Here is a 211,551-nt window from a genome sequence, read left to right as displayed (position 1 = left end):
GTTAAGCTAACTGGCTAACTCATACAGCTAAATTAGCAGCGCGTCGTAATCCAGCAGCTAACAGACAGGAACCGGCAGAGACATGTTAACTATTAACACTACACTGGGGCTCGCTCCAGACAAAGTCAAAGCACTTTTAATCTGATTCGCTAATCTTAAACTGCTGCTAACGTCTGCTCTGTGAACCCGCACAGACACACACAAGCTAACATGCCAACAGAAAGTCGGAAAGTCAGAGATGCCGGCTTTCTTCGAACAACTCTCATTCCAAACATTAAATTATATTGACAAGATTACAAACAAAAGCTTTAAACTTACCGAAATCAACGTTAGAGCCAGCCTTCGGTGAGAGCACTGGGGTCAGGTGCACAGATTTGACGTTTTGCGTTTGAATGAGTTTGGCGCTAGCGGTAGATACATGCTAACCGAAAATGGACATGCGCACTGGGCTGCACAGCTCTGTAACTTAAGTCTCATACCACAAACCATGCTACACACTCAGGAAAACCAAGTTCATAGAACTTAAAGAAACAAGTATGCTGGTAAAAAGTGCAGAAAACTCGGTGAGAGAAAGTAAACTTAAAAAAATAGTATGAATTAAGTTAAATGCACAAATTCATCATAAGTAAGGACATTGTTTGCATTTACAGTGTTGATCAAGGAGATGGTGGTGACCTTCTCTAAGAAGCAGAGGGACCTGGCTACAGCAGCCACCACCATCATCCATGGGAAGCCAGTGGAGCTGGTCAAGGAGTTCAGATATCTGGACACCATCTTTGATAACCTGCTGAAATTCTCCTCCTACACAGAAGAGACTTTTAGAAGGTGCCAGCAATGACAATACCTCCTGAGGAGACTCAGCTCCTTTGTCAGCAAAGTCATACAGACTTTTTATTACAGTTTTATTGAGAGCATTACCACCTTCTCAATAACCTGATGATTCATTTTTAGTTAAATATTAAACTAACTAACCAAAACTAACTATAAACTAATGTATAACCAGATGACCAAAAAAAAAACTATGAAAAAGAGAGGCAGGCAGTGTTCATGTTTATCACCCTCTTCACTGGTCATAAATAAAATATTAAAAAAACACAATACTTTAGGATTACTTATGATTACTTTTTTAAGTTTAGAGTGTATTTTATAGGCTTTTTCCTTGTTTTTATCATTTTAACTTCCCTGAGTGGCTCAACTTAATATGTTTAATTTTTAATATTCAATATATATTTAATTGTTTAATATTATATAATTATTATTTATTTATTTATTTTTTACAAACAAATTACATTCATTACACTTTTAGAACAAATCCTTTTTTCACATTTTTGTTCATTATTGGAGTTTAACGCTGCCATTGTTTCACTAAATATTAAATGAAGCTTCAGTTACGTTTTTGACTTCTTCGTCTGCCTCGTTAAAAAAGACCAAAACAGTTTGCTAAACATCATGTGGTCAAGACAGAAACTATTAGGAAATGTTTTGTGGCTGGATCAGGCCAACATGATGTTATTTGGCTTAACTGTAAGGCTTATGTTAGGAGACAAAGCAACACTGCATTCCAGCATCAAATCCCTATCGCATTCTAGGGGTGGAAGAATCTGTTTTGCTGCATCTGGGCCGGGACGGCTTGCCATCATTGATGAGAGTAATTGATCAAAATCCCCAATACGAAGTCCTGAAATTTAGGAAAAAGCTAAATTGCGAAAACTGGGTCATGTAGTATGACCTATAGAAAATGATGAAAGTATGAGGTGATTTTGATAACACAAACACTGAATGAGTCATTGTTAAACGACATTCCAAAATAAATAAATAAATAAATAAAAAATACTGAAAAAGTGTATTCTTTCTTTTTTTTTTTTTTTTTTTTTAAAACGAGTTACAGTAAAAGGAGCGGGAGCTTCTCGGTGTGTGTTGTGACTTTGGTGACACGACAATGAATATTAGTTATGTTACTGAATATTTCTAAGCATTCTTTCGGCATTGCACTTTGTACACGGTCCCTGCGCACTCTTATTTCAGCCAGCTGCGCACACAGACCAATGGTTTTACCAAGCTCAGGAGAGGCTAGTTTTCATCAAAATTAGACTGTAGCTCAATGTGTACCTAACTACAACTGAAAATAGTCATTACCTATCTTACCCTCGTTTCGTTTGTGAGTTATTGACCCCGCAATTCCGAATTTAGCAATATATTTTTTCAAAGTTTACCGAAGTAATAGGCTACAGCGAACATAAATAAACCACGTTTTAACACATGTTCTCTGTTCATGACTACCGGCAATCTTGATTTACGAGTTTAAATAAAAACAACCTGAATCTTACCCAGAGTGTTACGCACGTTCGTATAGCCACATAGACAAGGTGGAAATGAGTTGTACTTCCGACTAGTAATCCGTATGTAGCCTAGATTTGGTTGCTAGAATACGACGCCCTCTCCTGGAGAAAACGTGGAGTCGCCTGCAGGAATAAGAACGATCACCTGGCAGTAATCTAGGTAAAAGCAGCTTTATTCACCAAATGTGCTAAAACACACAGGGAATGTAGTACGGCAGTCAGTGGCTCTCCAGGAATACAGATAATGTACAGACAATGCAGAACAGACAACGTACAACAACGCAGTGTACAACAGTGTACAGCAATATGCAGATAGTCAATTTGATGCAATACAAAGGTTATTTAATAACTATGACTAACCCTCACCCAGCACAGTATACTGTGCTGCTTAAAAGATTTTGTACACTTCCGAATTTTCAATGCTTGTGCATAAAAATATCTATCTATTATACGCTTATTGATTTATTCAGGAAAATTAGCCAGCCATTGAGCAGCAAAAGTAAGTGCACTTACACAAGGAATAGAAATTAATTTTCAAGGCCAAATTTGATTTGATCTTCACTCTTGTGGTTGTGGCTGTGTATGAGACACAGTCAAAGGATCATTCTGAGAACCGCAGAAAAAAGTTGTTGTTGATCATCAGGCTGGAAAAAGTTACAAAACCATATTTAAAAAAGTTTGAAACCACAAATCCACAGTCATACAGATTGTGAACAAATGGAGATTTTAGATGGCTGTTACTAGTGCTGTGCGATACCACTAGATATGGTATCAATCCGATATACAGGACCAGTATCGCCGATACCGATATCGATACTTTTTTAATAATTAAGGTGGATGCATCATCAATCTAAATCTGAACGAATTTTTATGACCTTTAAGTGTTTTTGTGAGTTGCCTTTTGGATTATTAATCAGACTTTGGGTAACGTTTATAAGTAAACAGAAATACTTTATTAGCACAATAAAAGTTTTTGTTCATAAACAACACAAAATTATCACTTGAGAACAAATGAAAACAAATTATTTTTTCAGGCAGAGTGTAAAGAAACAATACAATTATAAAACTAAATTGCTCCCTTCATTGCACTTCTTTCTGGATTTTTCTCTTAAACAGTGTACAAAATTATCTCTCCACAACAAATATAAAAAATGTGAAATAAATTATTTTTTCAATTAGCATGTGCGTGTAGGAAATACAATACAATACAAAATAACATTTCTCAGCTTTAGTGCACTTTTTTTTTTTCTTCTTTTCGGGTGTCTGTTGTTCCAGGGGCGTGGGATTTTTCTTCTCTCTCCGTTTCGGTAGATCTGCATTTTCTTTTCCATATGCTTATACAAGTTTGTTGTGTTGTATCGTACATCCTTTTTACAAATAGAACAGCTTGTTGTGGTTTCATTTTCGGCCTGACAAACAGCGCTCCCCTTTCTCTTTGCTATTCTTCTGCTCCGTCTCTGTGCTGCGTGTGTGTAATGCGCTGCTGTTGGCCGGGTCCGGCTGGTAGCGGTGGGTGGTGCTTGGTTGCCTGGCGCCGCTGAGTCACGTGACGATACAACAAACACACGAGAGGGGGAGCAGGAACAAAATGAGCCTGCTCTGCTCTGTGACAGCAGCAGCATTTAGACAAATACAGTCAGGTCGCCTCTTTAATGATCAAGAGAGAAACTGAAACTTTCTTGATTCTCTGTGTACAGTTGTTGGCTTCTGTTCAAGAATAAATGTTTTTAAATCAAAATGTGTCATGGATCAAAACGTTAGTACACAAACCAGATGTAGCCTAATGTGTATAGCCAAGTAGGCCAAATGCATCAATTCACGTGGTGAATGAAAGAACCTGTTATGAATATAATCTGATCTGATTTTATCTTAAAATCCGATTCATGCTTGTTGATTTATAAATAAATGCCCCCAATTTATTTATTTATTTTTTTTGCTCTGGAATGGATAGGGGCCCACTGATATTAAGAGTGTACAGGGCCCAGAGTCTTGAAAGGCGCTTATAAATAATATGTATTATTATTATTATTATTATTGTTGTCAGTGTTAGTCCAAGTGTCTCACTACACAGGCGAAGCAACAGAGGAAACATTAGCAGAGGATTTTTCAAGAGATGGAAGTGAGGCCAATTGTGGACTAGGACACCTCATCTGTCTCAAACAAAGGCCTGGAAAGCTTTTTTTGAACAATGCTAATTTGCATGATAGCAATTCAAACTACCCCTTCCTATGGCACCTCTGCTAAGTAGTCAAATAGAAGACCAACAACACAGCAATAGAGATGTTGAAACAGTAAATGTGATTCAAGCTCCAATTAATTGAGAGAAATTAAAAACTAAATTTAACAATTGATGTAAATGGGAAGCCAGCTAATTTCCTGTACTAGTATCTATTGGCATCTTCACTGAGAGCATCCCAAGTTTCACAACTTAACATTCCTTTCTCCTGTCAGATACTACTCCTGTTAATCTATTAGGAAGGGCATTGTTTTGTTGTATTGCACACCAGATTGCATCTTTTTAGAGATGCATTCCAGTTTATTTCAAACCAGATAATACACTTAGGCAAAACTGGTCCACCCTAAAGACAAAACACCCAGGCAGAAACAGAGTAACGTGGTGGTGTACCCATCCACAAACGCATGTACCAACACAGGAGAGCCAGTTCATCACGAAATGTTTCAGCGGTCCACTTACACCTGAGGGACAAAGGACACTCCTTTGAAGATAACAACTTCTGCACCGGTTTTCTGTTTGTGTACACAAACAAGCATGTTTCAGTAGAAGCTTCCTACTTAAACCTCAAACTTCCCACCAGTCCCCTAGAAATGAAGAAGCCACTTGGATGAATGGTGAAACGTCTTCTCAAAAAAACTCTACAAGTCCATTTTATTTTGTTTGTTTTTTTTTGATAACTTTTTAGAGACTTGTCAGGACAATACATTAACCGTTCTTGCTGCCTTGACAGACCAGGATCCGCTCTCAAGCGAGGAAAAGGGAAAAAAAAATATGCTAGAATTTGAATCAGAATACTGTATTAATCCTTCAAGAAAATTGCTTAGAATATTGGCCAGTGTTCCTTTCTCAGTTTGGGCATCCCCCACTAATGATGTTAGTTTGATCATAGCTGCTGAACAAATGCAGATAATCTGCCTTCTCTCTCATGAAAAGAGAGAAGGCATTTGACCAGTTGTTGGTGAACCAAGGAATATTGTCTTGTAGCAGCCCATGCAACACTCCCATACTTCCTGTAAAAAAACTAAACAAAAAAAAACAAAAAACGGACAACCAGAATACAGATTTGTGCAAGATCTAAGAGCCATCAATAAAGTGGTACTTCCACATTTCCCTTTAGTACCAAATCCTACCTCCATCTGGTCTAATACCTGCCAACTCCAAATACTATACTGTAACTGACCTCTGCAATGTGATCTTTTCTATTCCACTACTAAAGGCAGTTAGTATTTGTCTGCATTCACCTATGAGGGTCAGCAATATACACATGGCCTCTACCTCTGCCTCAGCATGTAAGATGGATACAATGGTCTTTCTTCAGGCTTTGACTGTGAAAGATCACACGGCTTTGATAGGCTACATCAGAAATGCCCTGACTCACAAACATGACACAGATGAAGACTTTTTTTTTTTTTTTAACTAATGACAGGTTATTGTACATAGTGGACAATGGATTATGCATCACTTGGAGCATCACTCGAAGATATTTATTCAACAAAGGCAAAATTTATTCAAAAAATGCAGATTCAAAACTGTCTGAATAACGAGACCCAGCAGAGTTCAGCTGCTAGTTATGGTCCTTCATCCACTGCTCAATCCACTGCACTATCTGCTCCAGATTGCGCTCCAGATCCTCAGGTGTGTTGCTCTGTAGTTGGTGAACAATATCCTCACTGTAGGCCTCCATGGCCTCCTCATAGATAGTCTGGAAGATCTCACACTCCACATTGTCTTGCAGCTTTTTTCCCTTGTAGCCCCTGTCAGTAAAACAGAAGACATTAAGACATGACTTTTTTTCCTAAAATGGTGAAGAAACGTGACAGCTAAAGTCATTATTGTTGTGGAAACTTAAAGGGGAACTACTGTGTACAACCTGGACATTATTTCTGGCTTAAAATATGATCGTTTACTCACCCATATCAGGGGTCGCGTTAACTGAATATTTTAGATAGATAGATAGATAGATAGATTTTATTTGTCACATGCACAGTTATACACAGTACAATGCACAGTGAAATGTATTGTTATACCTGCAGCCAGTAGTAAAAAAAATAAAAAAGTACTACACTAAACAGTAGTTTTCACACAAGGTAAGCAATATAAGTGTAATGTACACCGATAGAGAAATAAAATAAAATAAGAATAAAAGTATAGACTGAATAAAAATATAGTCTGGTAAACTTAGAGGGGGTAGTTGTATATGTACATAAATTTACAGTATTAGCAGCTACATGAATAAAGTGCAGTGATATTTAAGTCCAGTTAAGGCTCAGAGTTGAGCAGGCGGATGGCATGAGGATAAAAACTCTTCTTCAGCCTCTCAGTCTTTGTCCTCAGGCATCGGAAACGCCGACCTGATGGCAGTAGAGAGAAGAGAGAGTGTCCGGGGTGACTGGGCTGTTCCAGGATCTTTGTGGCCCTTAACCTGCAACGTTTGGTGTAAATGTCCTGCAGGTTGGGGAGGGGGGTTCTGATGGTCCGCTCCGCTGAACAGACCACCCTCTTGAGGGCCAGGAAGTCCTGCCTGGTACAATTTCCCATCCAGGTGGTGATGCTCCCACACAAGATGCTCTCGATGGTGCAGGTGTAAAAGTTTCTGAGCACCTTGAGAGGGAGCTTAAAGTCTCTGAGGCGTCTGAGGAGGTAGAGACGCTGTCTGGCCTTCTTCACGATGATGTTCAGATGGTGAGTCCATGACAGGTCCTGTGAGATGGTCACTCCCAGGTATCTGAAGCTGTCCACTCTTTCCACCTCAGAGCCACAGATAATGAGTGGATGGAAGTCCCTCTGCTGTTTCCTGCTGAAGTCCACAATCAGTTCCTTTGTTTTGCTGACGTTCAGCAGGAGGTGGTTCTCCCAGCACCAGTCCTCCAGGTGGGACACCTCCCTCCTGTAGGCTGTCTCGTCGTTGTGGGAGATTAGTCCTACAACAGCGGTGTCGTCAGCAAACTTGATGATGATGTTGGAGTCTGAAGTGGCCTCGCAGTCGTGTGAGTACAGCAGAGGGCTGAGCACACAGCCCTGGGGGGATCCAGTGTTGAGAGTCAGGGGGGCTGAAGTGTGGTGACCCACTCGGACCACCTGTGGTCTGCCGGTCAGGAAGCTGTAGATCCACCTGCACAGTAAGGAGTCCAGGCCCAGGTCATGCAGCTTAGCAGCCAGTCTGGAAGGGACTATGGTATTGAATGCTGAGCTGTAGTCAACAAACAGCACTCTCACATAGTTTCCCTTACCAGTGTCCACGTGGGAGAGGGTCTTGTGGAGGAGGAGGTTTATGGCGTCATCTGTAGATCTGTCCGGCCTGTATGCAAACTGTAGTGGATCCAGGGTGGCGGGCAGTGTGGAGGTGATGAATGTCTTGATAAGTCTCTCAAAACATTTCATCACCACAGATGTGAGGACTATGGGCCTGAAGTCATTGGAGCTGCTGGGGTGTGGTTTCTTTGGGACAGGGACTATTGTGGACTTCTTGAAGCAGGTTGGGATCACACACTGTCTGAGTGAGAGGTTGAATATCACTGTGTAAACAGAGGTGCCAGCTGATCAGCGCAGGTTTTGAGGACACGCCCACTAATCCTGTCTGGTCCAGATGCTTTCCTGGTGTTAACACTTTTAAACACCCTCCTCACGTCGCGCTCCGTCACAGTAAGTGTGTCCTCCCCTCCGGCTGGGAGCGCAGCAGCCATGACTGAAGAAATCTGAAGGCCATCTGTCATTTTGACAGATTGCATTTCACACCCCTGACCACTTGGTGGTGGGTGAGGTATTTAATGGGCTCTCGTCTCTAATCGCAGTTTGCATTCCAAACATCGCAGAACTTTTGTCAGTGCATGATTTCCCGGTACACCGATTACACTGACGCACACCTCAGAGCTCGGCTAACCATACAATATACACTGCCTGGCCAAAAAAAAAAGTCGCCACCTGGATTTAACAAACCAAAGAGGTATGAGACTCCTATTGGATATTTACTGCATGAGTGATTATCTTTCAGCTGACAACAAGTTATTTAACCCCAACTGATGCAATGAGTAGCTTCTCATTTCTTAAACAACCATGTCGTAAAAGATGTTAGTCTGTTTGAGAAGGGTTAAATGATTGTCATGCATCAAGCAGAGAAAACATCTAAGGAGATTGAAGAAACTACTAAAATAGGGTTAAGAACTGTCCAACGCATTATTAAAAACTGGAAGGATAGTGGGGAATCGACTTCGAGGTAGAAATGTGGTCAGAAAAAAGATCTGTGATCACTTAAATGTTTGGTGAAATCAAATCAAAGAAAAACAACAGTAGAACTTAGGGCTATGTAGTGAAAGTAAGAGCATTTCCACACGTACAACGCGAAGAGAACTCAAGCGATTGGGACTGAACAGCTGTGTAGCCTTAAGAAAACCACTAATCAGTGAGGCTTACTGGAAAAAAAAAAAGGCTTCAATTTGCTGGGGAGCATAAAGATTGGACTCTGGAGCAATGGAAGAAGGTCATGTGGTCTGATGAGTCCGGATTTACACTGTTCCAGAGTGATGAGCGCATAGGGTAAGAAGAGAAGCAGATGAAGTGATGCACCCATCATACCTAGAGCCTACTGTACAAGCCTGTACCTTCTATTTTGGCCATACAGTGTATATGTATATATATCTATGTCTATGCGGCTAATATCTACCAAAATGGAGGAATCGGATGAAAGCACATTGATAGAAGCCTTGATAACAGCAGAGTTTTGTACAACTTGCGACAACGCAAAAAACGGAACTAATGCGCGTGGCTCAACATTCTAGTCTGATCCTTTAGTGTGTTACACCATTGAAAACGGCGGTCAGTTTTGATACCATCCACCCAACAAGAGGCAGAGAAACAATAACAATATTGTAAGGTAAGACTTCTGGTCAAGAAATGTTGCTAGCTAACTTTATGAATTATAATAGCAGCCTGCCAGACCAGGCGTTAATGTCAGCTTGAGTTGATTGCATGCTTCTAGCTAACGTTAGTTGAACGTTACCACTAGTAGCCTATTGTAATAAATGTTATTTACATATTGGGTTGCTGAAGGGTTGCGTATAGGGTTACCAACTCCCTGAAAAATAAATAAGGGACACCTCATTGGCATCGCCGGCCGACCCGGTTGCCTTCACCCTTCCCAGCGTGGTGAATTATTTTAGCCCTTTTTTGTGTGTGTGTGAAACGATTTTTTAACTATGTGACTCAAACCTGAATTGAATTAAATTCATATTTTTGAGTGACATGAACTCATGAAAAACAAATTATTATTCAACAATTTATTTTTAATACAAAATAACAAAATTAACAGAATAAAATAAATATCTATAGCCTGTCCTGCTTAATTTAAAACTGTATAAATTTATATAAAACAACAGAAAGGAGAACATTCCTCTTGTAATAGTGCAATAATAAAAGTGCAAATAGAAAGTGTGATGAGAAGTTGTTTGTCTTCAGGTATCTTCTTCGCAAGCGACAGTACCTCGACCAATGAGATGAGAGGGATTCCCGCTGTCAGCTCATTGAAGACGGACTGGGAATAAGTTTACCGTAAAAGTTAATATAAAGCGCCCTGTTATTTATCAATTCCTCTGACATTTCAAACACTATTTTTGATTCTCACGGTAACACGGGAGAAAGTACGTCCCGTTTCAACTCAATACGGGACGCGTACTTTTGTTTCTAAATACGGGGCAATTACATTTTTTCAAGGGACGGTTGGCAACCCTAGTTCTGTATTTCTCTCCATTGCTTTTTGTCTATCATTTTTTTAGATATACAGTGGCTTGCAAAAGTATTCATAACCCTTGAACTTTTCCACATTTTGTCACATTACGACCACAAACAAATAGATTTTGTTGGAATTTTATGTGAAAGACCAACACAATGCGGTACACAATTGTGAAGTACAAAGAAAATTATACATGATTTTTTATTTTTTTTTTACAAATAAAAAACTGAAAAGTGCGGTGTGCAAAAGTATTCAGCCCCCCTGAGTCAATACTTTGCGGAACCGCCTTTTGCTGCAATTACAGCAGCAAGTCTTTTGAGGTATGTCTCTACCAGCCTTGCACATCTAGAGACTGCAAGTTTTGCCCATTATTCTTTGCAAAACACCTCAGTCAGCTCAGTCAGATTAGATGGAGAGCGTTTGTGATTGGCTGTTTTCAGATTTTGCTACAGATTCTCGATTCGACTTGGCTGCATCTCTGATCAATGCTCTCCTTGTTCAGCCTATAAGTTTAGGTGGACAGCTGTGTCTCGGTAGGTTTGCAGTTGTGCCATACTCTTTCCATTTCCGGGTGATGGATTGAACAGTGCTCTGTGAGATGTTCAAAGTTTGGGAAACCTTTTTTATAGCCTAACCCTGCTTTAAACTTCTCTGCAACTTTATCTCTGACCTGTCTGGTGTGTTCCTTGGACTTCATGATGCTGTTTGCTCCCCAATATTCTCTTAACAAACCTCTGAGGCCATCACAGAATAGCTGTATTTGTACGGGGATTAGATTACACACAGGTGGACTCTATTTAGTCATTAGGTCAACATTCGATCATTCAGCAATCATCAGGTGACGTCTGAAGCCAATTGGTTGAGAGAGAAAAGGGGGCTGAATACTTTTGCCCACCGCACTTTTCAGTTTTTTATTTGTGAAAAAATATTTAAATCATGTATAATTTTCTTTGTACTTCATAATTGTGTGCCACTCCGTGTCAGTCATTCTCATAAAATTCCAATAAAATTTATTCATGTTTGTGGTCATAATGTGACGAAATGTGGAAAAGTTCAAGGGGTATGAATACTTTTGCAAGCCACTGCATATATATGTAATTGATAATTACATATAACAAGAATAATAAGAATAAGAAAACCTTTATTTGTCCCACAATGGGGAAACTTAACCAAGGCTGCACCTAACAGTTATTGTGTACGTTCTTGCCTTTTACCTCAATGACGTTAAAGTAGTGCCTATACTTCCACCTTGAAAATGGCAACTTTACCTCTGAATGCTCCGAACTCGCAATTGCTGCAGACTATCTCTGATCGCTTGTGTGATACTGCTATGCGCACGTTTGTGTGTAAACAACACCCGCCCAACTGAACACTGTCCTGCCGCTGATTGGCTTACCATGAAATCTTACCCTACCTTAGCCAATCATCACTTATGCGGCTACCCCCCTACCTCAGAATCGGAAAAATATTCAGCCATGTTACAAAAAACTAGCAGTAGCAAATTACACGTAAACAAGTCACGCAGGGTGCGCACGGTGCTCAGAGATGATATCATCCAGGGCAGCGGTTAGTAGATCAAACTACAGACCCCGGATGATGATAACAGGTAACTCCAGACTCAATGGGGAATAGCACTAGAAATGAATGCGTTTTGCGGCAGTTAATGCATTATTTAAATCGTTTCGGTGCCCCAGTCACTCCCACTGTATGGATATACGTGGATTTAAATATCGGACTAACGACAAAAAATGACACCAAATTTATATGGGTGAGTAAACGATCGTATTTTATGCCAGAAATAAGGTCCAGGTTGTAAAAAAAACAGTAGGTCCCCTTTAAGCCTTCAGCTTCCTTCAATATTGAGATAGATTCAGGTGAAAAACACAGAAATTGAATGCATTCAATATCTTTTACGGTTTTATTGCAGGAAGAGAGAAGGTGAGAGATGGTGAGTGACTCAGAGCCTGCCGCGTATCTTGGCTTTTACAGAGAATTAGCAATACATATAGGTACATCTCAACAAAGGAATGGCAAGGTTCAGCAGTGCCATATATGGAGATGTTAATCAAGTCCTATTATCTTGTCTATCCTGACAGTCATGGCATGTGCATGGAAGCCATCACACATTCCAAGCGTACCCTTCTCTGTTCTTACAGAGCTAAACTTATCTAAAAGAGAATACAAAGGATATACGAAATTATACATGTCGTTGGTAAATTTCCATTACATTCTGGAGGAAAGACAATGGAATAGAAGTATCCAAGGTTGCTGAAGGTTACGGAGTCAAAATCTATCAAGTATGAGCATTACAAAACTTGTCATTTAGACATGCCTGCCTCCTGTATCTGAAAGTTTGTGGCTCAATCCCAACATCCACACTGCCTTTGAAATGTTAAGGAATTCTATAATCTTTTTCACACTCCTATTTTCAGTGACTCAAAGGTAACTGGACAAATTAATCTCATCATAATTAAAGTGTAAGTGTCATTTATTTTAATTGTCGAGAATGCTTTACATGCAATTACAGAGTGAAGTCTGGAACCCATGGACATCCTCAACGAATGGATTTCCTGCTTTGTGAGGTTGTGACAGGTCTTTAACTGCAACTGTCTTCAGTTCATGGGTCTGCCCATCTTCAGGAAGTGAAATGCATGACAAGTCAGGTTGAGATCATATATATATATATATATATATCATCGTTTAGTAGTTCTGACATGTTGCCAGTTTATAAGAGATGCACATTAGTGTGCTGTATTTGAGCTGACTGTGGGGAGCCAAACTGTGATCAGTAAGTATGCTGTCCTATTCAGCAAATAATCTAGCCATCGATTCATCATTTTCAACAGAACACAGAGTTGAGGTGTTGTAAGAATCAACCAGTTACAGTGAAATGAAACTGGGTACAGGTTCAACAGATGGTGCAAACCTTTTGGACTTCATAGTACAGATGCAAAATGACCAAAAACAAAGTAAAGTTATAGAAGGAAAAAAAAAACGTTTTTGACGTGGAATATTCTGTGGAGTCAGCTGAGCTCAAGCCAATCAAGCATATAGCTTCGAGACTGGAAGCAGGAGAAACCAAACTTTAAACTTCAATCTTGATAAACGGTTCCCAATATCGTACCTGATATCAACAGAACAAACTGTTACAACTCTACCCATTGACCAATGATAATCTTTGTCAACTTTGAATTTGTTTAACTCGTGGTAGACAAACTATTTCATTTGTTTATTAGTACTGTTCATTGTGTCTGAAGCAGTGAGCGCATAAAAGGCTATACTGAAGTTTACAACTCCTCACATGATGCTTTTATTATTGCTCAACACCCTGGGCATCCTGCCAGCTTTTATGTACTAATTTTTTTTGTATGTTTGTACACATATGTCTTAAAGTCGTTAATACTACTACTACTACTAATAATAATAGTATAAATAATAATAATAAGGCAACAGGTTGGAAAACCATTTCTTTATAGAGAAATGCCAATAACAGTGATGACTTTAGTATTTCTGACTGCTTCTCCATCTCTGCAATTTTGAATTGATTGTTCATTCATTCATCTTCTGTAACCGCTTATTCCTGTTAAGGGTCGCGGGGTCTGCTGGGGGGTATTCCATCAACGTAGCTAAGAATTGCCAGACTTAGGTGTAAGCTTGAAGCTTGACTAAGCTCCACTTCCCAATCTAGCTTCAAGTCGTTCCATCAAGTGAAATCAGCTGGCTCCACCTGACGCTTAGTCAAGCCTCACCTGTTAAGTCTCAACTTGTGCACGCCCACAGGGAAAATAAAAAGCCCATTATAGTCGAGTGCCGAACACTGTCAAAAATGCCGAAAAGCAAGGGAAAGCGCGCAGAAATATTCTCTGCAGCGGAGCAAACCCTCCTCATGGAGCTATATGAGGATTACAGCCATGTAATCCGAAAGAAGGGCAATACCGCGGCAAACAATAAAGCGAGGGATGTGGCGTGGCAGAATATTGCCGACAGGCTGAATGCGTAAGTGACAAAGAAAATTAAGTATTTCAGCATCATCATGTTATATAAATCCCCCATCAAAGGGACAAAATATATGTAGACAATCTACCAATTGATTTCTTGATGGTTTATGTTTTAAACTAATCAATTATGTGGACCTATTAATGCAACCAAATCCCTAAAATTAAAAGGAAAATCCCCAAAGAACAAAAAGACAGCCTTAATAAGTAACATTCATATGAACATAATTAAAATAGCATTATTGTTTCACTGCAATTTATGTGAAATTCTCCATATTTTATCATTTGGCAGCCCTAGTAGTAATGTTAGAAAGTGATATTCATCACATTTATCAACTGATTGTTATGCAAATCGATGGGATAGCTTTAATTTATTTCCTACATGGCCAATTGCTCTGTTTAATTGTATAGAATTTATATCATTTTCATTTAAGCCTGTCATTTTTACATGCTGTATTTGTGCTACTTCTGTATTTTGTCCCAGATGCTATATGTTGAATTGTCGTATTTTCATTTTATTTTATGTAAAGCACTTTGAATCACCTTGTGCTAAAATGTGCTATATAAAGTTGCCTTGCCTACATTTTTGGTAATGATAGGCTACATTTAATCAAAGTATTTTACATGACTGTCACAAACCTGCAATTGCATAGAATGTCTCCTTGATCCGCTGTGGGTCATGATGGCCAGGGAAGGTGATGTAGATATTAAGGAACAGCTTCAGGGCCAGGTAGACTGCTCTTACCTGTAATGTGTTTGCTCTGTGTCATGTTTAATGTATAAATATGAAAGATAACTATGGAAATTACTTTATTCAAATAAATATATTACGTCATTGCCATCCGTCTCTGTTTCCAATTAGTCATGGCCTATGACAATATGACATCATGGATGCCCCCATGTGATCATCTCAACTCCTTTGCATAATATGTGGCGATGCTGGAAATAATCACAAATGAATAGAGGACATATAATTGTTACCTCTCTGCAAACAGTTGCCTTACTTAACTTCTCAGCATCACCAACACTGTAGAGAAATGTACCGCTGGCAAAGAACCGCAGTGCAATACAGACTGACTGCACAGTGGTCAGAGACTGGCTGCGGCGAGTGACCCTCATAATGTCATTTTTTGGCTAATTTGTTTAATTTTATTAATTAATTTATTTGTGTCTTATTTTTTATTATATTTTATTTTCATGATAATGTTCTTTAATGTACTTATATATAATATATATATAATTATTAGTATAAATAATTTCTTTAATACGTTTTATTATATATTTTATGTTTTACATATTATTTTATCATTCCATGACAGTTGTGTGTCTCTGTTTCTGTCTATTGGACATTCTTTGATCATAAATGGTGCTAAGCTTCACTTTTAGCCTGCTACAGACCAGGTTTGCCCGGCAGGATAAGTTACCATGGTTACTTGGCTGGCATTCACATTAGCCACCTTGGTGGAACAGGGTTGAGGCTCAGATTGATGGAACGGAAACCTGAGCCACAGTTCTGGCTTAGCCATGGTTGAGGTTTAGCCGGAGTCATAGTTTCCATGGTTACTGAGTTGGGGCTAATCTCAGCCTCTTTGATGGAACCAAACTCTCACTCATATTAGCCAGACTTGGCCATTTAAGCTTGGCTTTGCCTTTAGCCTGCTTGATGGAATACCCCCCTGGAGCCTATCCCAGCTGTCATCGGGCAAGGGGCGGGGTACACCCTGGACAGGTCACTAGTCTATCGCAGGGCTAACACAGAGAGACAGACAACCATTCACACTCACATGCTAACCTAATGAGCATGTCTTTGGACAGTGGGAGGAAGGCGGAGTGGAATTGATTGTTTTGGATCAATAAAGAATCAGTAAGGTTAACTAAGGAGTTTTGTTGATATATCGTTGTATGCTGAAAATTCAATTTGGCAAACGTTTCAGTCGCTATTGTTTAAAGTGAAGCAGGAAGTATAAACAAAAATTAACCGACACGCAAAAAAGACGTTGTTACAGAGCCTGCTGCTGTGAGGTTGTACAACCAGCACCCAGTAGACCACACACTGGACAACAGCAAAGCTATCGTAACATCAGTAATATCTGTGCAATAAATTTTGTTTACATATATTTAATTTCTCTAATGTGCAACATAAATATGTACGACTTCCATTTAATTCAGTTATTCTAATGTTTTTTTGTTTTGTTTTTATCACCTGTATGCACTGTCCTTAAACTGTCTGCTAAAGAATTATCTAATACACAGTGACCAGTTATTTATTAGGTATTTATGTGGTTGAAATTCACGTATGCATGAAAATTAAGTGAGAGTTACCTGCCCTCTAGCCGTGTGTACAGATCGGTATTGCCAGTGCGAAGGACAAAGACAATGTGGAACCAGCGTTCAGGAAACAAGTCACAGCCATGATAGTCAACAATCATACCACCTTCTCTCATCTTTTCTTCCAGCTCATCCACCACCTGCAGGATGGCAAGAAAACACAAGATTTATTTCTGTCATACACTTAACTTAGTTTAAAGTTGGTTGGCAACATTTTCATAAAAACTCCTCATCTTACAAAAAGACTAAGCTGACCTGCAAGTTATATAATTGAGCCTATAGTTTATACAATTAAAAGGTAAATGTGTCTTGTGTTTTGGGTGTAAGGACAAAAGATAAAGAAATATCTTGACCCTCTGGCAGACGGCTGCGATCCATCGACTGTAGGACCACTCGCATGGCGAACAGTTTTTTTCCATCCGCAGTGCATCTGCTGAACAATGCCAAGCCCCCCCCCATGAACACATCAAACCCACTACCATCCCACAGTAAATGTTCTGGTGGAATATACATATATATACTGTGTATATATTTTTGTATTTTGTTGTATTTTTATATTTTATATATCTGAGAGCAAGTTTCTATATTTATTCTATAATATAGTTTCTATATTTTATTTTATTTTAGGCGTAACAACACCAAAGCAAATTCCTTGTATGTACGATCATGCTTGGCAATAAAGTCTTTTCTGATTCTGATTCTGATTCTGATTGACCTGTTTCAACATTTATTCTTTAATTTCTTTCTTGTCAGGACCATACCTACATAGAAGTGAAATATTTAGTTCATTGATTTTACTAGGGACTTCACTAGTGGTAAGCCTGGGTGGAAGGGTTGAGACATTAGTAATGTGATCATAGCAATATGAGTGAGGCAAGAGTACTTCATAGGCACTGAGTTGTTTCCATCTTTGTGCACTACAAATCAGAGAGGAATTTATCTTACCCTGTCCTCATCCAAAATAGGACAATGGTACTCCATATCATAGCCATCATAAAGTTGCCCTGGGGAGAGAGGATCAAAATCTTGATGAAGACTCAAAGTAGGGTCAGCCAGGGATGTGCGGTCAGGGGAGGAAGGTGAGGCAGTGCCTCACCTGTCATCAAGTAATGACAAGAAAAATATATTATACTATTGATATAATAAATTCTACTATTTGCTGAGGCAGGAGCGAGCTGAGCCTCCCCTCGAATTGCACAATCTTTCACAAATTGGGTTAGGGTCGTGTCTTATTGGGATCTTTTCTCTGTGTGAAAGCCAAAAGTGGAAGATTATATATCTAAATTAAAAAAAAATTCAAAATTAGACCTTCAGTCAAAACAACAAGTAGAAATGGATCAAATCAGAATATAAAGATTTAACAATTCAATATTACTACCGGCTATATAATATATTTGATTAAGATGAAATAATTCCATTTCTCTTGTTTGTTTCTCACACTGGGTACTCTCATGTTGAAAGAATATGAATGAACTGTGGAATTGCGGCGGCAAACACGCGGTCTGTAGATTGTACATTGTTCCTTTGTCCAAATACCTTACCTATATATGTGTAAAGAATGCTCATTTGAGATATGAAACTTAGTGTGGAATGGCGAATTCAAGTTATTCCATTGGGTTCATAACTGTAAATCTGTGCCATTGTAAACTGTATGCACCATTATTTAGGACCACCGATGTCCGATTGTCTGGTTTCTATATGTATTTTCTGTCAAAGTTGTTTTACCTTCCTGGGCCAAGTCTCCAATGTTAACATAGGTCAGCCCTGTATGCTTGGCCAGCTCCTTGCCCAGAGTAGTCTTTCCAACACCAGGGGTTCCTGCAAGAGAGGAGGTTGCAGGATTTATATTTGTTAAATTCCAACAAAATGATGAATGTGTATTTGGATAATTATTTTTAGCTATAGTGTATGTAGGAAAGGTGGGGGTGAGATATTTCCAAGACAGTGGGGCATGAAACCAGCTAATAAAATGAACAGTCCACCTACAGCTGAAGGACAAGGATTCTTCTTTTGATGACAGCAACATGCACATTTTAACCTCAGAAAAGACAGTCTGAAAGACCAGTACAAATAGCTATCTATGGCTGGAAAAGATGCACTTATTAGCCACTTAAAAGACAATCTTAACTTCTCTTCCCAAGAAGATTCATTTGAAATCCGGAGTTTCGGGTTGTTAAAGTACTACTAATTGTGAAAAAAAATAAAAAACAGGACACCATAGAGGTTAACCTGAAGAACGTCAATCTAATTTGTTGCACTTGTACAAGTACATTTTCAAATTAAAGCTGATATCAGGATCTACAAAGAATGAATGAGTTGCCTCTCATACTTCATCCACGCAAAGAATTTGGAAACCCGATCCAAAACACGCCCTGAATAATTAATACATAGAACCAGAGGGACACGCGCTCTTCTCTGCACTTTACTTTTAACTTTCTAGCTCGCTCTTCTCTTCGTTCCGGACTTAGTTACGCTTCTGTCTCTTTTAGTCTTCTTCTCTACGTATTTAGCCACGTTTAGTTAGTAACTTTGTTTTAAGAACAAATTGGATATTCTGCGGCAATTTCCAAGCTCCATTTGTTTCTCATCAGACCTTTTCCCTGACGTGCAATTTTTGTCGTGACTAAAATATTTTTTCTAGCTTTCTTCATTTTTTTTCTCTACGACCCGAAGTACTAATCAATAAAACCAACATCATTTATAATAGAGTTGCACGATACCCACGGTATACACGGTACCCCGCGGTGCCAAATCGTAACGGTTCCTACTATACTAGAAATTCTACACGACGGTTCTACCGTGGATTACTATACAGTGCTGCTTGAAAGTTTGTGAACCCTCCAGACATGGTCACTGTCTTTGTAAAAAACATTAAAATAACCTCATTAAACATATATCCAAATCCCAATTTGTAAAGAACACCTTCCAAATAATGGACACACACAAAAAAAGAGATATATTTTCACTGTTTAATTCAACAAAAGTGGTTTATTTCACAAAAACTGAAAATTTCACATGTGCAAAAGTATGTGAACCCTTGTATTAGTAGCTTGTGGCTCCTCCTTTTGCAGCCATTACTTCAACCAAACGTCTTCTGTAACCAGTAACTAGTCTCTCGCATCTGCTTACGGGGATTTTTGCCCATTCCTCCTTGCAGAACTCAGCCAGTTGAGAGAGGTTGGATGGACATCTGGCATGTACCAACTTCTTCAGGTCTCGCCACAACATTTCAATTGGATTAAGGTCTGGACTTTGACTGGGCCAATCCAGAGTACGAATCCTGTTTCTCTGAAGACATTCCTTTGTAGTTTTGCTGGAATGCTTTGGGTCATTGTCTTGTTCGGCCCAGCTTCAACTCCCTGACTGATGGCAGGAGATTCTGGTCAAGAATTTGTTGATATGCCAGAGAATTCATGGTTCCTTGGATGATATGGAGTCGTCCAGGTCCAGAAGCAGAAAAGCAGCCCCAGACCTTCACGTTTCCACCACCATGCTTCACTGTTGGGAGGAGGTTCTTTTCTTCATATGCAGTGTTGGCTTTTCTCCATAGTGATTTTGATTGTGACCAAATAATTCTATTTTGGACTCGTCTGTCCAGAGAATGGACTTCCAGAAGGCCTCTGGTTTGTCCAAGTGCTCTCTGGCAAAGTTGAAACGGGCAGCTTTGTTCTTTTTTGAGAGCAGAGGCTTCCTTCTAGCAACCCTCCCATAAATGCCATGGTTGCTCAATTTTCGTCTGATTGTAGACGAATGCACATTTGTCCCAGATGCTATCAGAGAGGTCTGCAACTCTCTAGAGGTGATGTGTGGGTTGGCCTTTACCTGATTTATTATTTTTCTGGTGCTTCTGGGTGATAGTTTTGATGGGCGTCCACTTCTAGGCAGAGTTGCTGTCATGTTGAAGGCCCTCCATTTGTAAATTATTTGTCTTACAGTGGATGGATGGAGCTGGAATCTTTTGGAGATGGTCTTGTAGCCGTCCCCAGACTGATGGGCTGTCACTACTCTCTTCTTCATGTCTTCTGATATCTCCTTTCCTCTCGGCATTGTTGATTTGTATGGGACCACAGTGGTTTGGTTGGTTTCCTCTCTCTTTTAATTAGTGCAGGCCAAACCCTTTCCCAAGGATGTCCCATTTCATTGGTCTGCTTAAATGATTAATTAAGCACCCAAATGTGTTTCACCTGAGTCTGTTACCTGCTTGACTTAACCAATGCAGCGGGGGGGTTCACTTACTTTTGCACATACACTAATTCCATTTTTCATGTAGTTTTTGGGCTACTTAAACAAGTCCCACTAAACAAGTACATGCAATTGATAAACATGTATCTGACATTTCATACATAAAAACTGGTGATGATAAAATTAGAAATTCATGGTAAAACAACAGAAACATCTAAACTGCTCAGGGGGTTCACATACTTTCAAGCAGCACTGTATACCGGTGCCAGTTTCCGCTACATAGCGGCCGGCTCTACTCTCCTCCCGGATTCTCAACGCATGCTACTCCCTTGTAAACAAACCCACATTGCAACTACTGCAACCGAACAACACAGCTGCTGAATGATTGGCTGTTTGCCTGTTACTGGTGACGTCAGGGGATATGATAGGTTGTTTCCGCACGCTGGGTCCGCCTGTCTGTTAGCTGACTGGTTGTTCGTGTGTTTATGCCGGCAAGATCCGGCATAAACACACGATTGTGGAACAGCCCCGATTGTGGAACAGCCTCCTGGAGAACCTCAGGGCCGCAGAGACTGTTGACATTTTTAAAAAGAGCCTCAAGACCCACCTTTTCAATCAGGCTTTTAACTGATTTCCTTTATTACCCTACCTTTTAATCAGATTTTTTATACGCTTTAACTACATGTCTTCATGTACAAGTTGAAAGCATTTTATCTATACTTTTCATTTTTACCCCATTTTAAAGTTTTAGTTTTCGGCCCTCAGATTTTAGCAGTTTTTAGTTCTTAGCTGTTCTTTTCAGACTTTTTATCATTTATTTTTTTTTTTTACTTTAATAATATGTTTTAACGACATGTTTTAATTTTACAAGCTGAAGGCATCTTATCTATATTGGTCATTTTTATCCTGTGTTACAGTTTTAGTCCCTCAGTTTTTAGCTCCAGTGTCTCCTCATGGGGGCCTACCGCACTGGGAGCTGCTCTGGTCTACTGACGGGGGTGCTGTCCTGTGGGCGGCTCTGGCCCTGGTGGCTGGGGGGCTCTGCACCTTGGTGTAGGGCCTCCTGTCTACCCGGGTTGGGACTGTCTCTCTATGGCGGCGCTGCCTATAGCCGTGGGCTGGAGGCCCTCTCGATGCGCTCGGCCCCCAAAGGTGGCTTTCTCCTTGCTCCAGGTCTCAGTGCCAGCCATGTCTCTCTCTAACGTGTACAGTGAGTGTGAGCCTTTGGGTGTGTGCATGTGTATGTGTTTCTACGTGTGGGGGTGTGGGTGGGTGTGTGTATGTGTGTGTGGGTGGGTGTGTGTCTCTGTGTATCTCTGTGTTTTTACGGGGGTGGGAGGGTTGGGTTTTGTCCTTAGTGTTTTTAGCCTGTGTTTTGTCTTTGCTGATTTTAGCCTCTGTGAGGCACTTTGTATTGCTTTTAGTATGAAAAGTGCCATATAAATTTGATTTGATTTGATTTGAAGAATGAACTCCATGAAGACAGCTCCGCTTCGATAGAAATTCGATTCAAAACAAACAACAAGCTAAAGTTCTGTCTCGCCCAGACGCGCGCACGGCTTACAGTCACAAACACGAGACAACACACTCACTACGGCAGAAGCACCGGGCCCGAGTGGCGAGTCTGCCGCGGCTTCGTTGTCATTGGCACGCCCGCCGATAGGGGGGGACAAACGGGTCTGCTGTCCCGGGCCCAGGGTAGAGGGGGGGGCCCAGAACTGGGCCCTCATTAAATTATGGAATAATTAAAAAATAATAATAATAAAATAGGCCTATTTGTGGAAAAAATATGTAATATTTGAGTTACATAAAAGCTTTTTATTTGTTTTCTTCCTAATTGTCCTTGAAATAGTGGTCAAGAACCCCCCCATCCCAACACAAAAATGGTTTGGCCACTGATCAAAATTTGATGTTGCCGTTTGATTTGAAGTTCAATACGTTCAAAATGTCCGGTCAGGACAAGTCCGGTGCTCAGAAAAGGAAAGAAAAGTGGTGACGGTGAAGCTGGGACTAGTAAAGTGAACGTAGAGCAAGGTTAGAAACAGAGCAGCCAACGTTTACCAGCCTTGTAAGGTAACCTAACAGGCTAGCTCTAATGTTAACGTCCATTAGCTTGTATAAAAGCCTGACACAACACGTTATCTTTGACAGAAACAGTTGAGTTTGGTAGCTCCATCAGAGAGGATGAGACAGAGAGGTGAGAGACCCAGCTGCAGTCAGGTGACACAGAGTGATGCGGGAGGGGCCCGAGGGGGGCAATCTAAGATTATCTCGTCCTGCGCCCAGGCAAGACTGTCAGCTGGCCTGGTCAGTGACACCATTAATTTTGCTCAACATTATAAGTAATTTATAAGTATTTATAACTTGTACAAATACATTGCAGTTCACAAAAATGATGATAATAAAAAAGGCCGCAGTATCGCGATAATACCCGGAACCGTGATACTTTGTCTGGTATAGTATCGTGGTTACTCATTTTGGTATCGTGACAACTCTAGTTTATAAGTTAGCCAGCGTAGTCAGCTGGGATATCAGAACAAGACCCAATCTCTTCTACGGATCAAGATGCCGGGAGGCTGTCGCCATAGCAACGAGCTGAGAAGACGTGACGATCCGGCTTCCTTTCACGAACATAAAGACATTGCAAAGTGTCATCTACGGTCTTCGACTGAACACCTACAACGCTCTCAAGCAAAGCTGGGTGTTGGAGTTGCAGACCAAGCAACAAGTACCTGTCTACCGGTCCCAGAGAGACCTGCATCAGCTTAGCCGTTTCGTCACCACCTCGTCACACCGGAGCACGCCGACGCTTCGCCATCACCTAAACTGTTGACTCTGAGAGCCCTGCACAAGATTTCCAATGTGCCTGGACTGTTGGCTTATGCACAAATGGCCAAATAAAGAACCTTGAACCGAGAATACTCCACGGAAAAGTAGGCTCAATCGCTCCAGCGGTTACCATCTTAAGAGTTATTGTCACTGTTTTGAAACTCCCTACGAACCTCTTTTCGAGAAGCTTGATTAGATTAGGTATCAAATCCATTCCCGTTAGTTTAAACCATAAAACATCTCCATCTGTCACCATCGCTCCGCAAATTAGTTATTTCAGGTCTTATCATATCCGTTTTATTTGATAACACACCTATAAGCCAGGGATCGCGTTAACCGAATATTTTCCGTCATTGAGCGTTTTTTTTTGAGACGGAAAAATCTGAAGGCCACCTGTCATTTTGACAGATTGCAATTCACACCCCTGACCACTTGGTGGCGAGTGACCTTATTAATTGACTCTTGTCTCTCATCGGAGTTTGCGTTCCAAACATCACGGAACTTTCGTCTGTGCATGATTTCCTGGTACACCGATTACACTGATGCACACGTCAGAGCTCGGCTAACTGTTGACCATTGACATACATATATATATGTGTGTGTGTGTGTGTGTGTGTGTGTGTTTATACAGCTAACGGCTACCAAAATGGAATTTGCATACCACCAAAGCACTTCAACCCTACGGTACCATCTAAGAGCTGTTTACGCTAGCAGTCCCGTTCTGAAACTTTTTTTTTTTTTTTTTTTTTTTACCATTTAAAGTCAATACTGTTCTGAAAAAAGTACTTAAAGTTAATGAAACTTTAATGCTATCGAATATGTCTTTATTATCGTTTAAAAAAATTAAAGTGACAGGTAAAAATAGATTATGACGGGATTTTTATGACCCTGTCAGTCAAAGTGACCGACAACAAAAAAGTCTAGCGGTGCTATATGCATATATTCTATTAGTCCCTCATTTATTCATAGTTGTCACTTCATTAAATAAATAAATATTCACACTTAAGAAGTTGTGACGTTGTTTTACGGCAGAGAATGAATGGTACAAATTGCGGAAAAGGATTCACGTCTTCAGATATGCCAATTACTTAATTGATAAATTGATTTAAATCGTGTTCTTCTATCCTACGATAAAAGGAAGTGGTGCCGTAACGAGACATTTAAAAGGTGTAGTATACGCTACAAGGGACAAAAATAGACACAACGGAAGAGAAAGTTTGGTCGGAGCCAAAACCCTAGATAAACCAATGTGCTTTTCTTACAGATCTACATAGTAGCTCTATATTAACTGTGAGATAACATAATTAGCGTTAGCACTGACAGTCGTTACATTTACCCATGAATGGAATCAGCAGCGCATTAGATATCACCATCTTTTAGCATGTACCAAAGACTTATTGGACCAAAGGTTTTTATTTATTTTTTTAAATAATCTTACATTACATATATATATATATATATATATATATATATATTAATATCTGCGCGGTGCTCTGTCGAGTTCAGCGTTGTAACTAAACGAGAAGCGAGTTATATCAGTAAAGTTTAATTTTCCCTAAAGATATAGCTCTCTTCGCCCAAAACCCAGATTTCCCATTTTCCCGATGACACTAAAAATCACCATGCATTTGTGGATCTGTGGATCTGAGCAGTGTGAAAATAGTCTCAAAACTCTGAGCCTGATCTGTCCGTATCTGCCTATGCGTAGGCTTAGGCACTCGTAAGCGCAGGAAGTCTTTTGATGGTAAATGGTAAATGGCCTTGCTTTTATATAGCGCTTTTCTACCTATTGGTACTCAAAGCGCTTTACAATCATAGACACATCTACCCATTCGTTCACACAAACACACACACACATTCACACACCAGTGCCACGCACTGGGAGCAACTGGGGGTTCAGTGTCTTGCTCAAGGACACTTCGGCATGTGGCACATTCCGGGGATCGAACCGCTAACCCTCTGGTTCGTGGACAACCCGCTCTACCTACTGAGCCACAGTAGCTGATTCTTTTGATAACGAAAAGAATCAGCTTTGTGATCTGATTTGTTAATTTGCAATACAATCACACACGTTCAGCTAGCTCAGTACGCATTTGTGACCCCCAAAATTCACACACACACAAATTGTTGTGCGCACACACAAATTGTTGTGCGCACACACAAATCGTTGTACGCACACACAAATCGTTGTACGCATTTGTGAATGTCATGTTTCACGTTTGGATCATGGAACACACATTTGTGACCATTTTGAGACTAATTTCACTCCATACTAGGCTGCTGGGGGATGATGGGCTGAATACTTGTCCTCTACTCTCTTCTACCAAGCACATATCTGCCAACGTCTTTTCTAAGATGTCAACATCTTCAGTCTACAAGGCCTGCAGTAATCCACTCCTCTGCATCAGTTTAACAGTGGGAACTTACACATCATCCAAGCCTTTTTAAGTAGTGCTGAACGATTTGGAAAAATAATCTAATTGCGATTTTTTTCCCCCCAATATTGCGATTGTGATTTAATATGCAACGTTTTTATTTATATTTTTATTTTATTCTCTTTTTTTCCCAACATAATGAATGATTTAAATTAAAAATTAACACGATATTAGATACATTCAGTATAAAATGTTCTTTCCCATAGGCTGGGCCTATTTTAATTAAATTAAAAGATGTATGACTTGAAATAAATGACATTTTTATTTAACTGCTCATTACAGAAACATCTGTGGCTTTGCCAACGTGCATTTAAAGGGGAACTACTGTTTTTTTACAACCTGGACCGTATTTCTAGCATAAAATACCATCATTTACTCATCAATATCACTTTTTTTTGTCAATTTCCCTGCGGGAAACTCCCAAAGGGATCAATAAAGTTGTCTATCTATCTATCTTTTGTTTCATTTGCACTTGTTCGGGAGATAATTAGATCAGCGTATATCCATATAGGGGGAGTGGTCAGGGCATCGAAACACAGCCTCTAAATTACGAATTGTCTGCAGTGAAACTCGTTCATTCTGCCAATACTTTATCGTACGCTAGTGCTATTCCCCGAAGTCCAGAGTTACCTGTTAACATCATGTTTTCTTATATTATTATGAGATCTACATTTGTACAATTTGAGTATGTTACTATTTTATAATTTTTTATCGTGTTAATAATAATAACAAAATAAGAAAAATAATTTGTAAACTGTTGCAAATTTCAAAAAAGTTGCTCTAAAAAAAAACAAACATCATGTCTTCTGACCTGGATGATGTCATTTCTGGGCAGCGCACGAACCCGCTACGGTCGGCTTGTTTACCTGTAATTTGCTACTGCTATGGTTCGTCCACAACCTCAGAGTCGGACAAATATTCAGCCATGTTGCAAAAAAATAGAAGTTAGCAAATTGCCGGTAAACAAGCCGACCATCGCGGGTGTGCACGCCACTCAGAGACATCGTCCAGGTCAGAAGACATTGTCCGCATCGCTCGCGTCACGTGACCAGAAAATCGTATTTTATCATATCGCAATATTATCGCAAATGCAATTAATCGTTCAGCCCTATTTTTAAGTATTTATTTAGATTGACACATACATACATACACACACACACACACTACCGGTCAAAAGTTTTAGAACACCATAATTTTTCCAGTTATTTATTGCAATTCAAGTAGTGCAAGTCCAATGAATAGCTTGGTACAAAGGCCAGCCAGAGGTTAAAAAAAGGTATGGTTACCTAAAACTAAAAAATAATGTACATTTCAGAATTATACAAAAAGGCCTCTTTCAGGGAACACGAAGTGGGTTAACAATTTAAAGCTGTTCTGCAGCAATGAAGGTTGAATCAGCCTTGAAAGCTGGTGCTACTAATTCCTACAGGTGTTCCAACTTTTCTTGGTTACTTACAACCCCCTCTGTCTGCATAAAAGCAGTGTTGGAACACACTGTGGTACCAGACCCTCATGAGCATCAGGTGAACAGTACTGTACTGCAGAAAGTAGTGTGTTGCTACAAATATGGCAAGAAAAAGGCAATTAACAATGGAAGAGAGACAGACCATCATAACACTTAAAAATGTAGATCTTTCCTCCAGGGAAATTGCAAAGAAAGTCAAGGTGTCAGTGAGTACAGTTTTCTTCACCATCAAAGGGCACTCAGAAACTGGGGGAAACTCTGACAGGAAGAGGTCTGGCAGACCCAAAGCCACATCTGAATCAGAGGACAAGTTTCTGAGAGTTAATAGCTTGCATGATAGGTGGCTCACAGGACAACAGCTTCAAGCACAGCTTAATAGTGGTCGTAGTAAGCAAGTCTCAGTGTCAACTGTGAAGAGAAGACTTCGAGCTGCAGGTTTGACAGGACGAGTTGCAGCAAGAAAGCCATTGCTAAGATGTCAGAATAAGACAAAGAGGCTTGCCTGGGCCATGGAACACCGCCACTGGACTGCTGAAGACTGGAAGAAGGTATTACGGACTGACGAATCAAAATTTCAAATCTTCGGTTCATCACACAGGATCTTTGTACGCCGTCGAGTAGGCGAGAGGATGGTTCCACAGCAGGGGTCGTGTTAACCGAATATTTTCCGTCGTTCTGTCATTTTGACTGACAGGGTCATAAAAATCCCATCATACTCTATTTTTACCTGTCACTTTAATTTTTTAAAATGATAATAATGCAATTCAATAGCATTAATTTTCTAGAATAATAGTTAGTAGGTTCAATGCGACAATCTGTAACTTTGTTGTTTTGAGACACAAAAAAGATCAATTTGGGAATAGCCATTATGCACTTTTGAAAAAAAGTTGAAGTCCCTGCCCCTAGGGTGCTTTACGCGCCATATGTCTGCGAGTCCAAGCTCCTCCATCATACTGTTTAATGCTTTAGCTTTTTGGGTTCTAAGGCTTTGTTCATATGGGCGTTTATTTTTTGATTCACCACACAATTGAAATCTCCTCCCACTATAATGATTCCCTTTGCATGTTCAGCTAAAAGTGCAGCAATTTCTTTAAAGAACCCTGGATCATTCGGCGCATAAAGGTTCAAAATTGTTATACGGACATTCCTAATTGTACCTACAACCATGATATGGCGTCCCTTTTTATCCACATGCACTGTTTCTGGAACTAAACCTAAGGACCTGTGGCACAAAATTGCTACCTCTTTTCTTGCCACTTTCGTAGGATGCACTAAAAACCTGCCCCACCCACGCCCTTCTCAATTTCTTATGTTCCTTCACATTCAAATGAGTCTCCTGTAGAAACTCTACAGAGCAATTCAACCTTCTCAACTGATTAATAATTTTTGTCCTCTTTATGGGGTGATTAATTCCATTTATGTTATAGCTGACAAAGTTTAATGTGTTCATACTCTAATATTGTTTAATTAGGAATCGAGCTTGTATATCCCTCATGTTTTAGCTTGTACCTTGACTTACTGTTTTGCCATGTATAAATTAAAACTCTCTTAGTATCCACATGCCTGCCGAAAAACATTTAACATTAGAAACAAATATACAACGTAAAATGTTCAAACCGTGCAATGAACAACACTGAACTTCCAATTGCCCGGTAGATTGCCTCAAAAATAGAAAAAAAAACAATCTTTTCATTACAAAATAAAAGTCCAGAAGCATTCCACCCCTGTTCTGAATTGGGCAGAGAGCTGCAACTCTCCGGGAGATACACACAAAGTGCAATCGCAAAGAGCCACCAGGGTATCCCTGGATGAAAAACTCGTTGCCTTATCAGCAATACTCTCGCCAGAGTATGCATAATACATCCCTCAACCCCTCCAGACCCCCCCCCCCCAAAAAAAATCACGTATTTTTCAGTCTATAGCCATTTTCTACTGTCTGCATATTATTTCTTATCGTCTGACGAATGATGATGCAACTGTTCCCTCACCGCTGTACAGTCTTTATACTCGACATCCCTAACATTACTCACGACCTCCCGGTTAGCTTATGCTGCTCCGTTGTCTCCGTGGATGAAAGCTCTGACATCTGCGAGGTTGTCAGCTGTTTGTTTTTCTTCCGTCTCTCCCGGGTTGACCACCCGTGCTGCGTCAGTTCACTCTCCAGTACGTCCCGCTCCTCCACCTCCACCTCAACGCCAAGTTCCTTCAGTGTTGACTCTAGCAGCGAGGGAAACACTTTCACTCCCGTTTCGAGAAAAAGTTTCAATTGCGCCGGGTAGGGTGAATTGGCTCTGATGTTTTTCTCTTTAAGCTTTTTTATCACCTCCCGTATCAGCTTTCTTTTTCTTTGCAAGTCGGGCGAGTAATCCTGGTCAAAGTACACTCTCTGGCCCTGGAACTGAATGTCTCGTTGTTTCCACGCCTGCTGCAGCACTGTTTGTTTCACGCTGAAATCTAAAAAACGAACAATAATGGATCTCGGAGAGGTGCTGTTGCATCCTGTGGTTTCGACGCGAGGGCTCTGTGCGCTCTCTCAAGCTTGATATCCACTCCTTGCAAGTCCAACGCCGAGCGAAAAAAGTCCGTTATGAACGCCAACATGTCACTCTTCTCCGCGCCCTCTCTTATCCTGTACAGCCTGACATTGTTGCGCCGTGTCCTATTTTCCATGTCATCACATTTAGCTGCCAGGCTGGCTTCTCTTCACAGCAAATAGCCCACAACTCTTTCTTGCCGCATGCTTCGGTCCTCTGCAGCACTCACCCTGTTCTCCGCCTCGGTTACCCTCTCATCTAGCTTCTCCACCTGTTGCTTAATTTCGCCCACGGATGCTTCCAGTCTGTTTAATGTAAATTTGGTATCCCGGAAAGACTCTCCGTTCTCCTGTCGGAGCTTCCTTAACTCTGCTAATATCTCTGACACACAGCTTGGTTCACCGTCATTAGCTCCATGTGGCGATGTAGCCGCTAACGTTAGCTGCTTCTGGCCGGTCTTCATTTCGTTTTGTTTAGCTGTTTTAGCGTCTCTCCTACTTGACTTCTGGGGACCGCTCATTGTAGTGGAACGTTCGCTCTTGTGTTCATTCGTCGGTTTTATCTCCGTTTTAGGCTATTTTTGTTGCGGGTCTGGAGGAGCTGAGTTTTCCTGCGGCTGCCTACGCCATGTCGTAATAGCATTCATTTTCATTGAAATTTCATTAACTTTAAGTACTCTTTCAGTATTCGCTTTAAATGGTAGGGGAAAAAAAAGTTCGGGCTGCCGACACGTCTTGTCCGTACTCGGACCGGGACTGCTAGTGCTAACAGCTCTCAGACGGTACCGTAGATTTGAAGTGCTTCTGTGGTATGCAAACTCTTTCAATTTGCACAAAAACTCATCAGTCCTAGCAACATGCTTTCATCCAATTCCTCCATTTTGGTAGCCGTTAGCCGCATAGACATAGACATATATTCGTCTATGGTTAGGCGAGCTATGACGTGTGTATCAGTGTAATCTGTGTACCAGGAAATCGTGCACTGATAAAAGTTCCGCAATGTTTGGAATGCAAACTGCGATTAAAGACAAGAGCCAATAATAATAATAATGTCACTCGCCACTAAGTGGTCAGGGGTATGAATTGCAATCTGTCAAAATGACAGATGGCCTTCAGATTTTTCCGTCACAGTTTTAAAAAAGAAACGGTCAATGACGGAAAATACTCGGTTAACGCAACCCCTGGTAATATGTAGGGAGTGCCATAAACAAGTTACAGCCAGGGGTGAAAGCACTACAAACCTTTTTCACCACCTAAAACAGTGGCACAAACTGCACTACGAAGTGTGTGTGTGTGAAACTGCGCGCTGCAGAAGCCCCAGTCACAAGCCATCCACAACCCAAAAAAGCTCCATATCGGGATATATATTGTATATCGATATTCAGCCTAAATATATCGGGATATGACTTTTGGTCCATATCGCCCAGCCCTAGTTGTGAGACCATGGCAGAATAAATTAAACCCTAGCTGTCTGCCATAGTGTTAATGTATGGGAAACCATGGATGTAATTCAAATCAGTCTAATGTGATTCCTTTAATCCTGATCTAACAGGGCTTTTGTATTCAATTGGAAGATAGGCGGCTGTGGCTCAGTTGGTAGAGCGGGTTATCTGCAAAGCATCATCTATCATATATGCTGAAGTGTCCTTGAGCAAAACACTGTGTGTAAATGTGAGTAAGGGAATAGGTGGATATGTCACTGTGACTGTAAGTGCTTTGTAAAATACAGTGTTGTGGGTAACGTGTTACTCTAATTACTTTTTTCGTGTAACGTAACACGTTAGTTTCGTGCGTTAAGCAATCAGCAGCCTACCTTCGTTATTTTTTTTAAAAAGTAATCCGTTGCTTTAAGAATTTCTCCAGATAAGGAAAGAAAAATTCTGACTGCAGCCTGCTTTTTGTCAGACTGTACTGTGCCACCTGCGGATGTGTCAGTGGAGGCGCAGCGCTGTGATGATGCGTCTGTGCCCTGCTGACCTACGTTACCTCTGTGTTAAAAAAAACATCTTGTATCCAAACACCACTCTATTACCCTGGTAGCAAGTGGCATATTGCTGACTGTCTTTCCTGTTATTGTTATTGTTATCCTGCAGAGTTAATTTGGTTGGATGACTGACCTTATTCATTGTCAGGACTTCTCGGTGCATTTAAAAGGAGGCTGTGTGTCCGTGTCAGTTCAGTTGCAGCATGTGCGAGGCGCTGCAAACGGCTTTTAATTTTTGGTAACGCATGAGTACTCTAACGCGTTACTTTTATTCATAGGTGGCGCTGTAACGTAACAGATTACTTTTAATTGATGGTAATGTTGTAACCTAATTAACTACTTTCCAAAGTAACTATACCCAAAAATAAAGCCTATTTACCATTTATTAAAGGGAACACCCAAAATGTAAGATTTTTATGATGTTTTTATTTTGAAATCCCACAGCAGAATGGCCGGGTATTTCCTGGGTGGCATCCTGATGAGGTATGCTATTAATCTTCTGTAGAAACAGGGAGTTTCAGTTCATTTTTATATTTTTCTTAAATATTATTGACTCATTTGAAACAGACCTAGATTCTCCCTTTACCGGCTGACAGAGTGAATGAATTAATTACTTTCAGCGAACGTTGCTTTTATTTTGAAGGGCTGTTCTTGCATGCGTTTACCGTAATGCATCGGATAAGAATATAGTGCAAAACAAAGAAGAGGCTGGCTTTAACTCAGTGACATGTATCACAAAAACCATCAGTCACTTTCAAAACTAACAGGACTATTCTAACACACGGGCGGTTTATGATGAAAATAGGCATATTGAATATACACCTGAATTTAGCATACAGACGTGCAGTAGAAATACGTCACCTGTTAGAAGAATGTTTGGTCGCTTCATCTTCGTAGCTTGGAAGAAGCCGACACGTGTCTTAATGAACGATCACATGAAAGACAGAAGTGTCGTGTAATGTATTCGTGTCGTTTAGACAGAGTTTTTAATTTCTACACCAACGTTGATAAAAATAAAAGTAAAATAGCAAGATGACAAGATGGAGGACCTACATAACCAAATGCTTACTAACATGCTTCATCAGGCTGCCGTGAACTGAGAGGATTCACGCCAGTTTTACGTCAAGGAACACTTAGCGACAGTCCCAGTTTCCGGTTGTGGTAACGATACGACGTCTTCAATTCAAAAAGTTATATACCTGAGCAAGGTTTTGAGCCAAGGGTAAAGTTAATCTACAAGGTAAAAGTTATATATATATATATATATGTATATGTTGGCCTAAATAAACTGATAATACCATTACACTGTCAAAATGTGAATTTTAAGTTGTAGCTAGTTTAACAACAATAGCCTAACTCATCGGTGTTATAACTTTAATAGACTTTTATCACGTATTTGACTAAAAGTTTATGAGCGCATCCGTGGTACCATATAACAAGGCTACTGCTTGTTAGGTTTCCAGTCCCTCGCTGGACTACTACCCCAGCTGTGAAACGCCAGGCTCTGTGATGGATAAGCATTCTCTGGGGGATAAAGCTTCTTCAAGCAAAGTAAGTAATTCCATTATATGCTGCAAGTAACAAAAGTATAAGTGACTCCAGGATCATTACATGTATGCTAATAACATTATCCGATAAGATATCCACACATGCTCCAAACATCAATAAGTATATTACTTTTTTTTAACATGTATAAGTGTGTAAACCGCCGTAAAGCCACCCTCGTCTTTGAAAAACACGCGTTTATCAATACCAAGAGCACGAACTTCGTTGTTCAACTCTAAATTAGAGATGTTATGCTCGAAGCAGACGCTTGAAACAGTGTCGAGCGTTCAAAGCAGAAGTATCGCGACAAGATGTACCGATGCCTCGCTTCATCAGTTGAAAAATCACGCGACTCCCCAAATGAAGCTTCTTTACGTCACACGCGTATCGGCCGTCATCGGCAACGTGTCACGGGCAGAGGTGTATAAAGTACTTGAAAAAAATAACTAAGTAAAAGTACAAATACCATAACTGAAAATGACTTTGGTAAAAGTTAAAGTCACCCATAAGAAAATCACTTGAGTAAAAGTCTTAAAGTAGCTCACATTAAATGTACTTAAGTATCAAAAGTATCTTGTGAAAAAATATAGTCGAGTACAAGTAAAGTACAAAGTATTTTTATAGTATGCATAAAAAGAAGCAAAACAACCAAAAATGGTTGTACCCTTGTTCTCTATTTCACTTTCAGGTGAATGAAATAGATCTGGTATGATAAAACAAAAACAAAAAAAACACTTGTAGAGTGAGTGAATCAAGTGTCTCGTGTCTGCCTGAGAACAAAATAAAGCGTCTGTCTGCCTAAGAACATAAAAAAGTGCCTCCTATCTCCTAGTCACGAGTGACTGTCGTCTTCTACCGAAGGAGATGCTGTCAGTGTGGTAACGTCTTCCGTGTCTTCCTCATCAGCGTTAACTGCGGAGGTAGCTTTGTTGATGTCCGCCGCCCTGCGCATCCTGCCCTTACCTCTAAACCTTGTGAGAGTACTGTACGCTGTTCCTCTCGTCCTCTCGGACACCCCCATTCCAATAATCCTTCGATTAATTATATTTCTATTTTAATTTGTAACGAGTAACGAGGTGGCAAACGTCACAGTAACAGAGTAAAAGTATATTTTTAACTTTTAAATGTAGTAGAGTAAAAGTAAAAGTCCTGATTTAAAAAAAAACAAAACAAAAAAAAAAACCTCAAGTTAAGTACAGATCCTCAAAAAAAACTACATAAGTAGTATAACGAAGTACATCTGCTATGTTACTATACACCTCTGGTCAAACTCACAATGCTTATAAATGGGCACAATCCCTCAGATGGTTGTGGGTTTTTGAGAGTAGGAGAGTTTTGCAGATGTTGCGTAGTTTCATTGATTTAGAATGATGGAGAGTGAAGTTTAAGGTAAGATTAGTATAACATTAGATTAACTTGCATACGCACATTGGCACATAGGCATTCACACACTATACATTGATTTACATACCTGTATACATACATAGAAGAGGAACATACTAAAACCTAACTCAGCTGAAATTATCTTGTTTTTAAATAAAAATCTCTGAACTACCCAAATCCCCTTCCCAGTTTCACAAGCATTTTGTACAACTACTGTCATCACTGTCCCTAGATGCACAAGCATTTAACTTATTTTGTAAATATATTTTTGTATTTCTATCAATCTTATAAAGCATATATTTAAAATATACAGTATTATATGATGTCAAACTCATACAAGTATATTATTTCCTGTAAAAGAAAAAAAAATCAAGCATTTCAATATGCACATACTATGGATCCTTTATTGTTAAGCAAACACAACTTTCTGTTTGACGACCCTTCGTTTCATGCGAATGCTATGTATAATATTATCCAGCAGATGTTGCCACATTTAATTGTATTAAATGCTTCGGAACATCTGAACCATTTCAACCAATTGCTTCAGACTGATTCAGAGGTTCAGAAAGCTTCGGTTTCTCTATCACTACTCTGGAGTACAGATACCGAAACACGCAGTCCTTCGGCACAGCAGCGGAATTGATGACGCCTGTGAAATGCATTCTGGGATACCTGGCTGTCCCAAGTCTACAAGAACTCCTCTGGGACCTGCATTTGGACACATAGACATATATACATAGACACTGACTCATTGAGTGCTGGACCGTACGTCAACGTTGCCGCCATATTGGAGGAGGTAGCTCTGTCCCTCGAACTAATACGAGTCAATGGAGTGAACTTTATTAAGCGCCTTCTACAAAGTGCTATAAGTTAATGCCTCTCATTTACACACTCACGCACAAACATATATATTCAGGAAACCGACAGGAACCAAAAACGTCTGTAACATTCTCTGATGATTATAAACGTTAAAAATCGTTTTTTTATCCAGTGATTTTAACTACTAATACTGACAATCATTAGGACAAGAAAATTAACAAAGTCTGCAAATCATCTAAAGTCATCATCAAAATCTATCTATCTATCTGGTAAGTAATACAAAACAGCCAAAAAAGACAGGGAGAAGATTTGTAGGGTCTGAAACTGTATGAAGTGAAAGAGGGCATAGTATATTTTATATTATATTTAATAAGTGAGTAAAATGATACGTAAAGAAAATGGGAAAAAAAAGTAATTTTTTTTTTAATCGTAATCATTAAGATGTAGATCAATTAAAAACTTGGTGTACCACAAGGTTCTGTCCTCGGTCCAGTCCTCTTCATCATTTACCTCCTCCGCCTTGGTCACATATTCCATAAATACAATATTCACGTTCACTGCTATGCGGACGACGCCCAGCTCTACCATTCCTCTAACCTGGATTACTGTAACTCACTTCTCACTGGTCTCCCCCTCAAGTCCCTCCATAAACTACAGCTTGTACAAAATGCTGCTGCCCTGATTATCACCAGGACCCCTTCTTCTTATCACATCACCCCTGTTCTCCAGCAGCTTCACTGGTGTCCCATCACACACCGCATCACCTATAAAATCCTGCTCTTAACATTCAAAGCCCTCCACAGCCTCGCCCTTCCTTATCTGACTAAACTTCTCCACATCAACACACCCAGCCGGACTCTTAGATCATCATCATCCATCAGCCTCACCATCCCTCCTGCCCTTCAGCCGTTCCGCCCCCCACCTCTGGAATTCCCTTCTACCCAACATCCACAACATTGATACATTGGCTATTTTCAAATCCCATCTCAAACCCCACCTTTTTCTGCAAGCATACCCTCCCTGACTGTCACGCTCTCCAGATTTTTTATTTTTTAAACCAAATCTTTTATCTTTTTATCGTATCTTTTAGTGTCTTGTAGTTTGTTAATTGCTTTTGATGTCTGTTATGTATTTTAAACCCTGTTTTACTTGTATGGTGACCTTGGGTGTTTTGAAAGGCGCCTATAAATAAAATGTATTATTATTATTATTATAGATCGCGAGCGATTACAAAGGGGTCCATGCCGTGGCGAAGTCGTCGCCGACTGAGGCACAGAGGCACAAGCGGGTGGGACACGGCCTGAAAGGAGGCAAAGTGTCTGTGGAGTAATCCTTTGGTTGACAACTGAATGAGAGTCAGGCGGGTCAGAAGCAATTTGGTGGGCTTGTACGCAGTCTTCCACAGATGCCTGTGCCTCAGTTGCCACTAGAGGGAGTCATAGGTGGGAAAAGACGTGTCTGCCAACTAACTAGGAAATAGGACTCAAATATTGAAACGTCACCAGTAGCGCCCCTTATAGACTGTATTGCACAAAACTTGGTGGGCTTGTAAGGAATCATCCACAGATTATTGTTGTCAAATGTCAAGCAGTTGACTGTGGTGGTTTGTGAGATATAAACATGTAGCAATTATAGCGCCCCCTACAGGCCAAATTTCACGAAACTTGGCATGATTGTACACAAGCATATCATAATGACGGTTGCTACGTTTCATAAAGATTGGGTGAATACTTCAAAAGTTATAGGCCTTAAAGTTATATAAAATATTTGTGTGTCACATGTAGCACCCCCTGTAGACATAATGCCTTACAGCGAGAAGGTCCCAGGTTTCAATCCATGGGCCGACTGGGCCTTTCTGTGTGGAGTTTTCATGTTCTCCGTGTGTCCGGATTCTCCGGCTTCCTCCCACCGTCCAAAGACATTAGGTTAATTGGTGATTCTAAATTGGCCGTAGGTGTGCATGTGAATGGTTTTCTGTCTCTCTGTGTTAGCCCTGCGATAGACTGGCGACCTGTCCAGGGTGTACCCCGCCTCTTGCCCGATGACAGCTGGGATAGGCTCCAGCCCCCTTGCAACCCTTCACAGGAACAAGCGGAAGATAAATGAATAGATGAACGGGCTAGGAGGAGTTGATTTGCAGTATTTTTTAAAATGGCGAAAAAAAAATGGCAGGCGGAAATGGCCGTGGCCTAGTCCATTGGAACCAGGACTATATAAGGTATCAGAGGGAGAAAGAATTTTTTTTCTTGGGCACACGGTTCTCGAAGTATGAGCCAAAATGTAAATTGGCTGGCCTAGCTGTAGGCATGTGTATTGACACCTTGGCAAAGTGACACAGTAGGACTTCTGCCAAGTTACCAGGTTTGATGCCTTTCGCCCTTGCAGTTTGTCCTGGGCAGACACTTTTAGCTAAGCAAAGGGGAATAAGAAGAAGAAGAAGAAGAAAAATCGCAACAAAATCAATAGGGATCCTGCAACTTCGTGCAGCTTAGTGCAAGTCCAGTTTATGAGATGTTGTGAGTGTGTGATTGTCCTGCTGCTGAGGACTGGTGGTTGGGGGGGGGATGGGGGGGGGGGGGGGTTGATACAGGGTGGCGATTGCTTTCACAGCTCTGGGGAAGAAGCTGTCCCTGGGTCTGTTGGTGCGTGTTTTATTCAAGATTCGAGATTCCATTTTCGCTTTCCTAATGGAACCGGTACAAACAGTGGGTTGCCCGGGTGGATGGGGTCTGTCGCAATGTGTCCTGGCCCTTTTCTGGACTCGGGCAGCGTAAACGGAGTCCAGATCTGGTAGACTACAGCCCACAATCCCCTGTGCTGTCCTCACCACGCGAGCTAAGTCCTTCCTGTCCAGTGCTGTGCAGTTGCCGTGTCACACTGAGACACAGGATACTTTCAATGGTGGCTCTGTAGAAGTTTGCGAGCAGCTGTGAGGAGAGTCCAGTCCGCTTCAACTTCCTAAAAAACAGGAGCCATAGTTGGGCTTTCTTCATCAGGTGTGAAGTGTGTGAGTGATGCTGACACACCCAGGTTGTGGAGCCAACATGTCTGGGAGAACAGAGTTGAAGCCTGAATTGAAGTCCACAAATAGCATCCTAACATAGGTGTTAGGATGCTGCAGGTGAGTCAGGGCCATGTGAAGTGCTAACGAGACAGCAAGGATCACGTCCTTGATGTACTTTAGGAAGATCCTCTCAAAGCACTCACAAAGCATCGAAATTAGGAACATTCTGTCTCTAGATCGTGCATTTGTGTCATCCAGGCTGGATTACTGTAATTCATTACTGTCTGGCTGTCCAAATAGCTCTTTTAAAAGCCTCCAATTGATTCGAAATGTCGCAGCAAGAGCATTGACTGGAATTAGCAACAGACATCATATTGCTTCAGTTTTAGCTTCTCTTCACTGGCTCCCTTTAAAATCTAGAATATAATTTAAAATGATCCTCCTTTCATACAAGGCCCTTAAAGGCCTAGCTCCGTCATATCTTAAAGACCTCATTGTACCATATCATTCCAACAGATCACTTCAATTTCAAAATGCAGGCCTACCTGTGCTTCCTAGAATTTCAAAAAGTAGAATGGGAGGTAGAGCCTTCAGCTGTCAGGCTCCTCTCCTGTGGAACTAGCTCCCAGTTTTGGTTCCGGAGGCAGGCATCCTCTCTACTTTTAAGGCCAGGCTTAAGACTTTTTGATCAAGCTTATAGTTAGGGCTGGATTGAACCATTCCTTAGTTATGTTGCAATAGGCCTGGGCAGCTGGGGGACGATGCACTGAGCACATGTGCTCTACTCTCTTCTCTCTCGTACCAAGCTCCTGTCCTCTAATTTCCTTTCTCTGGCACCGAGCTCCTGGGCCCATATTCCTAAAGATTCTGAGAATCCTCTCAAAGAGCTCCTAACTTAGCCTAAAAATTCCTAGCTAGGAGTCTTAGCTTAGGAGTGATTCCAGAAAATTCTCAAAACTCTGAGCAAGGAATGGACAGAAACTCTTGTCTTAGTGAGGAGGAGAGGTTGACCCTGTTGCTAGGTATGAGTCATCATTTCAAGAGGTGTGATTGGTTGATTTTAAAAGCTAGATAAAAATACACTTTTGGTGATAATTGGCCTTGAATGGACCATCAAATCAATAGACTTAATAATAGAATCTAATCTCTATGAAGACTGTGTAATTATAAATATTATTTTACATAAAAATAAATAAATAGTAAGCTATACTTTAAAAATTATCCTACAAAATGTGTGAAAACTCCCACTTGCACAGTATTCACATACTGATAATTCTATTTATTTGCTTACATTCATTCACCATCCTGGTCCTTCATCCATTTGGTATTAACAAGGGTAAAATGACTCGGCTTTCATCGATTTCTGTGGTTGCTAACCGACCTAGAAGAAGCAGTGTTGGTTGGCGTTCAAATCTTCCACAAACCGAACAGCAATGGAGAAGAAATTAAGTAGGAAACCCAACTGGACAGAGGAACGGTGTTTGCTTCTGGCTGAACTGGTCAATGAGAATAAAAGTGTTTTTGTCCTCTCTCTCCTCTCTCTCTTTTCTGTCTCTACCCATTAGGCAGATGGGTCCCTCCATGTGAGCTGGGTTCTGCTCAGGGTATCTTCTTGTTAAAAGCGAGTTTTTCCTTGCCACCGTCGCCTTCATGCTTGCTCTGGGGATTTCAGGCTGGGTTTCGGACAGGATTTTGTAAAGTGTATTGAGACAATTTGTATTGTTATTGACGCTATATAAATAAAATTAAATTGAATTGAATTAAAGGTGTGTAGGGACAGGTGTCAGGGCCGAGTCTTTGCTTCAGAACAAATGATCTACGTCACACCCATGAACACTAGCACCCTTTGATTGTATTACAGCGTTCAGTCTGTTTGGATTTAAGAATTATCAGCTTGGCACAGCCTGATTGGGAGTATCCATGCATTCTCTGCATGGCTTTGTTAAGATCCCTGCACAGACATTCTATAGGATTCAGTTCTGGGCTCCAAAACGCACACAATTTTCTTTTTTTTTTTTTTTTTTGTGAAGCCATTCTTTAGTTGATTAGATGTGAGCGTTGCTTTCCATCAGAAAATGTTTGTTTCTTGTCACCCTACCCCATTGACCAGACAGATGAATAGGAACATAGTCACATGTGAGGAGCAACCAGTACTTGCTTTGTAAGGTCCTTATGCCCATGACTTCTGTAATAAGATTCAACCAAGAAGACATCAGAAATCCAACAAGAACACCAGAGATTCATTTGGAGTTATTCATAGTACACAATTCAGTGTACTAGTATTGATGAGAATTTGCTCTTAAACACAGCGACTTACCCAATTATAACAGCATGTATGGTCAAATTCGATGTGATTTCATTAATTTAACTGCAAGAATAATATTTATATTCTAGTTTGAGGCATATGAAGTGATCATTTTATACAGGATATTGTAGAAAAACTGAAGTAATACTTCAAAATATACTAAGGATTCTAGTGAGGCCAACAGGAAGCATTTTAAATTTTAAAATCAGAATTCCTTGAAATATCATATACAGTGCACTGTGCCTCTTAGAAGTGTTTTCTACATTTCTTTAAAAATGACTCAAAAAATCAGCACACTGCTGTGAACGACGTTCTGTGATATCAAAATCAGTTCTGGGGATGAAATGGGCAAGCGGGTGGTGAGTGGCGTAAAATCCTTTTCGTCCAGTATGGAAAACTTGTTTTGATAGCTGGAGTGTCTTTGGCTTAGCACCCAACTGCTGCAGTGTAAACACAGGGGACAGTTGAGTCCATGTCTCCAGCAGTTGTTGTAGAGCCAACAGAGCCAGAGCTGACCAGGAAGTCAAGCAGATTAGGTACAGAACGGATAGTCTCCCTTCCAGCTCAGAAATTTTCCAGGCCAGATATAGGTAGCTGTTGCAGTCGGGATGGTGAGGTGAGTGGAAGCACAGCTGCTAAGTCACCGGCTAAAGTTTAGCTTCACGGTCTGGTCTATACAATGGAGATACACTGCCCCGCCAAAATAAAAGTCGCCACCTGGATTTAACTAATCAAATAGGTATGAGCCTTCTATTGGATAAATACTGCATGGGCAATTATCTTTCAGCAGGCAACAAGTTATTTAACCCCAACCGATGCAATGAGTAGCTTCTCATTTCTTAAACAACCATGTCGAAAGACACATCCTGTGGTCGTGGAAAAGATGAGAAGGGTCAAATAATTGGCATGCATCAAGCAGAGAAAACATCTAAGGAGATTGCAGAAACTACTAAAATTGGGTTAAGAACTGTCCAATGTACTATTAAAAACTGGATAGAGGGGAACCATCGTTTTCGAGGTAGAAATGTAGCCTGAAAAAAACTTGATTGATCGTGATCGGCAATCATTTAAAAGTTTGGTTAAAGAAAAACAACAGCACTCAACTCAGGGCTATGTTTAATAGTGGAAGTAAGAGCATATCCACACTTACAATGCGAAGGGAACGCAAGGGATTGGGACTGAACAGCCGTGTATCCTTAAAAAAACCACTGATCAGTGAGGCTAACTGGAAAAAGGCTTCAGTTTGCTAGGGAGCATAAAGATTGGACTCTGGAGCAATGAAGGAAGGTCATGTGGTCTGATGTGTCCAGATTTACCCTGTTCAGTGTGATGTGCGCATCAGGGTAAGAAGAGAGGTAGATGAAGTGATGTACCCATCATGTCTAGTGCCTAATGTACAAGCCTGTGGGGGCAGTGCTATGATCTGGGGTTGCTGCAGTTGGTCAGGTCCAGGTTCAGCAACATTATGTGCCCAAAGAATGAGGTCAGCTGACTACCTGAATATACTGAATGACCAGGTTATTCCATCAATGGATTTTTTCTTCCCTGATGGCATGGGTATATTCCTAGATGACAATGCCAGGATTCATCAGGCTCAAATTGTGAAAGAGTGGTTCAGGGAGCATGAGACATAATTTTCACACATGGATTGGCCACCACAGAGTGAAAACCTTAACCCCATTGAGAATCTTTGGGATGTGCTGGAGAAGGCTTTGTGCAGTGGTCAGACTCTCCCATCATTAATATAAGATCTTGATGAAAAATGAATGCAAGACTGGATGGATATAAATCTTGTGACATTGCAGAAGCTTATCGAAACAATGTCACAGCGAATGCGTGCTGTAATCAAAGCTTCTATGTTTAGCTGTTTTGTCCCTGTATCAGGCTGAATTGTGCTGTTAGTGCAACGCATTATGCATATATGCAAATACATTTGCTTTGCTTTCATCACATGGAAAGGCTATCTCTGTCTTTATTCCCAAACTTTTATTTGAGCCAGCATTTCACTAAATGTCTGCAGCTGCTTTTTTCAACTTCTGCAGGTACCAGTGGACTCATATATATGTTGTGTTATCTGCCATAGTTGGAGTCTCATTTTGACTGTCATTTATAAACTTTTACTTTTTGATATATTTTGAATAATTTTTGTTGGGTTGCTTATGTGTATTAGGCCAACCACTGGGTGGATCCATCCTTCATTGTCTTGACAGACGAAAGCTTGTTGCTGTCTGGAAGGAGAAGACAGAACCAGTTTCTCTCAAACTCTAAGCCGAAGAGGCCCAGGAAAAAGAAAGAAGATGTGGGCAGCTCTCACCTGCTGAAAGAATCTGCCCAAGGGCACAAGGATGTTGCCTGGGTGGACAGATACTCACCATGTTCAAAGGTCAGAATCATTGCTGTTCACATTTATTGTGGTACACATTTGGATTCAGCCTTGGGCAAAGATGCATCTCATCAGAATACTTTATTAATCGTTCAAGGGAATTATTTTGTTGCAGTTGCTCCCATGAAGTGACAGTTGCAAGGAGACAAAGTCAAATACAAATAGAATAATATAACAATATATAAAAAGAATTATAAATACGTCCATTACGTACATATGTTAGAAAAGGTTCAAGTGTCGCAATGTAGTTTTAATTCTTTAAAATGAGACCCATTAAAATGCATGCTTCGTAAGAATGAAAAGACCTACCACATCAGCAAAAATGCTATGTGCAAGCATCTCAACAGTCTTTTCATCCTCAAAAAAACAAGACAGCATAGTCAATATTTGGACTATTACAGTGACTTCTGTCAAGGGCTGCTACGGACACTTTATTTCTTTTTTTTAACTTCATTGCCTTTAAAGCACATTAACAGGCAATTAACATCACAGAAGAAAACAAAAACTAATCTTGGGATTGGGTCTCGACTGTCACACAGGGATAGCACTGTATAAAAGGTAGAGCACATATGCACTTATCTAGTTCTATAAATTTTGAGGTATAAGAGTCTTAGGCAAGATAGTCAATAATTGGGGTCCATCTTCTCATAAAAATAGGCGCTTTTAGCTGCAACGGGGCAGTCATATATTCCATCATGTAGACTTGCTTTGTTTTCTCTAACCATTGAGAGATCATGGGAGGGTCAGGCTTCATCCAATTAATAGTAAATATTTTTCTTGCAATCATCAACAAAACATGTAGACAATTTATTATTTGAATCTATCAATATATATATATATTTTTTTTCAGTTAAATTAATCGACTGTTTTCTGTGTAGTCAGTCTTTTGCTTAACTACTGAAATATAACCAAACTTTTCCCAGTAAAGCTTATTCATCCTAATGATGCCATATTTAAACACAATATCTACTGTATCCATTTCATACTTGAAGTTTTACCAAATGATGCTGACACTTTTACTGTATTCTGTCATTAATTAAATGGTAAATGGTAAATGGCCTTGCTTTTATATAGCGCTTTTCTGCCTATTGGTACTCAAGCACTTTACAGTCACAGACACATCTACCCATTCGTTCACACAAGCACACACCAGTGCCATGCACTGGGAGCAACTGGGGATTCAGTGTCTTGCTCAAGGACACTTCGGCATGTGGCACATTACGGGGATCGAACCGCTAACCTTTATTTTGTTAGCACAAATCCACTGTAAGCGATTCAAGTCAAAGTCCCAATTCCAATTCAAGTAAAAAATTCTCTGCATTCTCAGATTTTCTTCAACACTGAGTAAAACACACACACACACACACACACACACACACAGCATCACTGAGCCAATTTCTAGTTGCCAAGCAGATATGTTCTATATAAATCATTCCCATCCAACAGCTTTTGCATCCTGCATTTTTGCCCATGTGTCTCTGGTAATGTATACTACAGTATGTAATTGTTGTGTAGGCTGAACTAGCTGTCCACAAGAAGAAGATTGAGGAAGTTGAGAACTGGATGAGACTTCATGCAAATACATCAAAGGTAACTGAAGCTTATATTTGGATTGATTCCAATAACCAACCCCTGATTCACAGACTTGTTTTGGATTAATTTCTGTTTGACTCTGACTTTTCTTTTTTTTTTAAACAGGTGAGCAAGTCGAGCAAATTCCACTGGCTAGTAGAAAACTTTACTTTGTCAGTCTAGTAAAAGGTCCGGTGTAAATACCATATATAGGCCAAGCTGTGACAAACATGAACTATGGTGATTGTGGAGGTGTGATTCTCCAATCATCTACAGGGTGGCATTTTGCTACTAAGTGGACCATCGGGCTGTGGAAAGACTGCAACAGTCCAGGTTTTGTCTCTGGAGCTTGGTCTCAAGGTTCAGGAATGGACAAACTCTACAAACCTAGAACCATATGACAGCAGTCGGCATGGTGAGAAGAAACCCAAACTGTCCTACCTGTCCTACCTGTCCTATGCTGCTTCAAACTAGGAATTTGCGTGTGTGTGTGTTATTCATAGTATTCATGTGAAAATTTACATTTTTATGAAATATTGCTCACAACTGAAGGGGTTTCCAGTGTTTTGTTCACAGTATGTTTATAAATTAAAATAACCATTTTTTTTTTTTTTTTTTAAGATCAGTACAAACATTTCCAGTAGCATAACAATGTCCTGTGTCAAACTTCCTCACCTGAATTTGGATAGGTTTAATTCTCCTTTTTTTTTTCTTTTAACAGAATTGATCAATGGCTTGTCCTGCAGCTCCCAGATAGCCCAGTTCCAGGAGTTTCTCCTAAGAGCCAATAAATATAACTGCCTGAAGTTGGCAGGTGATGGAGAAGCTATAAACAAGAAGCTAATACTGGTGGAGGTATGTCCTACACTTTCAAATAAATATTTGTCATTAAATTACTCAGTTTTGCTCACAAGAGCATGATTTGGCTTGGATTATTTGCAATCCATATTAAGATTACTGTAAACTGTGTAGCATCTAGAACATGTTTGCCGTTTTGTGCTTTCTTTGTGCCAATCCGTTGCATTATCCTAATTTTCTTCCTGATCAACTGGGTTGCTTAACAGTTAGAGAAAGAAATATGATCTAGAATGTTTAATGTTTCAATCAATTCAAGCTCAGCATAGTTGGATGATGAAATGTACAGATTTGTATACTCATGTTTGACACTGTTTCATGGAGTGTCAGCATATTTTAGCTCATAGATTTACAATTTACATTGATATGACTACACCATGTAAAATCAAACATATTTGTAAAGCCTAGCTTTAAGGAACAAGAATAGAGCCAGTACCAAAAAAGGTCTTGTTACTCTATTGTACTTCTGTATTGCCACACTGGTGAATTAGTCTGTGTTCTTTAATTTGGATCAACACCTGAGCTAACACTTTATCATCACTTGTCACTCCTAGGACTTTCCCAACGTATTCTACAAGCAGCCTGTCAGCCTGCATGGTATTATGAGGTAAGAGGTGATTGGGATTTAACCTACATTTGCTTTTAAACTTTAACATGCGTATATACACTACCAGTCAAACGTTTGGACACGCCCTCTCATTTAATGTTTTTTCTTTATTTTCATAACTATTTACTTTGTAGATTCTCACTGAAGATTGAAGAAGAATGAACACTTTATTATGAATTATGTAGTAAACAAAAAAAGTGTGAAATAACTCTGAATATGATTCATATGTTAGAGTCCTCAAAGTAGCCACGCTTTGTTTTGTTGACAGCGCTGCAAACCCTTGGACTTCTCTCAATGAGCTTCATGATGTAGTCACCTGAAATGGTTTTCACTTCACAGGTGTGCCTTGTCAGGGTTCATTTGTGGAATTTCTTGCCTTCTTAATGGGGTTGGGACCATCAGTTGTATTGTGCAGAAGTCAGGTTGGTACACAGCTAACAGCCCTATTTGACAACTTTTACAATTAATATTATGGCAAGAACCAATCAGCTAAGTAAAGCGAAATGACAGTCTATCATTACTTTAAGAACTGAAGGTCAGTCAGTCCGGAAAATTGCAAAAGCTTTGAATGTGTCCCCAAAGTGCAGTTGCAAAAACCTTCAAGCATTACGACGAAACTGACTCACATGAGGACCGGCCCAGGAAAGGAAGACTAAGAGTCACCTCTGCTGCTGAGGATAAGTTCATCCGAGTCACCAGCCTCAGAAATCTCAAGTTAACAGCACCTCAGATTGGAGCCCAGATCAATGCCAGAGTTCTAGTAGCAGACACATCTCTACATCAACTGTTCAGAGGAGACTGCGCCAATCAGGCTTTTATGGTCAAATAGATGCTAGAAAACCACTACTAAGGAAAAGCAACAAGCAGAAGAGATGGACATTAGACCAGTGGAAATCTGTGCTTTGGTCTGATGAGTCCAAATTTGAGATCTCTGGTTCCACCTGCTGTGTCTTTGTGCGACGCAGAAAAGATTAATGGATGGTCTCCGTAAGCATGGTTCCAACCGTGAAGCATGGAGGAAGAGGTGTGATGGTGTGGGGGTGATTTGCAGCGACATGCCATCCCATCCAATTTGCATTTATTATCCCAAACACACCTCCAGGCTGTGTAAGGGTATTTGACAAAGAAGGAGAGTGATGGAGTGTGGTGCCAGATGACCTGCCATCCACAGTCACCTGGTCTAAACCCATGCGGGACGGTTTGGGATAAGATGGATTGCAGAGTGAAGGCAAAAGGGCCAACAAGTGCTCAGCATCTCTGGGAACGCCTTCAAGACAGTTGGAAAACCATTTCACCTCATGAAGCTCATTGAGAGAATGCCAAGAATGTGCAAAGCAGTAATCAGAGCAAAGAGTGGCTATTTTGAAGAAATCCAAAATATGAATCATATTTAGAGTTATTTCACACTTTTTTGTTTACTACATAATTCCATATGTGTATATTTATAGTTTGGATGTTTTCAATGAGAATATACAATGTAAATAATCATAACAAATAATGAAAAAACATTAAATGAGAGGGTGTGTCCGAACTTTTGACTTTTTTTCAGTTTCCAGTATGTTCAATTTGGGAACTGCCTTTTTGCTGTTAAGAACAGTTAGTGTTTCATGACATCTATCACTGGCTGGCTTTCTGCAAGACACAGTGGTTCAGACACATTTAGTGCTATACATTAGTGTCCACAGATGGGTGCTATATAATCTTTGCCATCTGCTCTTTGTAAGCCTACGTTGTGTGTCTTCCAGGTCCTTTGTGAAGACCATTCGATGTCCCCTGGTGTTTATAGTGTCAGACAGTCTCAGTGGAAATGGCAGCTCACGCTTTCTTTTTCCAAGAGAGATACAAGAGGAGCTGGACATCTGCAACATCAGGTTGAGTGGGCTGTTTCTAAAGGACACCGATACTGTAGATACAATTCAATCTAGGGATGTCCCGATGAATTTTATGTTCCCCTGTTGCCAATCTAAGCCTTTTAATACTGAACATCTGCCAATACCTGTTCTTAAATAGATTTTGATCATTTGAACATAGGGTACTATTCTGTCCTCAGTGTGTGTGTCTGTACGCACATCGACAGATAGCGAACAAGCTTCAAGAGAAACTCAGAGGCTGGAGTAAAGTTGCATGGTCTTTACTGATGTCTTCATTCTCATAAAATAATTTTGTTAAACTGAAATGACACAAATGATATAGCACTAACTACTGACTGGTTACTCAAATAATATTATATATTCACAGACATGATAATGCAGAAAGCTGTAGTTGTAGTCCACTGTTAATTTAGCATTAACAACGTTTACATGGAAATAAACTAAACATTTATGTAACATATCAAATTCACTACACAAATACCTGTGTAACAACAGAATTAACTGAAAATATGAACACAACTCACAAGCGATAATTTTCCTTGGCACAAACAGCAGGAGGAAAAGAGATGATAGCTATAGCTACAAGCAGGCTGCATGGCATGTAAAGGCTAATGCTTTTCTGATTAGACTCACAGTGTCATGTGACTAAATCTACCTATCAGAACAAAGGCTGGAATTAAACAAGAAATAATGAGCTACTCTTAAATGCCAGTAGGGGGAGGGAAAGCATTACAAATGCAGGCAAGCTCACATAGAACATGACAGGTACTTGAAGTGAGAATATACACTGCCTGGCCAAAATAAAAAAAAGTTGCCATCTGAATTTAACTAAGCAAATAGGTACAAGGCTCCAGTTGGATAATTACTGCATGGGTGATTATCTTTAAGCTGGCAACAAGTTATTTATCCCCAACTGATGCAATGAGTAGCTTCTCATTTCTTAAACAAACATGTCGAAAGACACATCCTGTGGTCGTGGAAAAGTCTGTTTGAGAAGTGTCAAATAATTGGCATGCATCAAGCAGAGAAAACATCTCAGGAAATTGTAGAAACTACTAAAATTGGGTCAAGAACTTTCCAGCGCATTATTAAAAACTGGAAAGATAGGGGATGGGGAACCATCGACTTCGAAGAAGAAATGTGGTCTGAAAAAAAAATCTGATTGATTGTAATCGGCAATCACTTAAACGTTTGGTGAAGTCAAATCGAAGAAAAACAACTGTAGAACTCAGGGCTACGTTTAATAGTGAAAGTAAGATCATTTCCACACTTACAATGTGAAGGGAACTCAAGGGATTGGGACTGAACAGCTGTGTAGCCTTAAGAAAATCACTAATCAGTGAGGCTACCCAGAAAAAAAAGGCTTCAGTTTGCTAGGGAACATAAAGGTTGGACTCTGGAGCAATGGAAGAAGGTCATGTGGTCTGATGAGTCCAGATTTACCCTGTTCCAGTGTGATGGGCGCATCAGGGTAAGAAGAGAGGCAGATGAAGTGATGCACCCATCATGCCTAGTGCCTACTGTACAAGCCTGTGGGGGCAGTGCTATGATCTGGGGTTGCTGCAGTTGGTCAGGTCTAGGTTCAGCAACATTATGTGCCCAAGGAATGAGGTCAGCTGACTACCTGAATATACTGAATGACCAGGTTATTACATCGATGAATTTTTTCTTCCCCAGCACGGGCATATATTTCAAGATGACAATGCCAGGATTCATCAGGCTCAAATTGTGAGAGAGTGGTTCAGGGAGCATGAGACATCATTTTCACACATGGATAGGCCACCACAGAGTCCAGACCTTAACCCGATTGAGAATCTTTGGGATGTGCTGGAGGAGGCTTTGCACAGTGGTCAGACTCTCCCATCATTAATATAAGATCTTGGTGAAAAATGAATGCAGCACTGGATGGAAATAAATCTTGTGACATTGCAGAAACTTATCGAAACAATGTCACAGCAAATGTGGGCTGTAATCAAAGCTAAAGGCAGTCCAACAAGTTTTTTAGGTGGCGACTTTTTTTTTTGGCCCAGCATTGAACACTTCAACACTTCAGATAGTCTATGACTATATGTCACAGACTACAAGGGAAAGGGCTGCAGCATGGGGGAAGTTCCTGCTTCTCTACTAAAGAACTCCTTTTTTCACGCTTTGAGGACAACAGCAAGCTGGAGACCAGGTAACTCGACCTGATGTGTGAAAAAGGCTCAGAAAGGTTATTGCCCCTGGACCAGACCACATCCCATACTCAAAGCTTGTGCAAACTAACTGGCAGATGTTTCCACAGACATTTGTTAACATTTCCTTCCACCAGTCTGTAGTCCCCACATGTTTTAATGAAACAAACATCATCCCTGTAACAAAAAGGCCAAATGAGAGCTGCTTAAATGACTTTCACTCTCACTTTTGCATTTACCTCCACCATATTGAAGTGCTTTGAGAGGACAGGCCAAACAGGTCCACAGACAATGCAATATTATTCACACTGCACACAGCCCTCTTCCACCTGGGTCAGAGGAACACTTACGTGCGAATGTTATTCATTGACTTCAGCTCTTTGTTTAATAGCATAGTCCCATCTAAACTCACAATGAAGCTTAGGGACCCAAAACTAAGTCCCTTCCTGTGCAGGTGGATCCTGGACTTCCTGGCGAATAGACCACAGATGGTGCAGATTTAGAACTCCACTTCCACCACGCTGAATCTGAGCACTGGGGCCTTCAAAAGTCACTTCTCACCTTCAAAGCCATAAACAACCTCACCCCTCAGAACCTCACTAACCTCCTCCACATAAACATTCCCGCCCACGCGCTTAGGCCATCTTCATCCATCCAACTCACCCTCCCACCTGCTCGCTTCACCATCATGGGGTCCAGAGCCTTCAGCCGTTCAGCCCCCCGCCTCTGGGATGCCCTCTCGGAACACAAAAAATTCAGACTCTGTCACCACCTTCAAATCCCAGCTTAAAACTTATTTATTCAGAGGGGCCTACTCAGGTCTATAGTTTCACTTTTATCTGCATTTTTATGTACCTGTATGTTTTATATATATATGTATATATATATATATATATGTAATTTTAATTGTGTTTTATTTTAAGAATTTTGTACGGTGACCTTGAGTGTCCTGAAAGATGCTATAAATACACTACTCACAATAAGTTAGGGATATTGTTATTTACATGAGTGCTTTTCCTATTTGGTCTGAATTTTAATGAAAAAGGTAAAAGTTCCCTTTGATATTACTAATAATGAATGAGAAGAAACACCATTTTCATTAGTTAGGTATTTATTACCCCAAAAATTTAGACAATAACTAGGACAGCCCCAAATAACAAAAATTGACAATGTCAGTAGCGGGTGTTTCCACCATTTGCCACAATGACAGCTTGACAGTGACGTCTCATGCTCCTCACTAGCCTCATGATGTTGTTCTGAGGCAATGCGTTCCACTCTTCCACAAGTGCTACAAGCAGTTCTGCCAGGTCACGTGGGGGCGGGGTACGATCATCCAGTCTCTGCTTCAGCTGGTCCCAGATGTGCTCTATGGGGTTCAGGTCAGGGGACATTGCTGGCCAAACCATATGAGGCACTCCGACTTCCTGAAGTCGAGCTGTGACAATTCTGGGACGATGTGGTGGAGCCTTATCATCCATGAACAGAAAGTTGGCGGTGTGCTGGCAGAATTGGGAGATGATGATGGGTTTTATGATGTCTCTGAGGTAAGAATGTGCAGTGACTGAGCCATCTACAATAACCAAATCTGTTTTGCGCTGACTGGTGATGCCTGCCCAGACTGTTGCACCTCCTCCACCAAAGCGAACCCTGGGGACCATGTTGACCTCGGCGTATCGCTCGCCTTCTCCAGCAACGCTGACGACCATCATTTCTGTGCAAGGTGACCTGACACTCATCAGTGAACAGGACGGTAGACCACTGCTGCATTGTCCAGGTCACATGATCTTGTGCCCACTGCAAACGTTCACGGCAGTGTCTTGGTGTCAGTGGAATCACCTGCAACGGTCGTCTGGCATTCAAGCCAAAGCGGTGGAGTCGGTTGCGAATGGTTTGTCTGGAAACCCTAGTACCCCTCACATCTCGTAAACGGGCCTGCAGCTGTGTGGCAGTTGCATAACGATGTCTGAGTGCATAGGTCCTTAGGTACTGGTCATCGTTGCGGTCTGTCACTCGTGGGGCTCCACTCCTGGGTCTGTCACAAACTCTGCCAGTAGTTCTGTGTCTTGATGCAAGTCTGCTGATGACACTTAGAGACACACCAAGTTCACGAGCAACATCTGACTGCCTGCCACCGACCCGAAGGCGCGCTATGGCCAGGTGGCGCTGCTCGTCCGTTAAGTGACGTCATGTGTTCATGGCTGTTTGAATGATGAACTTGGAATGACTTACTGACAATACCAGCTTTTTATACCCACAGAATGTTGAAATTGATGCCACATTGAAAAGGGTTGTCTTTTAGTATTTTTTGGTATTGGCCCCAATATGTAAGGCACACTGTACACAGTGAGACCATTACGTGGAAAACACAAAATGAGGTGTGTCTATCACCCCAATACAATTGCCTCCCTATCCCAAAAATCTCTGAAGTCAAACAAACACCGTATGTATGACATCCACTGAGTCTCTCACAATATCCCTAACTTATTGTTAGTAGTGTAAAATGTATTATTATTATTGGTATTAGTATTAGTATCATTATTAGGGGTCCATGTAATGAAGTTGCAGGATCCCCATTGATTTTGGTGCGATTTTTTTCGTCAGTTTTTTCTGCTTCCTTGAAAGTGTCTTCCCAGGATAAACTGCAAGGGCGAAAGGCATCAAACCTGGTAACTTGGTAGAAGTCCTAGTATTTCACTTTGCTAAAGTGTCAATACACATGCCAACAGCTAGTTGGCGCTATAATAAGCCAATTTACATTTTGGCACATATCTCGAGAACCGTGTGCCCTAGAAACAAAATTTCTTTCTCCCTCTGATTCCTTATATAGCCGTGGTTCTAATGGACTACAAAAATGGACTACCCATTTCTGGCTGCCATTTTTTTCCACTGTTTTGAAAAAAGTGCACCTCAAAGCAAAATCAACTCCTCCTACCTTTTGAAGCGTTCACCCAATCCTTATGAAACTGTCATTATAACATGCTTGCATACAATCATGAAAGGGCTGTAGCGGGGGCTACAACCACTTCATGTTTATATCTCACAAACCACAGTAAACTGCTTGAAATTTGACTATAATAATCTGTGGATGACTCCTTACAAGCCCACCAAGTGTCGTGCAATGCGGTCTATAGGTGACGTGTTTTACACTATACTGCCAAAAGTATTCACTCACCCATCCAAATAACTGAATTTAGGTGTTCCAATCACTTCCATGGCCACAGGTGTATAAAATCAAGCACCTAGGCATGCAGACTGCTTCTACAAACATTTGTGAAAAATTGGATTACTCTCGGGAGCTCAGTGAATTCCAGCATGGTTCTTTGGGACCACATAGGATGTCACCTGTGCAACAAGTCCAGTCGTAAAATTTTGTTGCTACTAAATACTCCAGAGTGAACTGTCAGTGGTATTATAACAAAGTGGAAGCGATTGGGAATGACAGCAATTCAGCCATGAAGTGGAAGGCCATGTAAAATGACAGAGCGGGTTCAGCGGATGCTGAGGCGCATAGTGCGCAGAGGTCGCCAACGTTCTGCAGAATCAATTGCAAACTTCATGTGGCCTTCCGATTAGCTCAAGAACAGTGCATAGAGAGGTTTCTATGACAGAGCAGCTGCATCCAAGCCATACATCACCAAGTGCAATGCAAAGCATTGGATGCAGTGGTGTAAAGCACGCCGCCACTGGACTCTAGAGCAGTGGAGACGTGTTCTCTGGAGTGATGGAGGGGGGATTATGGTGTGAGGTTGTTTTTCAGGAGCTTGGCTTGCCCCCTTAGTCCCAGTCAAAGGAACTCTGAATGCTTCAGCATAGCAAGAGATTTTGGACAATTCCGTGCACCCAACAAGCAGAATCCATAAAGACATGGATGAGCGAGTTTGGTGTTGAAGAACTTGACTGACCTGCACAGAGTCCTGACCTCAACCCAATAGAACACCTTTGGGATGAATTAGAGTGAAGACTGTGAGCCAGGCCTTCTTGTCCAACATCAGTGTCTGACCTCAGAAATGTGCTTTTGGAAAAAAAAATTCCCATAAACACATTCCTAACCCTTGTGGAAAGCCTTCCCAGAAGAGTCGAAGCTGTTCCAGCTGCAAAAGTTGGGCCGACGTCATATTAAACTCTATGGATTAAGAATGGGATGTCATTTAAGTTAATGTGTGTGTGAAGGCAGATGAGCGAATACTTTTGGCAATACAGTTTAATTGAGTCCTATCACCTCTCAGTTGGCAGACCCAGCTTTCCCCTGGTCACACTTGACCTCCTGTCAGGTCTTTTCCCACCTGCTTTAGCCTATGACTCCCTCTAGGGGCAGACTGAGGCAATGGCATCTGTGGAAGACTGCATACAAGTCCACCAAATTTTGTTACTTCCGGCCCCACTCTTATTTACCGTATTTTCCGGACTATAAGGCGCACCTGAATATAAGCCGCACCAGCTAAATTTTGGGGAAACTACAGATTGTTCCATATATAAGCCGCACCCGACTATAAGCCGCACCCGACTATAGACCGCTGGTGTTTTAATGTTTAATTACCGTAAGGGTTTCTTCTACCACGGAGGGGATTGTCGGGACAGGAATGACTGTTTGGAAACGCAAAGCGTCCCATTTATTTACATTTGACAAACATAAATCTTTCGATCAATCGATCAAACTTTCACATCTTTGACATTACAAACAGCATTCGTGCAGTGCACAAATAATACAACGGTGCACTCCTAGCGCACTTCCTGCAGTCATAGTACCGTAGTGCAGTATAACAAAAAACAAAGCTTACAACGCTTGATGAGGCAATAACGTTAAATGGCTAAATTTAATTTGTCTGTAAAAGTGCTTGCCTGTAACACGGCAGCAAAAGTGCAGTAACCCGGCTGCTCAACAAAATAACCAGCATCTTTTTCGAAAACAGCCAACACAGCAGTAAAGGTGCAGTAACACGGCCGTTTACTGTATCAAAATAACCAGCCTACTATACCAGAAAAGTCAGTTCTTAATCCTCGTGTCATCGTCTATGTCATGATAGTGCGCCCCTGGTGACCGTTAGCTGTAAAAATCCATCCGCCGTTGTATAAGCCGCAGGGTCCAAAGCAAGTGACAAAAGTAGTGGCTTATAGTACGGAATTTACGGTATTTGTCAGCCAAAGGATTCCTTTGCAGACACTTTGCCTCCTTTCAGACCATGTTCCACCCGCTTATGCCTCTGTGTCCCGCTCGATTTTCAGCTTCAAAAGCTTCTGTTCCATTATTATTTACACATTTTATTTTGAATTTTATTTTATATTGTGCATTGTCGGAATGTGCTAAATATGTGTATATAAATATTTTCATAATTTTGTAATTGATTTACTCTTTGAAACATTACTATTAATTTATGTAATTGCAATGCCTTGATTTTAGCAGGGTTAGGAAACAGTCATAGCCATAAATGCAATAGTACAAATAATTGTCATAATAATTTCTTTCTGTGTTTCGGTTTCGGGTTTTCGGCATTGGTCTCTTCATTTTCGGTTTCGGCCAAGAATTTTAATTTCGGTGCATCCCTACTTATAACACCCTCTGTTGCATAAAAGCAGTGTTGGAACACACTGTGGTACCAGACCCTAATGAGCATCAGGTGAACAGTATTGTACTGCAGAAAGTAGTGTGTTGCTACAAAAATGGTGAGAAAAAGGCAATTAACAATGGAAGAGAGACATAACACTTAAAAATGTAGGTCTTTCCTACAGGGAAATTGCAAAGAAGGTGTCAGTGAGTACAGTTTTCTTCACCCTCAAAAGGCACTCAGAAACTGGGGGAAACTCTGACAGGAAGAGGTCTGGCAGACCCAAAGCCACAACTGAATTAACTTGAAATTAAGCTTCAAGCACAGCTTAATAGTGGTCGTAGTAAGCAAGTCTCAGTTTCAACTGTGAAGAGAAGACTTCAAGCTACAGGTTTGACAGGACGAGTTGCAGCAAGAAAGCCACTGAATAAAACAAAGAGGCTCGCCTGGGCCATGAAACACCGCCATTGGACTACAGAAGACTGGAAGAAGGTATTATGAACTGATGAATCAAAATTTCAAATCTTCGGGTTCATCACGGAGAATCTTTGTACGCCGTCGAGTAGGCGAGAGGATGGTTCCACAGTGTGTGACATCAACTGTCAAACATGGAGGAGAAAGTGTGATGGTCTGGGGCTGTTTTGCTGGATCCAGGGTCGGTGACTTGTACAGAGTGAGAACCCTGAACCAAAACGGAGCGCAGCCCTATGCAATACCCTCTGGTATGCGCCTAGTTGGTCAGAGGTTCATCCTACAGCAAGATAATGACCCAAAGCACAAGTCAAGCTGTGCCAGAACTACCTCAGGAAAAAAAAAAAACAAGATGGTAACCCTCACCCTTGAAAACATGGAGTGGCCACCACAGTCAGACTTAAACCACATTGAAATGGATTGGAATGAACTGACAGAAGAGTGAAAGCCAATGAAAATGCCTCTTCTGCTGTGGCTGCTACCGTTGACACCCACTGTGACCTGCAGACCCCACATCTAGCCCTCCTCAGACAACACACAGCACAGAACCACCCTACACCTTCACTGCCCCCCATCTATATCCTTAGACCCACCATTAACCCCTCTGCCAGTGACAACTGGCATTCAACTCCCCGATCTGATCTTTTGGCACATCTTCAATCTTAGCCTTAGGTTGCGGACTGTGGCACGGCTGTGGAAAACGTCATGTGTTTCTTAAGAAACCAAATATCTGAACAGCTACAGATGGCACTGACGTCTCACCTGATGAAGACACTGGAGAGGCTGAACCTTGCCCATCTGCGCCATCAATAGACTTGTATCAGTTTGCCTACTAGCCCAGCATTGGAGTGGATAGCAAAATCATCTACCTCCTGGAAAGAACACTCTATTTCCCAGTGATAAATGGACATAGAGACAGTGGATTGTTCTAAGTACCTGGGTGTTCATCTCAACAAAAAGACTGGACTGATCACACTAGGGGACTTCATGAGAAAGGCCAGAGCAGACTTTTGGAGTGCAGCGAGCACTGCTGAGGTCCTTCTTTGACTCTGTGGTGGCATCTGAGATGCCATTTCCCTGAATAATGTTCATGTATTCTGTATGCTTGGTTTCCAGCTTTAATCCAGTGGCACAAACCACAATGATGAAGGTCCTGACTTGCATTTCAACCCTAGAAGAAGAAAAGGTGAGAGGACGCCTTGGATTTCATTGATAATCATTTTTGATATTGAACGTTTCCACATAATTCTATGCAGAGCTGTGGCAGGATGTGTGTCCCAGACCAGGCCTTGCTGGAAACACTCTCTTCAAGAAGCTCAGGAGATATTCGCAGTGCCATCAACAGTCTGCAGTTTTCCTCCCTCCAAGGTCAGGTGTAAATCCTCACCATACCACACCAAAGTTCTCAATATTGTGCACATGCTAATTGTTGAATTAGATATAACTCCTTTAATATTTTAATGAGGCACTGACCTTTGCTTAGAATAAATTTCTGTCATCATGATACAATTTCAGACACACCACCAGAAGAGGAGGTGCGGAAGATGAAGGTGGACAGACGAATGACATCAATGTGCCAAACTGTTTACAGAGAAGGAGAGAGGAAGAAAAAGTCCAAAGAGACAAGAAGGCAGGAAGAGAAGCAGGCTATTGGAGGGAAAGATGCTTCTCTGTTCTTGTTCAGAGCACTAGGAAAAATCCTGCACTGCAAACGTAAGTCACATATCCGAGCTTCCATACAAGCCTTTCTTCTAGTTTGGTTCCTTTTATGATTTCTGCAATGAAGTGTCAATCTAACAATATATATATATATATATATATATATATATATCTGCATTACAGATATTATATGAGAATCAAAGCCTCCTCTATTTTATTTCCTAGAAAGGTCCAAAAACTATTTAAAAGGTTTTTGTTCTATACTTCAGATCTCACAACTGTATGCTGTTGTGACATCTTCTGTTCATGGAAGGCTTGGATAATAACATGTCTACCTCCTGTAGAGTGTTCCTCACTTGACTGGATGCTGTGAAGGGAGCATATTTTTTTTTATGTACTTGATTTTAGTTAGTTAATTAGTCTGAAAGAAAAACCCACAATTATCCCTGAAATAACTTAAAGCTTACAAAAGTAATAATAAGTAAAAACAGAATCATAAAATTAAAAATAAATAAATAAAAATTATGAAATGATGAAACTGGAAATAATTTGACCATAAAGATTAGGGATGCACCGAAATAAAAATTCTTGTCTGGAACCGAAAACCGAGGATGAAGAACCCAATGCGGAAAACCGAATCATCGAAAGAAATTATTATGACAGTTATTAATACACTGCATTCATGGCTATGACTGTGTACTAACTTCACTAAAATCAAGGCATTGCAACTGCATAAATTAATATTGTTTCAAAGAATAAATCAATTACAAAATTATGAAAATATTTATTTAGCACATTCCAACAATACACAATATAAAATAAAACAAATTTCAAAATAAAGTGTTTAACTTGACCCCACTCATGTGTACATTAAATAATAACGGAGCAGAAGCTTTTGCAGCTGAAAATCGGCATCGATCCACTGTGTTGTTAGACTGAGCTGTGTTTTTATTTTTATTAAGAAAAATAGGTGCACTGCACATTTAGAAAAATAGCGCTGTCCCTTTAGGTAGTCTTAACTGAAGTTGTGCATGGATGTGGATGTGTGCTGCTGAAAGTCGCAATAAAAAAAAAAAAAAGATGAACGTTAGTCTTGCTGTTTGTTTTGGAGGTGCAGCAGATAAATAATTAGACTAAATTAACATTAACATTAGACTAAAGTTACACCCGACATTGAGAAATTCTTTGCAGATGCACCACTCTTGAAATTTCAGTACTACATGTTTTGCAAATCGCTATCAGTGGGTCTCTATATAATATTTATATACTTTATGTAGTGAAATACGTCCACACCGCAGACATGTTGGTCATTCCAGACAAGCCTGTGCTGGCTGCGGTTTTTGCTTGCTTTATCACAACATCCTGTTCATACCTGTCAAGTATCCCGTTTTGGCCGGGAAAGTCCCGTATTTTACCCTTCTTTCCCGCCGTCCTCCCGTATTAGTATTTTCCCGTAAATCTCCCGTATTTTAACATGCGTTATTAAAAAATATTAATACCCCGGGCCCGGGCGGAGTAAAAAAAATAAAATAAAAATATTCCCAATCTGAGCTCTGTCACTAGCCTCGCGATAACTGCCACCTGCAGTAGCATACTACAGGTACTGTAGATCGCGATGGTAGTGCGGGTAGATCGCGTGCCATTGAATTTTTTTTTTTTTTATTTTTTTTTTTATGTTAGTCTAAAACATGTATCCATTGCAACTCCAAAACAAACAGCAAGACAAACCTTCATCTTTATTTTTACTTTATAGTTGCAACATGCCCTCAGTTCAGAGGCACACATCCACAGCCACGCAACAACTCCAGACTACCGTCTTTCTTAAAGAGACAGCGCTATTTTTGTAAAGGTGCAGTGCACCAATTTTTCTTGATAAAAATAAAAACAAAGATGGATAGAGCTTTTAACACTGTAACAACTATTAATATGACAATTAAAAAATATATATATATATATATATATGTATATAGCTACGGGTAGATCACTTTGACTTGGTCATTGTAAAAGTAGCTCGCAAGCCAGAAAAATGTGGGCACCCCTGATATCAGGGATACTGGAGCTTGGTTGGGGTGGTGGGACTGCTTGCGGCGGGCACCGGAAAATTTCCCTTATTTTTAAATCCAAAACTTGACAGGTATGCCTGTTTCAGCCGTGTTGTTTCGGTGATAAAAGTCTTTATGGCCCAAAAGTGCATTTTCGACCGAACATTTTCGGTGGCCGAATATTCGGTGCATCCCTAATAAAGATATGTCCAATCAAGGTGTGTCCTGTAAAAAGATCTCTTTTTCTTGAAGAACCTGATCTGGTGTGAGCAGCTTGATCCATGTAAAAATGGATTGCTTTAAGGAGCACTTTCTGGGATGACCGCCTTTAGCTTTGATTGCAGCACGCATTCACTGTGACATTGTCTTGATAAGCTTCTGAAATGTCACCAGATTTATTTCCATCCAGTGCTGCATTCATTTTTCACTGATTTCTTTTATTGATGATGACAGAGTCAGACCACTGCGCAAAGCCTTCTCCAGCACATCCCAGACTCTCAGTGGGCTTAATGTCTGGACTCTGTGGTGGCCAATCCATGTGTGAAAATGATGTCTCACACTCCCTGAACCACTCTTTCATAATTTGAGCCCGATGAATCCTGGCATTGTCATCTTGGAATATGCCCGTGCCATCAGGGAAGAAAAAAAATCCATTGATGGAATAACCTGATCATTCAGTATATTCAGGTAGTCAGCTAACCTCATTCTTTGGGCACATAATTTTGCTGAACCTAGACCTGACCAACTGCAGCAACCCCAGATCATAGCACTGCCGCAACAGGCTTGTACAGTAGGCACTAGACATGATGGGTGCATCACTTCATCTCCCTAAGAGTACGGACAAGACGTGTCGGCAGCCCAAACTTTTTTTTTTCCTACTGTTTAAAGTCAATAATGTCAATAATGAAAAAGTACTTAAAGTTATTGAAATTATAATGGAAATTAAATGCTATTGAATTGCATTATTATCATTTAAAAAAATTAAAGTGACAGGTAAAAATGGATTATGATGGGATTATTATGACCTGTCAGTCAAAATGTGTATAACGTAATTTTGTTGCAGATCTGATACTTTGAATCTGAACTTTCTCCAAATTACTGAGCCACTGCTTTTTCTTTCAATAACCAATTGCAAACGAAGTTGCAGGATCCCTATTTATTTTGTTGCGATTTTTATTATTCTTCGCCTTCGGTTTTTTCTATTTCCCTAAAAGTGTCTCCTCAGGACAAACTGCAAAGGTGAAAGGCAATTTACGTTTTGGCTCATATCTCGAGAACCGTGTGCCTTGGAAACAAAATTCTTTCTCCCTCTGATTCCTTACATAGCCCTGGTTCTAATGGACCAGGCCACGCGCATTTGCACCTCAAAGCAAAATCAACTCCTCCTAGCCCGTTCATCCAATTATCACCAAACTTGGCACGTATCATTTATGGACAAAGATTATGAAAAGTTCTCAAAAGAACTTTAGCAGGGTTATTAATTGCAAAGTGAATGGCTAATTAATTTTTACAGCGTGGCACAGAATAACTCCAAAGCTAATATTTTCTGAAGTATATACCGAAACTTAATCAAACTTCATAGCATTGATAATAATATGATTCTGTCCAAGCACCCCAAATTGATCTCTGGGGGGCACTACAAAATCAACATTTCAATATCTCAAAAACTGCAATAGCTAACTTCATGAAATTTGGCATACACAATCTGTAACATATTGTGTAGATGCCCAACAAGTTGCATTACATTACGTCTACAGGGGGCAGTACAGGTGACACGGAAGCATTCCATATGACTTTAAGGCCTATAACTTTTGAAGTATTCACCCAATCCTTGTGAAACTCAGCAGCCGTCGTTATAATACAGCAATAATTTTGTGTACAATCATGCCAAGTTTCGTGAAATTCGGCCTGTAGGAAGCGCTACAACAACTACATGTTTATATCTCACAAACCACCACAGTAAACTGCTTGAAATTTGACAATAATAATCTGTGGATGACTCCTTACAAGCCCACCACGTTTTGTACAATCTGGTCTATAGGGGGCGCTACTGTTGACTTATGCATGTTTGGTTTCAGCGCTCCCCTGGCCCAACGTCAACCAAGTGCACTTATGATAACATAAAGTCATAAGTAAAAACAAATTGTACCTCATCACCCCTCCTATACCTACTTCTGCTTACTGGGAATACTAATCATCAGTGGGATTCAAATTCCATAGGACCTACTGTGTCACATGTCAGACACTGGATGTATATGTTTCAAATAGAGTGTTGTGACTATCCTGCTGCAATGTCATTTCAGTGTAGATTTCTTCTGATCCATTAGTCAATTGAGTTAATGTAATCCCCATCTTGTTATGTATTTGTTGTGTACATAGGAATAACCATACCACACTCTTCTCCAGTGTAATCACACACACCCTGGTCTTCAGCTAATATGGTGTCTATAATGAACCTATTCTGTAGCGCCATCAAAGATGCAGCGTGCAATTCCTCATGCGTTGCCTCTGTTGATGTGACTGTCCAATTAATACTGATTATACCATTTAGCCATTTACTATTACGTGCAATATATTGAGCATTTATTACATTTTCCCAGACAGGGATTGGTCCTGCTGTCTGTCCACTAATTATCCCCTTCCATAATATAACAGCTATATTACCGATTTAAGGCACTTGAATTTGGGGAAATTGGCCATGTACAGGGCGGCACAGTGGCGAGGTGGTTAGTACTGATGCCTCACAGCAAGAAGGTCACCGGTTCGATTCCATGGGCCGGCTGGCCTTTCTGTGTGGAGTTTGCATGTTCTCCCTGTGTCTGCGTGGGTTCTCACCGGGTACTCCGGCTTCCTGCATGTGAGTGTGAATGGTTGTCTGTCTCTGTGTGTGGCCCTGCGATGGACTGGCGACCTGTCCAGGGTGTACCCCTTCCGCTTGCCCGATGACAGCTGGGATAGGCTCCAGCAGACCCCCGTGACCCTTAACAGGACTAAACGGGTATAGAAGATGAATGAATGAATGGCCATGTACAGGGGAGAGTGTTGAGTCTGCCTGAACACTTGCTTACTTGCCAACCGAAAGTCCTCAATAGTTTCATTTACAGTTTATACACACACACACTACCAGTCAAAAGTTTAGACACACCCTCTCATTTGATGTTTTTTCTTTATTTTCATGACTATTTCCATTGTAGATTCTCACTGAAGACATCGAAACTATGAATGAACACATATAGAATTATATAGTAAAAAATGTGATATAACTCCAAATATGATTAATATTTTTGAGTCCTCAAAGTAGCCACTCTTTGCTTTGTTGACAGTGCTGCAAACCCTTGGACTTCTCTCAATGAGCTTCATGATGTAGTCACCTGAAATGGTTTTTACTTCACATGTGTGCCTCATCAGGATTCATTTGTGGAATTTTTTGCCTTCTTAATAGGGTTGGGACCATCAGTTGTGTTGTGCAGAAGTCAGGCTGGTACACAGCTAACAGCCCTGTTTGACAACTGTTAGAATTCATATTATGGCAAGAACCAATCAGCTAAGTAAAGAGAAACGACAGTCCTTACATTAAGAACTGAAGGTCAGTCAGTCCGGAAAATTGCAAAAACTTTGAATGTGTCCCCAAAGTGCAGTTGCAAAAACCATAAAGCGCTACAACGAAACTGGCTCACATGAGGACCGCCCCAGGAGAGGAAGACCAAGAGTCACCTCTGCTGCTAAGGATAAGCGACGTACAAACGGTGAACAGATGGTACCTATATGCATGGAAGAGGAGGTGTGATGGTGTGGGGGTGCCTTTCTGAGTGAAAAGTTGAGTGATGCATCTATATATCGGTCCGTTTTCAGTGTAAAATTACTTAAACTAGGTCACAAAAAGATGAAAACATCACAGTTGTAAACAGATGTCATCCCATCCTTGATCCTGTCATATCTGAAACTGACTCACAAAACAAAGAGCACATTTTCAAGTGAAAATTTGATTTCTCCAGTGCCTTTAACACCATCCAGCCTTTGTTGCTGGTTAAACAAGCTGCGGTTGATGGGAATATAGAAGTATAGTATAGAAGGCTGGTGGACAGATTTGTGGAGTGGGCTGGATGAAGTCCAGACAAAACCAAAGAAATTCAGGAAGAAGGAAACTGCTTCGCTGCCCCTTAGCAACCTTAGTAGGGATGCGGACGTGGTGGAAGAGTACAAATACCTGGGAGTGATCATCAACAGCAGACTAAACTGGAAGACCAACGGCACAGCTGTGTAGAAAGAGGGGTGCAGCAGACTCTATTTTCTGAGGAAACAGAGGTCCTTCAGTGTATGCAGCAAGATGCAGGAAATCTTTTACCAGTTTGTTGTGGCCAACACTCTTTTCTCTGCTGTGGTCTGCTGGTGTAACAGCATTGCAGCCAGTGACTCTGATAGACTTAATAATCTGATCAGAAAGCCTGGAGAGGAGGACACTGAACAAACGGTTAACCCTGACTATCCTCTCCACCACATAATGGAAAGACAATGGAGCACCTTCTCTAAAAGGCTCAGACAACTTTGTTGTCTCAAGGAATGCTACAGGAAATCCTTCCTGCCGCAAGCCATCAGTCTATACAACTCCTCATTTGTTTGTGGTAGATGATACTGGACTTATTTTTACTGGCACATTTTGCACATGGTGGTTGTTGTTTTTCTGTTGTTTTTTTTTTTTTGGTGAGTGTAATTCATTTAATTTAATTGCAATTTTATTAACGGTGGTGGGCTGTACATTTTCCACCTAGGCCTTCAGTGACCTCCAACCTTATTCAAAACACGTCTTAATACAGTCGTTATGACGCCACTGCAGTAGAAATCATCAACATCATACGGATACGCAATGAAACAGGACGCTGCATCATTGACAGGTATTTCATATAGCGAGGTGAATGCCATTAGTTAGGCAACTGACTTAGAGCAATGTCTGTGAAGGCATTCAGGTCATGGTATATCCAAAAAAGGTGTAATTATTTTACTCCCCAGAACTTAAGAAACAATTCGCAGGCTGTCAATCCAGGGTTGGGCGGCCTTCTCTCACAGTATCCAGCTTTTCCTGGAAAGTCCGCCATCAAAATGGCTTTCTAAGAATATCTCCAACCAATACAATAGCGTCTCCTTCTTCGCCATTGTGAATTTAAACCATTCACATGAACGATTTGCTTGTGCAGCTCGCAACAGATAAACATGAACCGCTAGCTTGACAGAGACAGAGTGGCTCTCTACCCCTTCAATCAGAGGACGCGAAGGTCGCCAGGGCTAACACAGAGAGACAGACAACCATTCACACTCACATTCACACCTAAAGCCAATTTAGAATCACCAATGAACCTAACCAGCATGTCTTTGGACAGTGGGAGGAAGCCGGAGTACCCGGAGAGAACCCACACAGACACGGGGAGAACATGCAAACTCCACACAGGAGCCCAGTTGACCCATGGATTTGAACCCGGGACCTTCTCAGTGCTAACCACCTCGCCACTGTTCCACGCCAACATTAGAAACATTCTATTCTATTGCTAAAGAAGTTGCTGTGCTGATATATTAAATATCTTGTTACTTGTCATCAACAGGACAGAGTCACAAATGCGCTGAAGCAACTGAAATTGCTGCAGCACCTCGTCTACCCTCTCACCTGTCACATCATCACCGAGAAGTATTACAAGTAGACCCTGAGGTACAAACATGCTATTTTTTAGGAAAAAATAAATAAATACTCAAATAGACACGTAACACCCTTTTTAGTTTTCTGAAAGACTTTGTATTTTTGTTCAGGTTGTTGTGGAGCGTTCACACATGTCTGGAGAATTCTTCAACTTGTACCTTCATCAGAACTACCTGGCCTTCTTCTCTGAGATGGGGGATGTTGACAGAGCCACCAAGTATCTGTCTGACGCTGACCTCCTTACTGCTGATTGGATGGTCAGTCTTTCACCAGAGATTACAATATTTAGGTTAGAAGAATCAGGACTGAAATGTGTCTTTTATTGCCATACAGTACTGGAGGAGCTGTTTTCACATTAGTTTCACGTTTTTCATGCTCCTCCCTACAAACCTCATCACTGACGAAACTTTTGAATCTCAGAAAACCCTGATGTTCCTAACAGTGCTATTTATATTATGAATAGAACTGCACTAGGAAACAGAGACGAGAAAAAATATTCTTGACAGTTCTTTCATGTAGTTGAAGCATATTGGTGAAACAGAAGTAGCATTTGCTGGAGTAAGTGTCTACTTGAATTCATGCATTTAGCATTGATTGTGCTTGAACAATAACCTGTTATGTCCATAACAAGGGTCAGGCTATGTTGTTCTCAGAGTCGCAGCACCATGGGGAATTATGGGTCTTTAGTGGCCACCAGAGGTCTCCTTCATTCAAACTCCCAGCAAGTTTCTGTTGGCTTTAGACCGCTGCACAAACCCAACTGGTTGCTGATCAACAAGAAGGTATGACACATTTCCACTGTTGATCTTTATTTTCCTTCACAAAGTCTCACATTTATGCCAGTGCTTTAACCTGAATGTGCAGTTCAAGTTGCAAAAATACTTCTGGTTGAATGCACCCCGATTTCCAGGCACTCTGACGACACTGCACTGAAAACAAGCACGAGTCCCCTGTCCTTCACACCTCTTTTCTTTCTGCTCTTACCTTTTAATTTCCTCATGTCATCTTGTTGCTACAGTTATTTTGCATCTCGTAACATATTACACTTGAACAGACCCTTAAATGTCTTGCTATTAAAATACTCCTGCACTCTACACATGTTAAAACATTTTTCTCAATTCCTCTTTAAAGAGGTGCCACTTCTTTAGATAACAAACTTTATCAACTGTTTTATACTTGAGGTTTTTTTCCAGCAAAGTAATGCAATACATTTTGACTTTTCTGGTAATTAAATAGCTAAGCACAACAATTAGTATTACAATTAAAATTTTTAGAAATTCCACCAAAGAAAGACATTTCAGATGATTCTGCTCAGATTTAATATTTCCAGCAATGGAGAAATCTTTCAGGATTTAGCAGTCATAATGCATTTTCTTATAATTATTTCAAAATAGTCTACCGTTTTGGGATGAGGCCTCTTAGCTCTTTGAATTGCCTGATCCATAATTAATGTACACACATTGGGATTTTTTTTCAAAACAGTCACAGTAGCCCTACAATGGTGCATGTTACTTATCTAACTGTGTGAAACTGTACGCAAACAGCTTGGAAGTCCTTGCAGTATGTGGTAGTGATGTTCGATACCACCGATTTCCTCTTTGATCCGATTCTGAGTAAAATTCAGGCTGGTATCAGCGATACCGATCTGATACAGATACTTTGTGCAAATACACCTAATGTGTCTGGTAAATCTAAAAAAAAAAGTAGTGTATTTCAAATCATAGCTTCATAAAGAACACAAGAGCTGAAATAACTCCACACATGACTCCATTTACGCTCAGCCATCGTGTCTACAGACTGAGTGATTGACTGACTGAGCAGCGTGCCGCTACAGTCAATGGTGCCGCTGCGCTTATGCATTACGCACTTACCCAGGCGGAAGAAAAAGTAGTTCCCACCAACCGCGTATCATTTAGACAAGATCTCAATAGTTACTTTCCACTGTGTTCCCGTTAATGATATAGATTACTTCAAATGACTGAAGTATCAAAAGTATCGATATTTTGATTTGAGAATCGATTTTTGAGCATAAAGTACTGGTATCGGAGGTATCGATATTTCAGTATCAATCCGCACATCACTAGTATGTGGCAACTTTTTTCGACCGACCGACCTTCCTTTGCACACTTGACCTGCGTGCAGATTTTTCAACTAAATCTGCAGTCAGCTGCTAGCCTGGCTCCGCCTGCCTACGTACTTCCGCTCATTTGCATTCCCTACAGGATACCAAAAGGCGCGTTCGACTTGATGCAGATCTGTCTGAGTCTGACTTGACGTGATGCATGCTGGGTTGTCATGCTCATAGATCTCGAATATGATTGGTTAAAATGAACTTGTTCTACCCAGCATGCATCACGTCAAGTCAGATCTGCTCAGATCTGCATCAAGTCGAACGCGCCTAAACTCTCTTAGCCTGGGTGTTCCCATACTGCTTTGCGCGCGATTTCATTCTCGCTGCAAAAGCATCTCAGCATCTCAGCATCTCATTGAGATGTGCAGTCGCGTCAGCCAGGCTAAGACTCTCTGCGAAGTCAGAGAGTCTGGTATCCAGGCTAGTCAGCTGCCATCGTCAGCATTTGCAAGCAAGCTGCAAAAACTAACAGCAGTCAGATTTTCTTCAGGAAATGCATCTTTTTCTCTTTTTTTATTTGTATTGTTATTGACACTATATAAATAAAATTTAATTTAATTGAAACATGTAATTATATATATGCTACCAGTCAAAAGTTTGGATACACCCTTTTGACTGGTAGTGTACTTGTGATATGTGAAATGCAAGCATTATTGACCATAATGAAACTTCCAGTCCAGTACACATGTAATAAGTATTTCTACACTACTGATTAATAATTAGATCACACCGCAGAATACACACAAAGTAGAATGATGTCTCATGCTCAGCTAGGACAAGGACACATTGTTGTATGTAGGAATGAAAAGGTTTTAAGACAGCTGCTTGCAAACCTCTTATTAAAGGGTGTATGTGTAGAAGGAAATATGACAGTGATTTCCTCACAGCATCTTACCATCTTACCTTGCCAAAACCAAGCTCCTTTTGCTGAGTTTGAGAGGGCAAGTTCTCATCTGGTCAGTGTGGTTCCCCAACTTTATGGTGGAAGGTGAAAAGGCGATTTTAGCAAATCCTGGGAGTCCCTCAGTCTAATACTTTCTGCAGAACTTTGTGAAGCATTAAAATATTAAACAAATGTGAATGACCATCTACGTTTAAAGTGTTTTGTGTGTGGGCCCAAAATAAATAGATTTTAATGTAACTAGATGAAAGTAAATTGAAACTGATGTTGTTTCTGTCAGCATCGGGAGAACTGCCTGGCTACCCTGTACCAGCTCAGCGGGTTCTGTCTTGCACCAGTCAGTCTGCAGACTGAACTGCTGCCATATCTGGTCAAACTCAACAACCCTTTGAGGAACCCAGGTAACACACGCACACATGATTGCCTGTTGTTGTCAGACTTAGGTGTGTACGTTAATGCTTCAGAAAGTAAAATATTTGTATTTTATTTCAGGTGACACCAGATAGTTTTGTAGTCTTTTTAAAAATTTTATTTGTGGTATGTTATAACACTTCTTGTACAAATTGTTTTGCTGAAGAATGTCATTTTGGACTGGTCAAAGTTAATTAGCTTTTGCTTAACCGATGCAAGTGTGTCTGTTTTGATGATTCATTCATTCATTCATTCATTCATTCATTCATTCATTCTATGCTATACTGTGTCTCCCAGCCCAGGTATCTTTTATTCAGGATGTTGGCCACATGTCACTGAAGAGATTCCCCAGCAGGTACAGCCCATTGTTTATCTTCTGCAATGAAAAAGATCCAACCTGTCATAACAGCCACATTCTGTGCTGTAAATCCAGAAACAGCTAAAACAAGCTACAACAAGGCAAACTTTATTACAACTATAGTGTAAAAGTGCTGTATTCTAAAACAAAAACAAACACCACAATTTGACTCAAATCACTGCCATCATCAACAATTGTGGAATCATCTGCCTGAACAAGATTAATTTTTTTAGTCTTTGTAAGGCTTTTTTAATTTATTTCAATATATATATTAGTTATATTGCTCACAGGTGTCAAATGCAGCCTTCCTTCTTGATTTTTCCTGCTCATGATCTTTGGCCCTTTTTGCAATCAGTGCTTTTTGTTTTGTTGCATTTGATGCCTCCTGGGCTTAAAATTCCGGTGACCACAATATCTTAGGGACACCCTGAGGGAACATGTTCACATTTGGTGCAAATATCCTGTTGGACTTGGATGCTGTGATCTGATGGTCAAAGGTCAAGCTTACTCTTACCTTAGAGAAAACGTTTTTGGTCATTATGAAAATTTGTGCAAAGGTCTAACAAGATAAAATGAAGTGATGACTTTTCTGTACAAAATGTCAAAGGTCAACTTCACTGTAACATCATGTCCTATAATACTTTTTCATTAAATTCCTTCAAAGTCTTGACTACAAAGGAATCTGGAAAGATGTGAGAGTAAACTGCAACTTCAGTGGTAGGCAGAGGAGGTATTTACAGTTTTATACAAGTTGTTTTCCAAACTTGGTCATGCGTTTTTCTTTTTTTCCTTCTTTGCATTCTAAGGGTCACAAACCCTGAGAGCTCCGAGGGTCAGTAACCTACCCACGTAGCCAACGCCGGTGCGAGTCATTTATACCTGTGCGCTCGTCAGTCTGACTCGCTCTATAACAACGCCACCCAAACGCTAGTCGGCGCTGTGTCTTTTCTGCCAGTCGGGTTAATTTTTATTTCTACTTCCTGCTTAACTTTCCACTTCCTGCTTCACTTTCAACAATGGAGACGTTGACGTATTGCAACAACGGGCCAACCCGCTCAATGAGGCGTCTATATGTCTATGGTATATACAGTCAGTGGGAGGTGCACGTCAGCTATGCGCGCTAGGCTCTGCGTAGGTGTCTCCCCAGGCATCACACCATTTGCAGCCAAGCTGCTTCGAATGTACTACTGTATGAACAAATGGATGGGTTAAATCTTCCCCATGAAGGATCAATAAAGTAAATAAATTAAAAATACAGTAAAATTAACAATAAGAGAGTTACCTTTGTACTAGGTCTTTATTTTTGTCTTTGGCTTTGTGTTGTGTGTGCAGATTAAAACTGGAGACTCTTACAGACAACGAGCTGGGCCAGCTGGAGATAGAAAGTGAGGATGAAAAGGAGCAAGGTCAGGTTGGGGTTGAGGGCAGTCTGTCAGCAAGTCACCCCCAACCGACTGCTAACCACACCTTTTTTGAGGACAGGGACATGGTCATAGAGGAATATAACTCTGACTAACATACAAAGCTCTGCCACAAACTGTTATACTGTGACTTTTTTTGTTTTTGTTGCAGGGATTCTTTTCAATCTGAATTATGGCTTAGACTTGGTGACTTTTTTTTTTATAGTTGGAAAATTGCTCCCAAAACTAAAAATTCTTCGTAAGGCCCTAATCCTCTTCCATAGTATGTTGCTGATTGATTTAATAGCTTTTGTATTACTAGTATTTGTGGCTCATCAATGAATCATTTGTAAAAGATACAGTCCTTTTTTAAACAAGCTTATACACAATGCTGTGAAAGCATGGGTATTACTTATACTATGCGAATTATTTTCTCCCATAGTGAACCTTTAATGCTCTATCAGCTAAAAAAAAGCTATGTTCAGCACTTTGAATAAAAATAAAGTGTAGACCTACTTGAATATTGTGTCTTTCTTACACTACTGTCACACAACCCTTCAACCAATATTTTACTCAACTATTTCCCTTGAATGTATTCACCTTCAGTGAAGATGACTCACTGTGTGCTCACTGCGTGAACAACTCGCTGAACTTTACAAAACCCGGCCTGAAACCCCCAGAGCAAACCTGAAGGCGACAGTGGCAAGGAAAAACTCCCTTTAACAGGAAGAACCCTTGAGCAGAACCCAGCTCATATGGAGGGACCCATCTGCCTAAGGCCAGCCGGGTACAGACAGAAAAAAGAGAGAAGAGAACAGCAGAAATGAGATAAACATACATCTGTCATAGATACACATATCTGACTAAAGCGTACATGTGGAATCTTATGATACAAACTGATGATGTTACATGACAGTTCGAAAATGTAAGAGGAATCATAAGCTGTCAGTGGAGGATATGCAATACATCGACAACTCCAACTGACAAACACAGCTATAGGTATATCACCATGATAAAAAACACACAATTTAGGTAAAAACAAGAGCGGACAAAGATGGAAGAAAAGGACAAGATACAGACAACTTGTGACTTGTGCACAAATCTTTCCTTATCATTTTTCACTATAACCACTAGACATACACTGCCTGGCCAAATATAAAGTTGTCACCTGGATTTAAGCAGATATGAGCCACCTGGATAATTACTGCATGGGTGATTATCTTTCAGCTGGCAACAAGTTGTTTAACCCGAACTGATGCAATGAGTAACTTCTCATTTCTTAAACAATCATGTCAAAAGACACATCCCGTGGTCGTGGAAAAGATATCTATCTGAGAATATATATATCTGTCTGTGTATACTGTATAAGACTTTTTTCTTTGTGTTTATTTGATTCCTATTCAAGACAGTTTGAGTAGAATTACTTTATATTGTTAATATAGGCTACAGAGTTTCTTTTTTTTTTTTTAACATTTTCGGTTGGTGGTGTGCCTTGAGTTTTTTTCAATGAAAAAAAATGTACCTTGGCTCAAAAAAGGTTGAAAAACACTGGTCTACATCACTAAATGAGGACGTTGATAGCCCGAAATTCCAAGCTGTCCTGAACTAAGCACAACTGACGTTGATGTGGGCGGACATATGGGCGGACCTCCGTCTTCCGCATTCGTTACTACTTGTAAAACGCCTCCGTCGGTAAACTGCAAAGGCGATGACTGGTGGCACCGGTTTGTCGGTATAGTGAAGGGTATTATTTTCACTATATTTATATTTGCGTACTGACAAGGATTAAGTAATTTGTGCACACATTGTCACGTAATCGCACCTGAAGTAACCCACCCTCCGGTCTACGAAGAGGCGTTAAACAACCTCGTATTATTCTTAGGTTTAAGGGGAAATATGGCGGTACCCATGTCAGACCCTGTTTTCGCAACTAAGCTGTATGACGAAGCTTCCCATGGAAATTATGGAATGGATTTTTTAGAGAAAGAGGTTGGTAGCGACCTGAAATCCTTAAAGTACGTTGGCGACCTGCTGGAAAAAATGAGAGAGGAAAACAGCGCACTTGAGGAACAGGTAAACTAACAGATTTGTCAGTTTATGACGGTAACAGTGTAATCCAAAGTGCATATAAATCTCACAGATGTTGTCTTGCATACTATAATATTGCATGTTGAACGTTATTTTAATATCCACTCCAATTAGAACAGTTTGCATTTCTGACATCTTCTTGGTTGCTTGTGCCATGGGCCACACATACATTACAAGGCATCAACGGTATCACACTGTAGAAGGGTGTTGTTCATGTTAGAGAAGGGTGTTCCTGAAAGAACAGAAGATCTGCCGGCGCCGAGGTTTTGGAGAACACGGTGAAGCTAGCCCATGCTATGTTTCTCGGTTTGTATTCAAAGCATTACTGTAAACGCATGTGAGTGAAGTCCTTTAAATATAAAAGCAATGTACTGCCAGAGAAATTTCACAATAAAAAAGTCCACTCTGTCAGTAAATATGCATGAATAAAAATTGAATGAAAACAAAGATAAACAAGAAATTTACATGTTTTACAACAATTTCATGTTAAGCTAGATGATCGCAAGCGATCATGAAGGGGTCCATGCTGTGGCCAAGTCATCCCGAGCAGGACGCACACGCATAAGTCACCAGTAGCGCCCCCTAAAGACCGTATTGCACGAAACTTGGTGGGCTTGTAAGGAGTCATCCAAAGATTATTATTGTCACATGTGAAGCAGTTTACAGTGTTGGTTTGTGAGATATAAACATATAGTCGTTGTAGCGTAGCCTGGGTGCCAGCCGAACTTAGTCCCGCCCACAACATTTGAGGTCTGGAAGTTCGGTCTGGTGTCGCTCCGTTAAGCCGAAATTATGCTTCCGCGTTGACACAGCGCGTCCGTGCGTACGGACCTATTACGGACCTATTGCGTCCTTGCGGACCCCCGTGCGTCCTACGCAAGGGCCAGACGCGCACCTCCCAAAAATCCTCGACTCGCGTCGAGGCGACGCAACAGCAACGCAGCAGCAACGCAGCGGCATTGGCTGTGATTGGTCCGCTAACTACATCCGCTGGAGACCGCTTTTCCGGTTTCCACTCATAAACATAATTGTCTCCTTTGTCGTGCCCTAATTTGCAATAGAAGTATTTCTTCCTCTGCTTGAATAATTTGGAGCTCCAACGCCAGTCTCTCTGTCTCGGTGTCCATCGTTCACTGTGACTACGGCAAAAGCCGGAAGGTAAATAACGAGGCGAGATAGTCACAAGAGTGTCGGTCGGTCGGTCACAAAAAACCATAGCGCCCTCTACCGGTGTGGCATGCATTTCGACACGTAAACCCCACGCAGAACCATCACGGTCTCACACTGCGTCCAAGCAACTGCGTGGCCATTGCGTGACCATTGCGTGATCACTACGCGGAAGCATAATTCAACCTTTAAGGCGCAATTATGCTCGAACAGAAGCTGTTCGGACCAATCAGATTCTCAGGGCGGGCTTTATACGATGATGGACAGATGATCAACAGTAACGTAACCACGTCACCAAAGAGCGCTTGGGTTGAATTTGTTTACAACAAAGATGGCTGCCGCTGGAGAACTGAGATGTGTAGATTCTGCCATCGACTCTGTTCTAGAAGATATCGACAGCGCATTAATTTTAAAAGAGGAACAGATAAATGCGATCAAGGCATTTGTTAATCGGAAAGATGTTTTTGCCGTCCTTCCTACGGGATTCGGCAAAAGTTTAATTTATCGGCTGGCTCCGATGGTCGCTAAGAAGATGGGACACAACATGCGTCGCACACTCGTTGCTCTGATTGGTTATAGGTCTATCCAATTGAGTGCAGAGGCATTTTTTTTCCTGGTTCGGTTGAAACACGCCCCACATTCTGACTAGAATTGAGTATGGCTACGTCAGGCTAGTTGTAGCGCCCCCTACCGGTCGAATTTCACGAAACTTGGCATGATTGTACGCAAGCATTTTATAATGACAGTTTCATAAGGATTGGGTGAATGCTCCAAAAAATTATAGGCCTTAAAGTCATATGAAATATTTCCGTGTCACGTGTAGTGCCCCCTGTTGACGTTATGTAACGCAACTTGATGGGCAGTTAGCTATTGCAATTTTTCAGATATTGAAATGTTGCCTTTAAAGCGCCCCCTAGAGACTAAAGGTCACAAAAGTTTGGGTGCTTGTATAGAATCATATTATCAATTATATGAAGTTTGATTAAGTTTGGGTTTATGTGTCTGTGAAGGTTCTCAGTCATCCAGGTCATGGTATATCCAACAAAGGTTCAAAAAAGGCAACTGGACTTGTAGAGTTTTTTTTTTGTTTGTTTTTTTTGTTTGAGAAGACGTTTCACCACTCATCCGAGTAGCTTCCTCAGTTCTAGGGGACTGGTGGGAAGTTTGAGGTTTAAATAGGAACTCTTCCTGAAAACAAGCAAGTAATGAGACATTTTAAAAGTGTAGTAAACGCTACATAACATACATTTTTGGAATAGTGACTTGGGAAAAATATTTCTGTGATGGAATCTGGTATCTTCAGTGCAACTTGTTTATCAGACTCACACAGCCCTCTTCCAGATCCAGTCCCGATCCAATCTTAAAAAAAAAAAATGTCCTCCCCTGGAGATTGGTAAAGGGTTTTGTTACCTTATTTGTATTCCCCTAGACACGCTGTGACTGTAATAGCACTTTCAGCACTGTCTAGAATAGCGCTGTCTCACAGAATTTATTATTCCACTCACGGCTAACACTCTTGTTTTTGTAAATAAAAAAATCCTGAGGCGGTGACTATTTATTATGACAATGATACATTTTGTTTTAGAATAATTTAATTTAGGATATTTGAGTTTTTGGCCTGGGTCATTTGAGTCTTTAGGGCCCTATGAAATCCGTTTTATTTTTTCCCAAATTCCGTTTTTTCCATTTTAATATTTGGGAATTCCGTTTTTTCCGTTTTAATTTTTGGTAGTTCTGTTTTTTCCATTATAGTTTTTGCGAATCCCATTTTTTTTTTACCTTTTACTCTTATTTTACTATCAAAAACAGTGTGTTTCTAATGTAAATGACTAAAATGTACACAAATTAAATAGAAATTAACTTTATTGAGGTGACAGAAAACACGTGACAACATGATTGCCAACCTCTTTGTGTTGAGTTCAGTGAGTGTCTCTATTATTATTATTATTGCACTTTTTCTTGTTTCTCACTTTCTCCCTTACTGTACTACCAGTGACAGTATGTGGTCACTGCACGTATTTTTACGTTTCCAGTCAACGGAGTGTTGACAGAATCTGCAAACCAACAGTTCACCAGGGGTCGCGTTAACCGATTTTTTTTCGTCATTGACCGTTTTTTTAAAACGGTGACGGAAAAATCTGAATCAATTCACACCCCTGACCACTTGGTGGCGAGTGAGCATAGTGATTGGCTCTTGGTTAAGCAGGGATCCACGAGCAGCGGTTATGAGTCGGTTAAGTTTCGTTTCTCTGTGTGTTGTGCGTAAGTGAGAGTGTCTGAGTGCCTTAGTTTGCTAGTGGTCAAGTCGGGTAGCACGTTTTGTTTCTAGATATTTGAATGGTGCAGTTTATTGATTATATATCAATCAAATGTGGTAGAACACAACTGGGCCGGTTAAATAGACTCTAGATTCATGATTGAGTCGTCTTTGATGGCTGGTTATATGAGCTGGATCCAAATCTTTTTTTCCACCGCTATATTAAGTGACGGGTAAAAGTAGATTATGACGGGATTTTTATGACCCTGTCAGTCAAAATGACAGACAACGCAAATGTCTAGTGCAACCTCTGCCTGACACATATAAGTCGTACGGGAACTGCTCGGCTCTGTACTGGGGGTTAGCGTCGAGTTTCGCAGTTCTTGTGCTTACAATGTTTTGAAGGGGAGGGGCTCAGTCTTTGGAAGGGGCTTGTTGTGCCATCCAGATTTGCTTCCCTCCGTGCAGTTTTCCCCAGACATATGTTCTTCTTTCACATGAAAACAGAGCATTGCGGTCAAATTATGTCAAATTCCGCGTTAAAAAATAAATTCCGTTTTTATCAGCCAATTCTGCGATTCCGTGATTGCGGAAATCATAGGGCCCTAAGTCTTCACTCTGTCTTGCAAAGAAATTGTTCAGAGAGTAAGTTGTCCGTTCACATTTATATTTGTATTTATTTTCAGAATTTCTCTGTCAAATGTGAACAGTGGCTTTAACATTTGTATCATCCAGGTTCTGACTGTATCCAGTTCCCCAGTCCTTCCTAAAGTTTCTGCAGCTCTGTCTACTGCAGAGGAGGCCTGTTGTTCTGCGGAGGAGCTGCTTCAGAGAGAGCAACTTATTGCCAACACGCTGCACCAGGTAAATACACTAGGATACTAGGTATTGATTGAACAAACAAAGATAAAATATTTAGGCAATGTAGTTCATATACATTTGCCATTCATTTACAGTCACAATGGACGTCAGCTGACAATTAGAGATTGCACTGAAGTACCAAGAATGTTAAATGTGACTAGGTACTGAAATAATTTTCAGTGTCAGGGTCAGTGCAATCCTTGTAGTTCAGTGCAGTGCTAGATTTATACATTGATCCATTTGACAATGGATGGATAAAATCACATGAGATTTGTTGCTTCCTAAGAAATAATCCAGCTAACCAAAAATTGAGTTTTGGAATTTCTCTTTGGTTTTCGTTATTTCCTGTTATTGTTTGAAGTGGTCCATTACCCTTTCAGTTAGTTATACTTCCTGTTTTTGTCTGTGTTCTCTTTGGTGATTGTTTGCTCTTCCCTAATTTGTCTCACCTGTGTCTTATTGCCTCATTAGTTCTCTTACCTTGTCGTTACTTACCCTGGATACACATGCTGTTTACTTATCCTGGATGTACACTGCTCAAATGAATTAAAGGAGCATGTCATATGTCAATGGGAAAAACATGTGTCCAAGGATTTCATCCCTATACCTAATGGAAGTCATGGTGCCATTGTCTAGCCTGTAGCGGTCTGTGCTTCCCTCCATGAATATGCCTCCCCAAACCATCACTGACCCACCACCAAACCAGTCATGCTGAATGATATTACAGGCAGCATAACATTCTCCATAGCTTCTCCAGAACAGTTCATGTCTGTCTCATGTGCTCAGGATTAACCTGCTTTCATTTGTGATGCCAGTGATGGACCTGCCAGTCTGGTATTCTGTGGCAAATGTCAGCCAAGCTACATGGTCTTACTAGAGGACGTCGGGCCCTCGAGCCACCCTCATGAAATATGTTTCTGATTACTGGTCAGACACATTCACACCTGGCCTGCTGGAGGTCATTTTGTAGGGCTCTGACAGTGCTCATCCTGTTCCTCCTTACCCAAAGGAACAGATACGGTCATGCTGATGGGTTGAGGACCTTCTACGACCCTATCCAGCTTTCCTAGAGTAACTGCCTGTCTCCTGGAATCTCCTCGATTCATTCATTCATCTTCTGTAACTGCTTATTCCTGTTAAGGGTCGTGGGGTCTGCTGGACCCTATCCCTGCTGTCATTGGGCGAGAGGCCGCCAGTCTACCACAGGGCTAACACGGAGAGACAGACAACCATTCACACTCACATTCACACCTACGGCCAATTTAGAATCACCAATTAACCTAACTAGCATGTCTCTGGACATGCAGACACAGGGAGAACAGGCAAACTCCAGACAGAAAGGCCCAGTTGGCCCATGGATTCGAACCCGGGACCATCTCGCTGTGAGGCATCAGTGCTAACCATCTCACCACTGTGCCGCCCTAATCTCTTCCATGTGAGTTTTTTTTTTTTTTTTTGCTCACCACTACCCAAATTCTCAGGCTCATTGACTCCATTCTCCATACCATGAGGGTTGCATGACCAGCAAGTTGATCGACTGATGTCCAGCCTTTGGCAACACCATGCCTGTGGAAAAATTCCTGGTTCTATTGTCAGAGACTTCTCTGGTGCCAGAGACTTCCTCACTGCCGCCATCTGCTGGTGAGTATCAAGCTCCAGCGTTGGAGGGTTTACCTGTGTTCGTGTATGCTGACCCCTCCCATGCTCCGGGGACCAAGACATCCCCAGTGTCTCAGCCTGCTGATCCCTGCTTTGGCATCAAAGACTCTCCCAGATTCCTGGACTACTATCTTATCCCAGGCTTCGCAGTCAGAGACTTCCCCTGTGTCCCTGTCTTTTTATGTTTTCCCTGTTCCAGCATCAGAGACTCTCCCAGCGTGTCAGTCTGCTGCCATCTCTCAAGTTCTGACATCAGATTGTATCTCCTTCTCAGAGACCTTTCAGGGATGTTGGGCTGTGAGGAACTTACGTTCAAGGTCAGAGGCACTCCCTATGCCTTCATCTTTTGATGCGTTCAGATTCTCCCCATGTCTAGGTCTGCTGACATCTTTCAAGTTCTGCTGTCAGAGACCCTGAATCCTTGTCTAGTGACTCCTTTCAAGCTCAGTCGGTCATGGTCTGTTATGTTCCAGGCTACTTTTGCCATTGCTGTGATCTGGAGTATCTCAGCCTGCAGTGTTGATTTCCAGCCCAGCCTTCATTGCTGGACTCCTCTCAGGATAGAGAGCCCACATCATCAGGCTCCATGCCTACCTCCAGGGAGTCTTTGCTGTCACCAACAACTTCGAGATCATCTTGACCTTTGTCGCTGGTTTCCTGCCAGGCCTTGGGAGGACTCCCGTCTTCCTCCACAGGTTCACCATCCTCTGTAATGGTCTGCTACTTGGCGTTATGTGCTCCATCATGCTTATTTGGGAGCTGTTTTTGGAATTTAAATTCTCTCCCTTACTGTACTGGACAAAAACAACATCCAGATTCCTTAATAGCGCCAGTCAGACCAAAGGAGAGACTTTCAAAACTCAATCCCACGGTTTAAATTGCTGCTGGCAAACTTCAGTCTGCCTTAAGTTTGCAGTTGTGAGCAATGCAGTTTATCATGGGTACAGCAGTTGTTTCTGGGGTTATCTTGGAATCCTTCTGACATAACTGCTTTTCCTTTCCCCCCTGTTCACTGAGGTCAATTTGGTAGAGTCCTAATGTTAATGCCCACTAACCAGAGGGTGAGCTGTCCTATGCTGTTGAGCATGGCGCTGAACTTCTTACTTGTTTTTGTCAGATTTGCTTCAGATTTTCTTTTATTATAATTATTATTATTATTATTTTTTTTTTTGATTCTTATCAGTCCATGCAAACAAAGTTGCTGGATCCCTACTGATTTTGTTGCGATTTTTAGGGGTCCACGCATTTCTTCTTCTTCTTATTATTATTATTATTTTAATGAATATTCTTATTGTAGCTAAAGTGTCTGCCCAGGACAAACTGCAAAAGTGAAAGCCATCAAACCTGGTAACTTGGTAGAAGTCCTAGCATGTCACTTTGCCAAGGTGTCAGTACACATGCTTGCAGCTTGGTGGCGCTAAAGTAAGCCAATTTACATTTTGCCTCATATCTCGAGAACCATGTGCCCTAGAAACAAAATTTGTCTCTGATTCCTTAGATAGCAATGGTTCTAATGGACTAGGCCACACCTATTTCCGCCTGCCACGTTTTTCTACCATTTTGAAAAAATTGCACCTCAAAGCAAAATCAACTCCTCCTAGCACACATCCAATTCTCAGAAAACTTGGTATGTATCATTTATGGACAAAGATAATGAAAAGTTCTCAAAAGAACTTTTAGCAGGGTTATTGATTACAAAGTTAATGGCTAATTCATTTTTACGACCTGGCACAGTATAACTCCAAAGCCATTATTTTCTACTCTCCTCCCGGATTCTCAACGCATGCTACTCCCTTGTAAACAAACCCACATTGCAACTACTGCAACCGAACAACACAGCTGCTGAATGATTGGCTGTTTGCCTGTTACTGGTGACGTCAGGGGATATGATAGGTTGTTTCCGCACGCTGGGTCCGCCCGTCTGTTAGCTGATTGCCTGTTCGGCAAGAACGAACTCCATGAAGACAGCTCCACTTCGATAGAAATTCGATTCAAAACAAACAACAAGCTAAAGTTCTGTCTCGGCCAGACGCGGGCACGGCTTACAGTCACAAACACGAGACAACACACTCACCACGGCAGAAGCACCGGGCCCGAGTGGCGAGTCTGCCGCGGCTTCGTCGTTAGTGGCACGCCCGCCGATAGGGGGGGACAAACGGGTCTGCTGTCCCGGGCCCAGGATAGAGGGGGGCCCCAGAACTGGGCCCTCATTAAATTATGGAATAATTAAAAAATAATAATAATAAAATAAGCCTATTTGTGGAAAAAATATGTCATATTTGATTTGCCTAAAAGCTTTTAATTTGTTTTCTTCCTAATTGTCCTTGAAATAGTGGTCAAGAACCCCCCCCACCCCAACACAAAAACGTAACGTAACCTAACAGGCTAGCTCTAATGTTAACGTCCATTAGCTTGTATAAAAGCCTGACACAACACGTTATCTTTGACAGAAACAGTTGAGTTTGGTAGCTCCGTCAGAGAGGATGAGACAGAGAGGAGAGAGACCCAGCTGCAGTCAGGTGACAGAGAGAGTGATGCGGGAGGGGCCCGAGGGGGGCAATCTAAAATTATTTTGTCCCGGGCCCAGGCAAGACTGTCAGCTGGCCTGGTCAGTGGCACCATTAATTTTGCTCAACATTATAAGTAATTAATAAGTATTTATAACTTGTACAAATACATTGCAGTTCACAAAAATGATGATAATAAAAAAGGCCTCAGTATCGCGATAATACCCGGAACCGTGATACTTTGTCTGGTATAGTATCGTGGTTACTCATTTTGGTATCGTGACAACTCTAATCCTAATATATTTAGGCTGAATATCGATATACGATATATGTCCTGATATGGAGCTTTTGTGGATGACTTATGCAGTGCGCAGTTTCACACACTCTTCGTACTACAGTTAACCGAATATTTTCCATCATTGACCATTTTCTTAAAAACTTTTGACTAGTTTCAATTCACACCCCTGACCACTTGGTGGCGAGTGACCTTAGTAATTGGCCCTTGTCTCTAATCTCAATTTGCATTCCAAACATCGTGGAACTTTTATCAGTGCGCGATTTCCTGGTACGATTATATTGATGCACACGTCAGAGCTCGGTTAACCATAGACATATATGTATATATACACTATATTACCAAAAGTATTCGCTCACCTGCCTTTACTCATTCTATGAACTGAAGTGCCATCCCATTCCTAACTCATAGAATTCAATATGATGTCGGTCCACCTTTTGCAGCTATTACAGCTTCAACTCTTCTGGGAAGACTGTCCACAAGGTTGAGGAGAGTGTTTATAGGAATTTTTGACCATTCTTCCAAAAGCGCATTGGTGAGGTCACACACTGATGTTGGTCGAGAAGGCCTGGCTCTCAGTCTCCGCTCTAATTCATCCCAAAGACGCTGCTCAAGCCGCTCCGTCTGACCTGTTTTTGTTTGGATTTTTTATTTTTTACTATTTTATTCCCGATTATTTTTCTTAAATTCTTGTATATTCGTTACTTTAGCTGTACAGTTATAGATAGCCTTTTTTGTTTTGATTGTTTGTTTTGTTTTTCCACACTTTTGTTGCGTTTTGTGGGGTCTGTCTCCGGTTCGCGTTTTGGTCGTTTTGGTGATCAACTGTTTTATTTATTTTTTTTCTGCTGGTTGCCATCGGCGAGGCCTATTTTCACTGCTGTTGGACTTGCTGTCTGCTTGTGTGGTGGGAGCTGTGTTGGACTCGAGCTTGCTGGTGTCTCTCCTTTTCCATCCTGACGCTGGGCCAAAATAACGTCAGTATCAGGTAGTTTTCGAGTCTAGCGGTTGCTGCTCGTACAACACCTGCTCGGAGACTCCCTGGAATTGGTCATCGCTGCTGCTACCTCAGCTGGCAAAGTGGACACAGGACAACCTGGGCTCAGCTTGTCCCTGCCATCGTGAAGTGCATCTGGGAAGTCTGAAACCACCCATCGCCCCTGCCGCAGAGTTGGAAGTCCTTGTAGCTAGCATCCTGGCTACGCGGCTAAAAACAACCTGCACTTCTTCCACGCTGTCGCCGGCACCACCACTATGTTGAGTTACACCCCCAACCAGCTGATGAATCTCAACAGCTTTTTCACTCCACCATGCACTGCAGTGATTAAGCAACTTGGACTTCTCCGCCGCCCACGCTACATCCATAGAAGTTCCCGCAGAAAGTTTGTCTGCTCACAGACAAGTCCTACCATCCCGGTCCATCCCGGTCCATGCATACGTCATCAGAGCGCTGTCTCCCACCGGATAAGTAGTTTGGGCGTCTCCATGGCAACACCTCTCAGTGAGCTAAATGGGAAACGCGGAGTGGATTTCAGTCTGCTACGGCCAGTGCAAAGACCTGTTGCATCATCAAGTAGCAAAATTGAACTCTTAAATGCACAGTCTATTACAAACAAATCCTGCCTTATTCATGACCATATCCTGGATAAACGTCTGGATTATATGTGCATTACAGAGACCTGGCACCCACCAAATACTTTTTCCTCTTTAAATGAGAGCTGTCCCCAGGGATATAGCTACCTCCAGAAAGCTCGCAGCACAGGACGCGGTGGCGGCCTGTCAGTTATCTATCGCAGCGATCTGGAGCTATCTCTGCAACCATTACCTGAACTGTCTTCATTTGAATGCCTTGCATTTAAATCTAAGTCCCCTTCCCCTGTGCTGTTCCTCCTCATTTACCGACCACCAAAACCAAACCCGTCATTTATCACTGAGATGTCAGATCTTTTCACAACTTTCTGCACATCCTCTGCCGATGTCATAATTTTAGGTGATCTGAACATCCACGTTGACACCCCCTCCTCCCCTTTTGCAGCTGAATTTCTTCAGATACTGGACTGTTTTAATTTAAAACAACTTGTTGATGTCCCCACGCACACCAGGGGACACACCTTGGACCTGGTCATTACAAATTCTGCCCCTCTCACCAACCTGCAGGTGTATGACCTAGGTGTGTCTGATCACAAGGCCATTTCTATGGATCTGCAATCCCCATCCAGCCTCTCCAAGCCTAAGCGGAATATCTGTTTCAGAAACCTAAAAAACATAAACCCAGAACTCTTGGCAGCAGACTTTCAACATCTTTCCACACACTTTTCATCAGCCGATGAAGCAGTGGACTACTACAACAGCCATCTGAGCAGCCTCCTGGACCTCCATGCCCCTGTTAAAACCAGAACAGTCACCTTCACCCGCTCAGCTCCCTGGTTCACAGATGGGCTTCGTAAGATGAAGGCAGCAGGGCGAGTCCTTGAGCGGCGCTTCAAAGCTTCTGGCCTCACTGTCCACAAACAAATGTACCGGGTGCAACAGCAAAAATATGCTCAGTCCCTCAAAGATGCAAGGTCACAGTTTTACTCCGATGCCATCAGAAACAGTCCAGGAAATTCCAAGCAGCTTTTTTCCACCGTAAATCACCTTCTCAAACCACAACCCCCTCCACTTACTGCCACTACAGAAGAGCAGTGCAATAAATTCATGGATTTTTTCACATCAAAAATTGCACATATTCGCTCTGCTCTTTTTGGTCCTCCCACCCAAACTGTTCCTACAGCGTATACTGTCTCACAACCCCTAATCTGCTTTCCTGTGGTTTCATCAGAAGAGGTGCAGAACATCATCAGGAAGATGAAATCCTCGACCTGTCCTCTGGACCCTCTCCCAACCTCCCTGGTGAAAACCCATATCACTGTCCTAACCCCCCTGATCACCGCTATTATAAATCATTCCCTCCAAACTGGTCACGTTCCCCCTGCCTTAAAAAATGCCATAATCAGACCATTACTCAAAAAACCCACTCTTGATCCGGACGTCCTATCCAACTATAGGCCCATTTCTAATCTCCCCTTCATATCGAAAGTACTTGAGAAAGCAGTTGCCACCCACCTTCTGGACCACCTCAAACATAATAACCTTTTTGAAAAATTCCAGTCCGGTTTCCGCTCCGCTCACAGCACAGAGACTGCCCTCGTCAGAGTCACAAACGACCTCCTCATGTCATCTGATGGTGGCTCTCCCTCCCTCCTCATCCTCCTGGATCTTTCTGCTGCTTTTGACACTGTCGACCATGGCATTCTTTTAAACCGGCTCCACCTCACCACTGGACTCAATGACACTGCTCTCAGTTGGTTCAAGTCATACCTCACAAACCGGACAGAATACATCTCCCTGGGTCACTCCAAATCACATCCACACACAGTCACCTGCGGTGTCCCCCAGGGATCAGTCCTTGGCCCCATCCTCTTCATCCTCTACCTCACCCCCCTTGGCCAAATCATCAGCCGTCACAAAATTTCATTCCACTGCTATGCTGATGACACGCAGCTTTATGTAAATGCCACAGCTGCAACCCCATCCTCACTGTCATCCCCATCAAAACTCACCTCCTGCCTGGAGGAGATAAAGTCATGGATGGAGCACAATTTCCTCCAACTAAACAGCTCCAAAACCGAAGCCATACTGATTGGCACCCCTCACCAGACCAAATCATCATCCATAACCAGCATCACCTTCTCTGGCGCCAACATCCCCCTTTCATCAACAGTCACTAATCTTGGTGTAAAAATGGACTCTCAACTCACGTTTGAAGCCCATATAAATCACCTCTGCAAGACCTCCTTCTACCACCTCCGTAACATTTCCAAACTCCGCCCCATTCTCTCCCTCTCAGATGCTGAAAAGCTGGTTCATGTTTTTGTCTCCTCCAGACTGGACTACTGTAACGCACTTCTCATCGGGATTCCTAGCAAGAGTCTGCAGAGGCTTCAGTACATCCAAAACTCTGCAGCTAGGATCCTGATGAGAGTGCGGAAACATGAGCACATTACCCCCATTCTCCACTCACTCCACTGGCTTCCCGTCTCCACCAGGATTGAGTACAAAGTTTCCCTCCTCACTCACCAATGCATCCATGGACACGCACCCCCCTATCTCAAAGAAATCATCAATCCACAAAACACAACACGCTCCCTCCGCTCCACTCAATCAAACCTCCTCCACATACCCAGAACCAGACGGAGGACCATGGGAGATAGGGCCTTCTGTGCTGCTGCCCCACGTCTGTGGAATGCCCTCCCTGACACCTTGAGGGCACCACAATCCACTGACTGTTTTAAAAAAGGTCTTAAGACATTTCTTTTTAGCAAAGCTTTTGGTCCCCTTTAGATGTTTTTTCTTTTTTAAAACCTTTTCTTCTTCTTTTTAACCTGTAGCACTTTGAGATATTTGATGTAAAGTGCTTTATAAATAAAATTTATTATTATTATTAAAGGTGTTCTATCGGGTTCAGGTCAGGACTCTGTGCAGGCCAGTCAAGTTCATCCACACCAGACTCTGTCATCCACGTCTTTATGGACCTTGCTTTGTGCACTGGTGCACAGTCATGTTGGAAGAGGAAGGGGCCCGCTCCAAACTGTTCCCACAAGGTTGGGAGCATGGAATTGTCCAAAATGTTTTGGTATCCTGAAGCATTCAATGTTCCTTTCACTGGAACTAAGGGGCCAAGCCCAGCTCCTGAAAAACAACCCCATACCATAATTCCTCCTCCACCAAATTTCACAGTTGGCACAATGCAATCTGAAATGTACCGTTCTCCTGGCAACCTCCAAACCCAGACTCGTCCATCAGATTGCCAGATGGAAAAGCGTGATTCATCACTCCAGAGAACGCGTCTCCACTGCTCTAGAGGCCAGTGGCGGCGTGCTTTACACCATTGCATCCGACGCCTTGCATTGCACTTGGTGATGTGTGGCTTGGCTGCAGCTGCTCGGCCATGGAAACCCATTCCATGAAGCTCTCTGCGTACTGTACTTGGGCTAATCTGAAGGTCACATGAAGTTTGTAGCTCTGTAGCAATTGACTGTGCAGAAAGTCGGCGACCTCTTTGCACTATGCGCGTCAGCATCCGCTGACCCCTCTCCGTCACTTTACGTGGCCTACCACTTCGTGGCTGAGTTGCTGTTTTTCCCAAACGCTTCCATTTTGTTATAATAGAGCTGACAGTTGACTGTGGAATATTTAGGAGCGAGGAAATTTCACGACTGGATTTGTTGCACAAGTGGCATCCTATGACAGTTCCACGCTGGAATTCACTGAGCTCCTGAGAGCGGCCCATTCTTTCACAAATGTCTTGTTTCACAGTCTGCATGCCTGAGTGCTTGAATTTATACACCTGGGGCCAGGCCAAGTGATTAGAACACCTGATTCTGATCATTTGAATGGGTGAGCGAATACAATGCCTCCCTGTGAGGAACCAACTGGACTGTGGTCATTGCTGATACATATTCATCTTCTTTTGTAACTGCTTATTCCTGTGAAGGGTCGCGGGGTCTGCTGGAGCCTATCTATGTAAATACAAGCCATTTACCATTTACATACAAGTCAGATGGGCTTTATCTTCATACATCATGCAGAAGTCACATGGAATATGATATATAATAATGATCTATACAGTCAGGTCCATAAATAATGGGACATCGACACAATTCTAATCTTTTTGGCTCTATACACCACCACAATGGATTTGAAATGAAACGAACAAGATGTGCTTTAACTGCAGACTTTCAGCTTTAATTGTACACCTAAATCAGGTGAATGGTGTAGGAATTACAACAGTTTGTATATGTGCCTCCCACTTTTTAAGGGACCAAAAGTAATGGGACAATTGGCTGCTCAGCTGTTCCATGGCCAGGTGTGTGTTATTCCCTCATTATCCCATTTACAAGGAGCAGATAAAAGGTCTAGAGTTCATTTGAAGTGTGCTATTTACATTTGGAATCTGTTGCTGTCAACTCTCAATATGAGATCCAAAGAGCTGTCACTATCAGTGAAGCAAGCCATCATTAGGCTGAAAAATCAAAACAAACCCATCAGAGAGATAGCAAAAACATTAGGTGTGGCCAAATCAACTGTTTAGTTTAGTTTATTGGTTTTGTTTAGTGGTCTTTTGGCCAAAAGTGGTTTGGCACATTCTTAAAAAGAAAGAACGCACCGGTGAGCTCAGCAACACCAAAAGACCCGGAAGACCACGGAAAACAACTGTGGTGGATGACCAAAGAATTCTTTCCCTGGTGAAGAAAACACCCTTCACAACAGTTGGTCAGATCAAGAACACTCTCCAGGAGGTAGGTGTATGTGTGTCAAAGTCAACAATCAAGAGGAGAATTCACCAGAGTGAATACAGAGGGTTCACCACAAGATGTAAACCATTGGTGAGCCTCAAAAACAGGAAGGCCAGATTAGAGTTTGCCAAACAACATCTAAAAAAGCCTTCACAGTTCTGGATCAACATCCTATGGACAGATGAGACAAAGTTCAACTTGTACCAGAGTGATGGGAAGAGAAGAGCATGGAGAAGGAAAGGAACTGCTCATGATCCAAAGCATACCCCCTCATCAGTGAAGCATGGTGGTGGTAGTGTCATGGCGTGGGCATGTATGGCTGCCAATGGAACTGGTTCCCTTGTATTTATTGATGATGTGACTGCTGACAAAAGCAGCAGGATGAATTCTGAAGTGTTTCGGGCAATATTATCTGCTCATATTCAGCCCAGTGATTCATAACTCATTGGTCGGCACTTCACAGTGCAGATGGACAATGACCCGAAGCATACTGCGAAAGCAACCAAAGAGTTTTTTAAACATATATACAAACTGTTGTAATTCCTACACCGTTCACCTGATTTGGATGTAAATACCCTCAAATTAGAGCTGAAAGTCTGCAGTTAAAGCACATCTTGTTTGTTTCATTTCAAATCCATTGTGGTGGTGTATAGAGCCAAAAAGATTAGAATTGTGTCGATGTCCCAATATTTATGGACCTGACTGTAATATTTGTACCACCACAGTATCCAATGCTTATACAGCAGTCGTGAAGATTTGTTCAAAAGTTGAAACAAGCAAAGATTTGGATTCCGTGCCTACTTATGAAGTATTTTTGCTAATGCCAATCTTGGAGACAAAAGCAATTCTTTCTTTCTGTTGTTTAATCTTCTAGCACCTACATGGGGCCCAGGTGTGGATGGATAATGTTGGCCAACCATGTGACCAGGTCAACACTATAGAAAGACACATGAAATACCTGCGATGTCTTCAACATATAGAGCAACTAAGGTACTGTAAACTGTGGTAAATTGGTGTAGGGACATTCATTAGTTACAAAAGGAGAGTGACATATTAGAAGCAAATACTAGGCTCGATGTCTGTAGATTAGTGGTCTATGGCAGTAATGTCTTTAAGACATGGACAAGCTTTAAGCTTTGCTTCAAACGGGTAATCAAATCTGCAATTACTCTAAACATTGAAATCAGAAGAAGTACTGTTACGTTCACATATGTTTGGACACTTAAACATTTTGTGTTGTTTTAGCTGATTTCCAAAAGACGTTACAGTTGTTGAAGAATATAGACTTAAAGTACAGAAGAACTATAGGAATTATAACCATTTTTATACAGTCTCCTATTTTCTGATATCAAATTCCAAACATATGTAACGCACAATTTCTGATCTTCCAAGCAGATGTAAAAGGTGGTACAGGTAACTTGATATATGAGGAAATGCTAAATTGATCAGCCACAACATTAAAACCACTGACAGGAGAAGTAAATAACATTGACCATCTTGTGACAATGCAGTGTTCTACTGGGAAACTTTTGGACCTGGCATTTGTGTGGATGTTACTTCCGTATGTACCACCCACCTAGAACAGATATGGCGCCCCCACCCCATTGCAATGACACTCCTTGATGGCAGCAGCCATCTCCAGCAGGACGCAGCTTGACACGGGCAAATGTTAAGGAACAACTAAAAGAAACATGAAAGACGCACTAGAATAAACCTGATCCACAAAGACCCCTCCCCTCAGCCCACAAGACCTGAAGGGCCCCCACTAACAACATTCTATTGCCAGACACCACATGACAACCTCAGAAGGCCCACGTCCATTCTCCGATGTGTCAGAACTGATGAGGCACAAGGGAGACCAACACAATATTAGGCAGGATGTCATAATTTAATGTCTGATTGTGTATAATCCACATGTATATGCATACAGTTTGAAAAGGTTTTAAATCCATATTTAGAACAAATCTGATATACTATGACTACTACTACCATGTCAGATATCCCTGTTTGTAATGTGAGAATCTTGATGATTTTACTTTTTTTACATTGATGGAAACTCTTTCACTGCAAGTTATGTTTTGAGTAGGGATGGGACTCGATTAAAGATATTGATCTAATTAATTAGAGGCTTTGTAATTAATTAATCTCGATTAATCACATTTAATCGACTCAGACATGAATATTGTAAATTCAATCTCTTTTAATGTCTGGAAAAATGCATTTAATAGCATTTCAATTCAGAACAGTAGAAAAAGAAAATGTCCCACACGTTAAAGTCCCACCCCTAGTTTTGAGAAATACTTAAGAAAACACATACAGAATGCGTTCATTTTACATTTTTTAAAAGATGTAAAAAATAAATTATGTGAGTAACAGGGCTGACAGCAGTTAAAAATAATTTGTTTTACCGTTTGTGTAAGTTATATTTATCAGTGCAATGGAGTTATAATGGGATATTCATAATCCTTTAATTTAAAAGGAATAAAATAATTCATAATTCAAGATTCTTTATTGCCAGATATCCTGTAACAATGCGACATCATTACCAGTAATGAAATTCACTCGACTTCTCAGAAGCAAAATATAATAAATAAAATGGAACAGAATAAAAAAAGATGAAAAAGATAGAAGAAAAAAAAAGATATGTATATGTGCCAATTTACCGGTTCAGTAGGCTGATGGCTTGTGGGTAAAAACTGTAACTGAACCTGCTGGTTCATGTGCGTTGCCCGATGACGTTGCCCTTGTGGCATGACCATCTGAGATCCTCGCTGATGTTGATCCCCAGGGACCTGAAGCAGTTAACTCTCTCCACTGCTACTTCCTTCAGGTAGATAGGCACATGTGTCTGCTGTTAGAGCCACTGTAACATGCCTCTTTTTTGTCCCTGTATTGTCTTTTAGCAGATTTATAGACTTTCTGAGGTCATACTAGGCTTTCCTTAACTCACTGGGGTTACCGGTGTGAAAAACTGCTTTCCATGCTCTGAGCACTGAGCAGACCCCTCCGTTAATCCACGGCTTCTGGTTGGGATATGTCCGTGTGGTCACTTGCGGCACATCATCATTGATACATTTACTGATGTATCCCATTACTTGCTCCTTGTACTCGCTGATGTTGTTGCCGGAAGCAGCTCAAAACACGTCCCAGTCCATGGAGCTGAAGCAGGACTGCATCTTATTGGTCTGTCCATTGCTGCATTGTTCGCATCACAGGCTGCTCATGTTTTAGTCTCTGCCAGTGGTAGCAGCAGGACTGCAGAGTGATCTAATTTGCAGAGGGCAGGGGCAGGCTTTGTAGGCCTGTCTGAAAGGAGTGTAAACATGGTCCAGGATGTTATCACCACGGGTTGGAAATTCCACGTGTTGATGGTATTTCAGCAGTACTCTCCTCAGGTTGGCTTCGTTGAAGTCGTCAGCCATGATAAAAGCAGCCTCTGGTTGCAAAGTTGCATGATGTTCGATAAGCCTGTACAGCTCTGTGTGCCTGCGTAGTGTCTGCTTATAGGTGTATACAGTTGAAACCAGATGTTTACATACACTGTGTTAAAAGACATATAAACATTTTTTTCCTCACTGTCTGAAGTTAAATCAGACTAAACCTCTCCTGTTTTAGGTCAGTTAGGATTACCAAAATTATTTCTATTTGCAAAAATGAGAGAGAGAATTTCTTAGAGAATTATTCATTACTTTCTTCAAAGTCAGAAGTTTACATACATTTCCTTAGTATTGCCTTTAAACTGTATGACTTGGGTCACACGCTTTGGGTATCCTTCCACAAGCTTCTCGCAATAGTCTGCTGGAATTCTGGTTCATTCCTCCTGACAGAACTTTTCAGATCTGCCCACAGATTTTCTATGGGATTGAGATCGGGACTTTGTGATGGCCACTCCAAAACATTGATTTTGTTGTCCTTAAGCCACTTTGTAACAACAATGGCAGTATGCTTAGGGTCATTGTCCATTTGGAAGATCCATTTGCGCCCAAGCTTTAACTTCCTGGCTGATGTCTTGAGATGTTGCTTCAATATTTCCACATATTGTTCTTTCCTCATGATGCTGTCTATTTTATGAAGTGCACCAGTCCCTCCTGTGGCAAAACAGCCCCACAACATGATGCTACCACCCCCATACTTCACAGTTGGGTTGGTGTTCTCAGGCTTACAAGCTCCCCCCTTTTTCCTCAAAATGTAACGATGGTCATTATGGCCAAACAGTTTCATCAGATCACAGGACATGTCTCCAAAAATTAAGGTCTTTGTCCCTGTTTGTATTTGCAAACTGTAATCTGGCTTTTTTATGTTGCTTTTGGAGTAATGGCTTCTTCCTCGCTGAGTGGCCTTTCAGTCCATGTCAGTACAGGACTCGTTTCTCTGTGGATAATGACACTCTCTTACAAGCTTCAGCCATCATCTTGACAAGATCTTTAGCTTTTGTTTTGGGGTTGATTTGCACATTTCGTAATCCTTTAGTAATCCTAACTGACCTAAAACAGGAGAGGTTTAGTCTGATTTAACTTCAAGAAAGTGAGGAAAAAAGGTTTATGTGTCTTTTAACACAGTGTATGTAAACATCTGGTTTCAACTGTAAAAATTCCCTGGGCAAATAAAACGGTCTGCATGAGATTGTTAGGTGGTGCTCATGATCAGGGGAGTACCCCCACAATATTGTTTTGTTGTTCACTATAGTGCAGACACCTCCCTTCTTGTTTTTACCAGAGTCCAGCAAGGGCTGGATCTAGGGCTGCAACAACGAATCGATAAAATCGATAAAATTCGATTATTAAAAGAGTTGGCAACGAATTTCATTATCGATTCGTTGTGTCGCACGATTATTATGCCACGGAGATGTTTTTTGTATTAAAAAAAAAAAAAAAAAAGTTGAGTAGAGCGCGGAGCTGACTTAGAGGAAAGACCATCGGAGAGACCCTAACGTTGTTTTGAAACATGGCGGAGGCGGAGAAATCAGTACAACCTAAGTCATCCAAGGTGCAGTACGCCGAAATTAAACTACAAATGAGACCTGGAAGTGGAGTCCAGTGTTCAGCCTGGTTTGTAATGTGTTGCTGCACCGGGTATGGTAGGTCGTATGGCGCAGGCGAAGCGGGGAGATTTTTTTTTTGTCACGTAGCGTTTGTTAGCGATATGTATTTATGCCTTTTGGATTCGAGACTTCTCCTGTCACATGAACCTCGTTTTCAACTTGGGAAATGGCAAGATGTAAGTTTAATGAGTGCTGGCTTTGTAACGTGAAGTTGGAGAGAAGCTTAGCCACGTTTGCTAGTAGTATGCTTCAACATGAAGTAGCAGGCAGGAGACGAAGTGTAGGGATTTCAGCACAATAGATTTATTAAACAGAACCATATAAAGCCAGGTCTAACGGCATATTAAAGAACACTATAATAACCGATAATAAAACGTTCGTGGATTGTAGCCTTTACCAGCGTCCACATAACGGAGATGGTGGAAGTCAAAAAAAAAGAGACGGATGCAACAAGAGTGTCACCTGCTGAACTAAGCGATGAAAACAAAGGAGGCGCCGCCGTGTGGCGTAAACTGGTACTGCTCCATGTAATACTCTGGCTGTTACAGCTTGAATGAAGAGATTTCGTTGATTAGCTGAAACATGCTGAACAATCCTTATGAGGCGAACTGCAGACTCTACCGATTTTTTTTTTAAATGATTGAATGAATCATTTTTTAAATGATTACTTTAACAGCTCAGAGATGTTCAAGGAGCAACCTGTTTATGCACTTTCTGCTCTGTGAGTTCTGTTTTTGAATAAAGGGTTGGAAATTAATGTTTTTTTTTGTCCGATTCATCGATTAATCGAAAAAATAATCGACAGATTAATCGATTATTAAAATAATCGTTAGTTGCAGCCCTAGCTGGATCCTTCCAGTGGCGCTGGTGCCCTGTGACTCTGTGACTCCTTTAAGATAAGATAAGTGTTTATTGATCCCACGTATGGGAAATTAACTTGTCACAGTAGCACAGAATTTGTCAAAAATATATACAAAACAGTGACGACTTAAAAATTACCAGGGGAATATAAAACACAAGTACTGATTGGAAAAATATATACAAAAAAATAACAACAAATATAAAGACATTCTGTATATACACTGTGGTGGTGGAATAAAAAATTTACAAATAAATAGATTGCTAAAACTTTAGGAAAAACTATAAGTTGGTGAGGTAGTGGTTTGTGCAAAAAGGCAGATTTATTTGTGAAAAAAGATAGTTATTATTGACTCAGGCTGGTGGTGTACAGCCTGATGGCAGCTGGAATGAATGACCTGCGGTAGCGTTCTTTCTTGCAGCGTGGATGCAGCAGTCTGCTGCTGAAGGAGCTGCTGAGGTCTGAAACAGTCTGATGCAGTGGGTGAGAGGGGTTGTCCATGATTGATGTCATCTTGGCTAACATCCTCCTCTCACCCACCTCCTCGATGGAGTCCAGAGAGCAGTCCAGGACAGAGCCGGCCCGTCTGACCAGCTCGTTCAGTCTCTTCTTGTCCCTCTCTGAGCTTCCACTGCTCCAGCAGACCACTGCATACAGGATGGCAGAAGCCACCACAGAGTCGTAGAAAGTCCTGAGCAGTGTCCTGCACACTCCAAAGGACCTCAGTTGTCTAAGCAGGTGGAGACGTCTTTGGCCCTTCTTGTACAGGGCGTTTGTGTTATGTGTCCAGTCCAGTTTATTGTTGAGGTGAACACCCAGGTACTTGTAATCCTCCACGACCTCGATGTCCAAGCCCTGGATGTTCACCGGTGCAGTCAGCAGTGGTTTCCTGCTAAAGTCAATCACCACCTCCTTTGTCTTGCTGGCGTTGATGTGCAGGTGGTTCAGAGCACACCAGTCCACAAAGTTGGTGATGACCTCCAGGTACTCCAGATCGTTTCCCTGAGACACACGCTCGACAATGGCTGTATCATCAGAGAATTTCTGGAGGTGGCAGCTGTCAGTGTTGTGTCTGAAGTCCGATGTATACAGGGTGAAGAGGAAGGGAGAGAGCACAGTACCCTGCGGCGCCCCCGTGCTGCAGACTACCACATCAGACACACAGTCGTGAAGCCTCACATACTGCGGCCTGTTGGAGAGTTAATCGGTGGTCCATGAAGCCAGGCTACTGTTAACTCCAGCTCCCTCCAGCTTCCCCCTGAGCAGTGATGGTTGGATGGTGTTGAAAGCACTGAAGAAGTCGAAGAACATGACTCTCACAGTGCTACCGGTGTTCTCTAGGTGGGAAAAACATCTGTGCAGCAGGTAGATAACAGCATCTTCCACACCTATGCCTGGACGATAGGCAAACTGCAGCGGGTCCATGTTGTCGTTCACCAGATGACGGAGGTGGCCCAGGATGATCCTCTCCATGGTCTTCATCAGTTGAGAGGTCAGGACTACTGGCCTGAAGTGGTTCGGCTCACTGGGACGCGCAGTCTTGGGAACTGGAACCACGCAGGATGTTTTCCACAGGAGCGGAACTCTCTCCAGACTGATGCTCAAGTTGAAGATGTGCAGAAAAATCCCACAGAGTTGATCTGCACAGTCCTTGAGGAGTCTGGAGCTGATGCCATCAGTGCCAGTAGCCTTCCTTGGTTTGATCCTCCTGAGCTCCCTCCTCACCTGGTCTGTTGTTATGGAGAAGTTGGAGGGGTGGTGTGAAGAAGCCCCTGTAGTGTTAGGTGGGGGTTGAGGTGAAAGGCTCACCCCAGCAGAGTGTAGTGGGAGGAGGTGTGTTGCTGGTGACCTTCCAGAGATGCTCTCGGGGGTGGCGATGTTGCTGACGGAGATGTTGTGGGGGGTTGGGGATAGGGGGTGGTTAATGGGTGCCGTTTGGTCTGGGCTGTGGAGGGTGAGGGAGGAGGCAGGGACACAGTCAAACCTATTGAAGAACAGGTTTAGTTCATTGGCCCATTCACGGTCTCCCGCTTCTGGGCCCCATCCACTGTCCTTCCCGTGTCCAGAGATGGTTTTCAGGTCTCTCCAGACCTCTCTGGTGTTGTTACCCTGCAGGCGCTCCTCCAGCTTCCTTCTGTAGCTGTCCTTGCCCCTCCTTATCTCTCTCTTAAGCTCCTTCTGCACCCTCTTCAGCTCCTCTTTGTTCCCAGTTTTAAAAACCCTCTTTTTCTCCTTCAGCAGGGTTTTTAATTCCGGGGTCACCCAGGGTTTGTTGTTGGAGAAGCACCATACCTTCTTCGTAGGTACAGTGTTCTCCACGCAGAAATTTATGTAGTCAGTGCAGGTTGTCAGACTGTCAGTGTCTTCCCCATGTGGCCTGCAGAGCACATCCCAGTCTGTGGTGTCAAAACAGTCCCTCAGCGCCATACTGGCCTCCTCAGTCCATCTCCTCACATACCTTTTGGTGGGTGGTTGTTTGTTTACCATAGGTATGTAGGCAGGGAGCAGATGAACTAGCCTGGATACCAGATCCATGATCCATGGCAAACGTTTATTTCCTGGTGGGAGGGCACAGTTTGAGGTTTAAAATCATTGGAGTTCCTTTAACCAATCACTAACGTTTGGTAATGACGTATGTTATGCGCCGGAGCCTTCAGGCTCTGCTGCCTCGTACTTCCGCTTTCAAGAACGCAACAAGTAAACAAATCGCTACTCTACCATCCCCCATTGCAATTAAGGACGCGAAATTGGAATAAAAGTGCTGTAATGCCAGGAAGCATATCCACAACGGAGCGAATGGCTTTGAGTATAGCCGTCTCCGTTCGTGTAAACATTTCAAACTCGGCGCGCAACTGAAACTTAATCGCTCTCAGACCCGCCCTCTGTTCGCTGATTGGTTCGCCAACCAGTTGGCCGGAGTAAACGTTAGCGGATCAAGCTATTCCAGACGGAGTACTGTAGGGAATGCAAATGAGCGGAAGTACGTAGGCAGGCGGAGCCAGGCTACAGATGAACCAGGTTGTGGTCAAAACGACCCAGTGGGGGGAGGGGGGAGGAGCTGTATGCATCCTTGGTGTTTGCAATTAAAAATACACATATTCCAAACCTCGCCAGGTGTACATCCATTGGATTTAAAGTCCGACTGAGGTTGGCGACAAAAATGACACGAGACAGCACGAAAATACACAAAAACACGGCAAAACTCTCAGAGCTACTGTAACTAGCTGCCGGCATGTCTGGCGCCATCTTGGATCTATGACTACTTTACGACTACTTCCGGCTCTCTGTGACTACTTTTGGCTCCTGCTGGCGCACACTGACACCTCATGGCGCTCTGTGGTGTACACCGACACCCTGTGACTTCTTGAGAGCTAGATCCTTCCAGCAGCACTGATACCCTGTGACTACTTGTGACACCTCACTGGCAATGACTGTCGCCCTCTCCGCAGTTGATGAAGTTTATCAAGTGTATCTTTATTCATCGAGTTGTATTTAAATAATATAAAAAAAAAAATAAAAAAAATACATTTAAGTGACATGTCGGCAACAACCGGGAAGGGAAAGATAGGAAGTGGATAAGACTGTGACATCTCAGTGGCGATCAGTGGGTTGCACCGTTGTTTTGTCTACAAACAATCTTATGTTCGATACAGAGTAACGATGATCACTGTCAATGTATTTATTTATTTGCCTTGGCTGTTTTTTATCCTCTTTTTTTCCCAACAAAACATAATGAATGATTTAAATATGAACAACACAACATTAGATACATTTAGTGTAAAATGTTCTTTCCCATAGGCTGGGCCTATTTGTTAGAATTAAATATAAAGATGTATGACCTGAAATAAATGACATTTTTATTTAACTGCTCATTACAGAAACATCTGTGGCTTTGCCACTGTGCATTTAAAGGGAAACTACTGTTTTTTACAACCTGGACCTTATTTCTAGCATAAAATATCATTGTTTACTCACCAATATCACTTTTGTTTCAGTTGCACTTGTTCAGGAGATAATTAGATCAGTGTATATCCATATAGCGGGAGTGGTCAGGGCATCGAATCGCAGCCTCTAAATAATGCATTATCTGTAGCGAAACTTGTTCATTCCGCCAATACTTTGTTATGATACGCAAGTGTTATTCCCCGTTGAGTCCGGAGTTACGTGTTAACATCATGTCTTCTGACCTCTGACCGGCGCACGCACCCGGTCGGCTTGTTTACCAGTAATTTGCTACTGCTAAGGTTCGTGCACAACCTCAGAGTCGGACAGATATTCAGCCATGTTGCAAAAAACTAGCAGTAACAAATTACAGGTAAACAAGCAGACCGTTGCGGGTGTGCGCGCCGCTCAGAGACATTGTCCAGGTCAGAAGGTGATCATCTGCGTGGCTTGTGTCACGTGACCACCTTGTAATCGCGCAAGTTGCGGTTAGAAAATCGTGTTTTATCAAATTGCAATATTATCGCAAATGCAATTAATCGTTCAGCCCTAGTGGTCGTCATACTGTCCTATTGTCTTTCAAAGCGGCAGAAGTATTCATTCAGGTTGTTGGCCAGGCGTGAGTTGTTCACAGAGTGGGGGGTTTGAGCTTGTAGTTGTGATGTTCTTGAAGCCCCTCCAGACAGAGCTCGAGTACTGTTGTTTAGCTTCCCTCACTGCTTTGCTAAACTTGTACTTTGACTCTTTGAATTTCTCTCCGTCTCCACTCCTGAATGCCTTCTCCTTCTCCAACCTGAGGTACCTAAGTTTGGCTGTGAACCAGGGTTTGTCACTGTTATAACTCACCCTGGGCGGCACAGTGGCGAGGTGGTTAACACTGATGCCTCACAGCGAGAAGGTCCCGGGTTCGAATCCATGGGCCGACTGAGCCTTTCTGTGTGGAGTTTGCATGTGTGGTACTCCAGGTACTCTGGCTTCCTCCCACTGTTCAAAGACATGCTCGTTTGGTTAACTGGTGATTCTAAATTGGCCGCAAGTGTGAATGTGGGTGTGAATAGTTGTCTGTCTCTCTGTGTTAGCCCTGCAATAGACTGGCAACCTGTCCAGGGTGTACCCCGCCTCTCGCCCGATGACAGCTGGGACAAGCTCCAGCAGACCCCGCGAGCCTTAACAGGAATAAGCGGTTACAGAAGATGAATGAATGAATGAATAACTCACCTTGGTGCGTGTTGGAATACAGCAGTCCTCACAGAAGCTGATGTATGATGTCACTGCTTCTGTGTACTCATTCAAACTGTTGTTGCCGCCTTGAAAGTGTCCCAGTCACAGCTAAGACCAGCTTCACTAGTCTTAGATGTCCTCACAGCAGGTTTACAGAGTTTAAGTTTCTGCCTATAAGCTGGAATCAGGTGGTTCATGACGTGGTGTGATTCTCCCAGTGGAGCACGGGGGACAGCGTCAAAGGCATCTTTGACTGTGGTGTAGCAGTGGTCCAAAGTTCTATGTTCCCTGGTGGGACAGCTGATAAATTGTTTACATTTGGGGCGATCGTGGGAGAGATTTCCTTTGTTAAAGTCACAGAGGACAGTAACTAAGGAGTCTGGGTTAGTTTTCTCCACGTGTAGAATCTGGTCGGCCAGCGTGTGTGTTAGCTGCCGGCGGAATGTAAACACCGACCAGAATGAATGAAGAAAACTCACAGGGGGAGTAAAAGGGTTTGCAGTTCATGAAAAATGATTCCAAGTCCAGGGAACAGTACTACTGGATCACTGTCACGTCCGTACACCAGCTACAGTTAATGTAAAAACATAGACCTCCACCTTTCATCTTGCCGGAGAGCTCTGTGTGGCGATCCGCTCTGAAGAGTTGGAATCCTTCCAGGTGCAGCGCGGAGTTCTGTATTAATCCACTCAGCCAGGTCTCGGTGAAGATATTCAAAGCTCTCTGTTTTTCCCCACCCGTAGCTGTAGTTCTTCTAGCTCAGGGCAATTCAATTAATTGGGAATTGGGGCCAGCTCATGAAACTGAGGCAAACTAAGGGGCCAGAGAATAAAAATAATCACAGTAACAAATAAAGAAATTACAACAACATACTGAAGGAGTCAATGTATTCTATTTTGTAATTGCAGAACAGCATATGCACAAAGGGTTGCCAACTCCATGAAAAATAAATAAGGGACACCTTATTGGCAGGGCCAGTCAACCCGATTGCCTTCACCCGTGGTGAATTTCTTTTTTTTTTTTTTTTTAAACTTCTTTTTATTGACAAATAGAAATAAAAAAAGGACATAGGAATGCAGTTACAATTGTATTTTCTTAACATATAAACAACCCTTCACCCTCCCTCCCTGACTGGACTTACTGAAAAAGGATAACCCAAAATGTAGCACATACAATTTCTCAATAAAACAAATTCAAATTACATTATGAATTAAAATAAAACATATACATGAAAAAAAAAAAAGAAAAAAAAGAAAAGAGATGTGGACAGTATGACCCTTGAAGTGTCAAGCATAACATGGTTTAATGGACTGTTGGGTTTTCTATGTTGTGTTGGGGGGTGAGCCCTCTCCTTGGATCATGAATAATCCTGTTAACTGGGCAGTTCTTGAAGGCCATCAAAGTATGACAATAAAGGCTCCCAAACTGAAAAAAATTTGGTAGAGCCTCTTAAAGTAAATTAAATTTTTTCCAAATGTAGAAAAAGCATTACATCCTGTAACCATTGTGCCGCAGTAGGTGGGATGCTTGATTTCCAGAGTAATAAAATTCTTCTACGTGCTAACAGAGATACAAAAGCTATGACATTGAGTTGTTTTTTTGTCAGGTTCATTTCTGTATCTGGTACACCAAATATAGCAATCTCAGCACAAGGTTGTATAGTCACCCCAAGAACATTAGACAGAACCTCAAAAATTGTTGACCAGAAATTTGCCAGCATATGGCATGTCCAGAACATATGAGATAAATCCGCTATATCTGTTTTACATCTAACACATCTGCCATCCACCTCAGGATAGAATGAAGACACTTTAGCTCTACTCCAGTGCAACCGGTGTACTACCTTGAACTGAATGAGACCCAATCTCGCACAGGAGGTGCTGTTATTTACCCTTTGTAAGGCTTCAGTCCAAATTTCTTCAGACATTTCAATCCCTAGTTCTTTTTCCCATTTAGCCTTAATTTTCTCTAATTTATCATTATTCATAGACAGAATTAATGAGTATGAATGTGATGTAAACCCCTGCACCCAAAAAGGAATTTCCAAAAGTGAATCCACAAGGGATTTACTTGGGAGAGATGGAAATTGTGGACTATGGCTTTTGGCAAATTGGCGAGACTGGAAATAACGGAAAAGGTCATTCTGCTGAAGATCGTATTTAGAACGTAGGTCACTAAAGCTTCCAAAAATACCATTTATATAGAGGTCACTAAATTTTAGGATCCCTTTCCTATTCCACACAGCAAAGGTCTGATCTAATTTAGCTGGCAAAAAGGCATGATTATTACATAGTGGACTCTGAAGTAAGAGTGTTTTTCTTGTGTCAGTATGTTTCCTAAATTGGCTCCATATTTTCAGAGTAGAGATTACAACTGGGTTAGATGTAAATTGTGAAATCCTAACTGGGAGGCTAGATGTGGTTAAGGCCTGTAGGGAAGTTGACACACATGACCCACCCTCCAAGACACACCAATCCGTATTTGGGGATTGCATCCAGTATGTAAGTTTGTGTACGTTAACTGCCCAATAATAACTTCTAAAATTAGGAAGAGCTAATCCACCCTCTGCTCTTTGACGTTGAAGAAAGTCTTTTGAAATCCTAGGATTTTTACCATTCCATATGAATTTTGAAACCAATTTATCTATTTGAGAGAAAAATGACTTTGACAGGAAAATAGGCAGGCATTGAAATAAAAATAAAAACCTCGGCAAAACATTCATTTTAACACAATTTACTCTACCAGCTAAAGTCAGATGCAAGACATCCCATCTCTGCAGGTCAGATTTGAGTTTAGAAATCAATGGGGTAAAATTTTTATCAAAGAGCTCTTGAAAGGAAGGAGTTATATTAATGCCTAAATATTTAAACCCAGATCTAGAGATATGAAATGGCAATGCATGATCAGGGAGTTGGATCGCCAGTTTGTTTACTGGAAAACATTCACTCTTTGACAAATTCAGTTTGTAGCCTGAAATTCGTCCAAAAATATTTAACAATGCAATGATTTCATCAATGCATACCAGTGGGTTAGATATATAAAGCAACATATCATCAGCATAAAGAGATAACTTATTTTCCAATCCAAATCTCCTTATACCTTGTATTGACGGTGTAGATTTCAAAAAGAGGGATAATGGTTCAATTGCCAACGTAAACAAAAGTGGACTAAGTGGACAACCTTGTCTTGTGCCCCTTGATAAAGAAAAATTCTCTGAACGCAATTGATTTGTAACCACAGACGCTTGGGGAGAGAAATAGAGAAGTTGGATCCATTTCCTGAATGCCTTCCCAAAACCAAATTGCTCCAGCGTAAAGAAAAGATAATCCCATTCGACGCGGTCAAACGCTTTTTCAGCGTCTAATGAAACAACTACCTCTGGGATATCATTAGTGGACGGGCTGTATAGGACATTTAATAGACGTCTAATGTTAGAGAATAGGTACCGTCCCTTCATAAAACCTGTTTGGTCTGCTGAAATTAAAGATGGCAAAGGTGTCTCTAATCGCATGGCCAATATTTTTGAAAGAATTTTGACATCAGCATTTAATAAAGACACAGGTCTATATGAACCGCATTTAGATGCATCTCTACCAGGTTTCAATAGTAGTGTAATGGATGCCTCTGTAAGAGATTTTGGTAGTCTACGCTCAGAAAAAGAATGGTGAAACATATCTAATAGCAAAGGAGCCAGTTGGGTAGAGAATTTTTTATAAAAATCAATGGGAAACCCATCAGGCCCTGGGGCCTTTCCATTTTGCATGGCTGATATTGCAGAGAAGACCTCTCTAAGTTCCAGGGGTTCATCTAGCTGTGTTTTCTGGCCAGCAGAGAGAGTGGGAGCCTCTATTTTATCAAAAAAACTCAAAAAGAGTGAAGTATCCTGTAATGATTCTGAAGTATACAAGTTAAAATAGTATTCTTTAAATATATCGTTTATTTTTAGAGGATCTGTAGTAAGTTGTCCAGTATCATCCTTAATCTGAGATATATATTGAGAAGCTGATTTAGATTTTAATTGGTGAGCTAGAAGCCTCCCAGCCTTCTCCCCATGCTCATAAAATACCCCTCGTGATCGTAGTAGAAGTTTTTCTGTTTGTGAAGTTGATATCAAATTATACTCAGTCTGTAGGGCAATTCTTTCCTTGAAAAGTGATGGATTTGGATGCATGGAGTACCTACAGTCCAAATCAAATATTGCATCAATCAATTCTTGTTTTTTCCTCTTATTTTCTCTATTGATATGTGCAGAGTATGCTATTATTTCTCCCCTAAGTACTACCTTTAGAGTCTCCCAAAGTAATGATGGGGACACGGCTTCTGATCTGTTCGTTTTTAAAAAATCACTAATGGCTACAGAGATCAGATTGCAAAACACCTCGTCTGATAATAATGTAGTGTTAAAGCGCCATTGAGGTCGACTATTACAATTATGCGCAAAAGCTAAATTTAAAACTACAGGAGCATGGTCAGATTCTACGATAGCAGAATAGTCAACCTTTTCAACTGAGCCTAAAAATTTCTTATCAATAAAGAAGTAATCAATTCTTGAATATGAATGGTGTACATTGGAAAAGAAAGAAAAGACTTTACTATGAGGATTCAAAAATCGCCATGGATCCACACATGCCGCATGCTTAAAGAAATCTGAAAATTTACTGGCCATTTTAGATAGTGTGGTAGATCTGGGGTTAGATCTGTCCAGGTTAGGGTCCATGACACAGTTAAAATCGCCCCCTAAAATCATAGGATGTAGGTTCAGATCTGGTAGCCTACAGACAAGTCTATGTACAAATTCTGCATCATCCCAGTTGGGGGCATATATATTCACTAGTACAACAGGGGTGCTAAAAAGTTGTCCAGAAACTATTACATAACGTCCTTGAGAATCAGATATGATATTGGAGGCAGTAAATTGTATTTTTTTATGTATCAAAATAGCAGTTCCCCTTGCCTTACTGTTGAAGCTTGAGTGAAAAATTTGTCCCACCCACTGCTTTTTCAAACGTAATTGCTCAGAGTTCTTTAAGTGTGTTTCTTGGAGATATACAATATCAGCTTTAAGATTCTTAAGATGAGTGAATATTTTAGACCTTTTCATTGGACTGTTAAGTCCTTTTACATTCCAGGATATGAATCGGACTGCTACCCCCCCAAACCTATCATTTAAGTTAGCCATAGTTACCCATGAGATCCAGTACAATAGCTAGCATGCTGCTTAATATTCTTATACATGAAAAATGTGTCATACATCCCTCTATGTTCAAACAAAACCTTCGAAAAATCCAGTAAAAACAAAATAATCCATAATGTTTCAAAAAAGAAAAGAGAAGAAAAAAAACCAGTCGTTAGCCCCAACTTAAACAGAACATCCCCTCCCTTCTCTGCCAAACAGGCAGCGCGCAGGAATCGCCCCCTTCCACAACAACACTTCCCCCTATTCGCCGTCATTCTCAAAACTGCTCTTCAGAGCTCCAAAACATGAATGACATAACTAAACTCCAAAGTTCAACATCATACAAATAAAACGTTACACTGGTAATAGTAATAGTCCTGTGGCTATTAAAATGCCACCAACTTGAATGTAGCCTCTGCCTGTCTTAACGTTAATGTTAATGTCAAACGTAACAGTCTTGAAACACCAAGGCAGGGCAGCTCAATGTTCGATTAGAGTTTAAACTTCACCTACTTTATCCGATTTAAAGATGAGGTAGCGGTGTTAGTCTTCATGTTCGCCGTCAGAAACGTCGGCGCTCACCTCCACCTTCTTAGCGACGAACGCCTCTGCCTCAGCCGGTGTATCGAAGACAAGTGTCTCACTGCCATGAGTCACCCGTAATCTCGCTGGGTAGAGTAGCCTGAAAGATATGCCCTTTTGGTAAAGAGCCGCCTTGACGGTCTTGAATGCTGCTCGTTTCTTGGAAAGACTAGCACTAAGGTCAGGGTAGAATCTCAGCGCCTTCCCCTTGTAAAGTACGTCGTTTTGTCTGGCCCAGCGTAGAGCTCGCTCTCGGTCCTGATACCTGTGGAAAGCAACGAGGATGGGTCTTGGAGGTTGGCCTGCTTTAGGTTTCTGCGTTAGAGCTCGATGCGCTCGATCCAATTCAGGCGGCGTTGTAAACACCTGGTTCCCCATCGTCTCGTCCAGTAGATTGGAGACAAATGTTAACACATCTCCCTTACTTTCGCTGTCTTCAGGCACATTTATTATGCGGAGGTTTGCTCTCCTGGAACGGTTTTCCAGATCATCGATGCGGTTTACCAAGGTAGCATTCAGGGTTTGGAGGTCAGCTATGGCTTTCTCCGCTTTGCAAAGGGCTTCAAAATTCTCACCTGTAGTGGCCTCTACTGAAGTAACTCGATGTCCAAGTGTGTCCACTAACTCATTAAAGGTAGCGATGGATGACTGAATAGGCGCCAGAGACGACTGAATGAGTGAAGCCATATCCTCTCTGAGATGTTCACGCTGTTTTTCCATTTCACCTGCTAATATTTGAGCGAGGTCGTTGTTAGCTGCAGCAGCCGCCATGCTAGCCACTTTAGTACTGAGAGTTGACTTTTTCTCGTCTTTGGGTTTCCCTGCGCCAGGCATGATGTTACATTAAAGTATAGTCTACCCGAACTTTAAACGTTACAAAAGTAAGATAATATGGAGTTTAGAAGGTAATTCAAAAGAAATTGACCGGAGCTTCTCGTCGGCACGTCTTATCGTTTCATGTTCCAAACCGGAAGTCCGTGAATTTCTTTTAGTTTTTTTTGTGTGTGTGAAATGATTTTTGAACTATTTGACTCAAACCTGAATTGAATTAGATGCATATTTTTGAGTGAGCACATGGAAAACAAATATTATTCAACTATTTATTTTTAATACAAAATAACAAAATGAACAGAAACCTGTCCTGTTTAACTTAAAACTATAAACTGTATAAATTAATATAAAACAATAGAAAGCAGAACATTCCTCTTACTATTGCACTATTAGTGCAATAAGAAAAGTTCAAACAGAAAGTGCGAGTAAAAGTTGTTGCTTTGCTGTCTTCTGGTATCTTCTTCGCAAACAACAGTACCTCGACCAATGAGATGAGCGGGATTCTCGCGGTCATCTCATTGGTCACAGAGCAGGAGACGGCCTGGGAATAAGTTTACCGTAAATTTTCACATAAAGCGCCCTGTTCATTCCATTGACATTTTACACGCTATTTTTGATTCTCATGGTAATACGGGACAAAGTGCATCCCATTTCAGCTCAATACGGGACGCGTACTTTTGTTTCTAAATACGGAACTTTTCTGTTTTTCAAGTGACGGTTGGCAACCCTCTTCATATGGACAACTACTGAACTCATTTTTTTTTTTTTTTTTTTTGAAAGTAGAGAGAGATTTTGTCTTGTCTTCTTAGTCAGAGCCAGGCGTATATACAGTCAGCGCTGTATGTTGGTCATGTGCGGTCCCTCAAAATATAGGTCCGTGTATACCATCTCCTACTGCACGAGGGAATGTACAGTTAGCCATAGTCATGTGCTGTGTTAGACTATCCATATGTAATAACTACACGACACTGTAAGGGCCGGTACAAAATTCCTCAGAAGCTGGACCCGGCCCGGGGGCCGCCAATTGAATAGCCCGGTTCTAGCTTGTTGCACAGTGAGCACACATTAGAGAGGAAAATGCTTTGCAGTGGAGTGAGTGCGCGTATGGACCATATACTCTAGAATTTTTAATGTTAAAATTATTTTTTTCCAAGAATACATCTTGCAGTATTGCAGTATAATATGTACACAACACTCAGTGGCACATTTAATAGAACCCTGGTTTAGAAAAAAAAAATGCAGACCTTCTTAAAGAATGGATAACATTAAGTAAAACAGAGAATGAGGAATACATACATACATAAAATGTGCTTGCAACAGAGTTAAGTATGGAAACAATGCAGGTTCGTTATTGTTTCTTTTTTAATCATTATTGTCTCTCTGATTACCAGAGGGATTTGTAAAAATAAAATGGATATGTTATATTTTGACATTTAAAGGAGTCCTACCTGTCTGTGTCCTCTCTGGGCTTACAGAAGCTGTAATGTAGGAAGTGTTGTGTGTCCGCAGTGCTGCAGTCCAACAGTGTTTGATGACCAGTAGTGTCTGGGAAGCTATAAGGGCGGTAGATAGTATGGCAGTGCTGGATTTTGGACTGACCCAATCTGGATGCTTCTATCTCCAAGACTTCCTACGGGAAACACTTTGCTTCTGGCACAAGATCATCAAAGAACGACTGGCAAGGTATTCCTGCACCCATCATCCAAGTTATTTTGTCACTTTGTGTCTAAATATCATAATTATATGAGCAAAATCACATTTATTATTATTTTTTTTTTCTTCTAGTGATTTTGAGAAATTATTGACTCAGCTTCATTGGCCAATCACTACACCTCCCACTCAGTCACTGGCAGCCACTACCAATTGCCAGGAAATCAGCAGCCAGCTGGATCTGATTGTCACACAGCTGCTTGCCCTGCAGACTTCGTATCCTTCTTTTGTCTTTTCTTTAGCCTTTTTATACTTTTATTTTGATAATACCAATGAATCAAGACAGGAAATCTAGGGGTGTGAGAGAGAGGGTATGACATGCAGCAAATTGCTATCAGTGTGCCTATGCTTAGTGCACAATAATAGTCATTATACAATCATGCTGGAATACATAGATATGTAATACGTGATATATCACAAATTTGACAAATCTGTTCTGCTCTCCCACTTTATTCACCAGAGTTGAGATTCACAAGAAGTATTTGTTGTTGCTTTATGGAGAGCGCATAAAGTACTGTGACTTTTACATGGCCTTTGTCTCAACCATTGAGGGCTATGTTCATTAATTGGCTAATATGCTTTGGTAGAAAAGTAATGTCATATTATGGGTCCCGAGTGGGTGCCCATTGTAGCTGAGGAGGAGGGAGGATGTGAAATACTGCATGTACTTGTTTCTTTAATTTTCCCTGTGCAGAGATGACCTTATATCACAGAGGGCTTTGGCCTCATCTCAAAGTCTGCCCTTTAGCATTCCTGCATCTTCAGCCATACCTCTCTTGCAAGATCCCCCTCTCTGTTTGCCCATTCAGATCATGCTGCTTCCACTCATCAGGAGGTTCAAATATCACTTCTATGGGAATCGGCAGACCAATTGTCTCAGCAAGGTCTCTGACACACACGTACGCACAACATTTTTGCCTCCTCAACCAAAGTGGAGACATGTGAACAAAAATCTTCTCAGACAGATATACAAAGTTCATCATAGCCTTCCCATAATTAAATACAAGTTGATCTTGTTGTGAGGTTTACTTCAGGTAGTATTCAGTTTTCCTCTTCATCATCTGGTAAGTCTATACTTTTGACAAACACAGTGAAAGGTCCCCACACTTTTCCCAACATATCCCGCTTCATTCGTCATAAATAGGTCACTCTTTCTTGGAAAAATTGTAAACATTTGCCTAACCCAATATGTGATAATTGGTCTGTTAGTCTTCTTCCAAAACAATGCAATCAATGTTTTAGCAAGCAGGAGACATAAATCTATCATTATTCGTTCGCTTTTGGAATACTTGTGGTGTTCTGGGTATAACTCTAAAATAAAAAAAACCCAGGAACTAGTGGAATATCTTTTGCAAGAATCTTTTTCATTGCTTTTTTAACGTCCTCCCAGAAAAGTTTTATCTTACTAAACTGCCAAACAGAATGAATCAGTGTCCCCTTCACCTCAGTGCTTTTTGTGCATAAATCTGGAACATTGCTATTATATTTGTTTAGCTTAACAGGAGTTATATACGTTCACATCAACCACCAATATTGTGACAATTTTCATCACGTATTGATTGTTTGAGAATGGGCTTTCATACATACTAATTCCCAGTCCTCTTATGATATATCTCTTCCAAAGTCTTCTAGCCATGCATTCTGTTTATAATTAGAATTCTCAGTTTAATTGGACAGTAATAAATTATATATCTCTGAAATAGCACCTTTTCTGAAACTATTCTTAGACATTATTTTCTCCAAGATTCAGTCAGTCAGATTGAAGTCAGATTTTGAGGGTTTAGTTAGAACATTAATTTGGTCGATTCTAATGAAGTTTCTAAGTTGAAGGTATTTAAAATAATATTTATTGTCAGTATGATACTTGTGCTTCATCTCTTCAAATGTCATCATATGATCTGTGTTAGATGGATATAAATCTTAAATTTTTTCTAATCCTTTTAATTGCCCATATTCTAAATATAGCGTCTGCCATTCCTGGTGCGAAATGCTGACTTCCCCATATAGGGTTATACTGTGACAGTGATCCCGGTTATTTAATAACTTTTCTGCTTTAAACCACACCTTAATCATGTTTTTAATAATTGGGTTAGTGGTTTGTCTAGTCAAGTTTCACAATGTATCCGAATTTAAGTATAAAGGTAGAGGTAGCCTTAAACCTTCCGATTCCATTTCTTTCCATTGAGGAATATCTCTTGTTGCAAAATAAAATTTCATAGACCTAAGTTGCACCACCCAGTAGTACCAAAGTATGTTTGGACACTTCAGACCTCCTTTGGTATATGAAAAGTGCAAAAGGGACATTCAAATCCCAATACGGTTATTGTTCCACATAAATCTGAGAAATAACTTCTTAAGTTTCTGAAAGAAATCATCAGGTGGAGGCAGGGGGATATTCTGAAACAGATATAGAGTGTTAGGAAGTATGTTCATTTTTATAATGTTAATTCTGCCAATCAAAGAAATAGCCATTCCCATCCATCTATTGCTTGATTCTGTTATTTTCTCCATTAAAGGTTTGTAACTGGTTTTACCAATTTTATCTAAATTTGGCACCATCTGTATCCCCAAATATTTATTTTTATTTATTTATTTTATAGGGACAGTGAATATTAATGAACATCTATTCAGACAGCAATAGACGTAAATATGCCGGATTATAATAACAATGCTAATTTTCATCTGCAGTCCCTAGGCAGGTAACAAAAACATGATAAGACATAGGACAGGACAATAAATCACAATAAGAGCACATCACAAGACACTACATTACTAAGAAGATAAAAGTCAATGGTTACAAGACTGGTTTGCTTTCAACCACTGCTTGAGGTGAGTTTTGAAGGTTTGGAATGTGGGACACTCCCTTATGGAGGGTGGAAGACTTTTCCAGATCTTACTGGTCTTTACAGAAAGAGCATTCTGTCCAAAGGCTGTTTTTCTGTGTGGGACCCCACAGTCCCCTCTAGAGGAGGCCCTGGTCCTCAGACCGCTGAGAAAGTCAGACATGGGAGGTGGGGCAAGTCCATGTAACACCTTGTACATCAAACAAGCAAATTTAAGATTTTTAAAATTCTCGAGGCGCAGTAAGTTGTGCTTTTTTAAGATGTTACAAAAGTGAAATGACATTGGTTTTCTATCACAGACCTTTAAATATTTTTTATAGAGTTGATTCAATGATTTTGCATGTATTTACACCTGCCAGTGACCAACATGTAATACAATATTCAATGTGTGACGGGATCATTGACTGTAAAAACATTCTAGCAGCACCAAGTGTTATGAAAGGGCGTATTTTATCACAAGGCTGTATATGGCTGAGCCCGATTTGGAGCTTATAGGTGGTGCAACCAGCTCCAGATCACTGGTCAGAGTCACCTCTGACATTTGAAACTAGAAGTGCACCATTAAAAATGTCTTCCAGGAGAGACTTTATGAAAATGTGTGACACCATAACCCACTAGAAAATATCTGTCTGTCCCCTGTCTGTCTGGGAAACACTATAAACACTTTTGCAGTAACCTGTTTGTAGAAAACATCTAATGAACTAGTTCTTTTTTTAAGTTCTTTGGATTTCATATTTTTGCTTCCATAAGGACAAACAGCTTGATCAGACAAAGACTAGCTGTCCCCACAGAGGATATATTGTCATTAGTAAAACTATTGTGTTTTGCAAATTTTTAGAAGGTCAAACTCATCCTTTTTCTATGTATTTCTCAGCCAGAGTGGTACCTCACACAGGTTTTGATGTGGATTGGGAACAGTGCGACTTTCTTGGAGGAAAAGATCCAACCCATCCTGGACCGAGCTGGCCTGGACATCCATGCCAAGGTATTTTTTTCTGTAATTGGCTCCTTCAGCCGAACAGATATTCCAATTCAATTTGAGTTCCTTCTGATCAAACTATTTTGAATTGAAAGAAAGATCACTTACAGTCTGCTTAATTTTGGTCATTAAGCTACATTTTTTCTTTATAAACAATGTTCTCATGAATAACTCAAAACCTTTTTGACGTAGTATTTATTAGAATGTGTTGTCAACTCTTGTTACCAGTTATTAGTAAACAGTAATTATTCTACGTTTGTGTGCATGTAGGTGGAGATGTGTAGGGGCTTGTTATCTCTAGTCCAGGAGAAGGTGGCCAGCGACGCTTCTAAGCTGCTGTATGATGATGTCCTCTTCTGCCATTTGGTGGAGGAGGTGTTACAATTTGAGAAGGAGCTGCGAAGCAACCATTCATACCCTACAATGCTGCCCGGTCTGCTTCACCTCCTGCTTGAGGATGCAAATCTTCAGAAGTGGCTTATGGTGGAAAAGAAGAGTGAGTTTTGTTTTACTCTTTGAGTCTTTCACTCTAATATTCTATAACTATTATTTTTTTAGACTGATAATAGATTCTTTCACTTTAAATGGCACAGTTCTAACCCTGACCCTCAGTCAAAAGTAGGCCTGTGTCTCTTATACCTGCACTGATCAAACAGTTAAGCACATTTGAATATCCACAAAAACCTGGGAAGCACAATATCCCAAATGTGGTGCTCTGAAATGAAGGAACCACATAAAATTAAAGCTGAAGGAACCACATAAAATAAATATTGTAGGCTCTATCTGTAGGCGTTTGAAGTCAATCTAATAAGACATCAAGCCTGAACACTTAAAATCCCAAATACAAAATATGTCCAATTTTCACTGTTCCATCAAAATAACAGACTTCCTGTTGGGTTTAGAATATGGCTCTAATTGACTTATTTGTGCGTCCTGGGATGTTACATATCGCGAGTGCAACAGGCTTCAGGGGAGGGTCCGTAAATTGCGCTACAGAGCCATTTTGCCACGCCTGTGCTCAACACCCTTATAGATTACATTTTTTGGGCCACCGGAGGCGTCTGCAAATTTTCAGGACTTTTCGTGCATGTTTAGGCACTGATACACCCAAGCAAAGAGGCGGAAAGTGCGAAAACAATAGGGTCCTTGCAACTCCCGTTGCATGGCCCCGTTGGGCCCCTGCCACTTAGTTGCTCGGGCCCTAATAAATCTTCCACGTCTAGACATCCAGTATGGCATCAACATGTTTGATCAATATCAGTAAAAGTGCATAATATTGTTATTTCTCCATATACATACAGTGGCAGTCGAGAGGATGGATGCAATGCTATCAACTGAGGGAGCTTGGAATTCCCAGTATAGAGATGTCAGTGATATTGATGAGCTGAAAGCTCCAGATTGTGCTGAGACTTTCATGACTCTGCTTCAAGCAATCACTGGTAAGGCTATTTTTCTTTTGGATTACACGTTCATTTCCAGGACAAATTTTAGTCCTTCTATTTAGAAGTGTTTCCAACCACTGTAATGAGACTCATGACAGTGTTATTCAGTTCCCTGTTTTGTAAAAATAATCAGAGATTTGTCACAGTTCAATCTTCACAACACATGATTGTGGAAGTGTATGATGGCATGGCAAAAGCGATTTTTGAGGGCCTCAGAAAAAGAGTTGTTGCTCATCAAAACATTGATGGAAAACTGGACAACACTTAAGATCCCTGTTACCCTCAACATGAGTGGTCGACCTACAAAGCTGACTCCAACAGCAAGATGCATAATACTCAGTCTGCGAAGGTTGTCAGTCATCCAGGTAATGGGGAGTTGAGGTTTAAATAGGATGTGTGGGTCTAGCCCATCAGAAACTTGCTTGACTTGTGTCTGTTAACGACCAGAAGCTGGCATGACTAGTGTCCGTTAATGGCTATATACCCATTATCAGTCTCAAGGTGTGAATGGGGTTGAAACTAATTGGGGACAGATTATATCTAGGGGTGGGAATTTAACGCGTTAATTAAAAACGCCTTAAAAAAAATGAACGCATTTAATCGCAGTTTGCATTCCAAACAACACAGAACTTTTGTCAGTTTACAATTTGCTGGTACACTGATTACACTGATGCACACGTCAGAGCTCGGCTAATGGCTACCAAAATGGAATCGGGTGAAACCATGTTGCTAGGACTGATGGAAGCCAAATTTTATTTAAAAAATGGAAGAATTGATAAATGCAGAGTTTTGTGCAAACTGTGGGGAAAAAAAAAAAGTTTGCATACCACCAAAGCACTTCAACCACTTCAATAGCATGTTGCAGTGAGCAGCGCCGTCGTATAGGGGGTAAAGGTGATGACAATTCTAAGGGCCCACAGCCCATCAGGGCCCACACATAGCCCCCAGTAGCTTCTACGACTAAATTATTATGCATAGGCTTAACTAATATATATTGATAGTAATGAATCCGAACTAAAATAAAGCCACAAAGTCACGCAATATTTTAATTTTAATAATTTCAATAACCCCCTTGGCCCCTTCTTAAAAAATAGTTTGGTCCACACTGCAGGTTCGAATTGAGTGCGAGCGAACTCCAGCAGGGAGTGAGTGAGATCAAGATGATGGCACACAAAAACACAAATCTGGACACCAGAAGAGAGGGAGGCCAGGGTTAGGAGCAACAGAGCAGGGGTACCAGGACATCAAATTTTTTTTTTCTAAGAATGGTGAGAGTAAAACTACCAAGGGCGCCTACTTATTCATTCACTTATTCATTCATTCATTTATTGTCTGTAACGCGTACCTGACGGGGTGCAGGGGCTGTAGCTTACGTTAGCTGTCAATCATGGGTTGAGAGGCGGGCTACACTCTGGGCAAGTCGCCAGTTCATTGTAGAGCAGCGATTCCTAGTGTAGATAACTGATTCCATCTGTAAACTTCAGCTCCAGAGCATTTTTGCTGAAGTATGTGTTGCCATCCGAATCTTCTGCACTTTACCTGTGACTGTTGCAGGTTGAGAAAGGGCATTTAGCAAACTGAAACTAGTTAAAAGCTATCTCAGATCCACAACAACCCAAGAGAGGCTAAATAGCCTCGCTAGACTTTCAACTGAAAGTCAGCTAAGCCTACAGTTGGACTTCAAAGACCTCATCAGTGAATTTGCCAACAAAAAGGCTTGGCGTTGGGCTTTCTGATCAAACTGACAGGGATATTGCACCATGCAAGCTAGTTAAGCTTTTTTGTTGTTGTTGTTGTTTTTGTAACTTGTTGCAAATCAGAGAAATGGGAATAATTTAAATAATAGTACTGTAACTCATTGTTGAGTGATTATGCACCAGGCATCAACAGAAAAACAAAGAAAAACATAATACACAGTTGTAAAAAAAAAAAAGTGGCAATGAATGGGGTAGAGGGGCCCACGCCGATATTCTTTCAGGGGGCCCAGAATTCCTAGCAACTGCCCTGACTATACTACTATACTAATCTGTTGTCGTGATCTCATCAGCCTGCCCAGTCTTCATGGAATCCTGCAGTTATCCACTCCTACCTGAATGAACAATTCTCCAACCTGCCTATGATTCCTCTTACATTTTCAGACTGTCATGTAACATCATCAGTTTGTATCATAAGGTTCCACATGTACCTGCTCAAGGTTTCTTCCTGTTAAAAGGGAGTTTTTCCTTGCCACCGTCGCATTCAGGCTTGCTCTGGGGGTTTCAGGCCAGGTTTTGTAAAGTGTCTTGAGACGATTTGTATTGTTATTGATGCTATATAAATAAATATTGAATTAAAATTGAATTGAATTGTTCATATCACTCAAAAATATGCATCTAATTTAATTCAGGTTTGAGTCAAATAGTTAAAAAATAATTTCACACACAAATAAGGGCTAAAAATTTTCACCACGCCAGCATGGGTGAAGGCAACCGGGTCGGCCGGCACTGACAATGAGTGTCCCTTATTTATTCGCGGAATGAGTAAAGTTAATGCGGACGTGTACGTGTGTGTGTATTTATACCAAGGGTGGTCCGATGCGACCGCCATAATGAAACGCACCAAAATTCAAAGCACCTTCCTTTTTTTTTTGCTCGCGCACTGGAATGGATAGGGGCCCGCTACCATTAAGAGTGTACAGGGCCCAGAATTTGGTGCTACGCCCCTTGTCCTCGAGGTCCACACCCAGGAACCGGAAGCTGGAGACCCTCTCCACATAATCCCCTCCAATGAACAGTGGCGGAATGGCCACTTTCCTCCTCCTGAAATCTCCTTCGTCTTAGTGGTGTTCAGGATGAGGTCGTACTTGGTGCACCACACTGTTAGCCGCTCCACTTCGTCCCGGTATGCAGACTCATCCCCACCTGTGATGAGCTCCACCACGGTGGAGTTGTCAGCAAACTTTATAATGGTATTGCTGGGGTGAGTGGAGGTGCAGTTGTGTGTAGAGGGGGCTCAGCACACAGTCCTGAGGGGAGCCGGTGCTGAGGCTGATGGCTGAGGAGACATGGGGGCCCATTCTCACCCTCTTGAGAGCAATCAATCAGGAAGTCCCTGATCCAGAGGCAGATGGAGTCTGAAGTCTGAGATTCCGAGTTCTGACAGCTTGGACACCAGTCTTGGGGAGGATGGTATTAAACGCAGAGCTGAAGTCCACGAAGGGCAGCCGTGCGTAGCTCCCCTGCTGTTCCAGATGGGGCATAGCACCGTGCAGCACTGTGGCTACGGCGTTGTCCATGGACCTGTTAACCCTGTAGGCAAACTAGTGAGGGTCAAAACTGGGGTGAAGGCTGGAGGTGATGTGGGTCCGGACCAGTTTCTTGAAGCACCTCGCGATGATAGGTGTAAATGCCACCGGACGGTAGTCATTAAAACTGCTGATGGTGTTCTTCTTACGGAGTGGGAAAATAATGGAGGACTTAAGGCAGGGGGGACAACAGCCTGACTGAGGGACTGGTTGAAAATGCCGGTGAAGACCCCAGCCAACTTTGCTGCACAGTCCTTCGGCACCTGTCCGGAGACGCCGTCAGGGCCCACAGCTGTACTTGGGTTCACCGTACCCAGTGTGCGCCTCACCTGATACTCATCCACTCTGAGGGCGTTGCTGCTCTGGGCTGGTGGATGAGGTGAGGCTCTCTCTGGTGGCGGCACTTCAAAGTGAGCAAAGAAGTTGTTTAGCTGCTCTCCCAGGGGGGCGCCACCATTGTCAGCTGACAGGCTGCTGGGTCTGTGGTTGGTTATGTGCTGGACTCCTCGCCACACGTGTCCTCTTTTTATATGCATCTTTAGCCTTCCTGATTCCCCCCTTCAGGTTGGCTCTGGCTAGTGTTGTTTTTGGCGGCCTGTTTTAATTTTAGTTTTAGTCTAGTCTTTGTGTCAAGCTGTCATTTTAGTTTTTATTAGTCATTTTAGTTTTTACATGTTAGTTTACATGTTCATACTCTTTTTAGTCTAGTCAAGTTTCAGTCAACTAAAAGTCTGAGCATTTTAGTCTTATTTTAGTCAGAATTATCCATGACTATTTTCGTCTAGTTTTAGTCGACGGAAACTGATGACATTTAGTCTAGTTTTAGTCAATGAAAATTGTATTTTAGTCTCTTTTTAGTAATGCAATTCTATTTAACCCAGTCAATACAGTATAAGTAGCCTACCTTGTAGTATAGACAAAACCAAAATTTTCTTTTAGCCAAACCTATTTCAAACAAGGTTCTTATTATATTATTGTTACCTTATAGACTCAAGAATACATCCATTCCAGACACGGAAGACGCTGATTTGAATTTACAACATATTTATTTTACTATTTATTTACTGTTTGCCGCACTTCTCCCTATCTTTCACCACAAGACATTCGGTTTTATTTTCCACTTCGGTGTATTTAAAGTTTTTCCAAATGTCTTCTCTTCTTCTTCTACCAAAGACCCCCGGCTGGCCCGCCATCGTTCCCTTTCTCTGTCACACTACTCAGTAGCCTACTCACAGTTCTCTCGCTACTCAGTACTCACGCAGAGTCGCAGACTCACTGGAGCAGCTGCATCTTCTAAATAATGCCGCGAGTGGAGCTTGAGGAAATGACGTCGCCTGCGAGAGAAACGGGCTCTCTGGACACAGGAAACAGAAAAACTACAAAATAATAATAATAACGCGACTAAACAAGACAAAATGACGTTGTAACATTTCGTCTCGTCTCGTTTTGGTCAACGAAAATGGAGAGACATTTTAGCATAGTTTTTATTTTGTAAACCACATTTAGTCTCGTTTTTATTCGTCAACAATATTGCATTATACATTTAATTATAGTCATCGTCGCATGACCAGCATTTACGTTACGTCTCGTCTCGTTTTAGTCACGTGATAAAGGTTCGTTGACGACAATATTTAGTCATAGTTTTCGTTGACGAAAGCAACACTAGCTCTGGCAGTGCTGTACAACTCCCCATCCCCAAACCTGAAGGTGGTGTTCCTGTCTCCAAGCATGCACGCACCTCTTTCATCATCCAGGGCTTTCTGTTGGGGTAAACCCGGATGCGCCTCTCCACTGTGCTGATGTCCGTGCAGAAATCCATGTGTGAAAACGATGTCTCATGCTCCCTGAACCACTCTTTCACAATTTGAGCCTGATGTTCAAACACAATACAGTTTGTTTTCTCAAAGCAGTCCTGCAGTTGCTGAGACGCCCATCCAGGCCAGGTCTTAACAGTTCTGGATGTGATAGTGATAGGAACACTTTTCCTGAGGGGGGTGTATGCTTGTATTAGTGGCAGAGACATGTGGTCTGACTCACCCAGGTGTGGTAGAGTCTTGGCCCTAAAACCCAGCTTGATGTTAGAATAAAACTTATCCAGTGTACCCCCCCCCACCCCCACCCCCCGCTGTAGACGTTGTTCGCATACCCACATACACACAATTCACACACATGCAGCCATACAAAACACGCAAAAACAGTGGAAATACTGTTCACCTTCAAATATGTGGGCGACCAATCTCCAATAACTTTAGACCTACTTTGTATACTCCCCTACCCCTACCCCTTTCACTTGGTTGTGCTTTTACATGCTACTTGTTTTTTTAAAATGTTACTTGTTGCTTTTGAATGTTTATTATGTTTTGTACAGTCCTAGACTCTAATAACAGTTTTCATCCCTTCATGTTTTTAGAATGATTATTATTTCAATCATTTCAATCATCAAACCTTCTCCTTGACCTAATACTGCTTGTCAAAATATGAAAGCGTGTCTTAAAGCATACATATTAGTAATATAGGCTCTTTGACCACATAAAACATTTTGAATAATGGTCTTGTTCTCTTTTTTTCTGTCATCTGTACTTAGAGCGCTACCGGGCCTTGCCCTGTCCTTCTGCACAACTGAAGTTTTTGGGCCTGCAGAAAGAACTTGTGGATGACTTCCGCATACGACTTACCCAGGTAATGACAACACTTTGATATTATTGAAGAACCATAACTAAACAAAAACAGTCAAACTTAGAGGATGTTAGTGAGATTCTTTTATCAAGAACGACGGAGTCTCTGGAGTCTCGTTCTAAAGTTTTTCTTGCAGCAAGGAGTCGATATGTGCACTATAGCAAGTACAGAAGTACAGACTGCCAGTAGTAAGGTTACATTCACTTTTATACAGCAGGTCCTGCCCTAGACACGGTTACAGAGAGACAGCCTTGCTAGGGAGACAGCCATGTTAGAAATCATCTAGTCATAACAAAGGAGCTGTAGACTGGGTGCATCTGTACCTTATCTGTGGGACCTTTCCCCTACTATTTAAAGTGTAACCCTGATTTCTAACAGTGTCCTCCTCCAGACACTCGGGGCTGTGGGTGTAATGCAGTTTGGAGTTCAAATCTTCTGAAATCGACACCAACATGGCAGGACAGTCACTACATAACTTAATTACTCTGTTTTTCACACCTAATTGTCCCACCATAAACAACCGAAAGGTAGGAACCAAAATTACTCTGTAAAGGTGTCAAATAACAGAAAATGATAAACATTAGGGATGCACTGAAATGAAAATTCTTGGCCGAAACCGAAAACTGAATATGAAGAACCCGAAAGCCGAAACACCGAAAGAAATTATTATGACAATTATTAGTACCATTGCATTCATGGCTATGACTGTGTGCTAACCTCACTAAAATCAATGCATTGCGATTGCATAAATTTATATTAATGTTTAATCAATTACAGAATTATAAAAATATTTATTTAGCACATTCCAACGCATAATACAAAATAAAATTAAATTCAAAATAAAACGTTTAACTGGAAATCAGCATCGATCCACTGTTAGACCAATGCTTCTCAGTTATTTTCTGTTACGCCCCCCCAGGAAGAAGAAACCATTTCACGCCCCCCGACTTTCCGCCGCGACTATAAATATTATCATTTGTCTATAAAATTGTTATAAGTACACCTCTGCATAACATTGTATCCTTATTAACCCCCTCATGCCTAGTGTCGCGAATTCGCGACGCACTGTTTCCGCTCAGACTGCAGCCGAAATAAGGCATGCAATACTCCAGTGTCGGTTTGTGCACTTTCATAGGAACTTTTTGCAAGCACTAGTTTCTCGTAGGACCGGTCGGAGTGGTTGGCAAAAACACAAATAATCAATTTGTTTATATAACTGAAAAATCAATTCAGGCTTTAAGGGGTTAACATTAAAGCATAGCGCAAGCCAAGCGCTACATACACTTCGTCATATTTCCTCATCTTAGCTTTCGGGAGACTTTCAGTTGTCTCATTATCTCTCTCTCTCTCTCTCTCTCTCTCTCTCTCTGCCTTTCTTTTCATCCCTGTAAAATATTTTTCCATGGTGATTCTTGAGAGTTTGTTCACTGCACTTCATATTTCCCGCTCTATGCTGTGTGTGGGCATGCTCGGTGCAAAAAAACAAAAAACAAAACGTATACTCCCTGCGCACACTCTGACAATGAGAGCGCCACTGCCACATACTGTTGTGGATGTGCAATTACACTTTATTCTAGTACGGCAAAAAAAAAAAGCATGTTCCCCGGGGTGTCATGCGTCCCCGCCGGCGCCCCACTATTTGAGAAGCACTGAGTTAGACTGAGCATATTTGTTTTTATTTTTATTAAGAAAAATTGGTGCACTGCACCTTTAGAAAAATTGCGCTGTCCCTTTAAGAAAAACTAGACTACAGTCTTTCTTAAAGGGACAGCGCGTGGATGTGTGCCGCTGAATGGCGCGTCGCAATAAAAAGTGAAAAAACAAAACAAAAAGATGAACGTTTGTCTTGCTGTTTGTTTTGGAAGTGCAGCAGATAAATTATCAGCTGTGATAGTTGTGGATATTGTAACCATTTGGATATATATTGTAGGTGATTTGATAGATGATATAGTTTGAAATTTGGGGCAGCGAATCCTCCATAGTCTCTTGGTTTCTGCAGGGTGGAAAGTTTGATTCGTGTTTTTTTGTGTTTCCAGTAGAATTTATTTATGACAGAGTCTATTGCATTAAACCACTGAGATGTGGGTTGGACTGGGGTTATTGCAAAAAGATTTTTTTTTTTTATGCTTAGTTTATTTTAGGTAAAACGGACATTTTTACTGCTGCTATTCTTCCAATTAATGAAATGGGTAGATTGTTCCAGCGAGTGAGATCTTCTATACTTTTTAGTAGTGGTGTGAAATTCAGGGAGAACAACTCTGGCAGCTTGGTAGAAACGTTGAAGCCAAGATACCTGATGTTACCGGTTACTGTCAAGGGGAGCTTTCTAGTCGCAGCATTCCAGCCTTCCTGACAGATTGGAAGGATTTTAGATTTTGACCAGTTTATAGAATAATCAGAGATTCTTGAGAATGACAATATAATATTTATAGCTTTGGGAAGGGAAGTTATGGGCTCTGTTAGATATAATAGGATGTCGTCTGCATATTATTTCCTTGGGGAAATGATTGTTCATGCTGTACAGAGTTCCTCTTCACGAAATCCGATGCGGATTCCGGTGTACCCCATGAAAAGTTATTTTATTTACAGTGTCTGATGGGAGTCTCAGCGCGGAGCTCATGAAGTTTTTGAGGAGTGTCTCAGGGTTGTCAGTTGTGTTCTCAGGGATTCCAGAAAAGATGAGGTTGTCTCGCATACGCCTTTGAATGTTGAGGATAGTTTCTTTCAGTGAATGTTGAGGATAGTTTCTTTCAGTGTTTTATTTTCTTTCTGAATTGTGTTCATCTGAGAGGTGAGTAGTTCTACAGAGGTTTGGAGTTGTGTGTTGTCTCTTTGGAGTTCGCCTATTTGGTGGTGACTGAACTCGAGACTGGATCTTGGGTCTTTCATTTCATGGTGTAGTGTGCCCAAAATGTCCAATTTTCTGTTTATTGATTCGAGAACACTGACCTGTATGTCGGTGGTGTTTAAGTCGCCCGTGTCCGTAGATGATAACTTATTTTTTCTTTTGGCCAGGTTGGGAGTTTGATGGCAAAAATTTGCATCTCGTAATGAGTTGGACTTTTTTTGTTGTTGTTTGAGTATTTTTGATGAAGAAATGACAGAAGATGCTCAGTCTGATCTAGCTGCTGTCCGCCGCCATGTTGAATCCAGATCTCGCCTCCGTGGTCTCGCGATCTCAGTTCATCTCAGTGAAACTTTCTAACTCACCAGTCACAAAACACTCCAAGTTTATTAATACACAGGATTAGATGTTACATGATGATGATCCCAGACAAAACACATTTAGAGACCCTTTCCAACTGAGAAACCCTAACAAACCTACGGTCATGTGATATGACGATTAACCTACAATCTAAATGAACAAGTAAATGCTGATGGCCTGTAGGCCCACAGAGCAGCAGAGGATAATCCAAACCTTGTGAAATATAAGCTAACCAAATGCTGCTGGCTAGATTAACCTATAATCTAAATGAACTAAGTAAATGCTGCTGGCGTGGCGTGGGCTGGAGTGGGATGGAAGGAATCACCTGCTGCTTAATGTGGACAAGACCAACGAGATGGTGATTTCAGAAAGAAGGGAACAGCTTCACTGCCCCTCAGCATACTTGTTAGGAATGTGGAGGTGGTGGAGGAGTACAAATACCTGAGAGAGTAGAAAGTAAGGTAACGCGAATAGAAATTTGTAAGAATAAAAGGGATAGTTTCAAAGAAGAATTCCACAGCCCCAACAAGTTGAGCCCATTAACAGGGACGAGCCAGTATGTCGTATTTGAAAGTAGCAGCAACGAAAAAAGCTAATACAACCAACTTGTATGTGCACCTGAAACACAACCATCCAGTCCAGTTTTCACAGCTGGTAAAAATACCTGCAGCTCGAGATGCAGAGGAGCCTTTGTCCCGACAGTCAACATTCACTGAGGCGTTTGGTCATAAAAATATAAACGAAACAGCGCAAAATGGTGTGCGCTCACAGAGAGTGTAGTTCGCTACATTACGTTTGTTTTATTTATTTAGGATATTTAAAAGTTCTTAACATTCCAATTACAATGTTAAATACTCCTGAAAGGGTGAACTTGGACTATTATGCCATATTATCATTACATTAGTGAAAAAATGGTCTCAAAATAATATTGACAATAATATCGTTTAGCAGCAATAAATTGTGGGACAATATATTGTCCAGCAAAATTTGTTATCGTGACAGGCCTAAGCACAGCTGTGTACAAGAAGACTCTATTTCCAGAGGAAACTGAGGACCTTCATTGTGTGCAGCAAGATGCTGGAAATCTTTTACCAGCCTGTTGTGGCCAGCACCGTTTTCTCTGCTGCAGTCTGCTGGGGGAGCAGCATTGCAGCCAGTGACACCAACAGACTGAATAAACTGATCAGAAAGGGTGGCTCTGTTATGCAATGGAGCATCTTCTCCAGAAGGCTCAGACAATTTTGTTGTCTCAAGGAACGTTACAGGAAATCATTTCTGCCTCAAGCCATCAGTCTGTACAGCTCCTCATCTTTGTGTGAGAGATGACACTGAACAGGACTTAGTGTTACTGCACATTTTGCACATGGTTGTGAATTCATTTGATTTCATTTTTTAAAATTCAATTATCCTTTTATTCTTGTAAATATTGTATATATTTTTGTTTTCCTGTTTATATTTTTATTGTTTACTTTATTTTGTTGTATATATTATGTATGGTATACTGAGTGCCTGGACATTGGTGCTGCAACAGTGAAATTTCCCAGTTTGGGATTAATAAAGTCTCTGTCGGTTGTTCTGTACCATCTTGTGACAATGCAGTGTTGAAGGTAAAATGTTGGACCTGGCATTCGCTTGGATGTTACTTAGACATATACCCCGCATCTAGACCAGACCAGGCACACCCTGACACACATTATGGCTTGGATGGTTCAAAGTGGGAAATCCAGAACATCAAATCTGCAATCAAACTGCTGATTTGGCCACTCCTGATCCTCCTGCTATTGCACGAAGGGATTACCTTGTAATTACAGCTTAAGCTTTTAACTTACATTTGAAAGCTTCTTGAACTGCATGTTGTAGGTTCACAGCAGCACAACAGTTTCTAAATGCAAATGCTCTAAATCGTTTACTTGCTGCTTAACACAACTTCATACACTGCTTAACACAACTTCTTCCTGCAAGTGCAATGATTGACTTCTGTATGTCATTCATTGAATGACTTACTGATTTGCTACAGACTTCTGACATGTAGAGTCGTGCCCATGACTATGCCTCTGCTTCGTATTTGTGTAGTGTTTAATTATATTTAATATTTAATTAATTATAAATGTACGTTTATCATATTTCAGGTTAAATTGCAGGTTTTAAAGAATGAATACCTGAAGAAGGCGATTCTGAGGTGATTGATGTTTTATTATTTCTTCCAGGTGATGAAGGAGGAGTCCCGCTGCCCTCTGGGTGTCCGTTATTGTGCCATCCTTAATGCTGTGAACTACATTTCCACCATCTTGGGAGACTGGGGTGACGATGTGGTAAGTAAGTTTTATAAATTTGGCCAGAGCACCAGCAGGATGTTGTCAAAGTTGGAGCATCTGTCCATAAATAAAAGCTGATTTTACAGGAACCTCCTTCCTATTTGTATTTGCAGCCTTATGTAAATTCTGAAACCAAACTTGCCAACATTTTGGAGGGAACAGAAACTTCGATAATGTAGTATATATGACGAAAGAATTAAAGTCAGATGTCCACATTTCATTCCACATTTCCTTCCACTCAATGATAATGATAGCAACTGTTGAAGCTGGCTATTTAGGGGTCCATGCAACGACGTTGCAGAATCCCTATTGATTTTGTTTCAATTTTTATTCTTCTTGGGTTTTTTCTTTTTCCCTAAAAGTGTCTGCCCAGGACAAACTGCAAAGGCGAAAGACATCAAACCTGGTAACTTGGTAGAAGTCCTAGCATGTTTTTTTCCCTCTCCTTTAGCCCAGGTTCTTTATACCTATTGGAAAGGTTAGTCCGACTATGAATAGACCACCCGACAACTTCTTTCCAATTGACAGTTTATTTAGCACGCAGAGAATTGGTACAGAGTCAGCGCTGAGACTTCAGCCTAACCACATTATCGGTAGAAAAGGAGAAGCCCCCAGCTATGTGTGCACAGAAGTTTTATTCTATCTGGACTCCACCCGAGGACAATGGGAGGAGCGCGGCCTTTCGTGTATCAGTAGTTTGCAATGTGTAGCCGAGGCCGTCTCTAACTGGTTTCTACAAGGTGACATAGATATGATACACCACACTCTAATGAGTGTGGTGCATCATATCTCTTGAGCAAGGCTGCAGCAAAGCGGTAAATAACCTGGATCTGGTATGATACAAGAAGAGCACTTCTTTCTGTTTTTGCCCTCACATAACTATTTAATATCCAACAAATCCCCCCTTAACGTGTCCTGTCATATAAAATCATAAAAACCCCTTATAAAACGGGTGTATGGATGCAACGTAACCTATTTGTGTAACCTGGACCTCCTCCTAGCGGTCACGTGAACGTGCTCCCCCAGACACGTTGCCATCACTCTGGCAGGTCCGGGCTTGTGTATGTAACAATCTGGAAAATCAACTAACATTGCGTGTGTATATAAAAATATATGTATATAACTCAAACCTTAAGCAGAAAAGCAAGCAGCATAGCAAAAAGCTATTCTAACAACGTGAGATCAGTTATTGTAGACCCTAACTCATACTATATCATCTAGATCAGGCTCATCATCGTCAGTTCCTTCATTTGGATAATGGAACGGCCTCTCCTGATTCACGGTGTACTCGCTCGGTATCGTGTCAGCTGTCTGAGTTTGTAACTTTTCTATCACATCCAGCCATAGTAATGGCGGAACGACTATCAGGCTTACCACTGCCAAACAGGCCAGTGTAGACCATGACCCAAAGGTCAACATTTTATTCTTCCTCTGTTTCTTCGACTATATCCCTTAGGTGCTTTCTGATTTCTCTAAGGTTTCTTTCTGTGGATGGCTCTACTCTTCTACAGTGTGTTTTGTTCCAGTATCTACTCACCTTAGTCTGCTCTTCATACAGCCAGACTCTCACACCGTACGTGGTCGACAACACTACCTTAAATGGGCCTATCCACTTTGGCTCATTCCACGTTCTGTGGAACACTTTTCTGTAGATCCACTCTCCCTCTTTTATCTACTCTTCTGTGCCTCACCAAGACAATTTCTAGCCTGTGAGTGACCTCCTTCCTCTCTGTCCTTTTTAGATTTTCCACATTCCTTCTCAATTGCCTGTGTTAGTTTAACACAGTCTAGTCTCTATTTAACTTATAAACACTAACTTTAGGCATAAGATTAGTGTCCCTTTCTCTTTTTTTTTTTCATCTCAGTAAACATTAACACTTAGAAAACCTTTCTTCGTCTCCCTTCCCCTACGTACTTTTTCCATGGATAACACTTACAGTTACAGTCCATCATTCAGCTATGGGCAAGACATCACATTAGCCTGGGCACCTGTTGGTGTTACACATCTAGCACATACAATCTGTTCCTGTTCCAAAACACTCTTATCTCCTGTCCTCTCCTTCCTTCCATCCTGCTCTCTTGTTACCATTCCCTCCAGAGCCTGCTCTCTCAATGCCTGTTCTTCCATTGCCTTTTCTCTTTCCCTCTCCGTCTCCATGCTGCCTCTCTTCCTTTTACCTCCCCACCCTGTGACCCTGCCTCTCCCTCGCTGGTTCTGACAGTTAACTTGGCCATTCCCTCTTTTAGTTCACTTAACGTGTTCTTTATTGCTGTCAGTGGGTTGTATGAAGGTGGTGCAGCACCAGAACTTATTCAGACCCTTTGAGCAGCCTACTTCAACAGACAGTGAACTTGTGTTAGCACTGTTAAGTTTCTGTCCACCCGCTGCTTCAGCGTGCTCTCCAGATCTCACACACAACAGTAAAAACACAAAACACTAAAATACATTTACCAATACTTTTTTATCTTTCCCTATTTTCCATCTTTATTTCTTTCCCTACTGGTCACTTCTTCTCAATGCAACACACAACACAGAGGGGAGCTTTTATGTCCAGACACACAAGCAATGTGGGCCTAAGAATTTGGATGAGGGACCTCTAAACCCATCTCTTTACTAGGCGTTCGGAGCTGGTGGCTTTTACACTTGACCAAATGAGGGGACCATTTAAACCCAAGGTCTTCACTAGACGTACGGAACTGGCGGCTTTTACACTCGACTGAGTGAGGGGACCATTTAAACCCACGCTCTTCACTAGAGGTGTGCGATACCGCTAGATTTGGTATCGATCCGATACCAAGTAAATACTGGGCCAGTATCGCCGATATCGATACTTTTTTAAAAATTAAGGTGGATGCACCATCAATCTGAATCAATCCAAATCTGAATTAATTCTCATGACATTTTAAGTGTTTTTGTGATTTGCCTTTTGGATTATTAATCAATTAAAGTTCAGTACAGAATTTGGTTTATAAGTAAATACAAAATAATTTATCACAATAAAAGTTTTTGTTCAGAAACAACACAAAATGATCACTTGAGGACAAATAAAAACAAATTATTTTTCAGGCATGTTCAGAAACTACAATAAAAAACTTAATCTCGTTCTTCATTGAACTTCTTTCTGGATTTTTTTTCTTAAATGAACAAAGTGTAGAAAATTATCACTCCACAACAAATATTATAAATAATGTAAGGACGTGTTTAGGAAGTATAATACAATACAAAAATAAGACAACATTTCTCCCCTGCAGTGCACTTTTTTCGTTGTATCAGCGATCTGTAGGGGCCAAGTGGGCGGGGATTTTAAAAATTTCTATATGCTTTTACAAGTTTGTTGCGTTACCACTGTATCTTACCACCTTTTTACAAATAGCACAACTTGCTATCGTTTCATTTTCGGCCCGAAAATATAACCAAACAGCTCTATTCTTTCTCTCGTTGTGTGTAATGTGTTGCTGCTGGCCGTGCCTGGCTGGTAGCGGTGGGCGGTGTTCGGTCGCCAGGCGCTGCAGAGTCACGTGACGTAAAACATACACACGCGAGGGGGAGGAGGAGCAAAATGAGCCTGATCTGCTCTGACAGCAGCGGCATCTAGACAAACAGAGTCAGGTCGCTCCTTTAATGAAACGAGAGAAACTGAAACTTAAGTATCGATCTCATTACATTGGTATCGATCAATCTCGATACCAACGTTGGTATCGATATTATTGATATTTGGATCGATCCGCCCACCTCTACTCTTCACTAGACATATGGACCTGGCGGGTTTTACACTTGACCCCACGCTCCTAGACTGGGGTTATTTTTGGGGGCTGATCAGACCCCTCCGGCCTTAAAACCGTGCCAGTCAGGCCTCTTTATTACTGCACAGAGGGGAGCTTTTACATTGAGACACTTAGGCAGTTTCAAGCCTAAGTATCTAAATGAGGGACCTCTAAACCCACCTCTTTTACTGTTTTCTTTTATTTCTTTACTTCTAATCCATACAAATTTTCTGCGTTTATAGCTCTTTTAAAAACTAAACTACTGTTGGATCATACTCTCATACTCTCTGCTTACCTATTATTTAGTTGCAACCGCTGGCTGTAAGAGCCGTTCCTCCATTGTAACTATTCCTTTCCAGGTAAACCGGATGAGCCCCCAATTTGTCAAAGGAGGAATTTTTCCCTCTCCTTCAGCCTAGGTTCTTTATACCTATTGGAAAGGTTAGTCCGACTATGAATAGACCACCTGAGAACTTCTCTCCAATTGACAGTTTATTTAATTGGTACAGAGTCAGCGCTGAGACTTCAGCCTAACCACGTTATGGGTAGAAAAGGAGAAGGCCCCAAATGTGTGTGCACAGAAGTTTTATTCTATCTGGGCTCCACCCGAGGACAATAGGAGGAGCGCGGCCTTTCGTGTATCAGTAGTTTGCAATGTGTAGCCGAGGCCGTTTCTAACTGATTTCTGCAAGGTGACATATTAGAGTGTGGTGCATCATATCTCTTGAGCAAGGCTGCAGCAAAGCAGTAAACAACCCCGTATCTGGTATGATAGAAGAAGAGCACTTCTTTCTGTTTTTTCCCTCACATAACTCTTTAATATCCAACAATGTTGCTTTGCCAAGGTGTCAATACACATTCCTACAGCTAGGTGGTGCTATAATGCTAGGACCAAGTCGCCAGGTTTGATGCTTTTTGCCCTTGCAGTTTGTCCTGGGCAGACACTTCTAGCTAAGCAGAGGGGAATAATAATAACTAGATGATTGACCATAAAGGGGTCCATGCCGTGGCGAAGTCATCCCCGAGCGGGACGCAAAGGCATAAGTCACCAGTAGCGGTATTGACTGTATTGCGCCAAACTTGGTGGGCTTGTAAGGAGTCATCCAAAGAATATTATTGTCAAATTTCAAGCGGTTTACTGTGGTGGTTTGTAAGATATAAACATGTAGTGGTTGTAGCGCTCCCTACAGCCAGAATTTCACGAAATTTGGCATGATTATACCCAAGCATATTATAATGACAGTTGCTAAGTTTCATAAGGATTGGGTGAATACTTCAAAAGTTATAGGCCTTAAAATCATATGAAATGTTTCTGTGTCAACTATACTGCCCCCTGTAGACGTAATGTCACGCAACTTGATGGGCGTTTACACAATATGTTACAGATTGCGTATGCCAAATGTCATGAAGTTAGCTGTTGCAGGTTTTGAAATATTGAAATATTACTTTTGTAGCGCCCCCTAGAGACCAAGGGTCAGGCAAGTGTATAGACACCTTGGCAAAGTGACATGCTAGGACTTCTACCAAGTTACCAGGTTAGATGCCTTTCGCCCTTGCAGTTTGTCCTGGGCAGACACTTTATCTATGCAGAATAAGATTAATCATAAGAAGAATAACTAGATGATCGCAAGTGATCATAAAGGGGTCCATGCAGTGGTGTAGTCGTCCCCGAGCAGAACGCAGGGGCATGATTCACCAGTAGTGCCCCCATAGACCGTATTGCTCGAGACTTGGCGGGCTTGTTAAGAGTCATCCACAGATTATTGTCAAATTTCAAGCAGTTTACTGTGGTGGTTTGTGAAATATAAACATTGAAAAGTTATTTTATATTGAAATGTTGTATAATATAATAGTTATATTGAAATGTTACTTTTGTAGCGCCCCCATTTGGAGTGCTTGTACAGAATCATATTATTATCAATGATATGAAGTTTGACTTATACTGTTGCACGCCATAAAAATTAATTAGCCATTAACTATGTAATCAATAACCCAATAAATAAATATATGTGTGTGTATAGGGCCAACTCCGACAATCAATTCAAGTTAAAGCTCAGTTATTACACAAATACAAACAGTTAGCATGAATATTAGGCTATTTAACCGGCCAGTTAAAATATGAATTTCTCTAGTTTTTAACTAGCTAGCTAGTTTGCTATTGGCTACACAAATCTCTTTGATAAACATTCCATTACATGCAAACATACCTTTATCCTGGAGTTATTCTCCTCTTCCTTCCTCTTTATTTTTTCTGCCCCTGAAGGGTATGTCCTTTTTTGCGACATTGTTTAGACTTCAACCACAGCCTCTTTGGATGTGCACTGCACCGCAGGAGGCGCACATGACCGGTGCAGCGGAGCTTTGACATTTAAAGAGAGGCAGTAAGAATCACTAGGCCTACATCAGCAGCAGCACACTGTTGACATAAAACTGTGTTTTTGTACTGTAATATATCTTTGATCATACAGAAAGCATCAGTCATACGTGCAAAAATAAAAAAAATAAAATAATAAAAAAAAAAATCTTTGTTAATTGCTCTTGGGAGCCCCTTAGTGGCCGCGGGGGCCCTGAGCAGGCGCTTAGTTTGCTTATACCTTGGGCCGGCTCTGAGTAACACCAAACATCCTGAGCTTTTCATTTTAGTCTAAATGAAGTTTATGACCCATATATTCAACATGGTAGGGAGTTGGATTTAAATTAGGATTCAAACTACGATGTAAGTTTTAGTAATTAGCACACCGTCTTTATAAAATGTTTTGTAACAGCAAATTTGTACATTTACAGTTGAACCTGTAAAATTGAGTACAACATAACACAGTTGTATTGCCATAGATCATTAAAACGATAACTGTTAAGGTTTGATTGACAATGACAGACAGTTATCCTCACTCATATAAACCTATCAGTAGGTGGTCGCTGTTGTCAAAACATTTGCTTTCTCACAATAACATTCATTCATTCATCTTCTGTAACCGCTTGTTCCTGTGTAGGTCGCGAGGTCGGCTGGAGCCTATCCCAGCTGTCATTGGGCGAGAGGACAGGACAACCTAGACAGGTCGCCAGTCTATTACAGGACTAACACAGAGAGACAGAGCTCTGTCAGGGTTCTACCAACCCGACCTTTTTCCCCACATGCAGCCCCAGTGTAGACAGATAGCCGGTCATGAAATTCCGGCATCAGGTGATGCTCTTGCTTTAAAAAGTGCAAATTAAGCGGATAAATGATAACTACGTGAATACCTCACGCATGGGACTAAATTAACAGCTTGTTACAGTGAGAAAGGAAATGTTTTGACAACAGCGAACCCTATTGATATGTTTATATGATTGAGGCTAACTGTCTGGACATTGTCAATCAAACCTTAACAGTTATCGTTTTAATGATAGAATCTATGGCAATACAACTGTGTTGTGTTGTGCTTGATAGCAAGCCACTCAGCACACAGCCCTCGAGTCTCCCCGTGCTGAGGTTCAGGACTGTGGAGTGATGGGACACCAGCTTGTTGGGCATGATTGTGTTAAACGCAGAGCTGAAGTCCACAAACAGTATCCTGACATACAAGCCAGGACGTCCCAGTTTAGTTAATAATAATAATAATAATAATAAATTTTATTTATAAAGCACTTTACATCAAATATCTCAAAGTGCTACAGGTTAAAAAGAAGAAGAAAAGGTTTTAAAAAAGAAAAAAACATCTAAAGGGGACCAAAAGCTTTGCTAAAAAGAAATGTCTTAAGACCTTTTTTAAAACAGTCAGTTGATTGTGGTGCCCTCAAGGTGTCAGGGAGGGCATTCCACAGACGTGGGGCAGCAGCACAGAAGGCCCTATCTCCCATGGTCCTCCGTCTGGTTCTGGGTATGTGGAGGAGGTTTGATTGAGTGGAGCGGAGGGAGCGTGTTGTGTTTTGTGGATTGATGATTTCTTTGAGATAGGGGGGTGCGTGTCCATGGATGCATTGGTGAGTGAGGAGGGAAACTTTGTACTCAATCCTGGTGGAGATGGGAAGCCAGTGGAGTGAGTGGAGAATGGGGGTAATGTGCTCATGTTTCCGCACTCTCATCAGGATCCTAGCTGCAGAGTTTTGGATGTACTGAAGCCTCTGCAGACTCTTGCTAGGAATCCCAATGAGAAGTGCGTTACAGTAGTCCAGTCTGGAGGAGACAAAAGCATGAACCAGCTTTTCAGCATCTGAGAGGGAGAGAATGGGGCGGAGTTTGGAAATGTTACGGAGGTGGTAGAAGGAGGTCTTGCAGAGGTGATTTATATGGGCTTCAAACGTGAGTTGAGAGTCCATTTTTACACCAAGATTAGTGACTGTTGATGAAAGGGGGATGTTGGCGCCAGAGAAGGTGATGCTGGTTATGGATGATGATTTGGTCTGGTGAGGGGTGCCAATCAGTATGGCTTCGGTTTTGGAGCTGTTTAGTTGGAGGAAATTGTGCTCCATCCATGACTTTATCTCCTCCAGGCAGGAGGTGAGTTTTGATGGGGATGACAGTGAGGATGGGGTTGCAGCTGTGGCATTTACATAAAGCTGCGTGTCATCAGCATAGCAGTGGAATGAAATTTTGTGACGGCTGATGATTTGGCCAAGGGGGGTGAGGTAGAGGATGAAGAGGATGGGGCCAAGGACTGATCCCTGGGGGACACCGCAGGTGACTGTGTGTGGATGTGATTTGGAGTGACCCAGGGAGATGTATTCTGTCCGGTTTGTGAGGTATGACTTGAACCAACTGAGAGCAGTGTCATTGAGTCCAGTGGTGAGGTGGAGCCGGTTTAAAAGAATGCCATGGTCGACAGTGTCAAAAGCAGCAGAAAGATCCAGGAGGATGAGGAGGGAGGGAGAGCCACCATCAGATGACATGAGGAGGTCGTTTGTGACTCTGACGAGGGCAGTCTCTGTGCTGTGAGCGGAGCGGAAACCGGACTGGAATTTTTCAAAAAGGTTATTATGTTTGAGGTGGTCCAGAAGGTGGGTGGCAACTGCTTTCTCAAGTACTTTCGATATGAAGGGGAGATTGGAAATGGGCCTATAGTTGGATAAGACGTCCGGATCAAGAGTGGGTTTTTTGAGTAATGGTCTGATTATGGCATTTTTTAAGGCAGGGGGAACGTGACCAGTTTGGAGGGAATGATTTATAATAGCGGTGATCAGGGGGGTTAGGACAGTGATATGGGTTTTCACCAGGGAGGTTGGGAGAGGGTCCAGAGGACAGGTAGAGGATTTCATCTTCCTGATGATGTTCTGCACCTCTCCTGATGAAACCACAGGAAAGCAGATTAGGGGTTGTGAGACAGTATACGCTGTAGGAACAGTTTGGGTGGGAGGACCAAAAAGGGCAGAGCGAATATGTGCAATTTTTGATGTGAAAAAATCCATGAATTTATTGCACTGCTCTTCTGTAGTGGCAGTAAGTGGAGGGGGTTGTGGTTTGAGAAGTATGGAGGGCTGTGTTAATGGCATTGCCTGTCGACCTGTTTGCTCTGTATGTGAACGGGTGATAGTCCAGACCAGGAGGGAAGGAAGATTTTATGTGCCATTCAAAGTGCTTCATCATTGTGGAGATGAGAGCCACAGATCTGTAGTCACTGAGACTTGATGTGGGGACCGTGCAGGTAGGACTAGCTGCTCTCCTGGGGTTCTCACCTATGTGCACTCTCCTTATTCTTATGTTTTCACTTTCTGATCGTGCAGAGAGGGGAATCTCAGGTGCAGGGTCAATTTAAATATCATTTGCATATTTAAAAGAGGCGTGGACAGGGAGTTGCATATTTAAAAGGCACGGACAGGGAGGGGTCGGGTAAGCTCGATTGGAATGTACAAAGGAAAAATGCTTCTAGATCTGAGCGTGCACCACGTTTTAGAAGGAAATCCATGCAAGTCTTTGTACATGAGGCCCCAGGTCATTGTGTGATGGAAGTGGAGTGCATCCAGTCTCCGTCTCAGTCACCTCAAACAAGGAAGTGGTTGAGCTCCTCTGCTAGGTCACTGCTGGTTCTAGTGGGTGGATCCTTTGAGCCATAGTAGTTGGTAAGGTGCTGGATCCCCTGCCATACTCACCTTTGCCCCTTAATGCCTCTCTTTAGATTGGATCTGGCCTGGTTGTATGAGTCTGTGTTCCCAGTCCTAAAGCCTGCATCACTGTCCCTTAGCAGCTGCTTGACCTCCCTGGTCATCCATGGTTTAGTGTTCCGATAATGCAGGGATTCCCAAAGTGTGGTGCGTGCACCCCTGGGGGTGCGCGAGATGAAAAATGCAATGGTGGAGAAGAAGTTATTTTCTTCTACGCACTGTATATGTGCAACTAACTGAGCCAGCTGCGCTGCATTTGAAAATCGTCAGGTGGATCCTCATTTTTTTTATCTGTTCCTGAGCTTTTGCTCTTTGTTATTTATGTTGTGAGTTGTGTGTAACTTTATTACAATTTAATTAAAATTACTGGTGTTCTAATTTCATTTCCATAACCGCTGTGTTATGATGACGGGGTTGTGTTAGCTCCACGGCCATTTAAAGTTGCTGCAATTTTTGTTTAATGCGGCTGAAAATATTAGCCGTATTTCCCCCAACTTATCTGCTTTCTGCCTCTGAGCCTGAGCCTGTCGTCCATCCCCTTTGCTCTTAGAAGTGGAAGCTTATGCCCTTTGCTCTTAAAAGTGGAAGCTTGTGCGTGACTTTGTTTCATTATATGGAAAATGTTACAGTGTTTCAGTTTAATTCAAATGCGAGTGTGTTGTTGTGATCGTGATTATTTTGTTATATGTGTGTTCTGGTAACTTGAGCATGTTTAAACATGCTGCCTCTAATATGGCTATAAAAAAAAGCTTGTTTTTTTTTGTTTAGTATTTTTGGGAACCGCTGCGATAGTGTCTGACCTATTTTTCAACAGTGACATTAATAAGAATAATAAGAATGAGAAAACCTTTAATTGTCCCACAATGGGGAAATTTCAGTTTGCAACAGTATGCAGAAATGACAGAGATAGAACAGATAATAGACATATTGCACAGACTGGTGTTATTACACCATAAGGTGTAATAATATAGCACATATTTGGAGTTAGCACATATTCGCCATGGAGCCTAACGGCAGCAGGAAGGAAAGACCCTCTGCATCTTTCCTTCACACATGGAGAGTGAAGCAGTCTGTCACTGAAGCTGCTCCTCAGTCCCTTCAGGTCACCATGGAGGGGGGCTGGACTCATCGTCCAGCATGGAGGACAGTTCAGCCAGTTCAGCTCTGAATGTAGAATAAAATGGTGGATGTGTAGTCTGTCAGGTCTTGCTGTACAAACTGGTCCCAGTTGGTGCGTTGAAAACAATCCTGCAGCTGATGGGTTGCATCCTTAGGCCAGACCTTTTCTGATTAATTGAGCTGAGCTCTTTGCTCATCGTTGTGTTTTTCTGCGTGGATTAAAGATTGTTTAGACTACCCAAGCTGATGTTGAAGTGAATCAGTTCCTTTCTGTATATGTTTATCTTTTGTTCATGCTTCCAGTTTACTAAATGTATACTCTAGCCAATTGCATGCATGTTTAAGTGGTGCAGACATTACAACATTTTGGTTAGGACTTTGGTTATAAGTTCTGACAGGTTTGGGTTTAACATGTTTGCCAATACTGATTTTTTTGTAATTGTTTATTTTTTTAATATTGTCCATGATGTTGAAACAGAACAGGGTGTGGCTTTGAGAAAAAAAGAATTACACATTAAACAAAGTAACTAGAGTAAAAATATTTCTTCCACTTCCAAATTTCTTCAAATTTTGTTTCCTGCAACTTCATGGGGAAAGTTATCTTTTTCCATTATGAAAAATTCATGTATAATTTTATACCAATCATCCAGAGAAGATGGGTTTGGCTTAAGCCACTTCTTAGTAATATCATTCCTAGCCGCTACACTCGGTGTATTCTTTTTTAATATTAATGCCTTTTTAATTTAGAAATCTAGTATACAATTCTATCCAATTAAAAGTAATTTTTCATTTTTTTCATTTTATTTTACCAACAGTCTACAACAGACCTCTCAGTCAGTACAAAGGACAAGTACAATCAGACCATGTGAATGATTACATTCAGATTCATAGTAGTTTTGTTTTGAATACCTTGCCTTTGTTTCTGCTTCATATAATAGTATGTCACTTTTGTCCAACCTGCTCGGGGTAAAATTCAAATCGCGGGGTGATTGGGACTTCACTGGATATGTTTACTTCAATTTCTTTCCATCTTGCTTGGCAATTAGAATTACACCAACCATACAAATTCTTTAACTGAGCTGAAAATAATCGAATAATCTTTTAGACAAGGGAGAGCTAATCCTCCTTTGCCAATTGGAGAAATCTTATTCTTTGTTTCTTTCGATGCCAAATCTTGATAATAGTTTATCCCATTCATTAACTGTTTGTCAGTTATTTCTACTGGGATGGTTTGAAACAAGTATAATATCCATTGCAAAGCATTCATTTTTACAGGTTCAGTTCATGATTCAAAGTTTAATATTGGGATTAAATTCCATTTCTGTATATCCTCCTTTATTATCTAGCTAAAAAGGTGAAATATTTTATAACCTGAGAAGGAGCTGAAGTATCTATGAAAGACCAGGTTTTGAAATTGAGGTCTCTGCCTGTGATAAGTACATCAAAACATCATCAGCATAGAGAGAAATGTTATGTTCCTGTTCTTTATGCAGGTAATACTATTATCTCCAATAAGCCCATGGTCGGTACAACCCCTAGATGCTATCGGTTGTAATTACACATTTACTGTGAAAAAGGGTTGAATATTTCATTCATTCATTCATTCATCTTCTATACCCGGTTATTCCTGTTAAGGGTCGCGGGGGTCTGCTGGAGCCTATCCCAGCCGTCATCGGGCGAGAGGCAGGGGTACACCCTGGACAGGTCGCCAGTCCATCGCAGGGCTAACACAGAGAGACAGACAGATTCACACTCACATGCACACCTACGGCCAATTTAGAATCACCAATTAACCTAATGAGCATGTCTTTGGACGGTAGGAGGAAGCCGGAGTACCCGGAGAGAACCCACGCAGACACACATGGATTCGAACCTCGCTGTGAGGCATCAGTGCTAACCACCTCGCCACTGTGCCCCCCGTTGAATATTTCAGCCATCACATTTAGTTCAGGAGTGATGACTTTTAGTACTTCTTACTGAAGGATGTCTCAAGGTTTAGGTTCACTTTGTCAGCATTTTGCTGTTAACTATCAGGGATAACATTATGACCACATACCTTATATTGTGTAGGTCTCACTTGTGCCTTTTTTGTGTGTGCCAAGTCCAAAAGTTTCCCAGCAGAACATTGTATTGTCACAAGATGGTCATTCATATGTGTTATTCACTTCACCTGTGAGTGTTCACAATGTTATTCCCTTCACATTATTTAACAGAGCAACCGAGCATGTGAATTTCTTTACTATGCAACCAACAGGCATCTCCAAATTTCTATTAACAAAAATCCTGTGCAGAATGTATTCCATACCATCTTGTGGCTGCCTTAATTTTGCTTTCCAGTCCAACTCATTAGGTCAAGTGATTGTTATGGCCAGGTCCTCTGATGCAGCACTCCATCACTCTCCTTCTTGATCAAATAGCTCTTACGTGCCCTGGAGGTGTGATCAGGGCCATTGTCCAGTTGAAAAACAAATGAAGGTACCATAAAGTGCAAACCAGACAAAATACCATGTTGCAGCAGAGTGCTGGGGTAGTCATGCTGATTACGTGTGCCTTGAATTTAGATTCAAGATAAGTTCTTGCTTCATAGTGGGAACACACAACCACATCCACTCACCCTTTCTGCGTCTCACTAAAAAAATTTCCGCCTGCCATTTTCATTTCATTTTCATTTCAGAATGAATGGTGAGCCTCTAAGGATAATGCAGATGCATTTCCAATAATATTAGGAATAGTCATTGAGGATAAATCATACTCAGTGTACGCTAATTAAGACTGAATACAGTAAAAACTATTTCCCTATTTACACTCCATTAATCTATACTTTTGTTTAATCATATCATTTGGTCATTGTCAATTTTTTTCATTCATAGAAATCATTGTTTGATTAAAACTTATTTGTGAAAGTTCTATTATCTTTTAGTAGTTAAACAAAAGATGACTCGACTACTCAGAAAAAGTCAATACATTACTTGAAAAAAAAAAATAATGCATTAGTTGACTAATCAAAAAATGAATCCACAGATTAATCGACTGAAAAAATAATCATTTGTTGTAGCCCTGCAGTCATCACAGAGGGGCTTGTCAAGCACTTAAAAGAAGTTAGTACTCTCGCAGTATCCATCCAATCAATTGACATTGAGTTTGAGTGGCTGGTTGAGATCTGGCCTATCTGGGACAATAATGTTGGGAGGAAGAGCACCTGGGCTGAGCTCTTGAAAGCTGAACCACACTAATTAATGTTGGTCTTAAACTATGTGCTTCCTAAAGCAAAACATAAGGGCATAGGTTGGAGTCATGGACATGTCCACTTTGCTCAAGGTGCGGAAACCTGGAACACATCTAAGGGAAGATAATACAAAAAAACATGAAAGGGTACTTATGGCGGAAGCCATCAATGCACGTAATTGAATAAGGTGGCCCACTTCTCATTCTATAGGAATTCTAGCTTCTGTGTGAGATTGGCAGCAATTAGTGGAACATGAGCTTCGACTAAGAATATTAAACTACATTGTCACAATCACATTAAGGGCAGATATTCTCCTCTTACTGAGGTGACCAGGGAAGCAGTGCAGTAGGACCTGATAGTCCCCTGGGGACTTTGCTTGAAGGATACCTCCAATTATAAGGGACTTGTTGGTGATATCCAGCAAGCTTTTGTAGCCCAAGGCATCTCCATAGTCTTCAGTGAGCTGAGCCCATGATGAATCCAGTTAAAAAAAACACACCATGAGAACCAAGAATCTTGCAGGGCATTTGTTGGAAATTGTGGTGTTTAGATGTTTTTGTGTATACAGTTGAAACCAGATGTTTACATACACTGTGTTAAAAGACACAAACATTTTTTCCTCACTGTCTGAAGTCAAATTGGACCAAACCTCTCCTGTTTTAGGTCAGTTAGGATTACTAAAATAATTTCTATTTGCTAAATGCCGCAATAATGAGAGAGATAATTTCTCAGAGAATTTTTTATTACTTTCTTCAAAGTCAGAAGTTTACACAGACACAGATTACTATGTCTTTAAACAATGAAGGAAAGCCCTGATGATGATGTCATGATTTTGGAAGCTTCTGACAGGTTAACAGACAACATTTAAATTAATTGGAGGCACACCTGTGGATGTATTTTAAGGCTACACCTCAAACACACTGCTTCCTTGTTTGACATCATGGGAAAATCAAAAGAAATCAGCCAAGATATCAGTTGTGGAGCTCCACAAGTCTGGTTCATCCTTGGGTACAATTTCCAGATGCTTGAAGGTGTCACGTTCATCTGTTCAAACAATTATACGCAAGTAGAAACACCATGGGAATGTCCAGCCATCATACCGCTCAGGAAGGAGATGGGTTCTATGTCCCAGAGATGAACGTGTTTTGGTTCGAAACATGCCAATCAACCCCAGAACACAAGCTAAAGACCTTGTCAAGATGATGGCTGAAGCTGATGAGAGTGTCGTTCCCGACAGTGAAATGAGTCCTGTACCAACATGGGCTGAAAGGCCACTCAGCGAGGAAGAAGCCATTACTCCAAAAGTAACATAAAAAAGCCAGATTACAGTTTGCAAATACACACAGGGACAAAGACCTTCATTTTTGGAGACATGTCCTGTGATCTGATGAAAGTAAAGTGGAACTGTTTGGCCATAATGACCATCGTTACATTTGGAGGAAAAGGGGGAAGCTTGTAATCCTGAGAACATCATCCCAACTGTGAAGTATGGGGGTGGTAGCATCATGTTGTGGAGCTGTTTTGCCGCTGGAGGAACTGGTGCACTTCATAAAATAGACAGCATCATGAGGAAAGTACCTTATGTGGAAATATTGAAGCAACATCTCAAGACATCAGCCAGGAAGTTAAAGCTTGGGTGCAAATGGATCTTCCAAATGGACAATGACCATAAGCATACTGCCAAAGTAGTTACAAAGTGGCTTAAGGACAACAAAATCAGTGTTTTGGAGTGGCCATCACAAAGCCCCGATTTCAATCCCATAAAAAATTTGTGGGCAGATCTGAAAAGGCATGTGCGAGCGAGGTGGCCTACAACCCTGACTGAGTTACGCAAGTTCTGTCAGGAGGAATGGATCAGAATTACTATTGCGGGAAGCTTGTGGAAGGATACCCAAGTCATACAGTTTAAAGGCAATGCTACCAAATACTAAGGAAATGTATGTAAACTTATGACTTTGAGTAGTAAGTAATAAAAAAATTCTCTAAGAAATTCTCTCTCTCATTATTGCATTTAGCAAATAGTAGTGTTGTAGTCTTGGTCTCGAGACCACATTTTCAAGGTCTTGGTCTTGTCTCAGAATCGACTGCATTTTTCTCTCGGTCTTGTCTCGGTCTCGGTCGAGCTGTACTCTGGATTTTTTGTCAAGACCAGTCGAGACCGTGTGACTTTTGTAATGATGTGAGCAAAATCCACAGCCAGCACGGGCTTGCCTGGAAGGGCCAACATGTCTGTGGTGTGGACGTATTCGATATATCCACGGATAGCGATTTGCAAAATGTGTAATGCTGACATTTCAAGAGGGGGTATGAAATTATTCATCGATTAAAAGGAGACATGTTGGGAAGGCTGCTGGAATGGACAATGAGAGAAATCACTGCAAAAGCCAAACCATACTGCCAAGAGAGGTGAGACATCAGTCAGTTGATGAATGCTACTTTAATTGGTGGTTAAAGTTTCTTCCTAGTTCCAGTTTAGGCGAAATCCATCATAGTATTTTCTCCAAATGATTTCTGAAATCACCCTAGTGTTGCATTGGCATCATGCCAGTCTGTTCAGTTTCATTGACAGAGGAAATCCTATCAAGCTCTTGACACACTTCACGTACAATTAAAGTTGGCACAATAATTTCTTTATGTTTTGTTTTTCGGTTTTCAGCCTTGGTTTCCTCAGTTTTGGTTTTCAGTTTCGGCCAAGAATTTTCATTTCGGTACATGCCTAATGTAAAGCAATAACATAAAGATAATTAGATAGATAGTTTAGATAGATAGTTCCTTTATTAATCCCAAACTGGGAAATTTCACTAAAAATGGGCTGCCACTTGTGTAGCGCCTGGAGCAATTTGGGGGGATAACATTGCTTGCTCAAGGCACCTAAGCCATGAAGGTGGGGGGATGCGAACCTGTGACCCTTCGGCCCCAAGCTGCATCCTTAACCACTATACCACAGCTACCCCCAAAGTAAAATTGTTCAACCAATGCATAGGCCTATGTGTGTGTATAACCATCTGAAAAACTTGGTACCTTGATACCCAGGGCTTGGAAATTTTCTTTTTGTTTGTTTTTTGACGGGGCGAGGGTGAAGTGTGTTTGAAGATTGGCCAGTTGGCCTTACCAACAGTTTGAAATAAATTTATTTTTCAATATGACAAATAGTCTAATGCTTCTGTTTATTCAGTTTGGTCTCGGTCTTGGACTTGGTCTCGCCCCTCCTCGGTCTTGGTCTTGACTCGGTCTCGGGTTAGGTGGTCTTGACTACAACACTAGCAAATAATTTTGGTAATCCTAACTGACCTAAAACAGGAGAGGTTTAGTCTGGTTTAACTTCAGACAGTGAGGAAAAAAGATTTGTGTGTCTTTTAACAAAGTGTATGTAAACATCTGGTTTCAACTGTATGCCATAGTGAAAACTTGTCAGCTTTGACGAATAAGATCAAATATGAATTTTTTTATCCCATGGTGATAAAGAGAAAAAAAATAACTGTTGAATGTTGTCCAGAGTCACACAATAACTTTGATTAAATGAATTAAATGTTGTCTAGATCCACACAATAACTTTCAAATTAATAAAGTGATGGTATAATGCAAGAGATAAGACTTTGTCCAATCAAACATTAAGTTAAATATAGCTGCAAGCAGCAATGAAGGGTTCAAGCAGTTCGTTTGGGATAGAGTTGCAATAGTACTGATAGCATCAGCATGATCCAAGGAGGCCAACAGTACCATGTTTTTGAATATCAGGGATACAGGTCAAAAGTTATTAGCAAAACCGCAATTTTGCTAATTAAATCGCCCCCCAGTGGCCGAATGACACACTATTTGGAGCCAAAAAGAGAATTTCGCAAATTGCAGCGCCCCCTAGTCACCGAATGACACCAAATGTGCCCTCGGGATGGGGTCTGCAAACACACTTCCAAATTTAGTTTTGATATGTTACACCGTTCCCGAGATATGAGCTTGTATCCCGTTTGCCGCCTTCACCGCCGATTTTGATTGGCTGTAGCGGCCAACCGGTTTCGAACCCGAAGACGCCTGATAGTAACTTTTGTGCACATTGGGCAGAAGACGGTCTGTGCCAATTGTCGTGAGAATCGGACAAAATTTGTGACCGCTGAAAATTTAGTTTCGCTTTCAACAAAATCGTGAATTGCAAAAAATCTATCATAAAGCATTATGACGTCATAGGGTGCGTTGATCTCGGCATGATCCAAGGAGTCCAACAGTACCATGTTTTTGAATATCAGGCATACAGGTCAAAAGTTATAAGCAAAAACGCAATGTTTTCTAATTAAATTGTCCCTCTAGTGGCCGAAAGATACACCATTTGGAGCCACAAAGAGACTTTCGCTAATTGCAGCGCACCATAGTCGCTGAATGACACCAAATTTGGAATGTCCCCTCGGGAAGAGGTCTCTAAACATACTTCCAAATTTAGTTTTGATATGTCACACCGTTCCCGAGATATGAGCTTGTATCCCGTTTGCCGCCTTCGCCGCCGATTTTGATTGGCTGTAGCGGCCAAACAGTTTCGAAGCTGAAGAGGCCTGATAGTAACTTTTGTGCGCATTGGTCAGAAGACGGTCTGTGCTGATTTTGGTGAGAATTGGACAAAATTTGCGAGCGCTGAAAATTTTGTTTCGCTTTCAACAAAATCCAATACGGCGGAGAATCCAATGAACAACATAGGTATCGTTGATCTTGGCATGATCCAAGGAGTCCAACAGTACCATGTTATTGAATATCAGGCATACGGGTCAAAAGTTATAAGCAAAACGCAATTTTGCTAATTACATCGCCCTCTAGTGGCCGAATGACACCAAATTTTTATTGCGCACTTCTAAGGCAGTGTCGAAGCGAGTGATCAAGTTTGGTCTTCAGAAGTCAAAGCGTCACTGAGACATAAGAAAATTTCCTGTTTGGCGGCTTTGCCGCCGACTGCGATTGGCTAACACGAAAAGTTGGCATGAACTGTCACTGGGGCAACCCACGGTATCTGCAGATATCACAATTTCATTTCAAATAAAAACGCATCAAGAGATATGAGCAAAAACAATGTTTTGCTAATTATAGCGCCCCCTGGTGGCCAGATGACGAAAGTTTTTTTTCATGCACTTGGAACAGCGTCTGGAAGTGTGGTACCAAATTTGGTTTCATTGCACCAAAGCGCTGCCGAGATATGAGCTCAAATGGGAAAACGCCGCCTTCCCCGCCGATTTTGATTGGCTGTAGCGGCCAAATGGTTTCGAAGCTGAAGACGACTGATAGAAACTTTTGTGCGCATTGGTCAGAAGACGGTCTGTGCCAATTTTCGTGAGAAGTGGACAAAATTTGTGACCGCTGAAACTTTTTTCGTGTTTTCGACAAAATCGTAAAATGCAAAAAATCTACCATGACGCATTATGACGTCATAGGGTGCGTTGAAATCGTCATGATCCAAGGGTTCCAACGATACCTTGTTTTCAAAAATCGGACATACGGTTCAAAAGTTACATGCACAAATGTACTTCAAATTTTGACCAGTTGGTGGCGCTAGACCGTGCTTAGTGCTTACATGTAACTTAGTCAAAGTAATATTGAGACTGCCCTTAAGCTATGTGCCAAATTCACAACTTTTTACCATACGGTTCTATGGGCAGCCATAGACTCCCATGGCGGAAAAATAATAATAGGGAAGAAAACGTACAAACACAATAGGTGCCTTCGCAGCTTCGCTGCTTGGCCCCTAACAATAGGTTTCTAGCAGCTTCGCTGCTTGAACCCTAATTAAAGCTGCAAGCAGCGTTGAAGGGGCCAAGCAGAAAGTTCAGCAGTCCAGATTTGCCGTGTAACTCAATGCAGTTGCATCAGACATATAGCATTAAGCAGTCACAGCAGGTTTCAAGTCAAACAACCCAGGATTGGTTGAGATATAAGGTCACTTCCTGTTTGGCGGCTTCGCCACCGATTTCGATGGGCTGTTACGGGCGAATGCTTTTGCCAGTTGTTCCAGAAAGCAATGCATTGATAAGGCATGGTCTGAAGATGGCCTGTGCCAATTTTGGTGAAGATCAGATGAAAGTTGGCGTGGGTCGGCCTAAGGACGTCTAACAGTATTACCAGACACCATTAGTACATTTTAATTCCAAACACATCAACAGCTACAGGCCAAAAGGCATCTTACTTAATTGCAGCGCCCCCTAGAGGTCAAAGGTCGCCATATTTCTTGAGCGTCCCCCTGATTGGGTCCTGAGTCCATGCACAAAGTTTGGCTTTGATACATGCAAGGGTTGCTGAGATATGAGCTCACTTCCTGTTTGGCGGCTTCGCCGCAAATTTCAATTGGCTGTTACGGGCGAACGGTTTTAGTTCCGAAGACAAAAAGTAATGCATTAATGAAGCATGGTCTGTAGATGATGTGTGTGAAGTTTGGTGTCGATCGGACAAAATTTGTGACCTTTGAAAACTTTTAAGTGTTTTGATAAAATCCAATATGGCGGACAATCCAACATGGCGAAATTAACATCATAGGTATCGTTGATCTCGGCATGATCCAAGGAGTCCAACAGTACCAGGTTTTTGAATATCAGGCATACGGGTCAAACCTTATAAGCAAAAACGCAATTTTGCTAGTTACATCGCCCCCTAGTGGCCGAATGACACCAAATTTTTATTGCGCACTTCTAAGGGAGTGTCGAAACGTGTGACCAAGTTTGGTCTTCGGAAGTCAAAGCATCACCGAGATATAAGAAAACTTGCTGTTTGGCGGCTTTGCCACCAACTGCGATTGGCTAACACGAAAAGTTGGCATGAACTGTCACTGGGGCAACCCACGGTATCTGCAGATGTCACAATTTCATTTCAAATAAAAACGCATTAAGAGATATGAGCAAAAACAATGTTTTGCTAATTATAGCGCCCCCTAGTGGCCACAAGACACCAGATTTTTTTCGTGCACTTGGGACAGCGTCTGGAAGCATGGTACCAAATTTGGTTTCATTGCACAAAAGCGTTGCCGAGATATTAGCTCAAATGGAAAACGCCGCCTTCCCCGCCGATTTTGATTGGCTGTAGCGGCCCAATGGTTTCGAAGCTGAAGACGCCTGACAATAACTTTTGTGCACATTGGTCAGAAGACGGTCTGTGCCAATTTTCCTGAGAATCGGACAAAATTTGTGACCGCTGAAACTTTTTTCGTGTTTTCGAGAAAATCGTAAAATGCGAAAAATCTATCATGACGCATTATGACGTCATAGGGTGCGTTGAAATCGTCATGATCTAAGGATTCCAACGATACCTTGTTTTCAAAAATCGGACATACGGTCCAAAAGTTACATACACAAATGTACTTCAAATTATGACCAGTTGGTGGCGCTAGACCGTGCTTAGTGCTTACATGTAACTCAGTCAAAGTAATATTGAGACTGCCCTTAAGCTATGTGCAAAATTTCGCAACTTTTTACCATACGGTCCTATGGGCTGCCATAGACTCCCATGGCGGAATAATAATAATAGGGAAGAAAACGTACAAACACAATGGGTGCCTTCGCAGCTTCGCTGCTTGGCCCCCAATAACCATGTGAATATGAGCACGATTCAGTTACAGCCTACAGTACTTGACAGTTTGTAAATTTGGACACATTCATAAATGTAGGCATCTAACCAGCTGTATTGAGCTGCCAAAGGACAGCCAAAACAGGGGGATATTTTTTGATTAACCTTCTCACTGACATTTGTGCCTACTGTTTTTCTGTCTTCAGTTTTTCTTACAGATGCAACAGGCAGCAGTATCACTTGGGGCAGAAGTGGTGTTGGGAGACCTGGGTATGATGGAGGTGGGCCGCCTGGCTTCTCTGGAGGGCTCTGTTTTTGATGGTCTGTTGGAATTACTGGATCGATTAAAAGGAGACATGTTGGGAAGGCTGCTGGAATGGACAATGAGAGAAATCACTGCAAAAGCCAAACCATACTGCCAAGAGAGGTGAGACATCAGTCAGTTGATGAATGCTACTTTAATTGGTGGTTAAAGTTTCTTTCTAATTCCAGTTTAGGCGAAATCCATCATAGTACTTTCTCCAAATGATTTCCGAAACTACCCTAGTGTTACATTGGCATCATGCCGGTCTATTCAGTTTCATTGACAGAGGAAATCCTATCAAGCTCTTGACACACTTCACGTACAATTAAAGCAAATACCTGAAAAGAATTTGAGAAGATTCTTCCCTTTTTTTGCTTCTATGTGCCATGCGCAGAATGTGAACACATGATGCAGGACAAAAGTGTCCATGGCACAGCCACTTATCCAAAACCTAACTAGAAAAAGTCACAACACTAATACTTATTCGCAAAATCAAATAACCACATGTATAGACACAGAAGTTAAGCAGGATCATTTGAACACAGTCAATTTCTAAGCTGGAAAATCACGTCGGTTGTCGTAAGTCAGCTGTAAGAGTTGCGGTCCGAAGATTGTTGTCTTCCTGTGCCGTGTTCCTGTGCAGATGGGATTAAAGCGGTTGCTCCTTTGTTCTCAAGCAGAGATAGCAGCTCCACGCTAACACCGGTCGGTGCTCCTTTTGTTGGTAAAGATGGATGGTAAAACTTGGCAGGTAGATTTTGTCATACGCACACACACACCCACACACACTCACACTCCCACACACACGCACACGCTGATGTTTACCCACTCAAAAAGGATTTAATTCTCTGTAATGTTTATGGTGTTTTTTTTTTTAACTGAAAGAGACGGAATATTAACAAAGAACTGAAGAAAAAGCCATCACATACAGTCAAGCCCGAAATTATTCATACCCCTGGCAAATTTTGACTTAAAGTTACTTTTATTCAACCAGCAAGTTTTTTTCTTGATTGGAAATGACACAGGCGTCTCCCAGAAGATAATAAGACGATGTACAAGAGGCATCTTTGTGTAAAACAAAAACTATTTCTCAGCTTTTATTTACATTTAAACAAAAAGTGGCATGTCCAAAATTATTCATATCCTTCTCAATAATCAATAGACAAGCCTTTTTTGGCTATTACAGCAATCAAAAGCTTCCAACGATTCAAGGATTCTTTATTGTCATTACAACACATGTTGGTACATGGGAAGGAACAAAATTGGTTTATCTGGTCCTGATTTAAGCCATAAGTAAAAAAAAAGTATAAATATAGAATATAGAATAAAATTAGTATTGTACAAAATAGCAAGGTGTGTATAAGTATGGGCAGTAAAAAAAGTGTCAACACTACAAATTAACTGCAATGAATGACCAGTGATATTCAGTCCTGTACCATTGAGGCAGTGTGCAAAGGGAGTTAAAGTGACAAGTACAAAACCAACTGCAATCTGTGCAGATGTGTCTGTGGGTGGCTGTTGGAGGGGGGACGGGGGCTACGGAGGTCCTCCAGCGTTCAACAGTCTCACAGCCTCCGGGAAGAAGCTGTTCCTCAGTCTCGTGGTCCTGCTCCGTAGCCTCCTGCGTGAGGGGAGAGGGACGAACAGTGTGTGTGCAGGGTGGGTGTGGTCTTTCCTGATGCAGGTGGCCCTTTTCCTGCATCTGGAGGTGTAAATGTCCGTGGTGGTGGATAGACTGTGTCCCACAGTCTTCTGTGCAGCTTTCACCACCCTCTGCAGAGCTTTCTTCTCTGCCGCAGAGCAGCTGCCGTGCCACACAGTGATGCAGGAGCACAGGACGCTCTCCACCACACACCTGTAGAATGATGTCAGGACTGAGCTCCCCAGTCCGGCGCGCTATTCCGTTGCCCAAGGCCAAGTTTCTCTGCAGACTGCTTGATGATGTTGCTGAGAATCTTGATGTATTGCTCTTTTTTCATGGCGTCGTTGTGATTAGGTACTCACCCCCAAAGCATGAGGTTCCCACCAACATGTTTGACAGTGGGGATGGTGTTCCTAGAGATGAAGGCTTCTCCTTTTTTACGCCACATGAAATATACATTTTGGCCAAACAATTAAATTTTTGTTTCATCCATAAAACATAAGACCAGAAGTCTTCTTTGTCCAGATGAGCATTTGCAAAGGCCAAGTGGGCTTTTGTGTGCCTTATCTGGAGACATGGTGTCTTCCTTGGACTGCGTCCGTGATACCCAGCAGTGTGCAGTGTCCGTTGGACTCTCTGCCTTGAGACTTTGCCACCAGCAGAGGCCAGATTCTCCAGGATGGCCTTGGTGGTGATCCTTGGATTCTTTTTCACCTCTCTCACTTTCCTCCTGGCCACAACACAACTGATCATGGCTCTGAGATTTTCTACAGTGCGGAACATCTTGCACTGTAGGCACTGGAACTTGAAAATATTCAGATATGGCCTTATAGCCCTTTCCTGACTTGTGAGCAGCCACAACGCGCAGCCGCAGGTCCTCAGTGAGCTCCTTTTTGTCTTAGCCATGACTGTCCACAAATAAACTGCAAAGAGCTGCTGTTTTTCACCAGTTGAGTTGATTAAAACAGCTGTTCCAAATGAATCAGGGTAATTATGATGCTTTAGAACAGCCTGTACTATTTGGAATGGTATAGAACTTTGGATTTTCCCTTAGACTGTTACAGTTTGCGAAGGGTATGAATGTAGTTTTCTTGATGCATTTGTATTTTTGTGTCAACCATCACAAAGTCTATCCCCACATAACAGAGACGAGCATGCTCCTCACATTCTACTGAAATGACCCAGGATACTATGCCCAAGATAGTACTTTGGCTATGGGAAAAGCCATAGTGTTTTGATCTCTGTACTTCAGAAGTTCCCCTGGCTTTAACCCTCGTGCTACCTTTGGGGTCTCTGGGACCCCAGGTGAATGGACAGACAGATAGAGAGCATGCAAGAGGGTAGCACGAGGGTTAAATGGGCATCAGTTCCTTGCTCTACAACACTATGTGTCCCTTTGTCATTATTTGTGTGTTGTGCCATTTCAGTCAGTCTTCCAGGGGTTGTCTCTATGTGACCAACATTGATTGAACTCTGCTGCATCTGCATCACGGTTTTGTCCAGTATTATCTTTTTCTCAGTCTTTATTCACTGCCTAGCCAAAAAAACGAGGTCATACAATCTAATATTTTGTTGGACCGCCTTTAGCTTTCATTGCAGCACGCATTCGCTGTAACATTATTTTGATAAGCTTCTGCAATGTCACAAGATTTATTTACATTCAGTGTTGCATTCATTTTTCACCAAGATCTTGTATTGTTGATGGGAGAGTCTGACAAATGCGCAAAGCCTTCTCCAGCACATCCGAAAGGTTCTCAATGGGGTTAAGGTCTGGACTCTGTGCTGGCCAATCCATGTGTGAAAATGATGTCTCATGCTCCCTGAAGCACTCTTTCGCAATTTGAGCCCAATGAATCCTGGCATTGTCATTTTGGAATATGCCCGTGCCATCAGGCAACAATCCATTGATGGAATAACCTGCTCATTCAGTATAATCAGGTAGTCAGCTAACCTCATTCTTTGGGCACTTTATGTTACTGAACCTGGACCTGACCAACTGCAGCAGCCCCAGATCATAGCACTGCCCCCACAGGTTTGCACAGTAGGCTACAGTAGGCTATGTGACGAATGAATGGTTCTCAGTGGGGTTAAGGTCTGGACTCTGTGGTGGCCAATCCATGTGTGAAAATGATGTCTCATGCTCCCTGAAGCACTCTTTCGCAATGTGAGCCCAATGAATCCTGTACCAATTAATTTGTATCTAGAGAATCCGCTAAACGTAATCAAAATAGACATGATATGAGAAATACTGGAAAATAGATCAACACACGTATAAGAGCAAGTCATCAGTATATAGTGGGACCTTGTGTTCAGCCCCCATTGCTGTATGCCTAGAAATCTGGTTTCTGACTTTAGAGCTATCGAGAGTGGTTTGATGGCAATGGCAAATAACAGTAGCGATAGAGGGCAACCCTGGCGTGTTCCATGGAAGAGTGGAAAGCACTTGGAACGTTTGGAGTTTGTGCACACCAGCTCCTATGGTGAAGTGTAAAGCAATCTGATCCAAGAGACAAAGTTGTCTCCAAAGCCGAAGTGTTTCAAAGTAAAAAACAAGTGGGACCAATCCACTCTATCAAAAACCTTTTCAGGGTCTAAAGATATGGTCACCTCTGGATCCATGAGAGAGGATGGCATGTAAATGATGATATTTGTAAATGAGTGCTGCTGTTTGATGAATTCTGTCTGATTTTTAGAGATGATTGAGGGCACAATGTATTTGAGCCAATGGGCCAGGATCTTTGCAAGAATTTTAACATCAGCGGATAAGAGTGAAATTGGGCGGTAGTAAGAATGATTAAGAGGATCATTTTCTTTCTTGAGAATGAGAGAAATAGATGCTTGCATAAGCATAGAGCCAGTTTGAAATTAATGTTGAAACATCTCTAGCAAGAGTGGGACCAATTTCTCAGAATTTTTTTTTTTTTTATAAAATTCTACTGAAAATCCATCTAGCCCTGGCAATTTGCTGTTACGCATTGATCTGATTGCTGAAGAGATCTCAGAAAGCCACAGGGGGCATCTAACAATTCACTATCATCGGCTGAAACAGTTGGGGTATCCAACTCAAACATTCATGTTCTGTCACTAGAGACCTCTGACTTGTAGAGATGGGAATAAAAACTAGTTACTAAAATGTTGTTTATCTCATCAGGGTCTAATGTAGGCATACCTGTCTCATTATTGACCTGTAAAATTTGGTTCGAGGAAACCCTGGCCTTCAGTTGGTGTTGTTCAGCGTCTCTACTGTTGATAAATTTAACTGGCGTTAAGATTGTCTGTATTTGTAATCGGTTTCTCCAAGTTGTTTGACGCGAGCGGCGGTATTTACATAAGATGTGTACGAGTTAATTTTGCCACGTAGAAAGGCTTTTAAGGTTTCCCATAGAAGAGAGGGGGATATGTCCCCAGTTTTATTTATTTATTTAGACTTAGAGCTACAGTACCCTACAAATTGCTTATTTGTTCTATGCTTTCATTTCAGAGTGCAATGTGACACTAAACTGAATAATTTTCAGTAAAAAACTGGAAAAAGTGTGGTGTTCTAAAACTTTTGACCGGTAGTGTAGATATATCCAGCATGGGGTCAGTGACACAGTTCATGTCACCTCCCATTATTACGTCATGTGTGTTTAAGTTTGGAAAGGAGAATAGTAGTTCTCTCATAAAATTGATATCATCCCAGTTGGGAGCATACACTGAAACATGGGTCACTGGCACAACACACCTGAAGCAATGACATAGCGGCCATTTGTATCTTCAAGGACACAGCTGAGAGTAAAATGTACATTTTCCTAATTAGTATGGCTGCACACTTTGATTTTACATTAAATTTTCAATGGAAAATCTGTCCAATCCAAGGTCAGCTCAATCTCTGTTGTTCTGTATTAATTAAGTGTCTCCTGGAGAAATACAATGTCTGCCTTTAGGTTTTGAATGTGGGAGAAAATGTGCTTTATGTGCTTTATTGCGTCCAGGACCGATGGAGATAACTTTTTTTTGTCTGCCCCCCACCCACCTGGACATTGGTTATATCTGCCATGACATAGCATTTGATATAACATGTATAATAGTTCCATGTTGTCTGACAAAAACTGAAGTAGAAAAACTGAAAGAAGTAAAACAGCAACAACCAAATAATAAGTAACCAAAATGCGTGCCAACAAAGTAAAGTGAACGAAAGAAGAATGCAAAATGCCGTCTAGCTTTTTCCCTTCCCCACTGCCCTCACTCCCCAGTTTGACCTGCAACCTCTTCTTCCTCCCTAGGCCACATCCCACAACTCCCATCCTTCATCTTTCCTAATGCTAGAGAACCTCCTTGCCAAACACATTGGCACTCTATCCTAAATTTACCAAATTCCTCCTTTTCACAGTTTCAGACAATTGACAAATAGTCCTGATGAGCTATCATATTCTCCCCAAAAGAGAGAAAAAGAATAATAATAATAATAATTTAGCACAACAGAGTTAAACTGACGAACAAATGGTGGAAATGTATAAACATGGTAAGTTAAGTAAAGTGCAATTCAACATAGCACAATAGCCCATTAAACATGTTGCCACACCTCGAGCTGGTATACAGGACGTCCTAAACGCAGATGCAGGTGTAATGTGGGAGTGAAAAGCTTTTCCAGTTTATGACACTGGATGGCTCGAAATAGAATGTACAAATGTGAAAATGTCCTAGAGCGTGAAAATCAGGTCTGGCTGGAAATAGCAGTGTTGTTTTAAGGCCCAGATTGTATAACTTTGACATAACTTCCCTGTATCTCATGTCCGGTATGTAGTTTTGAAAAAAGATCTGTATCGGTTTCTCCTGATATTGAAGTTTCCCTCGTTGTTTGAGGGGGTCCAGGATCACTAATTCTTTCACTTGGTATCAGTGAAACCGAATAATAAGTCTGCGGTCATCCTCTGGGAGGTGGCTTAGCAGTAACCACTCTGTGTGCGCAGTCAAGTTCAGGGGGAGACTGTAGCGTCTTACTGCCAAACAGCTCTACGAGCAGGGCCAAGAAAAAGGCAGTAGTTCGAGGTCTTTCAGTAGATTCTTGCAGTCCAATAATTCTGATGTTATTCCTCCCGCTCCAGCCTTCCTGGTCTGCCGCTATGGCTACATGCGTGGCATTGCTCTCAGCTAGCATGTTGTATTTCTTTTCCAGTGTGCGTAATTGGTGTTCCAATGAAGGCGTGCGAAGGTGTGCGAAGGCATGCAAAGTTTTAAACTCAGTGCTAGCAAGGCATGCGCTACTGTGAGCATCGTCACTCTTAGCTTCCTCCTTCTTGGACTGTTTTAAAGACTTAGAGGCCATTTCGATGAGAAATCAGAAGTATTAGACGTACAGTTCATCCACTGATGCTTGAATGGAATGGAAAACATTACTTAGAAGAAAAAGTCACAGGAAAGCAAAACCTTTCGATGTTTGATTGCTGTATTTTGTTTTTATCTCAATAAAGAATTGATCACAAAAAAAAGGAAAGCAAAACCTCTGTCGCCTTTGCTGTGCTATACGGTTTCCTGGTTAATCTCCACTATACAAGCAGACTCTGTACATGCTGTCAGAGTTAAATGTGAGTCTTTTACGTCCAACCACGCAGTATCCAGCAACTTGAATGCTAATACTGTATCTGGTAGTTCCATCTTGAATTTACATATCCTTGTGTAGTGCTGTTCACATTCGATTTATATAGTCCATCATGGAACCACTGCTCTCTCTAGTAATCTGGTCAAACCTTGACTAAGCCTCATAAATTTGGTCCAAGCGCTGAAAGTGATTGGAACCTTAATGTTTTTGTTCAGATTTTTAATAGGGATCCAAGCACTGAAAGTGGTTGACACCCTATTGTTTTTGTTTGTATTATTAGGGGTCCATGCAAAGAAGTTCCAGGAACCCTATTGATTTTGTTGCAATTTTTCTCCTTCTTCTTCTTCTAATTATAATGATTTCTCTTTTTCTGCGTATGCGTAGCTAAAGTGTCTGCCCAGGACAAACTGCAAGGGCGAAAGGTATCAAACCTGGTAACTTGGTAGAAGTCTTAGCATGTCACTTTGCCAAGGTGTCAATACACATGCATGCAGCTAGGTGGCACTATAGTAAGCCAATTTACGTTTTGCCTCATATCTCGAGAACCGTGTGCCCCAGAAACAAAATTCTTTCTTCCGCTGATTCCTTAGAAAGCATTGCTTCTAATGGACTAGGCCACGCCCATTTCCATCTGCCATTTTGAAAATATTGCGCATCAAAGCAAAATCAACTCATCCTAGCCCCTTCATCCTATTCTCACCAAACTTGGCATGTATTATTTATGGACAACGATAATGAAAAGTTCTCAAAAGAACTGTAGCAGGGTTATTGATTACAAAGTTAATGGATAATTACTTTTTACAGCGTGGCGCAGTATAACTCCAAAGCTAATATTTTGTAAAGTATATACCCAAACTTAATCAAACTTCAGATCATTGATAATAATGTGATTCTGTACTTTTGTGACCCTTGGTCTCTAGGGGGTGCTCGAAAAGTAATTAAAAAACTGCAGTTTCGTGAAATTACGGGCTGAAGGGGACGCTAAAATGACTACATGTTTATATCTCACAAACCACCACAGTAAACGCATACAAGCCCACCAAATTCCGTTGCTTCCAACCCGCCTTACTCTCATTCACTTGTCAGCCAAAGGATTCCTCTGCAGACACTTTGCCTCCTTTTCAGTCCGTGTCCTGTAGGGGGCACTACAACGACTACATGTTTATATCTCTCAAACCACCATACTAAACTGCTTGAAATTTGACGCTAATAATTTGTGGATGACTCCTTACAACCCCACCAAGTTTGGTGCAATATATATACATAGGGGGCGCTACTGGCGACTTATGCCTCTTCGCCACGGCATGGACCCCTTTATGATGGCTCGTGATCATCTAGTTAAAATAATATTTCTTCCTTAAGCACATCATCCTAGCTTAATTAGCTCCAAAATCCTTATGTTTATGAAGTTATGACTTTACATTATCATGTCAGTTTTGGTGAAAAGAACATATTTTTTGGTCAGAGACATTCACACCAATGGCCTCCTGGGGGTAATTTTGTAGGGCTCTGGCAGTTCTCATCCTGTTCCTCCTTGCACAAAGGAGCAGATACTGCCCCTGTCCATCTGTCCTAGAGTAACTACCTGTCTCTCGAAATCCCCTCGGTGCTCTTGAAACTGTGCTGGAAGACACAGCAAACTATCTGGCAATGGCACGTATTGATGTGCCATGCTGGAGGAGTTGGACTGCTTGTGCAAACTTCCTTGTCCTTGTGATGCTTCAAGGCATGTGTCATTGTTTGGACAAACCTTTCTGTAAGGGTGTTTGTAGCAGGATGGTATGGAGCTGACTTAATATGTTGCACTCCATTAGTTTGCAGCAATCCAGCCATTTCCTGCGAGATGAGCTGAGGTCCATTATTGGAAACTAGCTGGATATTGAATCATGTTTGCTAGTTCTCAGGTAAAATAACAAACCCTCAAAACCCACTTGGAGGGAGCTGTGGTAGGGCTGCTCGATTATGGCAAAAATCATAATCACGATTATTTTGATTGATATTGTAATCACGATTATTAAAGACGATTATTCATTGATTTGAGAACAAGCATTTATTGAACTTTTAACTCTGGTATTTCTTTTGACACGATACATTTGAACTGAAAAGCAAGAAAAATACAAATATATATTTATATATATATATATATATATTTCTCTTATTTATAAATAAGAGAAAAATATATCAATAAAGTTAATTAAATAATATGTAAAAAATAAAAAATAAACACTATCCCAGACTTAGGAGACGGCCTGGGAATAATTTACCGTAAATGTTCATATAAAGCGCCTGGTTATTCCTCAAATCCATTGACATTTTACACAGTATTTTTTATTTTCCGTTTTTGAAGGGATGGTTGGCAACCTTAGTAGCGTGACATATCTTGCACAGTATCTTCGTTTGTTCCGAGTCAGACTCCTCGAAACCGAAGTGTTTCCACGCCACAGAATTCGCTTTACCTTTCTTCCCGACCAAAGGCTGCCTTTCTACCATCTTCTATCGTCTTCTTCTACGCTTCTTTTTTTTTTTTTTTTTTCGGCGGGGTCAGAGCGGAGCGGAGCGCACAAGTGGAGATGGAAGCGTTCGCTGCATTAACCACACAAGACACGGCGTGCGGCAGTATGATCGTTTTATTACGATTATCTTATTTTCATGATCGAGGGAAGCCAAAATCGAAATCGAAATTCAATTAATCGCCCAGCCCTAAGCTGTGGAGTAGTGGTTAGAGGTGCACCTTGGGACCAAGGGCTCCCAGGTTCGCCTCCCACCATGTCCATGGCTGAGGTGCCCTGAGCGAGCATCTAACCCCCAAATTGCTCCCCGGACGCAGTCCTTAGAGGCTGCAGCCCACTGCTCCAACTGTACACACTACTGTGCCTATTATTCAGAATTCCTGTTATCTGCTCCCACAATGGGAATTGACAGGCCATGAAAACAGTAAAATCATAATCTTTGACAGGTCTACACAACAATCATTAATTACTGTTTTTAGAAGTTAGAAATAAGGTATTTTTGGGGACTTCCAGTTGACAGCCATATGGAGTAGTCGCGGCCAACTGGTGCTCTCATTAACCCCTTGACACCAAGTGTAACAAATTCACGATGCACGGTTTCCGCTCAGACTGCAGCCGAAATAACATGTAATCCTCCAATGTCGGTTTGTGCAAATTCAAAAAATACCTAGGAACCTTTTGCAAGCACTAGTTTCTCGTAGGACCGGTCGGAGTGGTAAGCAAAAACACAAATAATTAATTTCTTTATATAATTGAAAAATCAATTCAGGTGTCAAGGTGTTAACTTTTATTTTTTCCGGATATTCAGACTACTTCCCACAAGGTCAAAGCATTTGAACTCACTTTTGTAATTTCAATATCCTGTATCCAACTCAATATTAAGCCGCAGAGTGGTAAATCAGGGAAAAAAGACGACTTGGCAGGTACCTTAACACTGGATGCCGTGTCTAGATGCTAGACCAGCATCAAAAGGCGCTAGCAACCGATTTCAAAGCCTCTTTTAGGTCACTGGAAAGCAAGTTTGACCAAATTCAGTCCGTCGTGGAAGACCACGGTCAACGCCTTTCCTCTTTTGAATTCGGCCTGGCGGAGTCGACGGAAGGTGCATGCCCTATAGAGTTTTTCTTCGGTCTGCTTTCTGAGGTGTTTGGGCAAGACACTTTCCCTTACCCACCTGAAATTGACCGCGCTCACCGTTCACGAGCAGCCAAGCCGTACGTGGTCAGAGGCCGCACCCGGTGATTTTGCGGCTCCACCGCTTCCAAGTGAAGGAGCTTCTGATCCGCGAGGCCAGACAAAGAGGGAAGCTGGATTACCAAGGTCAACAGATCCGGATCGTGGAGGACTACTGCCCAGAGGTTCTGAGCAAATGAGCCGAATACGGGGAGGTAACGTCTGAACTCTATAACCGAGGGCTCAAGCCCTCCCTGCTTTACCCTGCCCGGCTCCGCATCACACTTCCCATCGGAGATAGAAAGTGGCTGCGCTCGGCCAACGAGGCACAGAGATATGTCGACAACCTGCCTGCTTCATCCACCACGGTCAACTTAAGTGGCTGTGACTGGCTGTGGCAGACCCAGAGTTTCATGCTAATGACCCATGTTGGAGAGCTTGCTGCTGTGGCAGCTGTGGTATTACAACCATGAGTAGTTCCCTTTTCTGTGTACTCACAAGGCACTCTCAAGTTGGATTATTATGAAGTTCTTTGTTTACAGACTCTTACAAGACATTCTTAAGCGGGTTTCTTTGTACTTTTTCTTTTGACTGTGTGGTAGCAATGTTAAACAATAATCCAGGGGTGTGATATGCACTTACAATATGTGGATAACAAAGAGACAGGAAGATTTTTTGTTGGACAGTGCGTGTTATAAGGAGCTTGCTGCTATGCTCTTTGGCAGCAGTCTTGTTATGGAGAGGAGAGTGGGGGGTAATATTGTTCTGAGAGCCTTTTTACCTGGACCATTCTATTACCTGTTCATATTACTAAACCGAGCCCTGGAGTTCTGACACCATGCTCTGCTTTCAGTTTACATTTAATACTGCTACATAGAAATTAATAGTACTTTATCCTTTACATTTCTATCAGACAAATACAGTTTCCCCAATAGCCACTTTTTTCGGTACCTTCAAATGAGATACTTTATCCAAAAGCAGTTCCCACATTTCCCAAACCGCCCCCCCGAGGCTGAAATGGACCAAGTCCTGTCTCTCAACTTGCAACAAAAACGACTGATATCTGTCATTTATAATAAGATTGCACTTCTGAGCCTAGTCCCCACTGCATCTTCGTCGATTTGTTCCAGACGTGGTCTGTTACAGTGGAAGGTGCTTCATAGAGCCCATTTCACCAATGCTAAGTTGGCCAAGATATACAGTGCCCTCCATAATTATTGGCACCCCTGGTTAATATGTGTTAAAAGCCTTAAAATAAATTCAATTTTTATTGTAGAAACATACTCTCACACTGAAAATTGTAGAAAAATGTAACCTTCAACTCAAGTGAATTTTTAAGGGGGGAAAAAACCCCTGACTAAGAAATAATTATTCTTCATAAAATCACCTGTTCCACAATTATTGGCACCCCTAACAATTCCTAGGAAATACATGTAATTAAAGTATTTCTGTCATTTCTATAGTAGTTTACAAAGTTGATCAGAGTATGTAGGAACATTTAATTAGTAATTAGAAACATCCTGTTTCCCTGGGGTATAAATATGACGTGACACAGAGGCCATTTCTCTTCAACATGGGAAAGACAAAGGAACACACCGTTCAAGTAAGGCAGATGTGTGTCGACCTTCACAAGTCAGGCAATGGCTACAAGAAAATAGCCACTCGCCTACACCTGCCCATATCTACGGTCAGAGGAATCGTTAAGAAGTTTAAAACAACCGGAACAGTGGTAAACAAGCCTGGAAGAGGACGCAAGTTTATTTTGCCATCACGCACAGTGATGAGGATGGTAAGAGAAATAAAAAAATCTCCAAAGCTCACTGTTACAGAATTGCATCAAATGGTTGCATCTTGGGGTCACAAAGTCTCCAAAACAACCATCAGGCGCTATCTACATGCCAACAAGTTGTTTGGGAGGCATGCACGGAAAAAACCTTTTCTCACTCAAAATCATAACCGCAAACGTCTGGAGTTCGCTAAGCGGTACTGGGCCTTCAACTGGGACCGTGTGCTTTGGGCAGATGACACAAAGATAGAGCTTTTTGGCAACAAACACTCTAAGTGGGTCTGGCGTAACAAAAAAGATGAGTATGCAGAAAAGAACCTCATGCCCACTGTGAAGTATGGGGGAGGATCGGTGATGCTGTGGGCCTGTTTCTCTGCTAAAGGCCCTGGGAACCTTGTTAGGGTGCATGGCATCATGAATGCTTTGAAATACCAGGACATTTTAAATCAAAATCTGATGGCCTCTGCCCGAAAGCTGAAAATGGGTCGTCACTGGGTCTTTCAGCAAGATAATGACCCTAAACATATGGCCAAATCTACACAGAAATGGTTCACCAGACACCGAATCAAGCTCCTCCCATGGCCATCTCAGTCCCCAGACCTCAACCCCATTGAAAACCTGTGGGGTGAGCTGAAGAGGAGAGTGCAGAGGAGAGGACCCAGGTCGCTGGATGATTTAGAGAGATTGTGCAAAGAGGAATGGTCAAAGATCCCTCTTTCTGCTTTCTCCAATCTTGTGAAACATTATAGGAGAAGATTAGGTGCTGTTTTGTTGGCAAAAGGGGGTTGTACAAAGTATTACCATCAGGGGTGCTAATAATTGTGGCACACATGATTTGATGTAAAATAATTATTTCTTAATGTGGGATTTTTTTCCTTCTGAATAAATGCACTTGAATTGAAGGTTGGATTTTACTCTTTTTTTCATTGTGGTCCCGTTATTATTTATAAAAAAATGAATTTATTAGAAGCTAAAGAACACATCTTAATCAGGGGTGCCAATAATTATGGAGGGCACTGTATCCCAGTCACAGTGATGCTTGTAACTGCTGCAAACAGTCCCCAGCCGGCCATGCTCACTTTTGGTCTGATATATTCCAAACTCTGAAACAGGCTCTCAACACAAATTTAGAACCAAATCAGCTGACTGCTGTTTTTGGTCTCTCTCCGTCTAAAAACCTGTCTATTACTACACAGCGTGTTGCCAGGCGTATCATTCTCTTCGAATGGTAACATGTTTCTCCACCGACTCACAACAGTTGGATACGTGAAATTTTACAATGTCTACAGTTAGAGAAGTTAAGGTTCGCACAGAAGGGATCTTTGACCCCCCCCCCCCCCCTTTTGAAAATTAATTAATTAATTAATTAATTAATTAATTTACTTATTTTATTTCCCCTACTTTCTTCTTTATCATTGTAATATTTCACTATGCTTTGTCTTTCTGTACTTTAATTATTTACTTATGTTGTTATACATCGCAATGTAATAATTTAGTTGTTTACTGTGACTACATCTGACATGGGTAACTAGGAGGGATTCAATAAAGAAATTTGAAAAAAAAAAAAAAAAGAAATGAATAGTACTTTAAACTTTCAAAGCCGGAATGTTAAAGGGGAACTACTGTTTTTTACAACCTGGACCTTATTTCTGGCATAAAATACGATCGTTAACTCACCCATATAACTTTGGTGTTATTTGGAGTCCTTCGGAAGATATTTGGCTCCAGTGGAGCGCAGCATATATCCATATAGTCGGAGTTTTAATTCAACCCTGTTGTCTGAGAACAAATTTGTGAAATTCATGGAAGAGCAGATATCCACCTTTCTTGAAATAAATATTTCCCCTGAAATGTCTCGTCTGATAGTTTGGGATGCTGAAAGCCTTTCTGAGAGTTTAGTTTATTTCCCACAGTGCAAACATGAAAAAAGGCCTCCAGAGAGAGAGAGAGACTAGAATTGGTCAAACAAATAAAAGAGATTGACCTGCAATATGCTCAAGCTAATAACCCTGAACTTTATAAAAAACGAATGGAACTGCAGGTTAAATTTGACCTCCTGTATACACATTCAGTTCAACATCAACTTGTAAAGAGCAAGAGCAGGTTTTACATAGATGGCGACAAGGTTGGTAAGATGCTGGCTAACCATAAGAGAAACCAAAGCATATCACAAAAATCAGAATGGAAGATGGCAATTTGACTACAGATCTCTCCCAAATTAATGACACTTTTAGTAACTTTCACAACAAGCTTTACACTTCCGAATTCCCGAATGACAGTATTGTAATGCAGGATTTTTTAAATAATTTAAATATCCCTGCACTGTCTTCTGACAATCAGGGAAACTTGGAGAAGCCCATCACAAAGTTCCCTGGACCTGACGGTTTTTCTGCCAAATTTTTTAAATCATTCTCTTCAATACTCTCACCTCAACTGTGCACAGTGTTCTCAGACTCACCCAAATTAGGTAGACTTCCTACATCACTTACTGAAGCCTGTATCACGCTGCTCGCCAAGAAGGGAAAAGACTGCACAGACTCTGGCTCCAAACTTTCAAGTTGCCGCTGCCCGTATCCCCAGGAAAATAGCGTCAGTTCGGTCAATGCAAGGAAGTTGTGACACGTTGTCCGTATTTATACAGTCTATGCAAAAGTATTCCACAGTTTTGCACTGAAAGGATAATTAAAGAATAAATGCTAATTTGTTTTGTACCTTCAGGTGGTTGTCTCTGTCATCCCATCATGACCAGTCCACCATGTCCTTGTCCAATTCAGCATGCCCCCTGATGCTATGTGTGAGGGACAGACTGCTGAATCTTCATCAGGTCCTGAGTCTTTCTCTGTTCCAAGTGGCTTGGCAGGGCCTGGCGGAAAGGCTTGATAACTTTCTCTACCAAGATGTAAGGGACTGATACACACTAAAACTCCACCTTACTGTTTCTACTCTTACTACTGTTATTACCCCACCTTTTATTTACATTATTTTTTAAAAATAAATATTTATAGCAGAACATATTAATAACCACATATATATCTTGGATATATCTTATCCAAACATTATGCAAGGGCATGTTGTATATAAAAGTTTATTGAAAGGATACACATTGAATCTTCAAAATCATAGACCTTCCATTTTGAAGTTTGGCTCTTGTCTGGCCTTGTCTGCCACTCAGATATCTCGGGCCAAAGGTAGAGACCCTGGAACTTGATGTCATTAATTTGTGATAGCTCTCAAATCAATAAAGAGTAATAAACAAACAAAATACTCACACTGTTTCAGTTTAAGGAGTTTTCGTATTTACAAGATTAATCAGTTAATATGATCGAAAACTGAAATGTATAGAAATAAAATATGGAAATTGTAGAGTGCAAATGAAAGTTTGACTGTCGTCTTCAAGAGCAAATAGGGCCACAATGGTAATATTGTAGCTGATACTGTATGTAGTATGTTACTAAGCAGATTTGGTCCAGCTTACTTTTAGAAGCTTAACAAATGTCTTTGGATTTTGGTGCACTCAAGCATTATATCCGCAGGGGATTGAAATGTAACTGACCTCAACTGTTTGTCTTGTAGGTGATCCTGTCTAATCACTTCAGTGATGGTGGGGCAGCTCAACTTCAGTTTGACATGACCAGAAACCTATTTCCTTTGTTTGGTCACTTCTGCAAAAGACCTGAGAATTTTTTCAAGCAGTAAGTTTGTGTGTATGTCTGCTGTGTGTGATAATTTGCCACAAGTACCATCTGAGGACATATGTTGACATGTCATTCAATCGGGAACTCGGGTTTCGGTTGCTGGCTTCCCTTCTCATCCCTATGGGCGTCCTTTTTTTCTTGAAGCTGAGGTCCTCCACCAGAGCCCTAGAAGATTGGGTGTCCTGCACTGTATTTTAGCTGTTCCTAGTACTGCCTTCTTCTGGTCCAAGATCTTGTATGTTGTTCCTGTATTCTGTTTCATATTTGATATGTTTTGTCCACGTGTAGAATCTGGTCGGCCAGCGCACACTGTGTGTCATGGACGTTTGACTGCCGGCGGAATGTAAACACCGACCAGAATGAATGAAGAAAACTCACGGGGGGAGTAAAAGGGTTTGCAGTTTATGAAAAATGATTCCATGTTCGGGGAATGGTACTGCTGGATCACTGTCACGTTGGTTCACCAGCTACAGTTAATGTAAATACATAGACCACCACCTTTCGTCTTGCCGGAGAGCTCTGTGTGGTGATCTGCTCTTGTTACACAGTGAGCGCACATTAGAGAGGAAAAGTGCCTGGCAGCGGAGTGCGATGTCCGCGCTGACGGAGGCGCACCAGTGCACCAGCACGATTTCCTCTCCTGTGTCATCGCCTGCGTATTGTGTTGGCAAAGGTGAGCACACCTTTGACCAATAAGTCCAAAATATCACCAGATGGAGCAATAAAGCTACATCAGACTAAACAGAAACAACCTAACATAAATCAAGCAACCTTGACTTAAAATGAAGGGAATGGTGAAGTTGGCGTAGGCCAGCACTGGGGCAGTACAGAGCTTGGACTTTAGGGCCTCAAAGCTTTGCTGGTGTTTTTTGGCCCACACATCAGGGACCCATCGCTTATACCACTTGGATTCGACTCCCCCAACTCAGCCACAAGGCGATGCAGAGGGGAAGCCAACTTGGCAAATCCCTCCACAAAGCGATGGTAGTAGCTGGTGACTCCAAGAAAGGATCGCAGCTCAGAGACTGTAGTGGGAGGTTGCCAGTTTGTACAAAACGCAGTCTTTGGGCGATACATTTCTGCAACTGGGACTTGGTTGTATGCGCCGGCTAAGTCCATAGTGGAAAACCATCGGGCCCCAGTCTGTGCATCCATGAGAAGCTGATTGATGTGTTCTTTCACGGCCTCATACTCTGTATACTCTGCACTCGGAATGCACCTGTAGTGCTGTCGAACTGGGGCTTCATCTATGAGAGGGATTTCATGGCTGATTAAATCAGTATAGCCCAGGTCTCCATCGTGAGCGGACAGGGCAGAGACATATTTCAGAAGGAGGGCCCTCACCTCTTGTTGCTCTCCACCCCACAAATCAACGGTCTTTAGCTGCTCCTGTAGTGTAGGAACCACAACGTGGGACGCCATAGTGGCCACATGAGTTGGAACCTCCTCGACACCAGCAGGCAAACTTACCACACCGATGTCACTCAAGGCGCCCACCACTGTCCAAGGGTAAAGCAACACATCAGAAGAACCCACGTTCACGATGGGAATGTGTGCAGTCCCCCCCTCAACACAGACCAGTGCTGGCGAGGCTAACAGGCCGGCTTGAAGGCCCTCCTCCGGAGGCTCAAACAACACCATAGCGCTCGAATACTGTGCAGAACATGTGGCAGGGACCATTTTCACGGTTCCCCCCAGAATGCGACATGCCTTTCTGCCACGGACCTTGACTCGGCCAGAGGCTTCAGGGGACGGAACTGTGGAGGCCTGGTGACACTGTTGCAGTGCCTGCACCACAGAGCTTGGCGCTTTGGTGACAGTAGGCAGGTCAAAAAGGACGGGACCATGTTGTCCCAGAAGCGTGCTATAGCAACTTTTCAAGATATTCATCCCCAGTACCCCAGGGGCATGAGAAGACACGTCGGATGGGGGGTCCCTCACCACCAGTAACCCACACCCAGGCAATGACTTGCCACAGAGCCCGACTTCAAGCTCCAGGTAGCCTAGGTAAGGAATGGGCAGCCCATCAGCTGCTCAGAGCTGTAACCAATTGCAGGACCAAAGCTTTTCCTGGCCCCAAGTCTCAAAATGCTGGCAGTAGAAACTTTTGGAGAATACACCAAACGAGGAACCTTCACACCTCATTCAGCAATCAACTTGGCTTCATCCCCTAAAACAACCAATGAGCCACTGGTAATACCCCCCAAACCTTGGCTCCGTAGTTCGGCGGGCTCTAGTTTCCCGGCTGCTGAGCAGGACCATGTGGTATGCCCGGCCAAGAAGCCGCCGTCACTGAAGGCTGAGGATGAAGGGGGACACACACCTTTGCACTCCCTGGCCAGGTTGCTGACACCGCCTGCAGATCACAGGGCCACGGTGCGGGGGATGATCATGCTGCTGACGGGGCTTTAGCTGATCACTGGTCTCAGTAAGTTGTTGCTGTTGAAGTTTCAACATCTCTCACAACTCCCGCAGCTCAGAGGCCTGAGGTGGGCACACCGCCGAAGAGGCACTCTGAACACCATACTGTAGACCCAGCACCAACGGGACCGAGTGGCTCCGGCCTCTCGCGCCCCCTGGCAACCCCTCCCGCTCCCACCGTATCGCCTTTGCCCTCACTTCCAGCAGAGAGACTGTGGGCTGTCCGCGCACAAGTTGCTTCAACTGTCGTCGGAGGGACCCATCACAAACTTTCTCAACAAACTGGTCGCGCAACAACGCCTCAGCATTCAGCATATCACTCGGTGCACTTTGTTTCACAGAAGCCGTCAGGCTCATGAGGGCAAGGGAGAACTCCTGAAGCGACTCACCTTCTTGCTGTCGCCTCGAGAAAAATGCTTCCTGTAAGGCTACATAAGAATCAGAGCAACCATATAGCTCTCGCAAGGCAGCAATAATTTTAGTCGGGTCGCTTCTTTCCGTACTAGAAGGATTCCTGATCTCATCCCGTGCCTCTCCCTCTAAGTGGTCAAAAAGGAAAAATGCCTGATCGGGTGGTACGACCTCCTCTTATGCTGTAGCCTCAGGCCCTGATTGGCTAAAATAAAAACACCAGGTGAGGGCCCAGCGGCAGCAGGCTGCATTCAGGAGCAGACACACATCGTCTTGCTACACAAACAAAAAAGCAAAACAAAGTAGAGCACACCAAAACACCGTGGCTACCATCGTCTGCGCCATCTTGTTGCCAACTCTCCATTAAGACATGGATGAGCGAGTTTGGTGTAGAAGAACTTGACTGGCCTGCACTGAACCCTGACCTCAACCTGATAGAACACCTTTGGGATGAATTAGACTGAAGACTGCAAGCCAGGCCTTCTCGTCCAACATCAGTGTCTGACCTCAAAAATACGCTTCTGGAAGAATCATAGACATCACACCCGTGGGGGATGGGGGTGTTGCAGCACCCCCACTCTTTCAACACGGTGATTTCATTCCCTCTACTTTTTCCTAAGGTATTAAACCGTTTGCCCGCCCTGGCAGTGTACCAGCGTACTGAAATGGAGCGCACATCAGTCCCCCAGACATGAAAACCCATTGGTCAAGTTAGATTTATTGACAGCCATCCAGCCAATCACAGCCATTTGACCAAACCCACTAGTCCCAGCCGCCCGGCAAAGTAAAAGCTACATGCTAACACGGAGCTGATGTCAATCACTGCCACAGACAGCGAAAAGAGCAGAAAATGAAACGGTAATTTAACAAGTTAATAATGTAGAATTTTCTCTGTAAATAACTAAACTATGTCTTGCTTCATGGTATGTCAGCTAATATTAAGCAATTCAGGTGGCAAACAAAGTTAATGCAAACCCAGTAAAGTTAATGGTAACTGACAGTTTTCTAGAGCCATCCACTGATTTTGATATTTAGGGCCCGAGCAATGAAGTGCAGGGGCCCAACAGGGCCATGCAAGGAGTTGCAAGGACCCTATTGTTTTCGTACTGTTTATTAATATTATTATTATTTTTATTATTATTATTATTATTAGGGCCTGAGCAACGAAGTGCAGGGGCCCAACGGGGCCCTGCAATGGAGTTGCAAGGACCCTATTGTTTTTGTACTTTCTGCGTCTTTCCTCCAATGAAATCATGCCTAAGCATGCATGAAAAGTCCTGAAAATTTGCAGACGTCTTTGTTCAGCCGAAATTTTTAATGTATAAGGGCCTTGAGCACTGGGCATGGCAAAATGGCTCTGTAGCGCCATCTTCGGACCACCTCCTGAAGCCCGTTGCGTCTAAAAATCTGGAAATATGTCACATATATGTAACATCCCCGGATGCACAAAAAAGTCAGTTGGAGCCATATTCTAAACCCAACAGGAAGTCTGTTATTTTGATAAAACTGTGAAAGTTGGACAAAACTTTGGTTGTGTCTTGGTTGTCTCAGCAGATAGAGCCATAGCATTTCTCTCTGGTGGCTGTCTGTCTGTGTGTGTGTGTGTGTGTGTGTGTGTGTGTGAAGCTGTTTTAACATACTTTGATGCCACAGAGAGAATACATTCAAAACAGCCAAGACTTACAGCTTCCACAGATGAGTTGCTGTGTAAAATATTGAATTGCACAGACTGTGCATCGTGCCACGGTGCATTGCTACTCCAGTGTATCCCCTGAGAACTGCAGTGACCCCGTCCTTGCCGGTCCCAGACGTGGGGACGTGGGGTGCGAGGGCATGTTCAACGCTGCTCGCAGCTTTAATTATTATTAGGGCCCGAGCAATGAAGTGCAGGGGCCCAACGGGGCCATGCAACGGAGTTGCAAGGACCCTATTGTTTTCGTACTGTTTCTTTTTATTATTATTATTATTTGGATCTTTGGAAAATGCTTTTGATGTCTAAACATGCACGAAAAGTCCTGAAAATTTGCAGAAAAATGAGTTCGCCTGAAAATTTTAATGTGTAAGTGCCTTGAGCACGGGCGTGGCAAAATGGCTCTGTAGCTCCATCTACGGACCAGCCCCTGAAGCCCATTGCGTCTAAAAATCTGGAAGTATGTCACATATATGTAACATCCCAGGACGCACAAAAAAGTCAATTGGAGCCATACCCAACAAGAAGTCGGTTATTTTGATAAAACAGTGAAAGTTGGACAAAATTTTTTTTGGTAGAGTGTGTAAATCAGGCATTAAACCTTATCAGATTGACTTTAAAATTTGGAATTAGGTAGTCGGAAGATAGATGAACGATAAAAACATATGTTTATTGACTTTTCGTTGAAGTGGCGTGGGTGTTCTGGCCCCTCAAAGTTTCATGACGCGCCATGAAACAGGAAGTTGCATTAAACGTGCTGTAATTCAGTCCAAAGTGCATCAAACTTTACAGTATTGTTACTGGTGCCTAACTGCACACATGCATATGTCAATATTCATACAATTATAGTAGCGCCACCTATTGTGAACAGGAAATGTCTGATTTTGGACCGTGTTTATAATGTGACCTGCTGTTACTGTCAGGGTGATTGGATTCTCTTCAAATTTTGTCAGGACAGACTATGGTTTAACGAAAATTGTGAGTTTTCGTTAAACTTTGGGCCTGTTGTGGTGGTGAAAGTGAAATCGTTCACTGTCTTACTGATTCCATCTTTGTCCAGCAAATGGAGCCATAGCATTTCTCTCTGGTGGCTGTCTGCCAGTGTGTGTGTGTTGTTTAACCTGTAATAGTTGGTGAAGCTGTTTTAACATACTTTGATGCCACAGAGAGAATAATTATACAATTGTTTGTTGATGCCACAGAGAGAATACAGTAAGACTTTCACTGTCTTACTGATTCCATCATCATTTCAAGTAGTGTGCTACTTTGTCCAGCAGATGGAGCCATAGCATTTCTCTCTGGTGGCTGTCTGTGAGTGTGTGTGATTGGTGAAGCTGTTTTAACATACTTTGATGCCACATAGAGAATAATTATACAATTATTGTAGCGCCACTTTGTAGCGCCCGCAAAGTCAGAATCACATAACACACCTCCATTCATGGCTTCCTCCGTCATCCACCCACATTCATCTCCTATTCCAATGGAAAATAATCCACCGATTCCCGCGCAGTTTGAATCCGTCCTCCAGGAAGGGCATTTATGATGAGAGTCACCGGTGAGCCGCCCGTAGCAAAGAGTCAGAAGGAGAGTCCGTGGAGGAGAAGAGTGACAGCGGTCCACTTAATCCTCTCGCTGGAGTTCTGTCGGCACGAACGCCGCTTGGATTTGTTTATTTCCCTGTCGGATCAGCTGTCTCAGGAGTCGGGAGATACCGGTCCAGTGGAGCAAGTCCGACTCTGACTGACTGACTGACAACGTTAAAAAAAAACTTCGGTACCGTGAGTACCCGGTGTGCATTTTTTGTTTTGTATGTGCCGTTTGCTGCACTGCGACGAGAGACGCTGTTATTATGAGTTATTTCCTTATTTTGTGTCGGAGCCGCGGTAAAACCCGGAGCGGAGTTTGAGTTGTTGTTTTGTGGGGGCGCAGGTACTGGACTGAACTGGGATTTTGCCGAACCCTGAAACAGACTTTTCCCACCGGACTGAACTGGGATTAATAGACGGACTAAGGCGCGCCCCTTTTTTTGTTTATTTGTTTTGGCACTGTGGATCATAATTGTGAAATATATATGGTGGAAATTACCTTGCTGGGTTGGTTGATTGCTTTTGGGGTTTATGGATGTATTTGATTTGCCTGGTTATTATTTTGTGTGGGTTGACTAATTATTTTTTTTGTTTGTTCTGTTTTATTTTTCGTTGTCAGACTTGACTCTGACTGGCACCCCAAAATTAAAAACGAGTCAAACCCGCTACAAAAAGTGGCACCCCAGATATCTGGATTCACTAAAACCCTGGATTTGCAAAAATAAAAACTAAAAAATTCCACCCTCTTCAACCAACACCTGTCGAAATGGCCACAACAAAGCAAAACGGCAGTCAAACTCAGCCATCTGAAGAGAAAAGGACCACATACTCCTTATTAGATATGGATTTATGTGGTACATTGAACCCGGATCTGTCTCAGCCTCTCATTCCTCTGGCAGTGGCATCTCAGGGTGAAGTTGGAAATCAGGATGGTTGTTCATCTTTATGGACGACTGAATCAATGGAGGAACCAGTGGACACTGATAAAACAATAAAAGTAACTTTGGAGGAAGAATTTAAAATTCTAAGGGAAACACAAAAACAACACAAGGAGGAGCTTGAAAAAACGGTTACAACTTTATTTAAAAATATCACAGCAACATATGAACAACGCTTACATGAAACTCTGGACAAACAATCAACATTTCTGAGGAATCAGTTTTCAGCAAACCTTAACTGGCGCTTAACTCACCATCATACAGAGATTTTAAAGGACATCAAAGAGTTCATGACCCCAGTCGCACAAGCAGTTGAGCACCTGCAGGATGATGTGTGGAGATTGTCCCAAAATATGGATTCCATGTCCCAGGAATTGGGTACAATGAAACAAACATTGAATGTATCCGCACTTGCAACAGTTCCTGTGCAAACAGCACTGAAAAATGTTGAGTTGGAGGAGGCTCGGAGTCAGCGCCTCCAATCTACTGTTCTGACGGATAAAGCAGGTGTGCTTCAGTCTCCTAAGGATTCTCCTGTTCTGTCTGAGACCAGGGCACGGTTAACAGGACAATGTCCTGTAAAACTGCAGTTTCCATCATTTGGAAAGATGGAGGATGAACCGGATCCCCTCTTGTACTTGGAGAAATGTAATGATTTTCTTGCTTTAAATCCACTGACGGATGAGGAGTTGATGGCAACTTTGAGAAATGTTCTACATGGAACAGCGAGAGACTGGTGGGATGTGGTACGTTTAAACACACATACCTGGTCAGACTTTCAAGAAAAGTTCCGTGCTGCCTTTCTGTCAGAAGATTATGAAGATGAACTGGCAGAAACAGTGAGGACAAGAGTTCAAGGCGAAGGTGAAAGCATTCGGGATTTTGCTTTCAGGTACCGCTCCTTGTGTCAGAGGTGGAAGCCTGAAATTCAGGAAGACGCAGTCTTAAAGCTTCAGGAACATCAATCCCCATATGGCAAGCCAGCTCCGAGGCCGAGTAACGACAGTGGATGAACTGGTGAGGCTCGGGCAACAACTGGAAAAGGACAGGGCCAGTCAGGCTAACTATGAACAACGGACAAAAACAATTGTGAAACAAAAAGAGAAAATGGAGATGTTTACTGCTAAGGACCCACCACCGCAGAAAGACAACTTTCCCCCTGTGGTTTACTGCTGGAGATGTAAAGGCAGTCATGCTCCATATTCATGCCCACATTATAATCAGTTCAAGAAATCAAAACCCCCTGGACAATCTCACCCTCAACAATCCTACCCACAGCACGCCCACCCTCAACAATCCTACCCACAGCACGCCCACCCTCAACAACCACCCCATCCACAGCAACAACGCTCTCAGCCACACCATTCTCAGCGACCCCATCATCGTCAAAACCATTCTAATCAAACCTTTTACTCTTCAGAGCCCCAGAATCATTCTTCAATGAACACTGTGACCCATTCAACTCAACCACCATCATGTGTCACCTCACATCTCTTTGTGCAGGGCCTGAAAAAGTTCGGCATCCCCGGAGGAAGCACCGATACGGCCCTCCCACGACAACTGAAAGTGCCTTTGACTGTAAGAAACTGGACAGGAAAAGCAGTTGTTGATACAGGTTCCACATATACTCTGCTAAGTGAACATGTCTGGAACAATGTCAAAACTGAAAATGATAAACTTGTCCCATGGACTGGTGACCCTCTTTACCTTGCTGATGGTCAAGCCAGGAAACCCCTTGGGTGGGTAGAGCTTGAAATGATCCTGCAGGATAAGACCTGGTTGGTAACTGTGGTGGTCCTAGATTCCAGGACTCTGGCTTTTCCTGCCCTGCTTGGTTTGGACTTCGTGTTTTTTACTGGTATGCAGCTTGATGTTGCAGGCGGGATGTACTGGTTCCGGGATAATGTAGAAAAGATATTCTACTTTTGTGCAGAGTCCTCTCCTTCGGGGGAGGGGGAGACTGGCAACTCTATTGCCTTCTTTTCTGTGGAAGCTCCATCGGCCACTGCACTGTTCCCTACACACACCCCTTTGGAAGACTCAGACTTGATGCTGAGGGCAGTTCAGGAGTCTCACCTGGAGGAGCACGTAAAACCTCAGTTACACAACTTGTTACTTAACAATGTTGATGTGTGTACAACCAAAGTAGGACGTACTGAGATATTGAAACATCAAATCTTTCTCACCAATCCTGTACCCATTCGACAGAAACCCTATCGAGTCTCCCCTCCTAAACAGGAGGTGATGAAGGAACTCATCGAGGACATGCTAAAAGATGACGTCATTGAACCTTCTTGTTCTGCATAGGCCTCGCCTGTAGTCCTGATCCCCAAAAAAGAAGGGAAACCAAGGTTTTGTGTTGATTACCGGAAAGTGAATGATAACACAGTCACTGATGCTTATCCCATTCCCACAATCCAGGAGATATTGGATAGTCTCTCAGGTGCTGTTGTTTTCTCTTCACTAGACCTAAATAGTGGCTACTGGCAAGTGGAGATGGATCCAGAGGTGAGGGAAATTACAGCCTTCATATGCCCTCATGGACTGTTCCAATTTAAAGTCATGCCATTTGGACTTAAGAATGCCCCTGCCACCTTCCAGAGGCTCATGGAGAGAGCACTGGGAGAGCTGAAGGGAATCATCTGTTTTGTCTACTTGGATGACATTATCATCTTCTCTTCGTCCTGGGAACAGCATTCTTATGATGTCCAAGCTGTCCTGGACAAACTCAGAAACGCAGGCCTCTCTGTGAACATGAGGAAAAGTAAACTGTTCAGAACCTCTTTGAAATTCCTGGGCCATATTGTCTCTGCTACAGGAGTCCATGTTGACCCAGACAAGATTGAGGCTGTGCAGAACTTCCCTGCACCCACCAACCTGAAAGCCCTACAAAGGTTCCTGGGCATGGCTGGGTGGTATCACAGATTCGTCCCCAACTTTTCCCAGATTGCAGAACCACTCAATGCCCTAAAGAAAAAAGGAGCAAAATTCAGCTGGTCACCTGCCTGCCAAACCGCGTTTATTACCCTGAAAAATCACCTGGTTAAACCACCTGTCCTGGGCCATCCAAACTTCAATGCTCCCTTTGTGGTATACACCGACGCCAGTGAGATTGGACTTGGAGCTGTGCTTGTCCAGAAATCCAACTATGGAACCGAGGAAGTCCTCGCCTTTGCCAGCCGCAGTCTAAACCCTGCAGAGAAAAACTATGCTGCCACTGAGCTAGAATGTTTGGCAGTGGTGTGGGCAGTTGAGAAGTGGAGAACTTACCTGGAAGGTAGACTATTCACAGTAGTTACAGATCATGCCTCGCTTCTATGGGTGTTCAAAACCACCAAACCCAGCACACGACTCATCAGGTGGGCACTCCGGCTTCAAGAATTCACCTTCACTGTTGAATACAGAAAGGGAAAGTATAACACTGTACCAGATGCCCTCTCCCGGGCTCCTACAGACTCCATCCATACAACTGTACCTGTGTATGCTACCATCACAACTGCCCCTCCAAAACCATCAAAAGAGCTTCCAATCTCAATTGAGGCCCTGTGGAAGGCACAACAGGAGGATCCAGGATGTCAGGTTCTATATCAAAAAGTAGTGGAAACTGGACAAGTCATTAATTCAAACCCTGCATACATCATCATGGATGATCTCCTCTACCGTCTCGTCACCCTCCCATACAAAACCATCTACCAACTCTACATACCTCCTAGTTTCCGCTCACAGTTACTGGACTACTTCCACCAAGATCCCCTCTCTGGACATCTGGGCAGGCACAAAACCTACCGAAGGCTACAACATCTTGTCTACTGGCCAAAGATGAGCTGGGATGTCAGAGAACATGTAAAAAACTGTTACACATGTCAACTTTACAAACCAGAAAACAGAAAACTTGCAGGAAAACTCCAACAAACCCAAATTCACCGCCCCTGGGAAATGCTGGGAGTGGATTTGATGGGTCCCTTTCCCAAAAGCTCCAAACAAAACGTTTATCTCCTTGTGTTTGTTGATTATTTCTCCCGGTGGGTTGAACTGTTCCCCATCAGAAATGCCACAGCTGAAACCATCTCTCAGGTCATGGTCAAAGACATCTTGACCAGGTGGGGCATTCCTGACTACATTCTGTCAGACCAGGGAACACAGTTTGTTTCATCAGTTTTCCAAACTGTATGCAGGACCTGGAATGTGGGACACAAGTTAACATCTGCATACCATCCACAAACTAACCTTACAGAGAGAGTGAACCGTACCCTAAAATCAATGATAGCATCCTATGTTGGTGACAATCATAAACATTGGGACAAGAACCTGTCTGAATTCCGGTTTGCGATTAACTCTGCAGTCCAGGAGTCAACAGGCGTTTCTCCTGCAGAGCTTAATCTTGGTCGCTCCCTCAGAGGACCCCTTGATGTAATGTTGCAACCTCAGGAAACTGCTCCTGACACCCCTCCATACACCAAAATCACACAGCTAAAAGATCTCTGTTCCTTTGTTAAAAAAAATCTGGACTCTGCTCGTCAACGGCAAAAAAGGAATTATGACAAACACCGGCGTGACCTTGAGTTTCAGGAACAGGACAGAGTCTGGTTGAGAACCCATCCTCTCTCCAAGGCTGAAAAATCATTTGCCGCCAAATTAGCCCCAAAATGGCAAGGGCCATATCGGGTACTGGAACAAGTTGGGCCTGTGAATTACAAAGTGGTTTTAGAAAATTCAGGCCAAGACTTAAAAGTTGTTCACATTTCCCGTCTCAAACCTTGCTACCCGACTGCTCAGGATATACAGGAGCAGGAGAAAAAACACCTTCTTGAAATCTTCAATGAGGAGTCGGATGAAGAGGACTTCCTTGGATTCACAGACTCCTCCTGTTCTACCTCTAATGGAGGATGGATGAAAGGATCTGCAGAGAAACCCCAAAATTACAATTCTGACAATACCTCTGACTCAGACAATTACTGTGGTTACAAACCCAACACCTATTGAACAATAACCTAGGATGTGATTCTGTGTAAACACCCACACTAGGACAACTACTGCGCCTTACCTTTGGTCGGCTTCTGCTAAGGGGGGAGGAGTGTAGCGCCCGCAAAGTCAGAATCACATAACACACCTCCATTCATGGCTTCCTCCGTCATCCACCCACATTCATCTCCTATTCCAATGGAAAATAATCCACCGATTCCCGCGCAGTTTGAATCCGTCCTCCAGGAAGGGCATTTATGATGAGTGCAAGTCACCGGTGAGCCGCCCGTAGCAAAGAGTCAGAAGGAGAGTCCGTGGAGGAGAAGAGTGACAGCGGTCCACTTAATCCTCTCGCTGGAGTTCTGTCGGCACGAACGCCGCTTGGATTTGTTTATTTCCCTGTCGGATCAGCTGTCTCAGGAGTCGGGAGATACCGGTCCAGTGGAGCAAGTCCGACTCTGACTGACTGACTGACAACGTTAAAAAAAAACTTCGGTACCGTGAGTACCCGGTGTGCATTTTTTGTTTTGTATGTGCCGTTTGCTGCACTGCGACGAGAGACGCTGTTATTATGAGTTATTTCCTTATTTTGTGTCGGAGCCGCGGTAAAACCCGGAGCGGAGTTTGAGTTGTTGTTTTGTGGGGGCGCAGGTACTGGACTGAACTGGGATTTTGCCGAACCCTGAAACAGACTTTTCCCACCGGACTGAACTGGGATTAATAGACGGACTAAGGCGCGCCCCTTTTTTTGTTTATTTGTTTTGGCACTGTGGATCATAATTGTGAAATATATATGGTGGAAATTACCTTGCTGGGTTGGTTGATTGCTTTTGGGGTTTATGGATGTATTTGATTTGCCTGGTTATTATTTTGTGTGGGTTGACTAATTATTTTTTTTGTTTGTTCTGTTTTATTTTTCGTTGTCAGACTTGACTCTGACTGGCACCCCAAAATTAAAAACGAGTCAAACCCGCTACAACTTATTGAGAACAGGAAATGTCTTATTTTGTAGTGTGACCTGCTGTCACTGTCAGTGATTGGATTCACTTCAAATGTTGACGGTCCAGCAGATGGAGACATAGCATTTCTCTCTGGTGGCTGTCTGTCAGTGTGTGTGTGTGTGTGTGTGTGTGTGTGTGTGTGTGAGAAACTGTTTTAACATACTTTGATGCCACAGAGAGAATACATTCAAAACAGCCAAGACTTACAGCTTCCACAGATGATTTGCTCTGACAAATATTGAATTGCACAGACTGTGCATCGTGCCATGGTCGTTGTTACTCCAGTGTATCCCCTGAGAACTGCGGTGACCCCGTCCGTGCCGGTCCCAGACGGGCGTGGGGTGCAAGGGCCCGTTCAACGCTGCTTGCAGCTCTAATATTCAACATTATCATTATTCTTTTTGTTAGGAATGCCAAAAAGGAAAGGCAGCAGAAGATTGACTTATTTTTTCACTCAAGTTGTCATGTAATTAGGTAACAGGAGGGAAACAAAAAGCTGTCAATCCATAAATGCACTAATTCTTTTCAATGAAGAAAATCCCCTACATCAACTCATCCCTGTTGCTGCTGTCAGAAACTAGAAAAGAATAGAAATGAAGACAATGAAACGCAATAAAACTATTAAAATCTTAAATAATAAGAGGAATAAAATAATAATATAGAGTACGATAAAGGCTAGGATGAAAGATTAGTCAAAATAGATTAGAACAACAAAATACATGTGAAATAATTAATAAAAAGCAGATGAAAGAACAACAAAAGAAATTAATGTTTCCTCATCAAAGTCAAAGCTGTAGAGGTTTGTTCTCATTTTACATAAAATATTTCAACACTTCTATGTTCAAGAATATTAACATTGAATTCTTTATGTAGGATGAGGAAGTCCAGGAGTCAGGACAAAGGAGAGCATGGAGAAGACGAGGGAAAGAACATGAGAGGAGAGGGAGGGAACACAGTTTTCTTGTCACTCAAACTTGTTCCTAATCAAACATAAATTAATTGCTTAATACCATGGTATGTGATTGTTTGTGAATATATATATATATATATATATATATATATATGGGTTATATAGGCTATAATGTACATTTTGAATTTGCATATCCTCATGAAGAAAATCTAGAAATTCATTGCATTAGTTTTGGAGACTGAAACAGGGGCCAAAGGTGGTTGCAGTGTTCATGTACTACTCCTAGAAGCCACTCCTTAGTAAAGGACTAGGGATGTCCGATAATATCGGCCCTCCGATAATATCGGCCCTCCGATATTATCGGCCGATATTGAGTTAAAAATGTAATGTCGGGAATTATCGGTATCGGGTTTTCATAACCCATGTTTGTTCTGTAGGCTTCAGCATTTCCGAGTCTGCATGAACGCAGCATGGGACGTTTACAGGCGCGTGCTTGATGATGTATAACAACAACAACACTTTGGACTCGTAGGTTGCTAACCGTGGCTAACAAGCTTGCTCGCCCGGTGCTTGAGATGTCCGTGGTTTGGAAGTATTTCCAAGTGTCACCTACTAACAGTAAATTTGCGATTTGCAAAGACTGCAAAGCGTTGGTTATGAGAGGAGGAAACAAGGCGTCTTCCTTTAATACATCAAATTTGATCACCCACCTCAAGAAGAATCATGCGGAGTTATACGCTACATTTGTGCAGCAAAGTGATGAAAAGAAGCAACAGCCGACACCGAGAAAAACCACACAGATGTCGCTTAAAGACTGGACTGAAGATATGCATCTTGCTTGTTTTGATATTAGTGTTGTTTGAGGCAAAATTTTCTTTTTTGGCACTTTTTTCAATAACTTATTTTGCACAGACAGTGTTTACATTTGAAAAGCCATGTTGCATTTAAGTATGCATCCAGTGGGGCATCACAATAAAATTAGGCATAATGTGTTAATTCCATAATAGGTGATATGTTATGTTGTTACCTAACAATTGTTACCTGGACAATATCGGAATATCAGATATCGGCAGAATAGCCAATATCGCGACTAGTCTGGATAGAGGGAAAGATGAATGCAGCAATGTACAGAGACATACTGGATGAAAACCTGCTCCAGAGCGCTCTTGACCTCAGACTGGGGCCACAGTTCATCTTTCAGAACAACGACCCTAAGCACACAGCCAAGGTATCAAAGGAGTGGCTTCGGGACAACTCTGTGAATGTGGTTGAGCGGCCCAGCCAGAGCCCAGACTTGAATCGGATCGAACATCTCTGGAGCGATCTGAAAATGGCTGTGCACTGACGCTTCCCATCCAACCTGATATAGCTTGAGAGGTGCTGCAAAAAGGAATGGGCAAAACTGCCCGAAGATACGTGTGCCAAGCTTGTGGCGTGATATTCTAAAACTTGAGGCTGTAAATTCTGCCCATCAACAAAGTGTTGAGCAAAGGCTGTGAATACTTACGTACATGTGATTTCTTAGTTTTTTTTAATTTTAAATAAATTTGCAAAAATCTCAAAAAAAAAATAATAATAATCACATTGTTTTTATGGGGTGTTGTGTGTGAAATTTTGAGGAAAAAAATGATTTCGATCCATTTTTGAATAAGGGTGTAACATAACAAAATATGTAAAAAGTAAAGCACTGTGAATATTTTCCGGATGCACTGTATGTATATGTCTGTTCTTACCTGATTATATTACTATGGGTTATTTGATATCAGTGATGAGTCCATTAGCCAAGCAGAAAAACATAACAATGAAGAGTTTTAAGAAGAACAATTAGAAGAGATCAAGATAAGACTAAGAATGCAAGTTTGTTCAATTTGTGTTATGATTTGTTTTGTCTCCACATACTTTCTCTGTCTCTTTTCAGCGTTAAGGAGGCATGTATCATCTTGTGTCTTAAACTGGGCCCTGCTATTCTGCTAAGGACCCTTCTTAAGGAGTCAGAGGAGGAGACGAGAGCTTGGGCGAGTGCGGGGGATCCTCCACCAAAGTCTGCATTGAATGAGTTAGGGGTTTACTGCTTGGCGCCATGTGATGTTTTGATTCTCCTCAACCTCAGAGCATCATGGCCTGGACAATAACATCTTCGCCTTGTAATATTACTGTAATGCTAATAATACTGGTGAATCAGCTTGACTTCTTGGAAAATTGTTTCTTATTACATTTTGACCATTAATATTCTTTCTAACAACACAGGTAATATCATGTATATAGGTTATTAATATGGTGTTTGGTAACCCGTTAAATTTAAATTCTTTGTCATTATTGCATTGCATTATTTTCAGGAAAATGACTGAGTTATGACCTCGGTTGATTGAAACACACCATAAGAAAGTGTAAATAAACTCAGTTGACCAAATGTTTTTATTCTCTTGTTTGTTTACTTTTTTTGAACAACTTCCCAGTGTACTACAATGTGTAAAATGTCTTTTTGTCTATATTAAAAAAGAGCTAAATTCATATGAATTTAGCTCTTTTTTATTAAAAAGTAAGTTCATGAAGTATGTTATTAATGTTAAAGATTAAAAACTTATATTTGAATAAAAAGCAATTCAATTGAGATAAAGAGAAAATAAATAGTTTATTTTGAAGGGGATGGGTTGGAGATGTGCTGTCAGCCAATCAGGAAGAAGCTAGGACTGTTGACCTGCACGGAGCAGAGTTCACTAGTGATGGGAATGGCAGTTCTTTTGACTACTTAATCCCTAGTATCAGTTCATTAAAATGATTTGTTCAAAAGATTCGTTCACCGAATCGTTCAGTGCTTAGCAGGAGCCCTGACTACATAGTGCACATATGTGAAACTGAAGGCCCACGGGCCACATCCGGCGGTTTCCAAGGCAACCACTCAGCGTATTGGGAGGGAGTGTTTCCTTGCCACCGTCGCCGGGTTTTGTAAAGCACCTTGAGACGATTTGTATTGTTATTGACGCTATATAAATAAAATTGAATTGAATTGAAATGGAATTGGTACGGCAGCCAGGCACTCTGAAGTTACATCAGTCTTATACAAAGACGTATAGACCAGTGGTTCCCAAACTTTTTTGGCCGCGCACCCCCTATATATCCCAACCGCGCTGACTCACCCCCAACCCCCCACACATTTAAAAGAAAACAAGAAAAACAAGCTTTTTTATAGCCATGTTAGAGGCAGCATGTTTAATCATGTTCAAGTTACCAGAACACATAACAAAATAATCACAATCACAACAACGCACAACGCACTCGCGTCCCATTTCAGCTCAATACGGGACGCGTACTTTTGTTTCTAAATACGGGACGATTCTGTTTTTCAAGGGACGGTTGGCAACCCTAAACACAAGGGCTATACAACATACATAAGCTTGCCAATGTAAATCTCTGAAAATAATATTTCACACAATTCTGTCACAGTCGAGTCCTGAATACAACAGAGCAGCAAACAGAAGCAACAGAAGGCAACAGACACTGTGCACGCTTCGGCCTAAAATGATCCGATCACGAAATCACACAGCCAGTTACCAACACTACAGTCCCTGACAAAAGTCTTGTCACTTATCCATTTTGTAGAAACAACAGTTTATAACCTGACTTTTAATTAATCCATTGGTTTTAGAAATGGCTCATATGAAAGCTAAAACCCTCCCAAATTATGACTGATATACTAAAATAAATTTGCTTCACTGAAGAAAGATTGATCATTTAATGAACACAGAAAGGTCAGATTTTGGCAAGACAAAAGTTTTGTCGCCTACAGAAAGTAATGTGAAAATTGAACAAATCATTTACTTCAAATACAAAAATATGATGCATAACATCAGTGAATTAAGTACTGGTGCTGTGAGATCCATATTTAATATCTTGTATGACTTCCATGAGCTTGAAGGACTGCATCCATGCGGTTCGACAATGATTCATACAATTTATTGATGAAGTCATCAGGAATAGCAAAGAAAGCAGTCTTACATGCCTCCCAGAGTTCATCAAGATGCTTTGGTTTCGTCTTCCATGCTTCCTCTTTCATTCTTCCCCAGACATGCTCAATGATGTTCATGTCTGGTGACTGGGCTGGCCAGTCCTGGAGCACCTTGATCTTCTTCGCCTTGAGGAACTTTGATGTAGAGATGGAAGTATGCGATGGAGCACCATTCTGCTGCAAAATTTGACCCCTTTTATGGTTGGGAATGTAAGAGGTAGCTAATACTTCTTGATATTTTACGCTATTGATATTGCCTTCCACCCTGCAAATCTCTCGCACACCCCCATACTGGATGTAACCCCAGACCATGATTTTTCCGCCACCAAATTTAACTGTTTTCTGGGTGAATCTCGGATCCATGCGAGCTCCAGTAGGTCTCCTGCAATATTTGCGGCGGCTGTGATGTAATTCAACCGAAGATTCATCTGAGAAATCCACCTTCTGCCACTTTTCCAGCGTCCATCCTTTTAGCAGGCTGTGGGCCTTGGCAAATGCCACACGTTTTTTTAATTGTCTTTTGTTTAGTGCTGGTTTCTGGGCACTGAGTCTACCATGGAGGCCATTTCGAGACGGGATTCTACAAACTGTTCTGGTTGACACGGGGACTTGAGGTGACCAGGCCTGGTGGAGCTCTGCTGCAGTGGAAAAGGGGCTGGCCTTGGATTTTCGAGCCAACAAACGGTCCTCCCGAGCAGTTGTCTTGCGGGGTCTGCCGGACCTGGGCTTGTCAAAAACATCTCCAGTCTCTTCAAATCTTTTTCTTATTCTTGTAAGACTGCTTTCTTTGCTATTCCTGATGACTTCATCAATAAATTGTATGAATCATTGTCGAACCGCATGGATGCAGTCCTTCAAGCTCATGGAAGTCATACAAGATATTAAATATGGATCTCACAGCACCAGTACTTAATTCACTGATGTTATGCATTATATTTTTGTATTTGAAGTAAATGATTTGTTCAATTTTCACATTACTTTCTGTAGGCGACAAAACTTTTGTCTTGCCAAAATCTGACCTTTCTGTGTTCATTAAATGATCAATCTTTCTTCAGTGAAGCAAATTTATTTTAGTATATCAAACATAATTTGGGAGGGTTTTAGCTTTCATATGAGCCATTTCTAAAACCAATGGATTAATTAAAAGTCAGGTTATAAACTGTTGTTTCTACAAAATGGATAAGTGACAAGACTTTTGTCAGGGACTGTAGTCTAATGATGAATAATTGCTAATATCACCTGCAGCACAAACCGTAACGTTAGCATCCTCAATGGAAAGGTTCACAGCGCGCTGTGCCCATTGGCCAAAGAAGATCACCTGTTTGGGCCTCCTGTTTTTTTAGACTAAAATATTATTATTATTATTATTATTATTATTAGTTAATTCACATTTTTAAACTACATGAAAAAGACTATTCAAATATGACATTAAAATATAAATATAAAAACTCACAGACATTTCTTGGGAGTGCTGGGCGGGTGCTATGGCTATTATAGGGGGAGCTACAGCACCACCTAGCTCCTATCTGGCACCGCCACTGATTGCTGGGCGATTAATTGAATTTCGATTTCGATTTCGATTTTGGCTTCCCTCGATCATGAAAATAAGATAATCGTAATAAAACGATCATTCTGCCGCACGCCGTGTCTTGTGTGGTTAATGCAGTGAACGCTTCCATCTCCACTTGTGCGCTCCGCTCCGCTCTGACCCCGCCGGAAAAAAATAAAAAAAGAAGCGTAGAAGAAGACGATAAAAGATGGTAGAAAGGCAGCCTTTGGTCGGGAAGAAAGGTAAAGCGAATTCTGTGGCGTGGAAACACTTTGGTTTCGAGGAGTCTGACTCGGAACAAACGAAGATATTGTGCAAGATATGTCACGCTACTAAGGTTGCCAACCGTCCCTTCAAAAACGGAAAATAAAAAATACTGTGTAAAATGTCAATGGATTTGAGGAATAACCAGGCGCTTTATATGAACATTTACGGTAAATTATTCCCAGGCCGTCTCCTGCTCTGTGACCAATTAGCTAACAGCGGAAATCCCGCTCACCTCATTGGTCGAGGTACTGTTGCTTGGGAATCTTGTATTAAAAATAAATTGTTGAAAAAAAAAATTCTCCACGCTGGCCCTGCCAAAGTCTGGGATAGTGTTTATTTTTTATTTTTTACATATTATTTAATTAACTTTATTGATATATTTTTCTCTTATTTATAAATAAGAGAAATATATATATATATATATATATATATATATATGTATTTTTCTTGCTTTTCAGTTCAAATGTATCGTGTCAAAAGAAATACCAGAGTTAAAAGTTCAATAAATGCTTGTTCTCAAATCAATGAATAATCGTCTTTAATAATCGTGATTACAATATCAATCAAAATAATCGTGATTATGATTTTTGCCATAATCGAGCAGCCCTAACGTGGAACTAACACAACCCCGTCATCATAACACAGCGGTTATGGAAATAAAATTAGAAGGGCGGTCATTTTAATTAAATTGTAATAAAGTTACACACGACCCACAACATAAATAACAAAGAGCATAGGCTCAGGAACAGATAAAAAAATTAGCGATCCATCTGACGATTTTTAGAAGAAGATAACTTCTTCTCCGCCATTGCATTTTTCATTGCAATGGCAATGGTTCTTGACCACTATTTCAAGGACAATTAGGAAGAAAACAAATAAAAAGCTTTTATGTAACTCAAATATTACATATTTGTTTTCCACAAATAGGCCTATTTTATTATTATTACTTTTTTTATTTATTCCATAATTTAATGAGGGCCCAGTTCTTCAGCAGGGAAGCCCAGACAGCCCTCTCCCCAGCCACTTCAGCCAGCTCCTCCGGAGGAACACCCAGGCGTTCCCAGGCCAGACGAGAGATTGTGAGATTATGAACAGAACCGGTGACAAAGGGCAGCCCTGGCGGAGTCCAACCCTCGCTGGGAACAGGTCCGACTTACTCTTGGCTACACGGACCGAACTTGCACTCCTTTGGTACAGTGACTGAATGGCCCTTAGTAAGGGGCCATCTACCCCATACTCCCGGAACACTCCCCACAGGATGCCTCTGGGGACACGGTCATAAGCCTTCTCCAGATCCACAAAACACATGTGGACTGGTTGACCAAATTCCCTGATTTTGATCAGGTTTTATTATAATAAGGTGGAACAGGACGTGTAATGAGGGGAAAAACATTATTTTTATCCTCCATGAGAGGGGGGCTGCTGCCGTCCAATTGATCTGGCGAAAGGCGCACTGTCTCGGCTTCGAGTTCTCAGGCAGGCCGCTTGGGGACTTCCACCCATTCCAATCAACTGGCACCCACCCTTTTCATCACATGTAGCATAATAAGAGGAGGCAGAATTACTCTCATTTCACGAGTCTGAAACATTAATGTGCTTTTAGTCATGTCAGAACAGTATACAAACCTGCACATTAGAGTTGCGCGATACCCACTGTATACACGGTACCCCGCGGTGCCAAATCGTAACGGTTCCTACTAGAAACTGGGCCCTCATTAAATTATGGAATAAATAAAAAATAATAATAATAAAATAGGCCTATTTGTGGAAAAAATATGTAATATGCCTCTGTGTAATATTTGAGTTCCTAATTGTCCTTGAAATAGTGGTCAAGAACCCCCCCACCCCCAACACAAAAATGGTTTGGCCACTGATCAAAATTTGATGTTGCCATTTGATTTGATTTAAAAAAAAAAATAAAATAAAATAAAATAAAAAAATAAAAAAATCCAAGCTGTAACTATTGCACTGTTGTGAGAAACGTTTTTTCGATTTTTCTGTATGTTGCAAACGTATTGAGAAATTGACAATAAAGAAATCTTGAATCTTGAATCTTGAATCTTGAAAGTTCAATACGTTCAAAATGTCCGGTCAGCAGAAGTCCGGTGCTCAGAAAAGGAAAGAAAAGAGAAAAGGAGAAGAAGAACGGGCGTTTTTCAGTGAAAACGCAAACATTGCTTTCTCTCGACCAGAGCATCTACTCATTTCAGACTCGTGAAATGAGAGTAATTCTGCCTCCTCTTATTATGCTACATGTGATGAAAAGTGTGGTTGCCAGTTGATTCTTAAGTTTCTGTGGGGGCTACAGAGCACGCACCTCGATTGGAATTAAAGAGCTATTTGGACAGCCAGACAGTAATGAATTACAGTAATCCCGTCTGGATGACGCCAATGCATGAACTAGTTTTTCAGCATCATTCTGAGACAGGATGTTCCTAATTTTGACGATATTCCGCAAATGAAAGAAGGCAGTCCTGGTTACTTGCAATTTATGTGCAATTTAAAGGACATATCCTCGTCAAATATAACACCAAGATTTTTCACAGTAGGAAACATGTATAACGTGAAGAGTATTGGTCCTAGCGCAGAACCCTGAGGAACTCCATAACTTACTTTTGTTTAAGTAGAAGAACCATTGTTGACATGGACAAACTGGAATCTGTCAGACAGATTCAAGGATTCAAACCAGTCTAATTCAACCCAGTCTAATGCAGTTCCTTTAATCTTGATCTCACTTTCAAGTCTCTGTAGGAAAATATTATGATCAATAGTGTCAAATGCAGCACTAAGATCTAGCACACAGGTGCCAAATATACGGCCCGTGCGCCAAAAGCGGCCCGCCACAGGGTCTGATCTGTTCCACAGTGTGAATTTAAGTACAAAAATTACATAGAAGACATAGAAGACATTTTTCAATGAAAATAACCGTTAGCCCTAAGTTGTCCACTGTTTTAGTAAGAGAAGTGGACAGAACACAACACAGACACCCAGGACTAAACAACAGACAGCAAAGTGCCCAAACTGCACTAATTTTTCTTAAGAAATTTCCTTTTTTAAAGGCTAGTTTATCAACTGTGGAAATTCTCCTAATTTACTTGTTCTTTTTTGCACTAAAACAAATGGAATTAAAGCTGCAAGCAGCATTGAGGTGGCCAAGCAGAAAGTTCAGCAATGCAGATTTGCCATGTAACTCAATGCAGTCGCATCAGACATAAAGCATTAAGCAGTCACAGCAGGTTTCAAGCCAAAAAACCCAGGATTGGTTGAGATATAAGGTCACTTCCTGTTTGGCGAATGCTTTTGCCAATTGTTCCAGAAAGCCATGCATTGATAAGGCATGGTCTGAAGATGGCCTGTGCCAATTTCGGTGAAGATCAGAAGAAAGTTGTGACCTGTGAAAACTTTTTGATGGTTTTGATTAAATCAAATATGGCGGCCGAATCAATTACGATGACATCACAAGTTGGCGTGGGTCGGCCTAAGGACGTCTAACAGTATTACCAGACACCATTAGTACATTTTAATTCCAAACACATCAACAGCTAAAGGCCAAAAGGCATCTTACTTAATTGCAGCGCCCCCTAGAGGGCAAAGGTCGCCACATTTCTTGAGCGTTCCCCTGATCGGGTCCTGAGACCATGTACCAAGTTTGGCTTTGATAGATGCAAGGGCTGCTGAGATATGAGCTCACTTCCTGTTAGGGGCTTCGCCGCAAATTTCGATTGGCTGTTACGGGAGAACGGTTTTAGTTCCGAAGACAAAAAGTAATGCATTAATGAAGCACGGTCCGTAGATGATGTGTGTGAAGTTTGGTGTCGATCGGACAAAATTTGTGACCCGTGAAAACTTTTAAGTGTTTTTGATAAAATCCAAAATGGCGGAAATTCCAATGGGGCGAAATTAACATCATAGGTATCGTTGATCTCGGCATGATCCAAGGAGTCCAACAGTACCAGGTTTTTAAATATCAGGCATACGGGTCAAAAGTTATAAGCAAAAACGCAATTTTGCTAATTACAGCGCCCCCTAGTGGCCGAATGACACCAAATTTTTATTGCGCACTTCTAAGGGAGTGTCGAAGCGTGTGACCAAGTTTGGTCTTCGGAAGTCAAAGCATCACCGAGATATAACAAAACTTCCTGTTTGGCGGCTTTGCCGCCGACTGCGATTGGCTAGCACGAAAAGTTGGCATGAACTGTCACTGGGGCAACCCACGGTATCTGCGGATATCGCAATTTCATTTAAAATAAAAACGCATCAAGAGATATGAGCAAAAACAATGTTTTGCTAATTATAGCGCCCCCTAGTGGCCACAAGACACCAGATTTTTTTCGTACACTTGGGACAGCATCTGGAAGCGCGGTACCAAATTTGGTTTCATTGCTCCAAAGCGTTGCCGAGATATGAGATAAAATGGAAAACGGCGCCGTCGCTGCTAATTTTGATTGGCTGTAGCGGCCAAATGGTTTCGAACCTGAAGACGCCTGATAGTATCTTTTGTGCGCATTGGTCAGAAGACGGTGTGTGCCAATTTTCGTGAGAATTGGACAAAATTTGTGACCGCTGAAACTTTTTTCGTGTTTTCGCCAAAATCGTAAATTGCGAAAAATTTATCATGACGCATTATGACGTCATAGAGTGCGTTGAAATCGTCATGATCCAAGGATTCCAACGATACCTTGTTTTCAAAAATCGGACATACGGTTCAAAAGTTACATGCACAAATGTACTTTGAACTTTGACCCGTTGGTGGCGCTACAGCGTGCTTAGTGCTTACATGAAACTCTGTCAAAGTAATGTTGAGACTGTCCTTAAGCTGTGTGCAAAATTTCACAACTTTTTACCATACGGTTCTATGGGCTGCCATAGACTCCCATGGCGGAAAAATAATAATAATAGGGAAGAAAACGTACAAACACAATAGGTGTCCTACGCAGCTTCCCTGCTTGGCCACCAAAAAATCAGGAGCTGTCGTTACTTATAGGTTATCTTACTGGTCCGGCCCACTTGAGCTCAAATTGGGACTGTATGTGGCCCTCGAACTAAAATGAGTTTGACGCCCCTGATCTAGCAGAACAAGTATAGAGACAAGTCCACTGTCTGAAGCCATGAGGAGATCGTTTGTAACTTTAACGAGAGCCGTTTCTGTACTGTGATGAACTCTAAAACCTGACTGAAACGCTTCAAACAGTCCATTCCTGTTTAAATGGTCACACAATTGATTAGCAACAACGTTTTATAGAATTTTGGAAACAAAAGGAAGGTTGGAAATTGGTCTATAGTTGGCTAAAACATCTGGGTCTAGATTGACTTTCTTAAGTAGGGCTTTAATTACAGCAATCTTAAAAGACTGAGGCACATATCATGTTAATAAAGACACATTTATCTGGTTCAATATGGAGGTGTTAATGGAAAAACCTCTTTGAGCAATTTAGTTGGGATTGGATCTAGAAGACAAGTTGATGGTTTAGATGCTGTAATTGTTGAAGAGAGCTCAGAAAGATATACTAGAGAGAAGGATTCCAGATATTGATTAGGTTTTACAGACGTTTCTAATGCCACTGTACTTACATCTTTGACAGCTGTCAGAAGGATGCCTTGAATTTTTTCTCTAATGCCTACAATTTTATTAGTAAAGAAGCTCGTGAAGTCATTACTACTGAGGGCTAAAGGAATAGATGGCTCAACAGAGCTGTGGCTCTTTGTCAGCCTGGCTACAGTGCTGAAAAGAAATCTGGGGTTGTTCTTCTTTTCTTCGATTAATGATGAATAATATGCTGTTCTTATATTACAGAGAGCTTTTTTATAAGTTGTTAAACTATCTTGCCAGGCTATGTGAGCTTCTTGAGAATTAGTGGAATGCCAAATTCTTTCTAGCTTTCGGACTGCCTGCTTTGAACAGCGCAACTGTGAATTATACCAGTGCGCCAATCGCCTCTGATTCATGCCTCCTCTGATTCATGACCTTCTTTTTCAGAGGGGCAACTAAGTTTACAGTTGTCTGTGAAGGTTCTCAGTCATCCAGGTCATGGTCAAAAAAGGCAACTGGACTCTACAAGTCCAGTTGCCTTTTTTGAACCTTTGTTGGATAAGTTTAGAGTTGAACTAAGCGATGCTGCAGTGCCATCAACAAAATAATGTATTTTTTTATTTAGGAGTTAAATTGTGGTTGCTGTCGTCCACATCATTGGCACATGGCACTGAGGTAAAGAAAGAATTAACTCCTTATATCTAGTTACAGCATCATCAGATATACATCTACTGTTATGAAATGTCTTTCCAGTTCTCGTGTTATCCGTTATTGTAAATTCAAACGTTATGAGGAAATGATCGGACAGAAGAGGGTTATGAGTAAATACTGTTAAACCTCCAGTTTCTACACCGTATGTTAGTACACGATGTAAGGTGTGATTATAACAGTGAATTGATCTGTTTAAATTCTGACAAAAGCCAATTTAATGTAATAATGATGTAAATGAGGAGCTAAGGCTGTCACTGACAGCATCAACATGGATGTTAAAGTCACCTACTATAATGACTTTATCTGTTCCTAGTACTAAATCTCATAAAAAAACTCAGAGAATTCAGCTAAAAACTCAGAGTATGGAGCAGGTGGAAGATACACCACGACAAAAAGAATTGTATTTTGTTTATTTCCAGTCTGGATGAGCAAGACTAAGAGTAAGACTTTCAAATTAATTAAAGCTCTCCTTAGGTCTAGGATTAACAGATAAGTCAGAGTGGAAGATTGCTGCCACTCCTCCTCCTCTACCTGTGCTTCGGGGAATGTGATAATTGCTATGACTGGGTGGTGTAGACTCATTTAAACATCCTTTAACACATTCATCATCCTGCCGTCACGTTTCAGTCAAACTAAATAGATCAGTGATTCCCCAGGGTTACGCAGAGTGACGTAGGGGGTACGCGAAAGAGTTGATTCTGAACTCAGCCTGATTACATTTTGAAACTGAAAAAAATGGATAATGGGTTGTTTTCTCATTTTCTGATTCTCTACCTAAACGAAAAATCAAAAGACTGTTTTTCATGTGAGTCAAGTACGTTAACACTAGAAGTCCCAGCATTTTTTGCTCTACCTATAAAACCCAGAGGGCAGCCGATCGGCTGGAAGGCTTTTAGCTAATATCCTAATCACCTGTGAACCCTCCTTTTGCTATGTAAACCAGGCAATCACTGGGGCACCACAGGAGGGGACATGCTGAGCCACTTCAAGGAAACTTGTGGGGAGGGGAGGGGGAGTGGGCCCAGAGAGTTTATGGGGGAGAGGGTGGCTGTTCACTTCTAACCTGGCAACACCTTGAGACAGAAACTGGTTCATCCCAAAGACAAAACACCTTGACATAAAATGGGGGAGGGGAGAATCGGAGAGGAGCAGGATTGCTGGGGGTTTGGAGGCCAGAGTGTGTGGGGGAGGGAGGCACACCTGAGGGCTGTGAACTCATTTGCTCTGTCCGGGCTGCTAACTGACTGTCTGTCTTTCACCAGTTTCACCAGGTGGCAGCCTGGGCAGAACAAATGAGCTGAATCAAAATGTAATATATGTAGAAGGATGTAGAAGTTATCAGGACCCTACAAGACTGGGCTTCCAACATCCCCACCAGACACATAGGAAACCCTCTCCCCCATAAACTCTCTGGGCCCACTCCCCCTCCCCTCCCCACAAGTTTCCTTGAAGTGGCTCAGCATGTCCCCTCCTGTGGTGCCCCAGTGATTGCCTCGTTTTCATAACAAAAGGAGGGTTCACAGGTGATTTAGGATATTAGCTAAAAGCCTTCCAGCCGATCGGCTGCCCTCTGGGTTTTATAGGTAGAAAAGCCAAATGGCTGCTCTCTGGGACTTCTAGTGTTAATAGCTATACAAACCTTTCTGGTTGGCAAAACATATGATGGCTCAAGGGCCTGAAGCAGTTCCCTGAAGCCCTCACTCTCAACCATGCTGAAGGGTTGGCAGTCCTTGATGATGAAATATACTATGGCCTGGTCCAGCACATGCTTCCTGGAAGCTTGATGGTCAAAAATGAAATAATAAAAACAATATATGTATACATTAATAACAAAAACAAACCATGAGGACGTTGTAAAATGTCTGTTTATGCTTGTTTAGGCCTACCTGTGTTTATTGCAGGTGTATTTGTGGCCTCCTCATCTTGGTGCCTAGCTCTATAATGTCTTGAGGAGGTGCTTTTATTTATGTAAGATAGTTCCGTATAACAAATGCGGCATTTAACCTGCAGAAAATAAAATGAGTAATTTAAACTAAGAGTCACTTTGAAATTGATTTGAATTCTGATAGATCAAGTGGAAACTAAGAGCAACTGGATGAAATAAAAACAAATACCTTATTTGCCGATATAAGATCAAAATGGTCCCACACGGAGGAGACCTTTCGGGCTCCATATTCCAAACTGATATGATTCCAAAGTTCCGGGACTTTTTTTTGGCAGAGACCATCCCGTTGACAGATGCGCTTCCTTATAAACACAGTTTGGCGCCTCGTTGCTCGGTGACGGACGAAACAGCGTCTGTATCGGTCACGTGACTTTCTCTTAACGCCATACGCGCACCGACACGGGGTTTCGCTCTATGAGCTCGACACATGCGCCGACGCATTGGTGTTGCCGGACCCATCACTATAATTTACATATCTGTACCAAAATGTGCAAATAAGCAATGTGCAAAATGTACTGTGCAAGTCTAGCAAAGTGCTATCGTGACTAAAGTGCAATGTGAAGTTATTTCAAAAACTCAACTTATTGTTGTGCAAATTACCCATGTGCAATATTTACGGGTAACGAACTGTGCTTCGTTACAAACATGTTTTTTTTCTCCTTAACAAAACGTTTGTCCCCTATCAATAGGCTACTATTATACCTTGTACAAAAAAAAAGTAATTTAAGAAAGTCATTCGTTTAAAATAAAGTAACTTCAGTTTGCTACAGACTGTTATTCGTGTTACTGCTTTAGCTCCACTTTATGGCTGCGTTATGAAAAAGCTTATATTTATTCATTAATTTTTGTGTGCATTTTGCATTTGGGCCTGTCCCGGCATATTTGTAAGCAGGGGCGGATGGTGTATAGGGGCGATTTGGGCGACGCCCTACCAGCTGGGAGAAAGGATTTTTTTTTTTTTTACAAATTCTATCACAGCAAAAGTAGTTTTCAGTGTTCTAGACATATTATCTGTCATCAGAATCGTCAGGTTCAAGTCGCGTTTCAAATGGTCCCGCCTCTCTGGGCGAATTCATCAGCGTGGAAAATCGCCCCAGCTTCTCCCATTGACTCTCATGTTAAAACTTTTTTTTTCGGAAAATGAGCCTTCAATGCATTTTCAATGAGGATTTGGGGCTCGCCCTAACGCGCTTGAGTCATACGTAACTGAGCAAAGAGATGGCTGCTTGATTGGACAATTCATCAATCAATCACGTCCATCAGGAAGCATTCGCGCAATTTTCGTCGGTCGGCTGAATTGACTGTATATACTAGGTCGGCTGTGGAGAAGAAAAGGATGAAGGAGTTGGGACCCGACTGTCCGGACTTAAACATTTCGCAGCAGGCTACTGATCGTGGGAGGACATACACAAGGAGCTTCACCTCAAACGTGTATGCTAAACGGCTTTTTTTGTTTCACCTGCGTGCTGTTTCAAAGTCCCGGGACAGAGATGTTATGGACTACAACGGGGATGAAGGACTTAAAACTAGGGCCGGGACTTTAACTTGTTAATTAAGATTAATTAATTACACAAAAATAACGGGTTAATCATTTTTTACGCATTTTAATCACACTTATTTTTGCACCGCGGAACGTTTCTCACTGGATGAGTTCGGCGGACCGATTATACTGGAGCACCAACTAGCGTTCATTACTTCAGACTACAAACCACAGTGAACATGAACGAAGAAGCTGATGAGACCGCTTTGGTTGGCCCCGTGGATGGGAAATTTCAGTCATTATTCAATGGTATACTAAAAATCCATATGAAAAAATAACTGTTCTCAGGTCAAATATTTATATGCGATTAAAATGTTTGATGTATTAGCATTTTTAAACTTGATGGATTTTACAAGGCAAATAAATTAAGTTAAAACTTAGTTCCATGGCCCCATTTGTCTTTGTAAGGAGATGTTCTATTTTGTCTTTATTATTTTGTCAGAATGCACCAGAATGCTTAGTTTGTACGTGAAAATCACAAAAATCTACTGGGGGAGGATGCCCCCAGAGCCCCCGACAGGGGTTTGATTTACAAACTTTGCGCCCCCCCCCAACACAAAATTCACCAGCCGCCACTGTTTGTAAGTAAACAAATATACGCGCAGGAAAAATCCGAAAGCGGCTGGCTTGACTCGCTTTCTGTGAACGACCGCACGAGAGGAATCGCCTGACGCACAAAAATCTGGAATAACTGCTTGCGGGTTAAAGTCACATCCATATCTCCTGACATCCAAAAGATCGTGACTGAAGGGAGGTGCCAGTTGTCCCATTAAGTGAGTAATCTTTTAAGCCTGTCATTACCGTTTTTATTAGCCATATTCATTCTGTAATTTAAGGAGCGCATATGTCCCACGTTCCCACCACAAGCTGGTGTGCGTCCAGAATCAAGAAAATTCTTATTTTATTTTTATCTTTTCTAAATAAAAGGTCTGAATTCTCTATGGAATTGTCGTTTTTGTGATAGTAAATAATTTTAAAACTTTATTCTTTTAAATCAAATTTTCAATGTCATCTGGCGGGCCAGATATTATTGGAGGCTGGCCAATTTTGGCCCGCGGGCCGCCAGTTGCCCAGTCTTCATGGAATCCTGCAGTTATCCACTCCTACCTGAATGAACAATTCTCCAACCTGCCTATGATTTCTCTTACATTTTCAAACTGTCATGTAACATCATCAGTTTCATAAGATTCCACATGTACACTTTAGTCAGATATGTGTATCTATGACAGATGTATGTTTATCTTGCTGTTCTCTTCTCTCTTTCTTCTGTCTGTACCCGGCTGGTCTTAGGCAGATGGGTCCCTCCATATCAGCTGGGTTCTGCTCGAGGTTTCTTCCTGTTAAAAGGGAGTTTTTCCTTGCCACCGTTGCCTTCAGGCTTGCTCTGGGGGTTTCAGGCCGGGTTTTTGTAAAGCGTCTTGAGACGATTTGTATTGTTATTGACGCTATATAAATAAAATTGAATTGAACTGAATTGAATTGAATTGCCGACCACTTATCTATACAGTATGTGACATCCTCTGTCCTTAGACCCTAAATTTCACTAAGGAACAACTACTATGATTTGTGTAGGGAAACCAAATTCTGACACAAGTTTCTGCAGTACATTATTTTTCTGATGTTAGAAGCATTATGAATAATGTTATAGCTACTGCAAACTGAAAACCTGACATGTTTGTACCTTGTAGGTGCCTGACGACATAGTATGTACGTTGTGTACTACATGCATACTGTGTTAGATAATGCACTTTTTTATCTAACTTGGCTACACTAACTTATGGCGTCTTTCTATATCTTCAGATATAGGTTGTTGCATACATATACAGAATGTGGATCATTTTACCAGGTATTACAAAATGCCTGTGTAGCAGTATAGAGATCTGTGGGTTTTAATTGACATTAATACAGCCAACCACTGGGGGCTCTGGGGAACGGGGGACGTCAGCATCAGCTGACAGGGCCGTGTGACGCTAATCAGGCTACACATCGTTACGAGCTACGGGGGACCGCTGCTGTTTTGCTTTGCTGCTCTACTATTATTGGCTTTATGCTGTGCTTTATGCTGTGCTTTATGCGTTGCATAATTTTCGCTGCTTTTATATTGTCTCTCCTGGTGTTTAGCTGCCCGTTGGGCGGCTCGGGCGTAGATCGTTTCGTGCATCAAGGAGATTCACATTTAATGGTTGATTGAGTAGTGGGGTGAACTCCCCTTAGGAAAAAGTAGTATACTTGAAGTTTATTTTATTAAGTATACTTGAGTATAAGTATAGTAAGTATACTACAGACCATGTACTTGTAGTGTACTAGAAAGTATACTAATTTAATACTTCTTCTGGCTAAATTGGAACGTTTTAAGTATACTTTAAGTATACTTTTATAAACTAAAATGTAGACTAGAAGTACATACCTAGTACACTAGCAGTATATAGGCGAGTGTACTTGTAGTGTACTAGAAAGTATACTAATTTAATACTTCTTCCGGCTAAATTGGAACGTTTAAAGTATACTTTAAGTATACTTTTATAAACTAAAATGTGGACTAGAAGTATATACCTAGTACACTAGCAGTATATAAATGAGTGTACTTGTGGTATACTTAGAGTATATGTTTATAAACTAAAAAATGAACTAGAAGTATATAACTAGTACAGTAGTAGTATATTGAAGAGTGTATTTGTGGTATACATAAAGTATACTTTTATAAACTAAAATGTGGACTAGAAGTATATACCTAGCACACTAGTAGTATATAGATGAGTGTACTTGTGGTATACTTATTCTTAAAGTTTACCCATACTGTGTGTACACTAGACTGCAATGTATTTACAAAATCACAAGACAGAATGTTGAGAACAAGTTATATATTTATAGAACATACCATACAGTGTATTTACAAATACCTGCTTAAATATGCGCATTTCAAAAACAAAGAGCTTCTATGAAATCAAGTCCTTCTTTGCTGTTCACATTTACATGTAAAAATGTGTAAACAAAATGTCTCCACCTAAGAACTGAAGTCCTTCCTTGTCAAAAGAAAAAGGTAAAAGAAAAGTGTTATTTATTATTTTTGGTTCCAAAGACGTGCACTTTGGAACCAAAAATAATAAATACCTTGACAGAAACGAAAACGTTACTTTTATAACTTCTCTTCAGCTACTTGCTTGGCATAGCTTATATTGTTGCATTTCTTCTTCTGATTGGTCTCACATCGTGCATGGTGGTGTCGGGGAACTCGCCCTGGACATGGACTGTGAGGGAAAAAACACAAAACATTACTTCAGTGTTATTTTTATTCACCATCCACAATTAACACACTTGTTAAAGAGGCATGAAGGATGGTTTATCAGGTACATTTCTGAACTTAAATGCGATCAGAAAAAAAACTCTATAGAGGGAATGCACATACATCACACCTGAATCAGCTAGACCAGGGATGGGCAACATAAATGATGGAGGGGGCCACAATTTTTCATCGACACTACCAGAGGGCCACACTGGACCGCACACTTAACCATATATAATAAAACTGCCATTTTAAATATGTTTGTGTATGTATGTATGTATGTATGTATTTAGTTTATAAAAGTATACTCTAAGTATACCACAAATATACTCATTTATATACTGCTAGTGTACTAGGTATATACTTCTAGTCCACATTTTAGTTTATAAAAGTATACTTATAGTATACTTTAAACGTTCCAATTTAGCCGGAAGAAGTATTAACTTAGTATACTTTCAAGTACACTACAAGTACACTCATCTATATACTACTAGTGTACTAGTTATATACTTGTAGTCTACATTTTAGTTTATAAAAGTATACTTAAAGTATACTTTTATAAGTAAACTTAAAGTATACTTTTATATACTTAAAACGTTCCAATTTAGCCGGAAGAAGTATTAAATTAGTATACTTTCTAGTACACTACAAGTACATGGTCTGTAGTATACTTACTATACTTATACTTATACTCAAGTATACTTAATAAAATGAACTTCAAGTATACTACTTTCTGCTAAGGGTAGCCTAGCTAGCACAAAGCCTCAATCTCCCAGCTGGACAGTCAACCGACTAGAAACCCAGCACAGACAGGATGGAAAGGGAGAGAGACACTAGCAGGCAGCGAGTCTTCAACAGCAGTGCAGTAAGTTTTTCCACTGTCTATTAGGCTAGTGAGTAGCTTCAACCGTGTAGACCAGTCTGATCTCTCGATGATGTATATATATGATAAATGATAAAACTGCCATTTTAAATATGTTTGTGTATGAATTTATGTATGTATGTATGTATGTATGTGTGTGTGTATACACACACACATATATATATATATATACACACACGTGTTTATTGAAGCAAACAAAAATAACCACTTAGTTATTTTTTTTAGTGCAAAGGGCTCATGAAAATAAAACATACAAATTACCATCCTCTTCAAGGATGGCAGAAACCTGCAGAACATCAAACATTAATTGCAAGAACTTATTTGTGATTTTTTACACTAAGAAAGAGTTGAACATTTTCCCTGTATACCCACTCTACCTCACCACTATCAGTAGTGGGCACTGGTAAAAAGTCGCTGTTGTTTGTGTACTTTTGATTTAAGGTCCGCTACAATAGCAGCCCTTGCAGCTTCAGTATACTTCTCGTATTTAACTTTGTGCAACGTGTTGTAGAGGCAACTTAAATTGAAATCTTTCATGGCAGATAACGTCTCTCAGCAGAAGCACATAGGTTTGCTTTTAAATTCTGTGAACAGATAATCTTCTTCCCATTTCACCTGAAACACACACGATTTTCTCCGCTCTTAGCCACGGCTCAACGTCTCTTCTTCACTGGTAGAGAAGACCCGGTGGAAGCACGAGGCGGCGTCTGCATTAGAGGCGCCATCTAGTGGCCAACTGTGTCATTACAACTGATTCAGTGCCGCAGAGGAAGCATTTTTATAATTATCAAAAATTAATCTAAAGGCCACTTCGAGTGAGGTCGCGGGCCGTGTGCGGTCCCCGGGCCGCCAGTTGTCCATCCCTGATCTAGACTGAATATGACAGAGTGGTAACTGATGGAAAACAATGGGCAGCATGCCGGCTGTGACGTCACGTGCAAACAACTGGGCTATGACAAAGTGACAGATTAAATCAGTAGGCGCGTTCGACTTGATGCAGATCTGTCTGAGTCTGACTTGACGTGATGCATGCTGGGTAGAACAAGTTCATTTTAACCAATCATATTCGAGATCTATGAGCATGACAACCCAGCATGCATCACGTCAAGTCAGATCTGCACAGATCTGCATGAAGTCGAACGCGCCTAATGCTATCAAGGTAACTGGGAAGAAATAAAATGCAACAACTTACCACCAAACATAAAACCCTTGCTGGTAAAAAGGCTGGACCGTCTGACTTTTCTCTGCCTTTAATATTCCACTTCACCTCCATGTGTTTTTCTCCTTCTTTCCTTGTTGAGAACGGGACCGTTGGTTTTTCTTTGGAGAACAAGATCGTTACCTGCAGCGGTGGACGCCAGTTTGAAACTAGCTCCCATCATACCTGTCAAGTTTTGGATTTAAAAATAAGGGAAATTTTCCGGTGCCCGCCGCAAGCAGTCCCACCACCCCAACCAAGCTCCAGTATCCCTGATATCAGGGGTGCCCACATTTTTCTGGCTTGCGAGCTACTTTTACAATGACCAAGTCAAAGTGATCTACCCGTAGCTATATACATATATATATATATATTTTTTTTTTTAATTGTCATATTAATAGTTGTTACAGTGTTAAAAGCTCTATCCATCTTTGTTTTTATTTTTATCAAGAAAAATTGGTGCACTGCACCTTTACAAAAATAGCGCTGTCTCTTTAAGAAAGACGGTAGTCTGGAGTTGTTGCGTGGCTGTGGATGTGTGCCTCTGAACTGAGGGCATGTTGCAACTATAAAGTAAAAATAAAGATGAAGGTTTGTCTTGCTGTTTGTTTTGGAGTTGCAATGGATACATGTTTTAGACTAACATAAAAAAAAAAAAAAAAAAAAAAAAAAATTCAATGGCACGCGATCTACCCGCACTACCATCGCGATCTACAGTACCTGTAGTATGCTACTGCAGGTGGCAGTTATCGCGAGGCTAGTGACAGAGCTCAGATTGGGAATATTTTTATTTTATTTTTTTTACTCCGCCCGGGCCCGGGGTATTAATATTTTTTAATAACGCATGTTAAAATACGGGAGATTTACGGGAAAATACTAATACGGGAGGACGGCGGGAAAGAAGGGTAAAATACGGGACTTTCCCGGCCAAAACGGGATACTTGACAGGTATGGCTCCCATTGGCTGCCAGGTAGGGAGGCGGGAACATGGACCGGAAGTGCAACGCGCGACCGTACAGTTTATGTGCGCGACACTGTGACAGCGAGAGCTGGAGAAGCTTCTGAATTAGCTCATTAGAGCTAGCATGGAGAAACGTCGTAGACCTTATAAAAGACATTTGGAGGATTACACAGCAGAGATTCCAAGGACTACCAAGTACAGATGGAAAGTAAAAGTAAGTAACAGATGTCTAAGATCAGAACACAGCAGCTAGCTTGCTGCTTACAGTGCAGCAGAGCTTTATGTTCAACACAGTTGGTAGAATATTCCATTCCATTACTTTCCACAGGCTGCTGGTGATGTGAGGTTAGCTCCAAGATTACCATGTGTCTAGCTTTATATTAAATTACCGTTTCCAGTTGCATATGTTGAACTGGTTTGATATGTAAATCATCATCAGTTGAAAAGGTCAGACTAAAATGTAATGTTTTATTTTAGTTTATTTGGGGACTACTGTATATAAATTACTAGTTGCATTAATTTGTAATACATTTAGTTGAGCAACTTTGATTGAATTCATCAATTTGTAGCCTAGTTTTGAAAATATATATATATTGTACAAATATTTACAATTTAAGGCAAAATGTTGAATCTGGTTTTATTTTCAAAGGTAATTGCTACCCATGCACTATGTACAGTCTCATTTGGAGGCATCTTCCCAAAAAATGTTGGGATTATTTTATGTTAAAAATGAACTCAGTATACCCATGGGGAATGAAATGACTTGAGTAATAATTGACATTCATATTTGAACACCCCACCTTTCCAGGACAGGACAGAACTACAGGACAACACACAAGATGACATGAGTCGACCTATTGTTTCCCACAGAGAAGTTAGAGATGGTTCAACAGTAGGAGCTCCTCCACACCTAGGCTTTTGGATACTGCCTTTCAACAGGTAAATACACAATGACACAGTTTGTCCAAGTTATTACACACATCCAATCTTGAAATATGTCAGGACATCTTCTGTTGCCGGGATACATTCCCCCATGTATCTGGGTAACTTTCTTATCCTGCTTGATTGAATTTTAAGAATCTTCCCTAAACTGTGCTGTCAGCTCCCCAAGTAGCTATAATCATTACCACATGTCATATGCCACGTCACTGATTTATATAATACTCATCAGAGGGCTTCCAGTGATATCCTCAAAAAGTGTCAACAGTGCACACATGTAGTTTACTGTACATGTAGTTAGAGGTTTGCTGTAATAGTTGAGTGCATTTATACCATCTAACAGACAGTTTATCTTAATTGTGGTACATTTTGACCTATCCTCTAGTCTAAGTGTAGACGAATGACAACATTGTCAGTACAAAGCAAAGGCTACAGTAAACCACCTGCACAATTTCAGTTAATCGTTTTATTAACTACATTTTTCATTCTCTTTCCTTGGTTCACATGTAGAATGATAATAAAGATAACCAAATCAACACAGAAGAACACTGGAGTAACACTTCCAACAGTGAAGCAGATGATGATGATGAAGTCAACACTGAGAACCCTACCACAAGCAAACTGGACGTGGACATTTCAGACTAAAGAAGACATACAACAGTACTGTATGCTTGAAAGATGATACATTAAGTTTAATTAATGACTTGGTTATTTTTAAACACATGTGTTAACATCAAATTTCTGCTTTTTGTTCATGTGGCAAACTATGTTGTGTTTTAGTTGAGGTTCATACTGAATCAGACAGGCCTGTGTATGTCAAGATTCACAGTACAAAGTACTTTATATATGAAAATAAAACAAAACAAAACTGTTAATGCTGTGTGGCCTGACATGATTAAAACTAAATGTGTTCTTGTTGAAACGGATGATGCTGTGTACTTAACACCATTGTCAAACTCTTATGAAAGGGACTAGACCTTGATCAATAAAGTCAAGTCAATGTTTCTGTTGTTGTGTATGTGTTTAAGGTACATAAAGATAATGTTAGTGAACACACATACCATTTACTGTAAACTTCTGAAGTCCAGCACTATATGATCTTAAACATGTAAGTTTCTAAAAGGGGTAATACCACAAATAAATTGTGTAGTGGAAAAACATTTTTATTCTGCTAAATTAAATATATGCACAAGTCAATGACTTGATCTTATTCTGTACTTGGACTAAGATATAGTAAGTATTAGTACTTTGTGGCAGAAAGTAGTAAAAAGTATACCAAAGTACAAGTATAAGCTTTAGTCTTAAAGTATAAGTGTAAGTCTTAGTATATATTTACTTAGTCTTACACTTTTCTTTATACTTTTCAGTATAAGCCAAGTATACTTCAGTATACTATTCTTAAGTATATGAAATAAACTATAAAAAGTAAACTTCAAGTATACTACCTCAATTTTAGTATAAAATAAGTATACTTCTACTACACTTGAATAAACTTCTTTTTGCTAAGGGTCCCCTTTATGTTCGATTATTTTGTTTTCTTTCTATAGTTTACTCAGTTTATTCCGCCTGTTTATTGGATTTGTTATTTTTCTTTATTTTTGATATTCTGTTTGGTGGATTCCTTTGTATTTTTCATTATTCCTTTCTAGACCTGGCAATTGGCCGTTTGTATTTTTGTTTTGTTTATTGACTGATATTGTTTTCCGACTGCCTGTTTAGAGTTTGAGTGTTTTTGTTATGTTTGTGTGTTAGTGCAACCCCACTGATTTCCCTGTTTTTCTTCTCTAGTTGCTGAGGTCCGGTGGTGGCGCTGGTGGTCTGGTGGTGGGATCCCCCCCGTTTGGTGTGCTGTGCTCCCCTTGGTTCTGGGTCTCTTCACCGATTTTGTGTGTGCATGTGTGAGCGACTGGCACGAGTGTCTGGGTGCTTATTGTTTTAGTTGGGTGTCTCCGCCCCAGCCCTTAGCTCCAACACACCGGTAAGCCTCAGCATCCATTTTTTTCCCCCATTAGTTTCCCCTGAGTGAATGGTGTTTTTACTGTGTGTTTTGGACCATTTTTGGAATAATTCTTTCACAAGTGAAATGTGTCTCTTGCCTTGAGTAAAACGAACCTGTGTGTCCTTAAGGTGGCTGGGACTCAAAAGTACTTCCTGGGGTGAAATTCCCCAGGTGGCGTTATCGGTGACTATTCTCTCCGTGATAATAGAACCATACACAGACTTCTCTATAACTCCCTCGACCACACCTCGCCACACCTGCAAAACTGAGGAATCAATGAGTGATTGGAAATTGTACATTTTCCAATCATTTTCAAACAATTTAACAATAATACTTAATACTATCTATCTGTCTTGCAGTGGGACAAAGTGGAAAAACTCCTGGGAGCCAAAAGACAACATTCAAAGCTAATAGACTGTTACTGTGTCATATTGATTTTGTTATTGTTGCTGTTGTATGGCAGTTATGGAGACTGACAGAGGATTATGCCATATTGTGGAAATCAAAAATGTTCAAATATAGACATGTTTCTTTTTTAATTAATTTTTATTGTTTGATTCAGACTGGTATTTAATTGATGACAAGTGAAAATCAGTTATTATATATTCTTTGATATAACTTCTTTATGATCTGTTTTGCTTGATCTTTGAGGAGGCAGGCTGCGTGAATGATAAATGTTAATGTCTGGTAATGTTTTGAAATAAAATACCTGCCACCTGTCTCTGTCTGTGTTCATTTCCATTCAGTTCAGTTTCATGATTGTTTACGGTTAAATGAACAGCCTGAATAGGTTTGTCTTCACTAAAAAAAGGTGAGGGGTTAACAGACAACTTCATCCAATCACACCCATTACAGTAGCTTAGCCAGCATAAAAGACAAGCCCATGTCATCGGGAAGTACATTCTTACCCATCAGCTGAATTTTTGTGCTTATATTGCTTGTAAATCACTCAGAATTTATTTAGTTTTGATCAACATTTATTGTTAAAGGCATAAACCGTGAATCTGTAGTTACACTATAGGTGAGAACAGAAGTTACAATATTCTGAAATCAAGGAATGCCCCTGTCGCATATCCTCATTAGTGTTTTGAGATGCTGTTTTTTCATTGAAACACACAGATGTCAGAAATTACCTATTGGACATCATAACAACGGTATGTGTAACTGATTTACTCAAAGTCCCTTGACAAATAGCTGTTGTGATGTTAGTTTTCATACAGGTTCAAGATGTCTGGTGGAATTAATTAATTGGCAAAGACAAATGAGCAGATACAATATAAATGACTAATTCAGTTGTAAATCTGTCAGACATGATTACCTTACATGATTTTTCTCATTGTTATTTAAAAAAATAAAAAATAAAAAATCCTTATTTCATGGGCTGAGCCTGAAAAAGACTCTCTGAATCTAAGCCTGAACATAGCTGTGTCCATGAAATGTGAAAATCCATACTATGTTGTAGGACTATAATAAATAATCATTGGAAAGGTCTCAACCTGGGGCATGTCAGTTAGGGGATTGTAAATGGCTCCTTCTTTGAACTATAGACCTTTGAACCCTGACTTCTGAGAAGTTCTGAAGGGCTGTAATTCTGCATCAAAATGGGCTATAGTCATAGGGCAAAGTGTTCTAAAAAGCTTATGAACTCAGCTGTGTGACTATACCTAGTGGATATAGACAGAAAGTGGGAGCGCTGTTCAAGATGGTAAACATATCTTTTCACCCACTTGACAATTATATACTTAAATTCTGGTCACAGAAATGTGTTTCCCACACCCTTAAACCCCCGGCTATGTATTCATTTTATTATTTATAACCTCCTATTCTAGGAAATCACTAATCGTTGTAGAAACTACAAATCCCTTGAGCTGCGACATGTAGCTTGATACCAAGTCACGTGATATTGTAGTTTTTCGGTTTTCAAACACATGTTAAAATAGGGTTGTAAAAAAGATATATATACTGATGACATCGAATATGTGTAATGAGGGAAAAACCATTATTTTTATCCTCCACGAGAGTGCGCGTTCAGCCGGATCAATTGGACGGCCGCAGGCCCCCTCTCGTGGAGGATAAAAATAATGGTTTTTCCCTCATTACACGTCCCATTCGAGCTTATTATAATAAAACCTGATCCAAATCCTATATTGCAGTTCAGTATTAACCCTTATATCTGATATGGACAAAAGTGTCCTTTTCAGATTAAATTTTTTTGATTACTCAGTGTTGGTTATGCTTGCTGCTATGATATTTGGTAAAGGTGTGTATTTCTGAACAAATTTTGATATTTCAAAAACAAATCCCATAATACTCTATTTTTACACTGTGTAACCTAAATAGTTATGTTGTTACCACTAAGGGACAATAGTGTCCTCTTTTAAAATGCCAAAAAAATGGCATATGTTAATATTTTTTTCTGCTTTTTTTTTACATATATCTTTTCATCTACTTCAGTCCTAATCATAAATACCAAATGTTTGATTATTTTCAATGTTTTAACCCTTTATATGCCAGTGTTTGTAATGGCATCCAAAATTTATTGTAAAAAAACACACAAAAAATGAAATATTTTCAATAGTCTGAATGCAAAGTGGATTTTTCTTGGGGGGATTATTAGAGCCTTGGATATGTCAATGAACAGTAGCAAGACTGATTTGGATGGATTTTTAGTTTTTTTGTAGTGTCAGATTTACAAAAATAGTTACGTTGTTACCACTAAGGGACAAAAGTGTCCTCTTTTAAAATGCCATAAAAATGGCATATGTTAATATTTTTTCTGCTTTTTTTTACATAAATCTTTTCATCTACTTCAGTCCTAATCATAAATACCAAATGTTTGATTATTTTCAATATTTTAACCCTTTATATGCCAGTGTTTGTGATGGCATCACAATGCATTACATACAATGCATTTCAATTAGGAGTGCAGTGTCCAACAACTTCGATCGCTCTAGAAGTAAAACATAAATACATAAATATTTAAAAATGTGGAACAGAAAAGTACATCAGTGGCATCAGGAATGTTGTGTGTGTTTGTGCGTGTGTGTACATGTGTGTGAGTTCAGTTCACCCTCATACACAGGAACTGCAGCAAAAGGATGTGTGAACTTTGCAAATGTATTTTCCACAGTTGCTGTGATTTGGAGCTCCCAAATTTCTTATGATATAAAAGTTATGTTATTGGTCATGAGGAGAAAGGGATCCTTGCATTGATTGTGTGTGTGTGTGTGTGTGTGTGCGCGCGTGCACGCGTGTGTGTGCGTGTGTATGTTCAAGATTCAAAGAGTTTATTTTCATGTGCACAGTGTAGAAACATGTTTCCCTGTACAATGAAATTCTTCTTTTGCCGTCCACCCAAATGCCTACGAATATAAAAAAAAAAATCTTACAATTAGAATATAAAAAGATACATATAATACAAAAATATAAGATAACTAGTGCAAATATCGTATCTTGTGAAGGTAGGAGGGAGCAGGAGATCACCAGGCGGATCGGAGCAGTATCTGCAGTGATGTGGATACTTAACCGGTCGGTCGTGGTGAAGAGAGAGCTAAGCTGAAAGGTGAGGCTCTCAATTTACCCGTTGATCTACGTTCCAACCCTCACCTATGGTCATGAACTTTGGGTAATGACCGAAAGAACAAGATCGCAAATACAAGCGGCCGAAATTAGTTTCTTTCGCAGGGTGGTCGGGCTCAGCCTTAGAGATTGGGTAAGGAGCTCGGACATACGGGAGGAGCTCAGAGTAGAACCGATGCTCCTCCACGTCGAGAGGAGTCAGTTGAGGTGGCTAGGTCATCTGGTAAGGATGCCTCCTGGACGCCTCCCGGGAGAGGTGTTTCGGGCATGTCCCACTGGAAGGAGACCTCGGGTCGGACCCAGGACACGATGGAAGGATTACATCTCTCGTCTGGCCTGTGAACGCCTGGGGGTTCCTCCGGAGGAGCTGGCTGAAGAGGCTGGGGAGAGGGCTGTCTGGGCTTCCCTGCTGAAGCTGCTGCCCCCGCGACCCGGACCCGGAATAAGCGCGAGAAGATGAAGATGAAGTGCAAATATCGATATGCAAATGAAATGAAAACAATGTACTGAAAAAATGTAAACAGAAGCTGGAAAGTGAACATGGCATGATTTTAGTCTGTGACTGTAGACTCCTGTCAGCTCTTGAGGACTCTGATGGCAGTGGGGAAGAAGAACAGTCTCAAGGTCCTGTATTTCACACTCCTGTACCTCCTTCCTGAAGGTAGGAGTGTGAACAGTCTGTGTTGGGGGCAGGTGGGGTCCTTAGTTATGGAGGCAGCTCTCCTGCGGACTCTATGCTTGTAGATATTCTGCAGAGAGGGCAGTAGAGTCCTGTTGATCCTTTCTGCAGGCTTTTGGGGTCCCGGCCATAGTGCTGCCATACCACACGATGATGCAGTGTGTGTCTAATTGAGGCGTTTGATCTATAACATGTATCCTTTTACTTCAAAGACACACAGGTGCAGGTGCAAAGTACAAAACAGTAGGTTCATTGGATTTCAATGGGAGTTGTTTGTACACAGCACAAAAAAACAATACTAATATTACTAATAATAATCCATCTTGCTTCCATTTATTGACATATCCAAGGCTCTAATAATCCCCCCAAGAAAAATCCACTTTGAATTTAGATTATTGAAAATATTTAATTTTTTGTGTGTTTTTTTACGATAAATTTTGGATGCCATTACAAACACTGGCATATAAAGGGTTAAAATATTGAAAATAATCAAACATTTGGTATTTATGATTAGGACTGAAGTAGCAGAAAAAAATATAAACATATGCCATTTTTATGGCATTTTAAAAGAGGACTCTTTTGTCCCTTAGTGGTAACAACGTAACTATTTTAAAATCAGGTATGAGGGTTAAGTGAAGAACAGGCATTTTCAGTCAAAATGCAAAAAAAGCTCTCTCTCTGCCTGAGCGTCTATTTTTCTGTCTAGACCACATTAGAGACCGTCCTCCTCGAAAAAACGACCACATGAGTCGTATGTACAAGTGGTGAATTATGACCTCATGTTACGTTACACTCCGGTCATCGTTGTCGTTTTGCATGCACCGAAATTACGACTCACTGTTACGTTTGAGTGTGACTGGCCGCGCTGTTTTAATTCCCGCTCCAGAGCTGTTGATACGTCACTTAATTAAGTTCTAATATTTTTTCATGCGAGAAAGTAACCGTGAAGATCCCGAATATGTGATCAGTTTATTCAAATAACGCCTGTTTGCAAGTATGCTCGGACGTTTTCGGAGAAGTGAAGCGCCACCTGTGGAACCAGCCGACCGGGAGCAGCGGGTCATCTCAGAGGCGAGCAGCCGGCCTTCTGAGGTGATCAGCAGGTCAACCTCCGTCGTCATCCCGTGGTAGAAAATGAGCCGATTAGTGTGAAAATACTACCCACATCCTCAAAGTGAATGCTACTAATGCCGTGTTACTCAATGCATTCATTAAACCTGGTAATTCTGAACTGCATTATTAAAAGAAGGCTTATGAGATCGACAGAAAGCCTAGTGACGTAGATGGATTCGATGCTTTTTGGTGTAAATCTATATTGGGCGGTTCTAAACACATCTTAAATAAACTATCGTTACTTTTTCTTAACATATATCAGTTTAAAGCAATGTCTTCGCTAGTTCGGCAATACTAGCTATTCGATGTCATCAGTATATATATATCTTTTTTACAACCCTATTTTAACATGTTTGAAAACCGAAAAACTACAAATATCACGTGACTTGGTATCGAGCTACATGTCGCAGCTCAAGGGATTTGTAGTTTCTACAATGATTAGTGATTTCCTAGAATAGGAGGTTATAAATAATAAAATGAATACATAGCCGGGGGTTTAAGGGTGTGGGAAACACATTTCTGTGACCAGAATTTAAGTATATAATTGTCAAGTGGGTGCAAAGATATGTTTACCATCTTGAACAGTGCCCCCACTTTCTGTCTATATCCACTAGGTATAGTCACACAGCTGAGTTCATAAGCTTTTTAGAACACTTTGCCCTATGACTATAGCCCATTTTGATGCAGAATTACAGCCCTTCAGAACTTCTCAGAAGTCAGGGTTCAAAGGTCTATAGTTCAAAGAAGGAGCCATTTACAATCCCCTAACTGACATGCTATTCCCCAGGTTGAGACCTTTCCAATGATTATTTATTATAGTCCTACAACATAGTATGGATTTTCACATTTCATGGACACAGCTATGCTCAGGCTTAGATTCAGAGATCATTTTGCAGGCTCAGCCCATGAAATAAGGATTTATTTATTTATTTATTTTTTAAATAACAATGAGAAGAATCATGTAGGGTAATCATATCTGACAGATTTACAACTGAATTAGTCATTTATATTGTATCTGCTCATTTGTTTATGCCAGTTAATTAATTCCTCCAGACATCTTGAACCTGTATGAAAACTAACATCACAACAGCTATTTGTCAAGGGACTTTGAGTAAATCAGTTACACATACCGTTGTTATAATGTCCTATACGTAGGTAATTTCTGACATCTGTGTTTCAATGAAAAAACAGCATCTCAAAACACTAATGAGGATATGCGACAGGGGCATTCCTTGATTTCAGAATATTGTAACTTCTGTTCTCACCTACAGTCCCTGACAAAAGTCTTGTCACTTATCCATTTTGTAGAAACAACAGTTTATAACCTGACTTTTAATTAATCCATTGGTTTTAGAAATGGCTCATATGAAAGCTAAAACCCTCCCAAATTATGTTTGATATACTAAAATAAATTTGCTTCACTGAAGAAAGATTGATCATTTAATGAACACAGAAAGGTCAGATTTTGGCAAGACAAAAGTTTTGTCGCCTACAGAAAGTAATGTGAAAATTGAACAAATCATTTACTTCAAATACAAAAATATAATGCATAACATCAGTGAATTAAGTACTGGTGCTGTGAGATCCATATTTAATATCTTGTATGACTTCCATGAGCTTGAAGGACTGCATCCATGCGGTTCGACAATGATTCATACAATTTATTGATGAAGTCATCAGGAATAGCAAAGAAAGCAGTCTTACAAGAATAAGAAAAAGATTTGAAGAGACTGGAGATGTTTTTGACAAGCCCAGGTCCGGCAGACCCCGCAAGACAACTGCTCGGGAGGACCGTTTGTTGGCTCGAAAATCCAAGGCCAGCCCCTTTTCCACTGCAGCAGAGCTCCACCAGGCCTGGTCACCTCAAGTCCCCGTGTCAACCAGAACAGTTTGTAGAATCCTGTCTCGAAATGGCCTCCATGGTAGACTCAGTGCCCAGAAACCAGCACTAAACAAAAGGCAATTAAAAAAACGTGTGGCATTTGCCAAGGCCCACAGCCTGCTAAAAGGATGGACGCTGGAAAAGTGGCAGAAGGTGGATTTCTCAGATGAATCTTCGGTTGAATTACATCACAGCCGCCGCAAATATTGCAGGAGACCTACTGGAGCTCGCATGGATCCGAGATTCACCCAGAAAACAGTTAAATTTGGTGGCGGAAAAATCATGGTCTGGGGTTACATCCAGTATGGGGGTGTGCGAGAGATTTGCAGGGTGGAAGGCAATATCAATAGCGTAAAATATCAAGAAGTATTAGCTACCTCTTACATTCCCAACCATAAAAGGGGTCAAATTTTGCAGCAGGATGGTGCTCCATCGCATACTTCCATCTCTACATCAAAGTTCCTCAAGGCGAAGAAGATCAAGGTGCTCCAGGACTGGCCAGCCCAGTCACCAGACATGAACATCATTGAGCATGTCTGGGGAAGAATGAAAGAGGAAGCATGGAAGACGAAACCAAAGCATCTTGATGAACTCTGGGAGGCATGTAAGACTGCTTTCTTTGCTATTCCTGATGACTTCATCAATAAATTGTATGAATCATTGTCGAACCGCATGGATGCAGTCCTTCAAGCTCATGGAAGTCATACAAGATATTAAATATGGATCTCACAGCACCAGTACTTAATTCACTGATGTTATGCATCATATTTTTGTATTTGAAGTAAATGATTTGTTCAATTTTCACATTACTTTCTGTAGGCGACAAAACTTTTGTCTTGCCAAAATCTGACCTTTCTGTGTTCATTAAATGATCAATCTTTCTTCAGTGAAGCAAATTTATTTTAGTATATCAATCATAATTTGGGAGGGTTTTAGCTTTCATATGAGCCATTTCTAAAACCAATGGATTAATTAAAAGTCAGGTTATAAACTGTTGTTTCTACAAAATGGATGACAAGACTTTTGTCAGGGACTGTATAGTGTAACTACAGATTCACGGCTTATGCCTTTAACAATAAATGTTGATCAAAACTAAATCAATTCTGAGTGATTTACAAGCAATACAAGCACAAAAATTCAGCTGATGGGTAAGAATGTACTTCCCGATGACATGGGCTTGTCTTTTATGCTGGCTAAGCTACTGTAATGGGTGTGATTGGATGAAGTTGTCTGTTAACCCCTCACCTTTTTTTAGTGAAGACAAACCTATTCAGGCTGTTCATTTAACCGTAAACAATCATGAAACTGAACTGAATGGAAATGAACAGACAGAGACAGGTGGCAGGTATTTTATTTTAAAACATTACCAGACATTAACATTTATCATTCATGCAGCCTGCCTCCTCAAAGATCAAGCAAAACAGATCATAAAGAAGTTATATCAAAGAATATATAATAACTGATTTTCACTTGTCATCAATTAAATACCAGTCTGAATCAAACAATAAAAATTAATTAAAAAAGAAACATGTCTATATTTGAACATTTTTGATTTCCACAATATGGCATAATCCTCTGTCAGTCTCCATAACTGCCATACAACAGCAACAATAACAAAATCAATATGACACAGTAACAGTCTATTAGCTTTGAATGTTGTCTTTTGGCTCCCAGGAGTTTTTCCACTTTGTCCTACTGCAAGACAGATAGATAGTATTAAGTATTATTGTTAAATTGTTTGAAAATGATTGGAAAATGTACAATTTCCAATCACTCATTGATTCCTCAGTTTTGCAGGTGTGGCGAGGAGTGGTCGAGGGAGTTATAGAGAAATCTGTGTATGGTTCTATTATCACGGAGAGAACAGTCACCGACAACGCCACCTGGAGAATTTCACCCCAGGAAGTACTTTTGAGTCCCAGCCACCTTAAGGACACACAGGTTCGTTTTACTCAAGGCAAGAGACACATTTCACTTGTGAAAGAATTATGTATATACTTTATTCCAAAAATGGTCTAAAACACCATTCACTCAGGGGAAACTAATGGGGAAAAAAATGGATGCTGAGGCTTACCGGTGTGTTGGAGCTAAGGGCTGGGGCGGAGACACCCAACTCAAACAATAAGCACCCAGACACTCGTGCCAGTCGCTCACACATGCACACACAAAATCGGTGAAGAGACCCAGAACCAAGGGGAGCACAGCACACCAAACGGGGGGGGATCCCACCACCAGACCACCAGTGCCACCACCGGACCTCAGCAACTAAAGAAGAAACACAGGGAAATCAGTGGGGTTGCACTAACACACAAACATAACAAAAACACTCAAAACTCTAATCAAACAGGCAGTTGGCAAACAATATCAATCAATAAACAAAACAAAAATACAAACGGCCAATTGCCAGGTCTAGAAAGGAATAATGAAAAATACAAAGGAATCCACCAAACAGAATATCAAAAATAAAGAAAAATAACAAATCCAATAAACAGGCGGAATAAACTGAGTAAACTATAGAAAGAAAACAAAATAATCGAACATAAAGGGGAGTTCACCCCACTACTCAATCAACCATTCAATGTGAATCTCCTTGATGCACGAAACGATCTACGCCCGAGCCGCCCAACGGGCAGCTAAACACCAGGCGAGACAATATAAAAGCAGCGAAATTGATGCAACGCATAAAAAACAGCATAAAGCTAATAATAGTAAAGCAG

General features: G+C 41.4%; 3 protein-coding genes across 3 annotated transcripts; 2 read left to right on the top strand and 1 right to left on the bottom strand.

Annotated features, from left to right (window-relative positions):
• Positions 1-6,037: 6,037 nt before the first annotated feature.
• Positions 6,038-33,114, bottom strand: ak6 (adenylate kinase 6). Its single transcript, XM_084551282.1, has 5 exons — positions 32,913-33,114; positions 18,349-18,441; positions 17,569-17,627; positions 16,618-16,763; positions 6,038-6,329 (listed from the first exon to the last, which is right to left on the bottom strand). Exons 1-5 carry the CDS (start codon positions 32,938-32,940, stop codon positions 6,140-6,142), a joined length of 516 nt encoding a protein of 171 aa, XP_084407408.1. The 5' UTR covers positions 32,941-33,114; the 3' UTR covers positions 6,038-6,139.
• A 63-nt stretch (positions 33,115-33,177) lies between these two features.
• rad17 (RAD17 checkpoint clamp loader component) lies at positions 33,178-71,738 on the top strand. The gene is made up of 17 exons (XM_084551281.1): positions 33,178-33,291; positions 33,507-33,602; positions 43,278-43,490; positions 45,006-45,080; positions 45,339-45,477; positions 45,784-45,917; positions 46,472-46,524; positions 48,270-48,395; positions 57,700-57,769; positions 57,840-57,951; positions 58,099-58,296; positions 65,879-65,982; positions 66,081-66,227; positions 66,624-66,752; positions 69,283-69,403; positions 69,711-69,768; positions 71,104-71,738. The coding sequence occupies exons 2-17, from the start codon at positions 33,561-33,563 to the stop codon at positions 71,285-71,287; spliced, it is 1,905 nt and encodes a 634-aa protein (XP_084407407.1). The 5' UTR covers positions 33,178-33,291; positions 33,507-33,560; the 3' UTR covers positions 71,288-71,738.
• Positions 71,739-72,043: 305 nt separating this feature from the next.
• On the top strand, positions 72,044-179,230 carry rint1 (RAD50 interactor 1). The gene is made up of 15 exons (XM_084552149.1): positions 72,044-73,244; positions 77,419-77,547; positions 89,218-89,333; positions 107,505-107,678; positions 107,781-107,921; positions 108,400-108,589; positions 111,423-111,533; positions 111,798-112,023; positions 112,829-112,966; positions 118,837-118,931; positions 124,341-124,445; positions 146,367-146,587; positions 161,875-162,055; positions 162,730-162,848; positions 178,689-179,230. Exons 1-15 carry the CDS (start codon positions 73,068-73,070, stop codon positions 178,900-178,902), a joined length of 2,337 nt encoding a protein of 778 aa, XP_084408275.1. The 5' UTR covers positions 72,044-73,067; the 3' UTR covers positions 178,903-179,230.
• Positions 179,231-211,551: the final 32,321 nt, after the last annotated feature.

Source organism: Chelon labrosus (assembly GCF_963514085.1).
Source record: "Chelon labrosus genome assembly, chromosome: 9".
In the NCBI taxonomy this organism is placed as follows: Eukaryota; Metazoa; Chordata; class Actinopteri; order Mugiliformes; family Mugilidae; genus Chelon; species Chelon labrosus.
Note: the sequence above shows the minus strand (reverse complement) of the source record. Positions and strands in the feature narration are given on the sequence as shown.

Coding starts and splice junctions, on each gene's coding strand:
- ak6 (XM_084551282.1), bottom strand. CDS start 32,940: ATGAAGCGACCAAACATTCTTCTAACAG. Junction 16,764..17,568: donor CTATTTTGGATGAGGACAGG/GTAAGATAAATT, acceptor GCCATCCTGCAG/GTGGTGGATGAGCTGGAAGA. Junction 6,330..16,617: donor TACACACGGCTAGAGGGCAG/GTAACTCTCACT, acceptor TTTTACTGACAG/GGGCTACAAGGGAAAAAAGC.
- rad17 (XM_084551281.1), top strand. CDS start 33,561: ATGGATAAGCATTCTCTGGGGGATAAAGCTTCTTCAAGCAAA. Junction 45,478..45,783: donor ATATGACAGCAGTCGGCATG/GTGAGAAGAAAC, acceptor TTCTTTTAACAG/AATTGATCAATGGCTTGTCC. Junction 45,918..46,471: donor AGAAGCTAATACTGGTGGAG/GTATGTCCTACA, acceptor TGTCACTCCTAG/GACTTTCCCAACGTATTCTA.
- rint1 (XM_084552149.1), top strand. CDS start 73,068: ATGGCGGTACCCATGTCAGACCCTGTTTTCGCAACTAAGCTGTATGAC. Junction 73,245..77,418: donor ACAGCGCACTTGAGGAACAG/GTAAACTAACAG, acceptor TGTATCATCCAG/GTTCTGACTGTATCCAGTTC. Junction 107,679..107,780: donor ATCAAAGAACGACTGGCAAG/GTATTCCTGCAC, acceptor TTTTTCTTCTAG/TGATTTTGAGAAATTATTGA.